This window comes from Misgurnus anguillicaudatus, chromosome 15, assembly GCF_027580225.2.
Source record: "Misgurnus anguillicaudatus chromosome 15, ASM2758022v2, whole genome shotgun sequence".
Taxonomy (NCBI): Eukaryota; Metazoa; Chordata; class Actinopteri; order Cypriniformes; family Cobitidae; genus Misgurnus; species Misgurnus anguillicaudatus.
Genome location: NC_073351.2, coordinates 13,266,375 through 13,554,732, shown reverse-complemented (window position 1 = coordinate 13,554,732; position 288,358 = coordinate 13,266,375). Strand labels below are relative to the sequence as shown.

At 37.5% G+C, this 288,358-nt stretch overlaps 8 protein-coding genes and 1 long non-coding RNA gene across 29 annotated transcripts in view; 5 read left to right on the top strand and 4 right to left on the bottom strand.

Moving 5' to 3' along the window:
* Positions 1-9,927, top strand: part of LOC129419188 (uncharacterized) — a 19,759-nt gene extending 9,832 nt beyond the window's left edge. The window contains exons 2-3 of the long non-coding RNA XR_008636395.2: positions 8,152-8,186; positions 9,424-9,927. This is a non-coding gene — a long non-coding RNA (uncharacterized lncRNA). The remainder of the gene's footprint in view (positions 1-8,151; positions 8,187-9,423) is intronic.
* bmp16 (bone morphogenetic protein 16) lies at positions 968-11,248 on the bottom strand. Its single transcript, XM_055174237.2, has 3 exons — positions 10,739-11,248; positions 2,766-3,097; positions 968-2,445 (listed from the first exon to the last, which is right to left on the bottom strand). Coding segments are annotated over exons 1-3 (1,278 nt in total). The 5' UTR covers positions 10,741-11,248; the 3' UTR covers positions 968-1,501.
* Positions 11,249-34,492: 23,244 nt separating this feature from the next.
* On the bottom strand, positions 34,493-35,334 carry gemin7 (gem (nuclear organelle) associated protein 7). The gene is made up of 2 exons (XM_055174246.2): positions 35,206-35,334; positions 34,493-35,122 (listed from the first exon to the last, which is right to left on the bottom strand). Exon 2 carries the CDS (start codon positions 35,108-35,110, stop codon positions 34,736-34,738), a length of 375 nt encoding a protein of 124 aa, XP_055030221.1. The 5' UTR covers positions 35,111-35,122; positions 35,206-35,334; the 3' UTR covers positions 34,493-34,735.
* A 341-nt stretch (positions 35,335-35,675) lies between these two features.
* tirap (toll-interleukin 1 receptor (TIR) domain containing adaptor protein) lies at positions 35,676-43,278 on the top strand. Its single transcript, XM_055174245.2, has 4 exons — positions 35,676-36,343; positions 36,858-36,913; positions 37,112-37,708; positions 41,934-43,278. The coding sequence occupies exons 2-4, from the start codon at positions 36,883-36,885 to the stop codon at positions 41,990-41,992; spliced, it is 687 nt and encodes a 228-aa protein (XP_055030220.2). The 5' UTR covers positions 35,676-36,343; positions 36,858-36,882; the 3' UTR covers positions 41,993-43,278.
* A 4,628-nt stretch (positions 43,279-47,906) lies between these two features.
* On the top strand, positions 47,907-93,071 carry st3gal4 (ST3 beta-galactoside alpha-2,3-sialyltransferase 4). 7 transcript variants are annotated; one of them, XM_055174242.2, is made up of 11 exons: positions 47,907-48,055; positions 64,814-64,885; positions 66,219-66,291; positions 66,457-66,543; positions 73,576-73,673; positions 74,234-74,297; positions 77,578-77,676; positions 82,406-82,595; positions 82,724-82,861; positions 92,415-92,564; positions 92,640-93,071. In XM_055174242.2, exons 2-11 carry the CDS (start codon positions 64,864-64,866, stop codon positions 92,724-92,726), a joined length of 1,008 nt encoding a protein of 335 aa, XP_055030217.2. In that variant the 5' UTR covers positions 47,907-48,055; positions 64,814-64,863; the 3' UTR covers positions 92,727-93,071. The 7 variants fall into 7 exon arrangements, with proteins under 7 accessions (XP_055030217.2, XP_055030218.2, XP_055030213.2 ...); XM_055174243.2 differs by having other exon boundaries at positions 47,908-48,055; positions 77,581-77,676; XM_055174238.2 differs by having other exon boundaries at positions 47,909-48,055; positions 92,412-92,564.
* A 29,842-nt stretch (positions 93,072-122,913) lies between these two features.
* kcnj5 (potassium inwardly rectifying channel subfamily J member 5) lies at positions 122,914-211,831 on the bottom strand. Of its 7 annotated transcripts, XM_055174398.2 has the most exons (5): positions 168,350-168,481; positions 168,027-168,177; positions 143,822-143,904; positions 137,873-138,749; positions 122,914-123,941 (listed from the first exon to the last, which is right to left on the bottom strand). In XM_055174398.2, exons 3-5 carry the CDS (start codon positions 143,882-143,884, stop codon positions 123,589-123,591), a joined length of 1,293 nt encoding a protein of 430 aa, XP_055030373.1. In that variant the 5' UTR covers positions 143,885-143,904; positions 168,027-168,177; positions 168,350-168,481; the 3' UTR covers positions 122,914-123,588. The 7 variants fall into 7 exon arrangements, with proteins under 7 accessions (XP_055030373.1, XP_055030378.1, XP_055030375.1 ...); XM_055174403.2 differs by lacking the exons at positions 168,027-168,177; positions 168,350-168,481 and adding an exon at positions 211,577-211,831 and having other exon boundaries at positions 137,873-138,746; XM_055174400.2 differs by lacking the exons at positions 168,027-168,177; positions 168,350-168,481 and adding an exon at positions 211,577-211,829.
* Positions 198,386-201,698, top strand: kcnj1a.1 (potassium inwardly rectifying channel subfamily J member 1a, tandem duplicate 1). The gene is made up of 2 exons (XM_055174409.2): positions 198,386-198,650; positions 200,012-201,698. The coding sequence occupies exon 2, from the start codon at positions 200,031-200,033 to the stop codon at positions 201,147-201,149; it is 1,119 nt and encodes a 372-aa protein (XP_055030384.1). The 5' UTR covers positions 198,386-198,650; positions 200,012-200,030; the 3' UTR covers positions 201,150-201,698.
* Positions 211,832-212,470: 639 nt separating the features above from the next.
* Positions 212,471-240,839, top strand: LOC129419301 (ATP-sensitive inward rectifier potassium channel 1). Of its 3 annotated transcripts, none has more exons than XM_055174407.2 (4): positions 212,471-212,687; positions 213,981-214,076; positions 214,344-214,414; positions 237,055-240,839. In XM_055174407.2, the coding sequence occupies exon 4, from the start codon at positions 237,072-237,074 to the stop codon at positions 238,191-238,193; it is 1,122 nt and encodes a 373-aa protein (XP_055030382.2). In that variant the 5' UTR covers positions 212,471-212,687; positions 213,981-214,076; positions 214,344-214,414; positions 237,055-237,071; the 3' UTR covers positions 238,194-240,839. The 3 variants fall into 3 exon arrangements, with proteins under 3 accessions (XP_055030382.2, XP_055030379.2, XP_073709533.1); XM_055174404.2 differs by having other exon boundaries at positions 212,471-212,760; XM_073853432.1 differs by lacking the exons at positions 212,471-212,687; positions 213,981-214,076; positions 214,344-214,414 and adding an exon at positions 236,521-236,614.
* Positions 240,840-242,189: 1,350 nt separating this feature from the next.
* On the bottom strand, positions 242,190-275,881 carry fli1 (Fli-1 proto-oncogene, ETS transcription factor). 7 transcript variants are annotated; one of them, XM_055174390.2, is made up of 10 exons: positions 275,737-275,881; positions 273,199-273,313; positions 265,158-265,369; positions 264,749-264,903; positions 262,529-262,732; positions 255,164-255,232; positions 245,869-245,928; positions 245,445-245,507; positions 245,260-245,307; positions 242,190-244,495 (listed from the first exon to the last, which is right to left on the bottom strand). In XM_055174390.2, the coding sequence occupies exons 2-10, from the start codon at positions 273,268-273,270 to the stop codon at positions 243,969-243,971; spliced, it is 1,410 nt and encodes a 469-aa protein (XP_055030365.1). In that variant the 5' UTR covers positions 273,271-273,313; positions 275,737-275,881; the 3' UTR covers positions 242,190-243,968. The 7 variants fall into 7 exon arrangements, with proteins under 7 accessions (XP_055030365.1, XP_055030367.1, XP_055030368.1 ...); XM_055174392.2 differs by having other exon boundaries at positions 273,226-273,313; XM_055174393.2 differs by having other exon boundaries at positions 273,226-273,313; positions 275,729-275,747.
* Positions 275,882-288,358: the final 12,477 nt, after the last annotated feature.

The following is a 288,358-nucleotide window of genomic DNA, read 5'->3' as shown; positions in this document are numbered from 1 at the left end:
TTACAAGACAGAAAGCTTGAGTATATTACACCGAAGGACACGGCACGTTTGGACTGAGTGCTTTTCAGGTCATAGGTCACACAGATACAGAGCGTCACTGGACACAAGAAGCCAAAGCTGGGCTCCAGAGGATTATGAGAAGGTGCTCATGTTAAAGGAAGACTCAATATGTTCAATACAAGTTAAGCTTAATCAACAGCATTTGTGGCATAATGCTGACATCATGTTTTTTTATTTACAGGTGTGTTTCTATTGGAAGAGATATTGAGTTCAATACACTGCAAAAATGACTTTCTTACTTAGTATATTTGTCTTGTTTTCAGTACAATTATACGAAAATTTTTAAATATTAAAATGCATTATCTTGATGATCAAAATAAGTCTAGTTTTTTAAAAATTATATAAATATAAAAAATATAAAATTTAAGTGAATTTGTATGGAGCCCCCTAAGGGGACATGGAGCAAAAATTAAATAAAGTTTAGTTTCGCATGCGCATGTGAAACTATCGCGTGCTCGCGTAAAACTTTTGCGTGCGCGTGTGAAACTATCGCGTGCTCGCGTGAAACTATCGCGTGCTCGCGTGAAACTTTTGCGTGCTCGCGTGAAACTATCGCGTGTGCATGTGAAACTACCGCGTGAAACTTTCGCTTTCATGTGCGCACGCAATAGTTTTATGTGCGCCTGCGAAAGTTTCATGTAAGCACGCAAAACTACACAAAAAATTCTGCACATGGTTTTGCGTGAGCACATGAAACTAAACTTTAGATTTTTTTACTTCAATGTCATCTTAGGGGCTCGGTAGAATGTGTGCTTAAAACAAGCAGAAAAATCTGCCAATGGGGTAAGAACATTTTTCTTATTTTTTCCTTTAATTAAGAATAAAGGTCCAAAAAAAAATTCTTACCCCACTAGATTTTTATTTTATTTTTTGCTTGTTTAAGCAGAAATTCACTTAAAAAAATGTATTTTCTAAAAACTAGCTTTATTTTCTTAGGTCATTTTGCACATCAAGAAAATATATCTTAATTTAAGGATTTATAGATATTTGTACTTAAAAAAATACATGAATACCAAGAAAGTAATTTTTTGCAGTGTACGTATAAACCTTTGTTAAAGATATAATCATATTTATTTTAGGAGATACAGTTGTCTCAGTATTTAAAAATAATTATAGGTTATATTTAAATCTCTTACTTTCGATTGCAGATCTTGGCAACAAATCTGCAGTTTTTACTTTTTTATGTTGTTTTTCAATTTAATGCAACAAATGCGATTGTTTGAGCTCAACACATTTTAACGTTTTTAACATGTTGAACCTTCCTTTAAAGATTTTTTTAATGATGATATATCAACAGTTTACCTCGCTTTCTTTCAGTTCTCTTTCTGACTCACTTTACTTCCTTATCTTTCTGAACTTCCTCTTTTAAGTCCCTTTAATTAAGTCTGCTTTAAAATACCATTCATTTTCCATCTTGCGCATTTATTCCACGAGTGTTTTGCTATCGACAACCGCACCCCTCCACCACCATGTCTTGGTAGTTTTTTAACACCACACGTTCCTCCTGGTCTAGATAGAGGAGAGCGATAGGGCTGAGGGCAGTGGGCACGCAGCAGGCCCGCGGCACGGCCCCGTTCACAGAGTTCACCAGCGTCTGCACCATAGCATGGCTGGAAGAATTCATATGGTCAGCCAGTGGGAAGCGGCACTCTCCCAGACAAAAGAAAGCATCGTAACCGGACGGGGCCACGATCCATTTATTCCAGCCCACGTCTTTGAAGTCCACATACAGCGGGTGTCGACGGCAGCGTGCACGAGAGAGGCGTTTGAGCTTTGCCGCCCTCCCTCCGTTGCGTTTCACCCGCTTTTCATTCCAGCCCCCCTGCCAGCCCACATCCAAGCCCTGACCCCTGTTACCCCTAAACTTGCCCCCAGTCCATCTGCCCCTGCCTCGTCTACCAGCAGGGGTCCGCTTTTTGAGGGGTACGAACGGTTCGCTGCGCCCATCGTGGTTATAAGTTACCAGTAGGGGTCTCTGCCTCGCCCAGCTGGGCTCATCCTGCCCCGCTGACCTGCGCACACGCAGATGTCTCTCTGTCGGAAGACTGCTGTTATCTGCAACAACATGCAGGATGAAAGATAGGCTCCCAGACTTCTCAGATATACCCTTGAACACATCTCCATGCAGGGGAAAGGTTTCCCAGAGTTCTGCAGACGTCTTTTTGTCTCTGGTCAGTCGACGTGAATGGAGAAGTTCGGGTTTTGATGCAGGGTCAGCGTCGGAGAGGTAAAGGCTGACCGTGTGAGAATTCACGTCTGGTCCTTCCTGCAGGAAGCGTAGTTCTGCCGACACCACGGCCTCGTCTGATGGAATGGAAGATAGATTGAAGGCAATACGTAAGCGGTCGACTGCCTCTTCGTTCTCTTCTGAAGAACTCTGTAGCTCTGTAGATGACGACATAAAGGAGAAAGAGACTTAAGTTTGTGAGTTGTAAAATACTTCTTTTCATCATGTTCCAACACCTCCCTTATCTGGTAATGACATAATCGTCCAACCAAATAATTATACATCATTTTCTGGGGACTTGAGCTACCTTCTTCTCAACGTGTTCCAAGGTGTCTACATCAATGCCAAGAATAAAATGAAAAGCATCAGACCATTTAAGTCCACAGGTAATGTTTTCAACGCAAGTCCATTGACTTCAACACATTTCTATGGTGTATTTGTGGTAAATTGAACCTTTATAAATGTCAAAAGCTCATACCTGTGTGGTGAAAGCATCGGACCGTGTTGGCTCCTTGCACATGCTGGGAGGGGTAGCTAAACTCTGGGTCTTCAATGAGATGGTACTGCTGAGTGTGAAATCTGTATAGGTTCAGAAGATACTGGGGCACACGTGCCTCCGGACTGGGGTTAGGGTGTGACTGTAGACCCAGGCGAGTTAGCAGAAGTTTCTGAATGGTGTGGGCCAAACTAGGCTCCAGAGGGAGGACCAGGTTTCCATTAGTCTGACTGGGATCTCCCTGGTGACCTGATGAGGATTGAGGTAGCAGCAGGATCATCAGAACCAGTAGGCTAGCAGGGAACATGTTGGACCTGGAGAGAGGGACATAAAGAGATGCTTTCAGACCATTGGAGAGCATAAGGAGTTTTCTTTTGTTGTATTTTAATATTTTAGAGTATGTTGGATCTTTGTTAAAGGAAAACATCACCGTTTTTCAATATTTTACTATGTTCTTACCTCAACTTCAACTAATTTATACATACCTATGTTTTTTCAATGCATGCACTTAATCTTTGTACAGCGTGTCGTGAATGTGTTAGCATTTAGCCTAGCCCCATTCATTCCTTAGGATCCAAACAGGGATGAATTTAGAAGCCACCAAACACTTCCATGTTTTCCCTATTTAAAGACTGTTACATGAGTAGTTACACGTCAATATAGTGGCACAAAATAAAACGTGGTGATTTTTTTAAGCGGATAAAAAAATTAGAACTATATTGTATGGTGGAAGAGCGCTTAGTTTGCAGCACTTCGACCTCGGGTGCAGTAATATTGACCGAAGTTTGAGTGAGGAAGGGTAGTCAGGAATGGTGATGTTACTGCGCGCAGAGGTCAAAGCACTGCAAACTAAGTTCTAATTTTTATCTGCTTAAAAATCGCCACGTTTTATTTTGTGCCACCATACATTACTCGTGTAACTACTCATGTAACAGTCTTTAAATAGCGGAAACATGGAAGGGTTTGGTGGCATAAAATTCATCCCTGTTTGGATCCTAAGGAATGAATGGGGCTAGGCTAAATGCTAACACATTCACAACGCTCTGTACAAAGATTAAGTGCATGCATTCATTAAAGATATGTATGTATTAATTCGTCTAAGTTGAGGTAAGAACATAGTAAAATATTGAAAAACAGTGGTGTTTTCCTTTAAGTATTGAGAATTTCACTGTAAAGTCAGTTTTGTCGCAGAATGACAGCCTATAGTTACACATCAACCCAAATATTTTACAGGGCATGTACACTGTAAATAGTGAAAAGTTGGATCAACCTAAAAAATTACGTCCGTTGGTAACACCTAGGTCAAGGTATTTGTATAGCACCTTTCCAATAGCCCTAAGGCTAGCCAAAATTGTTATTATTTTTTTTTTTAATAAACCTTATAGGTGTAACTAATTTAAGTAACTTTTTAAGTTGAACCAACTTTTCACTTTTTACAAAGAAGGTAGTGACCACATACAGTACGATTTGTATTGTTGTCCCGACTACAAAAGTAGTCCTCTTACTCACCTGTCAATCAACCTATGTGGTTAAATAAGGGTATTAAACTTTTGTAAAACAAAGATTTAGAAAACAATCAGATCAAATCTATAATCTTACAAGAAATGCATTTACAGTAAGATGCTTGTACGATAATTGGTAACAAACTGATACAATAACAGCAGATGTAAACCGATCTCATAAGCCAAAAACACTTGATGAAGCAGCCAGAACTTGAATTTATGTCCCGTTTACTAGAAATGTAATTGACCAAAGACTGTGCTTTGTGTGCACTATAGTGATTTAAAGGGGTCATATGTTGCGATTTCATGTTTTTTGTGTTTGAGTTTTATTAAAGCAGTGATTTGAAGGAACGCTGTGCCACCGTGTCTTATTTCTTAAATGTTACAGTTGGGCAAAACTGCAATAATCGAGCATGCAAGCTGGTTTGGACCACAACCCCCAGTGCTGATAAAAACTAACTGAAACATTAACCAGATTATGCTGGTCTTTGCTGCTTTAGTTTAAGTTGGTGTAGTTGGTATATCTGCCTTATCAAACGGGGCTTCACCTGGTTTAGCCACTCTGAAATCCATCAAAAACAGTGCTGGTAAGGTTTTAAAAGCTTAAGTCTTCTGCCTTTCACTATGAGCGAATTATTACATATTATGATCCAGACTTGTCAACCCATCAGCCCTCTGTCTCTGAATCCCCTTAATCCTTTAAAGTGCCTCTTACAAATAAGTACTTTGGTGGGGTCTAAGCGGTATAAGGTCTAATTTGAGAGCCTTCAGAAAACAAGGTACTGAGGCCCCACTCCAGACCCTTTTTGGTTCCCTTAAGAATCATACATCATATGCCTTACAATAAATCAAACACTTTCACAGTGACCAAACACACCTTGCATCTGATTCAAAATAAATGTTCCTTTGATGTACAGTCGGCTCAAGTCAAGACTTGCAAAGCTGTAACTCCTTCGGGAATCTTACATCATTCAAAACTACAGGTGTTAAACGTGCAGACAAGGACCTCCCACCGTCCTCTAAGCCCCTCCCTCACACTCATTCCCCAAACCCACAGAGGACACACAGGGGATAAGATGCTTCCCACACGCCCACAGCATCCGACAGTTAAGTAGATTAAGTGGCTTTTATCCATCTACTAGATTGTTCCGCTCAGTGGGACCTCACGGAGGTGTAACTTAGAGACAGAGCGGATCTACTGATCGCCTTCTCTCCCATTGTGTGCATTTACGCAACATGTGCGTTACGCTGCCCCTGATTGGATTCTCCACACGTAATCCCTTCCTCAAAGAGAAGAGGAGCAATCATGCGTCGGGGAGGAGAAAAGGGTTTTATTAGATTTCAGCGTGACCCCAGAACAGACGTGGGGGTTACCCCGGCAGCCAGACTCGTGCCGTTTCCAGCGCAATGTGACCTCTGACCTGAGAGTGTTTCTTTTTAATTTTTTTTTATATCCACTTATCTTACTCAGCCTGCTTGCCCTCTCTTTCTTTATTGTGGTCTCTCTCTCCCTCCATCTTTTTCCTATTTTTATTTCTTCTTATCAGTTCCCTTCCTGTTAGGCATGACTGAAATTGATATATTGTTACAGACCTACAGAGTTCTAGGAAAGGCCAGTTTTCGCTCCCTCATGTTTTCCCCGTGCATTTTACCCAGCAGTCAATGGTGCAGAGCTGTTGGGGTCACGGTGCCTCTGCTTGTTGCTGATTTATCCTCCGCCGCTGTCTTCATGTTTCACGATTCGCTCCGTACCTCCATCCATCTGCTCTCCTTTCCTGTTGTTCTTCCTTTCTTTCATTCCCTAGACTGCTTTTCCTTACCTCACTTTCTTCCCACTTTTATTTGTTATCTTTTTCTTAAAGAAATAGCAACCAAAAATGAATACAGTGCTTTATAAATCTCCATGACATTGTCTTGCGCATCATGCGGTCATCCGCATTCTTTTCTGTGTAATACAATTACTTAATTTTAGCGACAAATTTGTGTAGCAAAATCTCAGTCATGCATTTGAAATCTTAATTTCTGCCTATAGGAAATTAAGTCAATGATTGATCTTTATATTGAGTCGGATATTTTCAATCAGTTGGTTGATCTGGTTCACAACAATGGCCTGAATGATTTGGTCAGACTTTCAGTGAAAACCAATTTATATTTCTGTCCATGTTTCACACAAATTTTTTAGATGGTGTCAATAGTGCTTATTTTTTGTCTTTTAAAGGTGCAGTGTGTAATTTTTTAAAGGACCTCTTGACAGAAATGCAAAATAATATACAAAACAATATTACCAGGGGTGTATAAAGGCCTTTTTATTATGAACCGTTATGCTTTTATTACATTAGAATGAGACGTTTTTATCTACATACACCGAGGGTCCCCTTACATGGAAGTCACCATTTTGTGCCGCCATGTTTCTATAGAACCCCTTAACTCTTTCGCCGCCATTGACGAGATATCTCGTCAATTAAGAGAAAACGCTTCCCCGCCAATGACAAGATTTTCTGTCTTTCCGCAATAACGCTATTATCCACCAGGTGGCGCACTTCTGCAACTTATACAACCCGGAAGTAGCGCCTCACGTGAAAGAGAAAGAACTCCGTGTATGTTTTAAAGATCGCTCTGCATCTGATCTCTATCAAAGTCCTTCGCAAAAATGGAATTATCTCAGCTTTTTGCTCAAAATTGGGTGTTTTTGAAGAAACCTACCCATGTTTGAGAGGGGATTACAAGAGAACTAATGAAGGTAGGATGAAACGTTTTTTTTGTTTGAAAGCAGAGGGTATATTGTTTGTTTATATATTTAAAGAAGAACATTTTCTGGAAGGCATTAAACTTTTATGAAAATCATGAAAAATGCTGGCGCTGGCTGGCAACTTTTTTTTTAAACGCTGGCGGGGAAAGGGTTAATGGAAAAACTTTTTTTACTAAGTTGTCTCCGTTGATGACATGTTTTTCCAGTGGCGGCTACTGTAGCTTCTCTGTGCGTTTCAAAAGCGAAGGGTGAGCAGTGGTCTGAACCGTTGGTTGCAATTCGCAACCTCACCACTAGATGCTGCTAAAATGTACACACTGCACCTTTAAAGGGATAGTTCACCCAAAAATGGAAATTCTGTCATTATTAAGTCATTCTCATGTTGTTACAAACCTGTATAAAATTCTTTGTTCTGATGAATACAAACAACGTTTTTTTTTAAAGAATGATTGTAACCAAACCAATCAAAAGCCCCATTGACTTCCATAGTAGGAAAAAAGGATGCTATGGAAGTCAATGGGGCTTCTGGTTGGTTTGGTTACAAATATTCTTATTAAAATATCTTCTTCTGTGTTCATCAGAACAAATACATTTATACAGGTTTGTAACAACATGAGAATGACTAAATAATCACAGAATTTCCATTTTTGGGTGAACTATCCCTTTAAGGGCAATTTCTATGTAAGATGGAAAGGCATGTTTAATATGGCACCTGTCATTTATTATATTAATCATAGTCAACTGATATATACTGTTTTATTATTTATGTAAATTTATTAAATATGTATATTTATATTATTATTTTGTAATATTTATGTATATTTATTAAATATGTATATGTATATTATTATTTTTATTATTAAGCAGACAATTTAATTTCCAATAGTACAATTTATTCTGTTTAATTCCATTCTATGTACTATATATTAATAATGATCCCATTATCTGTGGTTTCTTTTTCTTTTATGTAAAGCTGCTTTGCAACGTTATAAAAAAGTGCTTTATAAAATAGACTTGAATCACTTTCATATAATTTGTGGTCCCTTTGTCGGCTTCTGTGAAGCTTGGAAAAGAGAAATCAGCCAGTGATACGCACTTCCCCTTTTGTTTTCCACAGAATAAAGCATTCATACAGGCTTGGATTGACGTGAGGTGAGTAAATAATGACACATTCATATTCGGGAATACTGTTTCTTTTAAAGGAACTTTCTAAAAGTAGAGCGGGTCCACTCATTTCCCCCTCAAGTCATAACTGCTATAGGCACATCATGAGAAGTCCCAGATGGTGAGAGCCGTGCCTCTGTTCTGCTGCGTTTAGAAGATGAAATCATTAGAATAATACTGCAGGTATAGCTTGCAGGGCGGTTTTATTGGACCATATTAGCACAGACCTTTAATTTATCCCAGCTGGGTTGATTAAAAGATAATGACAGAGGCTCGGACCTCGATTTGTGCCCTGTAGCATTTAGTACAACAATCCTTTGTGACCGCATTCGTGCTGTAAAGTAAAGGTACATGCTTATACACATGCCAACATGCACCCACACCAGGACTCACTAATACAGACAGCTATAGGAACACACACACGCAAACACTTTATATATTGCTTGTCAGTTTCAGAGCTGTCTAAAGTGGTTTCCAAGGATGAGTAGAGTAGACCAGACAAGACTAGACCATTTCCTCCTAGAATCCCACATAACCGTTATACCACATTAAACCAAAATATCAACATTTATCAATTACAGATACTGAAGACAATAATATCACATCTTTCCGGTGAAGAAGAAAATGCGTACCAACCTATGCTGGTCTTATGTGGTCTGTTAGGCTGGGCTGTTTGCTGGTTTCAAAGGGGGTTGGGGCACTTTTTTACTGTATAAAGTTGTTTCAACTTAAAGTAATTAGTGCTAAATAGCACAAAAAGCTCGTAATCATATAGGGGAACCATTTTTAGTGCTATATAGCACCTATGAAGAACCATTCGGGGGTGACATATCACCACTATAGCACCACATATGGTTTTATATAGCACAATATGGTGCTACATAGGTGCTAAATGGCACTAAAAGGGTTCCCCTATGATTACGAGCCAGTGAAACACTTTTAGTGCTATTTAGTGATTTTAGGGTGTACATGGTTACCTTAAATTTTGAGTTAGTTCAACTTAGTAATATGTTTACTTTTTTTTTGAGTTAACATTTTAAGTTGAATTGACTCAAAATTTAAAGGCAACCAGGTACAGTGTATTTTAAGTCATACAAAAACGATAACGTCCCAAAATGTGAGCGAAACCTCAGCTGTGCTATAAATTACTTACTGTAGCATGTATTTTTATCATATTTACTTAGTTCGCTGTGTATTTTACCTATACATTTCATCCTCTATCCAGACCGCACTCATTCAGCCCAGTCCCTCATATTCACACTCGCCTCTCTTTTCCTGTAAGCTCCAGCTGATATCCAGCCACACAACATGGACATCATGGCAGTTCAAATGGGAACATTTGACTTCAACTGACTTTTATGACTTCTGTGGAAAAACCTGAATCGGATGCTCTGATGAAGCATCCTCTGACATTGGGTTTGGTGAGCAATATGTGACCCTGGGACACAAACAACTTTATAATTGAGATTTATACATCATCTAAAAGATGCATAATAAACTTACATTTTTTTACAAATAAACTGCTGCCTTAAAATTTTTTGTTGAATCAACTTAGATTTACGAGTCATGTCAACAGAGATGAGTTGTCACAACTTATAAAATATAGTTGAGAAAAGTCAACTTAATTTTATAAGTTATAACAACTCACCTGTAGTTACAACAACTCATCTCTAGTCAAGATATAAATAATAGTACGTTGAAATGACTTGTAAATCCGAGTTGATTCAACAAAAAAGTTAAGGCAGCAAAGTATTTTTTTGTATGAGATGCAACTATTTGAAAATCTGGAATCCGAGGGTGAAAAATATCAAAATATTGAGAAAATTGTCTTTAAAGTTGTCCAAAAGAAGTCCTTAGCAACGCATATTACTAATGATAAGCAATTTTTTGTGCATTTACTTAGTAAATTTACTAAATATATTCATGAAACATAATCTTTACTTACAGGAATATCCTAATGATTTTTGGCAACTGCTACAAATATACCACTGTGACGGGTTTTGTGGTCCAGGGTTACATATATGTGTGAATTTTTAACACAAATCAGATAGATCCAGCTCATGGAAAGGGAACGTGACTCAGTAGTGGTTGTTTAGTTGACGTTATTTGAGTTAATTGAGTTTAATCTTAGTCATGGAATCTGAACGCTGTTTTAGCTGATAAAAAAATGTAAAGCTGGAGTATCTATATATACCTAAGATTTTTTAAATATTTCAGTTTGTTCCTTGAAAAACAGATCATAAACTACTGATTTAAACCTCATTCGTGTCTTTTCTAGATTTGTAGATCTCAGATCTCAAAACCTGCTTAAATGTGCTTACACGCTATCAAAAATCTAAGATTTTGTTAACTCAAGAATTTCTCATTACATCTAATTTTGTTATCTGACCTATGCTCCCCACGTTAAATTCATACCTCTGTACTCTTACTTTGCCAAAAATGATCTAATTTTTGTTTACCCTGAAAAAACAATCAATTTTCCTCTAGGTTATCATGTGACCGCTGATGCGTTCGGTTTTGTGTGCATGTGTCGTACTCACATCCAGGTGAAGTGGGAGGTGTGCAGAGTCCATGGCTTGTCCTTGAGCTCCAGCGTTACAGACCCTCTCTTCCCATTCGCTCTTGAGGACGGTGTGGACGCTGTCTCACTCTTCCTTCTTCTCCTGGTTAGCGAGCGTGGCTTAAGCGGGCAAGAGGCAGGGCAGCACTCATCGTGTTGCGAGTGTCAGAGAAGTGCGCTCTTAAAAAATATCCACCGGCTCTTGCTGACCGACCTCTGCTCCCCCTCACCTCCCTCCAAGAAACCGAACCGACAATGCTGTGGTCTATCAGCACTCAAAACGTGGATATTTACTGGAATAGAAAGTTGTTTGCCGGCAAAAATTCCCTCTTGTTGCTGACTGTCTACCTTCCCTTCTGAATCTGTCTGTCCTGCTCTTTTGAGCTCTCCTCCTCTTTTTCCTCTCCCTCTCTCTCTTTCTCTCCCATACCAGCTGTTAAACTCAGTTAAACTCTAATTGACTTTCCTGTCCATTCGGATCCTCCCCGATAGTGATGTCACCAAAGCCCCCCTCCCACTCTCCACCCCTTCCCCAAATCTACAACACACGCACACACATACACGCCGAAAGATAAGGTCAGGGCTGCTTTGGATACACAGTGCAGGTCAGATTGCCATTTACAACTTTACATCTTAGTCTAAATGTTTCTTTTGTAGGAAACAGGAAAAAAAACATCAAAGATAAAGTCGAGCACACAATGGGCGGCACGACCGGTTGATCTGACGTTATCTAACCGAGTGTTTATTCTGGAGGGTGTCATGAAGGTGAAAGAAAAGTAATGATGATACAAGATTAATTTACTGTCACTGGTGCGAATGAATAGCCGGAGGGTGCCAGGAGAGCACATCTATCACCAGAAAGAGAGAGAACGGGGCGCCGGGATAATGAGAGCGCAACAAGGTGCGCTCGTCCTTCTGGTGGTGCACCGCATTGGTATGCATCTGGCAGGGCAATGAGAAAATGTCTATAACCTCACAAATGTTGTCTGACAGATTGGATTGCATCTGTTGAATCAGTTGAAACACACATACTGTACACAAACGCACACACACACACCCTCCACCCTCTCAGACACAAAAACGCAGAGAAACTTTCAATGCTAAGATGCCTTCAACTGATGTGCATACTAAGCCTATCCAAATAAATATGCATGTGTTTAAAAAGAGGTGGACCGGTGTGTTCTGGTTGATCATGTGATGTTTGCAGTAGATAAGAAGCTTGCAGTGATCAGCATTCAGAATTGAGTATGCTGGTGACCTGCTGAGAGCCAAACCAGCTAGCCAGGCTAGATTTTCCAACTTGTTAAATGAATGACATTGCAATGCAGAAATAAAAAGGAAGGAAAGAGAGCAAGACTACTGTCGGATGATAAAAAGGATGGTCTTCCTGTGGACGTCAGCTTCTGGTTGATGTTCGCTTTCAGCATTAGAAACAGTTCCGAACGAGAAAGAGAGATAAGTCATCGCCCTCACATTTCCTTCAGCAAGTCGGGAGAGTCCTCTACATTCCGACAAGGGTGGAGCATCCTAAATTAATCAATTTATTTAGTGGACATGATGTCCTAATGCAGATCAGTGCAAATTCATTCATAATCTCTCTCTCTCTCTCTCTCTCTCTCGCTCGTGGTATGCCGTTTGTGGCTTGTGGCCTGCAAAGAAACGACATGCAACCAAATGCAATCCTCCTATATTACTGCAAATATTTCTGTTGAATCTCTTGGGAACTCTGTTGTCTTCTTGTCACAGTCTGCTCATACTATATGCCTTTATATTCAGTTCTACTATAACACTGACAACCGCCTCAATAAAAAACATGATCTTATTTCATCTTTCCTTCTCTTATCCAGTTACCTTCCTCTTTTCTTCTTTCTATCCATCTTGTTTTGAACTGCAATATGTTGGTAATCACCCATCAGATGTTTAACAACAGAAGTCCTCGTCCACTTTATCTGAGGAATGGAGATGTGGCCCTGTTGGTTATGATACACTATGAGACCTACAGTACAGTGTATACATGAATACAAACTAGATTGAAGCAAACGTGAATCAATCTAATCATGACAAATGAATCTGTTTGCAGGTGCCTGAACTTGGAGTTCATGTGAAACAAAAACAGTTTACAAAATCTCTATTTGTCAGTTTAATGTGAGTGGTGTTCCTGTTTATTAAATTCACTGCGAAGATGTTAGGATGATGTTGTCGTTGCTGTATAGTAGCTAAGGATGGTGCCAGTACTGTAAAAAGCTGCATTTTTGTCAATTCAATTCAATATTTATTTTTATGTTATTTAAACTTAAAGGACAAGTTCGGTATTTAACACTTAAAGCCCTGTTTTCAGATTGTTTATGATGAAATAGAACGGTTTTGACTGAAATTTGGACATATGATGCTGGCCCGAGAATTTTCGGGTGTTTGTTGTATGACCTCCCACCTCTATAGTGGCTGTATAGGTGCACTGGAACAATCCTTCTTAAAATGCATTAAACTTTTGTTTACTAAGACGTGAAACTCACCGAGTGGTCAGGGGTGTTCACTGCTATGCTCACACAAAAATCGCTGCAAAAGATGCTTTCCAACAGGTGTTTTAGCATTCGTTGTAAACTTGTGGACCTATTTTTCGAAACGCCTCACACCCGTACATTCTTCGGTTGAGAGCTTGAATAATAGACACTCCAGTCCAGTTGGTGGCGATAATCCGCTTTTGCCAATTGCAAGAATACAAACACAGTTCCTGGCACGGAGTAATACCGTACCTCACAGCATATTTAATACAAGTCAATGGAGTTGGACAAAAACTACGATAATACCTGTTGGAAAGCATAATCTGCAGCGATTTCCGTGTGAGCACACCAGTGAACACCCCCGACCACTCGGCGAGCCCCACGTCCCTGCAAACGAAAGCCCAATGCATTCCAGGAAGGATTGCTCCAGTGCACCCACAAATCCATTGCAGAGGTGGGAGGCGATTCAAGAAACACCCGAAAATTCTCGGGACAGCATCATATGTTTGTTAAAATGTTTCGAACGTTTTTGGCACATACTATGCGGTTCCTGGGTTGGTATTAAAGTCGCCATGAAAAGGAAGTCATGGTTGTCTTATTTTCCTTGTTGTGATGTCACGTGAAACGGCTTCTAAAAATGAAAAAAAAAGTAGGGTTGGACTTGAATTCGTCCATCGAGAATTTATTGGATCGTTGAAAGTTGGGTCATGCCATACCATATGACCGGAAGTAAAGAAAGATTGTTTCGAGGAGGGAATAAGATTTGCGTTTTTAACTACCATATTTTTCGGTCTATAAGCCGCGTTTTTTCATACTGTAACTTGGCTGGTGTTGCGTCTTACAGTCAGGTGCGCCTTGTAAGTTAGTGCGGTTTATAGTACGTAAAGTACGATAAAGGGGACATTTCAAAAAAACTTTTATAAGGTGTAAAAAAACTTTGGTGTCCCCAGAGAACATATGTAAAGTTTTAGCTCAAAATACCATATAGATAATTTATTATAACATTATTATAAAAATTTGGTGTGTACCAGTCCTTCCAGAAAAACGCTTTGGTTTTTTTTGTGATTGTTGCGGGCAAAAATCCTCGATTTTGCGGCATGTTTTCTTAAAAAATGCGATGGAATATGCGGGATATTTATGCAATTTATGCGATGGAATTGCGGGAATTTGCGAAAATTGCGGAACTTCAAAAGCTGCAATGATGTTCACGTCACATAATCACGTCACTTCATAACGTTCCCATGGCAATAGAGGACACGGCTGCGCTTTTGGGAAGTAAATGCAACATTTTTCAACTTTCTGCTAATATATATGTGACTTTTTGCGACGAAAATGCGGAGATTATGAAATCATGCAAGCCCCGCATATTTTGTGCGCGGAAATATGTAATTAATGCTGTGAAAGTGCGTCGTATTTGGAAAAAATGCAGCCCCGCATAAATATGCGGACTTTGGCTGATTATGCAATATATCGCCCGATCGCACAATCACGTTTTTCTGGAGGGACTGGTGTACTTTCCCCTTCTGACATCACAAGGAGAGCCAAATTTTAATGACCTATTTTTTAAATGCTTGCAAAGAATGGTTTACCAAGACCAAGTTACTGGGTTGATCTTTTCACATTTTGTTAATTAAAGCACTGGGGACCCAATTATAGCACCTAAACATGGAAAAAGTCAGATTTTCATGATATGTCCCCTTTAAAGAATATGAGGGCACATGAATTAAAAATAAAATAAAATAACGAAGCTCACAGATAAGTCATTCAAATAACAGCAACAATTTCCAAAGAAAATTTTTGTTTTTCATTTTATTGCGACTTTAATGCTTGCTTACTGGCACAATTACATTTATGCATTTGCCAGATGCTTTTATCCAAAGCAACTTACAGTGCATTACAAGGCATAGATTTTTTTTTATCAGTATTCATGTTTCTTGAGTTTAAACCTATGACCTTTTTGCGTTGCTAGCCACATGAATATCACATTTTTCACGTCAACATGAACTGCACATGTGCAAAACATCTGATCACATATAACACGTGGTTCTGGAAAGTTTTCATGTGAATCCTCTGTAAATTCCTATGTTAAGACCCATGGAATCACAACATGTTAAATTCAGGTGTCTTTTTGTAAGGCGATCTAAGGTTATTCCATTACAGAAAAGCCACATGAATTTGACAGGATACAACCAGGATGCCACACAACGATTTCAAAATGTACTTTTGATTTATGACTATGCATAAATTAGTAGAAGAAAAGAGGAAAGTCATTTATAAATCATAATAAGTACCTATTATAAATTACAAGAAGAAACTCGTGGCTCCAAAATGTTATTCACAGTTTCAGAACTACAAACTGAAGAAAATTGTTAAATTGCATATTCACTTTCTCAACATAAACGGATACAAATTCATTCAAACTATACTCGGCAGTAATTCTTTCACTTTCCTCTCACCCCTCGGCGCAAATGAACAAACATGGGTTGGCTTTGCATTTGATAGAAATTCCAAAGGGCATTTTGAGATAAGATTCCTTTCTCTTTAGCTCATTGTTTGCTGAAAAAAACACAGAAAGAGAGAGAGAGAGGGAGAGCAAAAAAGAAGGACAGAAAACTGATGAGATTAGGATGGGGGTGTCCATCGCCTCGTTCTCATTCGACCTGCTCTTTCACTGAGAGCCGAGCGGCTTCCTCTGAGTGTTAATCGCTGTTCTGCCAGCGTATGCTTGGCAAGCATACAGTACACTCTCTGGATTACATGATAAAACACCGCTGGCCATAACAGATATATCAAGACACACACACACACACACTACATTGTCCTGATGGGCCTCTCCCTCCTTCAGAACGCATTCCAATGATATCATCGGTGTAAATGTTTAAGACAAGATTGTCACATGTGCAAACGTGGACTAGGGTGTGTGTGTGTGTGTCTGTGTGTAAATGTGTGATGCTTTTGTTATCATTGCAGTGATTTTGTCAATTCTCAAATGTACAGAAGCTTGAGACACAGAGAACCTAGATAGTGCAGGTGAAGAACGGTCTTTCTTTCATCGTGACGCCTAAGGGCACCCCAATTTTTTGTCTTTCTGTGATTCCAGTTTATTGGTTAAAGGAATAGTCAATTTTCTTAAAAGAAAAATCCAGATAATTTACTCACCACCATGTCATCCAAAATGTTGATGTCTTTCTTTGTTCAGTCCAAAAGAAATTATGTTTTTTGAGGAAAACATTGCAGGATTTTTCTCATTTTAATGGACTTTAATAGAGCCCAACACTAAATACTTAACTCAACACTTAACAGTTTTTTTCAACGGAGTATCAAAGGACTTTAAATGATCCCAAACGAGGCATAAGGGTCTTCTCTAGCGAAACGACCGTCATTCTTGACAAGAAAAACAAAAAATATGCACTTTTAAACCACAACTTTTCGTCTAGATCCAGTCCAGCGCGACCTAACGTAAATGCGTAGTGACGTAGGTAGGTCACGTGTTACATATATAAAACGCACATTTGCGAACCATTGTAAACAATAAACTGACACAAAGACATTAATTAGTATCATTCCACATACAACAATGTCGGAACGGTTGTAAACACTGGGGCGGAGTTTCGCGTTCGTCCTCTGTGACCTCTTGACGTCATGATGTATTGCGTGGGGTCACGCTTGCGCATCACGACCGGATCTAGACGAGAAGTTGTGGTTTAAAAGTGTATATTTGTTATTTTTCTTGTCAAAAATGACAATCGTTTCGCTAGATAAGACCCTTATGCCTCATTTGGGATCGTTTAAAGTCCTTTGATACTCTGTTAGGTGTTGAGTTAAGTGTTAAGTGTTGGTGTCCACCAAAGTCCATCAAAACTAGAAAAATCCTGCAATGTTTTCCTCAAAAAACACAATTTCTTCTGGACTGAACAAAGAAAGACATCAACATTCCGGATGACATGGTGGTGAGTAAATTATCTGGATTTTTCTTTTAAGAAAATGGACTATTCCTTTAACAGCATAGATATTATACAAAATATCATTAGGTTAGGGTGAGTATGCATTTCATTTTTTTTTTTTTTTTTTTTGGGGTGAACTATTCCTTTAAGATAATGAGAAACACATTCACTTAAGTGTGTCAACACACGCACACGCTCTAATCTATTATTCTTATCTCAACAGCCCCTACCACCTTAAAGTGATCACCATTCTCACCACTCAGATAATGTTTACTGCAAATAAATCATGCTTGCATTGTATATCATCGCTAAGAAAATGGTTTAATTACAGTTAAAGTGTTTAACTGCTTGTCATTCTGATAAGAAGCGCAATCAGCTGTCTTATGTTGTAAGTACCTGTCATTAAAGCGATAAGAGCTGTCAGTCTAACACTCAGCATGAGCGAATAGTCTAAGGCTGTTTGCTCGAGCTGATACGTAACGGTTTAGTCTAATCTCATTGCTTGTACAATCTTGTTACTTGAGCTCCTCTTCACATTCCTCTGTATTTGCATGTGTGGCGTAAGGCAGAAGTCTTAGCAGTTCAGTCGCTCTCATAAACGAAAGCGAGCGCCGGTTTTGACCTCTGTTTATTACCAACGCAGGCCTGCAGGCACACCGTAAAGCGTTAGCCAGCCCCGAGGGCCGACGCAGATGGGGCCCGGGGGTCGGAAAACGAGATGGTGGGGTTTTCAGAAAGAGAGGAAGATTGGGACTAACAGGAAGTGTGCTCTCGTCCCCTCATGTAAACGTGTCTGGACGTCTGAAATAAATAAATCGGCCTTGTGGGAGATGTCCGTACCGCTGGTGAAATTCTTTCTCCACCAGAGAACGAAACATGCACGCACGCACACACACAAATGCAAACAGGAACACCTGTGATCCCCTCCGCCTCATCCACGCTTCGTCTCCATGCCAACCGATCGTATTGTGTGTAAACTGTTTATAGTAGACAACGGGATGGAGAGACTGGAAGGTTAGGGGAAGCATTCGCTTTGGGATGTACAACAGTGCAGTGTGCACTTCTGCTGACGTTTCCGAGAGGGAGAAAGTGTGCAAGTACTAGTGTTGAGTGTAAGAGATGAGAAAAAGTGACAGAGAAGTGTACAGCTGCAATCTGTAACTATTGTTTCTCTATCACCATCTCAGTTTGAATGATAAAGTTACAGTCTACTTAGTTTTACGTCAAATGAAATACTGCATTTAACCCCTCAGTAAGTGGTAGTGGGCAGCTATCACTGCAGCGCCCGGTTAGCAATTGGGGGAAATGTGCCTTGTTCAAATTCACCACATTCACAACCTGCTAGCCATGAGACTCGAACTGGCGACCCTGGGGTTCCAAGCTTGACTCTTTAATCATTTGGCCACAATCGCCCCGTCAATGCACACACCAGGCAAGAAGCGCCACGTTGCGCCACATATTTTACACATTCAAACACATTATTTTCTATAAGTGTAGGTCTGGATGTTGGCATTGGACGTTGGCGGAAGCTAGTTATTATAGTTTATAAACTTTAAATATGGATATTTTTCCTATGAAGGCCTTTATTAACCCACTGGAGCCACGTGGACTACTTTTGTGAGTGTTGGATACACGTATTGGGCTTCAAAATGTCTGGCCCTGTTGTCATTACCATGACATGACACGTGCTATGCACATGAAGATGAGATTTTATGCACGTTCATGACAACTGTCATTAAGTGTCTTTCGTTTAATTATGTCATTTTTAATGCAAAGATGACATTGTTTAAGATGTCTTTGTTATGACAACTTGACATTACCAAGACAACATAACTGACCACTTTATACCAGTGATACAAATTCAATTTGTCATTAAAATGTCATTAAGTGTTAATACTCTGTCATATAGTTTTATAACAGCGTCATAAATATTTTTCTTGACCTCAACTACAGTGGTACAAATATAATTAGTCATTAAAATGTCATTAAGTGTTAATACTCAAATAGTTTTATAACAACATCATGAATATTCTTCAGTTCAAAATGTTTTCAAAAAGTTTCCTCCATGTGTTTAACAAATAAAATCAATCATTCAATAATAATAATAATAATAATTAAAATTGATAAAATAATATTGTATTGCATTTGTAGACAGATTCACATAAATTAAATGAAAACAGTACAATAATGGGTTAAGCCATGCAGCGCTGGGTCCATATCACTGCAAAGTTAATTAGATTAAATTAAATTGATTCAATGTTTTGTTAGTTTTTTCTTCTATGTCTGAAAATGTCAGAATCCTCTGTGTGAGGAAGTACAAGTTCTGTTAGTTGTCAGTTTTTTATGTATTGAACACATACATTAAGTTAAATATAATATTTTGACGTGTCTGTCCCATTTTGCTAAGGCATTTAAAATTATTTGACAGAGTATTAACACTTAATGATATTTCAATGATAGTTTAATGTAATGTTAACGCATAAAGCTAGGTAGTTTCTTAAGTTTGATAATTATTCTGCTACGTTTATGACAGATTTATGACAAGTTATGATGTATTGGTTTATATCAAGTTGTCATAACAAAAAGAATTCAAACAATGTCATCTTTGAATTAAAAATGACATAATTGAACAAATGAAACTTAATGTCAGTTGTCATAAAATCTCCTTCATGTTCATGACACGTGTCATGTCATGATTATGAAGGTGTCATGTCAGTCTTATGAACACCCCTTCAAGTGTTACCAGATGGGCATATGTATCTCGGATGGCTTGAGGGTGAGTAAACCATGGGGTAATTTTCATTTTCGATGAACTATCCCTTTAAGACATGGTTTTTTAGGTGTTAGATAATGGTGCAAATCTTATTAAATCGTGTTGCATGATTCATTCCAATAATCTCCTTTGGTAATTTTTGCGTCTGCAAGGGAAACTCCTACAAATTCGTGTGCAATAAGGTCAGTCGCTAAAACAACTTTAGTGGTATTTAGTAAATCCTGACAGTAGTTTATCAACTGCAAAATAGGCGTTTCCGCTGGCAAAATCTGTTATTAAATCATCGAAGTATGGTCCACCTTTTACGCCTACACGAGGGTATTCGTACAGTGCGTGTGACGCAATTTTCATCATCAGAAGAGTGCGTGCATACTGTACACGCACTGCCAAATGTTTGAAACCTACGTTTGTTTAGGTCACACATGCGCGTACAGGAAAATGTAGTATGTAGCCCAGGAGATGCATTGCATTTTGTTGCAATGTGCATGGGTCGGATGTCTGTGTACTATTAAACTATTCTTTGCAAGGCTGTGCATTCGAATGTGCGCATATGTTTGCTTACACATAAAAAACAGACTAGGGCTTTATTTCCTTGATCCCTTGGAAAGGATGTCTGATCTGAAGTCACGGGTCTGCTTGCTAAAAGCTGCTAGTAAAAGTGTCCTCCTAAAATAAAAATGACAAAAGGCAGATAGGGATAGAGTGATCACAACAGTGGGTCATAATTCATGTTAATTCTGGATCACGTCATGGGTATGGACGTGTGAAATAGACTCTTCCAAAGACTGGATGTTATTTATGTCCGACAAAGCCATGATCCAGGCCAGATGTGAATGGGTCACAGAGGAAAGAGGCTTGCAGGTGCTCAGATGCTCACTCGCACCACCTGCACACAGTTCCTCTCTCTGCTGCGCTCAAAAGTCAGCATGGAGCCTCCGAAGGGTCAAGTTCACAACCCCGTACTCACATACAAAGACCATGATCCAAATACAGGTGCCTCAGTGTGTGCAAAGCTGAAGGATGGTAGCGGAGTACAGTTTTGAATATTTTTTTGACAATTTGGAACATGTTGTCACAAAGTAGTCTTTCATTTCATTGGCTATCAAAAATAGATAAATGATGCTGGGTAACTTTTGTCATTTGTGAAGTTAGAACTTGCAACAGAAAACCACTTCAATTTTGACTTTCGCAATCAAAAAAATATTTTCAGATTTTAAAATCTTTGCAAAGATACAGATGTATAGGGAGATTAAAATGCATGTGTGTTTACTTTATGTTTTTAAACGTTCACTTCAGCGTGATGCATTGTAGTTCAGCATAACTTATTTGAGTTTTGCTTTGTGTAGTTTGTCCCATGCAGTCTTATAGCTGTAGGACTCTAAATTTACATGAAATTACACACTGAAAGGAATTTAGAGTTTAATGTTTGCCATCCAGGGTCTCGTTCATCTGTAAGAAGTGTGTGCGTGTAAATCTGTGTACGTCTTCTGTTCTTTATCTAGGCCCTGTGTTTATTCAGATTCAGACTTGCCGATAGCATCAGTAAATATACGCTGGCCAAGAGAGACGTGCCCTGGGACACTGCCAGCCCACCCCTTCATCTCCTTTCCTCTCTACCCCTTTATCCTTCGTCCACTTTGCCTCCTTCCCATCTCCCCCTTAATCATCCGACTCCGCCACCCCCGTTCCAACGAAACGTCTGGCCGGATTCCCTACGGAGCGCGTGCGGATCCAGGGCCTAATCTTCTGCTAGCTTTTTGAGATGAATCTCGCCGTTCTTCCTCTTCTCCCCACCCTAGAGTGGTTTGACGACACAGAGCAGACAATGTCAGGTCGGCCCTGCTTAATTTGGACGAGGAACGGAAGCGGCGACGTCTCGCGGTGACTCCGCTCCGAGCCGGGCTGATGATGACTCACCCGCTTTGGCTGATGAAGGTTGGTGACCCCAATTTGCGAGAGGGATGGCAGTCACATCTACGTCATCTGCTCTTCTGATGGGCGTGTGTCCTTGTCGTGACTGACATAAATCAAGAGTGGAGGAAAAGTAAAAAACAGCAAAAAGAGTGAGAAGCAAAAGTGGTCTCGGTCAAGAAGTTGTTTTTATGGCTTCAAGCTCCTAGTCAAACATCAAAGCTGTCCTAAATGACATTATATATTAAATCCTAAATCACCACAATTTTGTAATAGCTGTTGGGTAAACAAGCAAACTCAATAAAACTGCCCTGAAATGCATTAAAGGAATAGTAGCCTTTACGGTAGGTGCTTGGATTGAATTTCAAATACAATCTTAGAGTAATATGGACGTGTGACAACTTGCCTCGGGCTACCTTAATTACATTTTGACTCCCAGGCCATCCAATAAAGACTTGATAAAGAGACACGATACAGAGAGATAAAGATGAATGAAGGAGAGAGGGGTGCATTACTGCAATGTAACAGATTGGAGAACATGGGGATGGGTTTATGGGAATCAGTTAATTGTATTTTATATGTTACTTTTGAAGTCTCGTGATTGCCAAAGCTTTGCAGGTTAGCCGTCACGTAATGTGGAAATCTTTAAGGAGTCTATGATTTTGCATTGTTGCCTTAATAATTGGCACAACACGCACATTGCGCAACAATACATTTCCCCTTTGTGACTCTAGAAACAACAAGACCGATTTTTATAAAGCAAACACACACACACACAAAGTCTTCCTTTGTGTAGGCTGTCCACAACATTCCTAAAGTGATTCAATGTAACTGCTTGAATAAATTGAGAGAGGGATTATTAATGTGTTTTGACAGAGAGCCTTTTAACTGTCTCTCACTACAGAAGAATGCCGTTCAGAATCGAAATGAAAATATCTCTCTGTATGGCAGTCCCAGTTTTAAGACTTGGACCCACAACAAATGCACTGGGTTCCACAGGAAACCACTCGATAGATATTGCTTGTCTACTTCCTGTTTTTGTCTAATTAGAGAATTATTATAGCATGTTCTTACCAGCTTTCATTGTCTACCTGTCAGACCTAAAACAACTAAAAATTAAACTCTCTGAAAACCCCCATCAGTGAGGTCAACAAAGACAAATACCAACGCTTCAGGTCATAAACAACAGATAATCTGTAACGAATGTTTAGCTGTCATGTTCAGTTTACAGCATAACAATCTTCACCAGCAATAAGTGGTAGTCAGCCAGCATGATAGGAAAGCCTTATATTTATGCATTTTGGCAAATGCTTTTATTGAAAGAAAACCGTACATTCAAGGTTTTTATCAATATGTGTGTTCCCTGGACATCGAACCAATTGGCTCTGTGCTGCTTCCCAGATAGCAAAAAATATCCGAATGGCTTCTTTATGCCGCCAGCCCCAAGCTGTCGGCTATAGGTGCGTCCCGCTGGCGGGGATGAAACGTTTGCCGCCGAATACGTCACTCCCATTTGTTGCAAGATACCGACTGCTTAATTTATGCCTAACTTTTAAAAAGCGGCTGCCGCCGGCGGTCCGCCGTCAGACCTGTTTGCGATTACGCCCTTATGACGCTTACTGCCTCCAGACCACCGCCGGTGGTCCGCCGACTCATTGCTATCTGGGTTGTGCTGCTAATACAATGCTCTACCAGTTGAGCTACAGGAACACTTATGGCTTAAAGGCACCACCATCTATGGAGCCATTACACGACAATGATTTCAACAGTAAATTAAAAAGTTTTTATGCGATTTTGGGTCCTAAAAACGCAAACTTTTGATGACACTTTTGAAGGCCTTGACACAATCTGTGTCCTGTCTTTGGAGAGTGGAGACAACAGTTCCCTACATTTTGTTGCATTCACAGGTAGATTCATTACATTACCTCAGGATCTGACGTTGATCCGATGTCAAAATCCGACCTTGATCCGACGTCAAGATCCAACGTTGATCCGACATCAGAATCCAACGTTAATCCGACGTCAAGATCCAACATTGATTCGACGTCAAAATCCAGTGTTGATCTGACGTCAAAATCCAACATTGATCTGAATTCCAAATCCAGCACAAGTGGATACAGCAATCTGACAACATAAATGTTTTTTTCCAGTATAAATCTGTGGACATTTATCATGAAATATTACCTTACAACCTAAAGGGTTTCTGCTGATATTAAATGGCCTTAAGTCACCTTAACATCTGCTCAAAATTGGGACGTCAAAATCCAACGTTGGGTAAAATACTATGGGGTGGTTTACCGGACAGGGATTAGACTAGTCCTACACTAAAATAAATATAAGAGCTGTCCAAACTGAAAACAAGTTGCACTGACATGTCTTAAAATACTTCAGTGCCCTTTGTTTTGCTTCAAAATGTGATGTTTGTAGTAAGGCATGTTTGTTAAAACTAGTTATATTTCCTTATTAAAGTAAGGCCTAGTCCTGGTTTAACATAATCCCTGTCCGGGAAACCACCCATATGTGTTTGTGTGGTTTATGGTTAAAAAACACATTATTTTCCACATACCGTACATCTTTGAGGCTCCAGATATACTGCTTTCCTCAAACACTCTGATTTTGTACAAAACTCATGGATTTGAAAAGCTCTGTGTCTCTGTTGGCCAGCTAACCAGTTTGTTGTAATTGGCCTGAATACCTCTGACATCAGCCGGTAATGTGACACTCCTTACCATGTTTTAAAGATTCGCTCACAATGTAGGGTGGCCATTCGTGCCAGTTCCGCCGGACACTCCCGAACATGTTTTCGGATTCGCTCTCCGGAAGTCGCTTTGGTCGACTGCATACGTCATCAAGGTTTAATATTTCGGGTTTAATTTCAGAAAAGCAACCGTTACATTTCAAGGTAAGAATGAAACTACAATGATTGTATGTCTTAAAAGAAATTAATCTTAATTTTCTAATGCATTTTAACTGAAATGTGAGAACCTCAATGACGTATGCGTGTGACTTCCGGAGAACGAACCCGATAACATGTTCAGGACGTGTACGGCGGAACTGGCACGAATGGCCACCCTATCACAATGCAATGCTAACAGGAGTTAACTTACAGACTGAGTCCAAAGCAGGAGAAAGTATGATAATGTCGCTCTTTACCACGTCAACAGGCCCAGGAAGTAAACCGTGTGTTGTAGTCCAAGAATAGAGATTTACATTGCAAACGATAATTTGCGTCATTGTTTACTTTGGGATTTGTACCCTTTGCATATCGTTAACATTGTTAACTAATACATACTTACTCACCAAAGGAAATGTAAAAAAGTTTATTAACGTGTCTCCAACAAAGTTTACAAAATTTTGGTCCAGTGTCAATTGTAGTAGTAAACCCACCTGATCGTCCGTTTAAACAAAATTGCTTGATGCTTCCGCCGTCTTGATTTAATGCTTGTATTTAATGCTCTGTAGACGAATACATATGAGCGCAGCCGTGTAGTGTTCCTTTAAAAAGTCAAATCTCCATCTACTGGGCATGCTTAATACAACGTATTTAGTCATCTTCACGGATCTGTAACCACAGATTTTTTGTGACCGCGGTGTGTGTCAGTAAACTTTTTGATGAACTCAAAGGAAGAGCTTCTTTTTTTCACTACATCATTGTCTTGTAAACATGTAAACAATGCTGGTGACTCACAATGCCGCTCTTTTCAAATGGACAGAAAACAAGACACAATACAGTTAATAACTATAAGTACTTTATTCTAAGAACTTAACTTTATTTGCTTCCTAAGAACTGGACGTTTCTGAGATTTTTTTTTGTTGGTTCTGATTTCGTAAACCATTCTATCTCATGGCAATTCGTAAGTATTTTATCAGGTGGCTAATTCGTACAACCACATTATTACATTTTTGTACAATTTTCCTTAACGTTGGGCTTAGGGGTGGGCTTTCGTTTTTTTTTAATGATAATATGTTTTTGCTAGATTCACTTCGTATAAATTCATACGAATTAGCCAACTTGTAAAATATGTACGAATTCTCGTGAGATCAGGCTGACCATTCAGTTTAGGGTTACAAAAGTAGCAGACAGATCCTCCTTAGCAAAATTTTGGAGCTTTCAGACACTTATCATGTTCCAATCGGGGATAATGCGTGGGAGAACAGTTAAGTGACCTTCCCCATCAGAAAGAGTTTAATGCCATCTAAACCAACACAGTCTGTCATTAGCGTAATCTTCCTGTGTTTAATCCCTGAGGGGTGTGGGGAGAGACCCTCCGCTTTGATTCAGATAAAAGCAGTTATCTCTCATCTCATTATAATTAGAATCTCCCCTCGTGTCCAGTCCTTCCTGGCTAGACGGAGGCCGTGAGATCCACCCAATCTTCACCTGTCTGCAGTCAACAACAAGCACCATTGGAAACAACATACTTGGGCTTGCTAAGCCAAGTATCATTATTAGTCCCCTGCGCCCTTATTGACGAAAAAACCTAATAGGGTTTAAAGTGCAGACATTTTATCTTCGAACTTGAATTGTCTACAGTGCTACATAGACATGAACGTTAACTTATATGCATTAACAATCATTGGAGAGGCTCCAAAATTCCTTGAAAGCAAGTTAAACAAACCTCAGAGCGGCTGGGTCGAGGGTGACTCAGGCGGCCCCTAGCCTTCACAATGGGCAGATAGCTGTAAACATCCCAAATTGATGAGGTCGACCTCTCCGGCCTAAACTAAACATTACGTTTAGAAGTGCATTGCCTTCAATCCAAAGCACAATGCATTTAAATGCTTTTGTACTTTGATGTTACCATAGACAATGATCTCTTTTAAAGCCCAAAATTCGAGATTTTATGGCAGGATTGCGATCAATGCATCCACATTTCACAGCTTTCATAAAAACTCAGGACTGTTTTTAGTCACCTGTTGTGATGTAGCAACACAGGCATCAGGTGCGATATTCGCAGGCAGGAAAACGTCCAATGCTATTTTAATACATTCACATGCTGCGTACAAACTGAGATGAATTCCAAATACACAAATAAATGGATTTTTAACAATGCCAGCTGATAACTAAAGGTCAGACGCAGGGCGACAGAAATATGCAACTGATAACAGATGACGGTGAATGTGATAAAGGTTTAAAAACAGATTTCACATTGATCACCTGATGCCACTGTATCCTGTAGATATAGACCATCATTGCTGCTAAAGGCCTGGGACGACATTACCGGTCGTCTCTTTCGACAATCTTTTACCTGCTGGTACTTTAATAAAAGATGTTTCAGAGAGGGACTGCAGGGGCACCAGCGGGCCATGATTAAGAGCCTGTGTGATGTATTTTTGTAAGTTATCACAGACATGTTTCTGCGCCTGGCAGGAAGAGAGAGAGGGCCGCAAACAGGACGGACTGGAATGTGCTTCCTGCTGGCCAATGGCGCTGGACAGGGCAGATTTTCGTACCATCGCTGATACAAACAGACTCTCGTAGGAATGTTTTTTGTTTTTTTTTGCTGGAAACCAGGCGGCTGAAGTCTATACGACTTACTATTTTTTGTACTTGGTACAAATTTACAAGTGATACATTTTTATAATGTGCAAGCTGTAATCTAGGCAACAAAATAAAAATATTTTGATGAATCTAAAAAAGAGAAGTGCAAATGTTACAACTTAACACATGGTATGACGAAACATAATTGTACTTGTCAATTATTCGGATATTAAAATTAAAGTTTTCATTTCTATTAGAAATTTACATAGCTTTTTTTCATTATTGTTGTACACCTGATAGCTAAAGCCCGGTACTCACACCACAAGATAATCAGGCAGAATTTGGTCCGTTTTCCCCCTTATGCCGGGTACACGGCAGAGGATTTTTTGCATCTTATAAGATTTTCAAAATGTGACCAGAGTCTCGACTGTGAACGGAGGAAATCTCGCAAAATATCACGAGACTTCAGAATAAGCATGGCGGACGATGAAATGTCAGTGATAGTGTTTGGAATGATTTTCACAGAAAATTCAAGGGTGAAAAAGAAAAGGGTTTGGGTGAAGTCATGGAGACGGCGGGAACATGGTCTGTACAAGTTCACTTTGCATCAACTTCACTTTGTGCTGCGCCATGATGACTGCTTCCGTCTTCCATCATCTCACTTTCTGATTGGATATTGTTTTGTTTATTTATTGTTATTTATTGTTTATTATTTATGATTCGCAATCGGGGTGGCTCTGAGGTTCTTCCGATCAGGTTCAGACACTCTTAACACACCTCAAACCAAGGGAAAATCTGATGAGATAATCTGTAGAACCATCAAGATAATCGGGACGTAGCTAGGATTGTCGGAAGTGTAGAAATGTTTGTTTACTGTGAAGTCACGTTTGGCCGCGAGAGACATCGTGAGATCTCTGCGAGATTTTCTGTGTTCTCAGTGGAGACTGGCGTTGTTTGTGAAGGTAATCTGATAGTGTGTGGTGTGCTGTCATGACCACATAGTGGCACTCCACACACCATTCATGAATATCAGTCATGTGACCTTTTGCGTCAATCCAGTTGCCTGCCGCCATCTTGAGTACCTACCGAGTACCTGTAGGCTGCTGACAAGCATTGGCTAGCTTGCAATGATTTACGGATTTTTTTATCTTTTACTGTCTATGATTTTTACGGATATGGGAAATGGCTACGAAAGACAACATTTCGCACCTCCACTGTCATGAAAAGGAACGCAACTTTAAAAAAATATCTTGGTTAGGGTGTGATGCCTACTCGATCCCTGATGTGTTCTTCCAGCCGCTGTCCGCTGTCTCGACATGTTGTGTCGAGCCTTCTTAGTGTTGTAAACAAATTTTGATGCTTACAACATATTGAAGGCATAGCTTCTACTTCTTTTGCAACAACTAAAGGTACTCAAAATGGCAAAAGACAAGTTTTAGATGTGAGTGACGTCAGCTTATATTCATGAATAGGAACAAACGTGTTAAATCATAGGTTTTTTTCATCATGTTTGTGGTATCTCACATTTTGAAAATCTGATAAGATTTAAAAAAATCTTTTGGTGTGGCTCTATCTTTAGTTTTAATTAGGGGCAACCTATCGATCTCTCTGATGAAGCCAATACGGAAGTGACTTAAACTGCAATTCATCGACTGGCTGCTAGAGGCTGACTCCAAAAGGAAGTCAATTCCGATAGACCCCATGTTAATATGCCCAACTTTACAGTAGAAAATATGTTTACAGCCTGGTACAAAAACTGTTTTTGGTCTGTATAGCCAAATTTTGCCCTTCATGACAACTGTGAGGGGGGTACATTTTTTGTAACTCATATGTTTAAATTATATTAAGCCTTAAAGTTCTGCATAATTAAGGGTGTGGCCGCTTGAGTGACGGGTGAACTACCACTGCTATCAGCAGAGTCGAGCTAGGCAGGCGTGGTTTCAGTAACCAGCCACCTCAGCTTCATCCACATCCCGGCCTTTTTACCCATTTTCATTTATCCGCGAGTGATGCATGGTGATGCACGGCCAAGAAGCGACGGTGGGCAACACCTACTATTGGCTTCAAAAAAGCTCTTTACAAACCTATGGGTGATGTCACAGATACTACGCCCATACTTTTTAAAGTCTATGGTTGTAACACTATGTTAAAGTCACCATAAAACGGAAGTAGCAATTGTCTTCCATATTGTGACCTATAACCGAGTAAAACGGCTTTCGAAATAAGAAAAAATGTAGGGCGGGACTTGATTTTGTTTATCAAGAAATGATTGGAACATTGGACGCTGAGCCATGCTGCTAACTGATAGCCCCGCCCTCGGGCCATTTTCGAGAAGAGAACAATTTTTGAGAACAAACGGTTCCGAGGAGGTTAACGTTTTTTTTTTTTTACTAACGATTATAAGGGCACATGAATTTATATTAAAAAATGCACAGATATGTGTTAAAAAAACTACAATATTCCATTTAAAATGTTTCAATTTCATGGTTACTTTAAATCCATGGATCTCAAACCCTTTTCCTGGAAGGAACCTGTCCTGAATTGTTTAGTTTCAAACCTGCTCCAACACACCTGTCTCTAATTTTTAGGTAGCCCTGAACAACTTGATTATCAGGTTCAGGTGTGTTTGATTGGGGTTGAAGCTGAAATCTGCAGAGGTGGTCTCGGGTACGGATTGCTTTGATTCAGGGGCAGGGCACATTCGCCGAAATGTGAAACTTTAGCCATCACTGTAAAAGACTTAATACTTAAAACACAAAATACATACAGCCGCATGCACCGCATCCCAAATGACCCCAGATAACAGAGGTGTTTGAAATCATGCGTGCGGATTATATCATTAAAGCATCTCAAGAGTGATTGGAGAGCAGACTGCTCCTAATATGCTTTTAAATCTTATTTAATATAGCGCGCATGATTTTAAACACAACTAATAATCCATGAACTCATAATTATGATGAACTCCATGTCACATATCTTCCAGTTTCCTTCAAAACAATGGCATCTTTTGATGGCGTAAGTGTACTCGGGTACAGATCATAAAGTGGGGATCAGGAGTGGGGACAATCATATTTGGGTACGGTTCGGCACCCTACGACTGGATTTGGTGACTCACATACACAACTAAAAAAAAAATGACAAAGTAATATGTTTTCATGCATCGTCTTTGTTCAGTAACAATAACACAGCAAATCTTTCCACGAATTAGCAGGAGATGTCTGTGTAACTATGTAAAAGGTGTTAACCCCATTTTAGGTTGTGCCCCGCTCACCCCTACACTTGCAGTTAAAAATCTGAATTGTTTTATTGCCTCACATGCATAGTTGAATCTAATAGCATTACATTAAGTACTATAAGAAATGACCAACAGGCCACAGCAAGCAGATTGACTCGTAGCATGATGCAGTCCTTCATTTGTACTTTGTTGGAATCACTGAAACGTTCAAACTGAATGAAAGCGATTGAATGCAATCCTACGTAAGCGGGCAAAGAACCCGAAACATGATTACTCTGGGCTACCAGGTGAGTCGAATGATTGGAGCAGGTACGGTTCATGATTTAAAATATGAAATTAACATTGCATGTCCTTGTAAGCTTCCTGATTGAATCACTGCGAGCTCTGACGACAGAACAGGATCTTTCTCTCTTTAGTATTTCAGGAGCAGCAGGCATGAGTCATCGCCCACAAATGCTCTGCCAGGGCAACTTGTATAACAAAGGGACAGCGAATGAACAATGTCTAATGATATTCTAATAAAACTCTGGCTTTGGTAAACAACCTCATAGCTTTTAAGAAGATTGAATGTCAGTGATGTTCTCTCTTCCATTAGAGGAATAACAACGACAAACGTAAAGTCCTGTGCCCCGGGAAAACGTTTTCTGGACACAAATGGATGACTAATATGAGTTTTGGGGGAAACACTGAAATCACGATGGGCCATTCATGCAACAGTGGGTTGCTGACTTACAAAGAGTGTTTTCAATTAACTTTGAACAATACGCAAGTCATTTAGATGTGTTTGTATACTTGATAAACTTTTCTTCCTGAAAGATAAGAGATTACAAACAAAATTAGAAGTTCATAATTGTTGGCAAAAAAAGTACATCTGCATTCCAATGTCAAAAGTACTTTTAAAAAGAAATGTTTTGATAAAGGGTTCTTTTAAAGCGATGCCATATGAAAATGATTTTTGTTTCCCAAAGAACCTTTAGTCAAATCTTTAGCTTTTAATAAAAAAAAGTTTTTAAAAGTACACTTTTGTACCTAAAATATACACATTGGTACCTCAAAGGTATACAAATCTGTACCAAAATGGTACATAATAGCTTTAAAAAGGTACTGTCCCAATGACAATTTTTGTACATTTATTTCTGAGAGCGTAGTTTATGAATGTTTAAGGAACCTTAATTTTTAAGTGTGTAGGTATAATTAAAAGTTCCCATCAAGACACCGAATGGTGGCACTCCAACTGTATTTTTCTGCAGAAGCAAGAGATCTGAGCGAATTGAACTAGTTTTAGGTTTTTTTTTTATTAAGTTGAAGGCCTAGTTTAGAACAAATACTTTAACCTGTTCTGTATCGGTATTCTCTGCTTTTAAATACACTTTAAAAATAATACGCTGGATTTACTTAAAAATATAGTGCATCATTTTTGCATCCACTTTTTTAAGTAAGTTTTACTTGAAATTTTAAGCAATTTTTATGCAATTGCTTTGCATAAAAAATTATGCACTATATTTTTAAGTAAATCTAGCCTTTTTTTAGTGTACAGTACGCGGATGACCTACTTCTTTCGGCTGGATTCTGAAGTTTACATTTAATGGACACTTTACTATCCCATTAGCCATAGGATTTGTAAATGGAGATGAGGATGATAGGTGATTATCGCGAAATTAGACTTATGAGGTGTCATGAAACATTTTGATAATAAAAGTAAATGCTATAAAAATTAGAATCATACAGTTACAAACATCTCTTCATGTACTATTTTGCACATGATTTCAAATGACATCATACAAACCAATTTTGTTGTTTTTCCACATTTAAGGGGGCAATTTTCATTACCGCAATGTGTCCATGACTGGATTTGGGTTCTTTGACATGGAAATATTTCTAATTTAAAAATCAAAAAAATTAAAAGCTTCAGTGCACGTTAAACTATAAACATTTATAGTAAAGAAACATGTGATATTTGGTGATCAATGATAAATGTAGAGACAATAATAAGGAATATAAATGTGTCCAAGAAAAATTTTCAATCATTGTTTAAGCCCTCAAGGAACTTCAAAAAATTGTTGGAAGGGACATAATTGACTGTGACACTCAGACTGTGATGCTACCAGGTAAGCAGTTTTTTTATTTTTCCCCTACAGATAAAAGTTGAAGTTTTGTTTGTCGTAGTACCTAGACAACTTTTTAGTTCTCATTACCGAAACATGAGTTTGTAAATGCATATATTTAATGTAATATCATGTTGCGGTAATGATCATTTTTGATAATGATAATCTAAATTTTTTTAAATAATTCTATAGGAAATTTTTTTTTAAATCCTCTAAAAATAATGGTTATAGTAAGTTAAGACCATATTTAATGTAATATCACGTTGCGGTAATGATAATTTTTGATAATGATAATCTAAAAAAATTTTAATATTTCTATAGGAAATATTTTTTTTAAATCCTCTAAAAATAATGGTTATAGTAAGTTAAGACCTTAATCTTACATGTGCAAAAAAATTGGCTTTAAGGGCTTTTTAAAAAAAAATCTGATGCTGGACACCTTCTAAAGCCCGGGATACACTGCACGATTATTGGCTGTCCCAGACGAAAGATTGCCATCGTGAAACAATCGTCGCAATTTTTGTGATCATGGCTCTTTATCGGTGGTCCTATGTCGTACAGTGAGAGAGGTTCAAAGACCGTTCTCCCGTTCTTGCGTCCAAAGATTGCGTACGATAGTTTTCTGTGTCAGAAATTGAGCATGATCACCGCACAGTGTGTTTGCTGCTACGATCTGCGTACTGGTATTTATTTACCACGAGCGCATGATGTTACGCTAACGCAGGACGCAGAAGCTTCCGTGTCATCATCGTACAGTCTACGTGCCTTTCATACCGAGTTTAAACGATCCATGTCGCACAGTGTGATAAGGTAATGATCTTATAGGAGTGCAAAAATCCAGCAGTGTATTCCGGGCTTAAGTCTGGATTTCGTGAGAATCACCCAACTGACACTGGTAAACCCAAACAAAAACAGGCTAGGTAATTTTCAACCCAGCACAGGGTCAAAAAGGGACGAATTCAACCCATTTGGTCGTAATTTAACATTTGCTTGGTTGTTTTAACCCATTGATGGGTCAAATGTAAAAAAATGGGTTACTTTAAAGGCAGGGCGCATGATCTCTGAAAGCCAATGTTAATATATAAAAATCACCAAAACAAACACGCCCCTACCCCAATAGAATCTGGACCTTCTGTTAATAGACCCGTCCCACACATACGCAACCCAGGCAATGATGTCGTTAAGTAGTGGACACTTACAGATTTTACTTACTGCTGATTGGCTACAAGTGTGTTTTGGTAGTCGGCCCCACTCTCTTTTCCAAAGCGGTATTCAGATATCACGCACTCCGCCTTTAACCCAACGGCTGGGTTTGTGCCTTTTTGACCCAACATCCACATGAAATAAATAACCCAGTCCCAGCAGGTAGGTCACGTGACAACGACAACATGGTGCATGTATGTCAGGAATTCATCCATATTACACAAATTTACCAGACTATAAGAACATAATTTTAGGAGCTTAAGTACTCACTTATTCAAAATAAGAACCTACTCAGGAGTGAGATTTTGTCTGCATCCCATAAAAAACTGTGGCTAGATAGGACACAGCTATGGCCAAAATCTCGCCGGATGAGCGCGTACCCCAAACCTAACATTTTGCAAGATTTGGCCATAGCTGTATCCGATCTAGCCACAAACCCCCCAAAAAGCTCAGAAGCCAATGCCATGTGGCCTTGCAAATGCTGTAGGCTACTTAAGCTGATGTACAGGCACTTTCACTCCATTCAGGCACTCTCACTCCATTTCAGTTGCAGTGAAAAACAAGGCAGATGATGTTCAGCTCCAGATTGATAAGAGGGCACTTTAATATAATAACACATCATAATGAAACTTCCTAACATTGCAAATGTATAATACAACTTGCAACACGAAAACCAATACACTCAGACCAAAACATGCGTACACACTTGATCTTAAAGAAACTAATTTGCTCGTGAAGTCCAAGTATACAATGCATTGATGTCCAATCCTGATTTTCACTGTGCTCTTCTACCGCCCTCTAGCGTCAATACAACAACTTTTTTTTACAGTTCAAATGAACATGAAATCACATCCTGGCACCTCAGCAACGCTTCTTTCTGAACACCTAGAGGAGTCTCCAAATTAGACACTTGAAAATTTAGGACGTCTATATCCGAGGCTCCGAACCTCGCCTGGACCTGCACCTTTTCGTGCATGTTGAACTGAACGGGCTTGTCAGTCATCACTAACAGTGTCCGTAAAAATCTCTCCCGCAGCTCTGATCGCACTCGTTGCTCCTCTTTAGACTCGGAGGATGAAGATGAGATTGATGTCGGGCACAGAGCGATGAACCGGGCCGAGTTTCGGTCGAACCCGCGGCTGTTCGGGTCAGGGCCCTTGGGCAACCGCAGCACACCAACCGGAGCTTTCAGACTCATGAGTTCAACTACCTGTTTTAAAAATATACTTATTATAAACATGTCTGAGAAAAATACATAAATGAAATAAAAATGTTGCAGCTATGACTACACACCTCACGACTCGTTTTAGTTATCACATTAGCACATATCCATCATTTTTATAGCATTATGTGCGTGCATGATGCCAAGGCGGAAACGCCTTTTTAGACTTTTCAAAATAAAAGTCATCGATCGCAAATTCAAGTTAGATTTATTTTATGTGTTTGTTGTATCCTACATTATGTGCAGATTCATCAACTTTAACTATTTAAAAGAGCACATTTACTGTTTTTTTTTTTTAAGTTTAGTGCTATTTAAATGTAAGTACGACTAAATGTAGACCCATTGGTTTATGAGACGGTAAAAAAAAGAGTTTATGAGACAGTGGGAGTTTTATTTATTCACAGGCTTACAGTTATTTTAATGTCAATTTGGCTATTACTCCTTGAAACCAAAGTAAACACTTAATTTATGTATATATAGTAAAAGTCTGTCAAAAACATGACACAGTCTAATATAGTATAAAATTGTATCATTAAAAAAATTATAATAATAATGTTGCAGTACCACAGAAAAGTCTAACATTGAATGATTGCTATATGGTTATATCATGGTATTTATAATACCGTAGCTGTCAGTTAATCCATGTTAAAGATTGTTTATTATGAAGTTAATAAAAATAAAATAATACTATTGCTAAAAATGTATATACACTAGCATTGTACTTGTCAAAACACATATTATTGTAGTATATCTCTATAAAATACATAGGGTGCTCTGAATTCTCAATATATGTGCTTATGTTGTTCTTTAAAATATTTAATTTTACCCCAACCTTTCTTCTTAAAGCAAATGACAGGCTTTACAGGCATGTAAATTTGATACTATAAACTTTTTTTTACTAAAATGTTTCAATAGATATCATTGATACTTTAACATGGCACATCAAGTGAAATAGAAGAACAGTAATAAATATGTAGGCTAATATATATATACAGTAAGTATATTATTATTCACTTCTGCTTTTTTATAATTTATTTCTATTTTTAATTCTTATTACAGTCTTTCAGGCGGATACAAGGTTCATTTATCATTTCTGTTTGCATAATGACACATCACTTCTCCTTGTTTGAACTTCCTCAATTATTTAATGTTAGTTTCTGCACCAGCACTTTCAGATGACCGGTTTTCTCTTCTCATCTTAAAACAACTGTAAGTACAAATATTCTTACACCATTACATCATGTGATTATAATTAAGTAGTTGTTAAAATAAGGGATTAACTTGCAATCTACTTTGTAATAAACAAAAATGCATTACTATTAAGACTTATAAAAATGAAAGTGGTTCAAATAAAAGTGGAACAGACAACAGTCTGACTCCAATGGAAACCGTATGACGCAATTAGTGTCATTATTTTTTTATTAAGTTGTATTTGTGTATTCAGTATGAGAATCTGGTTGCCTTAAATTTTTAAGTCATTTAAACTTTTTTACATTGACGAGTAATGATTTGCGGTAAAAACGTTAAAATAAGTGAAGCTAATTCAACTTTACTTTTTAAGTTCTCATCAATAGTCAATTTAAAAATAAAAAGTTGAAATTACTTTGAAAGTAAAAAGTTTAAGGCAACAACTACTTTTTTAAAAATAAAGATAAAAATGTGATAAAGATGTTTGTTAATTCACATTGTGAATTAATACATTTTGTGCCTGTGTCTGTTGTAGTTTATCCTTGAGATAATGGAGCAGTATGGAGGAAAACCGTGCCAGCGGCATTATGGGTAAGTTATTGCAGCACTTTATGTCTGACTGTCATAGTAGATTAACATGTATAGTACCACAACTAAATACAGAAAATATTAAAATTGTTTTAAACCTTAAAAGAAGTCCTTGACGTACAATAACATACTTTTCATAAAATCTGTAAATATGTTTTTATTGTGTATTACATAAGGGTATGCATGTCTTTGCTCAAACAGGCTGGTTTCGTCAACATTTTGGGAAACAAAGAAATAATTTGGACCAATGTAAACGCTCTCAGAAAGACATCCCAACAATAAGCAATTCCAGCTGCTCTTCTGCAAACTCTGAATACACATCCAGTGCATCCTCAAAGTCCTCTTCATTTCCCTCCCAAAAACCTCTGCCCACTGTTCTTTTCTCAACCTTCCGTTCAACTCTCAGATACGACGTTTGTTTGTGTCACAGTGATAAAGACATCGAGCAAGCACAAGGTTTGGCATCCTTTCTAGAAGACCCTTCAAAAGGTCTGCGCTGTTACCTGCAGGAAAGAGATTGTCCACTAGGTGGAGCTGTGTTTTCAGAGCTACTGCAGGCGTTGCATGACAGCCACTGTTGGGTGTTACTCATCACCCCAAACTTCCTGAAGGATGACTGTTGCTCTTACCAAATGCACCAGGCCCTGTCTGAAGGGCCCATGTCACAGAGGATCATCCCAACTGTACTAAATTTACCAAGATCTGAGCTCCCACAGGAACTGCGCTTTGTTTTTAGTGTGGATTTAAATAGGAACAAAGAGTTTGGCTACATCCAGATCTACAACACTGTACTTAATTGTAAGTAGATCATTTTGTATATTTATTTATTTACAAACAGAACGAATGGTCAAGTGTTGGATTTACACGCAGAGAGTTTATGTAATATCTAGGCGTCACTCTTAAAACTAATGTGTTAAAATAACACAACTTGTGTCTAGTTAAGTACAACACATCTGATGTGTTGTCCTTAACTTAACACATCTCTCTTTTAGTTTTTGAACAACCGACTTTGTGTTGTTTTAACACATCTTGTGTTGTCTCTTTTATTTATTTGAACTCAAAATAACACGAAATGACACATAATGTGTTAAAATAACACATATCGGTGGTGGGTTCCCGGACAGGGCTTATGAACAGGGCTTTAAAAACATCTTGTACTGACATATCTTAAAGGCGGGGTGTGTGATTATTTAGCCAATCAGCAGTAAGGGGCGTGTCTACTAACAAACATCGTTGCCTGGGTTGTGTATGTGTGGGGCGGGCTATCAAAAGAAGGTCCAGATTCTATTGGGGTACGGGCGTGTTTGTTTAGGTGATTTCAAATGTCAACGTTGGCTTTAAGAGATCATGCACCCCGCCTTTAACATACATCAGTGTCATTGTTTCGTCTCAAGATGCACACCAGGCTTGTTTTTTTTTGTAAGGTTTGTTTGTAAAACAACTTAAACGTCCTAATATATATAACCAAGGCCTTGTCCTGGATTAATCTAAACCCTGTCTGGGAAACTGCCCTAATAGGATAACACAAAACAATGCTTTCACATTAACACATCCTTTCTTAGTGTAGTTAAAGCACTTCATCCAGAAATAACAATTCAGTTAGTATTTACCTACCCTGAGTTACCCAAAGTTTAAACCTGCACTATTATCTTTTTCCATAGAACAACACAGGATTTACTTAACACAATATGCTGGTCACTTTATTAATTCAATGAAAGTGAGATGTCATGGGTCACATAATAGCAAAATGGCACCATACAATTATAAAAAATCATGCCCCCCCAAGACCCAGAAATCTTATACCAATTTATCACATTAAGGAGCAGTTTCCCGGACAGGGGTTAGCTTAAATCAGGACTAGGCCTAATTAGGAAATATAACTAGTTTTAACAAACATGCCTTACTTAATGAAAACATTCTTGGCAAATGCTTTCGCTCTCATCCGTCTTGCGCCGGTCCAAGAATTTCACCTCTAGCGGTGCAATACGAATGCCCCCGGCCGTCCCTCTCAATCATGGCCCCGGGTTCGGGAAACCCACAAAATAGAACCGGAGTCCTGTTCCATTATTCCTAGCTGAGATATTCAGGCGGCCTGCAATATTGTTGATGTAAATTTGAATCTATCACCATATATAGTCGGAAAGGTCTAAGCCTCTAGAATAGACATTTTAACAGTGTTATATAAAATAAATTATGTATGGAGAGTAATTGATTCATTTATATAGAATGTGTGCCTCAAAACATTTATATCCTGCTAAATGTCACTGTCCTACCAGCAGGACGCCTATGTTAACTTCAGTGCTTTGCATGTAAAGTCTTATCTAATCTTGACAGACTGTATATATCGTTTGAAAGCTCCAAGAGTGTAGATCTAACTCGGTGGGGTGACGCCTAAGGGGTTAAGTTGTTTTAAGTTTGGACAGCTCTTATGTTTAATTTAGTCTACGACTAGTCTAATCCTTGTCCGGGAAACCGCCCCTAAAACCAGAGTTTAGATTAGGCCAGGATTAGGCTTTTGTTAAATAAGGATAATTAGGTAACTTTTATATTTATCTAAGAAAAAACAAGACTGATGTACAATGCAATACAAAACAATAGTATTGATACATTTCAAAATATATCAGGGCAAATTGTTTTTATAGCTCAAGCATGCACTTTATGGGACTACAGTAGTGTGAAACCGGGTCTTAAGATTTGTATTTTGAATGTGTTTTGCTTATCTGGCTTTATACAGAAACCCTACAATGGTTAACATATGTACGTAGGGCTGCACGATTATGACAAAAATCATAATTGTTTGATTATTCACACTGTAAAAAATGTCTGTAGAAATTACAGTATTAATGGGTATTAGTGGCAACTAGCTGCCAGTTACTTACTGTAGATTTTACATTTATGTTATTTACTGGCAACATTTTGTTCAAAGTTAAATGAACATGAAACATTTTCAGACTTTATCTTCTACAGTAAGTTACTGGCAACCAGCTGCAAAATTACAGCAAATTTTTTACAGTGCCTTGTAATTGTGATTATTATTATTATTAATGATAAACATACTTTACACCAAAGTTTTTAAATGTTTTATAACTTTCTGTAAAGCAGCTGTATGGTAAATTCTATACTTCCAAAACTAAATTATGATGTTAATAACAAATAATTATGGGAGTTATATACACCGTTTTTTTGTTGCCCAAACATACGGCTGAAACACACAGAAATGAGCCGCTGCACTGTAAAACAATTCTGTAGAAATTACAGTATTACTGGGTATTACTGGCAACTACCTGCCAGTAACTTACTGTAAATTTTACATTTCTGTTATTTACAACAGTTTTGAACAAGCAACAGTTTGTTCAAAGTTAAAAGAACATTAAACATTTTCAGTCTTTATATTCTACAGTAAGTTACTGGTAACCAGCTGCATAATTACAGCAAATTTTTTACAGTGAGGCTATGGCGATTATGTAATTGTTTCACCTGTAATTGTAATTCCGATAAGTTTTTCAAATAATTGTTCAATTGATTTAATTGATTAAACTGTTAAAAAATTCTATAGAAATGAAAGTATTACTGTCAGCTGTTTGCTAGTAACTGTAGATTTAAATTATTTGCTGGCAACAGTTTGTTTAAAGTCAAAAGAACATTAAACATTAACAAGTCCTTTATCTTTACAGAATAAAACCTAAAATAACACCCTCATGCAAAGCATTCTGGGACCCAAAATCCGAAGGAAAAAGGTGGATGAGGAATTCTGGTTCCCAGAATGCTTTGCATGAAGCTGTTATTTTGTAGTTTTATTCTGTAAAGACATTGACTTGTTAAGGTTCACCATAAAATGGAAATTCTGTCATCATTTACTAAAGAAGATATTTTGAGGAATGATGGTGGACACACGGCAGATGGTGACCATTGACTTCCATAGTAGGGAAAAATATTTTAGAAGTATTGTGATAAATGATGAAGAAAATATTTTGATAAATGATGGAAAGCACACAGTTGACGGTACCCATTCAATTCCATCATATTTTTTATTCCTACACTGTAAAAAAAATCTGTAGAAATTGCAGCTGGGTTGCCGGTAATTTACCGTAAATTTACATTTATGTTTTTTACTGGCAACATTTTGTTCAAAGTTAAATGAACATTAAACATTTACAGGTCTTTGTCTTTGCAGAGTAAAACTAAAAAAACGGCATCAGGCGAAACATTCTGGGAAACAAAATCTGAAGCAAAAAACAGAAAAAGGTTGATGATGATTTCTGGTTCCCAGAATGCTTTGCATGAGGCTGTTGTTGTATGGTTTTATTCTGTAAAGATAAATAAATTTGAAAGTTAATATTTCAAATTTATTTAACTTTGAGCAAACTCTTGCCAGTGGATAACATACATTTGGATCTGCGGTGAAATACCGGCAACCCAGCTGCAATAACATTGTAATTTCTACGGAATTTTTTAACAGTGTACTATGGAAGTCAATGGTCACACTGCTGTGCGCTTACAATCATTTATCAAAATATCTTCTTTTGTGTTCATCAGAAAAATGAAATTCATACAGGTTTAGAACAACATGGGGATGAGAAAATTATGACAGAATTTTTATTTTAAGGGGTGAACTATCCCTTAATGTTTAATGTTCATTTAACTTTGAACAAACCAGTAAATGACATAAATTTAAATCTACAGTAAGTTACTGAAAGTTACAGTAAGTGCATAACTACAGCAAATTTTTACAGTGTACCCCAGCTGTCACTTTAAAAAGGTCCTAATGTACCATTAACCATACAGATATGTATACATTTGGTACCAATATGTATATCTGTGGTACTATGAACTGTACTTTTTAAAAGGGGACTGCCTCAGTGAGAGCCGAGGTACATTTAGTTTTTTTTCTGTCAGTGTATGTAGTTAAAAAAGTCCAAACCAATCAATGTTATAATATATACATTCTATCACTTAAATTAGAAATGACAAAATTTTTCATTTTAATGTCGCTTAGTAATAGACCCTTTTCCTTTTTTGACAGACTTAACGGAAAGGCTTGAGAAGGAAGAGTCCTGCAATGTGTCTCAGTCAGATAACTGAGAAGAGCGTCAATATAAAGATGTCAGTTACTTTTAAGTGTCAAGATTAAGTTAAGTTCATTGTATCTTAGACCACAATGACAATAATATTCACTTCCAGGAAGTGACATCCACACCAGCCAAGTTGTATTGTTAAATTCCCACACACTATTTAAAGGTATGACTTAATAATTTTCCCTCATTAATAAAGTTTACACATAAACAAATACAATCACACGAGTCATGAAATCCAAATTTCTATGTAAATGGTACAAACTATGTCACATTCAATTTAATGCAGTCATTTTGTTTTTTATGTAAAACTTACGTTTGTTTTGCTTATGTGGTGAACAGTAAATAACAAGTGCACTTTTAAACTGGCACATATTTTGAAAATATTTATGATGTAATGTGTATGTGCATGGTATATTAATATTGTCAGTACTGTTTGAGATGTAAACAATATTATTTTATTTTGTTTATCCTACTTGAGAGGTTAAGAAGGTTGTGTTTCTTGTTAAATATATAGGCATGGATAGAAAAGATCAAGCATGATGGAGCGTATGCAATCCGTTCTGATTTTAGGTCATAGTCAGATTAAGTGAAAGACTTATATAACACCACCTACAAGCAACAAATGATTTTAACAACATGGTTTTAATAACGTGTCAATCTTCTCTCATTTTTTCAAGCAGCGTAAAGGCACTGCAGGTATCAAATACATAGTAATAATTATCTTTACTGTAATGCAATCACATCAGTATTATACACTATGCAGACTATTGATTGCTTTAAACCCATAGAGGTCATGATGATAGCTTTCTGTCTGGTGTCATCTATGCTTGATTCTGTGCCAGATGATTTGGAGTCAGATGACTCATAGCATTGCAGTGGTTTTAGAAGGGCCTTAAGCCACAGTTAGATGTGCCATGTGAACCACTGGGACGCTTCAAAAAACTGTTGGTCTGGTTGCTAAGGCCAGATTAAATGTTCTGGGCAAACAACATGGTATATGTAATAATTCCCGCTGGCAAATATTCCTCAATACTGTGTCATAAAAGCCAACATTGAATTGCTTTCCATCCATCGCTTTTCTCAATTTTGGATCATCATAGAAGACTATTGTATTTTGGTATTCTGTAACGAACTGCCCTGCAGTTACACAGCCAAAATTAGAGTTAAGCATGTGCATTATTGCAAAGCCTTGCATCAGTGGATTTGAGAGAAATAGAAAGAGCTAAATTGTTGGGGGATTAAACAAGATTATTCCGGATTTAATAATAAACTCTGAAAGACTGTTATAATGTTCGTTTTGTGTCTTGTGTATTTGCATAGAGTGGTATCAAAAGTCAGAGACGAAAATGTAGTTCAAACCTTTAAAGGGGACATTTCACAAGAGTTTTTTTATGATGTAAAATAAATCCTTAGTGTCCCCGGAGTACATATGTGTAGTTTCAGCTAAAAATTTATTATAACATGTTAAAATTGCCACTTTGAGGTGTGAGCAAAAATGTGTCCTTTTAAATGCAAATGAGCTGATCTCTGCACTAAATGGCAGTGCCGTGGTTGGATACTGCAGATTAAAGGTTTAGTCAATTTTCTTAAAAAAAAATCGAGATAATTTACTCACCACCATGTCAAAATGTCTTTCTTTGTTTAGTCGAGAAGAAATTATGTTTTTGGAGGAAAACATTCCAGGATTTTTCTCATTTTAATGGACACCAACACATAACAGTTTTAATGCAGTTTAAAATTGCAGTTTCAAAAGACTTTAAATGATCTCAAACGAGGCATAAGGGTCTTATCTAGTGAAACGATTGTCATTTTTGACAAGAAAAATAAAAAATATGCACTTTTAAACCACAACTATACTACAGCTAAATATATTTTTGAGAAAACAAAAATAAATTGAAGAACATCATTTAGGCTTGTTAAGCGCAAATTAACAGAGCATCGGTCAAAACAGAACACAGCAGTGTCTTAAAGAAATTAAAATTAGCCAGTATTTTTGCACCTGTAAATATACAAAACGAATGCAATACAGAAGGCAATGCATAATAATTTAGGGCATTTTAATAATATATTGGTAGATAAATTAACGTTTATATATAAAGTATGAAAACGAATGTATCATTATTATGGCTACATTAAGCTGGAGAGGTAATTTTTAGTCACACAGATTTGTCATCATTTCAGAACAAACTTAAATGCTATCTATAATAACTTACATTATATCCTGTGTCTTCCTTTGTCGAAAATATGTAGAAATATATGAGAGTAAAAAAATAAAAAGCGGAAACGTTTAGCTCACGCGGAGCAAAGGAAAAGCCGTTAATAAAGCAGACTCTCCGTGTATAGAGGATGTGATTAAACAGTCGAGTCGGCAGATGATCATCAGTGTTTATAATGTTTCACGCAGATACTGTTGATGAAAAACTTGCATATCTAAATGTCTAGGTGAAAGTCAAGTGTGCAGTCAATTCAAAAAAGCAACCGTGGCGTTATATTGGCTGCATCCACAGAGCGGACGGTGCAGATGCACAAAGAAAAAACCTATAAAAGTATTTTTTATGAGGTTTTAATGCTGGTAAGCAACCAGTTATATTTTGCCGTTATTTGGGTTGATCAGTTATTTTAAAGTTATTTTAATCTTTAAAACTGCATCTAGAGGCAGACGACGCCAGAGTTATTTTGTCATCTCAGTTTTACTTTTTCCACACATTCACTGTATGATTTAACGAAATATGAAGCATTACATTTTTAATTGATATTTACGAAAAAAAAACTGGCCTACTCTCTTAACTCTTGAAAATCTATTTGGCCTTTATTATACATGTACTGTATGAGGTGAAAAACAAGGCGGCATATAGTTTCATGAATTTAACGTGAAAGGCGCGGTTGTTGCGGTTGCTTTTTTTCCATGCGGTTGGGCTTGTCAGTAGCGCGGTCATGCGATAATGCGGTTACCGCGACAGCCCTACATCCTCCGTGACCTCTTAACGTGATGACGTATTGCGTGAGGTCGTGCTGGCACATCACATGACCGGAAATAGACGAAAAGTTGTGGTTTAAAAGTGCATATTTTTTATTTTTCTTGTCAAAAATGACAATTGCTTCACTAGATAAGACCGTTATGCCTCGTTCAAGATCGTAACTGCAATTTTTAACTGAATTAAAACTGTTACGTGTTGGGGTCCATTAAAGTCCATTAAAATGAAAAAAATCCTGGAATGTTTTCCTTAAAAAACATCATTTCTTCTCGACTGAACAAAGAAAGACATCAACATTTTGGATTTTTTTTTTTTAAAGAAAATTGACTTATCCTTTAAGGGGTGGTATTATCCCCTTCTGACATCACAAGAAGAGCCAATTTTCACTTACCTATTATTTCACATGTTTGGGGTGAATGGTTTACCAAAACTAAGTTACTGGGTTGATCTTTTTACATTTTCTAGGTTGATAGAAGCACTGGGGACCCAATTACTTAAAGCTCCACTGTGTACTTTTTGAGTTAATTCTTAGCAAAAACCCATGTTTTCTTTCAAAAGTATGTGCTCATTCATGTGTAATTACTTCCACCCCACTAATCAAAGTATTCTCGCAAGTGTAGAATCTGCTATTTAAAATACATACGGTCGAGTCGCTCGACTGGCGCATCCATGTTGTGCCTCCATCTTTGAAATACATTCGCAGACGAGGGACATTCCTGAAATTCAAGCTCCGCCTTTCGCGCTTTCAGACTACACTCACGCTGGCCGCTAGCTGAAGCCTCCGGAGATTGCATGTGTAGGCGGTAAACGTCATCGAGACAGTCTTATTTCAGAATATTAACAATTATAAAGCTGACAATTATTCTAAGTTAATTATAAATTGATGTAATATGCGTATGACTTGCGAATGTAATGCTCAGTTAATTTAAATAAACCAGGCTTGATGACGTATGCAGCCTGGATATGCGACCTGCGTAGACTGAATCCTTCGGATTTTACAACAGCCGCACGCCATGATGATCCTGCGATCTAATGCTTTGATTTGAGGCAGATTTAAAAGCCTGTTGAAGACATATTCTCGAGGACATTAAAACACGTCGCCAAGGAAGCTAAACGGGGATTTAAAACGACAACGCGACAGGAAAAACATCAAGACCAAAGTCAATATTGGAGTAAATTAATGTTAGTTTACCAAGATCATGAGGCTCAAGGGACACAGAAGTTACCTACTTTCTATCTTCACCACAGGTAATTCAGCATATTCGTTTACATCTATATACAGTCTATGTTGTAAACTTGAAGTTTTATAGTTCCTTGGCTAACTATAGCATGGTTGTGCATAACACTTGTTAGTGTAACCACGCATGTGGTTTAATGTGTTCGAACAGCCACACGCCGTCTCTCCGCCCATTTATGTAATCTGAGGTACTGAGATAAATGTTTTTCATCTTTTCTGACCTTTAACACAAACACACGGTGTACAGCGCTAGTTTTAGCCTTTCACTGATAAAAGCGTCTGATCTGCGCGTCTTTCGTTTCATTTTACAAGCGTGTGAAAGTTGAGCAATCTTATTTCACCAATATCAGAGAAAGCTCTTACATATACATGGACATGTAAAGTTTACTTAAACATAAGCATTGGACTCTGACATAATATTAGTTCGCGTCCATTTAAACCCGTCATTACTTCCGCTCATGATTAAATGACAGGAGAGGGACTCGTTCACAGACCATCTCCTCAGTAATCTGGAGAGAAGCGGTCGAAAATGGAAAAAAAAAAACGGCACCAAGTGTAAACGTACTGTGTCTCTCTCGTCCACTTGTGATCTGATCGACGAAAACACATCTTAATACCAAGTTTAACAGCCCCTGTGATATTTTTCTTCGCGTCGATGAAAAAGGAGTGTCTAAGCTACATTTATGGTTGCTTTTTGTATGTGATTTTAAGCGGACATATCATGACAATCAGACTTTTTCCATGTTAAACATAAATCTGTGTGCTTTGAATGATGGATCACAGGCAAAGGACATTGCAAATTGTTCATTTTTTTCATTGCTTTTGCTTTGTAGCTACTGGAAGCCATGTTAACCTTGGCATGACACGGCTAGGCCACCGTACGAGTTAAAACGCGTTCCGAATGGGGGGGGGGCTAGAAAGTAATATTCAGTTGGTTGTCATATAGACTTTCACCGCTAGATAGGAGTAGATCCTACACAGTGGAGCTTTAAACATGGAAAAAGTCAGATTTTCATGATATGTCCCCTTTAAAGCCCCATTAGAATTAAAATTCACCTTTTTTCCCTTTAAGTATAAATATGTTAGGCTTAAGAATAAATATAGAGTAAACTATAATATGGTCCAAAACACAGTGGCCCTTTAAATGTATCAATAATAACAAACAAATGGTAGGCTATCAGGATTCTTAAAAAGTGTACAGTGTTATATATTTAGACGAGATTGGATATATTTCCGTTCTACATGAATGGGTTTATTTTTGAAAGTTGTATGCACAAGACTTGGCTATAAAAGCCATTGGACAATTCTATCGTCTGCTTAATGAAAAGAACACATGCTGGCCTTTTGTGATAACATGAGTCAATTTAGGACAAGAGATAAGAGTGTGAGAGAGAGAGAGAGAGAGAGAGAGAGAGAGATCCACCCTACTTAAATAATATATTTAAGAAAGAAAACTAAAAAATCCACAGCTTCTGTGTAGATGACTGATTGTTTGATTTGTTACCAACAGTATGGAAGAGAAACCCAGAATAATATCGAGTGAAATAGTTTTTCCTAGCCGCAAATACTTGATGTAATCACCCAGTCTTACCAAGCAACCTTGCCAAACCACACAGCATTCCCCCTTTTTTTAAGTGGCAGTAACAAATCAAAAAATTATTAACTTAGGAAATCAATATTATCCAAGCCCAAACTTCAGTTTAATCTCTAAGGTTTGAAGATTAACTATAGTTTCAACATTGTGAAAGAATTCAAACACCACTAAAGAGTATATAAATGCTCATATAGGGTGGGTATCCTCTATTATTAATGCAATTGGACTTGCCTGGATAATGGAAATTTGACAATTCACGTTTTGGTAAAGTATTTGTCTTTGTTCTTCTGTGATGTATTATCGCTTTGAATTTACTTCATGTGAAGCACATGTATCTAGACTAGGAAGGTTGAGGAATCTCCTACTGTGATCATATTCACTGAATTATTTCAGTATAGCATACAACATAATACAGGACCTGTGCATGTGAAAAGTTTGTATGTGGCTGCAGAGTATATTTATTTCCAGTGCATTTACTGCAAAAATGCAACAAAGGTAGAACCATTGGGTAAAACATAGGTATGGGACCCCTTAGGGGTCTGTGGTGGTATTACAGGGTGTCATCCAAATATTGTTTGAATTCAAAATGTTACTTTTTTAAATTAGGCATTAAACAAAAATCCATTAATAATGCAGCAGGTGTGTGTACATTTTAAAAATGGTTATATTAATATCTTTGATTATAACCATCATAACAAAGTATGCAAATTCAGTCTTAAAGGAAAACATCACCGTTTTTCAATATTTTACTATGTTCTTACCTCAACTTATCCAAATTAATACATATCTATCTTTTTTAATGCGTGCACTTAATTTTTGTACAGCGCATCGTGAATGTGTTAGCATTTAGCCTAGCCCCATACATTCCTTAGGATCCAAACAGGGATGAATTTAGAAGCCACCAAACACTTCCATGTTTTCCCTATTTAAAGACTGTTACATGAGTAGTTACACCAATATGGTGGCACAAAATAAAACGTGGCGATTTTTTAAGGGAATAAAAATGAGAACTATATTGTATGGCGGAAGAGCACTTAGTTTGCACTTCGACCTCGGGTGCAGTAATATTGATGAAAGTTTGAGCGAGAGGGGGAGTAGTCAGGAGTGATGATGTTACTGCGCGCCGAGGTCGAAGTGCTGCAAACTAAGTGCTAAACTTGTTGAGGGAAGAACAAAGTAAAATATTGAAATACCATGTTTTCCTTTAATTTGATGCATTCTGGGGGAGGCACAGTGGCTCATTGGGTAGCACTTAGTCCTCCCAGTTTGAGCCCTGGCTAGAGGTCAGGTGGTGTTTCGTGTGGAATTTGTATGTACTCCCTGTGTCCGTGTGGGTTTACTCTGGGTACTCCAGTTTCCTCCCACAGGCCAAAAACATGTTCATTATAGTCTTACAGCAGGATGTGGCTTTTTGATTTAGTAGTAATTTTATAGGTTACAGACCATGTTTTGTTCTTCTGATGTGACTTTATTGTTGATCTGACTATGGTACATCAAAATTAGCAAACCGCATGATTCTAAAACGTTAATTTCTATCTTTTTTTCAAAGCTATCATCTGCTTTAAATCTATCATTTTATCCTTTTCAGTACAATGCAATGCATTTATTGTTGTGCCTGTTTATTTTAATTATAGGCACTATTAACAATTAAATGTTAACTGCTTTGAAATGTGTTCCCTTTGTGCAGAAGGAACTGCGTCCAAAGAGGTGTAAACAGCCCCGATGATTGATTCTCTCATTTATTTGTGCCTCCAGTCATGCTTAACATTACATAAATAAACTTAATTGAAAACATTACAAGAACAATCAGGTCAGGATGCAGCAGTGCAGAAAAACAGGCAATATCAAAATAGATACAATACAAACAGTACATGAATGCTTGAGGCTTAGATTTTTAACTAATAGTGCTGGACAGCTATAACCAACACAGAGACACGATTCTGAGATCATTTGCAAATTTGGCAACATCGAAAAAAAAAAAATAGCTCTGGGCTAAGTTAACACTAAGTAATGTCAGTTTGGATTGATATGATAAAAATTTGATGGCCTGATAGGCTTAATTTACATATTTCTGAAAAGCATTTCCCTAAAGTTCTTCCTAGAGTTCTAAAAAGCATTTCCCTAACGTACTTCCTAGAGTTGCCTATGTCTAACCCTGTGCAAATGACAACATGTTTTGTTTTTTCCCCAAGCAAACCAAATACACGTAATCCTAACCTGCGGGTGACACAGAAAAGGTGATGCGTTGTTACAGTACAGCCCACATGAAATAATACTGATGTATACTTTAGTGTTTACAGTGGTAAACTTAGCAAAACGTAGTGTACTGTGGTATAGTAGGCTACAGCCTAGTAATTGCTACACTGTTGATGTATACTAAAGCATGTAAGTTAGTAGTGAATTGTTAAACTTGAGTAGGCTGCACCGTAATATTTACAATGTCAATGTTCCAAACACCACAGTATTATACTATACAGTACAGTTTACTGTAAATACTAAAGTAGCCTATAGCCTACAGTATTTTCATGTGAATTTTTGTGAAGTTAAAAACTATTCTAAAGTAAAGTTTTAGTATATTGAAATCACCATTTACCCAAAATCTTATTTACCCTAACCCTAAATGTATTTAACAAAACATTACCTCCGTAATAATAATCATAATCCACGACCCTCACTGACCGGCCTCCCGTCTTGTTCTTTTGAAGCCGCCTTCGCGCATGCGCAGCCCTACGACAACGTTAGCGGGTAGGGTACACCCTGTGCGATACAGCAGGGATGTGACCCTTCTGGCTGGCTCTTCAAAAACCGTCGTGCGCAAGAAATGGATGTTTTTCGTAACAAAAAGAGCCGTTTGTCTTCACTGCAGACATTTGAGGAGTCGTTATAGAGACTGAAATCAGGGAAGTCGACTAACGGCGCCTCCCATTTGGAGAGTAAAGACGCCGTGGTCGTAACGCACTTTTATCAGCGTAACTTTGCTCGTGCAGCTGCTCATATGATGTGACTGTAACCCCTGCTGGACCTGGGGGGACAGGGGGGGACTATCCACATTCATTTTACGGATTATCATTTTGTTTTTATCTACTACATTTTGATCAGTGCACTCTGGTAAGTTGATTTATGTCTCATCTTTCCGAGAAAAGTTTAGCCCGTTTGGTAGACCACATGGACGGTGTCTCAAAACCTAGCTGTACCCACACACCTACCGCAGATATATGACAAAATACTGTAGTATACTTGTGTTTACTGTAGTGTAGTATGTTGTAGTTTAATTCCCAGATAGTGTTTTGAGCCTTACATAGTAACAACAAGTATATAATAGTTTAAAGTATACGTCAGTAACATTATTTACTGCAGTTTATCAGTTCACTACAGTGTGACACTTGGTTTCAAATATTTAGAGTACTGTTTAACACTGTTTACTGTTAATATTTCACTTTAGAGGTTATTTATACTTTTAGTAGTGAGCATTTTGTGTGTCGAAAGTTAAAATGTCAAACTCATGCCAAAAGTGTACATAAAGTTAGATCGCAGTCTGATCCTCGTGATAATCAACATACAGTTTACAGCACGCTCTGTATAACGGTACATGTTCCACTTTTAAGGTAACGTAATGGTCTTGATATTGCAAAACACTGCATCTGATGTGCTACTTGTGTAACTTACAGGAAAATAAAGTCAGCGCGGTAATCTGTGACATCATGCTTGATTCACTTTACAGAGTAGTTGAGGTCTGACATAAGTTAACAACTCTCTCAAATAACTGAAAATAAAATGTTTGTACAGTATTATGTTTGTTGTTGGTAATCGGGCACTAAGTTGGACAGTGTTGTTTTGGGGATGTACAGTAATTAGGGATCCCAGTTGGAGTTCTCACTTTCACAAGGTTTGGTGACATGTGCTACACCAAAATATGTCACATATTGACATCTGTCTGTGGGTTTTGTAAACATTTAACTAATGTTAATGTTATAATTATATGGCTAAACCTCGTAACTCCTTCCATCTTCAATGTTTGAATGTGGGTGTTGTCTTGCTGTCAATCTGGGGGTCGGAAAAATATCTTTACTTGTATGTTCCAAAGATGAACAAAGGTCTTAAAGGGATAGTTCACCCAAAAATGAAAATTATGTCATTTACTCACTTTCGTGTTGTTACGAACCTGTATCGGTTTCTTTGTTCTGATAAACACGAATGAAGATATATTGAGAAATGTTTGTAACCAAACCGATCATGAGCCCCATTCACTTACATAATATAATTTTTTCCTACTGTGGAAGTAAATGGGGCTCATTCCTTTAAAGGAATATTCCGTTTTCTTGAAAGAAAAATCCAGATGGTTTGCTCACCACCATGTCATCCAAAATGTTGATGTCTTTCTTTGTTCAGTCCAGAAGAAATTATGTTTTTTGAGGAAAACATTGCTGGATTTTTCTCATTTTAATGGACTTTAATGGACACCAACACTTAACACTTAACTAAACACATAACAGTTTTTTTCAACGGAGTTCCAAAGGACTATAAACGATCCCAAACGAGGCATAAGGGTCTTATCTAGCGAAACAATTGTCATTTTTGACAATAGAAGTGACAAATGTACACTTTTTGACCACAATTTCTCGTCTAGATCCGGTCCTGAAGGCGTCAGCGTGACCTCAGGCAATACGTCATGACGTCAAGAGGTCACAGAGGACGAACGCGAAACTACGCCCCAGTGTTTACAGGTGTTGAGAAAGAGGACCACTCCGACGTTGTTGTATGTGAAACGATACTAATTAATGTCTTTGTGTCAGTTTGTTGTTTAAAATGGTCCACAAATGTGCGTTTTATATATGTAACACGTGACCTCCCTACGTCTCTACGCATTTACGTTAGGTCACGCTGGACCGGACCTAGACGACAAGTTGTGGTTTGAAGGTGCGTATTTTTTGTTTTTCTTGTCAAAAATGACAATCGTTTCGCTAGATAAGACCCTTGTGCCTCGTTTGGAATCGTTTGTGGTCCTTTGAGACTCCGTTGAAAAAAAACTGTTAAGTGTTGAGTTAAGTGTTAAGTGTTGGTGTCCATTAAAGTCCATTAAAATAAGAAAAATCCATCAATGTTTCCTCAAAAAACATAATTTCTTCTTTACTGAACAAAGAAAGACATCAACATTTTGGATGACATAGTGGTGAGTAAATTATCTGGATTTTTCTTTTAAGAAAATTAACTATTCCTTTAAGTGTGTGTGGAACGACATGATGATGAGAAATTATTGACAACATTGTCTTTGCGAAATTAACTATTTTTTATAATCTAGGTCAAAATTTTGTAATTCAATTTGAGCTTGGTTTTGGTAAAAGTTAATAGTAGTAACCTTAAAGTATATGATGCTACCATATTAACTTTTATGACACAATAGGACGACACAATGTTTCTTTATTTAAAAAAATACAAATTCAGTGTTTTTTCTGTTTTCTGAAAATTGTCGGTTAGTGCAAATTTCCTCCGGACTGCATCTTTATCTTCATGTGGTAGTTTAACCTCTATACTTCTGCAGATCTTATTTCCACATCCTGGGTAACGGTCTGTCTGCTTGGACACTTGAGATGAAAGATAAAAAACATGCAGATGGTTCTTCTATTTAGGGCAACAACGATGTTAAACTTTAATCTCTTGCAAATTGCCAATCATTCTCTTCAAACTAGTCAAACTTTATAATAGAAGCCCACAACCCCAGACACAATTAAAAACAAGGTCCCCTTTCACAGAGTGCCCCTACCTGGGGTCAAATCTGAAATTGTTACAGCCCAGAGCATTCAATGACTAAACTACAAGCACCCTGTTTTCGGTCAGCTTTCAGTGTGCCACACAGGCAGTCATTGTTTCAGGGTTTGGGCCAGGCCTGTGGCCTCACAGCTGTGGAACATGTGGAGCTTGTTACAAGCACCTTGAATGCATTACAGATATTTTACATGGAAGGAGAGCAGAAAAGACTGAAAGCTAACAAAGATCCAGAAAGGTGATATGAGACATAATCACACCATTTGATGATTGGGTTATTCGTGGGATTATTCACGTGTCAGGTTTAAAGGCTCACTATGCAGAATTTTCACTTACTGTTTGGAAACGCAACATTCAAACTTGGCTAGAAGTAGGAATGGACACAGTTGACTGGCCATAAATCGAAACTGTCTGGTTGCAGATCGCGCATTATAAGCAAAAACCGTCCAGTTCTGACTTATGACCGGTCAACCGGTGCATCCCTACTACTGACCAAGTTTGAATGTTGCGTTTACAAACAGTACGTGAAAATCCTACACAGTTAGCCTTTAAATATTTTTTCATCTGATTTTTCTGGAAGTGTGCCCAGACTACATTTTTAATCATTTGTAAACATGTATTTTATGTGGAAGTATTTCAAAATCTGTGCACATGACGTGAAGATTGCAATGTCTGCAAATAACAATTTACTTAACTTGTGACAAAGCTGAAATGCTTCTTTTTGTAAAAGGTGAACTTGCATGCACCTTTAAAATGCCAGAAGTAAAGGTCAGTTTTGTAGGCTATAGGATAAAAATGTTTTTATTTTACCTTAAAATTACATTGAAATAATTTGATTTAAAAAGCACCTGCTGTAGCATCTTTGTTTTACTTATTGCACTAAACATTATTTGATTTAACATTTTGGAAAAATTTATTTATATTGCCTACTTTGGTTTAATTTAGTTTGTCTGGTAAGATTTTTTTCTTTACACCAAATTTAAAAACAAAAACAAATGCTGAATGCTGATTAAGTAACATCTTTGTTTGGAGTGTTGACTTTTGTTTTGTTTGGATTGTGGTACTATGCAGTTGTGCCTTTAACTCATTCCCCCCAGCAGTTTTTTTTACAAAAGTTTCACAAAATGCCTTCCAGGAAATTTTTCTTCTAAAATAAACATGTAAAATTAACAAATCATTTTTTGCTTAGTATAACAACACATCAGGAACACGTTTTCAGGTTTTAAAAATGTCAAGCATGAAAATGTAAAAATTGCTTAAATTAACTTTTTTCCCACCAGACATTGAAAAACAAAGTCTGGAGTAAATGGGAACATTAATTTAAAAACTTTTATTTATCATTTAACACTTTTTGTAACATAATTTAAAAAATTAGTCCTAAAAAATCTCATTAGCGCAACAGTCAGAAAGCATCAACACCGACATATTTTCAAAATGACATGACAAACCTGAAGGAACATAATTTGGAGATTCTGCACATGCATTTAAAATCAAAGTATTATGCTTCTATTAATTAAATTAACATTTAATAAGCATCTGTTGCGGTAATGATAATCAAAATGTCGTGTAAGCATTCTGACAAGACAATATTTCAAATTAACTGTAAAAAAATGATCTTACCTGGTAGCCATCTTGAAGTAACTGGTCCATGTTCTTGGTCACTCAAAATCAAACTTTATTAAAATTCTGTATTTGTGCTTAAACTGTTCTCAAAAAGTGTTGCGGAGGATGAGAACATCAGGCATGGAGACATCATTTTCCTAATTTTTCTTCATTATTATTATTATACATGAATATTCAGTAAATATTTTTTCTGTCATCTAAAGTAGTGTAGCAAAACATCAATTTATTTTTTTTCCTAATATTTTTGTGTTAATTTGATTAAATTACAACATAAGGCATGTTCAAACACAGCCGGACACATTGCGGTAATGAGAATTTCAGCAGAAAATGAGATAAAATTTACAATTATAAGTTCTTATGTTGAAATCACACATTGTGCAAGGTAGAACACAGTATTGTGTTAATTCTGATGCTTTTTAATGTTACTATATTACACATTTTAAAGCTAAAATCATTAGTGCCGTGGTGTTTCAATGGTTTGCTTGAAAATAAAATAAAAAATCTGAATCAGCCGTGAAAAATCATGATCGTGAATCTCTAGCTAGAAGCACACAAAGTAAGAAATATTTAGCTATGCAATTTAGTTGCAAATATCAATGATAGTCTTTGACACTAAACTTACTACTTTGTTTTGTAATTTGCGATGCTTGTGTGTTGACTGCACCATGCTAAAGTCAATGATGATCTATCACCAGATGGTAAACTAGCAGAAGCACCACCATAGCAAAAGCATGACTTTAAAATAGATGATTTACATGCTATTGCATTTACAGCAGTAAAAACAACTAACCATATGCAAACAAAGGTAAACTCCTGGTAAGAAAATATTAGGCTGAATCTGCTGTAATGTAGTTTTAGTACTATTTTGAATAAAACATTTTAACATTATTTCACTCTAAAAATAGATGGGTTATTTTAAATCCATATATTTGCCTATAATAACCCAGCAGTTGGGTTAAAACAACCCAGCATTGGGTCAATGTCCAGCAGTGTGTTCTGTCCAATATTTACCCAGCATGGCTTAAACATAACCCACCCAATTTTAGAATATTGTTACAATTGTAACATGGGCTGCCAACTAACTTAAAAGTAATAATGCAAACCTGTAAAGGTGATGCACGATGTGGTCCGGTTAAAAAAACAGGAAGTACTGCCATTATTTGGGTTCAGTTTAACGGTTTAATTGTTATAAATGTAATTTTAAATCAGATGCCATTTTATATAAACCCAGTGGGTATTTTCAGCTGTTCCCTGGTTCAATTCAATCTCATTTATGTATATATAACAGTATCTGGCATTTCTCAACATTCTCTGATGGATTACTGCAGCCATAATGAGTCATACAATGTATACAATCTGTTGTAAGCCCACTTTCTCAGCATGCTAATAACGCAATGCTACCGGTGGCAGGCAGAAAAATGGTACTAACTTTGGACTGTGTTTGTTGTCCTACTACTTTTCTTTACTGCTAAATGACATACATGAAAAAAACTGAACTGCTTTGAAATCTTTCGGACTATAGATTTGTTTTGATGTACTATATCTGAGGGGCAGATAATAAAAAATGGTTTCACGTGTTTGAAAAACGTGTTATTAAACTCAAATAGCTTATGCTGGGCAATCTAACGGAATTGAGTGAATAAACGTGTCAAAACAACTTGATTAAATCAGTTGTGGTTAACTATTAGCTATCAATAGCACACATTAGTATGCTAAACACTTTTTCCAAAGTAATGTTTAACAGTGGCAGTTGAAAAAGAAATGACAACAGCACTAGCTTCTCCAAATAGGGATGGGACGATTACCGGTTTCACGATTAACCATGATAAAATGTCCTGACGGTTAGTATTATCGTTTAAAATGTATTTATCATTACAACCGTGTTTGATTACCGTGATTTTGAAAACTCGTGGTAAATCCTGTCCAGCCAGAATCAGTTTGAAGCAGGTGTGCACATGCAACAGTTTTTTGCACAAGAAGGCATTTAAGGGATAATGTATTGTATTTATTCACTGTTAACATATTGGACAAATTTATTTATTTTTTACCACAGAAATAGTTTCAGGGACATGAAATATTAAATTTGTTTAATATTTCATGTCCCTGAAATTATTTCTGTTTTGTTCAAATGTTTTCAGTGTGTGTATCGGTTCTTTTTGAACATTTCCATCTCATTTTAACAAAACCATGATAATATTGATAACCGTGATAACTTTGGTCACTATAATCATGATATGAAATTTTCATACTGTCCCATCACTATCTCCAAAGTATTTTTTATTAAAAAAACATTAAGGATGTAGTAATGATCCAAGAACATAAACGTTTTAAGGCGACAAATAAGTTAATGTTACATTTATGCATTTGGCAGACACTTTAATCCATGGAAAAATACAGTGCATTGAAACTATACACTTTGTATTTATGCATGTTCACAGGGAAATCAAACCCATGTTTTTTGCATGGCTAGCCCAATGATTTACAAATTGAGCTACAGGAAAACCTGTTTTAAAATTTCTTTAATCCCCAGGGAATCACACATACTAATAAATATATATAGAATGCTATAAGTCATTTTGGATACAACCGTTTGCCAAATACATAAATGTAAGAAATGGTGAATTCTGTTCTAACTGCATTTTATTGCACTTTCATTATTGATTTGTGGTTTTATTGAACCATTGTGTGTTGATTTACATACAGTCCATCAAAATATGATCAGACTAATTGTGGTTTGTGATTTATCTGGCCTATCATTGTAAGAGAGTTTATTTGAATATGTGTTTGTTGCTAATGGCTTTACAGACAATTGTACAGCTATTGAGGTCAGAGTAAAGTATGCTATTAGTGACCACATCCTAGCCAGTTTACATTTCATTTATGCATTTGGCGGACGCTTTTATCCAAAGCGACTTGCAGTGCATTCAAGATATACATTTTTTATCAGTCTGTCAGTATGTGTGTGTTCTTGGGAATCGAACACATAACCTTTGTACTGCTAACGCAATGGTTTACCAACTGAGCTGCAGAAACACTATAGAAAATGAGTTGTTAAAGGTTCATTTCAGCAGTAAAACATTCAGTGATTATTTATGCTTGATTCATTTCAAAACTTTATGCAGCCGCTTATATATAGTTTATGAAGCTGTTAAATGTTCTGTTCTTTTTTTTTCTTTACAATGTTTTGCTATATAAGGCTAAACATAAAAGAATAACAGGAGGCAATTACATGGAAATCACTTTAAAGACTGACGGCATATTAGTTTCCAAAAAACGAATTAAACTGTTAAAATGACCAGTGGCGGTTCTACACGGAGGCCAAGGGTGGCCCGTGCCTCTGTAGACATGTCACTGGCCACCCCTGTGGCCACCCCGTGCTGACCAAATAAAAAAGTATGCATTTATTTTGATTTTACACGCGATTGCCAAAAGCGGAACTAATGCGACGCAACGTTCTAGACTGCGCAAATTAGAGCGACGCACCCAACCACTGCACTGTTGCTGGCTGCGGGTGCTGCTCGGCGAGTGTCTCAATTTATTCTCAATCTCCCGATGTTGTGAATGTGTATGCAGGTTCGGGCACTGGTAAGGACTCTAGCTCACTTGACATTGGGACACTACTTATTCTCCTGTGACGTGGCTGCGCGTTGTGATCATTTACAGCTGTTACTCATCAACAACCGGAAAAAACAAAATCTCGCTAACTTTTTAAAGTTTACACATTGTAAAAAGCGCTGTAATTATGTTCTTACATATACGTGCATAAAATTGGAGGAATATTATTAAATGTTACATATAAAAATCTTTACAATTTAAAATAAATATTATTTTAAATATTGAGTAGATTGTGGTCCCTAACTGTCTAGCAATGTGTGTTTATATTTAAACTAAAACAAACGTTTGTCTTTATAAAAGTTTGCATTTCATAAAGTTTATTGAGTAGGCTCACGTGATTTTCGATTGGAGGGCTTTAGAAAAGGTCACATGATTTCCAGGGACCATCGATGCTCACTGGTTTTTGCGTTGCATGGAATTTTTAGGTAACTAACGTTTGGCATAATGGCAGACTACCAAACCACAGTGCCCTGACTACTGAACAAGGGAGCTGATGAGAGCTCAGCTCCTCTTTTGCACCTGCACTCACTCTTGTATTAAATAAATATGTGTATGATTGTAAAGTAAAAAATAAAGTTTAAGGGGTGGTTTCCCGTACAGGGATTAGACTAGTCCTAGACTAAAATAAATGTAAGAGCTGTCCAACCTCAAAAAAACTAGCAATGCCATATCTTAAAATACATCAGTGTCCTTTGTTTTGCTTCAAAATGCACACAAGTAATGTTTTTAGTAAGGCATGTTTGTTAACTAGTTATATTTCCTAATTAAACTTAGGCATAGGCCTGGCTTAAACTAATTCCTGTAACCACCACTATAATCTTTAAATATCATTTCTTGCCATTTTTAATGTGCCCCTCTGGTAAAACACTGGCCCCTCCTTGGCCCCCCTAGTGAAGTTTGTCTAGAACCGCCACTGAAAATGACTCAGTAAATATGTGATTTTAAAGGACACAGATTACAAAAAATCTATATTTGTTTCGTAAATCTTGAAATTAAGAAATGATTTTGAGGTTTAATACAGGAGCTGAAATCTTGCGCAAGTTTGTCTTGTAAAACAACCCTATGAGAGTATTTAAACGTTACTGAGTCACTTATTTTTTACTTAAAGGGGGAGTCAATGATTTTTGAAAGCCTATGTTTATATTTGAAATCACATAAACAAACACGCCCCTACCCCAATAGAATCTGGACCTTCTGCTGATAGACCCGCCCCACACATACGCAACCCGGCATTTGATTTGATTTGATTGGCTATAAGTGTGTTTTGGTAGTCGGCCCGTCTTCTTTTCCAAAGCGTTTTTCAAACATCGTGGACTCCGCCTTTAAATGCCTGAAAAGAGTTTGTGAGTATCAATTCTTATTTGACACCTTTCATAAGTATTGGGCTCTATCTTACACCCGGCGCAATGCAGCGCAATGCGCGACGCAAGTGTCTTTCGCTAGTTTCCACCCTAATTTTCACGTTTAGCGCTGCGTTGTTTAAATAGCAAATGCATTTGCGCCCCCTTTTGCGCCCATGGGCGTTCTGGTCTGAAAACGAGGCGTGTTCAGGCGCATTGTTGGCGCGTTGCTATTTTGAGGCAACTAAAATAGACTACGCCATTGACCAACAAAAACCTGGTCTAAAGTCTAAAGTCAATGGCGCAATATGTTTTATGTTATTTAAAGAGCGCATTAGTATGCGCCTATAAACGGGAGGACAACGCGGGTTTGCTTATGACAAAGTACATGAATGCCCAGCAGCACAAAAATGCTTTTAAATATGAAAGATTAAAGGATTGAATGTAAAAGATTATTATTGAGTCTCTTGGACATAATTGAGGACTTATTATGAGACGTTAGAAGGCGCAAAGAGCAGCTTCACCTGCAGCCTGGTAAGTAAATAAAAGCTTTGCTTTAAACAAATGCATCTGTTTTTAAATGTTTTTTTTTAATGCTACCTCACGGATTTATTGTATATGATGACTCTGTACCTGTGGATATGGTGAGATGAAAAACATTTTAAGTAATGCTTAAAAAAAACTCTTTGCTAAAAAAAACGCTGTCCAAAGTGCTGAAACGTGCGGAGAGCCGTTTGTAAATTCTTTATCTCCTGTTTGTTACAAATAAAGTATTTTTAGAGTACAAACCTTATCTTACATACTTGTAAATTATGTTTTGATGATATTGGATAGACATACATTTAAAGCAATTAAAAGCCTGCTTTTTACTTCCATGATTAAAAGAAAACGGGTTTTAAAGGTTTTAATAAAAAAATAACAATTTCAATACAAGTGGAAAAACAACACAATTATTTAACATTAATCTTCAACTGGGGATCTTCTACCTCCGCTTAGTTTTTCAGTTTACAAAGTCCGTCGTCTAAATAGGGATTAGACATAGCGCCAGCGCAACTTGCTTTTAAAGGGGATGAGAGCTGAGACTCTCATTGGTTTACTGCACGTTACGCCCAAAATACTCCCATTACAATAGGACCTACCCTTTTCGACCATGCGTTCAGCGCAAAAACCATTTTTCCCGTCGTTAAATTAGCAAAAGTGGATTCGGACACGCCCATTTAGACGTTGCGTTGTGCGCTTTAGACAATGCGCTTAGATCATTAAAATAGGGCCCATTATATGGATATGCTACTCTGGTACATATGTTATTTTGGTAGCTTATTTTATATGTATGTTCATTATTTTTTTACATTTTTGATTAATGTGTTTTGCTTTTTTGTTTGGAAATACAAACCAGCTCAGTGTGTGTAAGCAACATATACTGTATGTAGGTGTGCATGTGTTGTTCATCACTTATCTGTAGTCTGTTGAATGACATCAGTTGCTTTATAAATCAAATTTAAAATCCCTTGCCTTAAAAAAAGTGAAAAGTTGGATCAACTTAAAAATTACGTCAATTGGTATCTTTATACTTTTTACAGTGTGCGTAAAGGGACAGTTCAACCCCTAAATGAAATGTCTATTATCAGGTACTTGTCTTCATGTTGTTTTCTGAATTGTTGATTATAAAACGGCTCGTTCTGGTTCTTCATTCTGATTGGTTGAAACGCGTTCTAAGCCGTGATAAAATACCCTGGTAAACCCACGGTTCAGACCGCATCACAAGTATCACTGCGCCACTGTTGCTGCGTACTGATTTATGAAAATAAACACCACAGTCTAATCATTTTTTAATTTTTCTACCTTTGCACAATTATGCCGATATCCAGATAAATGTCAATAAACAAAACATTTCGTCAATAAAGCGAAAACGTTTTCGTTCTCTGATGTATTTTTGTCTTATTGATATTTCCGCTTATTGATATTTCGACACAACAGCATTGTGGTGGATTTAGCATGACGTATAAGTTTTGATCAGGCTCTGAATTTGATCTCTTACAAAGTTCTTCACAAAAATGGAATTATCTCCGCTTTTAGCTGAAAATTTGAGAGGTGATAACAGATAAGAGAACAAATGAAGGTAGGATGAAACGTTTTTTGATGTTGTTGGAAAGCGGATGGACTGTTCTTTTATTTGATATTTTATGTTTATTTAAAGAAGATAATTTTTCTGTAAGGCATTAAACTAAAACTGGGTGGCAACTTAAAAAAAAAATGCTGACGGGGAAAGAGTAAAGCATGCTTCCAAGCATATTTGATCATCACTTCAACAGTTGCAGAATATAAATGTTAATGTATATTTTAGATGAATGTTGATTTATGAAAATAAACACCACAGTCTTTAATCATATTTTCATTGTGCCTTTGCTGCGTCTGGGTTGGTTGTGAACTGCGCTTTGTTGCAGCCACACTTGATTCTGAGGAACTACTTTGTTTGGCGGAAGAGTAATATTTGTACTAATATAATTACAACTTATTTGTGTTTTATTTTGTGAAACCCTGCTATGCATATGATGTAACCGTTTTATAAACGCCATAAACCCCGCAAAGCAGTGGGTTACCAGTGCATTTTATAACAGCTAAGGGGGTTTAGGCACTCCGCTTCGCATCGTGCCTAACAACGCCCCTTAGCTGTTATAAAATGCACTGGTAACCCACTGCTTCTTGGGGTTTATTGCTTTATTATTCACCTTGATAATTAATTTTGCGATTAGTATTGCTGATTAATATATTTTACACTGAAGTTTTAAATGTTTTATATGTTTCTGTGAAGCAGCTGCCTATTAAATTCATTCAAAACTAAATAATATAATGTAAATCACAAATAATTATGGAAGTTATGTTGTTAGTAAAAAATCCAAAATGAATGGACACGCCAACTAATCAAAATTAAAATCTCTGATTCACCATTGTATTTGGTGGCCAAACATACTGCCGAAACGCACAGAAATGAGCACAAATGATCAGCTGTAAGTGATTTTTTTGGCGATCATGTAATTGTTACCTGTTTTACCTAATTGTAATCCTGATTTGTTTTTTGATTAATGAGTTTCTTCTGTTGAACAAAAAAGATTTTGATAAATAAATGATGGTAACCACACAGTTTACAGTACAGTACCCATTTATTTCCGTAGTAGGAAAAAGAAATACTATGAAAGTCAGTGCGTACCATTAACTGTGTCCTCACCATAATTTATTAAATTATCGATAACACTTTACAATAAGAATGTATTAGTAAACTTTAGTAAATGCATTACCTAACAATTAATTAATATTAATTCTTGTTAATGTTAGTTAATGTCAATACAGTTAGTTCATGGTGCATTAATTAATGTTGACAATTACAATGCATGATTTTATAAATGTATTAGTAAATGCCAAAATGAACATGAACTAAGATTATTCAAATTCTGTAGAAGTATTGTTCACTGTTATTTCATCTTAGCTAATGCATTAACTAATTGTTAACAAATACAACCTTATTCACTCTTAAAATGGCTGGGTTATTTTTTTACCCATAATGGGTAAATATTGGACAGAACACACGCTGGGTTAAAAATTACTCAATGCTGGGTTGAAAATGACCCAATGTTGGGTTGTTGTTATGCAACCATGGGGTATAATAACCCAGCAGTTGGGTTAAAACAACCCAGCATTGGGTCATTTTTGGCCCAGCATGTGTTCTGTCCAATATTTACCCATTATGGGTCAAAAATAACGCAGCCATTTTTAGAGTTACCAAAATATAATTGTGTTCATCCGAAGAAAGAAACTCATTAAGTTTAGGACAACATGAGGGTGAGTGACAGAATTCTCATGAGGGTGAGCTATCCATTTAATCTACATAACCAGAATAACACTGCTGCTGGCCGTAAACAAAATGCTTTGACTGACAAAGTTATTCTGTAAAAGGTTCATCACAGTAATGCCAAAAAAGAAACTTTCGGTTTCAAAATGAATCATTCAGTCAAATGTTCTTAAAAGAACAGTTTCTTTCTTTTCTTTATCCACCTTATTGTCAAATGGAAGTAAGTGATATGATTCCATTCCTTTCCCGTCCCTTCTTTGTGCGAGACGTCCTTTTTAATAGCCAGCCGATAGAAAACAGTGTAGTGGGAGCACGCATAAAACAATTAATTTCAGTCAAAATGGCACACTCATGTCCCTCGCAATACGACTAATATTAGCTTTAGTGGTGAACCGGAAGTCACAAAGAAGCTGAATGATGGCACCCACATTTGTCTGTCTGAAGAACCTTTTTTCGATACAAAGAAAACATAAAGGCTCCATGATTTGCAAATTATCTTTATTATTTTGGCAAAAATAAATAAATAAATAATAATAATAATTTAAGTCAACAACAAAGTTGTGAAATTGTTACTCAATAACTTGTTGTATCACATTTTATTTCATTGTTTATCTTTTTTTATTTTATTTTTATTCACAACAAATTAATTAAATATTTTTACTCATATGTAATGCAAGCACCCTAAATGTGATCTGCAACAAGATTTATTCATAAACTTTTTTTTAGAAAACTCTTCTCATCCTAATATTGCGAGTGAAAGTGAGTAAATGGGACATAAACATATCTTCTTTATTCTTATTTTTCTGATTCTTATTTTTATTTGCATTCATGCAGGACAACAATATGGGCAGTTTGAAAATCAGAGAGCAAAGGCATAAGTAAAGATGACCTTAAAAGTAACCAAAAGTAAGTATACTCACACACATATGGTATGGAGAATATACATTTTGCATTGTTCATTTTGACGCCTAAATTATTCAAATGTAGGCAATAGTGACAATTTGAATAGAAATGAGACATGTTTAAGGGAACGTCTGTGACAAATTTGGTTGACTTCAAAAGAAACAGAATCTTCCTCTAACACATGCCATGTTTTTATTGTATTTCATATAAATGTGAAATGGTGAAATTTATAATTATGATACAAATATTATTGTGTTATAATTTAATATTTAATTCAAGATAAATGACCTAGCTCTGTCATGCAGCTCTAGAGGCGCAGGCTGATAGTTCTTAGTTTTGCAATTTACCAGCAAATCAGCTTGCACCCCAGCATAATTAAACTGCTAGACTTCAAGTAACTTATAGCAATGACAATGCATTTAAAGCTTTAAAGTCCCCTTTTAGTAGATAGTTGTAACATCATAATAGAATATGTATTAGTTTTCATGCTTTAAAAAAGCTTGAATATAACTGTAGACCCTTTCTTCATTTAGTATACACGGATTAATGATTATGCAAATTAGTCCCACTTTAACTCAATCACACCAGCTCAGACCACAGATATGTAGACACGTGCTATTTTGATTCATTCAGACACTGTAGTTGCTAAGTGCGGTTTCACAATGCATAAGCTGCACGTTTTTTAAGCAAAAATTATTCTTAAAAGGTGTTAACTGGTTAGATCATTCACACGGCACATGTGAACCAGCTTTGCTGCAATCCTTTCAGAGCCAAGTCTATGCAGTGTCCAAACATAATCATAACTATGGCTCGAACTAGCTAATCCACTCATTCAACTCTGTTAATGTCGTAATGACGTAGGAAACCAAGGCGATTTTAAGGTTTTGAGAAAACTGTGATTTTGCAGGAAACTTTAATTTTATAGGCAATACTCAGAAGTGGTGTTGAATGATGAATTTGCAAGTGGTTTGTCTTAAAGCATATTTAAAACACTGCATAGACATATAAACAACTTTAAAAAAGTAGTTACGTAATAAGGATTTACCAGTTACCCGCCTCCATCCCCAGCTCCACCTGTCTAGATCTGTTTACGGTGCCATATTGGACCTAATGTTTAAGTAAGCATTATTTGCATGCTGACTGCAGCAGGTGCATTTGCAGCAAGGTTATATGCTTTCTCTTGAAAAACAGCAGTAGTGTATACAGATCTAGTTTCTCTAAATACATTGACATTTCATTAGCACAGCACAATGTTAAAATGTATGGCGAGAGTTGTTATGAAATGTAAAGTTGTGCACAGAAACACTGCTCACCTGCCTCTTTCTATTTTTCGCAGTATGGTTTTTCAGTCTCCTTCCTGTTGTGCTATTCTTCATCTGTTACTACTGCACCCAGATTTACTTTGACAGGTTAGTACCGACTCCAGTGCCACACTATCAAGCACATCATTTTGCTTATCGTGACCGCACAAGCTTCATTTTTATTTGGTTCTTTGCTTTAGTGATTAAAGATTAAAAGGATTTGAAAATGTATTGATGCTAATTTTAACTAAAGGAACATCTCTTTCCTTTAAGCTGTTGCAGCAATGGAAAGTCCCCTCAACCGACTGTTTCTCTATGTGACAACAGTACAGCGAAAAAGTGGAACACTCTTAATTTGAGGTTTGTCAAATGTGAGCGTGTGTGTGTGTGTTTGTGAGAAAGCACATTAAAGTTGATATGTGTGGTAGAAGGGTAATTTACGCAAATTAGGTTAGAAAAGATCTGAACGACATCCCAATTGAAATACAGTAGCATCTATTCCATTCTAAAGAGTATGCAAGATTAGAAAGTCCCAAATATTATTATGTTGAAAACATTGGCAAATACATAAATGTGTGCGGTTTTTTTAAAGGTGCTATGTGTAGATTTTAGCGACATTTAGTGGTGAGATTGCGAATTGCCACCAACGGCTCTTCCCTACTCATTCCCCCCTTTCGAAACATAGAGAAGCTACTTTGTAGTGACGAAACATGCTCTGTAGTAGTTTGTACGTTTAGGGCAACTGTAGAAATGTTTCGGTGCAAAATGGACCCACAGTGTACAGTGGGGCAAAAAAGTATTTAGTCAGCTACCAATTGTTCAAGTTCTCACACTTAAAAAGATGAGAGAGGCCTGTAATTTTTGTTAAAGGTACACTTCAACTATGAGAGACAAAATGAGAAAAAAAATCCAGAAAATCACATTGTCTGATTTTTTTAAGAATTTATTTGTAAATTATGGTGAAAAATAAGTATTTGGTCAATAACAAAAGTTTATGTCAATACTTTGTTATATACCCTTTGTTGGCAATGACAGAGATCAAACGTTTTCTGTAAGTCTCCACAAGGTTTTTACATATTGTTGCTGGTAGTTTGGCCCATTCCTCCATGCAGATCTCCTCTAGAGGAGTGATGTTTTAGGGCTGTCGCTGGGCAACTCAGATTTTCAACTCCCTCCAAGGATTTTCTATGGGGTTGAGATCTGGAGACTGGCTAGGCCACTCCAGGACCTTGAAATTATTCCTACGAAACCACTCCTTCTTTGCCCGGGCGGTATGTTTGGGATCACTGCCATACTGAAAGATCCAGCCACGTTTTATCTTCAATGCCCTTGCTGACGAAAGGAGGTTTTGAGTCAAAATCTCACGATACATGGCCCCATTCATTCTTTCCTTAACTCGGATCAGTTGTCCTGGTCCCTTTACAGAAAAACAGACCCAAAGCATGAGGTTTCCACCCCCATGCTTCACAGTAGGTATGGTGTTCTTTGGATGCAACTCAGCATCTTTCTCCTCCAAACACAAGAAGTTGAGTTTCTACCTAAAAGTTATGTTTTGGTTTCATCTGACCATATGACATTCTCCAACTCTTCTTCTGGATCATCCAAATGCTCTCTAGCACACTTCAGACGGGTCCGGACATGTACTGGCTTAAGCAGGTGGACACATCTGGCACTGCAGGAATTGAGTCCCTGGCTGCATAGTGTGTTACTGATGGTAGCCTTTGTTACTTTGGTCCCAGCTCTCTGCAGGTCATTCACTAGGTTCCCCCATGTGGTTCTGGGATTTTTGCTCACCATTCTGGTGATAATTTTTACCCTACGGGATGAGATCTTGCGTGGAGCCCCAGATCGAGGGACATTATCAGTGTTCTTGTATGTCTTTCATTTTCTAATAATTGCTCTCACAGTTGATTTCTTCACATCAAGCTGCTTACCTATTGCAGATTCAGTCTTCCCAGCCTGGTGCAGGTCTACAATTTTGTTTCTGGTGTCCTTTGACAGCTCTTTGGTCTTGGCCATAGTTAAGTTTGCATTCTGACTGTTTTAGGTTGTGGACAGGTGTCTTTTATACTGCTAACAAGTTCAAACAGGTGCCATTAATACAGGTAACAAGTGGAGGACAGAGGATCCTCTTAAAGAAGAAGTTACAGGTCTGTGAGAGAAAGAAATCTTGCTTTTTTGTTATTGACCAAATACTTATTTTCCACCATGGATTGCAAATGGATTCTTGAAGGGTCGGACAATGTGATTTTCTGGATTTTTTTCCTCATTTTGTCTCTCGTGGTTGAGGTGTGCCTGTGATGAAGGTTGCAGGCCTCTCTCATCTTTTTGGGTGGGAGGGCTTGCACAGTTGGTGGTTGACTAAATACTTTTTTGCCCCACTGTATGTAGATAAAAACAATACAGTTCATTTTGTAAGGTCTTTATACACCCCTGATAATATAGGTATGTATAGTATATTGCATTTCTGTAAAAAGATCCTCCATTACACATTGCATGCTTTTTGGTATAATATAATCTAATAGGGACTACAGACATATTGGCATACTGTCTTACTACATACTCAAAAGTATGGAGTTTTATATTACTAGTAAAGTGCATACTTGCATTTTTTTGTATCTTTGAGTCCTCTCTTTCCTAAGCTTATAATTCAATTCTTGCTTTTTCACTGAAACAAGCACAGCTTTCCTTATTGATGCCTTTAGTTATTTCTGAGAGGAAGAATTGATTCATCGTGTTGTTATCAGTTGACACCACGAACTGTGTGTTTGCACAGATCTGATGCAAGTTATTTATGCTGATCCAAGCACACACTGTCTGTTGTTCATCTGCTTTGAGTCCAATATATAGGAGATCTTTAACAGTGTGCTGTTAAACATTTTCATGGTCTACTGCTTATTTACCTTTCAGAAAGACTTCTCGGGGGCTAATTTGCCTAATCAAAGCAAATATCCTGCTGTTTAGTTCAGGTCCCATTGTTTTTCATATGATCTGAAGGAGAAATAAAAGAAAAAGGTCATAATTAAACATTGTTAGTATGCAAGAAGACCCGTCGTGTGACTTTGGTTTATAGCGCATGACCACATTTATGGTGCTTTTTACTTTTAAATACTTTGCACAAGTGGATTTTGACCCCACTTTACCACTTAGTTACTAATCTAGATCTTAAACCACTAATATTTGAATTTTTTTGAACAAAATGAACTAAATCTTAATTGCTATCCAGTAGAAACAATAGCTTGGATGCTGAAGACCTTTTTTTGTATGGGCAGGGTCGCTTTTTCAACAAAACGTAGTTCCTAGAAAAGAAAAAGACTAGAGGTTGAATTTTTTTGAGCACCTGCAGCTGCACATGTTGCCTCACAGTAAGAAGGTCCCTGGTTTCGAGTCTACATCAGGTGGCCTTTCTATGTGGAGTTTGCATGTGGAGTCAGCTTCAATTTACTCTGAGTACTCTAGTTTCCTCCACACAGGTGAAAATTTGCAAGTTAGGTGAATTGGAGATGCCCAATTGCCCCTCCCCAACCTCTGTATGGATTAATTTGTGTGGATCAACTTGTGTATGGATTAACCAGTTCTAACCATGAATATAGCCATAGATGTTGGAATGGTGTGAAGAATAAAATAAATAAATAAAGTTATAAACCTTAGTTATACCCCATATTGAATTTAGAATCTATGACACGGTATAGAGTAGTCTAGGACTAAACCTTAATTATATTAGGACATTTTAGTCATTTTTTACAAACATACGTTACAAAAATATTACTGGTCTGCATCTTGAGACAAAACAATAGCACTGATTATGTTAAGATATGTTTTTAAATTCAGGCATCTCAAACATGCATTTCAGTCTTGGACTACACTGTAAAAAATGTCTGTAGAAATTACAGTATTAATGGGTATTACTGGCAACTAGCTGCCAGTAACTTACTGTAGATTTTAAATTTATGTTATTTAGTGGCAACATTTTGTTCAAAGTTAAATGAACATGAAACATTTTCAGCCTTTATCTTCTACAGTAAACTACTGGCAACCAGCTGCAAAATTACAGCAAATTTTTTACAGTGTAGGATAAGTGCTGTCCGGGAAACCACCCCATAAGTTTAGATTCTTAAAACTGTTAAAGACCCCATGAAATCAAAATTGTAGTTTTAGCTATTTACCCCTAAAGGTCTCTTATACTAGCCTGGCTAACACCAGACCAGTCTCATAGAGAATGAGATGTGGTCTGGGAACCACATGCTCATTTTTTCATATTTGAGTTGTGGTTTACGAATGCCCACAGCGTTTTTTTGGGCGGTACAAATGTCTATCAAATGCATCTGTACGTAGCTCATAGCCAATCGTTTCAATTATACCAGATGATGAATGGATAGCGACATAAATTCAAACATCAACAACTTTTATCAGGTACGTGTGCGCACAGCTGAAAGCTATGCAACTAAACCAGTAACTGTAACTAATATTGATATTGAAAAGCACAATTTAGTGGCACTGTGACAACCACAGTAGGTAGGTTACAGGCATAATGACAATATGATATTAATAAATACCACATACCATTTATATGCCTAGCAGGTTGGTCCTATAAAACTCTGTGGCTATCATGTCTTGCCATATCCAAACATACTTCTTGAATATGAAATTGTTTAACACCAAAAGTTGCTCTTTTTTTATAAACTTGCGTTCAAAACTACTTCAAACACTATCTAAGGCTGCATAGAAAAGTAACTTCGCATCTGCTGCCGTGTTGGATAAACAAAACTGCTTTGGTGTGTCGCATAGACGTCGTCTTCGTCTTGCTGTCTCCTCCCCGTTCTGTGATTAGTTCCTATTTCGAGGGAAAAATTGGTCCATGGTTTCCATGCTAGACTTGCATCGTTAATAAATTTGCGGAAAAGCAGGCTAAATTTGGGAAACCCAGGCTACTCTTACACTCTTTTCTGGCGATATATTTAAGAGTCATCATGCTCTTACCCATGCCATCGTTTACCTATGTACGAAATCTGTTCGTTTTAATCACCCCTTGGGACATACAAGTGCTCGGAAATGACGAAACGTTCTGCTATATGGGTAAGAGATAATGTACTCATTAATGTAATAATGAGAGCTCAAAAATTGATCTCCAACTGAAAATAGCATCTCTTAAAATCATTAAGATTTCTCCTGCAGCTGTACTCGGTGGTGTAACCTGAGAATAACAGGGCACTTAATGAAAATGGACACTTTAACTTGGAGCCAGTGAGAATGTGTTGAAACCTGGCAACGCTGTTAAATGAACACGTCTGCATGGTTTAATGATTTTGGTTGCTTTACTGCACTTCGGCTGATATTAACTCCGACATGCCGACTTTCAGCTTCTAAGCTTTATGCAAAGACATTTCTGCAGTTTAACCAAATCAGCACCCTATATACCCTATTGAAACGACCAGAATAGACATGTAGTTCAGAGGATAAGCATAGTCTGAAAAATGTGTTTGTTTGACTAAGAAAGTGTTGCTGGTTAATCTGTTAACTTTTTTTTAAATATCATCACATGCTGAAGATCTGCTTACGCTAGTATGCAGATATGCAGTTGTTTTTCAGTACTTTGTTACTTTTAGTCATTAGATATACACTGTATTTTGAAAAAATTCCATATAATTTACTTACCACCATGTCATCCAAAATGTTGATGTCTTTCTTTGTTCGGTCAGGAAGAGATTGTGTTTCTTGGGGAGAACATTCCGGGATTTTTCTCATTTTGGTGGACTTTAATGGACCCCAATACTTGGCGGTTTTAATGCGGTTTGGAATTGCAGTTTCAAAGGACTCTGAATGATCCCAAACAAGGCATAAGGGTCTTATCTGGCGAAACGGTTGTCATGTTTGGCAATAGAGATATGCATTTTTGAACCGCAACTTCTTGTCTATCTCCGGTCCTGTGACGCGCCAGCGCGAACTCATGTAATACGTCATCACGTCAAGAGGATGACGTATCGAAACTCCGCCCCAGTGTTTACAAGTGTGGAGAAAGAGGACCGTTCCGACGTTGTTGCATGTGGAATGATACTAATTAATGTCTTTGTGACAGTTTATTGTTTACAATGGTCTGCAAATGTGCGTTTCATATATGTAACACATGACCTTTCCACGGCATTACACAATTACGTGAGGTCACACTGGTTTGTCACACAGCGGGAGGAAGACGAGAAGTTATTAAAAGTGCATTTTTTTTCTTGCCAAAAATGACAATCGTTTTGCTAAATTGGACCCTAATGCCTCTTTTAGAGTCCTTTGAAACTGCAATTTTAAACTGCATTAAATCTGTTAAGTGGGTTCATTTAAGTCCATTAAAATGAGAAAAATACTGGAATGTTTTCCTCAAAAAACATAATTTCTTCTTGACTGAACAAAGAAAGACATCAACATTTTGGATGACATGGTGGTGAGTATTATCTGGATTTTTTTTAAAGAAAATTGACTAATCCTTTAAGGTACACAATAGGTCTTTAGGTTATAATATTGTACCCCAAAAGGTATAACATTTCAATGTGTTGAATAATGATAAAGGTACAAAAATGAAAAGGTACAGTTTTGTACCTGTTATTCTGACAGTGTACCTTACATGCAATAATTTTTACATACTTTTTGACAAAGACAGAATAAAGGAATGTGTTAAAACCAGAAAATATACAGTTAACATTGAAATTCGGTTATGCTTTCAATTATGAGGGTTCCCATGGGTTACTGGAATATCATGTACTTTTAAAAGGTCTTTTCCAGATATTTTAAGTCAGGGAAAGTTATTTTTGTCAAAGTCATGGAATATCAGGGATTTTTGTTAGTTGCTTTAAATTTTAGTTTCCATTTATCAAAATGTAATTCGCTTGTTAACTTGTTACGTAAGGAATACCATTTCAGGGTCCAAGCCTCCGCTGACTACAATTTAAACTGTTTATTCGCACTTTTTATTCATTTTACGCATTAAACTCACGGTGTCCACAACCTTATCCAGGCTCACCGCTTCCCGTACATAGGTCATGGAAATTCAGCTTTTTAGTCAGCGAAAGTCAAGGAGAGAGAGAAATTTGCATTTTAAATCTATAGACCAGTTCAAATGATGTAAACAACATTGGTCCAGAAACACTTCCTGTTACAGTTTGTGACAGTTATTTTTTTATTTCACATATATTATTATCTTTAAGATGTTTGTTTAACTTCAGTTAATTCAGGTTTATATGTTCTGTTGGTTTATTTTATCCCAACGTTTATCTAGTGTTAAAAAACGGAAACAGGAAGTGCTTCTGGACCAGTGTTGTTTACATCTTTTGAACTGGTCTATATATTGGTTATTTGCATTTGGCTGTTTGTTTGTATTTTAGCCATTATTTCTTTTGACTTCAACAGCATGAGCAGAAACACAGAGCTCTTTTTGAAGCTGAAGGATTTCATCTGGAAAAAATACATATCTACTCATGCTCTGCCCTATGGCATTAAGGGCAGTGGTAAGTGCAGATTTCATTATAGTCTTTTCTTTTGATACAACGGTTAAGCAAATTCAAACTAATGCTTACATTAAAGGGATAATTCACCGAAAAATAAAAATATTGCCATCATTTACCCACTCTCATGTTGTTACAAATCTATATAAATTTCTTTGTTCTGATAAACACAAAGGAAGATATATTAAGGAATGTTTGTAACTAAACCGATCATGAGTCCCATTCACTTTCATAGTATTCATTTTTCTTATATGAAAGTAAATGGGGCTCAAGATCGATTGAGAGTGAGAAAATGATGTCAGAATTAAAAAAAAAATTTTTTTTTGGTGAACTATTCCTTTAAATCCAGCTTCTGTAAATGTTTATGAAACCTCAAAAATCCTCGAAACAGTTAACCTAATAAAGAAACGTTTGTTTCACTTTTCTGTGGTTTCTCTGTAACTGCACAAACTTGAAGGGTTTACAGTAAATGTTGCTCAGCAGTTTTTAAGGGAATCATTCCATTGGTTGATACATTTATAATTGTACACTTTGTTCAAAATCTGTCTTTTCTCTTGCTGCAGAGTTCATGCTTCTTAAGATCTTGGCAATGGCTTCCAGCTACGCAATGCCAGCAAACATTGAGAGGTAAAGTGGAACTGGGCAGTTTTTGGTTACTATGCTAAACCGCACCCAGAGGGCCCTGTTTATGCTGATGTAGGACTTTGCCGTGCATATTTAATTTATAACTGGCATTGATTCTATGCAAATTTGGCATAGTATAGCGTAGATTGAGGTGTTAGTTAGCATGATTTTCCAAAGTTGCTTTACAGTGCTAAGAATTTAGTTTAAAGGGATGGAAACCGTATGTTTATAAAAGTTTGATTGTGTTTAAGGGGTGCACTGTAACATGTATTCATGCTTCGTTTTTGAAGAAGTGCATTACTTTTTTTTCACATATTTTACCTTTATTCTACACCGGTGTTTCCCTTTCCCTAAAAAAGTGCAGATGATGTTCCTGGTTCTATGAAGCCTCTCCCTCAGAAATATGCAATATGATCATGCCCCAGCGTGTTGTGATTCACTAACCACCTACCGCACAAACAATGGCATAAATATTGCCTTATCAATTTGAGCCCAAATCAAACCCAAAAAATATTAGTGAAGAGGATCGAACTGAACTTACAGGGCGTTTCAGAATGGTATGTTTTTGTTTGTAGTTGTTTCATACTTTTTAGATATGCTGTTATTTACAGTGCAGATCTACAGTGATCGCAACTGACTGTATAGCACCGCAAGTTTTGTCTTTATAGAACGAGTGTAGCCAAACATCTGTCACCAGAACTATGAGCCCATTTCGAAAACAAACCATGGCTTTACCACAGTGGCCCAACAAAACACAGAACAACGTTTCGCATGCCTGTAGCTATAGGAACATGTGAGTAAACACTACATTAAAGCTCACAAACGCCAACAAACACCAAACGCATGTTCTTCATTTAAATATGAATTAGCATTTAACTAAATAAGAAAAAAAGAAGAAAAATGTTTAACTTTTAAAGGGATTAAAACATTACACACTAACTGTAGCATAGCTGCCAACTCTCACGCATTCACCGTGAGACTCACGCAATTGACCCCATTCTCACGCTCTCACGCCACACATCCATTTTCTCACGCAGGCTCGTGCCCACCATTGAGATTCCCATTGAGTTTAATAAAAGACATTAAATAATTGCCTAATATACCTACCTGTAAATACTGTAAAACGCCTATCTCTATCTGGCGTGCCTCAAACAGCATAAAGCGCTCGTCAAAGTCAAAATGATGCGAAGGCCAATCAAATCAAAGAAGGTGGAGTTATTGTTTACAGATGCCGAAGCGCCAGCTAGTACAAACCACAGAGAGCGAGTGCGCGGCTGCGCGATGGTGAAAGAGCAAAGCACAATGTAAGTAGCTAAACCAGTGCTCGCTGTACTGACACTTTTATATTTTAGCGTACCTTCACTGTCTTAGGTGCCACCACTTCTCATGTTGCTGGTACTTTGCTGCAAAGAGTCAAAGAGCATTTCACTTTATGTGGCGCTGCGCAGGAAGTTCGGCAGCGAGGACATCAGAGTACCGCGAGAGCAATGCGAAATGTAACAAAAGGGTCCGCCTTTACCTTTGCTCTCGCGTTACTCTGATGTCATACGCCGAACAGTCAGCTCCGCAACAGTCGAACACACAAAGCGTCAAGGTCTGGATGAAAAGAAGAGAATTGCCCGGATTCCACGCACGCAGATACTCTCAGAAAACAGCAATTTTAATCAACCATCACTCTCGTGTGCATGTTTGCAAGCAGTACAAGCCTGCGTGATGTTTGCGGTGACAGGTTTTAATAAAAGAGAAAAAAGTCAATTGATATTTGACATCTATAAACAATAATATATACGAAATATAATTATATGGTCTTGACATACACATTATCTGTTGCTTAAGTTTAATATAAACTACTCATTTGGTTTTTTTGATTGTGACAGTCTCTCTATCACCAATCACAAATCATCACTTTACGCTTCTCTTTCTCAATGGATAAACTGAATCAAAGCTGCTGTTATCTGCAGTTATACATTTTACAGAGACCAGTATTCATTAGATTTTAAGAACTTTTTTGGAAGGAACTTTTATTAGAAGGAAAGCATAATAGAATTGTCTAAAATAATGGTAAATACTCTAATCTCAGGCATTTAAACTCAGTAAATGCTTTTATTTCAATTTAATTTCTAAAATATGATTCGATTTGTATTGTGAACCATTTTAACGCAGTATTTTCCAACTATTTAACACAGAAATAGCTAAAATCCACACTATTATCTATTGGCAAATGGTTAGGACTTAAAAAAATTACCCCCCCCCCCACAAAAAATCTCACTCCAAGCTGAACTCAGAAGTTGGCAGCTCTGCTGTAGTTTAAAAAAGTGAAATCATAATAATAATGTTATGAAACTTGGTTTTGAAGTCAATTCAAGCTATTACTTTAAAGGGCAAGTTTGGTATTTTACACTTAAAGCCCTGTTTTCAGATTGTTTATGATGAAATAGAACGGTTTTGACTGAAATTTGGACATATGATGATGGCCCGAGAATTTTCGGGTGTTTGTTCTATCACCTCCCACTTCTACAATGGCTGCATTGGTGCACTATAACAATCCTTCCTAAAATGCATTAAACTTTCGTTTACAAAGACGTGAAACTCACCGAGTGGTCAGGGGTGTTCACTGATATGCTCACACAAAAATCGCTGCAAAAGATGCTTTCCAACAGGTTTTATCGTAGTTTTTGTCCAACTCCATTGACTTTTATTAGATGTGCTGTGTGGTACGGTATACTCCGCGCATGGAACATTGTTTGTATTCTTGCAATTGGCAAATTACCGAATTATTAAATTACCGAATTTGTCCTTTAAGTTGACATAACTTAACAAATTAAATTAAAACTATTTTAATTTGTTTTATAAGTTAAAGTACCATACAGTATGTTAATCTGCAAATTTTTAACAGCGTTACAGTAATTCATTATGTATGTTCAGATGCTTAAGGTGCTTGAATTCACCTTCATTTTAAAGCGCTAACGTGTCTAAATCAAACAAAACATGAGAATTAAATAAATACTTGTATCTGAATGCTTGAATTTACATTCACAGACCAAATAGAAAAATGCATATAGTAGGGGACACACAATGTGCTGTTACTGTTTCATCTTAATCTTTAGTTTCACATCACAACCACAAGTCGACACCCACAACCTCATAATTTTACATGTTGATATCTAGATATTTAGACCAACTGTGTTATCTGATCTCAGAACTCTGTGTTTGTGTGTTTGAATGTGTTTGTTTGTTTGTATGTGTGTGTGTGTGTGTGTGTGTGTGTGTGTGTGTGTGTCAGCAGTTTAGATTGCAGGACATGTGTGGTCATTGGAAACAGCTTTTCCATTAAAAACAGTTCACTGGGGGAGATCATTAACAAATACGACGTGGTGATCAGGTAAAGACCTACAATTCACGTTTCCAAACATTCATTTTTATGTTCATCTACAATTTGTAACCGTGTCTGTGAAATCCAGACTAAAGTCTCATAATCGAATTCTGAGATTTGCAGCATCAATATTTGATTCCAGTTATTGATTTCACAATGATTTCAATATTTGACATTACCTTCTTAGGCTAATTTTATATAAGTAGTAATATTTTCACTTAATGTTTTTGCATTATGTAGGTCAATAACAAAAAACAATAACATTAGCTGGGTTTTCACAGACTGGGTAAGGATGCACTTACATTTGGCATGGTTGCCTTGAACAATGCCCGAGCGCAATTGTCCCCAATCCACCACACGCTTGCCCTCACACTTTATATCGACTTTATCGATCCGAGCATGCTTTCATCATTAGGATGCCATTGTTGTGACAAAAACTGGGAGTAAAGCTTTCTCAGAACAATGGAGTCCATCGTAATGTTTGTGGCTTTTGATTTCGAGTCATTTGGGACGCGGTGATACACACGCCCAACATAGTGATTAGTCAATCTAACACTCATTTAAACATAACTCTGCTGCTCACATCAGACGTTTTTTTACATAGGCAGATGAAGTTGAATAACTGCAACTGATTTCTCACCTTCGGAACCACACTTTTTGGTGATTTGAGCCCAAGTGAACCACGCTTGCAACCAGGTGCGGTACGGAGCGATCACACTAGTCAAACAAACCTGGATTTAGGGGTCAAATTCGCTTGGGCACGGTTTGGTTTGGATAGTATGAGTGCGCCCTAAAAGTTCACAGTGTCTGAACAAAGTCAGTATTACCGTTTCTTGAGAAAGTTCCTGTGGTTTAGTTTGAGCTTTACCTCATTTTTGTGGTTTTTCGTTCATTTCATTTATTAGCCTGGCTTGTACTTCAATTTTTTAGTTATAATTATAGATCTGTTGATTGGCACATAACATGTTTACTACACACTAACTTCTGCATTTAGAGCTCTGCTTGGCTAGTCTTAACCTTTGTTTCTCTAGGTGATTTAAAGCGTTGGAACGAACAAATGGCATTTTATTTGTTGTAAGCCTCGACAAACAGGCCGATTTTGGCCAAGTGCATTTTTCCATCATCCTCAGCTTGTTTTCAGAAGCTAATCACTGCGAGGGAGGAGAGGAGAGCTGGTTGACATTTAGTGTTCAGTTACAAATGCTAAAGGTTTGAGTCCCTATTAACAGAGAACTTAGCAGAATAGCAGCTCCTCTTTAATGTCATTTTTATGTAAAGATATACATAGTATGATAAACTGAATGTTGTGTGTGGCTTCTTATCTTGTGTGTTGATTAGTATGTGTTCATCTAGTGCCAAGCTGAAGAAGTTCTCTTCCCCTTTGTGGTTTTGACACTTTAGACACATTTTTTTGTTGCCATACATGCACTTTTTAAACGTTCTGTTTCCCAATGTCAGATTTTTGCTTATTTATTACCTCTTGCGAAGCCATTATTTGTTTCAAGCAGTTTCTCCAAGGATTCATTTAAAATACCCAAAGAGGCCTATTATGGAAAATTCATGAATTGCTTAAATCAGTGGTTCTCAAACTGGGGGCCGCGAGATGGTGCCAGGGGGGCCCCAGCTTTATGACATTTTATAAAATATACATTAATTTATAATGAGTTCTATGTAATTAAACCTAAAAAAATAAGGCTACTAACCAACAGCACTACTTTGTATAATATAATTTTTTTTTTTTTATTAAAACGTTACGTTTTAGAACAAATTGTCATACATTTTCTTTGGGGGGGCCACGAAGGAATGCGCCGTATATAAGGGGGGCCGCACTCTGAAAAAGTTTGAGAACCACTGGCTTAAATGAATGAATCTCTTGCTTAAAATGATGACAAGTGATACAAACTAATAACATAACATTATTGTTTAAAATTCTACATTTTTATGTCAGGCAAGTTTTGCTTGGGCTCTTTACTGGTTCATCTGCAGCAGTATGTCGAATGTAGTGCCAGTCAGAGCCAAGTTTAACATCATATATTTGTCAATCCAGGCCATTAAAATGCTCATAATTCATATTATTATTATTATTATTATTATTACAGTAGTTTTATATTTACATTTTTATTAGGGACAATATAAATAAGTACGTCATAATCTGGCACAGTAATGAAGTTAAAAAATGACTTTTAAGGAGCGTTGAATCAAGGAATCAATTTTAACATGAGCTTTTGTTATATATGAGGTCTTCGTACTTGAACAAACATCCTGTAAGTTTCAGAACTGAAAATGCCCTTGTTACTGAAATATCAACATGGTTATTGACACCAAGCCCAGAAAACACCAGATTCTGGATTGTGCCTGTCTGTGACATAGTTGATCATTTAAACACTGCCTCTATTTAGCGTCTACTTTGAAAGCCGCTGCCACTAGTTTGCGCAAATCGGATAGTCCATACAACAAACAAACATGTCGTTGAAGAGGGCAAAATATTGTTGTAGAATAACACAGTTGCTAGGGTTGGGTATCGAAACCCGGTGCCAGCCTATATGGCCGGAATCTACCAGACTGAATTAGAACACAGATTTCGGTGCCTCGTTTCAGTGCCTCTTAAATGCCTGAACGGAAATGTTTTGCTCTCTGAAGCGCAAAAAGCATAATCACACCAGCACGGCACATGATCGCTAGTTAAATTATACTGCACTCATATGGTGTTAATAATTTCCTGTCTTAGAAAAGTCATGTGAATGTAAAAGTTGAAAAGCTTTGGTAATACATAAGATGGAGTTAATAATAAAAGTTAAATTTTTTCGATTAACTTTGTCCATGTTTTACATTTGTTGTAGTTTTATATTGATAAAAAAACGTAGACCAATCAATTGTTTAAAAAAATCTAATGATCTTTAGATATATTTATGTTATAAGTATATAAATATTTTCAATCTATTTGTTTTTATTAAAAGTTATTTTTAATTTAAGCACGTCATTTTACTCATTTATTAAAATTTTTTTATTTATTAAACAAGCTGTTTAATATAAGCAAGTTTGTCATTGCAGTATTATATTGGTGTTGAGTTTTACATTAAGAATAATAATGTACTAACATTTTATAACTTTTTTAATTCAAGAAATGGAAATATTTAATAATCTAATGTAAAGATCAAAAGTGTATTTGCCAAATATATTTTCATTTCAAATATGCAGTGTGTTTAACAAGTTCAGAAGGTGAAAAAAATCCTCACCTGCACATTCCTAAAAATGCAAATCCAACACATGTTTGTAAGAACTAGGGCTGTCAAAAGATTAATCGCGATTAATCACATCCAAAATAAAAGTTTGTGTTTATATAACATATGTGTGGGTACTGTGTATAATTATTATTTATATATAAAAACGCTCCCAATCATGTAGATATTTAAGAAAAATTGGTTATATTTATATATAAAATATTTATATTTATATATAATATAAATTATATAAATGTATATACAGTATTTAAATGCAAATATTTCTTAAATATATACAAGAATGTGTGTGTTTTTATATATACATAATATTTACACACAGCACAGACACACATATGTTATGTAAACACAAACTTTTATTTTGGATGCAATTAATTGCGATTAATCTTTTGACAGCCTTAGTAAGTACATAAGTGTCTGTGTTATTTTTACATTCTGACTTAAAAGAACAATTTGAGAAAATAAGATCATCATGACTGTGAATTTGCTTTGAAGGCAGCTTATTTTGCCAGAGAAAGCTAATATGGAAACATTTCTTCAGAAGAATTGCTGAAACGTATTACTTTACTGATGTTTTTATTAGTAGGCCTACTACAGCTGTTATTGGGGACGCGACAGTCACCAGTGTCAAGTTCATGCAGAAATCGACAAAACGTGGGTGGAGGTAGATAAAAAATGTTTGCGCGCAATTCTCAAATCGCCCACAGGATGATGGCATTTATCAGTTTAATTCGATTTTACAAAACCGATACCCGATAATGCTTACATATCGGGAAACAGATATATTGGTCGATATACTTTGACATCGGCGAGCAGTAACATCATCATCATGGGGCTAGGCTAAATGCTAACACATTCAAGACACACTGTACAAAGACTAAGTGCACGCATTGAAAAACGATAGGTATGTATTAATTTGTCTAACTTGGTGGTAAGAACATAATAAAATATTGAAAAACAGTGGTGTTTTCCTTTTAAAAAGTGTCTCGTCACACCCCTACTTATTAACACAGGCATGTGCATTTTCAAAGCATGGGCATTTCTGTGCCGAATGCACTTCGTCTGGGTTTGTACAAGTTTCAGAAAGAAATTTTTTCGACTACTGAATCTGGGTTGTGGCTAGAAGGGATACAGCTACGGACAAAATATTGTGAAATCTCGCTGGATGTGTGCTGTTTTCATCTTAATCCTTAAACCCAACATCTTGCGAAATTCGGCCATAGCTGTAACCTTTCTAGCCAGAACCCTGAATCTGTTGCATAAGCATTGCAGGAAGTACAGCCTCCAGGAGCTTTGCTTTTTCGAAAGTAGCAGTACAGCTGATGTATCTTTTATAAATCTGATAAAACTAAAGACTCTTTGGAGATATAATGGATGCAGTACTACCCCATAGGTACTCAAGATTAACATACATTAAGAAACTCATGCAATAAACAAATAAGATTTCAGATTGAACTTTTAACCGTGCTGTATTTCTTCTTCTCATCCATATTTCTCAGGCTAAACAATGCCCCGGTCAGAGGCTTCGAGGAGGATGTGGGTAACAAAACCACCCTGCGTCTATTCTATCCTGAATCGGCGTCTCCTATCCCGGAAATCCACAATAACCCAGACACCCTCCTGGTCCTGGTACCTTTCAAAGATCACGACCTGCGCTGGCTCAAAATGATCTTATACAATGAGAAAAGGGTACGTGATGTCACAGTGTATGTTGTCTGTGGCTTTTTACACGTGCCTCACCCAGTTTCGGTCCACTGAACCACAGTTCTGTTTTTTTAGTAAACATGAGACACCGTTCACTCTTGTGCTTGATTTAGGTTCTAAAGGGCTTTTGGAAACTTCCTCCACAAATCTGGCTTGGCGGGACCAGTCAGATCCGTGTGCTGGATCCATATTTTCTTCGTCTGACAGCCAGCAATCTTCTTAAAATTCCCCTGAGACCGAACCGACAACAGGTGAGATTGTTACACGTGGCCAGGCAAATAGGGAATTTGTGTTAAAGACTCTTTCTTACCTTGGCAGGGCTCTTTCCTTGGCAGAGCGGGTGTTCCAAAGCATTTCGACATAATACATGTTCTGCTTCTCATTTTAGATGTGGTGTCGCTTACATACACATGATTGCAATAAAACATTAAGGCTTAGTTCCAAAACATTTCAAACATAGGCAGAATCTTAGCCTTTTAAGGTAATATAGCCACATTAGACACAAAGGCTGTTCCTAAAGGTAGGAGGCCAAATTATAATGCTTTTAAATATACCTCATTTTGGCCAAATCTAAGGAAACATCACACATATCCTTTACAGAGAAAACAATTACTGTGATTGGTTATGATAAAAGTGTGTTTTATAAAACGGGCAGTTTTGGTTCTTCCTTCTGATTGGTTGAAACGCGTCCTAAGCTGTGATCAAATACACCGTTAACCCCACGGTTCAGACCGCATTACATAAGTATCACTGCGCCACTGTTGCTACGTACTGATTTACGAAAATAAACACCACAGTCTTTAATCATATTTTTCATTTTTTTTTTTAAATTGAAGAGTTTCGTTGCAAAACGAGATAAATCCATTTTTTTTTAATTTTTGTCAAAACATGTTTATTATTATGTTATCATGTTATTATTTTGTTTTATGGTGCTACTTAGCTGTATTTTTTAAGTTATGAAGGTTTAAATCAAAACAAACCAACTGCAGTTGCATTAAAAATTAATTGGAATGCACAACCGAAAAACGAGATTTGTGAACAATTAAAACAACGGTGGTTATCTCGTTTTGCAACTAAACTCTTCAATTGCACAATTAATGGCGATATCCAGATAAATGTCAATAAATATTGTTGAGTCATCTCGTCAATAATGAGAAAACGTTCTCTGAGGAGTTTCTACCTCAAATTTATATTTCCCCTATTATCCACTGGGTGGCGATCTTACACAACTTAAACACTGACGCATTCACTCAACACTAAAAACACTGTGTAAGTTTTGATCAGGCTCTGAATCTGATCTCTTACAAAAGTTATTCACAAAATTCAATTATCTCCGCTTTTAGCTAAAAATTTAGGAGGTGATAAGAAAAAAATGAACGTAGGATAAAACTTTTTTATTTTTTAGATAGCAGAGGGTGAGTTTTTTTATTTTATATATTTTATGTTTATTTAAAGAAGAAAATTTGGAAGCCTTTAAACTAAAAAAACTAAAAAAAATGCTGACGGGGAAATTTAAGCATGCTTCCAAGCATATTTGATCATCACTTTTTAACAGTTTCACGATATAAATGTTAATGTATAAATTAGATGAATGTTGATTTATGAAATTAAACATCACAGTCTTTAATCATATTTTCATTTGCTGCGTCTGTGTTGGTTGGGAACTACGCTCCATTTCAGCCACACTTGATTCTGAGAACTAATTTGTTTGGTGGAAGAGTAATATTTGTACTAATATAATTAAAATGTATTTTCTGTGTTTTATTTTTTGAAATCCTGCTATGCATATGAAGTAACCATTTTATAAAAGCACCACAAAGCAGTGGTGTTACAGTGCATTTTATAACAGTTAAGGTGGTTTAATGCCCCTTAGCTGTTATAAAATGCACAGGTAACCCACTTCTTCTTGTGGCTTATTGCTTTATTTGAGCCTGTTATATAGATTAAATGCAACTTTTTTTCATTACACAAGTACAAGTACAAGGCAGTGCAAATGTAGTAAGACTAGAGTTCAAAAGAATTTAGATAAAATGTCTTTCAGTTTATTTTTGGTACGCATTCTCAAAGGCGTGAAACATCCAGGAAACGGCTTACATCATTCTGTACTTCCTTTCTACACACCCAAGATTCTCTCTCTCTCTCTCTCTCTCTCTCTCTCTCACATTCACTCTCTTTTTCTGTCATTTACTTACTGTTTTCTTTTTTGTGTTCTCTTGCACAGCCATAGTTGTGTATGAGCAGTGATATTTATTTGGATTTATAAAGTTTACGGTTACAGTTGTTGTGGTGTTGATTCACATTATTTCTATATTATTGACTATTATCAAATCCAATATAATTTCTTATTTTAGTCAGTCGTTGATGTGTTTTTTTGGTGAAAAGTGACTTCTTTGATGTACTTCTTGACACAGCTATTGTGTAGTTTTAATAAACATTACTCTGCCACCTAATGGTCATGTATGATTCAGCAACAACAACTGTTTTTCTAATTTTGTTTTTGTGGTTTTATTTCTCATCCAACAGTATGTACTAGACAAATATAAGCCAATACTTTATGAATCCTTTGTGAATAGATTTTAATTTTACCTAGTAGGTGGTTTCTACAAAACTCCTTGATCTGAAAAGCGATGTGTCCCTGATTGGCCAGCTAATCTGTACGTTGTGATTGGTCTGAATACCTCTGATGTCAGCTGGAAATGTGACGCTCCTTACCATGTTTGAAAGATTTGCTCACAATGCAATGCTGACAGGAGTTAACTTACAGGCTGAGTCCGAAGCGGGAGGAATTATGGTAAACTGTTGCCTACAATCCGTGTGTTTGTTGTAGTTCAAGAAAAAATTTTTTACGTTTGAAACGATAACTCGCATCATCGTTTACTTTGGGGTTTGTAGCTTTTGCATATCGTTAACATGTACTAATAAACACTTACACACCAAAGGAAATGTAAAATCGTGAATCAGACAATAGTTGCTCTTTAAATGTCTTTGCATTATCCACATGGATGAATTATAGCAATGTATGTTTAGGCGATCCTGCTCAACCATACACTCAAAAAAATGCTGGGTTATCAGTGTTGTGCCTGAACGAGTTCATTGAACGAAAGTTCATGAACTCGTTCATATTTTGGGCGAACGTGAACTGAACGTACTGTATTACTGCCTGATGAATGTTACTGTGAACTCGTTCAATCTGGTATGTGAACGGCACGCTCTCTCAGTTTAAAGTCGTTCAAAAGAGTGGCTATAGATTTCTATAGAGTCTTCCAGGCGAAAACCCGGCTAAAACACACTGTAAACAGGCCTTAATGTGTAGCGGAAAAAACACCCAATCTGGCAACACTGCCACCAGTGTATCATTGCTGCATGCGTCATTAAAACAAAGAGCAGTGTGAGGACGCTTCTGAAATCCCTGCAGCGCCACTCACATAGTTTAACATTAAATAACATCATATTTGTCCCAAATTGTTAACGATTAACATAGGATGCTAATGCATATTCTGGATCTCTGACTAAGCTCACGCTATTTAACGTGCATGTGAGGTGTGCGATACCTGCGAGTTGTCCTACTGTACACGTGACGGCGTGCAGCGCTTCTTGCTCGGTATGCGACCCCCTTGAAGCACATCGTCTTGCTGCCCCCTCCCCATTCTGTTATTGGTTCCCTGTTTCAGGAGCAAAATTGGTCCATAGTTTCCATGCTAGATTTGCAGCATGAATAAATTTGTGCGCAAAGCAGCATGGGGAAATCCAGGCTACCTTTGGGATCACTCACTTAACCAATGCAGAAGTGAATGACCGCCAGCATGAGGTGTTTATGTAGTTTTTATATAGAAGTTTAATTTAATACTTGTGGCTGTTTTCAGATGATACCGGATGTTTTGTACTCATGCTACAGTTGTGTGGCCTGTACTGCAAACTTTAAACACAACCATATGCATGTCTTCTCATTGTCTTTTGTGCACTTTTGTTGTTGGTTGGTTTGTTTGTTTGAAGCACACACCACATATTTTTGTCAGGCTGCCATTTTCTTCAGCATGTTTTGAAGGCTCTGATTGGCCATTGCAAAACTTCCAAGACACTCATGCAGTATTATCTTGCTTTATATCCTGCTGGATGATTAATAGCAATCTCCTCCTGCATACCTCACTGACAGGACCCCTGCTTACCATACATCTGGGCTATCAGCCAGACTCTTAAGACACATGCTTTAGGAAGGCAGAAAATACAGCTATACTCTGTCAATAAACATAACACGCCATTAAGCGGATCCCACTTGCACACTTCCTCAATCTATTTCTATTAAAGTGGTTTATTACATAAAAAGACTAAAACATTTGTAAGATGTTTTCAGCAGTGTGAAGGCCAAAATATGCCTGCCACTAGTTTGTCGTGACAAACATGACCAAGACCCAAGACACAGTCTTTAGTTAAATGTCTGTTAACCTTTTGGGTAAATAGTGAGAGCATTGAAAAGAAAATGCTAGCATGCCCACAGTTTCTTATATTTGAATAAGAACCAAATGTAAGAGGAAATTATAAGGTTATTCAGTGACTTTGTGGCAGTCATTTTATTATACAGGGTTTCTATGGTCATTGAAATACGTGTAAATAGAGTGTTGCAGAGATGACCTATTTTTGTAGGCCAACCCCGGAAGTAAGCGGGACACTGGTTCCTTTCACTAAAAAGCACATTCATTTTTCCCATCGCCTTTTGAATTACCACAGAAAATAAGCTTTGTGTTTAACAAAAGTTTATAACACTTTTATGAATTATAAAGTCTTACTTTTTTTTATTTCTAGTAAACACATTCAGACTTCAACTTTGTTGGAAAAAACATGTAAGTTTCACAAAATGTTATTAAACACAGCATTTTTTTTTGCCATAATCCAAAGGTCTATAGGAAATATGAATAGGCTTTTAGCATGTGTCCTGCTATCGTCTGGGATTTTCCTAGAAAAATGTCATCCCTGTGGCACTCTATATCAGGGAATTTTAAAATTTCCCTTGCCTATAATAAATAAAAATTGCAACATCATAAAATCCTGTATGCATTTTTAGGATAATAATTGTTTTTAATAAAGGATTTTATGCTTAAATGTGCAATGTGGGACATTTACTGTACGTGAACACCGCCGCTGGTGAGAGCGTCCAAAAATGACCCTATAGAAAAAGAGTAGTGGACTGTCTGACCTAGGGTTGGGCGATAAAACGATATCGATATGTTTTGGCGATACACCTTTATCGATAACGGTAAAGAATATGTTTGATATAATGCCTGTTAATGCATTGCTAAAACTAAAATTAGCATCGGAACAATGTTGTGTGTAAGCTGTGCATACTTGTGGGCCGGGTATACTTCTTTTCCGCATCTGGCTTGTGTGCGGAGCTTTCAAAGTGACTATGCGCAGATGGTACTGTTTGACACATACGCAATACAAATGATTTCTTATTCAAATTATTACTCTACCAGGCCGTACTGATTTGGCGACATTTACAGTAGGCTACTTTAAAAATGTAAGTGAAGAAAAGTAGCCAATTCACCATTACAAACAAAGTTTAGAACAAACAACAAGAACCAAAGAACAGGAATCATTTATGCTGGCGAAAAGAGAGAGCATTTACAGAGTTTATTAACACCAATTTAATCTTTATGTAAGACATACACATTTTTTTGTACTGCTAAACTAAAATGGTTTATTGTTTGCCTTAATAAAGTGCGTAAATAAAACATACAGTGATTAAATTAAAACTTTTTCTACTTGTCATTTTTTTTTAAAAGATTACTAAAATTAAAGGAACAGTATGTAGGATTGTTGCCAAAACTGGTATTGCAATAACAAAACTTGTGGCTTAAACTGGTACTGCAATCACACAACTGGTTGCCAATACACAAAATGACAACATAAACATCAGTTGAGGGCTGCAACTCCACTTTTTAAATGACAATATCCTGTCCAGACCACTGTTGTCAGTGATATAAGTATTTGAAATGAAAATGATTTCTTGATGTCTAGTGACATTTAAGGGCCATTTTATGATTCATTGATATCAATTTCTGACATACTGTTCCTTTAATTATCAATGTCGATGATAAACATTTTAGCTTTATTGCCCAGTCCTAGTCTGACAATAAAGTTGAGCTGACGCCACTGCTCGCCGGGGCTCGCTGCCTGCTCTTATTAATGACTTAAAGCTACTTTGAAGTTCTCACTGGAGAAAGGATCTCTTGAGAGAAATGCAATATAATATAAATAACTATAATATCAGTGCTGTTTTTTATCTACATACATCACGGGTCCCCCTTACATTGAAGTCACCGTCATGTTTCTACAGTATAGCCCTAAACAGATAAACTGCTCTACAGAGCGCGTTTCGTTCCTACGTCGTTTTAGATGACGACATGTTTGTACCGTAGCTTCACTATGCATTTCAAAATTAAGGGGAGAGCTGTTGACTGTAATTCACAGTCTCAACACTAGATGCTGCTAAAAGTCCCACATTGCACCTTTAAATATATGTGATTGGTTAGATATTGTCAAAAATTCTCTCTCTCTCTCTCTCTCTCTCTCTCTCTCTCTCACTCTCTCTCTCTCTCTCTCTCTCTCTCTCATATTGTTATGGTTTGTAACATTCATGTTCCATGACAGTGAGTACCAAATTATTAAAATAATTGTAAGTGAACACTGAATGGACACCAGATATACATTACTGTACAACCGTTTTAGGCCACCATCACCATCTATGTTGTTTTAGCAAAGTTTTAATGTCTATCCATATTTATTCTTCACTTATTAAGATACAAACAAAAAATACAGGAAATGTGTACACAAAATTAAAAACAAACTCTTGGCACGAAACGCATCTTGGGATTTTTTAAGGAGACTGATCAGTCCTGAAGTCATTTAGATTAGAATTAGAAATTAGGATTTAATTTCATTTAGGTTTTGGAGATCCTGCAGTTGCCTGCTATTGCTCAAGTGGAAGAGGAGTTTACCGTAAATACTTGACACTACAGCTTATACTTTTATACTGTTTTACATACACATTTCCTGTAGTGTCTGGTTGTTTTTTAATAAAGAGACTGAGAAATAATTATATATGATCACTATACAATTGCAAAATCTAATGGTGGCCTAAGACTTTTGCTCAGAACTGTTCCTGCCGTTATATAATCCAGAGTTTCCACAGGTCCTTGAAATCCTTGAAAGTTTGTGAATCTGGGGGGGAAATTCCAAGGCCCTGGGAAGTTTTGGAAATATACATACATACATAGATACAGGTCATTGAAAGTGCTTGAATCAATTTTTTCTGGAAAAAAATCCACATTCCCTGTGTAGTGTAGGGTAATATCATAAAAAATTCTAGACTTTTTAAGCACACGTGCTAAACTGTTCGCTTTAATGCTTATATTGTTCGCTTTAATGCTTATATCTTCTGTATGCGAATGTTGATTCATACCAAAATGCTTTTTTGCATAGTTGTGTTTGACACATAAAAAACGTCTCTGGTTACGTATGTAACTGTTGTTCCCTGAAAAGGGAACAAGACGCTGTGTCTCCCTTGCCATACTTCCTGCGTCCTTGTAACGCTGCCTTTGGCATATTTCAGATAGCGATATACTTCCTGGCTCCTGCATCACCCTGTCTTTGTCATTAAGCCCCTCGAAAGGGAACTGTAACAGTGTATCTTAAAAGGTAACACGATGTAACCTTGCTCTCACTTGAAATGTGTCCCCACATTTAGTCCTTGAATTTGAGGGTATTGGACCTGGAAAGTCCTTGAAAGTTCCTTGAATTTGAAGTTAACCCTGATAAACAAGTGATGATGTGACGGGACACTGAGGTTCATGGTTAACACATTACTGTCAATATACAAAGTGCAGGGAGTATTGTTACATAATGTCTACATGTACATTAGAAAAGGAAAGTTCATTTGGAGGGTTGAAGAAGTCTCTTGTTAAAGGTGACATTGTTTTTCCTCTAATGAAATGAATTGTGTTAAGAGAGAGGAGGAGTTTGTGTAGGTTGCTCAGTAGCTGCTGAACTCATGGAGCAATTCAGAAATGTAATGACTTGGAACCGAGAGAGAGAGAGAGAGAGATAGAGATAGATAGAGAGAGAGAGAGAGAGAGAGAGAGAGAGAGAGAGAGAGAGAGAGAGAGAGAGAGATGAAGACACAGCTTAAACAACCAGCCTGGAAAATGCAGAGATTTATTACTTTTCCAGACTATTTGGGAAATTTCCACCAAACAAGTGACCGTAGCCAATAGTTTACTGCAAGCACGGTTTATTGCATTGTTAGAGCGCAGCCTATAGGTGTGTGTTTAGCATTTTTAGACAAGTTACTTGTCAAGTTTAGTCATGTGTGTAAAAGTTTGCTTAGTACAAACAATATGAAACTCAAGTGTGGGGCTTATTGGATTATGTATTAAGACATTTAAATGTAAATCACTTAAAGGAATATTCCATTTTCTTAAAAGTAAAATCCAGATAATTTACTCACCACCATGTCATCCAAAATGTTGATGTCTTTCTTTGTTTAGTCAAGAAGAAATTATGTTTTTTGAGGAAAACATTGCATTTTCATTTTTCTCATTTTAATGGACTTTAATAGACACCAACACTTAACACTTAACTCAACACGTAACAGTTTTTTTCAACCGAGTTTCAAAGGACTATAAACGATCCCAAACGAGGCATAAGGGTCTTATCTAGCGAAACGATTGTCATTTTTGACAAGAAAAATAAAAAATATGCTATTTTTAACCACAACTTTTTGTCTAGGTCCGGTCCAGCGCGACCTAACAAATGCGTGGTGACGTAGGGAGGTCACGTGTTACATATATAAAACGCACATTTGCGGACCATTGTAAACAACTGACACAAAGACATTAATTAGTATCAGGTCCTCTTTCAACACACTTGTAAACACTGGGGCGGAGTTTTGCGTTCGTCTTCTGTGACCTCTTGACGTCATGACGTATTGCGTGGGGTCACCTGCCGTATCACGACCAGATCTGGACGAGAAGTTGTGCTTTAAAAGTGTATGTTTGTTGTTTTTCTTGTCAAAAATGACGGTCGTTTCCCTGGATGGGACCCTTGTGCCTCGTTTGGGATTGTTTGTAGTCCTTTGAAACTCCTTTGAAAAAAGTGTTGAGTTGGGTGTTGATTGTTGGTGTCTATTGGGGTCCATTAAAATGAGAAAAATCCTGCAATGTTTTCCTCAAAAAACATAATTTCTTCTCGACTGAACAAAGAAAGACATCAACATTTTGGATGAGAGTAAATTATCTGGATTTTTCTTTTAAGAAAATGGAATATTCCTTTAAGGATAAATGTAGGTTCATGTTTTTTGCGTCCAATCTTCACTGAGTAAGAGAAGCAGGTGACATGAATATCATATTAAATAATATATTTTTACACACATATAAGAGTTTAATATAGCATGTCATATTAGTTTTATTGTACTTTTATGGGGAGTAACAGAATGTAAAATTTTGTGCCAATGTTAAAAAATTTAAAAAACAATTGGATATGCTTTAAAAAGGTGAGATTAAAGGTTCCTTGTCTGCAATGCCAGAAAAACAAATTGTGGTTCCCAAAAAGAATGTAACCATTTTTTTCATAGTCTGATGACCCTTTCTCCACTACAAAGAAGCTTTTGTGTTTTTTGTAAGGTTCTGCATGGAACCATACAGCATGAAAAATTAAAACACAATCTGAAAGAACACAACCGCCCCCTGCAGGAGAACAGATGCTATTGACTGTTTTCATAACAGCTCTGCTTTGTTTTTCTTTCAGAAGCCAGTGCATCCAACCACTGGTATTCTGGCAGTGTTTGTGGCACTAAACTACTGTGATGTCGTCCACCTGGCAGGATTCGGTTATCCCGAGGCCAGAAACCAGCAACATCCAATTCATTACTATGGACAGGACACACTGAAGTCCATGAAGGTTGGTTTAAAAGCGTAAAAAACTTGTGAAAAGGTGCACTTTTATGTCTTGTAACTCTCATGTTGGTCGTTTCAGAATTCCAACCATGATCTGGATCAAGAGGCACAAGTTCTGAAGAGACTGGAAGAACAGGGGCTCATTTTGTACCTTCGGCAATCTTAGCACGTGTACAAACGCCACTCTTCAGTATTTGTTTTATATGGTCACATGTGTATATACAGCATAGTACAAACAGTATTCACTAAACTACAAAAAGTGTTTTTGTTTTTGAAATCTACACAAGCTACAAAAAGACAAAGTTTTATGCTTGAAATGACAATGCCACAGAGCTGCCTGTTACAGTAGTTGTCTCTTTAAAATTTCAGCATTTGTGCGATTAACACAATTTGTCTCTGACATTGGGATATTTATAATTAATACTTCTTTTTTTTTCTTTATAATAGCACCACTGGATATTTTGTGAACATCTTAAGTATTTAATTAAAATAAAATGTTTTATGCTGAAAATTCTCTGATCAGCTTTCATCAAGTTTCATACTAGCCAGAAATTAAATTATTGGGAAAGTTTCCTGGACAGGTTTTAGATTAACCCAGTGTCATATTAGGATATTTAAGTATTTTTTTACAAGCAAACCTTACAAAAAACTTTACAGGTGTGCATCTTGAGACAAAACAATAGTACAGTTTTAGTCTAGGATAAGCCCTGTCTGGGAAACTGTCCCATTGTTAGTGCTCTCCTGATTTTGCCACGTGGTTGATGTCCTCAAGGCAACATTATGTTGACATTTCAATCAGCCAATCAGATTTTAAGAATAAGTTTACAGTTTAAGTTTAAAACAAGGATTATCTGCTTCTATTTTGATTTTAGGGTTCAGTTATGGTTAGGGTTGTGGTGGGTTTAGGTTTTATATACAAAAATATTGTCCTTGAGTCAACACAATATGTTGCCCTGAGGACATCTCTTACTTTGCAAAATCACGTTGAGCATTATGTTGGTGTAATACCTTACGCACCCTGAAGAGGGCGTTCAATCCACACCATAGTGGAAAAACGGTCTGTTTATGTGTCTACATATATGCACTGAAGCACGACGTATGTACATGATGGCCTTATGTTCACTTTTGGTTTTATGGTTATTGTTTCGATTTAAAGTGGAGAGAACTGGGACTTTGAGTCATATTCATTACTGTGTCACAGAGTAAGGGACATCTGGAGTTGTGTCAGACAGCAGGGAGTGTTTTAATGTGCCTGAATATGCAGCCAGTAATAACTGCAAACGCCTCATTTCTGTCAGCCTCAATATGAGTGAGGTCTTTGCCTTTCAACACAGGACAAAGTATTTTGTGAGAAATGTTACAAACTGAATTTGACATTAAGTGTGTTTAAAATGAATTTTTCAATGATGATCATCCTTTTTTATTATGGTGACAGGAGAGGTGAGAGTATGGCGCTTTTCCATTGCACAGTACCCCACGGTTTGGATTAGATAAGGTCAGCTCACCTTACTGGCTTGGTTAGTTTTTTCATCGAGTTTAGTAGGGTGATTCTTACGAAAACTTGGTTTTAAAAATGTCAAGCATGAAAATGTAAAAATTGCTTAAATTTTTTTCCCACCAGACATTGAAAAACAAATCTGGAGTAAATGGGAACATTAATTTAAAAACTTTTACTTATCATTTAACACTTTTTGTAACATAATTTAAAAAATTAGTCCTAAAAAATCTCATTACCGCAACAGTCAGAAAACATCAACACTGACATATTTTCAAAATGACATGACAAACCTGAAAGAACATAATTTGGAGATTCTGCACATGCATTTAAAATCAAAGTATTATGCTTCTATTAATTAAATTAACATTTAATAAGCATCTGTTGCGGTAATGATAATCAAAATGTCGTGTAAGCATTCTGACAAGACAATATTTCAAATTAACTGTAAAAAATGATCTTATCTGGTAGCCATCTTGAAGTAACTGGTCCATGTGCTTGGTCACTCAAAATCAAACTTTATTAAAATTCTGTATGTGTGCTTAAACTGTTCTCAAAAAGTGTTGCGGAGGATGAGTATGGAGAACATCAGGCATGGACACATCATTTTCCTAATTTTTCTTCATTATTATTATACATGAATATTCAGTAAATATTTTTTCTGTCATCTAAAGTAGTCTAGCAAAACATCCATTTATTTTTTTTCTTAATATGTTTGTGTTAACTTGATTAAATTACAACATAACGCATGTTCAAACACAGCCGGACACATTGCGGTAATGAGAATTTCAGCAGAAAATTAGATAAAATTTCCAATTATAAATTCTTATGTTGAAATCACACATTGTGCAAGGTAGAACACAGTATTGTGTTAATTCTGATGCTTTTTAATGTTACTGTATTACACATTTTAAAGCTAAAATCATTAGTGCCGTGGTGTTTCAATGGTTTCGTGAGAATCACCCAGTAACACTTCGGAGTGGGAGGGATTGTAGGCGTGTCGTTATATTTGCGCTGCCTACTGCTGTGACATCACAATAGTGAGAGCGTTGTTGTACATTTCCACACATTTATTTATTTTTCAGTCCGCCACAAAATTTAAATTGACCACCACACATAAATGTTTGCACATCACGTTTATCACTACCTCTGGTACACATTTATTTCTCTACAAACACCCGTGGCGTCACAGTCGACGCGCTCTGCTGAGCCTCATTAAAGTTTCATTTAAGGGTATGCACATGACATCACAGTCGGCGAGAGGGACTGCGGTTACGCCCACTGAGTGGCAAAAGACAGAGCGGCAGCATTTGATTAGGCCTACAGCGTGACATCTGCGAAAACACGTCTAAATGGGAAAAAGCTGTTTTGCGATAGACTGTATAAAACAGATTAACAAAATTTCGGAGCTATCATTTTACAGACTGCCAAAAAACACCAAAAGGAGAAATAAATTGATCGTTCATTCCAACGTCCACAGACCACAGGTGGGTTGATAAGTTGTTAGGGTCACTATCAAGCAGAGTTTTTACTTTCTACTTAAACTTGTTTTTTCAAGTATTTGTATTTTATCTGTGTTTTTCTTTGGAAAACAAACATTTCAAAACATTTCATAATTTTTACATTTCATAAATAAGTTTTTGTTTTCCATTTAATATTTAAGTACATTAACATACTTTTACTCAAGTAAAAGTACACAATTTTAATGTAATTAGGTATTAAATTAATTTTTATATGCAATATTAAAGAATACGCAGTATGATTCTATTCTTTAGAATGTAGTGAAGTAAAATTGTTCACAATACAAACAACTTTATAAAGCACAGATGCATGGAAAATGTAACAAATGTAACTAAGTATTGTCCACCTCTGCTATCAAGTCCAACTAAATTTAATTTAAGCTGAAAATAGTCCGTTTACTGGCATTTTCGCAGCAGCCCCTATGAAAACCAGCCATTTTGCACGTTTTGCCACTCAACCGGGCGAGCGCTCACGTGGTCACGTGGAAAAGTGACGTCAATGCATACCCTCTACATGCGGACGCGCGAGTCGCGAATGTGCCAAACTGCAAGTCTGAAAAAATTGGTTTGGTGTTCCTGATTTTCAACCTGTGGATGTTTTTCATCGCTAAAAGGGAGTTTGGGAACTTACAGCAAAGCACAGATGACAACAGGTTTACTCGACAGAGCGCAAACTAGCTCGAAGGTAAAGCAAATCTATTACATTACAGCGATGACGCTGGTAGTGACGATCCTCAGACCAATCAGTAATCTACAGTGTTTTCACGTCACATTTGATATCAGCTCGGGTGGCTTGGAACCCCAGCCCGAGGTGGTACTAAAAAAGTATTTGGTACTACGTACTCCACCCAGTGTAAAAGCCCCCAAAAGTAAGCTGTCCCAAACCGTGGGGTACAATGGAAAAGCGCCATTGATATGAAGTAAAAGATCAATACTGCTTTTAGTTCTTTGAGCAAGAAATAAATGTCAATTTGTTTAAATGATATGTAATAAATATTAAAGGCACAATATGTAGAATTTCACCACTAGAGGTCACAAATAAAAAACAAAGGGGAAGTTTGATTACATTATTAAGGAGAGTGGAATGATGGGAGATGTTGTTTTCACCATCCAGAGACATATTGAGTACGCTAATCATGATTATGGATAATGTCATAAATAATTTTTATTACCTGTACGATTGATCCCATTATTTTATGATCACATTATTTAAGGCACAACAGCTGTGTGCTAGATGCTGCATAACCACCACTTCCGCATTTATCCATTCATGTTGCCATAGTTTCAAAAAGCGGAAACCGAGGATTTTTCGGATATTACGTCAAAATAAGAAGAGACGAGCCATTACTTAGAAAGTCACTGCACCAAAATCTTGTGTAATTTAAATCCATATATATTCAAGATACATCTAATCATTATTTACAGCTGAGTCATGGCTCTATTCTCTCTGTTTTTTATTAATAAAAACTTCACTTTCATTTTCCTTTAGTGAATTCCTTGAGCTGGAATTTCTCTCTATTGAGAACATGACGTAGTTAATAGTGAAATAAAGTTGTCTATGTGCGTCACTCTGCTTCTTCTTCGCAGGCAGGACTGTTTGATGGTTTCATTACCCCAGCAGTAGCAGCGCAGAACCTGGATGCTTTGCTTTGTCATACCTGATTGGTCATCCCAGCTCCTGTTACGCAACCCGGTGTTACGCAATCAAAGAAGACGTGTTTACATGACAACCAAAAACAAGGTCGGTTCAAGTTGTCAGTGGGACACCGTGTTCAAACACGTCCGTAGGTTTGTGTACGCGTGTGCTTTTGTGCATGTGCCAAAGCCTCGATACACGGATTGCTTACTGTCAATAATGCAAGAATGTGAAATATCATTGCTAAATCAGTGTAAGTGTACATAGCAGTATATTTTCACATTTAAAGTGCGAGAGGTAATAGCCCATGAATCGGTAAATGTGAGATTGATGTGATATTCTAAGACGCAGGGCTGTTCTGGTAATTATTTTAATTTTAAACTCACTTGCATAAGAAATGTATGCAAATGCCAAATAGATATAAAACCGGTTGCTTTCAAATACTATTCTGGGGTTGGGTGTTTGTGTTGTTTTTTATCCATCCCATATTATATATATAAACTTTAAAACAGAAATTCTTCAACTGTAAAAAATACAACCTTCACTGTTAGACTTAACTGTAATTTCTACAGTTACTTACCACAAAATGGCCAGTAAAATACCATCATTTTCTTTTCCAGTTCATTACTGTAATATGCATTGCATTATGGGTATTAAAATTTAATTTACAGTGATTTACTGTATGGTTTGAATTTGCGGTAGACTGCTGTAAAACAACAGCAGTAGTGCTACTGTAGTTGAATAAAATAGTGTTATAAAAGCATTTAAAATGAAAAAATAAAATATATCTATGAAATGAAATATATTTTATTTGTTATGCTTTTAGCAGTGAAGCAAATTTCAAAATGTGAATTGTTTTTCAGCAGTGTAAATAATTTATTGAGAATTGTAGATAGAAACAAGAAAGGGATTATGGATACACGTTGCCAGTGAGTTACCGCATATATACAATAAGAAGTCTTACAGTGTTTCATAATTTCAGCTGTATTTTTTATGGCTGCAGCAGGCACAATAATATTACGCAGCAGCTGAAAATAGCCCCCTTAGGTAACTTTCAATAGCAGGGAACTATTTTCAGGCAATGTGTAAAATCATTGCGCCTCCTGCATTCATGTTACAGCAGCAAAGTCCTTGATTATTACGGCAGAATGAGAGTAGCCTATAGTTCCTCGCCATATCTGCCTAGAAAATCACAACTTTTAATTTTCCGTCAGTCAATACACGATAAAACTACAGAAGAGTCAAGTTTTAAATAGGAAAAATATCAAAACTCTTTGGTTATTTTTTAGCACGATGCTAATGGTCTAATCAGATTTAATGGATTGTGCTAAGCTATGCTAAAAGTGCTAGCACCAGACCCGGAGATCAGCTGAATGGATTCTAAAACGGTAAAAAATCAAATGTTTAAGTCTATGGGAGCTGGAAAATTTGCATATTTTTTTTTTTAAAGTGGAGTGTCCCTTGAATAGTAATCTGCTTTGTACATACAGCTTCCCACCATAACACAGGTGGTAAAATTAAAGCAGTGCCTGCAGGTTATAAATTTTGTCCTTCTTGATGCCTCCATTTTAACTTATACATTGAGGTGTGTGATTTAAAGGTTGTGTGCAGACTTTTATCTGCTTAACGCATCTTTAATTGCTTATAGTGTCCTAAATGCATTGCGTACTATTTACATGCTGGTAGGTTGGCACAGGGCTTTCCCTGCTCTGTAGACTACAGACACGCTGTGTCTGTGTCAACATTCATCATTAACCTTACATGAAGGTGTCCTGTTAGGTCCATCTATCTCAGATCTCAATCACATATCTCAGTCATGCAGGCTGTACGAATGTCCACACAGCAACATCACTGCTTTGATCACAGTCAGCAGGCCCCACCCACTTAATGACATTTTTCAGCCGCTCATTGCTTTGTTTGTCATTTTTTGTGTGATCAGTGAGGTGCAGCTGTTTAGACGGATGCCCTCATGTCTTTGTTTGGCGCACGTTTGTATATACCAACGTGATCTCATGAGACTACGTGTGTGTTTTGCGTAAAGTGTGGTTGTACCACATGTACATACTTATGTTTTCATACACACTGAAGCTTATAATATCGATGTGTTGACAGGACTACCTTAATTATTTACGTATTATACCACGGGTCTGTTGAATGCTTTATTCTGATTGGTTGAGAAATGTTTCATGTGTGTTGATTATTTTTCTGTAAACAGCACACCTAACCTGTCAAAAAAAAAAATAATGTTTTAAAAATGTCTTAAAAATCAGTCCTTCCAGAAAAACGCGGAGCTTTTTTGCGATTGTTGCGGGCAAAAATCCTTGATCTTGCGGCACGTTTTCTTAAAAAATGCGATGGAATATACGGGATATTTTTGCAATTTATGCGATGGAATTGCGGGAATTTGCGAAAATTGCGGAACTTGCAAAAACTGCGGAAACTTGCAATAGCTGCAATGATGTTCACGTCACATAATCACGTCACTTCATAACGTTCATGGAAATAGAGGACACGGCTGCGCTTTTGGGAAGTAAATGCAAATTTTTCAACTTTCTGCTAATATATATGTGACTTTTTGCTACGAAAATGCGGAGACTATGAAATCATGCAAGCCCCGCATATTTTGTGCGCGGAAATATGTAATTAATGAGGCGAAAGTGCGTCGTATTTGGAAAAAATGCAGCCGCGCATAAATATGCGGACTTTGGCTGATTATGCAATATATCACGCGATCGCACAATCGCGTTTTTCTTGATGGACTGAAAAATAGGCACAAGAGCAATGTTTGTGGCAACCATAAGAGAAATAATTGATTCTGTTCATTTAAATTTTTCAAAAATATTGCATTGCGTCGTGCCGCATTACCACCTTGGGTGTGCATTATTTTCTTATAATTCAACGGCCCTTCGTTAATTATTCCTTACTTAACAGTTTTATAGACATCAGGATTTGTATGTATTCATAATTATTAAAATTGCGGTCATTTGTATTTCTTAATCATGTTAATGTTTTCAGTCGTATTTTGTAACTTTTTTATGTAAAACAGTTTACTCACCCTGTAAAAAAATCCTGTAATTATGCAGCTGATTGCCAGTAACTTACTGTAGAAGATAAAGACTGAAAATGTTTCATGTTCATTTAACTTTGAACAAACTGTTGCCAGTAAATAACATAAATGTAAAATCTACAGTAAGTTACTTAGACTTTCTTTATCGTGTCATTTTATATTTTGTTTTCTCATCGTTCTTTCCTATTTTTAATTCATTGTCGCTTGGGGTTGGGGTTAGATTCCAGGTTTGCGTTAGGATGTAATTTTATGTATTGGTTTCTACATGTTTCTCGTCCGCTTTTAAAACTATTCTCGCCTGGAGTTGGGGTAAGAGATGGGGTTTGGGTTAGGAAGTCGCAGAAAGTGATTCTAACCCAAACCCCAAGCGACAATGGTCAAAAAATAGAAAACAACGATGAGAAAACAAAATATAAAATGACACGATAAAGAAAGTAGTGCCACAGACACGAACAGCCATTGATAGAAATTCGTGAATTTTATTAATTTGCTGTAATCCACATCTTAAAAATTCATACGACTGCGAGGAACATTTTTCAGCCCTTTATCCAGCGATCTTGATCTCAGTTCTCATCAGCGACCGTAAACGTCAAATCTCGAGATCACTAAATGCGTTGTCTCAGAATCCACCCATCTTTGTGTTATTATTGAAACAACACATTTTGTGTTACTTTTAACACAACTTGTGTTTTATTTGAACACAAAATCAACACCTAATGACACATAATGTGTTAAAAGCTTAACACAAAAAGATGTGTAAAAAATTAACACATCCTTTCTAAGAGTGTACGTAGCAGAAGTTTTTTATAAATATGACTTTATTATAAATCTGCGGTGTATTAACATATCAAGATAAAATATTTGCATGGCCCAGGTTTTTTTTTTTTTTGAAGTACAAATGTTTAGTGATTTTTTTACTTTGCAAACACGTAGCATTGGAAGTACACTCTTAAAACGAATGTGTTGAAATAACACATCTTGTGTCTAGTTAAGGACAACACATCTAATGTGTTATTGTTGGAACAACACACTTTGTGTTGTTTTAACACACCTTCTGTTGTCCCTTATATTTATTTGAACTCAAAATCAACACAAATGACACATAATGTTTTGTTGCTTTGTAAACTGATTCAACACTTAAACATAAACGCTTTAAACATGTAACATTAGTCAAAAACACAGGAATGAAACCTGAAAATGCAATAAATGTCTATTGTTTATTATATATTTCTTTATATATAAATATATAATATTATTATAAAATATCAATGTTAGTGTATTGAATAATCCTCATATTTATTAAAAGTGCATGTCTGCTTTGTATACAAAAAATTATTAAGGTTTTAATAATATGCGGTCCAGTTTGTGAAAGCCATTTTTTGTGATTTACTGTACATATCATCCTACATAAAGTAAAGAACATTCAGTAAAAATATAATTGTGATATCTTTAAAATTGACTGAATAAAATCATGCCAAAGATTAAAATTAATAAGTAAAATCAAACTTTGATGCTCCTTATCTCATATTTAGATAAGACTTTAGCCTGGATTTCACTAACAGGGTCACATATTTGCTTCACTTTTGACCAAGTATTATTAAAAAATTGAAATATAATGAACTATGTTTACAACTACAATCACTGGGGTCTCTGCGACCCAAAGCCGAATTAATCTCAAAAGGCCATGAGGATGTCCCAAGGACTGCAAGGATCTCCTGCAATCTCCTCACAATAAAAAAAGAGGCAGAGAAAGCATAAGGAAGTCTGAGATGTAAATACAGAAGCGTGTGATCCATAACTTGTTCCTTGAAGCTCCTTGTGTGTGGCCAAACACAATGCCCTCGATGCAAACTATTTACAGTAAATGGTGATGCCAGGCTCGCTGTAAGGTTTCTCTGTCATGGCACTGCCAATGTTCTCCTGCAACATTGCACTTGTGACTGCGTAAATCCTGAAGAAGGTGATGGGTTATCCCATATTATGGCAGATGTCCTATTTCAAAACACATGCTGCAAGTGCACAGGAGTTCAACGTGTCCTCAATAATATTTCAGAAATAAACTTTCATTTGCAAGATCACTGGGCTAACAAGAGTGCAAAAGCATCATGATATTACCATGACTTACTGGAAATCACCATTTCAATACCACAGTATTCTTCTAGGTAACTTTGAGTACCATGAAAACTATCAATACTACATATCTACAGTATTACCATGGCATTACCATCTGATATGTCAATGCATAATATACTGTATTATTGTTTGTGATGTTTCTGTAGATCAACTGGTATAATTTATTTCTTAAATCTGTTGTGAATCAAATACTGTACATAAGAGTTGTTAGTGGATATTGTATAACATTTTATACAATATCCACTTTTTATGTATAGACAGCTGTAGACAGGATTCATTTTACAGTGCAGGTCATATTGACATTGCAGCATTGTGATTCTGCCCAGATGGTCAATGTGATTTAGGTGATAAATGCTTATGCGTTTTCTGGAACACTTAATGTTTGCACAACGTTTTTGTGCCAATGTGCACGTAGAATGAATTATGATGTTTTTATATGCTTTCTTTTAACCAACCCTAAACATAATGGATAGTTCAAATTATTTTAGAGGGAGAATGCTTTCAAAACCTCAATTTAAGTACGGAGTGACAGGTACTGGCCACTGTTAGCTTTTAAGCCTGAACAAACTGCCAAATACAGTATTGATCTTGATATATTAAAATATGCCAGTGTTGTAGTCGAGTCCAAGATAAGACTAAGACCAGAGATCAAGTGTCGAGTCCAAGACAAAACCAGAGATCAAGTGTCGAGTCTGAGATAAGACTAAGATCAGAGTTCAAGTGTCAAGTCCAAGACAAGACCAAAGGTCAACTGTCAAGTTCAATTCAAGACCTTATGCGTGTACAGTCCAAGACAAAACCAGAAATGAAGTGTCGAGTCTGAGACAAGAACAGAGATCAAGTGTCCAGTCCAAGACAAGACCAAGACCAAAGATCAAGTGTCCAGTCCAAGACAAGACCAAAGATCAAGTGTCCAGTCCAAGACAAGACCAAAGATCAAGTGTCCAGTCCAAGACAAGACCAAAGATCAAGTGTCGAGTCCAAGACAAGACCAAAGATCAAGTGTCCAGTCCAAGACAAGACCAAAGATCAAGTGTCCAGTCCAAGACAAGAGATCAAGTGTCCAGTCCAAGACAAGAGATGAAAAGTGCATCCAAGACAAGACCAGAGATCAAGTGTCGAGTCCAAGACAAGACCAAAGATCAAGTGTCCAGTCCAAGACAAGACCAAAGATCAAGTGTCGAGTCCAAGACAAGACCAAAGATCAAGTGTCGAGTCCAACACAAGACCAAAGATCAACTGTCCAGTCCAAGACAAGAGATCAAGTGTCCAGTCCAAAACAAGAGATGAAAAGTTGCGTCCAAGACAAGACAAGACAAGAGATCAAGTGTCGAGTCCAAGACAAGACCAAAGATCAAGTGTCCAATTTAAGACAAGACCAGAGATCAACTGTCGAGTCTGAGACAAGACCAAGACCAGAGAACAAGTGTTATTTAAGACAAAATAACAATAGCCTGAATTCTTTAAGTCTACTTTGTGATAGAGGAATTACCTTCTTAAAATCTACTAAATTCTGTATCTGAGCTCATTGTAGAGATGACCAAAATGAAAAATAGCTGTTGTTTTAAATCTCAGTATTTCATAATGTGCTACAATGTAGCTTTATCTATCTATTTATGAACGCATACATCCATCTTTCCAACCATCCATGATTGTTTCAGGAAAGATCCTATAATTCGTTATTATTTTTCCTCTATTCTGTTCTCCTGCGATTGGACTTCCAGGAAAAAGAGCCCGAGAGGTTTGCTGGATACTAAAGAGGAGCTCTGAGGATATAAAGCTGACCCTGGGGAGAAGATACGCTGAGATACAGCTGCATTACAGTCCCTAAGCACCTGGTCTAATTTACACACAAATACACACACACACACACACACACACACACACACACGCTCTCACTGTGTAACTCATACATAGTTGCAAACCGACACTAAAGGTGTCGTTTAGCATGAAAATCCATCTCTTACTTATAGATTCCAGGATATTGATTCGGAAAGATCAACATCCTTTTAAATTCCACTCCATTGTATCCATAGGGAAGTTGCGGCAGGACTGCAGTCATGCTGCTGAATAATAATTGTGTTCAAAAGAATTATATAAGGAAAGGAACATTGATGTAAGTTCGTGGAGGTAGGAGAATAACACACGGCTGTAGACTTCTTGTTTAATGCGTCAGTACAAGTATCCGATTTTCTCAAAGCTGTTTCTTACAGAAAGTTTATCCACAGTTTGAAGTGTTTGGCTTCAAGCTACATGTATTCCACCCACTTATTTTACAATTCTCTGACTTTATTTCTTGAAATTATAATAATATGACAAATTTTAAAAACATAAATCTGATATTAAATAATTCATATAAAAATAATACTGGAGTAAGGTCTTATTCATTAGATTGATACAACGTTTGATTTTATGTTTTATTAAATGTTCAAACGAACATGATCTTAAACTGATTGAAAAGAATTGTATAATGTAGTTAACAAGTGTTAACTAATTTGATCCTGACTCTAACTCGCATTATGAAAGTGATGAAAAGTCATGCATTTCATTACTGATAAAGAACATATTGTGCTGACTTTTAGATTTCTCATGAAGAGTGAGATTATTTGACAGAGAAAGAGATGATAAAGATGAATGTGGGAAAGTAATACTGCACATTATTCCCACTATGCTGGATTGAGTATTCCTGAACAGAATAGGGCTGGCAGAGAGGGATCGTCCTGCCCATGACAGTTTCATTTCCCAGACACAGACACAGATCATTTCTCATCCATTTACTAGCAGTCGGTGAACGGTGACCAAATTCTGCCGTTTCTTTCTGGATCTAGACAGAGTAGATCATGCTGTTCTTGTCTTGGAGACTGTTCAGGAAAAAATGCTTGTGTCAAACTTTTCCATTTCATCTTTTTATTTTATTTTGAAAAGTCTTCTCACGTATAATTTCTCCCAAAGTTATTAGTAAAGCTTTTCATTCAGTCATTACTTTGTTTTTCACTGACCCATCTAACAAACCATTATTTTCTGCCACGTCTTCAAGATTCATATGCAAATGCTGTCTTTGCATGTGAAATGAGACGCAATGCTTGGGCTGCTATTACTCCTGCAGATTTGTACTTTAGTCGAGAACAACATTTCTGTAGAAATGAAAGTATTACTGGCAGCTTCCCAGTAACTTATGTTATTTACTGGCAACAGTTTGTTCAAAGTTAAATAAACATTAAAAATTAAATTATTTATCTTTACATAATAAAACTAAAATAACAGCGTCATGCAAAGCATTCTGGGAACCAAAATTTCGAGAAAAAAGAGAAAAAGAATGCCCAGAATGTTCCCAGCATGAGGTTGTTATTTTATAGTTTCATCAACCAATTCTCATGAAATGCGTATAAATATAGTATTCAGTTGAAAAATTGTGCAATACATATGCCAAAATCCAATTTTGTGTGCATATGATACGGCAGTTCTTCCCGTTCGTTTATACGGCACATCTTTTTGTGTTGTTTTATTTATTGGTTTCTCATTTGTATTCTGTTATTTAAACCATTCTTGTTTGGGTTAGGGATTAGATTTTGGATTTGCTTTAGGATGTCATTTAATACATAGGTTTCTCCATGTTTTGTCTATTTTTAAACTATGGTCACTTGGAGTTGGGGTTAGAATTGGGGTTTGGTGTAGGGATGTCATTTTATGTTACAAAAACTTTCTCTAACCCCAAACCCATGTGACAATGTTAAAAAAACAAACGAGAAACCAATAAATAAAAAGACACAAAAAATGCACAGTATAAGTGAAGGGGAAGAACTGGCGTATCAAATGCACGCAAAATTGAAAAACTTTAAACAAACTGTTGACAGTAAATAATATACATTTAAATCTACAGTAAGTTACTGGCAAACAGCTGCATAACTACAGAACAGCTATTTTTTTACAGTGATTGTTTAGTCTGCCCCAGCCTTCAATAATGCTTTAGATTCCTAAAACAACCTGAACTAAAATTTGCCTCTGATCAGGGACCCAAGACAATAAATTTACAGGATCCGTATAGAAAGCAATTTATCTTAAAATAGAAAAATTTGATTCCTTCATGATATGATCCATTTAATATCAGTTAGGCTACTGTTTGTGTTTTGCCACTTGCTGAAAATCCAATAAGTGATTCTCTTGTGAAATGGCTCACATCTATGCAGTATTTTGCAAAGGCAAATTAATGTGATATTGAGAACACTGGTTCTGTGCCGGCTGGTACTGAGCTCACATTCATCTATTGATGTAGTAATTAAACTTTAAGTAGCCTCAGTTTGACCGCTGAGTGAAAGATTTCCCGTGTAAGGAAGGGAAGGGAATAAGACAGGCAATAACTCTCTCTCTCTCTCTCTCTCTCTCTTATTATCTTTCACTTTCTCTCTGAGGCTGACAGCAACACACTCTTGAGTCATGTCAAATTGCAGGGTAAAAGTCATGATATGGATAACCTTCAAAAAACAACTACACAACACCTGCTCCCCATTTATCTGACATATTCCCAACAGTACACTGTCCACAGTCTACCTTTCACTAACTTTGTTTATTTAAAAACCCTACTGTATATTGTTCATGTTTGCATATCTACAGCTCTATTCCTAACATAGCTTTGTAGACCATGCTTCTTGTCTCAGACAAAACGTTAAATGCTCTCATTTTAAGTTGTTATGGATGAAAGTGTCTGCTAAATTAGTAAAGGCAGATGTAAATGTCATTTGAGACATTCTAGGGTTTTATTTTTAGGCACAAACCTCACAAAACTGTTAAGGGGGTTGCACACCGGACATGCAGCTCAACGTCCGTTCTAAAAAAATCGAACACATTTCGTTTTCTATGTGTATACGCACAACGCCCAGCTACGACTCAGGACGCGTTCAAATCCCTGTCGCGCCACAGAGCGCCACTCACATAGTTTAACATTAAATAACATCATATGTCCCAAATCATTAACATTGGCTGCTAACGTATATTTTGCATTTTGAAGTAGACGCTATCTGACTAAGCTCGCGCTATTTAATGTGCACTTCCGGTGTACAATAACTACAAGTTGCCCTAGATGCGATGCGGCGCGGCGCTTCTTGTCCGGTGTGCGACCCCCTTTAGTTAGAGGACTTGAGTCTTGACAGCTTATGCAAATTTCGCGTCTAAAACATGACCGCCCCACTTTCCTTCATTCTGACGTAGCATTTTGAAAGTTGAAATATTTTCAACTCGCTACGGCACCTACATGGGCACGTTAGATTATAGTCGTGACAACGTCACTCTCTATTTGAGCGCGCTTGCCACGCATCTACATTCAAAATAATGTATTTGTGCGTGCAAAAGATGCGAAATGTGAACTGCCCCTAAGATAGTTATAGACCGTTTCAGAAGTAACAACATAAACAAACGGCTTTTGTGGACTAAACGCAACTTCGGGTAAACTTTCACATAGAATCAATAACAAGAAGTCTTTTTACAGAAGTTAACAAGGAAAATAAATGACTAGTAAATTAGCTTTGTTTATATATCATATCTAAAGAGTGTCAGATTTTACATCAAACTAACATTACTGTGTAAAATGAAGGTATACAATGTTTGCTACACTGAAAAAAATTATTCTTTCAATTTACTCAAATTTTTTAAGGTAAGTGGTTGCAATCAATTTATTTAAGCTACACTTAAACTTTTTTATTTTATTTTACTAATTTTTTTGTTTAAATGTAGCATAAATAAATTAATTGCAACCACTTACCTTAAAAAAAAAATAAGTAAATTGAATAATTTTTTTCACTGTACAGGTGATTGAATTCTTGTCTGTCTGCCAAACCTCTCCACATAGTTGTGATCCATGCTCGTTGTCTCCTCTCATTTTTAACAAATTAAAACATTTTATTTTCGACAAGGTATTCGTTTTAGAAATCAGTTTAGCCCCTAGCCAATACGATAAATAAATACAGACTGGAAGTTCAGTTCAGATGCAGAACCACGACAACATGCGTGCATCTGATAAAACCGTCTATATGTGACCCTTAACAGACAAAACCGGTCATAAGGGTCAATCTTTTAAAATCACCTGAAAGCTGAATAAAAAAATAAAAAATCAATCAATAAAAATGTCAATAATTTCGACCCATACAATGTATTTTTAGCTGTTGCTACAGATATACTCGTGCTACTTAAGACTGGTGTTGTGGTCCAGGGTCACATATTGAAAACTCGATCTTTTTAAACAGGTATATGAAGGCAGGGAGGAAAGTCATTGAAGTTATTGAATAAATAAAATAATAATTATTTTTTACTTTTTTGTACTTGATCTGCATTCATATGTTGTGTCTTTCAGATTGTGTAACTGTGACTCTTGGGATTGGAGCAACAGATGCTGAAGCAAACAAATGTGTTCAGAATAAACAGGCCCAAGGCATTGTTCTTAAGCCACAACAGAGAAGACACTGTGTGCATCTGTGAAGGTGTGTGTGTGTGTGTGTATGTTTGTTTGTGTGCGTCTGTGTATGTGTGTGGGGAGGTATGGCTATACTTGTGAAGGCCAGTGAAACACTAGAAAATTAACTTTTCAGAACAAATTTCTTGAATTTAAAGGTCCCGTTCTTTCTGTGTTTTTAAAGCTTTGATTGTGTTTACAGTGCGCATTATAACGTGTTCATGTTTCACGTGTAAAAACACACAATTTTCACACAATTTACTTATCTGTATAGCGCTGTTTTCATTGTCCTCAAAACTTGTCTTCCTTGTTCTATGAAGTCCCTCCTTCAGAAATACATATTGAGTTCTGATTGTGTAGCTTGTTTAGTGTGTTGTGATTTCATCAGCTTAGCTTGTCGTTAGCTTAGCTGGTGACTGATGTATTCCTGTAGGCGGAGTTTAGCCAAAAACTGTTCTAGTGACATCATTAAAGCAGGAAGTAGAGGGCTGTAGTTCAAACCGGCCGTTCGCTGTAGGCTGTGAAAGGTGAATTCTGTTAAAGAAAATATATCACCTGGCAGTGAACTTTCAGCTTTATCATTTTACAGGTATTATTTATGCTATTATAGCAACATTACACACTAACTGGGTTTAATGAGATCAGAAAGAACATGACCTTTAAAAGAAAACAATGTCTTGTATTTCTAAAAAAAGGGAAAATCATGTTTTACTTGACAGATTTGTGGGAGGGTTACATATAGTTGGATACAAAATTAGACTGATAAAAAACAATATATGACTGTGAGCTGTACTGACTAATTCAGTAAAACAAGTTTGAGTAAGAAAAAGAGGGAATTGAAGAGTTTTATAAAACGTCATACTGTGAATGCTTACATATTTAAAGAACCAAAAGTTCATGAGAACAAATTTATAATGGATGACCAAAAAGTCTGTCATACGTCTCTCGTCGTCATCTTCATATATATTTTACCATTTGCTGTTGGCGAATTGGAGAAAATAGTTTTTCAGCACATCTCGATGATGTGAATAATTGTTCGTCCTGGGGTTACACACACCAGACAGAAATGAGACTTCAGCAACTCTGCGGTTTCTTAATCACTGTAACAGCAGGTGTTACACAAAACTAATAGATCTTCCTCTACCATTTTATTATCCTCATCATTTTATCTGTTGGAGTTACTATCCAACCCACAGGGATTTGTCCGGATTATTTTGCCTGGGCTGGTCTATGCATATGCATCTTTCAGCACAGTTAAATGTCTCACTCTTAATTCAGTAATGATCATCATTTCGACTAAATCACACACCTCCAGTTATTTTTGTGACCTGTGCTCAGTTGTACTCCCTTGTCAATATGGTCTGGCTCGATACCTTCAAGCAGCAAATTTAGGAAGTCATATGACTTGGCTTAAGAATTGCATTTACACACTGTTAGATACTCTCTTTTATCAACATGCACAGTACCTGTGTGAATTGGCCAGTAGACACATATCCATAATTCATGTTAAAGGAACATTTTATCCCAGAAGGACAATTCTGTCACCATTTACCCTCTCAGATGCTACTAAATATCCTATGTTACATTTTTCTTAACTTAAACATAAAATAAGTTCAGTTGTTGTAATAAAGAAAATTGGCATTGGTAAACTGTCACACGCTATTATGCTGCGTTTACACCATCCGCGTTTGAGGTGTCAAAATCGCGTCTAGTTTGCCGCTTGAACAGTTTGAATGCAATAGCGCATCTAGAGCGAAGTAGACGTGCCGAAAAAGCCAGCATTTGATGCGCGTCAGAGGCAAACTCCGCTTCTTGTGCGACGGGCAAGTGCTATGCGGTTGTCTGTTTGCAAGATGGCTGATGTTGATTGTGCATTTATCGAGAGAGTTAACGGTTTGTATTTGGTCACCTTACTATAGGGGGAAAATAAACGGCACGGGACTCAAAAGTGAAATGGGTATTTACAACTTACCAGGTTGCCCAATGTCCTCACTGACACTCTTCCAAGCGAGGTCCTTTTTATTCCTGTCTCTATGAAAATAAAAACTTGTGTCGTATAGCTCCGGGTGACTGCTTACAGAAAATATCAAGCGTTCCTTCATGTTGATTGAGTTACACTGTGCAGGGCAGCCCCCACAGCAGCAAGCAGGCTCCTGATTGGTTAATGCTGCGCGAAAATCCGGCAAAGTTAAAATTTTTCGACTCGGGCGACAGCCGCAAATTCCCTTAAATGTAAATTGCACAAAAAGCACCATTCACGCGTACCACGGCATACACTCAATTCGCGCCATTCAGGCAAACTAGACGGGCGAATGAGGTGGAATTGCGTCTACTGCGCTGCGCCAAACGCCTCCAGACACGCGTCAACGCATCTTCACATTGACTTAACATTGAAATCCCTCGCGCTTGATGCCTCTACCGCGGCTGGTGTACACGCAGCATTAGATACTTTTAAAGGTTTTATCTTGCACATGCACAGTGAGTACCTGTGTGAACTGGCCTTTTTGACCAACAAACGTACCCTTAATTCACGTTAAAGGGACATTTTGTCCCAAAATGACAATTCTGTTACCATTTAGCCATCATTTACCCTTAGATGCCACTAAATACCCTCATTAACCTTTTCTTCTCTGGAACACAAAATAAGTTTAGTTGTTGTATAAAAGGACGTTTTGGAAAAACAAAGAGGTGAGTCATGTTCTGTTGAACTTTTTCTGAAACAAATTATCCTAAAAACATCTTAGAAACATCTTGACATCTTACCGTAACAAGCCTACCATTAAAACTGATTATGGATAAAATTGTAAGACTCAAATATCATATTTACAACATACATTTACAAATGTTAAAAATACAACATAATTGTAAAGCTTTACCAAAATGTATATAATAGTTGAAGACTCATTATATGGCATTGATGGTTTCTAAATGTCGTTCTGCTCCAGCAAGATTTCAGGGATACTTATATTGATAGAGGGAATGAGGGAGCACTTCACAAGAAAAGCCTTTAAGAGGGATATTTTTATTCTTATAAAAGGCTCTTGGTCCTCATGGCCCTACCTAAGGTCTACCTAACCCGCTGCCACACAAATCTCCAAAGCTCCAATGCCCATAAGCAAAGATAGAAAAATTGTTGGTTTAGCTTTTTAAAGATGTTTCTTTTATAGGTTTTTGGATGCATTCAGGTTCATCTGGTAAAACCTTAATAACCCACAGTAAAGTCATTCAGTCATTTTATTTTTATGCGTTACATTACTTACACTTTACATTAGTTATACAACATAGAACTAACAATGAACAATTAAATTTTTCTGATTTTTTTACATTCGTTTTTGTTAAAGACACACTATGCAGTAACTTTACCTAAATATAACAGCTTCAAAGTTATTTCAGTGGTAAACAAAGTCATAGTAGGCGAATCATCCTCCTGTGTAAGCTCTGCGAGGACGCCGCTAGAAAACAGCAACGCAAGCTTGAGAGGAGCGCCCCTGACAAATCTCGCGAGAATCACGACTTGCTTTACGGCAACGATGACACACGTTTGGCTTGTTCGACTTCGTGTGGTGCTGCAAGAACCAACCGCCGGATGACGTTAAAGTACCGCGAGAATGATCCGAGATGACACTTTGACGTCATCCGGCTGTCGGTTCTTGCAGCGCTGCATGAAGGCGATCAAGCCTATAACAACAACTGCACACGCGAATTTGAGCCGTGAGGCTCAACGATTTAAAAGTTAAGAAAGCGCGTTCGGAAGAGAGTAGGAAAAGAGAATCTGACCGCGTTAGGAACCGGACAAGAGTCCCACTCGGTCAGGTTTTTACTCGTTGGCGTAAGCTAAAAGACAGCACTGGATGCAACAGGGATGCTGATCTGGCGATGTTGTTGATGGACTAGTAAGTAATTCTCTCATTTGTAAACTTGTTTGCGGTCTATGTTGTATGTTGTTGCGCTTGCTTGTAGTATGTCATGCGATTATCATGACAACAGTTGTCAATATCTCACATAATTATCAGGACATAAATAAGCCTAGAGGTTGTAAATAGTGTAAACATGCACAATTTGCAAACTATTATGATAAATAGCAATAATCATGTATAGTGACATTATAACGAACAATGTTATGAAATAATGCAACGTACACAATTAACTTTGTCATGGCATTTTGTAATGTTTACATTACAATAAAAGAACACAAATGAAATGATACAGTAGACATAGACTATAGACTGTTTACTTGTGATTTAGCTGCAATCATGTAAAAACGTTATAAGCCAGCAAACGCAGTAGGCTACTTTATTATTATATGTACTCTACACTTGGAATAAACTTCTTATTATCCTATTAACATCATCTGTAGTTTAGTAGACTATGCAGTAGCCTAATATTTGTATGAAATTGTGAAACATTACCTGGTCATTATCTACGGAGGTGTACTAGAGTGGGAAATTACAACAGTTTCAAGTGTTCTCCTGCGACTCTAGGGGTCGCTGTTTGACAAAAACGCCGAAAATGCATAGAGCGGCTTTAATGTTGGTTAAATGCATTTGTTTAATGTTCAAATAATGTTCAAATAATGTTTAATGTTGGCACTGTATGTTTTCCCTAAAGATATTGTCCTATGTTCACATTTCTACGTTTGTTTGTTTTTCTTTGTGCTATGCAGTGTTGTCTTTTCCTTTCTGTATGACAATGACATGGTCTGTCAACGAATCACAGTACAAACAGTAAAAGCGTAAATGTACATTTTGTCCAGTTTCTTGCAAACAAACTCCCACATAACTTACACTGAAGTGTAACCTACAATATACAATACAATAATTGTCACGAAAACTTTAGCCATAGTTTACATCAGAACATCCGTCCAGAGTAAACTGTTGTATTGACAACATGACTAAACAATTTGACTGTCTTATCCGTACACAATGACTTGTCATTTTGATGGCACTGACATGTTCATTGACACCGATTTTTACTTTTGAGAGATGATGTAGAAAACAGTCAATCTCAAAAAATGACTTTAGCTGGGTTTTCACAGGCAATGTGTATTATTTGTACATGTACATGTAAATATTAAATTAACATGCATTAAAATAAATGCTGTTCATTGTCAGAGAATTATAAAGTCCCACTGTGAAGAAAATCATTTTTTTGTTGTTGTTTATGACAAATTCATCATTTAACACCATTGCTGAGTATTAGAGACAGTCTATAGTCTAGACAGTTTCCATCGTCACAAACATGTAAGCAATCTTATCAACACAGTTGAACGTGTGGATCAGTAGTTCGAGTCATAGATGTTATGTTTGGATGCCTCATAGACCCAGCGCTGAAATGATCACAGCACTACTCCATCAGCTCTGTTTCTGTGTTGCTCACACACGCTGGGTAAGTGCTGTAACCTGTTAACATCAGCACTTAAAGATTAGTGCTGCAAACGCACAGGTCATGTATGCATTGTGTGAAACTGAACTTAGCAGTTATGTGTCTGAAACTGTAGCATCTATTTACATATATATCTATGGTCTGAGGTGGTGCGAAAGAGTGGAGGTGAGAACTAATTTGCATATTAATGATCTGCGTATCTTCAATGAGACAAGGGTGTAGAGATACTTTTAAACTGTTTCGAAGCATGAAGAAAGCCAGGGCATGCACAGAATGAATAGAGGGTATGCATTGACTTCACTTTTCCACGTGACCACGCCGTAGCTCGCCCTGCTAAGTGGCAAAACATTCAACAAAATGGCTGGTTTTCATAGCGGCTGCTGCAAAAACGCCTGTAAAACTGAATATTATTAGCTTAAATTAAATTTAGTTGCCCTTAACCGTGACCCTAACAACTTGCCAAACAACCAGTAGTCTGTGGACATTGGCATGTGGCCAGACATTGCTTTTCCTGACATATATGTTGTATTAAACCATCCCACCTTTGTAGAACACAAGGCTCATCATAGTGGATGTTTTTTAATGAATGCTCACTGACAAAACTTTGCAATTACACAGAATAAGAGTATTCAGTTTTTATAGGATTTTTTATTTTTCATACCTGACATATGGCTACTGCCACCGATTTACTTATCCTTTGAATGTTTTTTTGCAGTCCGGAAAAAAGGCCGCTCCAATCTGTTAGCACAGTTGATTACACAACTACTTTTCCCATTTTAGACATGTTTTTCACCCTATGCTAATGCTGTCACTCAGACTTTTTGCCACTCAGTGGGCATAACCGCAGTCACTTTCGCCAAAGGTGATGTCACGTGCATACCCTCTATTGTCCGTGGAGCCTCGGTATCAAACTTTCACCCAAACGCTTGTCTGCCCACTTCAACCACGCCCATTGAACGTCTCATTTAACTGGCTTGCTAAAATAAGGTAAGTTAAATACAACTAATTTTGTCAGTTGGGGAAAGTTTCTTTTAAAAGTAATGCATTACAATATTAAGTTACTCCCCAAAAAATTAACTAATTGCGTTACTTAGTTATTTTTCATGGAAAGTAATGCTTCCGTTACTTTTAAGTTACTTTTGCATTACTTTTTTTTAAGCCCGGGATACACTGCACGGTTATTGGCTGTCCCAGACAAAAGATTGCCATCGTGAAACAATCATCACGATTTCTGTGATCTTGGCTCTTCATCGGTGGTCTTATGTCGTACAGTGAGAGAAGTTCGAAGACGGCCATTTTCCCGGTCTTGCGTCCAAAGATAGCCTACGATAGTTTTCTGACAGTGTCAGAAATTCAGCATGATCACCGCACAGTTTGCTTGCTGCTACGATCTGCGTACTGGTATTTGTTTACCATGAGAGCATGCTTTTGACGTTTCCCTAACGTATGACGCAGCCGCCGAAGCTTCCGGTAATCATCGTAGAGTCTACATGCCTGTCGTACCAGAGTTTAAACGATCAATGTTGCACAGTGTGATAAGGTAATGATCTTATAGGTGGGCAAAAATCCTGCAGTGTATTCCGGGCTTTACTTGGCTGAGGCTTGATCTCTTTCAGGCCTTGCAGGTATTTTTTATGATCGCAAAAATGTCAAGCTCTGGCCTGCCATCTCCATTTCTGACTTAAACTGTTCCCGCTCAGGCGCATAGAGTCCTTAATTCTACGTTACTATGTTCAGTTTAATTCATTACATTATTTTACTTTTAAATTAAATTAATTAAACTGAAAAGTAACTCGCATTACTAGCTAAAATTAGTAGCTAGTTTGTAACTTTTGCTCTATACCGCCATCTCTGTTTGAAACATAAAATGACAGGATAATTTACATACTAAATTATTATGTTGAAGTCCAGTGATATCAAACAGACATTTCTTGCAAAATCCCATCTGACAGCTTTAAATCCTCATTATAATGGGAAATACTCAAACAGCACACTGTTTCCATGGTAACATACATACGCAATTGTTACTTCTGTTCAGCAGCTTCAGCTTGCATGGGGGGCAACTATGCTGCTGTGTTATAGCATCATATCATCAAAGCAAAGTTTTAGATCTTGCACTCTTTGTATATGCTACCCGAAGCTTAACATAGCGAAAAACTATACACTGTACTGTCAACAGAATGCTTAAAGTTATAATAAAGGCATTGTGTTTCTCTGCTGAGAACATCTTGTATCATCTCATTATGTCAGTTCAGTGCTTGTGCAGTAGCAGTCATGACAGATACCTTATGTTCCCCAATCACTGTCTTGGATAACATATAGTATTGCATAATTCAGAAGTCACGGAAGAGATTATATCATCATTATAAAGAAAATGTGGAAACGGAGACAAAATGTTTGGCAGAACAGTTTCTTAAAAACAAGGTCTCGTCCAGTTTCCTTCTTTCTCTTTACACAATATAAAAACATAAGGTGTTCATACTGTAAGTAGAGATGAAAACCCTCTGCTGTGCCTAAAAAACAGCTGTGATCTGTAGATCCATCAGAAGAACTGAAGAGAAGATAATGAGCGAATAAGCACAGATGTGCTTTTCACGCTCAGCACTGACAATAAAGATCTCTGTTCAATTTGATCACTTCCTGTTGATAAATATAAAAATATAGGAGCTGTCGGTGGGGTTGGAGATCTATTGTGGTCTTACACATAAATTCAGTTCTAAAGGAACTGCAGAGCTCACAGGAAACACATTTTGTGTTTTACAGTTATTTTTCGAGACTTGTACTAGTTTCAGTCCGCTTGAAGGCAGAACTGCTTGTAGTTCTACCTTCAGGCCGACAATTCGACAATATCTTCATCAGAATCCTTCTGTGCAAAACGTGTTTTTATTTTTGGTTGAAATGGTCATTTTACATGTCCAACAACTTCTTGACATTTAGCTTCTAAGCCCACTACAGTACCAACTGGACTCATGTTGCCATGCTAGCTTTTGTATAGTTGAAATGTTCATTGTATGGCAATGTTACTCTGCCCTCAGAGATTTTTTGGCTTTTCAGCAATACTTATATATAGATAGAGAGGAAATGAGAGACCACTCGATGAAAGAGGCTTTTTAGAGATATATTTTTGCTCATAAAAAAGGCTCTTAGTCCCCCTAGCCTAGCTGTACAGGTCTGCCTATCCCACTCCCACATATACTCCAAAACAACTTTCGCAATATACTCACAGTGCCTGAACCAGGCTTGATATATACACACACACACACACACACACACACACTTAAAAACACACTGACTCATACTCTCTGGGTACAAACTGCATCTGGTGGACCAACATTTGTGTTTATAATACAAAAACAATTGCAGGCACTTGTGAAAACACTCAAATTTTTATGTAAAATTGGAGTTGGGGTCTTCAAACCAACATGCATGTAAAAAAATGTAAAATCAATCTTGCTGTAAATGTACTTTTAATTTAGGTTAATGCTACCTTGGAATGCATCCTTCATTTTTTTCACGGTCAGACAGGGACTACTTTTCCTGGGGAAGGAAGGCTTTTGGTGATTTAACTTTATTAAAGTTTTGATTTAATATTTGTATTGTGTCAGTTTCTCTAGCCACATCCAGGCCTAATTACTGCCACACCAGTTCGCAATTAAGAAATCACTTAAATAAGCAACATGATCTCATGGAAATCTGTGTTATAGTCCCGGAAATTTTTATCACTTTGTCCGTGTCCATGTCACGGAGTTCAGCTTTTTTCCACGGATTTCTTGTGTCATTTTGTGTATTGTTTTCTCATTGTTTTTTTTTTTTACTATTTTCAAATCATTGTCGCTTGGGGGTAGATTTGAGGTTTGGGTTAGGATGTACTTTTATGTATGGGTTTATACATGTTTTTCTTCTGCTTTTAAAACTATTATTGCCTGGAGTTGGGGGTTAGAGTTGGGGTTTGAGTTAGGATGTCTAAAAATGTAACAGAAAGTGATTCTAACCCCAACCCCAAGTTACAATGGTAAGATAAAAGTAAAAACCAATGAGAAAACAACACATAAAATCACACGAGAAAACAATGCCGGCCCGAGGATCTTAGGGGCCCTAAGCAGAATTTGTTTGGGGGCCCCATCACCAATTAAAACAAAAAAAAGAAAGAAATTACAAATATTTATTAAAAGAACAAAGTTGCACATTAAGTAAGGTCTAAAATTAGCATTAGGTACAGAAATCAAATTAAATTAATCATAACATTCAAACGCATGTGCGTCTAGAAAGCTTCTTACTTTAGCGCCTTTTTGCTGTTAAATGGTTTAAAATCACTTGAAATGTTAACATTTGCAAGCCTTTTAAACACGTGAAATTATAAACTTTCCCTATTTAAATTTGCATATTAATCCGCAAATCGCATGCGACCTGAACTGTGGATCAACTGCGATCTGTCACACCACTAGCCCATGCTGAACAACTTAAACATACTGTAAATAATCATGCAAACATACCTTTATCTTGCTTTTTTTCTCCTCCTCTGTCTATTTCTTCTTTATCTTTTCGGCACTAGAGGGATAAATACTTTTTTGTGACATGGCTTATCATTTATTACAGTTATGCACACTTGCACACCAGTGCGAATTGCAATGCACGCGAGGTGTCTATATTGCGCATGAGTCTCAAACGCTAGCTAGTTGTCTGCAAATCAGATTTTTGTGTCTTGAATTATTCATTTATACATTCGTATTCATTCATTCATTCATTCATTTATATTACTTGTTTAAGTTATTTAATTGTAAAAAAAAATGATTGGGGGCCCCCTGGTGGCCACGGGGCCCCAAGCGGCCGCTTAGTTTGCTTATGCCTCGGGCCGGCCCTGCGAGAAATCTTTCGGAGTGACACGAAAAAGACATCCGTGCTTCCGTGACTATAACACGGATTTTCGTGAGATCAGGTTGTAAATAGAACCTGCCTGACAAAGTGAAGTAGATCAAAAGATCCTCAAAAGCTACACATCATGTTAAGACCCAAAGAAATTCAGAACAAATATGAAAGAAAGTAATTGAGATCTATCAGTCTGGAAAAGGTTTTAAAGCTATTTCTAAAGTTTCGGGACTCCAGTGACCCACAGTGAGAGCCATTATTCACAGATGGCGAAAACATGGAAGATTGGTGAACCTTCCCACCAAGACAAACAAGACAAAAACCGATGTGGAGTAAAAATAACATAAAGGCTCGTCTCAGTTTTTCCAGGAAACATCTTGATGATCTCCAAGACTTTTGGAAAAATATGGTGGTGGTAGTGTGATGGATGTGATAAATGGAACCATGAATTTGGTTGTCTACCAAAAATCAAAAGACAATGTCCGGCCATTTGTTCAAGACCTCAAGCTAAAGCGCACTAGGGTTCTGCAGCAGGACAGTGATCCAAAACACACCAGCAAGTTCACATCTGAATGGCTGAAGAAAAACAAAATGAAGACTTTGGATTGGCCTAGTCAAAGTCCTGACCTCAATCCTGTTAAAAAGGCGGTTCATGCTCAAAAACATACCATTGTGGCTGAATTACAACAGTTTAGGGGACAAGCACTTTTTCACACAGGGCCATGTGTGTTTGGATTTTGTTTTCCCTTCATAATAAAAACCTTCAATTAAAAACTGCATCTTGTGTTTACTTCTGTTATCTTGGATTAATATTTGTTTCATGATCTGAAACATTAAAGTGTGACAAACATCCCAAAAAATCAGAAAGGAGGCCAACACTTTTCACATGACTGTACTTGAAGTCCGTGCTGTATCATGAATATGCCACATCTGACAGCCTCACAAGAATTTGTACATATTTTACAGTTGGCTAATTTAGTTGGCTAAGTTAATTGTGCAAAAACTTGCAATTATCATAAAAAAACAATATCGAAACCCTAACCCCAACACCACAAGGGTCAAGACAAATCGTACAAAAGTGTATAAATGTGGTCGTACAAATTAAAACGAATTAGCCATCTCATAAAATACGTACAAATTGCCACGAGATAGCATTGCATCAGAAGGGCCCAACAACGCTCTTCAGCCGTGACTTATTGACGACACAGCACTTCGTGCCTCATTGTTTACATATTACATTAAGAGTTTTTATACGTATGATTGATTGAATGGGTTAAGAATAAGATACACCAGTGTCTGCAAAAATTCAATAATTCTTTTTACAATGTAAGTATCCCCCCTCGCCACAGAGTCCATATCTGCATGTCCCCTGGTCTGCACAGATTGTGGGCTTTGTTTGGGCTCTGGGCTCTAATCTTTCATCCACAGCAAGTTCTCTGTCTCATCCCTTCCAGCCATGTACCATCAGCTTCAGATCTTTTCACAGAGCTTCTGTATCTTTCTTCTCACTTTCATGTAATTTATGAGGACCACAGTCTTCAGACAAAGTGTATACTGTACAAGACCACTCGCCCTGCACATACATACTCATGGATTTTGTTTATAGATTATTGAATTTCTATTTGATGAATGTTTTCATTCGTGACTCAGCCCATATGTTCTTCTTCCAAGAATGATGGTTCTGCAAATTTTAACCAGAAAATCATTTGCAGTTTTTGTTTAGTGTATCACTTTGCTTGAGTCCTCTTTATTTATAGACTGAGCAGACTGTGAAAGACTGCATTTCCTTATTTATATTGTACATTTTATAGAATTTATGTACGATACACTGCAGTATATATTTTAAAATTTGTTTGTTGTGCTATGCAATAAATGTTAAAACTGGGGACACCGAGTAGGCCTATATAGTATTGAATGTTTTTTTTAAAAAGAGAAAGAAAGACCAGCATGTCTCATCGTCTGTGAAATATCCATGTATACAAATCCATATTGATTGTATAAATATGTACATTCTGACACGCTGTAGACAGTATGTTTTCATATAAATATATGCAGAACAGAGTACATGACACAAGTAGGCTACCAATTGATTTCCTGTTAGCTTGCATATTATTACCCATTTAAAAAAATGACTAGCTACAGTATGTCTTTCCTGACAAAATTATACATTTGCAATGTTTCTTGGTTGTGGTTAAGGTTAGTTGATATTCGGTTACGTGCAGAACAATCCTTTATTTAAGGTGCACTGGAGCTACAGTAGTACCTGCTCACAGAGCATAAATTAACAATTTCATATCTAACCTTTCAAAAAGTATGTGTGAGAAAAGAACAGCATACGGAAACAAAGAGAAAGAGTGAGAGAAAGCTCATGGGCTTTCAGCTGAATTTATATTCTTGCACATATTATTATGATATACCTCTGTACTGTATGTACTTTTCTATTAAAAGGAAAGGCTGAATATCATCACTAATCTTCTAGAAAAGCATTTGTAAGTTTCTATTATTGCAGCGGTTCCCAAACTGTGGGTGGGTGCCCCTTGAGGGGCACGAGATGGTGCCAGGGGGGCCCCAGTTTTATGACATTTTATAAAATACATTAATTTATCATTTTAAAAAAATCAGAAAAATCTAGCTTCAGACCAATATCACTACATTGTATAATTTAATATGTATTGCTCTAATTATTTATTTTTCTATTGTATATAATAGCCATAATTGATTTAGCTTTATGTGCAATTACAACCACCTTAAAAAATAAAAAACAGTATTCAGATATTTGAGTATTTATGTTTTATTTATTTAAATAGCCTGCATATAATATTATTCTGTGAAAATGATTTGTGAGCTCCATCTAAATTGCAAATAAACTCTCAGCATGAAGTAGTCTTTAAAATACTGCACCACTGTAAACGGAGCTGACCTCTCATTACAGCTGACCATTTACTCTTGCAGTTTTTGTAGAAAGCGTTGTTATTTTTGAAGTCTGCATGCCTTAGAAAATACCCTGTTGAGAAAGTGTATCCACCGTCCGGTTCATGCTCGCTTTGTAACACAGTTCTTCGGGCTGGCTTTAAAAGGGAGTCTTACAGTATGTATGTGGTTTAAACCTGCAGTCTTACAGTATGTGTGTCGTCTAAACCTGCACACAAAACTCAAACGTGACAAAGACAAGTCCAGAGCTTCACCACTGGAAAAAAAGTTGAACTCAGGTCAACAAAATTATTACATGCACTGCAAATAATCTTTTTCTTAATCTGGATTGTGTTTTTTTTTCAAGTCAAAAATATTAAAACCATGATACAAAAATGCTCAGTAGCCAAACACAATCTCAAGGCAATACGTAATTACTTTACGAAGTGAATAATTTGTATCAATTTGTACAATCTCTTTTGTTGTTTCACCCCGTTATGTTGGGGTTAGGGGTGGGGTCGTATGTTTCTGTAGGAATCCAATTGTACGAATCAATACAAAATTGCCGCCACGTAAAATTGCTATGCATGGTAACGCAGCAGCAACATAACTAATAAATGTTGTTGATTCAAGTAATCAGTAGGATAAACAAAAATAAATGTAAATTAAAATATATTCTTCTTCCAAGAATGATTTATCTTGTTTCAAAGACGTTTATATATTTTTATTGCAGAACAAAGACAATCATACTGACTGAGAAAATGACTATTTGCAGCGTAGGCATGTTTCATAGAGACAACATAGATGTGCAACATTTCTAAACCCAGATCATCTGCCTCTCACATGTCACCAGTATTTTACTACAGTACTTACTGCAGGCTAACATGCTGTAAGTCGGCCGCTGCAGTGGTTGTGCTTTTATCTGGTGCATTTTCTGTTTTTGGCTCAAATTCTGCAAGCCATATCACATGCAATAATGTACCTCATTATGAGTTATGGGAATTGATCTTTACAATACCAGTACAGCGAAAACATACAATAGAGAATAGATTAATGAAACAAACACTGTAGCCCAAAACTGTGGCCTTCATTGTGGTTAAACACACTAGCATTAGCTTAACTTTGATATTGTCTCCATACAGTATTCCTCCCAAGAGTCTTTGCATTGGATTACTATTAAAGCTGATTTGCTATGGTTAGATTAAGGGGTATAACCTTACAGTATGTATGCCGCGACAAAGCCCTTGCGGGATGATTGAAATGCATATGGCTACTCTTTTGTCATTGAGGTACAGGGTGTTTACTGATGAAAAATTGCACGGTTAACTTTAAAAAGCTAAAATAGATTATGCATGTACTTCAATGAGTGTGTGGGCATCAATAATACAGTATGTTCAGTATAAATATCCTCTCTTATCTGTTTGTGCGTCTAACCTTAATCTACACATCAGCTTGGCTCTCTAGAGAATTTTGGGATTGTATTGCATGGCTATTGCAAGTAAATCTCTCCATGCGAAGGAAAAATAAGCTGACAAATTACTACGCAGTCTCTGAGTCTGTTCAGGGAAGGTTTTCCCTCACGGATCCTCTTCCAGACGGTTGGCAGAGCCATTGTTCGTCTCTCTACCATTCTCTCCATCCTTCTCCCTCTCGTCTGCAATGGATGGGGGGTCTTGGACGGAGAAGGGGTCCGGCGTGTGATGCCTGAGGTCAGGGCTGAGAAGCGGGAGGTGGGGAAGGAGCGGGCTCTCTTTAAATTTAGCAGCCAGTTCCTTAGCGCTACAGGTTGGTGTGTTGGTCTCGTATATGTCATGAAAGTTGTTGTAGTCAACTTCGTAGAAGCCCTTTTCCAGAGAAAGCACCGGGGTGAAGCGGTAGCCCCACAGAACTTCAGAATCCAAGTATGAACTTCGTGCCTGACAGGTCATGCCTAGATGGTGCAGGAAAATATGGGCGCACGCACAAATGTACATGTACAAGTGTGCATCCACAGACAGGTATGTACACACACAGACACACAAAGGGGATGAAGGAGAGAAAAACAAACAAAGAAAAAAACATTATTTATGACACCCAGAGAAAGTTCAAGTGAGATGATAAATTGACTTTTTATATTTGACTTTTAGTAAGATTTGCGCAATATCTACTGTAGTATCAGAATTTCACAAACCTACTCTCTGAACCCTGCTTCTATTATAGACATACAGCAAGTCTAACCCAGTTACATAACGAGCTCAGAAGGTCAGTAACATGATGATGTGATACACATTTTTTTCTTTTTATTAAGATTTGCAGATAAAACCAGAAAAATATTATATAATAATAATAATTGCCATAGTATAATTAATACAGATTTATACATGTAAATTAAAATGAGAATTTAATTAATATAAAGATTTGGGCAAATTCTGACCACAGTACACATCCATAGACATTACTGTGGTATTAACACTTGTAAGAATGTAAGAAAAATTTGAGGTCAGTGAGAAGAAATTCAGTTGTCATTAAGAAAATTCAGTAGTCAGTGAGAAAATTCAGTAGTCAGTAAATCCAGTATTCAGTAAGAAAATTCAGTAGTCAGTGAGACAATTCAAAAGTCAGTAATAAAATTCAGTAGTCAGTGAGACAATTCAAAAGTCAGTAATACAATTCAGTAGTCAGTGAGAAAATTCAGTAGTCAGTAATAAAATTCAGTAGTCAGTGAGAAAATTTTAGTAGTCAGTGAGAAAATTCACTAGTCAGTAAGAAAAGTCACTATTTAGTGAGAAAATTTAGTAGTCATTGAGAAAATTTAGTAGTCAGTGAGAAAATTCAGAAGTCATTAAATTCAATAGTCAGTAAGAAAATTCAGAAAACAGTAAATTTGGTAGTCAGTAAGAAAATTCAGAAATCAGTGAGAAAATTCAGTACTCAGTAAATCCAGTAGTCAGTAAGAAAATTCAGTAGTCAGTGAGACAATTCAGAAGTTAGTAAAAAATTCAGTAGTCGGTGAGAAAATTCAGTAGTCAGTAAGAAAATTCAGTAGTCAGTGAGAAAATTCAGTAGTCAGTAATAAAATTCAGTAGTCAGTGAGCAAATTCACTAGTCAGTAAGAAAAGTCACTAGTTAGTGAGAAAATTTAGTAGTAATTGAGAAAATTTAGTAGTCAGTGAGAAAATTCAGAAGTCATTAAATTCAAAAGTCAGTAAGAAAATTCAGAAAACAGTAAATTCGGTAGTCAGTAAGAAAATTCAGAATTCAGTGAGAAAATTCAGTAGTCAGTAAATTCAGTAATCAGTAAGAAAATTCAGTAGTCAGTAAATCCAGTAGTCAGTAAGAAAATTCAGTAGTCAGTGAGACAATTCAGAAGTTAGTAAAGAAATTCAGTAGTCAGTGAGAAAATTCAGAAGTCATTAAATTCAAAAGTCAGTAAGAAAATTCAGAAAACAGTAAATTCGGTAGTCAGTAAGAAAATTCAGAATTTAGTGAGAGAATTCAGTAGTCAGTAAGACAATTCAGTAGTCAGTGAGACAATTCAGAAGTCAGTAATAAAATTCAGTAGTCAGTGAGAAAATTCAGTAGTCAGTAATAAAATTCAGCAGTCAGTGAGAAAATTTAGTAGTCATTGAGAAAATTTAGTAGTCAGTGAGAAAATTCATTAGTCAGTAAATTCAGTAATCAGTAAGAAAATTCAGAAGTCAGTAAACTCAGTAGTCAGTAAGAAAATTCAAAAGTCAGTGAGAAAATTCAGTAGTCAGTAAGAAAATTTAGAAGTTAGTATATTCAGTAGTCAGTAAGAAATTCAAAAGTCAGTGAGAAAATTCAGTAGTCAGTAAGAAAATTTAGAAGTTAGTATATTCAGTAGTCAGTAAGAAATTCAAAAGTCAGTGAGAAAATTCAGTAGTCAGTAAGAAAGTTTAGAAGTCAGTATATTTAGTAGTCAGTAAGAAAATTCAGAAGACAGTAAGTAAGAAAATTCACAAGTCAGTGAGAAAATTCCGTAGGCCTAGTCAGTGAGGAAATTCAGAAGTCAGTGAGGAAATTCAGTAGTCAGTTTACTGTTCTCAGACTCATATCCAATGATCTTGTACCAGACGTAAAGTTTGCTGGTAAGGCTGGATGTTTTAAATATCTGCATCTGAATGCGTCTACGTGATTTATTTGTTTGCTGCACTTTTTCATAGCTGTTTGAACACAGCTTGATACAGATTTGTTGCCCCATGACTCCAAGTTGTGGTGTAAACTGAGTTAATGTTCTGTGGACTGCCCACTTTCACATCCGCCAGCTTTGTTTTTCATACTTAGCAGACAGCAACATCAAGATCATTATCTTTTCACATGACCAAATTATCTACTGTACAACCTCTAAAACTGCAAGAGGATAACAAGAATCATCCCACATTTGTATGCATGTACACAACACAATCTTATGACTAAACTGGCACAATGATTTAAAATGTAGCATGAAGTCAATTCAACCTATTAAGGTTTGACTTTTGATAAGTTGACAATTTATAAAAACAAGTTGAAATTGTTTAACTTAATTTGTTAAGTAAAAGTAACAAAAGTATATATTGTTTTGACATCAATGCTACATTTTTTTACAGTACATGCACTGATGTTTCAACAAAACATAAGAATAATACTACAATGAAACCAAATAATATAATGATTATATGTGCAATAAGTAATATAATGTTTAATTTGGTTTGCTACTTGATGTTTGATGTCAAATCTGGGCCCGCAAAGCAGTGCCATGTGGGAACCTCAGTCATTATGGCTCAAACTATAATTACAGCTCTCGCATACAAGCCACTTGTGTAATCTACACTGCAACACTTATGGAAACTAAAATGAACCGAATGCTCTGACAGTCTTTTAACTCCCCTGGTTTGTTTCACAAGTTTAGGAGCAGCTCGAGTGTGTGCACTGTAAAAAAAACCCTGCACTTAAATTTTAAGTATATTCAACTTTTATTTTTATCTTGAGTAGTGATTAGTTGCTGTAACTTATGTAATAAAGTTGAATTATCTTATCTTCACTACACTGTAAAAAATATATATTGTTATGTTACTTTAAATTAACAAATTAAGTTCAACTTGTTTTATATGATATGTTAACTTCATGCTGCATTTTTTACTGTGCAATGTATGGGAGCCAGATGGAGCGCATTTAACGTTGTATTCATCTGTGTGTGTGTGTGTGTGTGAGATGAAGTATGTTGATCTCAATAACTTGCCAATGCTTTTTGAATCTATAAATAAGGGTATAGCACCTCAAGGCCAAAGGTTTCATGGTTTATTTGTGGACAACAAAAGTAACACACTTAGGCTGCTGACACATATGAGAACTGTTATTCTGGGCTGTTTGATAAGAAGTGCCATTAGGAGAACTGGTGCACATAATTGTCTGTTTATCTATCTATAGACATAAATATTTGTGGGGAAGTAAGCAAACATCAACATTAACGTGTTTAATATTTAGATTCATTGCACATGACATAAAGAGCAATATGGGGCAATTTCCTGGACAGGGTTTAGATTAATCCAGGACTAGCCCTTAGTTATATTAGGACATTTAGGTAGTTTTTACAAACATACCTTACAAAAACAATACTTGTGTGCATCTTGAGAAAAAACAGTGGCACTGGTATATGTTAAGATATTACCAAACAATCACTTATATAATGGTTCATAAAGACAATTGACAGTCGCAGCCTTTAGAGGACGCCAGAACTCTCCACAGGGTTGTGTAAGATTTAAAATGAAAACCTAGTGCTAATGTTAAAATTTAAACCGGCCCAGCACACATCAATAACCTTCAAACTGCCTCCTCAGTTCCTCCTTTAAACCTCACACCTACTCATAAAACCAGCCTTTAATAATCTATATTAGTGATAGAACATTAATTCAATGCAAGTTCTTATCTGTGGGTTTGCGACTCATTATAAGCAAAATGAATGGGAAGTTAATGGGCATTTCATATAAAAAACACTGATACTTATCTTACTGCCATCGGTAATACTTGGTAGACGCTGCTGGTTATGAGCACTCAATGGTCTGTTGGGTTTCTAGTATTCATCAAGTTGATGGGAAGAGAAGCATTCAAACTTTGACAGGCTATTATTCTCTATGGAACTAAAGATGGAGCATTATGATCACCAGCTCCAGTTGATTTATTTATGTGTGAATTTTTGTTAGACTTTTTATGTGACCTGCTTTAAACTTCTGTTTTAAAGTAAAACAATGTCAAAACTGAGTATGCATTAGTGGCAACAACATTTGACTTCCGCATAGAATCAATAACAACAGAATCCCTCTCTACTGATAACAAGTAAAATAAATAAAGTAAATTACCTTCAAATCATAGCTTAAGCGTATCAACTACTACACCGAGCTAACGTTACTGTGTAAAATTAATGTATACAAACGTTAGCTACAGATCATTCAATTATTGTCTGGCTGCAAAACCAGTGGTGATCCTTGCTTGCTGTCTACCCTTGTCTTTAGGAAACTGAAATATGTTTATTTTCGACAATGTATTTCTTCCACAGTTCAGTTTAGTCGCTAGCCAGACCGATAAACCAACAGGCTGTGTCCAAAATAGCCTCCTATACTCCTAAGTGCATTATTTGAGGGACAATCCATTTCTAGTGGTGTCCAAAATCATATTGGACATTATTAGGTGGTATTCAACACAATAATGAGTGTATAAACGATGTCACAGCTACAGTAGCTGCTACTCGTCCACTGAGGCTTGCACCGAATGAATTTGCATCTCGGCAGAAGATGGCCCCACACCAAGTATCCGAATTCAATCATTTGAGTGAACTATATTAGCGAACCAATGTAAGGAAAAGTTAATGAGGGTATAGAGTGCTATTTCGGACACAGCCACACATACCAGAAGTTAACTTCGGGCCAGGCGTGTAACTGTGGCAATGCATCCGATGAAACCGTCTAAATACTGTTACCTTTACAGAACATGCAGTATTTAGTTGCAATCTATCCCATACAGCAAAAAATATATTTCTCTGGCCAAAAATATATTTTAAATATATGCTAAAACATTTTGTAAAATGTTATGCTCAATTGAATATATTTTTGAATTTGGAAATATATTTATATATATATTATATCAACATATATTTTAAAATGTATTTCAAGGGCAAGCAAATATATTTCTAATTATACACCCCATATTGAAAAATTTATTTTTGCTCTAATATATTTAAAATATATGCAAAACACAAGTAGATTTTATTTAGTATATTTTTTTTAACTTTTTAAAATGGTTATGTTTACAGTTTCGTAAAATAATTTTTCTTCCAATGACACGTGAATATATTTCCTTGGATTTAAATATATGGAGAGCTAAATACACAGTGTTTCCCACAGGATTTTAGGAGACTTTTGGCGGTGATGATGTCACACGCTAATTAGCATATATGTGACGTTATCATGTGTTTGTGTTTGATGTTGGCACCTGAAATATGTTTTACTTCTACTCCTTGATCCGTCACATTATATTGCATTTTAACACAACTAAATGCTATTTTTACATATTATCAGTACTCATAAAATGAAATAGGTACTAAACATGACCCAGTAACATCTCGGGCCCTATTTTAACGATCTAAGCGCACAGTCTAAAGCACACAGCGCAACGTCTAAATGGGCGTGTCCGAATCCACTTTTGCTAATTTAACGACGGGAAAAATGGTTTGTGCGCCGAGCGCATGGTCGAAAAAGGTAGGTCCTATTGTAATGGGAGTATTTTGGGCGTAATGTGCAGTAAACCAATGAGAGTCACAGCTCTCATCCCCTTTAAAAGCAAGTTGCGCTGGCGCTATGTCTATCCCTATTTAGATGACGGACTTTGTAAACTCAAAAACTAATCCGTGAGATGCATTTGTTTAAAGCAAAGCATTTATTTACTTATCAGGCTGCAGGTGAAGCAGCTCTTTGCGCCTTCTAACGTCTCATAATTAGTTCTTATTTATGTCCAAGAAACTCAATAATAATCTTTTACATTCAATCCTTTAATCTTTCATATTTAAAAGCATTTTTGTGCTGCTGCGGATTTATGTACTTTGTGATTAGCAAACCCGCGTTGTCCTCCCGTTTATACTGTAGGCGCATATTATGCGCTCTTTAAATAACATATTGCGCCATTGACTTTAGACTTTAGACCAGGTTTTTGTTGGTCAATGGCGTTGTCTATTTTAGTTGCCTCAAAATAGCAACGCGCCAACAATGCGCCTGAACACACCTCGTTTTCAGACCAGAACGCCCATGGGCGCAAAAGGGGGCACAAATGCATTTGCTATTTAAACAATGCTGCGCTAAACGTGAAAATTAGGGTGGAAACTAGCGAAAGACACTTGCGTTGCGCATTGCGCTGCATTGCGCCGGGTGTAAGATAGAGCCCCTCATGTTTTATTCAACTGCTGCTAAAATTCTGATTTATAAACACGACATTGTTCGACAAAATCACCATACATTTACATTAAAGCCTTACTACTGTTGCTCTTCTCATCAATGTCTTGTTATAAGCCCTTTTTTATTTTAAATGTGAGTTTTATTGTCACGTATAGTGCAGACAATTCGGTGCAAATTTGGAAATATGAGAGAATACACAAAGTTACTACAAAACTCATGCACAGGCATACCGCATCATAGAGAGGGAGAGAACGAGTGTGTGTGTGAGAAACACTAATGCTGACCTTTCATCAAGTCATGATAAACTCGATCACCCGTCTTCTCTGTCAGTAAAATCTTTGACTGTTGACGTTTATGCGAAAAAGAAAGCATATGGAGGAACTGACATTGAAAACCCTGCCACCTTTTCACTGTTAATGAGAGAGAGGCGCGTGCGCTGCAAGCAACTAGAGAAAGGGAGGGGGCACGCTGGGCGCTTGCAACAATAAATTAACGTTTTTAAACGGTAAAATATAAATGTAAATGGGAATCATGATAAATCTATTCGTGGTGGCCAGTGTTGATTCCATGACGGTCGCCACGAGTAATCAATGTATGGGAAACACTGATATATTTTTAAGGCTTTAATATTTATTTTTAAAATATATTTAAGAAATTGCCACTATATATATTGTAAATATATATGAAATATATAATATAGGCTATGTACAGTAAATATATATGTAACATATTCCAAAATATATTTCAGCAAATATATTTTTTGGCCATTTTTTGTATATTTTGAAATATATTAAAAAATATATTGTAATATATATATATATATATATATATATATATATATATATATATATATATATATATATATATATATATATATATATATATATATATATATATATATATATATTTGCCATATGGGAAGACAGATTCTTAATAAAAATGCAATCTTGTACTTAGGCAAGGACACTTTCACATTTTATCTGCGTTGATTTAAGGGAAACATCTAAAACACTCTGTGGATTAGAGAAGTTTTGCTGCTACCAATACTTAGAAAAAAACAATGAAAAAATAGATAGCTGGATTAACTAGCTGGTAAACTAGCTGGATTACTGCTGCATCATCAAATCATTTGAACTGAAAACGGATTGGATTCATTTAATAGGCCAACATTAAATAAAAAACTATATCTTGTACAGATTTCCAATTAAATTCTTGGCAAGCATTTAAACATTTTCCCCAGAGGAAAATGTTAGATAATGCAGCGAACATTAAACATAAAAAATGCTGGGTTATTTTCAACCCAGCGTTGCACCAGAAGGGACGAATGGCAGCTCACCGGGTTGTGGAACAGAGCCAACGAGTTCAACGATTTCATTACATACTGTGTAGTGCCATTATACTGTTTTTAGGGAAAAGCTGTTGTTGGTAATCGCTGCATTCAAGTTCAAATTGCACAAATGGAAATTGCTCCTGTTACAACAAGCATATTATGCAAGACACATCTAAAAGGTCGTGTTTGTGCCCGAGGGGGCGGGGATGAGCTGGGACTGCATGGGGCTGTGATTTGTGATGCACCGTTATGCACGAGTTATATAACTCAGGGTATTGATGCCTGGCTCACGGGCTGTTAGTTAACGTACAGTACAGCTAGATCATCTCATAATCTGACCATCACTGAAGTCTCATCACGTTCACACAAGTTGCTTGCGGTTCCCCTTGAGACTCGCCATAAAACTCCTGACCCTCATTACTGGACAAATAATAGACTACACCAAATGGGCTATCCGTCATCTCTGGCACATGCCTGAGCTAAATTAAAGCATTGCTATATTTGACAAATCAGGTAGTTTGTGACCTTACTGCATTCACCGGGTCATTAAATCTCTATAGCACATCAAAAGGAAGCCATCATCCCTCATTAGCAAGTAGATTTCGATCTAAGGGAAGCTTGCATGCCAGTCGACCTATTTGTAGGTTTATCCTGACCTAAAGACAAGGGGAGAGTAAACATTGTATACGTTATAGTACACACGGTATCTTACACAGCGACGTTAGCTCAGTGTCATTTTGTACACGCTTTAGCTACGAAATATGAACTAAGGTAATCTACTTGTTGTTTATTTTGCTTGTTATCAGAAATAAACTACTCTAAAAGGATTCTTAGCAGAGTTTACCGGAAGTTACATGTCTTCCACGAAAGCCTTTGTTTATGTTGTTACTGCTGAAACCGCCTATAGCCATTGACATGCTCTTAGATAGGCACATCTCCACACCGGGATGTGGCGAACAGGAAGTGACATGAATGTTGCTTACACGTATCATGGAGAAGCATGCTGATGTGTCATGTGATAGCTTTAGGCCTGAATGTCTGAATTAAGCTTTTACTGTTACAGTATAGTATGTCCTAATTTCAGTCTTGCTTATCTTATGTATATTGCACAAACAAACTAGAAAGCACTTTCTCTGACCATATCCAATCTGATTGGCTGGCATTAAGCAAGGCATTTTGTCAAAGTTTGCAAAGCTACAGGCGTTACATCTTCAAAGGATATTGAGAGTTTTGCTTCAGGCACTTAGCATTTTGCTAACTAGACACTCACAAGCAGAACTGTGGAGAAGTGTGTGAATGTTTTGCTGAGTATCGACTGTGAAACAATCAGTACTTACAATATTACTATGCCTTATACTCAATTTAAACTAACATGTTTATGCTAATTTTCTGCACAACCATTTGTGGAGACAGCTTGATCAATATTTTAAAGGTGCAATGTGTACATTTTAGGAGGATCTCTTGACAGAAAAGCAATATAATATCCATAACTATATTATCAGTGGTGTATAAAGGCCTTACATAATGAACCGTTATGTTTTTATTACCTTGGAATGAGCCGTTTTTATCTACATACACCAGAGTCCCATTACATGAAAGTCACCATTTTGCACGGTTTCTACAGTAGCCCTAAACGGACAAACTTCTCTATAGAGCGTGTTTTGTCCAAGGGGCAACCTTCTGGTCTCTATCGTGAAGCCAAGTCGAAAGTGACTTAAGCTGCAATTCATTGACTAGCTGCTTGAGGCTGGCTCCAAAAGGAAGTCAATCCCATAGACCCCCATGTTAAAATGCACAACTTCACAGCAGAAATAAATATTTTTACAGCCTGGTACAAAAAGTGTTTTTGGTCTACATATGTAATTTTGCTCTTCATGACAACTATGATAAGGGTGAATTTTTTGTGACTCATCCGTTTAAATGATATTAAGCCTTAAAGTTCTGCATAATTAAGGATGTGACACTTGAGTGACGGGTGAACTGTTACTGCTGTCACTACTGTCGAGCTGGGTGGGTGTAATTTAAGCAACCAGGCACCTCAGTTTCACCTACGTCCCACCTCTTTAGCAATTTTCGTTTGTCCGCAAGTGACACAACTTTGTGCCTTAAAAATGCTCTTCACAAACCTACAGGTGAGTTCAAGTACAAAACGTCCATGTTTTTTACACTGTAAAAAGTGAAACATTGAATCAATTTAATATACCAAAAATGAAAATTCTGTCATCATTTTCTCATCCTCTTGTTCTAAACCTGTATGAGTTTTTTGATTTTTTTGATAAATGATGGTAAGCACACAACTGCTATAACTATTGACTTTCGTAGTAGGAAAACAAATATTATGAAAGTATTGTGATAAATGATAAAGAAGATGTTTTGATAAATGATGGTAAGCACACAGTTGACGGTGCCCATTGAATTCCCTCTTATTTGTTTTTCCTACTATTGAAGTCAGTCAGCTGTGTGCTTACTATCATTTATCAATATATCTTCTTTTGTTTTAATCAGAAAAAAAAGAAATTCATACAGGTTTAGAACAACATAAGGATGAGAAAACATTGACAGAATTTGTCAAAATTCTGTGTCAAATGTCCAGCTACACGGTTTAACCTTTCACATTCATTGTTAAGGGTTAGGTCATGTTGGACTAGATCTTAAAAGTATAACAACATTACAATTTTACTCATTTAAGTAAGATTATACCTATTGGAGTGGGACCAAAAAATCTACCAGGAAATTTCGTAGAAAACTGTCCCTCCCTGGTAAAAAATGACTAAGGTCTTGTATTTGTAGTAAAACTAGGGTAATACAAATCGTAATCAATCTGCCAAAAAAAAAATCATAATAATAATACAATCATTAAATCATGACTAATTTTCCTAAATGAGTAACTATACAAAATGATGCCTGTTTGAAAGACCGTGATGCGCACCTGTCAATCATCTACTACATAACAGGGCGAGGCCAGAGATGAATGTGCTCATAAACAGGAAATAGTATATTGAATAATGTGTGCATCTTTGAATAACTGTAAGAATACATTTCATTTAAATATCATTTTGTCATATAAAGTTTTAAGAGATATTGCTTTTTTTCACTGTTATTGCTTATTTAGACTTGTTAGTAGTCTACGGTTAACAGCGTGTTTGGCGCATTTACCTCAGAGTTTATTTCGGTAATATTGCTGTTTTTCCAGTAATAATAATACAATTTACATGTCTGTAAATTTACATGTCTGCTTCCTTGTCTGTTTATTCATTTCATTATGCTGTTATATTAAGTTATGTGTGGATATTTGTTGCTATATGAGACATTCATTGCCGATATGTATACTCTCGTCTAATATTCAAATCATATGCGGAATAATGTCTGCATCTTTGCATAACTGTAAGAATACAGTTCCTTTGAAAATAATTTTTATCAAAGTTTTGAGAATGTTGTGAGGATATTTATTGCCATATTGCAGTTGAATAGCCTACTCTCGTCTATAATATGGAAATCACAGGAAATATATAATGTGGTATACTGCAAAGTTACCCTGCTAATTATTATTTATGATATATGTGGAGATAAATAAACCTTTACAAATTAAACATCTTTAATCCACACTAACTACTAGTCTGTCAAATAATCTATCCGCTTGACGGATCCGACCGCATATTACTGCAATTAACAGGCGTTCGGCTTTCTACATCAAAGTCCGACAGGCTATGTCATTTGGGGAGGGGCCGCTCACTGATCCCCCTTTATTTTTGACATGGCTCGACCTGCCGAATGGGTTGAGCACTTTTATATAGGCTACTGTGTTGAGCAGAGAGCTGCACGGTTTGACTAGCGGGAACGCCCGCACATTAGGTCGCCAGATGATGTTGCTATAACTCGCAATGTATAAATATTACCAGACCGGCCCTCACGGTCTCAAAACACTACCGGCCCACCGGGAAAAGTCCCGACTCTCCCGATTGCCACTCCGCCCCTGACAGTACCCATTATATCCATAGAGTTTAAACAATAATTGTAACTCTTTCACCAAAAACCTATAAACAGATAATTTATTTATACACTACCGGTGAAAAACGTATTATTTTTTCAAATCATTATACTATATGGCATCACACAAATATTACAGTGGGAATTAATTTCTAACTAAAAGCATCCAAAACTGTTATATTTGATCATCTTTAGTGTAGTCACCCTTTGCCTGTAATTTGGAAAATCTTACCGAGGTCTCACCCTAAGATAAATTTGAAAGAACCTTAAAGGGCTATTCATTAAGTCATGAAGGGCTATTCTGGGCTATTTTTAAAGGTGTTTAAAATCACGGCAAACGTTTCAGTAAAGAGATTCCAAATTTTTGATCTGTAGTGTAAATATATGAAATATTATTCTATCTTTTATTGTGCGCTCATTGGTATTCACTGCAAAACAAGCACAAAAATGGGTGCCATCAGTCAGCAGCATGTATAATGAATTGGATTTAGATCAGCACAATGCAAGCTATCTTTGGACGAAAGCCTAATAAACACTTTGAATTGCAAACATTCGCCTGATATATCTGATAATCTACGGGAAATGTTTAGCATGGGATTGAATTGGCAATTAGACAATAGAGACCTCTTTATTTCCCAAACAGCCGAGAGAGCGCAGATCTATTCAATATTCCACACAGTGTTCTGCAAGGTCAATCAGATGGGAATGAGATTTCCGGTTAAATCCGTCCACTTGCATACATTCAGCTGTTTGAGTCAGTCACCATATAACGTCAGTTTGGGCGATGGAACCATTATACATTAGGACAAGACCCACCCACTTTTTAAGACCAATGATATTGGACCAACACACTCGCTTTTTCTCTAATTTAGTACGTATGTCCGTTCACTTCCATCCATTCCACTTGAGGAATGCCTTAATAAATTAATCCATTCCGTGTTTTAGCTACAGCCTTGACTTTCACACTGCTACTTCCTCAAATCCATTCTATATAAATTAAACCCTATTTCGTGTTTTCACTTCTTTCGCCTGCCTCACTCACGTAAGACACAACAAGGTAAACATAGCTTTTAGGCTATTAAAGTAATTGTTTAATTAAAAGGCACCAGAATACAAGAAAATGGCATCTACTGCAGTAAATGTTTTAGACCCACCCACATACTGTGCCAATTTTTACATTGATTATGCTGAGTTGATGGGCTAAAAATTAGATGTCAAAACGTACTGGTTTTGCCCCAAGCAATACTGCATTCACACATTGCTAACGATACTTTTCTGTAAGAGTTAAATGCAGAGAGCCAGCTGTTTAGTTTTCTTATTAAACATGCTGACCGTTTTTGAGTTTCACTGACCTGAGACCTGGAAAAACAATGTTAATTAAAATGAAGAGTGGAAAAAGAAACGTCTTTTTGCTCCAATAAGCTTTCCAAAGGATCACCTGCGGCAGGGTGAAACATACCCAGAGAACCTTAATCACCTTTTGCCTCTTTCCACAAACTCCAGTTTGGACAGGTTTGCAATGACGTGGCTGGCCAGAAAATGAGAGACACAGCCCCACTTGTGTTAAAGGGAAATATAGCATCAATTTTCTAACATTCGTCTTCTTGTCGGATTTAAATGTTTTTTTGTGTAGTCAGTATGCTTACGAATGGGATGACTCGGCACCATCAGCACAGATAAATGAATAATGCCAGTGCGGCTTTGTAAATTCAAAATACTGACCTCTAAAGTCTTCAACCTGCCACAAAATGTTGTGGAAAAATCATTGAGGTCAAATGATCTGCAAGGGCTGGCAGTTAATACACAACTTGCTCCTTGAAGCCATCCTGAATGCCTGAGATTTACTGAGATTTAATGCAAATCCTCATACTGTCACTTTTTTCTGTCACACCTGGGTTGAACCCGGTATTTTTTAAAGTGTAATGTTTACTGCATGACCGTACACCTTCGGATCAAGAGTTTAACTGTTTAATCACTGTTTCGCAGTCTTAGCTGGGCTCCAAACCAAAGATCTGGCCAGGGTGGGAAACCTTTGAGACCAGCATAAACCATCTTAGACTGTTTTTTAATGTTTATCTGAAAACATTGACAAGCACGTATGCGCAAACTGTATAGAGATCTTACCTGTAGCTTCAACCATGCCCTCCAAGATAACTACAATCTCAAACTCTTCCTTCTCCATCTGTGCACGGGACATTTCCCAGAACGGACTCTTCTCGTTGATCTCGTGCGATATAATGAGCGGCGATACCAGGAAGAGTCGATCATCTCCTGTGTCAAAGCCAATGTTTATGTCCGTCTGGTTGAGCGGGATGAACTCGCCCTCCTTCGTCTGCTGCGAACGAATGAGTTTGGCACGGATTGACGCTTCCACAATATGGGAATTCCGTAGGTCTCCCACTCTGAACATCAGGCACATCTTGTTGTCCCTCACGGAAATCACAGCCTTGTGGGAGAACATCAATGTCTCCGCCCGGTTCTTGGGCTGTGAGATCTTCACAAACATGCAGCCCACCATCATGGCATTAACAATGGATCCCAAAATGGCTTGTACCAACAGAAGAATGATCCCCTCTGGACATTTCTCTGTAATGACCCGGTAGCCGTAACCAATGGTGGTCTCCGTTTCGATGGAGAAGAGGAAAGCTGAGACAAAATTGTTGAGGTTCTCCACACATGGGGTCCAGCCCTCCTCATCGATGTGTTGAAGATCTCCTCGTATAAGCGCAATAAGCCACCACAAGAATCCAAAGAAGAGCCAGTTGACCACATAGACCAGGGTGAAAATGAAGAAACTGAGACGCCAGCGTAAGTCAACCAACGTTGTGAAAAGGTCGCTGAGATACCGGTATGTCTCTTGAACGTTGCCGTGGTGAACGTTACACTTGCCATCTTTCTGAACATAGCGCTGACGAGGTTTCTTAACAGGGTCGGAGATGAGGTGAGTGCGATCTGTAGGGATCTGGGGTTCCCTCATGTGCTTGGGGAGTTTCTTCACCTGCTGTTAGGAGGAAAAAGAAACATTTAAGAAAGAAACATTAACTCTATTGGTCATTTATGTGTCCCTCATATGTTTGTGTATACACTTTAAAAATGCCTGTTTTACTTTTAACCAATGCTGGGTAAATACTGGACAGAGCACACCGCTAGCTGGGTTGTTTTAACCCAACAGCTAGGTTTTTATAACTCATGGTTGCATAACATTGGGTCTTTTTTAACCCAGCAGTGTGTTCTTCCCAATATTTGCCCAACATAGGTTAAAAATTACCCAGCCATTTGAGAGTGTAAATAAGCGTAACAAAGAATAGCCAATCACAACTTTTTTAATACAGGATGTGTTAGTATAGACATTATTCAAAAATATAATTAAAAATCTTTTTTATTTTGAAAGCTGTTGTTGGCTGGTCACTTCGGTATAAATGTGTATATTTTGTTGAATTCAAAACAAATGGAAATAATAGATTATATTTACTTTTTTAAAACCAGTGAGAATAGATTTTTTATATAAATTCCTCTTTAATTTATATATATATATATATATATATATATATATATATATATATATATATATATATATATATATAATTTTCTCTCTTTTTCTGGGGTTTTCAGAAGGTGAAAATCTTAAAATATCAACTGTTACCATGTTTTAGTAAAGGAAAACATATCAATGTGCTGAATGAATATGCACACAATTCATTACAATTTAACTCATGATTTATCTGACAGGATATTCTGATTGTTTTTTTATCACATTGTCAAACTTTAAAAGGCATCTGTTTCAACAATGCTTGTTTTGGTAATCAATATATATTACAGTGTGGCGAGCAGGATGGGCGAGAGCCTAGGAGCCTCGCGAGATCGGTGATGCGATTGCTAATGAGCCTCCGTATCCCATGGAGGAGTTCGGAAGTATAAATGAAGGAAAGACTGCCGGCCACAAACAAAACATGAAACACATTAACAAAACACAGTAAAACAATGTCCAGGCCTGGTCCTCTCTCGTCCTCAACCGTCGTCGTTCCTTCATTTATACTTCCTGACTCCTCCATGCTGGTGACCACCAGCTAAACCAGCATCAAACCAGCATAATAGCCATGCTGGTTTGATGGTGTTTTGTCAGCAGGGATGGGATACAAGCTCTCATGGCTCTCCCCCATCCTGCTCGCCACATACAGTAATGTCATAGAAATCGTTTTCTAAGCATTGAGCATTTTTAATAAACGATGCAATTAAAGTAACCAATTAAACTGCTTAAATGAGCTACAATATTGACAAGCCTGAAGTCCTATATATTACGTATAAGTGTTTTTAAGGATAGCCAGCAAAATACATACAGTATGTAATTTTTCGTCCAATCACATCAAAATCACAGGGCATATTTTTAAAGGCAGGTCAACAACAGGTCCCATCCACCTCTATCTCCACTGAGCTGCTCTATGGCAGGCAATGACAGCTGGTACTTACTCTGATAGCTGCACTGTGATGACACTGACACAGTGTCTCTCTGCACATACAGCACACGCAGATGCAATGCCAGAATAACAAAGCACACTCACAGAAAACCATAAAGTCGTCACTGGGACAGTAAATCATATGTACAATTTTGGTACCTGTAGGTACCTCTAAAGTACCAACATGCACTACAATTTTAGGTACAAAAGTGTACCTTTTGAAAAGTGACAACTTTTGATTTTCTTGTACCTTTTACTCTGGGGACTTTCTATATTGTGGACTTTTTCTGTTTCCAGTGCTGTTACTTTTGTAGACCCCCCACTCCTTCTCTCCCATGCTGAACAAAATCCCAGTTAAACAAAGCTGGTGGGCTTGCTGATTTAAAAACCTGACCAGGTGACAAGGATCCAAAACCCTTTTAAGACCAGCAAACCAAACCAATTTGGGTGAGAAAATTATATATTTCAAGCGTATCTAGTGAAACTAAAACAAAAAGAAGCATATGGGTCTGGTGCAAAATAAATGCTGAAATATACTTTATTAAAATGCAAATGCAAAATTGAAATTAGAAGTGGAAAACCAAAAGATATTGCACCAATGAAGTAAAAACAAAGTATGCATGAAAAAAGCACCACATTTACGTGTCATTTGTCCATGTTATGAACCAACATGATCTCACGAAAAGTTGTGTTGTGATTAATGTGATTAATTTATTCGTGTCCGTGGCATGAAATTCAGCTTTTTTCGTGCCTTGAGCACGAATTTCTTTTTCATGTCACTCGAATAAACAGTTTTTCATGTTTGTGTCATTGTATGTATTGTTTTCTCTTCTTCCCACCCCCTACTTTTAAATAATTGTAAAAACCCCAAGCGACAATGGTAAGAAAATAAGAAAAAACAATGAGAAAACAATACATAAAATGAAATGAAAAAGAAAGTCGTGCAATGGACACGAATAACTCTTTATAGAAATTTGTGCGAGTGACATGAAAAAGACATTCGTGCTCAAGGCATGAAAAAAGCTTAATTTCGTACCATTCACATGAAATTGGATAAATTAATCAATTTTTTTGTGACTATAACACGACTTTCCATGAGATCAGTCTGTTATGAATACACCACAAATCAATTATTCATTCTTTTATTATTTGAAAGTGATGTTGTAAATCTGAAGATCTTTGCTTCAAAAATAAAAAAAAGGTTAAATTGGATATAGTACCGCTGTTCTGTCTGTGATACAGATTGCTATCTATGTTACCAACAGGCTTAAACCATTATTGTGTTTTAACACCTATAGCTCAAACATTATAAGTCTTGTTGACTTCCTGATAAGGACAGAGAGTGACAGTGTCTTTTTCTCAATAAATGGTTTGTTTGTGTACAAGAAAACAAGTCGTACACTGTAAAAAAAATCTGTAGAAATTACAATGGTATTGCAGCTGGGTTGCCGGTAAATTACCGTAGATTTAAATTTATGTTATTTACTGGCAATAGTTTGTTCAAAGTTAAATAAATTTTAAATATTAACAAGTCTTTATCTTTACAGAATAAAACGATACAATAACAGGCTCATGCAAAGCATTCTGGGAACCAGAAATCATCATCAACCTTTTTCTGTTTTTTTGCTTCAGATTTTGTTTCCCAGAATTTTTTGCTTGATGCTGTTTTTCTAGTTTTATTCTGTAAAGACAAAGACTTGTAAATGTTTAATGTTTATTTAACTTCGAACAAAATGTTGCCAGGAAATAACATACATTTAAATCTACGGTAAATTACCGGCAACCCAGATGCAAATTTCTACGGAATTTTTTTACAGTGTATTCATCTGGGATGGCATGAGGGTAAATAAATGATAAGAGAATTTACGTTTTTAAGTGAACGATTCCTTTGAGCAGTTTTTCATTTTATCAAGATCATCTCTTTCCTGTTACTACATTGATCATAAAACCGCTATCCTGGCTCAAATCCATTACTGAATTCTTATTCTGCAGCTCCGTGGGATCCTCCCCCATTACCTTCCTTTTCCCCATGGGACACCGGCAAGCCCAGATAAGAATCTTTGTCCCTTTCCCAAGTCTAGAACACAGTGAACCTCCACAGAGAGCCAGGGAGCGTTGGCAAATTGTCTCCCTATTTGTTAGAGATTGTGCTTGGTTGTTAATTGAAATGAAAGTGGTGACTGTAAATTTTAGAAACGTCAGGACACCTGCTGCACACCTGCGCCCCATCTTCTTTTAAAAAAGCAGATTATGTGTGACAACTGGGATCAATTATTTTGTGTCTCTACAACTACGTAAATTGAGTGAAATATAAATTGCATTCGATGTTCATTAAATATAACATTCAAATGTATTTTTACATTTTCACTGATTCAGCATTCTGCAGCCAAATGCTTTTGCAGAATAAATGGCAAACATTGTTCTAGTTTCCGGTCTTGTATTACTTCACTCTCTTTCTTCACACATATTAAAATGTGAAAACTTAAATCAAAATGTCATGTCTATTTATTTATTTGATAAGTGCAGTTGATCATTATCACAAAATCAACACATTTAGAGTAATTCAACCTGATCTCCTGATCAACTGTTTATAGTTAAAGGGAGACTCCACTTTTTTGAAAATATGCTCATTTTCCAGCTCCTTGTTAAAACTTTGATTTGTACCTTTTTGGAATCCATTCAGCTGATCTACGGGTCTGTCTGTACCACTTTTAGCATAGCTTAGCACAATCCATTGATTCTGATTAGACCATTAGCATCACGCTAAAAAATAACCAAAACGTTTCAATATTTTACCTATTTAAAACTTGACTCTTCTGTAGTTACATTGTGTACTAAGACTGACAGAAAAATTAAAGTTGCGATTTTCTAGGCAAATATGCTAGAAACTACACTCTCAAACTGGCGCAACAATCAAGGACTCCGCCGCTGTAACATGGCTGCAGCAGGCGTAGTGATATTACGCAGTGCCCGAAATAGTCCCTTGCTATTGAAAGTAACCAAGGGGACTAATTTTCTATCGGTCTTAGTACACAATGTAACTACAGAAGAGTCAAGTTTTAAATAGGAAAAATATATATAACTCTTTGGTTATTTTTTAGTGCGATGCTAATGGTCTAATCAGATTCAATGGATTGTGCTAAGCTATGCTAAAAGTGCCAACACCAGACCCGGAGATCAGCTGAATGGATTCCATTCAAATGTTTAACTCTAGGGGAGCTGGAAAACGAGCATTTTTTTTTTTAAAAGTGGAATGTCCCTTTAATTAAGCCCATATACCTATTTATTAACTTATTGATTGATTTTGTATAGATTACATGAACACTAATGAATGCGGAAACATACTGCTATCTGCTGTTTTTTCCTCTCACATAATAAGGTCAAAGATCATTTATCTGATGGCCACTGCAGTAAAATACAATGTCTGATGAATGTATGGTAAAATATATTGTCTTTAATTAAGAGAACAGTTTAAATTGAATTGTCTTACAATGGGGTAAAACAACAGTTTAAAAGTAAAACAAAAGTAAAAACAACATATAAATGTTTTAGGCTTGGGGATCCATTCACATTGAACAGAAAAGGTGTAAATTATACTGTGGGAGAATTGACAGCTGACCTCTCTTGGAGTCACTCCTATCTCCATGTCGTGGTCCATGTGGACGCGAGAATCTCCAGCCATCCTCAGCTTTGACTGCAAACCTAGAAGAGAAATAACCAAACACATATATCAAAAAATATATATAAATCAATTTGAATTTGTCCATTGGGATTGACTGGACTGAAATATGGGTGATGCACATTAGACTGAATATATTTCCTAAAGCAATACTGAATCTGTATTTGCTTATTAGTCAACCTTTTCTAATAGCCTGTGATGCCTAACATCAGGAAATAGACATTTCAGAGGAAGAGCATGGCATAACAATAGATTAAATTGATTTAAACAGAATGTAAACAAAAATCATACATTTGCTTAAAAATAACATCACTGATGATAAAACCAAGAGCATGCATTAAGAAAAGAAATCCTTGGACTCTGTTGCAGAGAGAGAGAGAGAGAGAGAGAGAGAGAGAGAGAGAGAGAGAGAGAGAGAGAGAGAGAGAGAGAGAGAGAGAGAGAGAGAGAGAGAGAGAGAGAGAGGTTGACTTCAAGATTACATAAAGAGCTCGGATGCAAAATCCACTAAGTGCGTCTGAATTTTTTCTTGTAAATTAACATTTTTAGCATATTCTTGGATTCTGCCAACAAACCTGTATTTTTTAATGGCTTGAGGCTGGGATTAAGCAGATTTTGATGAATGTATAAGACATGCCGAGAGCATTCGGTTAATATTATCTATTTTTTTGACAGAGGTGCCATTTAGCGGCTTTTGCATCTGAGGTCCTCATATTTTTTCATTTGAATGCCAGTGTTGGGGAAAGTTACTTTTAAAAGTAATGCATTACAATATTAAGTTACTCCTCAAAAAAGTAACTAATTGCATTACTTAGTTACTTTTCATGAAAAGTAATACTTACGTTACTTTTGTGTTACTTTTGCGTTACTTTTTCTTACTTGGCCAAGGCTTGATCTCTTTCAGGCCTTGCAGGTGTTTTTATGACTGAGAAGTTCTGCATTCAAAAATTATATATTTAAATCAAATCAATATATATATTTAAATTAAATTAATTCAACTGAAAAGAAACTCGCATTACTTTTTTTAAAAAGTAACTAAAATATTACACTGAAAACCCTAATAAGTTGATTGAACTCAAATTATTTGAGTAAACTCGTTCCATCAATTTAATTGAGTAATGAGGTCACCCAAAACGTGCATATTTAAGTTTACTTAACTTGGTGCTTATGTAGACTTGACTTAAATTGTTTAGTTTAACAAACTTTACGATTATTTAATGTACTTAAACAATAAAGTTCACTTAACTTAGTGTTAATTTCAAGTGTACTTGTATATTTAAGTCAACTCAACATGACAATTTAACTGAAATTAGAATTTAATTAAGATTCTTTATTAACCAAAATGTCAAATGGAAACGAGTCACACCCTGTACATACACTGTAAGCCCGTATAAGTTGATTTTACTTAAAAAAAAATTAAGGTAACTTGTTGCCTTTTGACATTGTCAGAACTGTGGAGAGAAATACAATAAAATGTTCTGAACAGCGTTCATGTACAGAAACACTGATCACCTGAAATGTGACTTCACAAAATTATAATTTACAACAAAACAACATCAATAATATAAGAGCTTGAAGCTATATTACATTTTATTAACAAATATTTGAGTAGAGAAAGTTCTTATCAGTTTTTATTCTGTGAAAAAGCAGTAAATAATCAAGATATTCAGGCGCAAAGTATTATAGGTATTCCTCATAACATGAACTAATAACTTTAAGTTCATTTTACTTGAATGTTTTAGTTTAATAGATTTTGTAAGCTTAAAAGTTAAATCAACTAAACTTTTTAAGCTTTGGCTTCAGAACAGAAAATATTAAGTGATGTTTACTTGATTGTTTAAGTAAAGACAACATTAGGGTTTACAGTGAATGTGTACATTTATAAATGAATGCGTTACTTTACTCGTTACTTCAGAAAAGTAATATTATGCACGTTACTTGTAATGCGTTACCCCCAACACTGATAAATGCAATACCTTAAAGGAATATTCCATTTTCTTAAAAGAAAAATCCAGATAATTTACTCACCACCATGTCATCCAAAATGTTGATGTCTTTCTTTGTTCAGTCGAGAAGAAATTATGTTTTTTGAGGAAAACATTGCAGGATTTTTCTCATTTTAATGGACTTTAATAGACACCAACAATTAACACTTAACTCAACACGTAACAGAATTTCAAAGAACTATTAACAATCCCAAACGAGGCATAAGGGTCTTATCTAGCAAAACGATTGTCATTTTTGACAAGAAAAATAACAAATATACACTTTTAAACCACAACTTCTCGTCTAGATCCGGTCCAGCGCGACCTAACGTAAATGCGTAGTGACGTAGGGAGGTCACGTGTTACATATATAAAACGCACATTTGCGGACCATTGTAAACAATAAACTGACACAAAGATATTAATTAGTATCAGTTGACGTACAACAACGTAGGAACGGTCCTCTTTCTCAACACTTGTAAACACTGGGGCGGAGTTTCGCGTTTGTCCTCTGTGACCTCTAGACGTCATGACGTATTGCGTGGGGTCACCTGGTGCATCACGACCGGATCTCGACGAGAAGTTGTGCTTTAAATATTTGTTATTTTTCTTGTCAAAAATGACAATCTTTAGATAAGACCCTTATGCCTCGTTTGGGATTGTTTATAGTCCTTTGAAACTCCGTTGAAAAAAACTGTTACATGTTTAGTTAAGTGTTAATTGTTGGTATCTATTAAAGTCCATTAAAATGAAAAAAATCCTGCAACGTTTTCCTCAAAAAACATAATTTCTTCTCGACTGAACAAAGAAAGAAACATTTTGGATGACATGGTGGTGAGTAAATTATCTGGATTTTTCTTTTAAGAAAATGGAATATTCCTTTAACAGTAGCATTTAAATATGGATTTATTGTATTATACAGGAAAATCGAATGTTTTTAAACCATAACAAGACGTATTCGAACTGCGGTTAAACTTCTAATGTCTCACTCAATGTCTCTCAATTAGGTGAGTAAACATATTAATCATGTCAAACACCACTGGGAAGCTCTTCAGCCATGGCTGTCTAACTCACTAATGGGTAAACAGATAAACTAAACCTGACTGCTCAGTCTTTGACTGCACATTAAATCTGGTGGCTATTAAACGGTGAGATGGAACAAGCCAAACATACCTTTTTAGGAACAACATCTCAGACGGTTACTTAAAGGATTAAATCATGACATGCGAGGCTTTCTGACTGACAGTGAGGTTTGAATTAGTTAATTTGTCCCTAAAACATGCAGGCGGTCCCAGCTGTTCCCCGATCCCCAAAGACTATCCGCGTCAGAAGCGTTACGCCATGAAATCTGCTGCTGTCTGTCTCATGCACCCGGAGAGTCATGCCAACCTGGATGAGCACCTCTGTGTTCTCCGAATATCTTGGCAGCTTGCTGTCTCCAATCTGACAGTTGTACTGTTCACCTGTCAAATCTCTTAAGCTGAATTCTGAGCAGAAAGGGCCTGAACAGAGAGTATAGGTGTATTGTTGGTGGAAAAGACTAAAGAGACGAACATATTCATGTAGGCTTTGTTCCAAAATGTAGTGAGTTGTCTTGCTGTGACACAGGATGCTATCTCAAAAGGCATCTGTCTATCTGAAATGGATGCTCTTATTAGGTTGCTTCATACAAAAATGATTTTCATCTATATGCAAGACTTGTGATTGAAAGAATTTGTTGTAATAGATATGTAATGTTTTCTCTGAGGTTGTTGCAATGCATTATGTTTTTGTCTTTTCTGCAGTAAATACAAGCAATCCTGCCTTACTGCAGTTTATTCAAAATATGGTTTATTGATTTGTTTCCCTATTTTTAAACTGGATGCGTGCCTACAATGCCCTAAAGGTGCCAAAGAATGCATTGATATTCATAGAAGGTATGAGGCTTTATTAAGTGCAAAAATAATCCAGACAGTTTAACATGCCCATTTTCAACCATAGGATTTGTTTCCAGAATTAAATTATTACATTATTTGAAAGGGTCATGATTAATAATTTAGAGCTTTGCTTTGATTGGCTGTTTCTCAGAGCAGCTTATTTCAGTAGCTCTGTGTGTGTGCAAACAGACATTATGTTTGAGGCTGTATCAGACGAAGATGCAGATTTTAAGGAATAATCAATTATTCAGAGATTGGAAATGGACTTTTCTGAGTGGTAGGTTTGTTTTTTCCAGGGCTGTCAATTGATTAAAATATTTAATCTAGATTAATCGCATGATTGTCACGAGTTAACTTGTGATTAATTGCAATTTATCACACATTTTTCACACATCTGTTCTATATTAACCTTAATTTAACGCTTTTCAAATATTTAATACTCTAATCAACATGGGCGTGGACAAATATGGATGCTTTATGCAAATCTTTGTTTATTATTGGTGAAAGAGTAAGCAAAAATAATTTAGAAAAAAATCCAGTTAAAGATTTTTTATGGACATAACAGATTTATTTTCATGAATTCTTGTCAAAACTGTTATTTTTCAAACTGTAATTCTGTATAGATGTGTATATCAACCCTGGATCACAAAATGATGTACCTATAGTCACGTAAATTTGTGAGTCTTTTCCGTGACACTGACACGTTTTTCCGCCTTTTTGGGTGAACGTCAGGCATTTCTGTTTACGTGTCACTGTCATGAATTTGTTAACTGTTTTGTTCTATTTTCAAACCATTGACGCTTCGGGTTAGGGTTAGATTTGGTGTTTGCGTTAGGAAGTCACTTTAAGTATTGGTTTATACCTTTCTTCATGAAACATTTTTTTAATATATATTTTATGATTTTTAAGCCATTGTCGCCTGGCATTAGGGTTAGAGTTGGGTTTGGGTAAGGATGCCATTTTATGTAAATCTAACCCTAAACCGAAGCGATTATGGTAAGAAAATAGGACAAAACAGTCAAGAAACAAATACGTGACAGCGACACGTTCAGAAATGTGTGACATGTTCACTCAAAAAGGCGGAAAAGTGTGTCAGTGTCATGGAGAATACTCACAAATGTACCTGACTATAGGTATGTAATTTTGTGATACTGGGTTGGTGTATATATTGGGGTCGCGTGCCTGTGTGCATGATTCAGATGTGTCATCAAAGCAAAGAAGATCGTTTTTGTCGCTCTTAACTCTTTTAACAACAATCAGGTCCTGAAGTTTATCTCTCAAGTCCTGCATGTTTTAAAACTGAAACCAAAATCTCAGACCCGCAAGTGGATGGACACGCATTCTTTGTATTAGTTAAGGCTTAAGCAACTCGTAAAACGTACAAATAAAGATGATTTTAGAAGTTTGATGACTATTTACTGTCTAAGGGGTTGTGCACACCAAAACTTTTAAACGCCTGGACAAAACGCCTGGACTTTCAGCTGAGTGCCAGCTTTCTTCTGCTGAGCGCTTTGATAGCTGTTATACTTCAGCTGCGAGCCAGTTGCTTGCTGTGGTAATGTCCCGCCCCTCCTCCACTGTGATTGGACGGCCGTGTGAGAACTGACATTGACGAGCGGAGCTTTTCACTCAAAGTTGAATATGTATCAACTCTCGCAGAAGAAAACCGCTAGCTGCTGGCTTATTTGAAAAATGCAGAGCTTCCACTGGAAACAATTGAAAACATGCGCCGGCTGCGGGTGTAAAAGCGTTGGTGTGCACACCCCCTAATGCTGCGTCTCAATTTATCCAACAATCGTCTAGGACAAGGGTCAAACAGAAACTGCGCATTGCATTAATCGCACATTAATAAAATGAGTGTTGTTAAAATGTATTTACATTAACGCGTTATTTTTTCAAAAAGTAAAATTTCAGCCTAAAGTTAGCATATAGCATTAACTAGCATATAGTGCTAACTCAGCAGTCAACACTTTGTTTTTAGCATTTTAACAACTTTGTAATTAATTTAATGTAATTAATTTAATTTAACCCTAATGTGTAATTTAATGTTGGGGCGAACATCACGACTGTAACATTACAGTCTGTGTTACTGTATGATGAGATTGGCCTCTTTTCCCCTTTTTTTTTCTTTTTCATGCACAAGGTTTACATAAGAAGGAGGAAACAATATAGTTTGAGGCTCATGCCATTACCATGTACAAAACTCGTATTATTCATCTATGCCTATACAGTTGCACATTCCACGGCACCTTTAAAATGTTGTCTCACAAGGTTTCTGAACTTAAGGCTTTACTTTTTTGTTTCCAATAATGGCTTTTTGTTGTGGATGTGGCTGAACTTTGATAAGTTTAACTTTCTGATGTTTTGACATGGTGCATTAAGCAATGATTCAGCTCCAGAAACCAGTCACTCCCACACTGCACCTGTGCTCCAGTCGGTAATGTCATTCAGCTTTGTCTGTGCTAATCAGTTACATAAGGTGCCTAATAACAGTGGAAAATTCCCATGTTCCCCCGCGGCCCGGCTGCAAGTCATCCTCGTCATTTAACCTAATTGAGTAAGTGTTCTGAACACTGTTTAGTTATTACTTCAATAATTTTCAAATGACTGATGCCGTACTTAGAGAATCAAAATAGAGAATCAAAAATGATTGGAGAGACAGAGTCATAGAGAGAAAGATACAGTCGATTTAGAAGGATACTTTACAACCCCCATTTGCTTCACTTTTTATGAAAAAAGACCTCAAATAAGCATTGATTTGCAAGGAAAGTAAATCAATGTGGAGTAATCAGGTGAACCGGTGAACCCGGTGAGCAAATGACCAAGGCTTTCTTGTGGATATTTCTCTTCCATGCCTAATAACGACCACAACAATGCAAGCTAAAACAGTTATCACTGTCAGCAGCACATAATGTCTAACACACACAACCCTCATGTTATGTTGGACAACAACAGATCATTATAAAGCTACATGAATTGCAGCTGAAGTCAAGAAAAGTACGAATTCCCAGAAAATAAAGACGGTATTGCATCGTATCGTTTTTGCTCCATCACATCTTATTTGTCTAATTCTACTATACCGCAGTGACATCATTCATCCCTATTTGCACGGCCCCTCTCGCTCACAGATGGCACGTCAGAGCCTCCATCCACTCAGGAATACAGTATTGACTGACAGGTCTGCAGCGAAAGGGCACACTGACGTGACCCGCATCCGAGATGCACATGATGAATACATCACAGACAGACGGCAGACCTCCGCATCGTCCCCTCCTCTGCTGTTTCCACATTTTGTAACACAGTGGTCTCATGGCCCATGTGCATCTCCATGTGACTTTGATGGCTTGACGCCGGCGAGGTGCGCCAGAGCAGAGTCTGTTCCCTCATGCTTATCGGCCTGTTCTGAGGAGGTAACAAGCACGGTATCAAGCTTTTAGTGTAACACGCTTTTTGTGGTTTTGGAGTCTGGTTTCGAGGCAGATGGGTAATAGAGCAGAGAAAGAGAGAAAGGCACAAGCTGATGTTCTTCAGCAAAAATATCCACACATCATTAAAGCAAGACAGATTTACTTGATAAGCAAAAGTGTGTTGAGTGTTCAACAGAATATCTTGAATTACAGTTTTTTATTACGCTAGTAAATCAGATGCTTTCTGGTTGTAAACATTAATCTAAGAGAATTTAGGGAGATTTACACTCTAAGTGCATCTGACATGTTTTTGTATAAATGAGGATTCTCTTATCAGGCTCTTATGTTTAGCTTCTGTTATTTACTTTAATGGCAGTGAAAAGGTCTTATAAACCTCCACTTAAAAAAAATCTTTCTTTCTTTGGACAAGACATAGTAAACAATGAAAATTGACGTGGCGTTTAATGGATTCTGGCGACAAAGCAGTATTTCTGAATGGCGTGAGGCAGAGATTAAGCGGATTTGAAGCAAAAGTATTTGATGAATGTATAATACGTGCAGAGAGCATTCAGTTAATATCATTATCTCATTTTTGACGCAGGTGCTCTTTAGTGGCTTTTGCATCTGAGCTCTTATATTCTTTCAAAGCAAGTCTAGGATGCAGTTAGCAATATAGTGCTTCTGAAACCGTGGTGGCCGGTCACTTCTCTTCCGAGAGGCGCAAATTCAAAATATGTGTTCGGACTGTCATTGCTTGTCATTTCAAAATATGTATTTGTTGCATCGTGTGAACCATGTGTATCCCCTACTGAAAAATCCAGCTAAGACCAGCATAAGCTGGTGAGCTGGTTTTAGCTGGTCTCCCAGCTTGGTTTTAGCTGGTTTTGCTGGTGTAGCAAGCTGGTCTAGCTGTGTTCTGGTCACTTTTTAAGCTTGTCTAGCTGGACTTAGCTGGTCAAGCTGGAAGACCAGCTGGTCCACCAGCATGACCAGCTTTGTCAGGCTGGGAGGACCAACATAAAGCAGCTAGTACCACCTTAAACCAGCTAAAACCAGCTACCAGCTTATGCTGGTCTTAGCTGGATTGTCAAAATCTTGTCAAAATAAGTGCCTGCTGCACACGCGTCGAAACGATTTATGATAAAAGAGACACTTGTGTTCACAAAATACTCGCCAGACCCTTACTTCATGGCGCAATTGCACAGTACCCCACGGGTTGGGTCAGATTACTTTTGGGGGCTTTTCCACTGGGTACAGTACGTAGTAACCAATACATTTTGGGGTTCCAAGCAAGCTGAGCTGATACTAAAACGTGACGTGAAAACACTGAAGATCACTGATTGGTCTGAGAGAATCGTGATGAGCGTTATGCTAAACGCAAGATTAGCTTTACCTTCCTGCTTGCTCTGTGTCAAGCAAACCTGTTGTCATCTGTGCTTTGTTGTTAGTTCCCAAACTCCCTTTTAGCGGTGAAAAACATCCACAGGTTGAGAATCAGGAACACCATACCACTGTTTTCCAGACTTGCGGTTTGTAGAGGCACATTCGCCATGCGAAAATGCACAACATTTTGCAACTTAAATGAGGCTCGGTGGAGCGCGTCGACTGACGCCGCGGGTATTTGTGCAAAAACTGCCATGTGAGACAAAGGTAGTGATAAACGTGATGTGCAAACATTTTTTGTGGTGGTCGATTTTGATTTTGTGGCAGACTGAGAAATAAATGAATGTATGGGGATGTATAGCATGCCAGCGATGCTTTCATATGATGTCACAGCAGTAGACAGCGCAAATATAACAACATGCCTACAATCCCTCCCACTTTGAAGTCTTACTAAACTCGATGGAAAAGCTAACCAAGCAAAAGTGAAGTGAGCTGACCCGACCTGACCCATGGGTAGCTACTATGCAATGGAAAAGCGCCATGACACTAAACTCTGATTACACACGAGATTATGCGAGTATCTGGCAAATGCATCATAAACCATTTAGACGCGTGTGCAGCAGGCTCGTATTTTGGAATCACACGTGATGCACATAAGTTTACATGACGCGCTGAACACATATTTTGAAATGATGAGCCACACATATGACGGGCTACATACATATTGTGACAAGCTTTGAATCGTGCCCCCCTTAAAAAAAAAAATCACCGGTCACCATTGCTCTGAAATGTATCTTATTTGAAGTATCTTTAGATGCTTTTCAATGGAATCTATAAACAAATAATAAAAAAACAATAATTTCAGAAACTACAGTGCACAAACTATTCCATACTTTTAAGCAAGAGCAGCGCCAGACTGAATGGGACCAGACTACTAAAATAATATAAAAAACTTCAATTCTCTATTTTTTATTTTCTATAACACAATTATTTTATTCATCACAATTTAATGTTGCATAGTTATTCATCCATCAAACTTTTTTAAATTTCACTCAAGGGCAATGACACTAACAGTGGCGGCCTGCGCTCGATGCGAAGTTCTTCACAACATATATGTAGCCCATCATGTGTGTGGTTCGTAATTTCAAAATATGTGTTCTGCGCGTCGAGTGATCCTATGTGCATCACGTGTCTTGTCAAAATAAGTGCCTGCTGCAGACGCGTCTAAAGGGTTTATGATAAAATAGACGTTTGCGTTTGTCAGATACTCAGATAATCTCATGCGTCATCAGAGTTTACTGTTAAGAGAGTGTCTTAGTTGTATTTTGTGAACGTGAGCGTCTCTTTTATCATAAACGGTTTTGACGCGTGTGCAGCAGGCACTTATTTTAACAAAACACGTGATGCACATGGTTCACATTACGCAACAAACACATATTTTGAAAACAAGAGCAACACAAATGACACTCCAAACACTTATTTTAAATTCGTGCCCCTTGGATGAGCAGTCACGAGCCGCCACTGGACACTAAAAAGTATCTACAGCAATAGGAATATATTCATTATTTACTTAATATTTGAATTCCTAAACCAGGGCAATTTTGTGGTTGTTGTGATTGAAGCTTTGTATCATGTATTGATGGCCAAAAGTGCACTGTAAAAAACATTTGTGTTGCACTTAAATTTGTACTTTTACCAGCTTGAATTTACAAATGACTTCAACTTTTTTTCATGAGTTGCTGTAACTTGAAAAATGTTGAATTAGCTTAATTTATTTCAATGTTATTTTAATAATTTAGAAACTCCTCACTAGTCAAGGAAGTTGAAATGAATTGTAGTTTTAAATTATTAAACTTAAAAAATGTAAGTGCAACAATCATGCATGTCACAGGAAGTGTCAGGTATATCAAGAGGAGTTTTTACTGTTTGAACTGTCTGTCCATTCAAAATAGTTTTTTAATGAACTGTCCTTGTTTTGTTTTTCTTTCAGGTAACTTACTAACGGGAACTGAATTACAATTATCTTGACACATGAACCCACTCAATGTTAATGCATCATTAAAGTGCATTATGCACTCATGCCGCGTTATGCACTCATAATAAGTCAAAAGTTTTTATATTTTATTTGTTGTTTTAAATTATTAACTCATTTATTTATTGTAATACAGCCTGTATATAATTTCTTCCACAAAAAAGTTTGTGGGCACTATGGCGGCGATCCTTCAGGATTATAAAGCACCTGCTAGCGCCCTAGTGCCGCCCATGCTTTCCAGCATTTATTTAGCATATGCCAAACGTCTCTTTGTGGCTGAAATTATAGCTGTGTGTTGACTGAATTAATTGCACGGGAATAAACAATGTGTAATTTGTCAACATCAGCTTCTTTTCACACTCTCTTGCTCATAAGACAGTTCAGGTGTATACTTGTATCAATACTGCTTAGTGTTTCAATGAGACAATCTGAATGATAAATTCATCGGTTGTCACAGTACTTCAGATGTTTCTTCTTCATCCTTCAACTCTAAAAGTGGTCATTTATAACTTCCAGTTAGACTTTAACTCTGTGAGGATGTATATAACTCTGATTTAGTCGAGATGTGGGTATATCACATTATGTAATACATCAAATAATAAACATTCATTTCAAGCAAATAAAATGCACCAACGAGTTCAAGTTCATAGATTACATAATAAAAAAAGCATCGCTAGCACGTCACAGCATCATTTTGCAATTTGGTTACTAGGAGACTTAGTTGTCTGCTTTGAACCGTAAAGGCAATGATAATGCTACTATTATGTTTTCTTTACGGGAAGTGCAATGTCAGAGTTTACAGATATCAAGTGGGAATATCTCAGATCTGACTTGAAATGAAACGCAGCATTACATCATTGCTTCTCAGCTTGGTGAGCATGGAAACACTTCATTTGCAACACCTGCAGTTTTCTCATCACACTGCAGGGCTGGTAAAATGGCTTCGAATAAACAGAAGCAGCTGGTAGCATCTCGCAAAGAAAAGACATTTCCTGCGATGTCTGGGCGCGTGTGTTTTGACAACACACTGCGGTACCTCACTAATGTCCAACAAGCAGATCGCATGGGAAACTGATGACTGGTAAGGGAATAACAGAGCTCACGCTGCAGCAATGCAGTTTACTACCAGATATATAGACAGAGTCCATCCATCCATGTCTTGCAGTAAGGAGTCGCAGCTTTATGAATCTCTTTCTCTTCCTTCCTTTCTTTTCTCTCCTTTTTTTTTGGGAGAAGAAAGCAATTTTGAAGAGTCATCAGAACAAATAGAACAAACCAGACTTTGGTAAATGGCAAAGACCTTGTCTTACTTTTTTATGTGGTATGAGTCTCTGCTATGACGGATGTTGTCCTTTCTGAGCTGCAATCTAATTCGTCGTGCAGTTTTCAATGCTCTCTATGTACTAAATAGGGGATATCTGAAGAAGTTCATTTCACTTTTAGTTGAAATGTTCTGTGTTATCATCAGACACATTTACTGTATATTACTATACTATTAAATTATAAGCTTAAGTGTCACATATTTAAAGGGGACATTTCACAAGACTTTTTAAGATGTCAAATAAATCTTTGGTGTCCCCAGAGTACGTATGTAAAGTTCTACCTCAAAATACCCCATAGATAATTTATTATAATATGTTAAAATTGCCACTTTGTAGGTGTGAGCAAAAATGTGCCATTTTTGGGTGTGTCCTTTATATACAAATGATCTGATCTCTGCACTAAAATGGCAGTGGCGTGGTTGACAGTGCAGATTAAGGGGCTGTATTATCCCTTTCTGACATCACAAGGGGTTCCAATTTTTAATGACCTATTTTTTCACATGCTTGCAGAGACTGGTTTACCAAAACTAAGTTACTGGTTTCTTCTTTTTCACATTTTTTAGGTTGATAGAAGCACTGGGGACCCAATTATAGCACTTAAACAAGGAAAAAGTCAGATTTTCTTGATATGTCCCCTTTAAGGTTAAGCTACCCTTACACTTGATGAATAACAAGAACCTGCAGGCTCACTTTAAAGGGATAGTTCACCCCAAAATTAAAATTCTGTCATTTACTCACCCTTATGTTCTTATAAACCTGTATTCATTTATTTGTTCTGCTAAAAACAAAGGAGACATTCATAATCAAGCAGAAAAGAGAAGCACCATTGACTTCCATAGTAGGAAAATCTACTTCGTTAAAGGGATGGTTCAATGGTATTTCATGCATTCTGACTTTTTAACACAGTTATAGAGTTGTTTCCTCATGCTAAACGTAGGCAAAGTGTCAAAAAAGCAGTTGGGCGTGTTCGCCAGGTATAAGGTTCAGAAAGTTTTTTCGATTACGGGTCCAGCTGACGTTTCAGGGGGTTTCTATACGTATTACTTCTTTTTATGGGCACTTCCCCCGGAAAGCCCTGCCCACACGTCAATCAGCGGGTGACGCTAGAACTTACAAACATCACATCACGCATCACGCGACAGCTTTGTTTAATTTCAAAACTTGGCATGAATGAAGAAGTGTGTTTTTGGATAAGGAGAAGAAAGCAAGCATTATGGAAACAATGGATATAGTTTATTATCCGGGGTAGCAGCGTAGTTTTGCGTGTGTTTTTGATGCACTGGATTTCATTGAAAAGTCCCAACTGGGTCATGAGTTGCATGCGGTAAGTAAGACTTCTGTTTTATGTTGGAAACAGGCGCGTGCATATCATATACATGACACGAACATGTAGTGAATCATAAGTTATAAGTGTGTTGTATAGTGTCACATGACTTGTACTCGCTCCTCCCGTGGTAGTAACTCCTCCTTCTTCATTTTTTCGGAAAGAATCACTAAAGCTAATCTTTCTTTTATAAATTTGATTAAACTAAAGACTCTTCGGAGTTATAAAGGATGTAATACTACTCTATAGGTACTCCAGATTAACATCAGAAATGCAAAAACAGTGTGTTATGTGAGCTTTAAATTTTTTTTTTAATTTTTTCTGCATCTTCTGCTTGTATATTAATGAAAATGAAATATGGATGGCCACTTTGCTAAAAATTTGCTAAACAATAAACTGGTGGTGACCTAAAACTTTGCACAATACTATCATGTGACCAATGGCATTGTGCTCTAATATTTGCATCTCATGCACTTTATATCTTCACAGAAAACTATAATGTGCTGGAGATGAATTAATCTGAAAACTAAACTTGGTGTAGTGGGTTATGGGTAACTGGGTATACTTATGGGTAAAATTAATTTTCTACTTTCAGTTAAGTAGACGTTACATAGAGACCCAAAAATCAAAATGGTCATTTACTAATGAATCAAGTACTCATCCTGTTGTTGTTTCATAAAGAAAGACATGTTAGGAAAACTGTGGAAGAAGTCTTGCTCCCCGTTCACTTTCACTATACTGTATATAAAAACGAGCATTGTCAGCATTCTTGGAAATTTATCCATGTACAGTATCAATATGCGGTTGAGTACATAATGACCGAATTTACATTTTCGGCTGGACAATGGCTGAATGTTTTGTGACATATCATCATCGAGGCGGGATTGTCACCGCTGTGACTTTAAAAGTGTATGCGCGCGTGTGTGTGTGTGTGTGTGTGTGCAATGCTAAGAGTAAGATGATGGCTTGGTTGTCTATATCTGAAACTGTTATGACACTTTGAGGTTAGCCAGGGCAAATGAGTTAAAATGCCCCTGGAACGAACGCCATCCAGAGCGGCTCATTGCCAGCGGTCCATTCACTCGTGCGTGTGAATGTCCCTATCTCTCTGAATGACACCGAGTCTTTGAGCAGACATCCTGTCCACACTAAGGACAATTAGTCTAATGAAAGGAGTGTGCATGAGAGATTGTCCTATCAGTGACAGGAATAGCAGTGGCTGAAACTAAGCCGTCCCATCTCCGTCCTGCTTTTGAGAGGCTGGCGCCATGACAGCAACTCAGTCCGAGTGATGCTACAGGAAGCTTACATGGGCGGCCCGATCGCACCCACTCCAAAACGCTCTTCAGGGTGTCCGTGAAGGCATGCAAGCCCGGTCGAGTGACACGTATTACATGGTGCTAACAGGACTGTAGGCAGTCCATGCAGAATGTGTGTGTTTGTTGGGGGTGGTTTGTGTTAAGTGGAGAATATGCTCCTCAACGCTCTCTCCTGTGTTTATCAGATGGCTTGTCAACTCCCCGAAGTGATTTACAGCGTACGGCTTCAGAAGGCTGCTGCGCCAACGCAGGTGCGGTGTTAAACTGCCCTAATTAGCTTTCCAAAGGTCTTGAGTCGCTGCCCTGACACGACTGCTTGAAACACCTTACGTCAAATTCTGTCGATAAGCATAAACAGACAGCGCTAAATCCTCTTGCTGTTGAGAACACTTATAATCCAGTGATAATGGACTCAGATGTCTTGGGACTTTGAGAAACGAGCAAAATGTAAGACGACGGGAAATGACTGGTGCAGGTAATCGCAAAAATGCTAGTGTGCTGTAAAAACAAATTCTTGTTTCATCATACTTAAAATTACATTAGTCTCTGTATTGAGGCATGCAATCTTATTAGAACTGAACATTGACATTTGCATGTCAAATTAGTGAGGTTATTAAGACAATGACACATGATCTCAGTTTTTACAGTGCACAAAGTATTTTTTAAAGTTGATACTTCTGAGTGATATAACAACAGCTTTATACTTTTACGTTGCAGTCACACTAGACTTTAAACATGGAACATTTCTATGCAGACCCCTGTGTATACTGTACGTGCAGCAACCGGATATAATAGCATGCAGTAACGTGTTGTTATTTTTTTACTTATTCACACATCACGGATTTCAGCGTGCTTGCACCATTTTGTACTGAATGGGATCTTATGTGCAATACTCTTATGGGTTGTGCACACCAAAACTTTTAAACGTGATTGAAAATGCCTGGAGGACACCGATTGCCAGCTTATTTTTAGCTAAGCACTAGCTTTCCTTAGCCGAGCTCTTTGGTAGCTACTTGAGCTGTGAGGTTGGTTGTTGACATCGATGAGCGGAGCTTTTCACCCAAAGTTGAATCTCTTTGAACTTTCAACGTTCAGCGCAGAGCGCGGAAAAAATGACGAACGCCGGTTTTCAGTGCGGAAAAATAGCGCTAGCTGCTAGCTTATTTGAAAAACGCAGAGTTTCCATTGCAATCAATCGAAAACATGCGCCGGCCGCGGGCGTAAAAGCTTTCGTGTGCACTCCCCCTTAGTTTCAGTTTGTGCTGACATATCGATTATCTATTTTTTGCACTGCTTCACGTTATACAAATACATAGGTCAGAGTTCACCAAACCTGAGCTTTGGACTGCCGTTTTTTAATAAAAGTCAATGGAAAGAAAGGTCTCATGCGACCGTGGCATTACCCGAGACCTTCTAACATGGATCAAACAGAAGTGCCATTACAGACAAATCCTATTCCCAGTTGTATTTTACCACTGAATAATTTATTTTGCCACTTAAAGTGTTCAGTTACAGGGGGGTTACCCAAAATAAAGGGGTTGCGTTTGGCTAGTAATCTCATTGTGCAATATAAAAGGCATTGTAGCCCTCATGTAATGTTTCTTAAAGGGGTCATGCCACAAGACTTTTTTAAGATTTTAAATAAATCTTCGGTGTCCCCAGAGTACATATGTAAAGTTTTAGCACAAAATACCATATAGATAATTTATTATAACATGTTAAAATCGACACTTTGTAGATGCGAGCAAAAATGTGGCGTTTTGGGTGTGTCCTTTAAAATGCAAATGAACTGATGAAATTCAAACACTGATCGCAATGATTGTGGTTTGTTGCAATTGAAACTCAATTGTGCTGTGAATTATTTTCTCTCTCTCTTTTTCTTTCTGCACTAAATGGCTGTGCTGTGGTTGGATAGTGCAGATTAAGGGATGGTATTATTATAATAAGATTTCTACCTGACATCACAAGGGGAGACAAATTTCAATGACTTATTTTTTCACATGCTTGGAGAGAATGGTTTACCAAAACTAAGTTACTGGGTTGATCTTTTTCACATTTTCTAGGTTGATAGAAGAACTGGGAACCCAATTATAGCACTTAAACATGGAAAAAGTCAGATTTTCATGTCACAGCCTCTTTAAGTCATGTAAGTGCTATTTCTCCAGGAGTTAAACCTTTGAAAGTGAAAAAACATCTTTAAGTAATCTAAAAGGACTGGTTGGAGTGATGCTACACTTGCCTTCAGATCATGACAGAAAGTAACTTTGACATTTCTACCGTTGCAGGAGCGCCCTGAGTATATAGTCCTCCATTGATCTGAAATTGATTCGTGGCTCCTGAATGACAAGCACATAGCCTACTTCAGCCTTTTATCATTCTCCTCATCTCTTTGCCTATCACGCAAAGGTGCCCATTGTATTCACAGTGGCATGAAAGCGTTTGATTGTGTTTTTAGTTATATTTCTCCTTGTATGCTTAAAAATCAATACATGCTATATTTAGAAAGGAGCTTATGGTTGATTTAAAAAAAAATACATTTGATTTGGAAATGTTGCAGTGTGGAGGCAGTGTGTGCATGTCAAGGTAAAAACAACCATCTACAACTACAAATCTGCCATTTAACCGCAGCCTTTCTTTCCTTTTCATTATCTGTTATGTTGGCTTTTACTGCGCACTGTCAGTTTAACAATCTCTCACGCACCCACGAGCGGAAAGGCCCGCTGTGTTTATGAGGTTAAAGGTGAAGGAACGAATCGGTTACTGTGCGGATCCCAGCGTTTGTTTTACGATTACTGGTTGTAAAGATGCGCCAGTATCGCTCCCCGTGTGTTGCTAGCGTCAGCTCTATACGTTACGGAGATGAATCCTGAAATGTGGCTATAGGCTTGGTGTCAGGCTGGGGTGTAACGAGGAGATCTACAGTATGTTCAGCTGCTGTGTTCACTTCATGGCGGAGTTATCGTATTTACAAGAGTCTCTCGACCCAGAAATTTGTTTCCATGGCAACTCTGAAAATGCTGTAATGGCTTTGTGTGAGGCTTTGTTGTTGAAGACAACAGATCATTTTTCACTAAATGAATTTGTTTCTATGTAAACAACTCTTTTCGTAATTGAACTCTATTATAGGTGACATTGGCCAGATTACTGTACATAATGGCTTAATGGAAGAAGTTGAGGCTTTTATAAAATTCCAGCTTGTAATTACGTTATAAAGGCTTGTCGCTGGTTGGAAACTCTATAGTTTGAACAAGATGTGAGTTCGAGGGAGTTAATTATAAAGATGGGGGAGGGGAATAAAAGATGGGGGAGGGGAGTGTGTGCGGAGGAGGCGGAGTCACTAGCATCAATCACCTAAATATTCATTTTTGGTGGGAGAAAGTGCAAGTTCATCTCACTCAAAAACATTCCATGCTGTTTAATAAAATTAAAGGAGGAGTGCACAATGTTTGAAATCAAATGTTGATATTTTAAATCACCTAAAAAAACAAGAACCTACACCAAAAGAATCTGGACCTTCTTTTAAAATACCCGCCCCACACATACGCAACCCGGCAAGGATGTCGGTTAGTAGACACGCTCCTTACTACTGATTGGCTATAAATGTGTTTTGGTAGTCGGCCCGTCTCCTTTTCCAAAGCGTTTTTCAAACATTGTGCACTCCGCCTTTAAAATAATGCTAAAATGTAAAAAAATGAAATTTGACAACATTACATACAATTTTCATTTCTCTGTAAGCAACGGCTTAACGTGTTAATTTGTTTGCATATAATTTATAATTCTCTAAGGGGTGGTTTCCCGGACAGGGATTAGACTAGTCCTAGACTTAACCACTTTTAAGAGCTCTCCAAACTGAAAACAACTTGCACTGACATATCTTAAAATACAACAGTGTCCTTTGTTTTACCTCAAAATACACACAGGTAATGTTTTTAGTAAGGCATGTTTGTTAAAACTAGTTATATTTCCTATTTAAACTAAGGCCTAGTCCTGGATTAAGCTAATCCTGGTCCGGGAAACCGCCCCTATATGTTAGAAAGCCGTCACTCAAATGGTGTGCTTTACAAAGGTCCTAACATGTACTATTTAGGTACAGATATGTACCTGTTGAGCTGATTTAAGTACACAAGTGTACTTTTTGAACAGGTACCGCCCCACTGACAGTTTTTTGTACCTTTTATGAGAGTGTAAGTTTGATCAAAACCTATTTTTAGTCTGTAATACCCTTTAAGAAATCATAAAATTACAACACCAGAAGTTGACTGAGTTTATAAGGTACTACATGAAAGACATAAAATTCAACAAAGGTACAAAAGGAACAAAACTGCGGTACCCTAAGATTTCGTTTTGTACCTTTACAGGTATACTAAACATAATACAATGTAGTACCTTTTTGGGTACATTACTGTACTTCTATCGTGTACCGATTGTTTAAAGGTACAGTTAACTGTTTTGTACCCCTACATTTTTATTAAGGTACACAATAGATCTTTAGGGCAGTGGTTCTCAAACCGGGGGCACTTAGATGGTGCCAGGGGGGCCCCAGTGTAATTACATTTTATAAAATGCATTAATTTATCATAAATTCTGTGTAATAAAACCTCAGAAAAATAAGGCTACTAACCAACAGCAATGCATTTTTTAATTTAATGTTTTGTTTAATTCAAATTTTAAGTGGAATGTTTTATGTTATAAATGTATTAAATGTTAATTGTCTTTAAATGTTTTTTAGGGGGGCTATAAAGAGATGCACCGTACACAAGGGGGGCCGGATGCCGAAAAAATGTGAGATCCACTGCTTTAGGGTATAATACTGCACCCCAAAAGGTACAACATTTCAATGTGTTTTATATATACACAAAAATGATGTTTGAGGGTACCATCCCAGCATCGTGTTTTTCTTTTTTCCCCTTTTGCATTTTGTGTTTGACGCAAATTTGCATCTGACGCCCAAGTTGAAAAATTTGAACTTTGGCGGAGTTTCACGCCACGTTAACCAATCAGGAGGCTGCTTGCTGCTGTGGCGGCAGTCCCGCCCGGAGTCACTCATTCAACATGAAGGAACGCTTGATATTGTTGGTGAGCAGTCACCCGGAGCTATACGAGACAAGTTCTTATTTCTATAGAGACAGGAATAAAAAGGACCTCACTTGGAAGAGTGTCAGTGAAGACAATTTGCAACCTGGTAAGTTGTAAATACACATTTCACTTTTGAGTCATGTGACGTTTATGGACCCGCGGCATTTCTGCCGTTTTTTAAACTATTTTCCCCCTATAGTAAGGTGACCAAATACAAACTGGTAACTCTCTCGATAAATGCACATCAGCCATCTTGCAAACAGACAACCGCATAGCACTTGCCCCTTCCAGAAGAAACGGATTTTGCCTCTGACGGGCGTCAAATGCTTGCTTTTTCTGCGCGTCTAGGGGCGCAAATGCATTCAAACTGTTCAAGCGACAAACTAGGGGCGGTAGACACGGTTTTGACGCATCAAACGCGGTTGGTGTAAACGCAGCATTAGAACAGATGTGTTAAAAACAACACATCAGTGTTGATTCTGGTGCAACACACTAAATGCGTTGTCCTAGAATCAACTCATCTCTGTGTTACTTTTAACACAACTTGTGTTTTATTTAAACACAAAATCAACACAAATTGACACATAATGTATTAAAATTATACATAATGTGTTAAAAGCTTAACACAAAAAGATGCGTAAAAAATTAACACATCCTTCTTAGAGTGCAGTGTAGTATACAGATCAATGCAAAGGCTAAAGGAATTTTTGAAACTACAGCTGACATGACAAAACACTGAACATAGTACACTTCATTAAATATCTCATATGGACTACTCTTCGAGACTTTGCTGCTTAAATCTGACCTAACACAATAGCAACACATGATAGTAAATGAGCTGTAACTTTGTTTTAGATAAAGCATGTCTGTGCTCACATCACATCACATCCACACAAGTTACATGAATACGTCTTACAAAATCAATTTCTTTAATTCAATCTCAAGAGATGTAAGGGCACTTACAACAAATGTGAAGTGTAAGATCATTCTATCTTTTTTCCAGAACAATTTCCCCACAATATGATTTAATCATGCGAAACCACGACTTCAAAGAACAGGCCAATCCATCTGTTTACTCTGTGAAGAGATGTTGTCTTTGCTTGATACACTCGACATAAATAATTCACACTGATATATAATTAAATTATTTCTATAGCTCAAGGTGATAGAAGTGGCAGCAGTCAATAGAACAAGGGGACTGCGTCAGATCTTTGAGCTGAGTTTGCTCATGAGGGAATTTCCATGAAGTTAATGAGGTCAAAGGTCACTCCATCAGAAGAATTTGTGCCATGGCAAACAAAGACTTTAATGACAGACTTATAAAAACACTTAATTCTGTAATCAAACCATAGAAGGCATTTATTTTCCACCCCCTTTTTTCTAAATCAGGTTTTTGTAATAAAATGTTGCCTATAAAGCTGTTTTACAACAGTATCAAATTCAACCAATGGTGAGGCTTAACGACAAAGACAGGGTGACGCGGGAGCCAGGAAGTATATCGCTATCTGAACTATGGCCAAAGACGGCGTTACAGGGATGCAGGAAGTATGGCAAGGGAGACGCAGCGCCTCATTCCCTTCTCAGGGAACAACAGTTATATACGCAACCCGAGACGTTTTCATGTGTCAAACACAACTATGCAAAAAAGCATTCTGGTGACATTCACACACAGAAGATATAAGCATTTAAAGCGAACAGTTTAGACGTGTGCTTAAAAAGTCTAGAATTTTTATGAAATTATCCTACACTACACAGGAATCATATGGATTTTTTTTCCAGAAAACTTCTTACATAAAATAGATTCAAGCACTTTCAATGACCTGTATCTATGTATGTATATTTTCAACAACTTCCCAGGGCCTTGACCCCCCCCCCCCAGAAATTCACAAACTTTTAAGGATTTCAAGGGCCTGTGGGAACACTGTAAGTTGCAATCTACCACTTGAGGTTATTATGTTTTGATAAGTGTTTGAAGACTTATTTGTATACTCAAAGTGAAATGTTTTTACTAGTACAATAAATCATGCAATGTAAAATATTGTCCATCATCACACCCTCATAAAAAATTACAAGACAGAACAAAAGCTGTCACCGGGACGTTACCTTTTCAAAAAGTGCACTTTTGTATCTAAATGGTACTTTTTAAAAGGTACCGTCCCAATGACAACTTATATTTTTCTCTTGAGATTCACGAGTTCGCATAAACATGAAATCAATAGGGAATGAGATGAAGCATATTTGGCGTGCTGTCCCAGGGGAGAGCTCCAAGCTCAAAATTTTAGCCCGAACCGAGAGCACCCTCCCCCCCTAAACTGGGATAGATAAAATAGAGTGAGGAGGGCAAAAATTGCAAAAAAATGGGACGAGGTGAATGACGCTGTTTAAAGGCACCTCTTTGCGCTGATTGGTTGGATCACATGACCATGCTCCTCCCGAACTTAGTTAAATAAACTACATGTGTCACCCAACTGACAATGTTTTCCTTTTTAACTCCTACTAAATTAATTTTCCTCTTTTATTTAGGCCGTAATCCAGGTGGGGGTTAAATCGAAGCCAAATTCATTACCTATTATTTTTTAAGATTGGACAAGTTAACATTAGAGTTGACATTTAGCTGATCTATGCATTTGTCCACTGACCTACAGTATCAAATCCTGGGACAGACACTGTAAAAATTATCACATTAAATATGTCAATAAGTCAATGTGAACCCTTTAATTACATTTCAGCTATCAAGAATTTCTTCTATTAATTCACTGTGTAAAGATATACTAAAAAAGAGTATATTTAATAGTAAAAATAACAAAAAAATAGTTTTGGCTTTAAAATGAGCATTTCCTCAAAACTAACCTGACCTCCAAATCAGTGGATCACATGCAACATACATCTATCAAAGCAGTAAAAAACCATGTTAAATTATTCGTGCACAACTTAATTTATATTCATGAGTAATTCCATTGCAATTTCATGATGTCACAACCGGTATGTGTGCACCGCCACCTTGGCTGTATCCATCACGTTTATCTTGTGTAAGCCTGTTTGTAATACATAAGGTAAAACACACTTATCTAAATGTAAAATGATTGTCGGTTAGGTAACGTAAAAACCTTTTGGCATTATTTCACATTTCCCTGTAGTTAGACTGTTAAACACCATTAAAAATTCATACATTCCCTATCTTTGCGGCTACGATTGGACTGCCATTTATTATCTTCGCCTTTATCGAGCACTCCCCACTTTTGTTCCCAGATTCCCAGCGCTGGTCTATGAGGGAGTCTGTTGAGTTATCTAGAGACTTTAAGTGACAAGACCAGAGCTGCTAGATGCAGGAAAATCTCTATGCGAGCAGTTTGTAACTGCAGCCCAAGGCGAAAAGACTAATATCCCTGTAAAGAAGAATCAAAGAGAATCAATACGACTCTCTCGGACGAATCTGCACCACTACTGGACCTTAAAAAACTACACTTTCTTCCTCACTTTGCTTTGTCAGAGGATTTACACATATTGTACGCTACTATGATCCAATCAGTCTTAGGGACACTGCAGTGTACCCAAATGTGATGGGGCAGTACCCCTTAAAAAGGTCCTAATACGATCATTAGGTACAGGTATGAATACATTTGGTACCAATATGTACCTCTGAGGTACTACCACCACCCTAGTGATAGCTGGGGTACATATTTTGACCATTTTTTTCTGACAGTGTACAAACGGTTTATCCAAGGCAACAATAAATGTATAGATGGTGAGATTAACAAACAGTGGTTATCTCATATGTGTCTCCAAAAAGTTTGTGATTCGGTCTATAACAAAAAAAAATTCAAAATTTTCTTGGACAAAGCTTTAATTTTATTTTATAGAGAAACTTCTCAAATGAACTCAATAAAGTCTCCTGAGCTATGAAAAAGCAATCTCACTTTGGCCAAACAAAAGCATTCGTACACATATACTGTAAAGGCAACCCCCATCACACACACACGCATCACCACTGACACGCTTGCAAAACTCCTGCAATGCACAAAAACAAATACATGTGCACCTCACATCGCTGTCCAACATGTTCAGCACTGCTGCGATAACATGAAACCTCACAATCGCTACACTGATTCAATCCTGAGCAACACTAGAACAAGTAAGCGGTCTCCGTGGGACAGGGGTCATTGATGGGGTAATCCTTCCATATCCCATCTTTCTCTGTCTCCTTCTCAGCATGCAGCATAGATCTCTCATCCAGCACTGGCCCTTCTCAAGGGGGGCAGATGACATTAAGACCATTCAATAGTGACTGCGTGCAGGACCACTTAGAAAAGCTCATTCAGCGACCGCAGCCAGGCTCAGTGATGGATATCGTACTCTCGGTTTGTAATCTGTTCAGACTTACCTTCATCTGAGTGCAGAGGTGGTCGTGTTATGTCAGGGGAGGCATGTTAGGACATCTGCGCTCTGTTCTGACTCCAGCTCCGATGCGCTCATCTCAGCTGCCTCGTGGATTCTGTTAACACAGCGCCCCAGCACCTCCTTACCTCGCTCTCCTGGAGGATGAGAGAGAGCGAGAGAGACACAGAGAGAGAGAGAGAGAGAGAGAGAGTGCAGAAGAGGATGTTTCCTCCCCCACCGCCCCTTGCTCCTGTGTCTACCCTCAAAGGATTTGTCCTTTTTGTACTTGTATGCGTATGTGTGTGTGTGTGTGTGAATGCATCTTACCACGACTACTTTTAATCTTCAGCCTGATGTTTACAGAACTGTATAAAGAGACACAGGAGGAGAAGAAGAGAATTGTGCGAGATATGCCGTATAATCAGTGTCAGTAATATTTCAGCTGAAGAACGGCCTGAGGGGAGAAAGATGCAATAAAAGAAACGGTGCAATATAAGAAAACTGCATAAAGAATATTGTGGGAGGAATACACTAAGAAAATTCGTGTATTCGCAGGTGCCGTCTGCATGTTTTAGGATTATGTAAATCGGGTACTGTTGCAAACGCCACCCACAAAATCTGTGCGGTATGAAATTTGCACATGGTGATTCCCGATCTTGTAGGTTGAGAGCGAGGTTATAGAGCATGAAGAAGAGTATCGTTTGACAATCTGGATTGTACAGTATCACTCCATCACTGTGATCCAAAAGTTGAAAGTACTGTATGCAGGTCTATATATACAGTAAGTCCTCTCCATCATTTGATCATCATGAATTCTTGTTGAAAAATCTCCTTTAAGGAAAAGTGCTTTTCGTAGGTGACCAGCCTGATCTCATGAGAATTCGTATGTATTTTACGAGTTGGCTAATTTGTATGAATTTGTACTGCGGTAATAGCCTGGCTAACACCAGACCAGTCTCATAGAGAATGAGACGTGATCTGTGAACCACATGCTAATTTTCTCGTATTTGAGGTGTGGTTTACGAATGCCCAGAGACATTTATTGGGCGCTACGAATGTCCATCAAATGCGATCTGTACGTAGCTCATAGCCAATTGTTTCAATTATACCAGATGACGTGTAGGGTGACATCAATTTAAACATAAACGACTTTTATCGGTTCGTGTGCACACAGCTAAAAGCTTTGCATTTAAACCGGTAGCTGTATATTGTATTGAAAAGCAACACATTTTAGTGGCACTATGACAACCACAGTACAGGCATAATGACAATACGATATTAATAAATACCACTTACCATTTATAAATTAATTGTACTTCGTCGACGACGATGCCTAGCAGGTTGGTCCTAAAAACTCGGTGGTTATCATGTCTTGCCATATCCAAACATTCTTCTTGGATATGAAATTGTTTAATGCCAAAAGTTGCTCTTTAAATCACCTTAAAGGCTGCATCGAAAAGTTACTTTGCGTCTGTTGCCGTGTTATAACAAATAACAAAACTGCTTCGGTGTGTCACATAGATGTCGTCATTGTCTTGCTGCCCCCTCCCCGTTCTGTGATTGGTTCACTATTTCAGGGGCAAAAAAGTGCCATAGTTTCCATGCTAGACTTGCCGCGTGAATACATTTTCACGCAAGGCAGCATGGGGAAACCCAGGCTACTACAGTAAGAGAACTGTACAAAAATGTACGATTATAAAAAACAATAATGAAACCCCACCCATAAAGCCCGATTTATAGTCACAGCTACGGCGTAGGGTATCCGTAGCTCTGCGTATCCTGACGTGCACCTCCCAAAATTTTTAACAGCGCGTCAGGTCTACTCATGTGCTGTGATTGGTCCACCAGAACCCCTCCCGTCAGGTAAAAAACCTGTGTATTTCCATTTGCGACGGTGAAAACAAAGAATGGTTCTTCTTCTTTGACGGTCGCGGTGCTACTGTGGTTACACACGTGGATACTGCCTACCAGCAGTCTGCGCGTGTGTTTGCACGTGGACGCGGACGACGACGCAAAAGTATAAATGAAAACCAACGCTGAACCTATGCTGTCGCGGACCTACGCACAACAATGGCCCTGTCTCAAATGGCACACTCCGGACTTGTGGTCTTCCTCAGAGTCCACACTTTGATGACATCACGTAGTCCAGACTTTAGGGACCCTTGATGCGAGTCCACGTGGGTGCACCGGAGTTGTATTTTGGGACAGACTCGAGCATCACAACGGAAATAGGTAGAGAAGTTGCCCGTCAGTGTGAACTCCTCCCTTCCGTCGCCTGATTGGTCTTATTGCCCTTTCGCAAGGACTTCTGGGTTGGCAAAGTGCACGAAGCCTGCTGCAGTGCGGGCTTCGCTGAAGACCGCATCAAGGGGGCAAAGGAGGCGCTGATGAGCACACTTCAAAGCGTAAAAATGACAGATGGGACACCCTACCGACTCGTAGACTAAGCGAGAACGCGCAATTTAAGGCCACAAGACCGAAAGTCCACATGAAGTGCGCCATTTGGAACAGGGGCTATAATGAGCCCTTAACCCCAACATCACAGGGGCGAAAGTAAATCATACAAAAACGTATAAATGTAGTCATACAACGCACATTTACCGCTTAAATTTGATTGTAAAATTACACAGGTTGAAATATTGAAAATATTGAGAGAGAGAGAGAGAGAGAGAGAGAGAGAGAGAGAGAGAGAGAGAGAGAGAGAGAGGAGGGTGGGAGAGAGAGTTGTCCCTTTGCTTCTCTTCTCTCGCCGCAAGGTCATTAGAATGGCAAGTAGCTTTTCCTGGATGGCAGACGGCATTATGGCAAGGTTAAACATGAGAACACTTCCCCACACACATCTTACATGGCAATGGACTCAGATTTATGACTCTGCAGTCTCCAAACACACACGTGGTCACACAGTGGTGGTGCATTTTATGGCTTTGAAACATATTGGCTTTTGAGGATAGGCCAGCAATGAATCACCGTGGTACGGTATTCCCAGTTAGGATCCTAATGTATACACAGAGGTTGTACTGGGCATTTAATCAAAGCTCAGAATTGAGCAAGATTTCAATTTCAAGATTACCATGCACTCCCCCAATACATCATTGGTAGGACAGGCAGTCCCGCCCCAAACCTGCTTTTTGCTCCAGTGTCAAGTTGGGGTCAGGTTAGCACCTACTAATAGATACTGTTATCAAAAATGATCATTCTCTATGAATAGTCTATTAAACCTGACATCTTTAAAGTAATTAGTGATATAACTAACATCCTATTCATTTAGGATTCATGTGCTATAAAGACCTGGCTGCAAAGGTAAGTGCTTATTCGCAAACGTGGCAGATTTCTTTTTGTATAACCTCCTTTGGCTGTTCGAGATAATCAAACAATTAAAGACAAAGTGTTTAGTGTTCACACTTTTCAGAGGGAATTAATATCTGAAAACTGAATAATTCTCTGTTTAAACCAGCAGACCGGCTTGGAAAAAAACTATACAGACGTGGGCAAGTGAACAGTTTTTAAAGGGTATATTAATTAAAAATGAAATAAATGTATGAATGAATGAATATTTACATGCATCTAGCACAGAATTTACTTATGCAAATCAGGTAATGGTACAAACACACCTAAAAAATTGATGCCCAAGGCTATTTGTACAGAGCAATTTGCCACCTTGCAGGCTGGCTCTGAGTGCTAAGTTAAGGTGGATGCAGCAGACTACCATGATCTAGCATACTTTACCGCAGTGTTTTACTGCAGGCATACTTTGCTGCAGACATATTTGCCTTATAGACCATTTTGCAAGATCTACACAACACTGGTCCAGAAGCACTTCCTGTTTCAGTTTTTTAACACTACATAAACGTTGGGATCAAATACAACCAACAGAACATAAAGAACTGAATCAAAAGTTAAACAAACATCTTTAAGATATATGTGAAATTAAGAAAACAGGGTAACACTTTACTTGAAGGGGTGTTCACAAGACTGACATGACATATCCATAACCATGACATGACACGTGCTATGAACATGAAGGAGATTTTTAATGCACATTTATGACAATTGTAGGGCTGAAACGATTCATCGAGTTACTCGATTAGCTCGATTAAAAAAATTTCTCGAGCCTCGTTAAATTCCTATGACGTGCACTACACGCGCCGAGATCTGATTCACAAGGACCGTTGTTCAATGTTCAGGAAGCACATCATAGCGCGTGATACATTTTGAATTTAGTTGGCGCAATGGCGGAGAGCGAATATGTCCATAAATGGCAGAGAGAGAATGATCATTACATTATCATTACATTTAGCATCTGAACCGAAAACATCCACTGCTGTTTCACCAAACATCGATGAAACAAGGTAACGTAGCTTCCGCTGATTTTAATCCCATACTGTATTTGTAGCGATGTCGTTATGCGGTTTGACTCGATATGATGTTTAGCTTTCGTATTCACATTCAATTGCAGGAGAGTATAGCTTAAAACAGAACCCCTTTACACACACGCATGCACTTTACAGGTGTGTGTACCAAAAAACGGCACCACAGTGCAATCATATATGGGCAACTTGTAATCTGACATATTTTGTGCAATAATAATAATAATCTCTGTCTTATTGGAGTTTAGCATAAGGAAGTTATTCTCTCTCACGCGAGTCAGACCGATCGCGCAATGCATCACATATGCTTAAACTTTTATGTAGCCACGCAACAATAATTTCAGCTGCATGCATTCACTGTATACAGTGGGACGTGATGTTGTGATTTTTCGAACAGATTCTGAACCTAAAATGCACCGAAATGCAAGTGATCCAAACCAAATGCAGCATTCTATTGAAAATGAATGTATGTATTTCTGCAGTACCAAAATGCAATGAAGCAACTGAACTTCTGACTGGGGTGTCACTCTTCCTCACGCACAGCACGCGTGCAAACACAAACACAGGTGCACGTGTGCGCACACACACAGGTTGTTACCATAGCAAATAGGCTCACTCCAGAAATGATATATTATTTGTTAGTAGCCTTATGGTAAATGCTGCAGGTGTAGAAATGTACATAAACCAGATATTTACTTTGATGGCAGGGCTAGATTACAGCATGAAACCTGTTGTGCATATTAATAAATTAAAGTGCTTAATTGTTGGCACTGGCACTTATAAACACTAAATGGGTAAAAATGGAAATAAATAGGCTTATTTTTTGGAGCCAAATACCTCTGTTTTTTTTAGAAATAAAATGCTTGAACATTTTAAAGCCACGTCATTTTCGTTATGCATTATTTGTTTTGGCTGTTTAAATACACACACAAAAAATTTTCAGATTACTCGATTAATCAATCGATTCAGTGCTAGATTAATCGATTACAAAAAGAATCGATAGCTGCAGCCCTAGACAATTGTCATTAGGCGTCATTCATTTTTTTTTTAATGGAAAGATAACATTGTTTGAGATGTATTTGTTATGACAACTTGACATTAACCAATACATCATAACTTGTCATGACATCTTGACATTACCAAGACAAAATAACTGACCACTTTTTACCAGTGGCACAAATATAATTAGTCATAAAATGTCATTAAGTGTTAAAACTGTGTCATATAACAGCGTCATAAATATTTTTCTTGACCTCAACTACAGTGGTACAAATATAATTTGTCATTAAAATGTCATTAGGTTTTTATGTATTGTGCACATACATAAAGTTAAGTATAATATTTTGACGTGTGTGTTGCATTTTAAGGTATTTAAAATGATTTGACAGAGTATTAACACTTAATGACATTAAATGACAGTTTAATGTAATGTTAACAAATAAAGCTATGTAGTTTCTTAAGTTTGATAATTATTCTGCTATGTCATGTTTATGACAGATTTATGACAAGTAATCTTGCATTAAAAATGACATAATTAAACAAATGACACTTAATGACTTAATCTCCTTCATGTTCATGACACGTGTCATATGTATGATTATGAAGGTGTCATGTCAGTCTAATGAACACCCCTTCAAGTAAAGTCTTACCGAAACTGACACACGAAGTGTTTCTGGACCAGTGTTGTTTACATCTTGCAAAATGGTCTATAAACTAATACAGCACAGTAAGTATCATAATCATTTATATTAAGTCATTAAAAAATAAACAAACAAATAAACAAAAAAACAACAAATGCTGTGGATAATGTAATTTTACAGACATTTTTATATTAGTAAAATTTTGTACTTTCTAATCAGGCACTGAATAGAGTACCTATTAAAAGTTCCTTCAGCCAATGAAATGTTGGGTCCTAGATGAACTCAATTCAATAACAAACTGATGCTGCGTCCAGTATTGCATACTGTGACGTACTGAATTAAGTACTGAATAAGATGAGTGCTTTATTATAAAATTATGTGTGGGTGGATATGATTAAAAATTAAAGTTTGGTCATTATAATACTAATACTTAGTCATTATAATTTGTTATACATTTTGTTATAATTTATTTTACTTAACTATTATAATGGATGTGTGTGCTCTTCCAAAAATTGTGCACTATCTATTAGCATTACAAAGACAAGCGGAGCTGGCATATTGGTGTACAGCTAAGGAAAGAAAATCATATACACCTGTGATGACATAAGGGTGAGTAAATAATTTTCATTTGTTTTTGAGTAAACTATTTCTTTAAGGCATGAAATATGAGTTGACCCCTTTTAAAACTCAAACCTTTTATGGCAACCAAAATAAAATATGCATGGCAGAACCTGATTAATCTGATTTGTTGGTAGTTAGTTTTGCACATTAATAAATTCTCCCCACAAGTGTTTGATTTTTTTCTCCATGTCTTTCTTTCCAGTGTGATAAAGCATTACTTGATGCCACATCTATCAGCAGGCCTCGTAATTGCAAAATCAATAAACATTTTCAATGGGTTATCAATCCTCTAAGTGTAATCAGGGGGTTGGCCCTTCATTTCTCTAAGCTTGTTGTTTCTTTCTTGGGTTGAGAAAAAGATTATAAAGTCTTGTGGAATGACCTGTAAAACAGAATAAAAGATCAACTATTAGATTCTGTCAATTTACTATTCAATATGGTCCTAATGGAAAGTACTGTTGACTTGTGTCAAAATAGTTTGAAGCCAGGTGAAAACTGGCATACTTCAAAATACTGTTGAATGTCAATTATATAATAAAGGAATAACATAAAGTCAGCCCTTGATGACCACAAAATATACACTGACAGGTCAGGTATAACCATGAAAAGGATAAACATTCTTGCTGAAATATAACTAAGGCTATGTCCACACGAAGCCGGTGCATTCCTAATCCGATCATTTTTTTCCTTGCTCTTAAAAAATAATCCGTAAAACCGAAACCACTGAAACCGACTGAAAGCGGTGTAGTATACATGCCGGACCGGTATGGGGCGCTGTAATTCTGCCACAGATATACACTATACACGGAGAAGAAGACTTTGAGCATGCGCATAACCAACGTATGGTGTTGTCCATTATCGCTTGTTGGTCACCACAATTGCATAGAAGCAGTAGATTTTGCTGTAATAAAGCTTGTAGGCTTTAGTAGCTTCTGTAGCACGAACACCATCACGTAGTCTGCCGTTATTGTTGCTGTTACGTGTGACGCTCCCGACACGTGATGTGATGACGTTTTCGCTTGACAAAATATACGGATTGGCTGTACAGACGAAACCGCAAGGGTGTCGGTTTCAGATTTATCCATTTTAGGACCCGGTTTCAAAAAATAGCGGATTCAGTCTCCCAAAATGCCGGATCCGTGTGGATGAAACGCCAATACGATAACAAATTTATACGTATACAGTGATACGCGTCTCCATGTGGACAGCCCATAAAACTAAAGCTAAAACAGTCTGGATGGCTGGTTTTATCTGGATTTATAGGGGTTTTAACCAATTAGGTAGTTTTTCAGTATGGATAACCCACGCAACAACACAAAAACGCCACACAATATTTATTTATTCATTTTGCTAATATCTTTAGCTACAATAATAACATCTTCCTCTGTTGTAAGCTTTCACTTTCTCTCAAAATATGGCTCCCCAAGGATTTAATTAACTGTGCACATAAGGTGAAAATTAAAGCAAGAGAATGTAAATGATGTTAAAGCTCCTGTTGGGTCACACATCAGGGTTATTCTTTTTCTTCTGTTTAAAGATATAGTTTATCAAGCGTTTGGACAAGGTTGATGGTTGTTGCCTGCGCACACATTTGCGCCTTCTGGGAATAAGAAGAGAGAAATGGAAAAGTCCAGAAAATGACTTGCTGTTGCTGATGCAGGGAGTGAGCTGCATGCATAGAAGACACTGTGCATGTGTACTGACATTGTAAAGCGGGCCATGTGGAGGACACATGGCCTTTGGTCAGTTAACTGAATTATGGCAGTTTAAGTGAATTATGACCTCAGTGATTCAGCTTCACATCCAATTTTATTTTAGCTTTGTTTGGTGGAAAACAGGGGTGGGACAGATAAATTATGTATATGTCAACAGTGCCAAGTCTGCTAGTGTTAATTTTGAAGTATGAAATCAAAATTGAAGTTTATTTGGCTTGTAGTATAAATAGGTTAGCCTTATGACATCATTCTGCAATTCAGCTTCTCATCTCAAGGCTCAAGCCTGTGATCTAAACTATGTTGCCTATTTCAAAAGGGGGAGCCACTCAATAAGTCCCCCAATTTCCTGTTTCAGTGGAAACTACGTCAACGCATTAAACAAAGCTGTGCATTTCAAGGTTCCTTTAGTGGGTCTTGCCTCTTAAAAAATAAATAGCTGATTTGAAAGAAATTAATGGCACTCAGATGAGATGAAAATTCCATGCATTTCATTGTCATCAGTGGTTACACTTAGTGCTTAGTATTGGAGATAGGTGTCTAAGGTGTGAGTTTGACCCTGCGTTGGAGTTAAGAGCAGAAGAACAGGACATTTCTAATAAAATATTCAACTTATTGACTAAACTGTATCGGGAGACTACCACATTTGCATTCGTGAGAGTACTTTTTATTCAGCTGTAGGCAGAATGCTATAGAATTCATTTTGCACAATTCAGACAATCTTAGAAAAGTTCAAAAGGTCCCGAGCTAAAGGACCTGCATACTGTACCTGCATGGATCATAACATTAAAAATTTAAAAAGCAGATTAATAACAGAAAAGCCACAGAGACATTAGGCCGGAGGTAACGTGTCCCTTTGTTATCCTGCCACACATGGATCAAGACCCTAATAAAGAGTCTAGGTGCGCCTAGAGGTTGCCACAAGGCGCATGATGTGTCGTCTACCTGAATTTGGATATAGAACCCATAGGGTCCTATTTTAATGATCAAAGCGCATGGTCTAGAGCGCACGTGCATAGTCTAGTGGTTTTCAAACTTTTTTAGGAGCGACCCTAATTAAAAAAAATAAAGATTATGCGACCCACACTCTACCCCTCCCCCCCACTCTCTTAGTAGCATGAAGCAGGGCGGGGCCGAAAGCCGTCAGCGTTGAGTGAGGCCGGTGAAACGAGCAAGCGCACGTCTGTATGTATGAGCAGACCCGGCGCCAGACACAAATTCACGGACGGGCATTTCATTTTTTCAGGGAGGCACAAATGAGATCACTGCAATGCATAATATCATTAATTATGATAATGGACAAAAAAGAACTGACATACGCAATACAACGGAGGAGCCCTACTGAAGCAGTCTAAAAACACGTCGCAGGGCTCGACATCAACGCTTGTCCGCTTATCAGGGACAAGTAACGTTAGATTAAAATGGCGATAACAATCATCAAAACATGATAATGAGTCTGCATCCTTTAGTCTCAATGGCGACCAAAAGTGCATAATGTAGTAATGTCAAAGTAAACAAATAATGGGTCATGATTTTTTATTTCGTGTATTTATAAGATATTTTTTACTGTGCTTTTATTCAAGAGTGTTGTTATTATGATTGTTTTTTATAATAAAATTTAATAAATTATTTTAGTAACATTTTTCTGAAATCTTTCTGGCGACCCAGTTTTTAATTTCCGCGAAATTAAGGGTTTGAAAACCACTGGTCTAAATGGCCATGTCCAAATCCACTTTTGCTAATTTAACGATGGGAAAAATGGTTTGTGCGCAGTCTTAAAGGGTTTTTTCCTATTCGTGTACAGTGTTGCCAACTATTTTCAATGGAAAGTAGCTAAAGCTTGCTTGGAAAGTTGCTAAATGTCGCTAGATTACGTCATTGCCTCATTAGAAGATTTGCATTCTTCCTATATTGGCTGTTTCATGTTTATCTCTCTCTCTCTGTACTGTCACAAATTAAATGTTTATACACATAAATGCCTAAAAATGTTTTCTCGTTCGTTTATCTGCTTTTATTCTCATAAAACGAAACGTGTTTATGTTCACAGTGTTTCCTCTAGGATTTTTTTCAGCTGTGGCGGCAGGGGGCGCCCATGATGATTATAAATGTACATTATTTTTTTTAAAGTAGAATACAGGCTACAGTAAACTAACATCTATTTTTTATCATTTTCATGCTGTCATTTACTTTTCCTTATATTTATAGCATATTGCTTTTCTATGTTTGATCTAAAATGTATTTTCTTAAAAAAACGTTACATAGCTACGTACGTAGTTCGGATATTTCATTGTAGTTTTAATGTAGTGTGCATTGCAAGTTGTGCTCGTGTTTAGCGTTACAGTGCTGTTGCAAACTCACGCACAGTCCTGTTTGATAATCCGCACCGCTGTGATTGACCGAACATCCATCAGCAGCAATTTTATTTCACACCCGGTCCGGACCATTTGACATAAAGACCCCTAGCCGGTCACACCGCAAATCGCGCAGTTGAATAGAAACCTTTAACGGTCTTCAGACAGACCTTAAACACAAAGCACGGGACCATTTAAAAACGAGTCAACTTTTGGTCTTGGATGTTAGACCCGCATTTTACTCTTGTCTATTGAGTCCCGACCTGCATCTACAACACAAATGACACGCGAATAGTCTATTATTACACACGTTAGATCAAATCCCGCGGGTACCCCGACCCTGCTGTTTCGTCTGAAAACAGATAAAACCGTCTGCCTCAAGTTTCTATTACCAACGTTCTTCTCTTCCACGGGAATAATGTAAGTTTCCTTACAAACAGATTCGACTATTAATGTCTTGCAGTCGCATAAGTAGTATTCAGTATTTAGCCTTTTGTTTTTGGACAAATATCATATCATTTAATGTGAAACTTTGTGAGTGTTGATCTAAAGCACAGAAGATTGATTGACAGCTGAGCGGTCAGCAGCGCGCTACTGCGCTTATAGCCTATATTCTGAATAACTAATGACCAGATAAGTTGATAATATGAGTACAGTGATTCCAAATGAATGTCCAAAAAACTCGTAATATGTTAAATCGAAAGTTTAATAATGTCTTTTCTCGCAGCCCTGCGCTGCGTCCGCGTTGAACATCAAATGCGTGATGACCTTGCACCTTAAATTACCCTAAATTTATAGTCATAAAGATAAAAGTAAAACAATATTCGAAACTTCAAATTATGTTTTTTTATTTGTGTAAACTCACAATAAGGAGAAAACTTTGTGCTTACTTAAAATCATTAAAAACATGACGTGCTTTCTGCTGCTTTGGTCAGCGCGTCACAAAAAAAAAAACAGAAACTCAAATACTTTTTTATTCGTTTTGTCAATTTAATTATTATTTAAGTGTAGCAAATTTCGTATAGGCTTATTTATTTTATTATTATTTCTCAAAACAGAGACGTAGCCTAATCATCCTCTGTTGATTTAAATCTATTTGTTCATTAAACTAAACCCATGGAAGAAATTGTGATACTTTAGGAGATTTATTTATAAATGAGTTAACAACGCGAATCCAGAAAGGAATTTATTTCTAAGACAGCCAGTCTGGCAGGGCGGACATTTATGTAGCTTTTTTGCGAGCTGCCGCCGTGGGTTTTGTCTAGAAGGGATACAGCAAATGCCGAAAAGTTAATGATTAGATTTGGAGGTAGGATTATTAGGATGAAAACAGCGGCTCTGGCTAAATGAGATACAAATACATTCTACAATCGTGTGAAATTTTGTGTTTAGAGTTGGGTTTGGTTGAAGGATTAGATTAAAACAGTGGTCATCCAGCGAGAATTCGTTTGCTGTATCCCTTCTATCCACAACCGCAGGCGTGGCGGGGATGTTTTAGGCATGGCGGGCCGCCACGGTTGAATGTATATAGCGGAAACACTGGTTCATGTAGCCTATATCCAAACAGTCCAATTTCAAAACATATGAGTATATGCTGATAAATGATAGGAAACGTAGGTACATAGCTCATTAATGGGTCAGCTTCGTACAGTTTGTCTGTTTTGAATGTGCTGTTGCTCAGCTCACTCAAATATTTATTTTTGTACAGTGATTTATTTTATTCAAAGACCATTTTACATTTACATCCCGCCATTGCGTGATAAGCCAGCTCCGGCTTCCCGCATGCACGATTATGCCGTCTAGACGCGGAGAGATTAACCACATCTCCTGCCCTGACTGCAGCTGGGAGAGACTCTGCTCTGCTGCATGAGGACTACTAGGCCACCTGTAAGTGCTTTGGGGCGGGGACGGAGGTGGAGCCCACGGAAGCAGCGGCAGCTGCTCGTTGAGAAGAGTGAATGATGCATGCTTTCACGTCAAAGTCTCCAAAAGTCTCCAACCACGGCAGAAAAAGTTGCTAGATTTGTCGCTAGTCGCTTTTTTGAAAATAAGTCACTAAAGGGGCCCGAAAAGGTGCTAAATCTAGCTACAAAGTCACCAAGTTGGCAACACTGTTCTGGTAATGAGTAATTTTTTAGATTTTTCTAAAAAGATTCCAAATAAGAATGTGTTAATTTTAACATTTTACATTTTAGACACAATGTTGACTGTTTTTGTTGTTTCAGCAGCGAAAATAGTTCAAAGATAACAGCAGAATCACAACGTGTCAGTCTCACTGCCACACTCAACCATGTCATGCTTAGCAAACAACCAAACAACGTAACGCATTACTTTATAAATGTACATATTAATATTTGAGTTACTTTTTAAAAAATTAATTTGATGTAAAAAACTGAACGTATTAACGTAGATTTACGCACTCTTTGCATGCACGCCTGAGCGGGAACAGTTTCAGTCCGAAACAGAGATGGCAGGCAAGAGCTTGACATTTTTGCGATGGAAATATGCAATTTCTGAATGTCAAACCTCTCAGTAATAAAAGCCACCTGCCAGGCCTGAAAGAGATCAAGCCTCAGCCAAGTAAGAAAAGTAATGCAAAAGTAACTTAAAAGTAATGTAAGCATTACTTTCCATGAAAAGTAACTAAGTAATGCAATTAGTTACTTTTTTGGGGAGTAACTTAATATTGTAATGCATTACTTTTAAAAATAACTTTCCCCAACACTGAAAAAAAGTTTGGGTGCAAATGCATTTGATATTTAAACAACGTGGTGCTAAATGTGAAAATGACAATTGCGCCGGGTTGAAACTAGCAAAAACACTTTGCGCTTGGTGTATGATAGAGCCTATTGTGTTATTGGTCACACAATAAAATAATACCTACAATTCTAACAACATATCCAAAACAACACAATGTCTTTCAAAATACAGTTTAAATGCATACTGTAATACTCAGATATATAAATGCAAATAGTACGTGGGAAAACTTGGTTTTAAGTGCTTAAAGCTACTCACCTATTTGTTTTTCTCTTCTATTTCTAAGTTATCCAAGAACTACTACCTTAACTAGTGATATTTCACAATGGTGCTTGCCGATGACGTTTTAGGATGAACTCAATGAACTGTTTAAACTATATATATTGTGTAGGATGTTTTTAACTACATTTATCTAGTTTGTAAAAACTAGTGTTTTGTAAAAAACCAAGTGTTGCTTGTGCTCATTAGAGGAAATTCACTTTATTTGTTTTACAAAGCTAAAAAGGCCAAACATTTCAGCATTAGTAGGACAGATGCTTGAAATAGTTACAAATTCAATGTATAAATGTACTTAAAACACTAGAATGAATGAGGAGAAAATAGGGCTTTGGAAAAGCCTTATGCAATAAGAAACCCATGTATTGCTTACATCTAGAAAATTATTAATAGAGAATATATAAACGCTGGAAAAGAAGAAAGTAAAAAGAAGAAGAAAACATACTCTTTTGTCTTTTACTTGGATAAATAAAAAGTCACTGTAATGTCAGCTGGTCAATCTATTTTTGCACTTAACCTCAATAGCATTACAACTGGCTTGTTCAATTGATGCCAAATGAACAAACACCTCACCCAGCAGGCTTTAATCAGTCTGTCAAAACAGATTTGTGACTTAAGTTGTGGCCCAGGTCTGGGCAATATTTTGCTCGATTTTCTTGCTATTCTGAAGAAAGAGCATATTGCGTTGATGGAATTAAAATAGTCTTTTCCAATATGATTCTGTTTTCACACCATATGACATCTGATTTTTCTCTCCATGTGACAACTCTGTAGGCCTACTGCAGTAGACAAATCAAATGACAGTGTTGCCATATGGCAGTTCTATACCACAGAAGAACTGCAGTAATGCATTTTTACATTGCTTGTAAATGTAAATCTAAATTACAAATAGAAATGTACTCATGCATATAACACTATTTTGATTTACGACCATGTATTTAAAAGAAATGAACACAGCTGTGATTTATGGCTATTAGGCAAGAATAAGACTGCAGCATTGGCTTTAGCAGTGAGGATAAGCTCAGATTTTTAAAAGATTTCGAGGATAAATGGACAATTCTCCTCGATAGGAAAACCTGTAGTTGATATTACAACATTAACTTGTGATTATTTTTCCTTATTCCTTTAATATCATGTTTACAAAAAACATACCCTTGACACACTACTGCTTACTATTTTGTTAGTTTTATTATTATTATTATTATTATATTATTATTTGCATTAAACTGGTTTTTTTGCCCATTTTACATAATTATTTGTCTTACCTTTTACTAAAAATATTTAGATCTAAGATCTTAACTGTCATCTGCACTGTCAGAAAATGGGAAAGCACCTTTTCAAAAAGTACACATTTAGTAAAGAGTTCCTACAGTATCATTACCTCAGACATACATATTGGTACCCAAAAGGTAAATATTGGTAGCACATGTATACATATGTGTACCTTATGGTGCATAGTAGGGCCTTTTTAAATGGTACTGCCCCAGTGACAGCTCAGCTGTTGACAATTGTTTTGACAATTTTTTCTAACAGCAACATGTTACAATTTTTGTCTGTTTCTCTCAAGAAGGATGGGATAAAGTTAAATATTATGAGTATTCAACTTAAACTTGATTTCAACACAATTTTTTAAGCAGATCTAACTCGTAAAGTGTGTTGGTTAAAATAGATTTCAGAAAAAGTTGTGTTAACTAATAAAAATATGGAAACTGTTTTATTTGTAGAGGGGCATATAAAACAATAAATTACAAAGACCATAACATGAATGTACAATATGTATAAATAGACGACCAATAAATAAATTATTTAAAAAAAATTAAGCTATAAAGCAATACAGAATAGCAAAAAGTCAGTATATAGTATGAAGATTTTTTTTACACAATTTAAACAAAAACAAAAAAAAAGAAAATTCAGTCTGATCTCACAAGAATTTGTACATATTTGATGAGTTAGCTAATTCGTTTGAGTTTGTACAAAAACATGATTATGATAAAAAAAAACAATAACGAAACTCCACCACTAACCCCAATGTCGCATGCAGGGGCAAAAGCAAATCATACAAATATGTACGAATGTGTTCGTACTAGGGCTGCCAAGGGGCAGAAAGTTTCCAGTACACAGCAAAATCACTGGTGTTAAAATAACACCCACGGTGTCAAATTTAACACCGGCAAAGTGTGTATATGTGTCCACACTACACTGTGTTAATTTAGTCAAAAGTGTAGTGTTAATTTAACAACACCCATTATATGTTAATTTAACACTCAATATTGTTAAATTTTACACTTTGTTCAACACTATTCATTGTTGTTTCCACACTACACTGGTGTTGGCACAGAAATAGTGTTAAAAATTAACACTCCTAATTTAAGGTCAACACCAGTGTAATGTGAATTCAACAATGTTAAGTGTTAAAATACTGAGTAATAGCCACTTTTTTTGCTAATGGGTTGTTTCTATAAAAGAAAAATGACAAGAAATATTGCAAAACCTCTTTTTATTAAAGTAAATTACATTTAATATTTACATTGATACACACAACACTTTGCATTTAACACTGCTTATTTAAATACCTCAGCTACAATTAGACACAGAATACAATATGGAATAATGAAAGTTATCTTATACCACAGCGCAGTGACATGAAAACCACTTATTATAAAGTCTTTAATAAATCAAATAAGAGTTAAAAAAATTAGCCACCCTACTCAAAACTTGAACATTAAAATACATGCAATTACCTTATCGGCAAGCAGAAATGCTTATCCTTCACAATACTAAAGATTTTTTCATAACAAAACAGACATTTCAATTCAAAAGACGTTTCATTTTTCTTAAACACGTTCCAACCTGGTATTTAGTTCTGTAGTTGTTTTACTGTACAGTAGTGGAAGGCTGCATCAGTGGTCTTCATCATGGAGGGAATGGCTTTTTGGTCCAGAATGATGTAAAAATTCTGGATGCAACTTTTGTTCCCAACGCAGAGCAGGCAGGGCTGTGCTGATCCATCCACCTCAAAGCATGGATTGATGCTCATCACCTAAGTGTTTTAAAAAAGTGTATTTGATGAATGTATTTGATGTGTATTTATGAACTTGTATGCATTTACATGGGGTGAACAATGCAAGCAAACTAACTGCTGAATAAATAACTAGAACAAAATACCAAAAAACTTACAGAGCACAATCAGTAGCTTCAGTTGCACATTGACCCTCTCCAGTCTTTTTTCCTTTCACAAATGAAGGCAAGAGGTGAATGAGCCAGGGAAGAGCTGCCACATCACTGTCCTATCCTAGCAAAACAGAATTTAAACACCATGAGTATACAGTTAAACTTTAAAACCGTAAAAGTAGCAAACCCATTTACACTTACCATATTTAAACTCCTGTTGACCAGACAGAGGGTCATCCATATCTTCATCAGGATATAGGCTGCAATTATCCTTTAATTGTTGTATGTTGGCTATTTTGCAATACATCGCCTCAGCATATTTCTGCAGATTTTCAAAGACAAAAAGGGTCAAGAAAATACCAAAAAGGATGCAGTTTAGGGTTAGGCCGTTTTAACCGTTATTTGAATCAAAATCATCTCAGTATAATGTTAGAGACAGTGTACAGTACTAAAGTACTGTGTGTACTCACATAGTTGGTAAGCTCTTATCCTCCAAACTGGGTTAAGGAATAACAGTTCAGAATTCATGGGTATGCCGTATTCAAATATAGTCTGGTAGTGTCCTATCACAAAAAAATGACAATAAAGACTCTGAAAACTCAACATTCTTTTTATATTAAAAACAGCACTCAAGACAATATGAATCTTCAATTATACATTTTCAAAATAGTAATCAATTTGATTGCTATTTAATATGATATCAATAGCAAAACGACGAATGAGAAGATAATATATTTTTATTAAAGTTGGCAGCAGGTCATGTCACTTTCTTGCCTGATTAATAACCATAATATGTACAAAACTACATATACTAAAAAGATTGGTTAACTGTTCAGTTATGTCAAATAAAATGATTTATATGTATGAATGAAACTTACCTTCTGTAATGAATTTATATAAGTATTAGCAGTCATTTCTCATTGGAAGTCATCCATGTCAGGTCTTCTTTAATAAACTGCCCTAAAAACAGCATCTCTTCTGAATGATTTTAAGCACTCAGTGTACTTTCACCAAACTAGCATCTATAATGACAGAAAAACAAATGTTCGCCATACACGTTTTACACTTTCGTATGTATTTGCTATTTGCATCTGTCTGACATCTAGCGCCACGAAAAGCTTACAACACACAATGCATCCAATCTGTGCATATTCTGAGGTAAAATGAATTGTTGGTTTGGCGATATTTTCCCTGTTTGCATACATCTAAAAAAAACACATGACGATGCGGTTGCGGTTTTCTCCGTGTTTTTCAGTAATTTGAATAATTAACCGATATCCGTGCACTCACGTGCATGTAAACGACCTCGTTAACTCACGGTATCTAGCCTATATGATTACCTCATAACGAGCATCATGTGGTGAATAAACGAGCTTTCATTTAACTTAATTTCATACCTTCAATTTGTAGTGCATGTCGCGTTTTATCAGGGTTCAATTCTTACATTCATTCATATCTCCTGTTAATATTATCTTTCTTGGTTAAAACTTTTAGCTAGCAGTTTAACTTTATACCAAACTAACAAGGGAACAACGTAACACAAGGTAGCTCTGATTAAACTGAACCAAATAACGAACAAAGGGGAAATAAAATGGGAAAAATATCTTATTTAGGTTTTTTGGCAAATGGCTGCGTAGAGTCAGACAGAGAAATAACAGTTTAATTTAGCTAAACTATGTGAATATTATGAGATTTACCTGCTCTCTTCAGTCCTCCTTTGAAAGAAAATGGCGGTAAAATCCCTGACAGGATATGTTTAGTGGAGGCGTGGCTTGATTTACACCGCTCAGTGTGAAATCTGATAACACCCTTGTTTTACACTGACACTGTCGTGGATATAACACTGGCCTAGCAATGGCAGTGTTATTTTATTACCAGATAGTGTTAAAACAGCATCAACACTGTGTATTTAACACCATCCCTGAAAATTTAACACTGGTGATTTTGCTGTGTAAGTTTCTGGAAACTTTCCATGGGGAATTTGGAAATAATCCAAAGTGAAAACTTAACAGGAATTTATGGGAATAATTTAGAGAAATTTATATAAACTATATAAATTATACAAAAACAAATAAACATTATGTTTGGTCATACTGTACAGTCATATAAAAAAGTTTGGGCACCCCTGACATGATTATAATTTAAAAGATTTTACATGATTTTCATTATAAATATTTGGGTGTTTTGATCAGCAATTTCATTTTGATCTATCAAATATATGAAAAACACAGTAATTTCAATAGTGAAATAAGGTTTATTGGATTAACAGAAAATGTGCAATATGCATCAAAACGAAATTAGACAGGTGTATACATTTGGGCAATTCATGTACAATTTTAAAGAATCCCAATACTTGCATTTATATTAGAATAATTTCTGAAGGATTTTTGATCAAATTAATGCAGGCTTGATGAGCATAAGAAAGTTCTTTCAAAAACATAAAAAATATTAATGTGTCCAAACTTTTGTGTGGTAGAGTAATTCTGTATGATAACAAAAAAACTGGCTAGCAGAATATAGAAGAAAAAGCATCACACAGCTTGACCCAGCTACATGATAGCTAGCCTCATAAATGTTCAATGAAGTAGTGCTAGCTTACATTTAGATATCTGATTTACTGCCTATTGGATACTGAATAAACACATTTTGGTATTTGCTAGTTTAACTATAATACTATAATAAAAGTTGTATCATCAAAACCTATTCGAGTTGATGTAGTCATTGGGCTGAAATGCAGCAAGTGTGAATAGTAAGGCCTGGAAAATGGAGGGACCCCCCAGGTGATATACTGTATGGAGGATTTTTCTTATTTCAGGGGGAGTGAGTGTGGGGGGATCATTTTTAGATACTACCTTTTTAATTACCTCACCTAAATGTTTTCTCAGTCAGTGTATTTGTCTTTACAATGCATGTACAATACTAGCTTACACACAGCACAAGGAAAAAATTTAAGCAATTTATGTGAATTAATTCTTGTTGTTTTAAACAAAATTATGCTGCAAGAGTTCCCTGTTATAGGCAACTCTAAAAAAATCTCCCAGTTCATTCCTATTAATTGCATATATTCCTGTTAATTCCAATGGAAAGTTTCCAGCCTTAAAAATTCCCAGAATTTTGCAACCCTAGGTCGTAGAAATTAATATGTATTAGCCATCTCATAAAATAAGTATGAATTGCCATGAGATAGCATAGAGAAATACACAGTATAATGATATAGTGGGTGCGGGAGATAAAGTGACATGAAATATGTCACATTATGGAAGTAAAGGGTTTGCTAACAGCATAATTTTAACAGCACTGTATTAATAGGGTATACAGTATACTAGACATAAAAATTATGTAAAGAAGACTTTGTCAAGTCATGTCATGTCAAGTTTATTTACTGTACATCTCATTTACTACAATGCATACAAAAAGAGTCGGAAATTAGATCTATAGAATGACTTGGATGGGGAAGTCTTTCCTCCCTTAACAAGACTTTAAAATTCATTCTGAAAAAAATGACTGAAGGGAGGCAGGCAGTGCGGTCTTTGAAGTGTTTGGCTGGTATGAGCTGAAGCTGGGCTGCAGACATCATTCAGCAGCAAATACTGTATACAGTATACTATATGGGGTGGGAGCAGGACACTGAACTAAAACCTTGGGTTGGAATGGGTTTTCCCAGGGTGGAAGCACCAAAAACAAATGAGATCATGATTTATTTGTATAATAGTGCAAAATATAAAATCCTGAAAACACGTTGGAGATTCCCGAAGAGAGAGAGATTCCCAAACATTGCCAGGTTCAACCTAGTCTGCTGGATTGACTAAACAATAAACAAAACTAAACAATACTCTTAAGGGCATGTTTTAACAATAAATAAAGGAAAATCAAAACAAAAATAACATGTCCTGCAAGAGTATGTTTTAACATCAAATATTATATGCATTTTCTTATTGATGAACTGAAAACTTTAAATGGATTAAAGACTGCTTATTTACCAAAAGACACATTACATTTTGTAGGACCATATTGCTGACAGCGCTCTTTTTGGGGACTCAAATTTTATCACATCTCAAGCAATAGTTAGTGTTTAACGGTTCATTTACATTAATGCATTTGGCTGATGCTTTTATCCAAAGCGACTTACAGTGCATTACAAAGTATACATTTTTTTATCAGGATGTGTTTTGTGCTGCTAATGCAATGATGTCCACTTAGATATACATGAGCAATTTTTTCAGCAATTTTGTTGAAATATCATGCAAGTACAATCATGAAATATAGGTGCAAGCAGCGATGGCGGGCCCTTGCACGTTTTTTTTTTATCGCTATACGGTGCTTTAGAGAAAACGATGCACGGTGGGCAAGTGCATCAAGTGGGTAAATATCAGTGGGCTATCTAAAGTTGTTACTGACCCATTTGGGTACTGTAGGTATAACAAACCGCACATTTTAAACAAACCGGGGTGCTAGTGAGCGACTTAAGAGGCACACCTATGTCTGACCTGTTTGTCCACACTTAACAGTCGACAACTGTGATGTGTGTGCCAAATTTGAATTTAATCTAAGCACGCCAAGAGCCTTAAAAATGCCTAAAATAGTAGTAAAATTTGATGCGTTGCCATGGCAACAGCGTTCGAGATGTCAAAAATCCCTTCGCAATTTATCATCACCAATGTCTCTGCATCATGTTGACCATTTCTGGAGTCATCACATTAATTCCCTAGAAGGAGTATTTAAAAGTTCACTGCATGCAACTGTAAGGCTTAAAGGTAGGGTTTCACATTTTGAAAAAATGCTAACAGTAGCCACCTAGCAATGAAATCACGACCCCACCCTCCAGTCAAATCGCTATCCAAAGTCACGCCTCTTTCAAAACACATGAACACGCACAGATCAGACGGTCACATCTCATGTCTCATTCACCAGTGAGAAAACTTTGCTTTTTGGTTGTGTAGACGTAGTAACTATATTGTTACGCTAATCCGTAAACTAACACAAATTTCATAAGCAACACAATGTTTCATCAGAGTAGAAATCTGAATCCATCTGAAAACAAACATATCGCGTACCTACCTTACCAAAATAGACCCTTTCAGACCCTCCTGCAGCTGTTTGCATCTCGTGGTAAAGCAGTAAAGTTGCCGATGTTAATTTGGGTTTTTGCTAATCCAGGCAGTTTTTGCTGTTGTTTTTATAAAAGATGTCTTTCATTTTGTTGCTCCTGTGTAGGTTGTCAATTCAGCAGAAAGTTTGCTATTCTCTCTGTTTACAGACAGGAGGTGAGCGCACATGAACGCGCCGATGACGTATGGTGTCTGCGTGGACTAGCTTGCGCGGTGGGCATTCAAATTACACTTACGTATGAGGGACAAAAAAGGAAACGTCCATTCGGACCGAAATCTATGATTGGTTGAATATTTTTAGGTCCTACGCCTTTCACAGATGACATAAATTTCTACAAATACATTTAAACAACTTAACCCAGTAATTGCTATCAGGATGTGAGGAGACTTTTAACCAGCATAACTAAAAATGTTCCAGGGTCAAATCTGTTACCCTACCTTTAAATTTGCTTTTAAAATGAAAGTTTCACGCGTTGCCATGGGAAGAACATTTGAGATATCAAAAATCCCTTCACAATTTATTATCTACAATGTCTCTGCATCATGTTGACCACTTTTGGTATCAATCGCATGAATATCCTTTGAGGAGTATTTAAAAGAACATCGCATGCAACTGTCAAAAAAATCCACCTTTGTGACTGACACAGTTCCTGGCGCCTGGTGGGTCGCTATACGTGGGAGTCACAATAGGTACATTGATGCGATCGGAATCTTCAGACAAACAAACACCCCGCTTGTCATCAAAATAAGATTTTTTTTTGCCTTAGATATTAGACACTTCCTGTTTCAATGATTTTCCCACAACTTTGTCGCCTCGCCATGACAGAGCCATTCCCGATAACAAAAATCCCTTCGCAATTTAGCAAGTCCAATGTCTCGACATTATGATCACCACATTTGGTGTCAATCCCATGAATCCCCTAGGAGGAGTATTTAAAAGTTCACCACATGCATTTTTTAAACAATCCAAAATGTCCGACTTCTTATTGGGCGAAGCTAAAATGTTTAAGGGGAAAAGTTGTTTGGGTCGATGAGATCTATATGCGTACCAACTCTCGTACATGTGTGTACATTTTTGCCTGATCTGTGCCCCAGGGTTGTTTTTGCATTACAGGGGGCACTACAGAGCTCCCTTGCCACGCCCGTAGTCCAGCCTTTGCCCGGATCCGATGGCCGGCAAATTTCAAGAGTTTTCGAGTACTTTAAGGCACCCAAAGTGCCCAAAAGTGTTATAACTACATCATGACACAACAGCTCCTCAGAGCTGTAAAGTATGAAAGTAGAGAGAAGAAACTAATTGTTTCTTGTTAATAAAAAACATTTTGAAGAAACAATTTTGCTTTATCAAGGCCACAACCAAATTTCTTGGTCTCAGCACAACTCTGTGTGGTAAAAATTCAGCTCATCGTTCTGAGACCTTCATCTCCGCTGTCATGAATGATGGTGGCATTGTGACGTAAGGATGCTTGTTTTATAAGCAGAAACTGGAAACTGGGTTGAGATGGATAATGGATGCAGCCAAATGCAGGCAAGTACTTAAAGAAATCAATTGCGGTCTGCAAAAATAGAGATTCGCCTTCCAGCAGGACTGCAACCTTAAAAACGTTGCCAAAGCTACACCGAGTCAAGAATTCACTGTCAATACCAAAACCTTAATCCATTTGAGAATTTGTAACTAGACTTGTTATTTTTATTTTGTTTTGTTTTCTTTTCAATAAGAAAATGTGCATTGAGGCAATGTTACAAAATAACCCTGCATATGTGTTTTTCTTTTTACTCCTCCACAATATGAAAATGTGCATCATGCTGTAGCTCATATTATGACCTATTGTTTTGTGTTTTTGCAAGTGTAGACTTTTCAAGCGTTGAACTGGTTTTTAATGTTTATCATAAATGACGGTTTAGGACTGTTTTACTTCTACTCTGCTTTGTTTGTTGTTAAACACAGTAGTCTCCCAAATCACAGAACTGTGTCTAGTTAATCATATAAAACTCTTATAAAGGAAGATTGTATTGCTCATTTAATTACCCCTTTAAAACACAATTACTTATTAACAGATTATATAAACAAACATATGAATTATTGGTGCCATTTATGAACCATGGCATGATTATGCATTACTGCTAAATGTATGGTAAACGGTATTTCCAGTCCATAGACTTTTCAATAGTTCAGAGAAGTTTACTCAGCCCTTGAGCCAAGTTTTATAAAGCACACAGTATTGTATTAGCTCCAAGTGCTGTTCAGCTCCCGCATATGAGAGTGTAAAATAAATGCAAAGAGTAAAAAAAACTCTTCCTATGAGTATCTGGCTAATTCTTTCCTGTTAGATACTGGTACGGTAACAGACGTTTCCTATGTTTGTAATCTTGATTAAAGTGAATAACCATGCAATATAACAGCGCATGTGGTTTGTGTGTTAGAAAATGAGTGTTTGCTCAGCAGCGACACCCTGGAAACTCACGGTATTACAACAGTTCCACTTGCAAGTGCAGTAAATATCCTAAATTGCTTTGTCCTCACAAGCAAAGTTTCTGTATGCAGGACACGAGTGCTTTACTTCACAACCTAAATGACGAGTTGTTGGCTAGTACACGGCAACTGTTTGCCAATGGTTGTTGGCATTGTCTGTAATACAACTCTTCTGGCTAGACATCAGCTTTGGCTGCCACCAATTGGCTGCTCTTATTAAGCCACCTAAAGATCTCTCTAGGTTCTGGCACTTCATTAACTGCTACAAATCTATTTAATAAACTTTTTGTACTTTTATAACCGAATGACTGAATGATAACAAGACTTAAATGGGGAATTATGTCAAATTAAAATAAAGAGAAAACATAACTGACCGAGGTTGCCTAATGCTTCCCATGCAGTAAGGACACTGAGTCACAGTGTTTACCCAAAGTCTTTACAGCCCACGGTTTTAGGTGAGATGTCAACATTAGAGTGACAAAGAGTACAATTGCATACGGAGTAATAGCTGCATTCTGAGACTGCACATAAGTTTGCGCCTTGTAATTGGTGTATTGGCTAGACTGCAAGCAGTCCTGATGAAGCCAACTGTTAAAGCAACACTTACCCAACTATAGACTTTTCAGAGATGAATGTGGGGGATAATAATCTTCACTGATCTAATATGTTAAACTCATTTGCTCTGTCATAAAGTTGCAACTTTGCATGTGATAAATAAATGAATCAAAGCAGAGGTTTTAAAACTGTAGATCGGGTCTCATTTGTGGTACCACAAATTTATGAAAAGAAATAAATGTGTGTTTAAATGTGTTAGTGGGATAGATTATATCTATTTGAGCACGTTGTGAAATGCAAAGTTTGGAAATCCCTGAATTAAAGCACCAGCGTTACTAACAAAATGAAACGAAATGAAATAAGACGGTACATGTATCATTAATTTAATAACAGTTAAAGTCATGACGTTCCCTTCGTTGCCCTGATGTCAAGTCAAGGTTGAATTGAAACCTTAGTTAGTGATGACTTATGCCATAAATGATAATGAATTCGAGGACGAAGATTCGAAAATACCTGCTTGATGAATAACACGACCGATAAATAAGCTTTGACTCATTTTCCAGCCCTACGACATAAAGAATGACCTCAATGAGCAGTGACAGGGTCCGTAAGCCACATGTCAAAAGGCAACTATTGAATTTTTGGAAGTCAAAAGACAGGAAAAGGAGAGCAAAAATATCTGCATTGACGCATGGACTGTGTGACTCATTTGAGTTATTCAGTGGAACTAAGTTGGTCATTAACGTTTACACTTCAGTAGTAAAATACCTCCTCAGACACCTGGCACAGGTGAATACATCATTACCATTACAAAAAAACACTACAACTTTATTATGCCACTTTAACTAATGGGGCATCACTACTTTGAATTCTTCAGTTGTGACAAACCTTTGAAAAGTCAAGCATTTTGCAAGTTTAATCTTTGTCCTTTTAATGCTTATTTGGTAAAACTCTACATTTTATATGGAGTCAGTGCATGGTGGGCAGTGAGGTATTCAGGGTTTATTATTAAAGCATGTCTGGTTTGTCGCGGTGGCTGATTTTCTTGCTGTAAAGAAACGTTTCATAAGGTCATGGATTCAGTATTTCTGACGAGAATGTGAAGTGTTTCGTTATGTGAAATGAATTTGGCATTTATACCACTTACACAAATATAAAAAGTTCACTGAAGAGAAGTCAGTGTGGAAAAACTTCTGTTTGGGATCAGTGGTCTTTAATGGGAGCCTCAGGCAACATTTTGTGGTTTGTTATTATTGAAACGCTTATTATGGATTTTCCATTGAAAGCTTCACTAAGGAAAATTTGCTAATCGGCATGTCAAAGCACATAAAGGTATTGAACTGAATCCTGATTATAACCAAATGACTGATGGGTATCACATAAGTGCGGTGAGTTTATACAGCACACTAGAAAGGTCAAGATTAGGGTCTTCTGATCATTTCGGATTCAGAATATAGTTATTTAATGATGGCTTAGTTATGGGCACTTCTGGTAAAGACATTTTTTGGATCTTTGACTAAAACATTTTGTCCTTTTGTCACAGTAGAAAAAAATCGACCTTATTCTTACCGAAATAAAGCTTGCAACTAGAATAGTGAAGCAAATAGTGTAAATACACACTCTGTGTTTAAGCCTTAGACTTTTTGGACCCTATCATACACCTGGTGCAATTCGTGATGTGTTTTTGGCTAGTTTCAGTCCAACACAGTTGTCACTTTCACGCCCTGCACCACGTTGTTTAAATAGCAAATCCATTTGGCACATTTGTGTGCCCATGGGTCAAGTGACGGTTCTAGATGAAGTTACACCCTGGGCGAGACCCCATTCAAGCGTCCCTATAAAAAATTTACATATACATACACTAACATAAACTCCTTTATCACACCAATGTGAAAACACACTAAATAGAATCTAATTATTACACTACTGCACTAAGAACAGAAAACACAAACTAAAACTCAAACCTGCCCTCCAACCTCAAAAGATCTCGTGCTTGTTGAGTTAAAATCGAATTATTGTTGTATTAGCATAGAAAGCATTAGTGTTGGACGATATATCTCATTTTGATTGCCGATACATGATAGTATCGGGGGGTGGGGAAGTAGTTTACTCATTTAATTATTTAATCCTTTTTTTTACTCATTTACTCATTAAGTCACTTGATTGATGGACAAAAAAGAAGCAAGGGCAACACTATCATGAACGCAACCTTCTTAAAACTGATGCCATTCATCCAAGCGTGGAAAAGCCCAGGCGCTCTAAAATTTCCTGCGAGGGAGCAGGAACAAAACACTCACTGGTTTAAACCCTCTGTGCGCTAACAACTTATTCACCTATTCACTTTGGTGACCACATAATCATTTTTATTACCTATTTTTTTTTAGCCATTTCACATAATTCAGAAAAACTAAAATGTGCAGAAACTATAGGCCTGACTTTATAATATTAATAAAATGTGCATTATTTGGAAGGGAGTCGACTTTTCCACTATACAGTGGAACCCCCCCCATTCCATTCCTACTCTCACACAGCTTTTGTGCACGGCACATTCTCAACAAGCAGGGGTGCCACCTTGCCAATTCCCCAAAGAGGATTTTTTTCTCTGCTCGTGCCCCCTCCCATGTTTCGTGAAAGAAATGCCACCCCAGGCGCTTGCACGGTTCGCCCATGTCATAAAATGCTACGGATTAATTTATTTGTGTCTATGGCACGAAATTCAGCTTTTTTTCATGGCTTGAGCACAAATGTAATTTTCGTGTTAGTTGCATGACTTTCTTTTTCGTTACATTTTATGTATTGTTTTCTCATTGTTTTTTCATATTTTCTTACCATTGTTGCTTGGGGATGGGTTTAGAATAATTTTCTGTTATTTTTTTTAGACATCCTAACCCAAACCCCAACTCTAACCCAGGTTTTAGTAACCCTAGAATTCCCAAACCCAACTTTTTCTATTTTTTTTGTTTTGTTTATTTTAAACATTTATTATTATAAATCCGAACCCCCTCCCATCTTTTTACCCTAAACCCAACCCCAAAACTTGTATCATTTCACCCCTTCCCCCCTTTTGTTCCCGTTAAACTTTTACATTTTAAACAATAATAAAGACTGTAGCTGGGTCTATGTAAGAGTTACCCTTTCAGGAAATTTCACCCCCCTTTTTCTTTTTTAACTTTATTTTAATTTAACAAGAACATCCCTTGGACTGGGTGGGGATTTTGTATTCAGCTTTTTTAAACACACATTTTGGTTAGCAATAGGCGTCTATAAACTGGATGACAATGTGCATACACCTTGCTTATTACACACAGCAGCAGCAGCACACATTTTTAAAAGTTCTTTCTCTCTTGTTTGTTACAAATACAGCAGTTTAGACTTTAAAGATACCCAAAGCTGTAATTACTGTACAAAAAATAGGCCTTACCTTTATTATAAATATAAAACAACAAAATTTTTAACACTAATCTTAAACTGGTGGTTTGTTTGCCACCTCTTACAAATTCTGACATGTAAATAGGGAACTGGCTTTTAATTCTTTCGTTGCCAGCGGTGCCAGCATTTTTTTTTAAGTTGCAAGCCAGCGCCAGCATTTTTCATGATTTTCACAAAAGTTTAATGCCTTCCATAAAATGTTCTTCTTTAAATTTATAAAAATATGTTTCATCCTACCTTCATCAGTTCTCTTGTAATCACCTCTCAAATATGGGTAGGTTTCTTCAAAAACAAAAAATTTTTGTGAAGGACTTTTGATAGAGATCCCATTCAGCACGATCATTGAGTTTACACGTGAGGCGTTACTTCCGGGTTGCATAAGTTGCGGAAAAGCGCCACCCGGTAATAGCGGTATTGCGGACAGCCGGAAATACTCGTCATTGGCAGGGAAGCGTTTTCTCATAATTGACGAGTTAATTGACCTGTTGCACCCATAGACTTTTTCAAAGTTAACAAAGTATGCCTAAAACACACCCGTTACTTATTAAGAGAGTAGGGACAACCATTTAAGACAATGGGCAAGACGTCGTTAAACTAGCAAAAGTGGATTTGTACACGCCTTACAGTAAGTGCACTTGTGCCGCATGCTTTTGACCATGCGCTCAGATCGTTAAAATAAGGCCCTTTTAATTCGAAAAAACTAATATTTTAATTAATTCAATCCAGTAATAAACACAATCAATATGAAATCCAAACAAGTAAGACTGTGCTGAATTGTCAAATAGTTCACATTATATAATAATAAGCGGCATAGTCTGTCATATAGTTATATATAAATGATATACTGGCTACTGATAAACCTTACATTTTTAACAGCGAATGAGCTGCATTCTTTTTCTGCACTCTTATTCTTCATTTTTAGATGCCAAATACAAATTAAGTCTTTAAATAGACGAACTGTTTAGTAACGTATTCAAATCAGTAGACTACAGAGTCAGTCTTCGTAGAAAAGGAAAAGCTTATCTCAAGATAAGACTGCATTTTCGTTTCTCACTGTCTTACAGAACAGAAGATGAGTGAGAGAAAGATCTGAGATTTCTTTCAAAAAACCCATCTGAAAATCCAGCCAGTCTGTGAGCTCACAAAAACCTGTGCCTTCTCATTTTTATCACTGAAAGCAATGTGCGTTCTTCGGGAAATCCTTTTTACTATGGCGTAAGTTATCTTTTACAATCCTTTAGTGAATATTACTTCTGACTCCACTCAAATTGCATGTATTCCCTTCCTACAAGATCTGTAATACTTCCTGTGTTAGACAATGATTCTGAATACATAAAAATCCTGATTCTTCACACGTCCCAAATCACATGTTTACAGTTTATATTAACTGTAGGCTTACAATCAGATGAGGCTTGTGTGTAATGCACACCAGAGATTCTTCTATATATTCCCATTTTTAGTTGCAACACTCATGAGGCTTGTGTGTAATGCACACCAGAGATTCTTCTATATATTCCCATTTTTAGTTGCAACACTCATGTGACCTTGGTTTGCAGGTATCCAGTGACCTAAAACTCCCACAACATACAACATAGAACAAAATCACATCACTGTCACTAGTGATGACTGTTTAGCATATATGATTTTGTGCTGGTACCCTTAACAGTTCATTTATTACAGCCCTTGTGGGGCTGTTTAAGCAAGCGAAGATGTTATGTGTTGATGTGTACTTCCGATTAAGTGCCTGCATCTGTAAATGCGTATGTGTGTCAAAATTTGTGTCATCAGGTAATGGCACACTGCATGCTCCACGTGTGTAAAGCATTTTTGTGTATACATCAACACAGGATGACAGTGCAAATGGGAACGGAGCATGTATAAAAGGGCAAAGTTGGGCATAAGGTGCTTCAGACACCTAGAGGGAGAGCAAGAAAGATTAACAGAGTGTGAAAGTGAAGCACTTCAGGAGGGACGCGGCTTATTAATGAATAACAAGCACATTTCCAATTTCCTGCTTTAGCTAAGATTTAAAAGAAGGATCGAGAGTTTTGAAACAAAGAGAGAGAGGGAGAGCGATCGATAAAGGAAGACTGCTGGTGATTGTTTGTGATTCGCACCTTCACCCGCGGCAAGATTGTTGGATATCAGCTGAAGATCTTCTGTTGCAGGTAAGCTGAGAACAAAAATGTTCAACTCTATGATAAGTTTAAAGCCTTCTTCAATATTTTGTCTGGTCTATGAGTGAGACTGATTCATTTCTAAATCCTCCTTGTGGACAGTCTGGTTCACTCATCAGCACCAATATTCCTCAAGGTATTTTGGGAACATTAAATTCATAAATCTGTGCGGCAGATGATTGGTGGTGGATGGGAACTGCGGGTTCCTCTGGCAGGGTTGAACAGTTGCTATTCTGCAGCGTAATTGAGCTTTGCAATGGAGTTGATGTGTATTCTAATAGAGTGCGCATTAAACATTAAGCACTCTCCAGAGATAGAGCCCATGAATCGAGAGCGATCTCAACAGCTCTCGGTCTCTCACAAACGACTGATAAGCAGAGATTACCCGCAGCTAACCGCCCTGAACGCAGTGCCATGCGATGCCTGCATTACCAAAGATTTTATTTACTGTTGTAATTAAGTACATAGAAACATCCAGAATGTGTCAAGTACACTTCTTCAGCCATAAATCAAAGCCTGCAGCGAGAATACTCGGGTGTAAAATCCTGGTTCAATTCCCTGGCGGTTTAGGACTTATTGGTTAAACTAATTTGAGCCGATTTTTTCACACTCACAGCTCATTCAATGAAAAGAAAGCGGCTAACTCAATTCTACTTGAAACAATCATAGCCACTTTTTAATATGTGGAGTCAAAATGTTCATTTATATCAAAATGTGTCTGTCTGTAAATATCTAGTCTCATAATCTAACTATGAGATTAGGATCATCAAAGTTTAATTCACTCATTGATTTCAGTCTTTGACATGACGATACTCATGTCAATATTAAAGATATCAAAGTTATTTGTTTTTTACATTATGTAGGATGATTTTATGTAGAAAACAAAGCCTGACTTTAGCTGGATTTTTACAGACTGGGTCACAAATGTTGTGCATGAATGCAGCACACATTCATTCAATACAAGGGTACAATTAATACAAAGCACTAGAAATTTCAAACATTAGCCACAGATGCTCTCAATCTTTGCGTGTAAACTATGTGGACAGATTTGGCAAAAGGCTTCCAATTTTATGCAAAACAACACTGTGTTTATGGTTAAATACTCTTATATTTTGGGCAATACATTCTCTGTCATGTTTTGATATGTGGTTACAGTCCCTCGCTCCCAATGATTTGTAGCTCTGTTATAGTTTACACTGAAACCACAATTACATTGTTTGTTATTTTGTTTTGTATTAGTTTTGGTCTTAGTTTGGCTCACACATTTACACAAAAAACAAAGTTTCAAATAAATACAGCTGTTCTTTCACAGTGCACATACTAAAAATCAATGCCCTTTCTTCTTTCCCCAGATTGCCCGTACCCTTAAAAATGACACATTCTCTGAGAGAAGTGTTTAAAGAGTACATGTCAGAACGGCGGATTCGAAAGAGCCGCCTTGTGAACAAAGATGGCCGCTGCAACATCGAGTACGGCAACGTGATGCACAAAAACCGCTTCGCCTACCTCCTAGACATATGGACCACCTTTGTGGAGACCCGATGGCGATATGTGATCTTGCACTTCGTGGCTTCTTTCACACTCAGCTGGTTCATCTTCGGCCTGGTTTGGTACTGGATTGCCCGAAACAACGGTGACCTCACATGGCAGAATCCACCCGAAGACCACGTATCATGTGTGGCGAACGTTGTGTGCATGACTACGGCATTTCTCTATTCGTTGGAGACCCAGACCACCATTGGCTACGGTAACAGATACATTACATATCTCTGTCCTGGAGCTGTTACGCTGATCATAATTCAGTCTCTTATGGGCTCCATTATCAACTGCTTCTGGTGTGGTGTGATCATGACAAAGATCGCCCTACCCAAAAAGAGAGCCAAGACTATACAGTTCAGCGAGTCCGCAGTGATCTGCCCCAAAAAGGGCACCCTCTGTCTTCAGATCCGCGTGGCCAACCTTCGCAAGACCCTAATGATCGGCAGTCAGATTTACGGCAAGCTGCTGAGGACGACGGTCACACCAGAGGGTGAAACCATCATTCTGGACCAGGTCAACATTGACTTCACCGTGGATGCTGGCATGGACAATCTTTTTTTCGTGTGTCCGCTGACCCTGTACCACGTTATCGATAAAGCAAGTCCATTCTATGAAATGGCGGTGGACACTTTACATCAGCAGGAGTTTGAGCTTGTGGTCTTCCTGGATGGCACGGCCGAGTCCACCAGCTCCTCCTGCCAGGTCAGGACTTCTTACATCCCCCAGGAAATCATGTGGGGTTACGACTTCCTCCCCATCATCTCCCGCACCAAGGAGGGAAAATACCGCGTGGACTTTTCCAACTTCTGCAAAGTGGTGGCCGTGCCAACCGCCCATTGCTCTCGTTGCTACCACAATGAGGCAGGGCATCATCACCACTCGATAACTGGCATTGAAAACCAGGGCTTTGAGGCGATTGACATTGATGTACCCAGCAATACCAAAATGTAAAGCTTGGTGGCTATTTGATTGACCATGTACCTGCTTGGAGACACCATGTAATGTCACTATCTTCATTGTCACTATCTTCACGCACTATATCAGAGGTACAGGACATTGATTCAGGTGCTAAGACAGAAATACGTCTGTATGAGTGTTTTACTGTAGTAGCACTGTAATTGACCTATTTTTTTCAGAAAATCAAAACCGTATGTTAAGGCAACAAGGGAAAAGTGGAATGTTTTTATTGCTGCAATGTGGGCAATTTATTTGATATAACATATTTATTTGTATTTATTTTGGAGCTGACATTTTTTTCAAATCTGACCTTCACTTAAACCTTGTTTAAAAACAATTTTACTGTAAAAAGGTGAATATAAGTGTGAAAGGTATGAAAGTAGAGCTCTCTTTTGTTACAGGTTCATTGCATTGGGAGTGGGAATATTAACTGAATGGGATATTAGCGGAGTGTGAATTTCTGCAGATGTTTAAAGATGTTAATAACTCGGAGATAATGAACAGATAATGCATGTAAATGTTGTAAATGAATATATATATATTCTTATATTAAGATATTATTTGTTTATGTAATTTTTACATTGTAAATATTATTTTTTTAAATAAATAAAAATAAATAAAATAGCTTGATCTTTCAATTTTTGTTTTTTTCACAATGATATTATAAAAAGCAATTTCCACCAGTATAAGATCAAAGATGGCCACTTGAGGGCGCACGAGACAAAGCTATAGCTCTCCATACTTGTGTGCTTATATTTTATGCTTTTTTAGATGATACCTTATAATTTAGCTATAATCTAATGCATGCTATAGATACAACAGTAACCTAAAGCAAATAAAAATATATATTTAATTGTTTTATATTATAAAATATATAAGAGGTAAAGATAATAATCTAAAAAGATATACTACCATATGGTGCATTCCTTCAGACTATCAATGTGTTTACAGCCCATATATAAATATTGATGTATAATATATATGGTATTTACTATAGTAAACAATTCCTAGTTTCCTATAGTATAGATTCCTATAAACATTAGAATTAGGGATGTCCCGATCAGGTTTTTTTGCCCTCGAGTCCGAGTCATTTGATTTTGAGTATCTGCCGATACCAAGTCCCGATCCGATACTTCCATAATACATAAAAAAAAAAGAATAAAGAAGAGCGAAAAAACAGATCCAGGATGTTCCTTATGTCATGCCGCACGCGTTGCTGTTTCTGTTTGGAGTCAAAAGAGTCTAACTCTGTGCCAGCGCATAACTATAGATGTGTTAAAAAATAAGGAGAATATATCTAGTATATGTACAGGGGTTAAATTGGGATTTGTTTTGTGGGGATGCTCTGTTAGGAGGGAGGGTTCGAGGGGTAACATGTTTAATCCTGATGACAGCAAAGCCACTGGTGTGTTTTAATGACATTTTGTACCTCTGATATGATTTTAAGTTTCAGTTTTAAAGCTGTGCCACATGTTGACCCAAACTTTAAAACCTGAACTTTGGGACAACGTCTGTTGTTTAAAAAGTGTGCTATATAAATAAAGTTGCTTGCTTGCTTGCTTGCTTGCTTAAATTATGCAAATCTATGAGTCTGACACCCTATATGCATTTGTTGCACATGTCATTATGCACTATTGATCAAACTTTGAAGGAAGTTATAAGACTCAACCTCCTTGACTAATTCTAGGCATAAGATAGGCTACCCAAAAAGACTCAATTAACAAGAAAAACAACATACTGATTCAGCAATATGTCTTATAAATTAGCCATAGAGATTCTTTAAGCTGGTCAGCAGTTAGTTAAAAAATACCTATAGTTAGGTCGTAATTAACTTGTATAATCAAAATACATTATTTTATTAAACTATAAAATAAGTTGTATCCAGTTATCTAGTTAACATATTGTAATGAGATGAGTGACATGGCTATACATACTTTAATACTTTGTTTCTAGACTTTTATTAAGTTTTTTCGACGTGGGCACCATTCTTACCTCTCTCTCTATCTCTCATCTCTACAGTAATCTAAAATGATCCTGCGCGAATTGAGGTTCTAAGTTAGACGCGGAGCTGCGTCTGAGCACATGATGACAAAAACGATCAACGCGTCGTTTAAATGAGCGGTAAAAACCAGGTTTTGTCGTGGCCGGGTTCCCTGCACGCACAAGTGTGAAGCCTATGAATGAAAACACGTCAACAGGCTTGTTCGACTTCATGCGGCGCTGCAACAATCGACAGCCGGGTGACGTCAAACTACCGCGAGAGTGATCAGCGAAATCATACGAAGTTTGCTTTTAAATCGCTCTCGCTAAACTTTGACGTCATCCGGTTGCCGGTTCTTGTGGCGCCGCATGAAGTCGAACAAGCCTATTCTCTTCTCTTCAGTTCACACGCACCAGCGCAGCGCGTACACTGGCGCGGAGCAGAGCGAGACATTGACGCCGGATTTTAAACCCTGCATATGTATCCGAGTCCTGATCGGGAGGTAACGTCCGATCGAGTCTGTAACCACGTGATCGGGGACATCCCTAATTAGAATACTATAGTAATTATTACTACATTATACTACAACTAACTTTGGTATACTATAGTGAATACTAAAGAACTAATAGGACTACAAGCATTATTTTTCTTGTATGAAACCTTGTTGAATTACAGAATAAACTTTAATTTATAATATAATTTATAATAATTTAATTTTTTATTATAATAACACGAAGAACAGGCAGACAAGCATAGAAATACACACTAAATAAAATTAAGAACTGACAAAGGCTGAAGGGAACAGGAGCATACAAGTCAAGTGGAGATAATGAGGATGATGGTTGGCAGGTGAGGATGTACAGTACAGTACAGGACAGTACATATTCCGACTTTCCGGAAGAAGCGTCCTTGTATACAGCTGCCTGCGAACAGTAGAACCTGGTGAGGGTGATTGTCCTGGAGGCTGACAGAAGATAAATGGATGGGACAGGACAGTACTTGAAGCCAGGAGTCTTGGAGGTGCACCAGGAGCCAGGGAGGTACGGGTAGTTTGGGGGGCCAAGGCAGTGCATTTTGCACTGGGAGCCACGGAGGTGCAGCCTGCACTGGAAGCCAGGAAAGACAGATGGCCACACTGTGGCTTTTACACTACTAGAGCATTTAAGACACTGAAAGCCGCCTAGCCATTACATTGGAGACTGTGTAACAGGAGGGGCAAATGGCCGCCGTAGCTGCGCTCTGGGATGTCAGTGAGTACTAGGCTGAGCTCTGAGATGACAGCCGGCACCGGGCAGGGTTCAGGAGAGTGAGTGTGCAACTCACGGAGTTCAGGACAGCGAGCCTGCCACTCTCTGATTTTAGAAAGGACAGTGAGTCTGAGGCTAAGTTCGGGAGAAAAAGCATTTTGACTCTGTGAGGAACCCTGGAGTGGACTGTGTGATGAATCCTGGAGCGGACTCTGTGATGAACCCTGGAGCGGACTCTGTGATGAACCCTGGAACGGACTATGTGATGAACCCTGGAGCGGACTCTGTGACAAACCCTGGAGCGGACCTTGTGATGAACCCTGGAGCGGCTCTGTGGGTATGTCTCAATCAGCTCTCTTGTTCAGTAGTCAGGGCACTGATCAGGGAGTCAGACATTTAAGGGCTGTCTCAATCGCAAAATCCTTCCAGTGCATTGGAACGTTAAAATTTCCCTAAAAATTCCCACAATGCAACACAAAACCCAGTGAGCATAGATAGTCCCTATGTTCCCTTACCGGAAATCAAGTGACCTTTTTGAAGCTCACCAACCAAAAATCACGTGATCCAATTCAATAAACTTTATGAAATGTGACAGAACTTTTATAAAGACACACGTTTGTTTTGTTTGAAATATAAACACACATCCACAATCTACTTAATATTTAAAATAATAATATTTATTTAAAATTGTAAATATATATATAAAATTAATTCAGAGAGATGTTGGTTTTGCCGGTTGTTGATGAGTAACAGCTGTGAGTGATCACAATGCGCTTAACCAGCCAGGTAAAAGAAAAATAAGTGAACATTGTCCCAATGTCAAGTGAGCTAGGGTCCTTACCAGTGCCCGAACATTTGTACAAGTACTGATTCACGACCTCGGGAGCTAGGGAACAAATTGAGACACAGGGTGTGATGAACCCTGTAGCAGACTCTGTGATGAACTCTGGAGCGGACTCTGTGATGAACCCTGGAGTGGACTCTGTGATGAACCCTGGAGCGGACTCTGTAATGAACTCTGGAGCAGACTCTGTGATGACCCTGGAGCGGACTCTGTGAGGACTCTGTGAGGATCCCTGGAGCAGACTCTGTGATGGAACCTGGATCGAACTCTGTGATGAACCCTGGAGCGGATTGTGTAATGATCCCTGGAGCAGACTGTGCGATGAACCCTGGAGCGGACCCTGTGATGAACCCTGGAGCGGACTCTGTGATGACATCTGAGCGGACCCTGTGATGAACTTTGGAGCAGACTCTGTGATGACCCCTGGAGTGGACTCTGTGATGAACCCTGGAGCGGACTTTGTGAGGACTCTGTGAGGATCCCTGGAGCGCACTCTGTGAGGATCCCTGGATCGAACTCTGTGATTAACCCTGGAGCGGATTGTGTAATGATCCCTGAAGCAGACTGTGTGATGAACCTTGGAGCGCACCCTGTGATGAACCCTGGAGCGGACTCTGTGATGACATCTGGAGCGGACCCTGTGATGAACCCTGGAGCAGACTCTGTGATGAACCCTGGAGCGGACTCTGTGATAAACCCTGGAGCAGACCCTGTGATGAACCCTGGAGCAGACTCTGTGATGAACTCTGGAGCAGACTCTGTGAGAACTCTGTGAGGACCCTGGAGCAGACTCTGTGATGAACCCTGGAGCGGACTCTGTGATTAACCCTGGAGCGGACCCTGTGATGAACCCTGGAGCGGACTCTGTGATGACATCTGAGCGGACCCTGTGATGAACTTTGGAGCAGACTCCGTGATGACCCCTGGAGTGGACTCTGTGATGAACTCAGGAGCAGACTCTGTGATGAACCCTGGAGCGGACTCTGTGAGGACTCTGTGAGGATCCCTGGAGCGGACTCTGTGATGAACCCTGGATCGAACTCTGTGATTAACCCTGGAGCGGATTGTGTAATGATCCCTGGAGCAGACTGTGTGATTAACCCTGGAGCGGACCCTGTGATGAACCCTGGAGCGGACTCTGTGATGACATCTGGAGTGGACCCTGTGATGAACCCTGGAGCAGACTCTGTGATGACCCCTGGAGCGGAATCTGTGATGAAACCTGGAGCGTACTCTATGATGAACCCTGGAGCAGACTGTATGATGAACCCTGGAGCGGACTCTGTGATGAACCCGGGAGCGGACTCTGTGATGAACCCTGGAGCGGACTCTGTGATGAACCCTGGAAAGGACTCTGTGATTAACCCTGGAGCGGACTCTGTGATTAACCCTGGAGCAGACCCTGTGATGAACCCTGGAGCGGACTCTGTGATGAACCCGGGAGCGGACTCTGTGATGAACCCTGGAGCGGACTCTGTGATTAACCCTGGAGCGGACTCTGTGATTAACCCTGGAGCGGACTCTGTGATTAACCCTGGAGCGGACCCTGTGATGAATCCTGGAGCGGACCCTGTGATGAACCCTGGAGTGGACTTTGTGATGAACTCTGGAGCAGACTCTGTGATGAACCCTGGAGCAGACTCTGTGAGGATCCCTGGAGCGGACTCTGTGAGGACTCTGTGAGGATCCCTGGAGCAGACTCTGTGATGAACCCTGGATCGAACTCTGTGATTAACCCTGGAGCGGATTGTGTAATGATCCCTGGAGCAGATTGTGTGATGAACCCTGGAGCGCACCCTGTGATGAACCCTGGAGCAGACTCTGTGATGACATCTGGAGCGGACCCTGTGATGAACCCTGGAGCAGACTCTGTGATGAACCCTGGAGCGGACTCTGTGATTAACCCTGGAGCAGACCCTGTGATGAACCCTGGAGCGGACTCTGTGATGAACTCTGGAGCAGACTCTGTGAGAACTCTGTGAGGATCCCTGGAGCGGACTCTGTCAGGACTCTGAGGATCCCTGGAGAAGACTCTGTGATGAACCCTGGATCGAACTCTGTGATTAACCCTGGAGCGGATTGTATAATGATCCCTGGAGCAGACTGTGTGATGAACTTTGGAGCGGACCCTGTGATGAACCCTGAAGCGGATTGTGTAATGATCCCTGGAGCAGACTGTGTGATGAACCCTGGAGTGGACCCTGTGATGAACCCTGGAGCAGACTCTGTGATGAACCCTGGATCGAACTCTGTGATTAACCCTGGAGCGGATTGTGTAATGATCCCTGGAGCAGACTGTGTGATGAACCCTGGAGTGGACCCTGTGATGAACCCTGGAGCAGACTCTGTGATGACATCTGGAGCGGACCCTGTGATGAACCCTGGAGCAGACTCTGTGATGAACCCTGGAGCAGACTGTATGATGAACCCTGGAGCGGACTATATGATGAACCCTGGAGCGGACTCTGTGATGAACCCTGTAGCAGACTCTGTGATGAACTCTGGAGCGGACTCTGTGATTAACCCTGGAGCGGACCCTGTGATGAACCCTAAAGCGGAATCTCTGATGAACCCTGGAGCGGACTCTGTGATGAACACAGAGTCTGCTGCAGGGTTCATCACAGAGTCCGCTGCAGGGATGAACCCTGGAGCAGACTTTTGTTATATACAATGTACAGGGCTGATTCCACACTAATTCAGTCACCATAAAAAAAGCACTGCAACATCTGTGTCAAATATTTTTAGTCCATCCATCCATTCACCCATTAAGGCACTTTCCAAACCCATTTATCCTATACAAGAACAAATAAATGTTGAAGCATCTTCCAGTACCTTGGGCAACAGGCAGGGTAAACTGTGATGGTCAGTCCATCACGGGGCACTTATGTCGCTTTTTCACTACATAGTTCCACCTGGCTTGTACAGACAGTCCCTGATTCTCATTTTAGTACCACCTCGGTTGAGGTTCCAAGTGAGCTCAGCTGATACTAAAACATGACGTAAGGACACTGTCTGCAAAGATGCAAGATAAGCTTTATCCTTGTGCGTCTTGAGCAAACCAGTGATGTTGTCATCTGTGCTGTTTTGTAAGTTGCCGTATTGCAGTGAAAAACATCCACAGGCTGAGAACCAGGAACACCATTCCAGTGTTTTCACAAAGTTGCAGTTTGTGGCGTAACGTCTGCATGTGCATGGCATTTTTGCAACTTAAATGAGGCTGTGTTGCTCCCACGTTTTATATAATGTCACAGCAGTAGGCAGCACAAATATAACAACACGCCTTTAATCCCACCCACTCTAAAGCAGTACTCAACTCAACGGAAAAGCAAACCGAGTCCAAGAAAGGTGAAATGAGTTGAGCTGCACCAGTACTGAACCAGTGGTTTTACAGGCGCATACATTCACAGACACACACATTCACACCCACACACCTAAGGGCAATTAGTGACTCTGATTTACATCTGCATATTTTCAGACTGTGGGGGAAACTGACTTACCAGAATGACACCCACAATAGAACAGGACCAACATGCAAACAACATAGAAAGGCTCCATGGCTTAGCCAGGTACAACCCAGGAATCCTCTTGCTTTGAGACAACAGTGCCAACCACTGAACCACTGTATTACCCAACATTTTATTAACCATAACAAAACATCATTTAATTTAATTAACATGACTTTATTATTTTTAACTTACACTATTACATATCTCAGGTCTTTAGTAACCCTGTACACATTTTACCCCCTTAATTTAATTATAAAACGGATATTATTTTACATGTTTGTATTTTTTTTTCTTGTTAAATTTTTGATAATACATAGATTGAGGAAGCTGAAGATTTAACTAAACAAATGAACAAGGGGGAGGGTAGTGAAAGATGCCCCAGGTCAGTTAAGACCTGAAGTATGCATTTAAGTTTAACCAGGGGTCTCAAACTGCCGGTGTTGTGCCACTCTATGACAACAGCTTGACTGATTTAGTTTTTGCCTGCTTACAAAGATTTATAAAATAATTGCATTGTTGAAAGTGTTGCGAATTGATCAAAGGCTTAGACAATGGAAGGAATGCCTGTTTTGATCATGCCTTTGATAAAATGCATTTGGTTAAACATTGTAAATGTTTTAAATACGGCATGTTTTTTTAAAGTAAAACATGTATCGGAATCATTGATACTGCCCATGTATGGTATCAGATTGATACCAAAGTATCGTCCACTTCCGGTGCAGCACCTGATATTCTTTAGCCCCCGGAATGAAAACACAAAAAAGGCCATGCATAAAGTCTATAGGATTGGCTTTGCCTTTCCTAAGTCCCACCTCTCTAATCCACGGCACATAATGATTGGCTTTGTCTTTTCTCACTATTGTATTGCAGCATTTGGATGTATGAAGGACCAAAGTTCTCTCAACCGGACACAATGTGCATGATTTTACAGGCTACCGGTAAGTGAAGAAGAAAGCTTTCTTATTCCAACAATTTAATGCACAAAATATGGTTCAAGTTATGTCACATATTGATTCAGGGACAGTGTCTATTCTTGTGATGAGTTGCAAACTTAAACATTAGTACTTGTTTTCTATGGAAGTCACATAGTGGAATATCATTTGACAATTGACTGCTGCAAATGCCTTTATTAGTTAAAAGTGCTTATAAATCATGGTCCAAATCAGTTTCTGTTTAAATCTAATGATTTGCACATGTTTCTGTGTGGGGGTTATGTTTTAGGCAATAGAAAAGGTGAATCAACTAGGGTGATGATATTTTAGCAGACAGACAGAAGGTGTAACAGCACCTTCTGTTTTACCAAAATAGTCAGTTAATTTACCAGGGACAAATCTAGGCTTTAAGTTTTAAGGGGCTCAGCCCCCAATAAGGGTGTTATTGAAGAAATTGTTTGAATACTATGATTGGATTTTAGACTAAACTTACTGCAGCATTCCACTCTATTAAAAAGATGGGTATAACATTTGTGTACATTTATTTTGTGTACTGACTGGCCCAAATACAAGACTACTTTTTATTATAAAATAAAAAGAAAAGAAAATATATTCTATGCATATTTGCATTTTCATCTAATGCCAAATCCACAATATGTTTTCAATTAAAAATATTTTTCAAATAAACATAATATGACCAAACAACTCATTTCGCTGGAGACAAATAAGCGGATGGGAAAGTGCTTGTATTGCTCCCACATCACATTATGTAAACAGTTTTATATTAAAGTACTACACAGATATATTTCAGTTAATGCACTACAACCTATGTACTTTAATGTTACCTCTGATCTGTGCTGCCCTGCAGAATCTGAATTAAGCATTGGTTACAGACAAGTGGTCACCAACCCTGTTCCTGGACATCTACCCTCCTGCATACTTTAGATCCAACCCTGCTTCAGCACACCTGCCTCCGTGAAAAGCTTGATTGGCAGGTTCAGGTGTGTTTGATTGGGGTGAACCAAGGTGAACTCTGCAGAAAAGTAGATCTTCAGGAACAGGGTTAGTGACCACTGCTCTAGACTTTTCATTCCATTGACTTTCAATCATACGCATGGGAACGCGTCAGACCGGAAACGCAAGCTTGTGCGATGATATTTCGCAGGTCGCTGTGTAGCAAAGTTCAAGTGGTGTGGTCCTCAACCTGTTAACACACTCACAAAGTTGGGATCAAAAACATAGTGGGGACCAAATACTCGGTCCCAAAAATGTTTAGCTTTAAATAAACTCAGGGGGTGCTACTGATATGCCTCTTGCTGTTTTTTTCGATACCCCACCATGAGCAAATACCTGACTTGAATGTGTTAGGGTTCTGGGTAGAGGGAATACAGCTATGGCCAAATCTTGCAAGATGTTGGGTTTATGGTTAGGTTTGGGGGTTGGATTATAATGAAAAAACAGCAAGGAAGATAGGATACAGCTAAAGCCTAAATCCTGTAAAATGTACGGTCGGTTAGGTTTCTAAAACCAGAATAGACTAACCCACCAGCTTGACCAGCAGGCTGTGAGGACCAGCTTAATCCAGCTACTGTCACCTTAAACCAGCAACCAGGTAATGCTGGTCTTAGCTGGATGTTTCAGTAGGGAGGGCATTTCATTTTCATGGGGGGCACCACACTTTTTTATAAAGTGAGAAACAGACTGAACAACTATCCCATTTGAAATTTACCAAGTTTTATATTACAAAAAACATCAAAACATAATGCTCCCCTTTCTAACCTACAGTACAACTAACAGTTACAACAAAACGCACACCAACATGATGTAAACAAGAGTCTTCAAATCGACCAACAACACAAAAATGATAGCATCAGATAGCAAAACCAGATAGCAATAAACGAAAGTACTTACCAGAAACTGGTTAATGGTAGCGGGTCACGATGTAAAATCTTCTAAGAACTTTGGATGTAGATTTTTGCGTGTGAGTTTTTCCTCATACATGTTTAAAAGCTGACGATGGCACAAATCAAAACCGCCAAAAAAATTGTTTTAAAAGACTACTTATGCGCAGCTGCGAAGAAGAAACCAGGAATGATATTTAAACCTAACAACTACTGTACTATAACCATATTATATCATTTAGTATGTACAGCCAAACACCATCGTTTTATAAAACAAATCTACGTCTAAGACAAAATATAAACATATTGAATGGTATGCTTCTGTAGACTTGCAATTGGCTGTTGTATTTGAATAAATAATGAGGTGAGTCTAAGAAATGATTACAGTGGTTATTTGAGGTTATGTTTTACTATAAATATAATTGTTTCAAATATGATCATGTTTTATATTATTACGTTTAATGTAATAATGGGTAAAATTTCTGCTGTATTTAAAGATGTTCTTTTTTTAGGTTACCGTTATGGAGACTAGTAGTTTATTTCATGTGATTTAAATACTGCTGAGAGCGCTTAACATTAGTCCTGTAGGATGGTGAATAACTGCAGATGACTTATTTTGTCTTTCCACCCTGATTATTTTATTAATTCTTAAAAAAAGCACACTCTTTAGGCACCTTTGTTATACTCTTCATTTTCACTGAAAATAAATCCCCTTTGATGTACAGGATTTCATGTTTAAAGCCAAACGTCTATCAGGCTTTTACACTTTATTTAAAAAAAAAAAAAATCACCCGTTTGACAACAAGGATGCTAGCCTGTGTGCCAGCCGATCTTAGCCCCGCCCACCACAATTTGAAAAACGGGGAAGATTCTGACTAGAATTGAGTATGACAACGTCAGGCTACAAGGATGCGATACTCAAGACACTTCAAATGAATAAATTAACTAAAATTGGCTGCCCCAGCTCTAAATGCCAGTGAGTGTTAAAGTCCTGTCTTGCATGAGAATGATGAGAATACATAAGCAGCCTTCCAGAATGCCCTCAACTATTTAGATGCATACTGTACCCATGAGTGTGGTGGTGCTTATGGGGTGTTGCTCTGGCACGAGTGAGTATAAAGGTGAGAGGAAAAAACACTCACTACAAAAATCTAGACTACAGGCGCACCTACACACTCGAACAGGTGTTTACAGGTAATCATTACTTTACAGAAAAATCTGAAGTCACGTGAGTTAATGAATATATAACACATGTCTGTGTGATGTCGATTTAATTGATGTTGTTTATAGGCTAAACGTGAGGGAAAATGCTATTTAATAAACTTAGATCGTGTATTTTATAGGCAAATTTAAAGTGTTTTAAATAGTGTTTTCATGTATGGCATGAGGAAAGTAGTGGCTAATTTATCACAGTATGGGCACCGCGGGTGGGTGGATTCAGAGAGCGGAACAGCTTTTGTGAGACCGGGGCGATGCCGCTTCAAGAGCCGGTGAGAAACACGGTGACACCCGAGCACGCGTGGGAGTTTTTAACCGGTGAAAGAGGCGGAGGATCGCGCGTGATCGATACCACTGACAAGACCCTCGTACTGAGGACTAATTCATTAATGATTAGGCTAAAGTTAAGTTTAAAGATCATTTAACATGCTGCTGTTTGTGTATTATAACGTTAATCATGGTTTTATTACAATAACCATGTGGTATTTGTAGTAAATCTACAGTTACAATGTATTGTTGTTTTTACCAAAAACAGCTCATTTAAACCGTGATAATTATAAATGCTAAACTTTCTGCCGATAAACCACTGGTTTATACTTTTAACTTTTACCTCACATCCCTTAGGAAAATTAACCATGTTTTATTGTGGCTAAAGTGTAGTAACCATGTTTCTGGTGTACTTTTGGTGTAGATTTTTTATTACTATTATTAGCTAAACCATATTTTCGTAAGGGATAAGCACTGTATGAATACAGTATTTTATAAAGGTTATAAACCTAGAAATATCAAATTTGTGTACCACTTGAATTATTAAGATTTACAATCATCATTCAAATATTTTCTTTTTAGTTATGCTTAACTCTCAAACATGAATGTAAATTACACATTTAAATGAATGAATGTAAAATATACATTACATTCACATAAATGTAAATATGTTAATTATATGGAGTGTTGAATTTTGATTTAAATGTGCGTAAGGACATCAATGGTAAAACTATAAAAGGTAAAACCACTGTAGGCTACCTCACACACTTTAGATCAGTGGTTTTCACCTCTGGATCAAAATCAACTGCCTGCAACTTAAAAAAAACCTGAAGACACTGATGAACTGAGATCCCCTGTTTTAAGGTTTAATGTAGTGTGGACTGATGAGAGGTATTTCCTAACTAATATTTTTAAAAACTTTGTTATAGCCATCCAGCATTGATGATGATGATGGCGTGACAGCCATAGAGAACTGCTCCAGGTGTCCTGAAACTACTGCAGATGTTTCACAACTTACAGCTGAGGTATAAAACTGGTTCTTTTCTTGCTGTATACAAACATACACAAAATATACTGTTAACAATGGCATAAATGAGTATTCATTGTATGAGTATTTGTTTCTGTCTCAACTCCAGTAAATCAAACAGCATTGTAGTTTATTAGGATAACCTAAAGTGTTTATACAACTTTTTGTACTACATACTACATACTTACTTTAATGTTTATCATACTTCTGTTAAGTATGTTTTCTAAATAATATTGTTCTTGCATGGATGATGATGACATGACAGCCATAGCGAACTGTCCTGTGTGTCCTGCAACTACCGCATAAGGACATCATACCGCACAAGGCACCGCTAAGGTATGTGTACATGCATACATGTATAGGCTACTGTACACACATACAGTACATATTGTACATGCCTACATATGAATCACACATAAATAATAGTAAATATTATGGGCTTTCACATTTACAGTTCTATTTATAGTTTTACGTCTAGTCTATGGCATAGCCCAGTGGTTCTCAAACTGGGGGCCGGGGCCCCCAGGGGGGCCGCGAGATGGTGCCAGGGGGGCCCCAGTTTTATGACATTTTATAAAATACATTAATTTATCATGAATTCTGTGTAATTAAACCTGAAAAAATAAGGCTACTAACCAACAGCACTACTTTGTATCATTTAATGTTTTGCTTAATTCAAATGTTAAATTTTAGAACAGTTTTTGTCATAAATTTTCTTTGGGGGGCCGCAAAAGAATGCTCCGTACACAAGGGGGGCCGCACGCGGAAAAAGTTTGAGAACCAGTGGCATAGCCTACGCAGAGAACCACACCCCACGCTGTACCCTGTGGTGTTGCGTAATGTGCACATAACCAATACGTGTCAATTTTATGCCAACCACAAGTGCTGTGATTGGTCTGCTAGATCCCTTCATAAAATCGGCTTTGCATTTGCTCATACACATTTCCGCTTGCAACGGTACAAAGAAAGATGGACCAAGTTGAGGAGAGATATTTACCAAATCGAGTTGCAACAAAACGCTGTCTATTTACCTCAATCACTGCTGATGTTTCTCCAGCAACATTCACAACAAGCTTTTGCTTAAAAAAATTAATTCGGCAAGGCCTCAAAACACATGCAAATGCCAAGCTTTCATGATGGTGCCGCACTGGCCCGATTGCGCAACTGACAGCAAGTTGGCATGAGCATTGTCCATGCTGGCTCCAGAGCCATCTGGCTCTTTTAATAGCCAAGGACTGGAGCATCAAAGTTTTTCACATGCAGGGTCACAAATGTTCAAGTTCATGTTATTTCCATAGCACATTTAAAAATGGTAGCAACCGACCAAAGTGCTGTACAAAGTCAGATTAGTACACAATAAAAAAACTGACACACACAACAAATAAGTAAAAAATAAAAAACTGACTCTTTAGTACACATGCTAAAACAGTCTCTGATATAGTCACTTTTTTTATTCTTTTTTTGTGCTATTATCATGAAATTTCGTGATCGTATAACAAATTCCTGTTTTCGTGTGATTATCACTTATTGGTTACTCAACTGCTTTTTCCTATTTTTAAACCATAAAACATTGTTGTTTAGGGTTAGATTTGGATAAAAAAAATAAAAAATAAAAAAAGGGTTAGATTTGGTGCTTGCATTAGAATGTCACTTTATATATTGGTTTATACTATTTTTTCTGATTTATTTTTTTATATGTCTCCTGGCGTTAGGGTTGGGTTTGGTTAGGGATGTCATTTTATGTAAATCTAACCCTAAACCGAAGCGACAATGGTAAGAAAATAGGAAAAAGCAGTTGAGTAACCAATACGTGTGTTAGGAATAGCACAGATGAACCCAATAGCGGATGATGAAGGGGTTAACAAAGGATTTTAATAATAAGACGACAAACAAAAGCCCACGTGGGGGCATACAGCATAGTCTGCTGACACAAAACACTAGACTAGACAATAAAACTCTTGACAAAACTGGATCACACACCGACAATACAAAATGAACCTGCACAGAACTAAGGACAAGAGAACATTATATAAGAGAAACTAAACAAGATAACGAGGAGGGAACAGGTGATGGGAATAAGTAATAATTAACAATAAGCAGGAGAACGAGGGGGCGGGGACAAATGACAAGACACCGGAGGCACATGCCAAACACAAAAACGAGGCATGAACCTCCACACAAGGCCAGGGACTGCCAGAACTCTGCCACAATGACAAAATACAAATATAACACAAGACTTCAAGGCAGAGTCCTGACAGTAGCCCTCCCTCAAAGGACGCCACCTGGCGTCCCAAAAGGGAACACACAAGACAAGACAAGAAAACACGACAGATAACAACATGACCAGACAATGAACACATCAGAATAAAACATAACAAAAGGTGCCAAAAACAAGATAATTACGAAACTAAATCAGACACACAAAAGTCCATGACATTAATCAAACAAAACAGTCCATGGGGGCTTGGGTGGTGAAGGCTGCAGCTCATGCCCGGGCTCGGTGGGCGGCGCGGACTGCGCGGGCTCGGTGGGCGGCGCGGACTGCGCGGGCTCGGTGGGCGGCGCGGACGAGGCCAGCCCCAGAGGAAACCACACAGCGGCCAAGCCGGAGATTGGGCCGAAAGAGGCCGCCAACTCCCCAAGGTCCGGATCCGAATTTACAGCGGCCCTCCACAGCTCGGAGAAGAACCGGTCACGGACCCCTCTGGTAAGCCACTCCGGGAGAGGACGCACCACGACCGGCAACAAGACAAAAACGGGGGCTGCAGCTGACCCCGACACCGTCGTTGGGTTCAATGTTGGCAGGTTCATTCTGTTAGGAATAGCACAGATGAACCCAATAGCGGACGATGAAGGGGTTAACAAAGGATTTTAATAATAAGACGACAAACAAAAGCCCACGTGGGGGCATACAGCATAGACTGCTGACACAAAACACTAGACTAGACAATAAAACTCTTGACTTGACTCGACAAAACTGGATCACACACCGACAAAACAAAATGAACCTGCACAGAACTAAGGACAAGAGAACATTATATAAGAGAAACTAAACAAGATAACGAGGAGGGAACAGGTGATGGGAATAAGTAATAATTAACAATAAGCAGGAGAACGAGGGGGCGGGGACAAATGACAAGACACAGGAGGCACATGCCAAACACAAAAACAAGGCATGAACCTCCACACAAGACCAGGGACTGCCAGAACTCTGCCACCATGACAAAATACAAATATAACACAAGACTTCAAGGCAGAGTCCTGACAACGTGATAATCACACGAAAACAGGAATTCGTTATACGATCACGAAAAAACACGAAATTTCGTGATAATAGCACGAAAAAAGAATTAAAAAAATACGTGACTATATAACGAAATTTCGTGAGACTGGGCTGGATAAAACAGTACAATTAAAATAACAACCATAAAAAGACTATCAACTAAAAGCCAAGGAAAAATATATGTTTAAGACATTAAAGACAAGAACATTTAAAGTCTTTAGTAACAGGACCAATTATTTTATGTCCCTAAAGGGATTTTGCTGATGCATTTTGAACAACTTGTGGACAAGAAATCTGAGTCTTAGATATACCATAATAGAGGGAGTTGCAGTAATGCAATCTCGATGTAATAAAGGGATATATACAGTAGCAGACTCTAAGAAAGACTATGAGAGAAATGGTTTATTTTTGGAAAGAGAATGTTAATAAAAGAAGCTGGAACCAACAACTGTACTAATTTGTTAATCAAATAATAGTCCATTGTAGAATCTGACCCCCAGATTTTTCACATTGGTAAAATTAAATGAATTTAAGGACTAGAGGTCAGGTTGATAAAATCACCGGTAAACAAATTTTATATTCTCTGCATAAATATCCGTGCAAATGACCATATCATTCATACAGTGATGCGCATTACAAAACTATCCGATTCACGATTATACATTTCCTTTGGTTAGTGCATGTTAACGATACAAACGATACAAAATCAACGCGTTTCAGGAAGGCAGGGCAACAATAATGTATGGTATGTGAAAAATAATGTGATTTTTGAACCACAACCCACGCAGACTCATTGTATAACACCAAATAATGTTGTTTTTAGCAATGTAATAGGGTCTCTTTACTTCTGCCCTAAACAACAAGCCTTATATCAGTGGTTCCCAAACTTTTTCAGCCTGCGGTGTACGGTGCATTCCTTCGCGGCCCCCCAAAGAAAAAAACTCAACATTTTAATAATAAAAAAAACCCATTAAATTATACAAAAAAATAGTGCTTTTGGTTAGTAGCCTTGTTTTTTTTTTAATTACACAGAATTCATGATAAATTAATGTATTTCATAAAACTGGGGCCCCCCTGGCACCATCTCGCGGCCCCCAGTTTGAAAACCACTGCCTTATATAATACACATTGGCAAATAACTGAAAATTGTAGCCACGTTGATAATGTTTTGATAACAGTGAGTATAAATAGTAACAATGAGTCATGTACTTTACAGATATGGGGAAAGTACACACATCCTTTACTCAAGTAGAAGTACAGATATTCATGTTTAAAAATACATGTTGTAAACCTTCAAGTACTGACTGTACTTTTTTACTTAAGTTAAAGTAAAGAAGTATGGGATATGTACTTAAGTAAAAGTATCCATTAATAATACCTGTTTTAGTTTCATGCTGGTGAACTCACATCATTTTAATACACTAGAAAAACCAAGGCCTGGTATCACAGAAAAGGCTTAGCTAAAGCCAGGACTATAGACCTTAGTTAAATTAAGATGTTTAAGCATCTTTAATAAACATGCAAATTTCCAGATAAAACGATAATATATAAACCTTTATTTAACTAGGAAAGTCACATTGAGGTTGAAACCTTTTACAAGAGGATAATGACAGATCGATAATGTTTACGCACTGTGCGTAATGTTGCGCAAACACGATGAGGCAAGTTATTCATTTATTAGTACAGCTCTATGATTTTCGCTATGCGGATAACGCAGACCGAATCCAAATGCGCGGAAACATTTTCGTTGTGTGTAATATTAAACGCGCAAACAGGGTTCGTCAAAGCCCGGAACACAACTGACAAAATAGGTACAGTATACAGTACTTTCTTTCAGCGTCCGCCTTGCTCGTGCACAAGTCCGCACAGCTTTAAAAGTATATTTACAGGACATTCACAAATTCAGGAAACTGAGGAAAAAAAGGCAGATCCACCACTGCAGTGAATATACTGTATGAGTGTGCGACCCCCACAGCAACGTGATGCTCTTGACATCCCTTTATCAGCGTGTATAGCTCGTAACCAGTGGCGGCTGGTGACTTCTTTTTTTTTTAAGCGCACCATGCGAAGTTCGTCACAACATGTACGTAGCTTGTCATGTGTGTGGTTCGATATTTCACAATATGCGTTCTGCCCTGTATCGCCCAGCACTACATGCATTAGAAAAATACATATATTGGTGTTAATCTTAAGACAAATAAATGGCGCTGGCTTATTTTGAGATCTGAGATCTGTCAGTGCAAGTATTTTTTATTTGAGACAGCTCAAACATGAGTCTTAGGGTGCGCTCACACTATACAAACCAAACCGCGCCCGGGCGCGTTTAACTTCCAAAGCAATATGCAATAGCAATAAGAAATATGATAGGCATGTGAGGGCTGTGTGTCATCGCACACCCATCGACATTACGATGGGCTCCAGTGTTAAGAGAGTGCTTTACTTCTTGTTACAATCGCATCCTAATGAATTTACTTTTTATAAAGTTTTGAAATTTTGGTTTATTTTGTTCATGTTCCATGTCTTATTTTAGTCTAAAAAAGCTTACAAAATACACAGTTAAAGAGGTAGTTTGTCCCAAAATCAAAATTACCACATGATTGTCTCACCCTTAAGCCATCCAAGATACATAATACCTGTATGTCCATCATCTTTCAGACGAACACATTTTCAGTTATTTTAGAAAATGTCCTAGGCTAGCTCTTCCAGTTATAACGGTTAAAAATGGTTTCTGCTTTCTTCAAGCCCAAAGTAATCCAAATGGCTCCAATTTTCTGACGCTAGTCTTATTTGACACTCAGCACTCGTTTGGCTTCTTGCGGCACCGCGTAGACCAACCAACATGTGACGTCTTAAGGGCCGTTCATGGTAATGATAACTATAACTATAAAAAAATATCGTTCCAAAAATCGTTTTATATTAAAGACAAAAGCGAAGCTCACACCATAACGATAAAGATACAATTAACGATATCATTGGGGTCACTTTCTGAGCGATTTTTCACCCACCTGATGAACGATAAACCATTGACAGCCAATCAAATCTATTTGAACTTCAAGTGCACACGCACTTGAAATGACAGTGGAAAAGCTCAATACAGAGGTCTATAACATAAAATTACCTCAGGTAGTCCTGTCCAGCCATGATGCAGTTGCTGTGAAAGTCACTACGTAATGCTTTTTTCCTACCACACTGACTACACCAAAATGTAAGATATTAACTTAGATTACACAAACTAGATTTACTGTTCACTAGTTTCAAATCCAACAAGAACAGCATATTTACATATTTAGTGTCATGTAAACAATTGCAACAGTTTTTATTACAAGAATTATCCACTAAAAGTTAATGTCATTAAAGCAAGTATTTGCGCGTGTGTGTGAATTAGCATAAAGTTATCATTATAATGTGAATGCTAATATAGTTATCGTTATAGTTAACTTTATATTTATTGTTATAATGTGAACGGTCCTTTAGCACCGCAAGATCAATTCAACAGTAAATTATGAAGTATGCTTTCAAATTGATCTCATGGTAATGTGATGTCACAAGCCAACTGGTCTGCACTGCGCCCCATTAAGTAAGATATAAAGTCAAATTTATATATAGATTCTGAAATGACCAATCAAACCAGGCAGACAGAAGACCAACTCAAAAGAGGACAGGAGCGCCATACCGCAGTTAGTAGAAGTGCAAGAAAGAAAGACGAAGCTGGGAGACCAGCTAAAACCAGCTCACCAGCTTATGCTGGTCTAAGCTGGATTTTTCAGTAGGGCTGTATGGACCTCTGTGTTTATAAAATCCTGTGTACAGCCCTGCTTCTGAGGGCTATCGATGTGATTTTGTAATAAAAATATCCATATTTAAAACGTTATAAACTATAATAACTAGGTTCCAGTGAAATCCAACACCCATTCTAAAGCAATAAGCCCCAAGAAGCAGTGGGTTACCAGTGCATTTTATAACAGTTAAGGGGCATTGTTAGGCATGACGCGAAGCTAAACCTCCCTTAGCTGTTATAAAATGCACTGTAACACCACTGCTTCGCAGGGCTTATTGCTTATCTTCTTTAAATAAACATAAAATATATCAAATGAAAAAACAGCCCCCGCTGTCAAAAATAAAAAACGTTTTGTCCTACCTTCATTTGTTCTCTTATCACCTCTCAAAATTTTCAGCTAAAAGCGATTCCATTTTTGTGAAGACAGGGCTCGCAAAATTTCTAAATCCCTGGTAGCCCTTCGGGCAGTTTTTGGTAGCCTGAAATGAATGCAAGTAGCCCGAATAAAAAATACTTTACTTTTAATGTAAAATATTGAGATAAAACATCTATCAAAACACGAGATAAAACATCTATCAAAACACAAATAACACATACAATTACAATCATCAGTACAAATAGTTTCTTCTAACCAAAGTGAAATATCTATAAACTTCAGATTCTGAATCTGAAATACTAACTGAAGTCACAGATAAGAAAATGCCACTTGACTTTGTGGGCATAGCACAGGGTTCCTCAATTAGTTTTACCGCGGGCCAAATTTTGCCAATACAAAGCCAATAGGACCTCTAACCACAATGTTTCATCTGCTTTTCTTGTTGTTGTTTTGATGCTGTTGACAAAAAAAAAATGGATTTCCATGTAAACCAACTGTTCCTGCTCATCCCCATACCAGATATACTCACCATTTAAAAGTGGTTCAGTGGGTCACAAAACTCACAGTTTGGATCATCCAGTTACAGATTGGATAATTTTTTCGATCAGAAAAACAGGGGCTACTGTCGCTTTAAGAGCGATTCTGCACAGAGTCACTCTCTTCACTGCCCGTACAATCTATATCACTTTAAATCTTGCTGCGAGAGATTTAATTTTCTTACGTGAGGATAGTAATGACTGACAGGACAAAGTTGGAGGATTTGCCCAACAAATCCATAACAAATCAGTACGGATTGCTTCCTGTACTGCGGCTTCGCGCAATCGCGAAAGTAAAGCTCGAGCGCGCGCTCAAACGCAATTTAAATACCCAATGCCTGAATTTCATACACCATTATTAGCCATCCAAATCTGTGAGAGAATGCATAAGCATTTAAATATATTTTTCCTCCCTATAAGTCAAGATAGCCCGACGGGCAGGGCGGGGATGCATTTTGATAGCCTGTCTGCAAAGCACAATAGCCCCGGGACGTTGGGCTAGCGATTTTGCGAGCCCTGGAAGAACTTTTGTAAGATATCAGATAGGGGTGTGCAAAAAATCGATTCACATTTGAATCGCGATTCAAGCATTGCCGATTCAGAATCGATTAATAGAATTCCAAAAATGGATTCATATTTTTTTGTAATGCCATGTTAATATTGTCCTGAAATGAGTTTATCTCCCATAGATGGCTCGCCAAATTCCCACTGACGCCTGCACACTCTTGCAACAGTGTTTTCCCACACATTGCTGCTGCAGCGCTGCCCAGGAATATTAACAAGTGCCAAAGTATATCTGGCATCAAATTTTGTCTTTTTTGTTTTTCTGTGATGATGACACTCTTTAATAATGACATTTTGTGCGCGACATGATGAGTTCGGTGTGCGTTCACGTGCTCTCTGTTTCTCATTGAATTGGGATGCGACGCGAAAAAGCTCGTGTCACATTATATCCTTCATGTTTCTGAACTTGAGCAGAGTTTTAACATTAGAGGACTTCACGGAGCACCCGCGGCCCGTATGGTTTCCGAGTTTGTATTTGAAATGGTCAGTAGGGTCAGTCATGGTTAAATTACTTCGGGTCCCAAGTCTGATTAATATTGTGTGTAAAACCCGAGTCGATCGGAGAATGACCGTGAGCGCTACTGCGCTAAAGTTCGCGTGCAGTTTTAGCGTGCCGCCAGTTTCTATGGCGATAACAACTGGCTCTTGTTTTTTTTTTGTTATTATTAATAAACCATATATTTTCTAAAATCTAAAAACTTTGCACAGAGATGGTAGCAAAAAGACATGTTAAGCCTATTGCACTGAACGAGCAAAGCTCAAGCTGACTCAAGATTTACAAAACGCAAAGCTGTAATGTAAAGTCCCCTGTCACTGGCACAGCAAGTAGACTTTTGAATCTGAAATAATGAGTGGATTTAGCTTTTTTAATCGGCAAGAGAGAAATAGAAAGAGAGGCACTTTTCCTGCTTCTGCTCTATCTAATAGAAATAATAACCATTATAACACCAGTCACATTTACTGTATAATCTATAGACCAGCACTGTCTATCATTAATATACTATATTATTGTATTTAATAGAGTTTGATAAAAGGGGTCATCTAATTGCTTCATATCAGTTTTTATTTTTGCATAAAGACAAAGTAATATCAAACTACATTTAATTTGTTGTGTTTCTTTTCTTTAAAATTGTATATATATACTACAATCAGTCACATAGGAAAAAGTAAACTGCATTTACATACTGTGAATTGTTTTTTAAAACCGAGAATCAAAACTTACACAGTGTTTTTAGTGTTAAGTGAACGCGCAGTGTTCACGTTGGGTAGGACCGCCACCCAGTGGAAAGTGGAAATATGGATTTGAGATAGAAACTCCTCAGGGAATGTTTTCTCTTTATCTCTTTTCTCTTTGTCTTCATCTGTGTTTAATGCAGTCTTTTGTGTTTGATCTCCCCCATGTTGCCATTCTGTGTACAATAGTGGCTCCGAAACCGTGATTTACAACTAAAATCTAATTGGATGGGGAGGGTGTTGTTGTTGCAAAGCGACAGGAAGAATATCGACCCACTCAAATGATCATGCGCAGTATGAAAGGCTTAATAAGGGGTCTACTGTTTAATTCCAGCACAAAATCACGCCCAATGTGAAACGGCCTTTAGCTGGTGTTTGTTTAAAGCCTACTACCCTTTACCTGTTTGAATATGTAGATAAACAAAACACGCTAATCTGTATATTTAAACATAACATTTCAGAGGAAAATTCATTCACTGGGAAAGTTCTGTGGTGATATGCCATTGTTATTTTGTATCTTATTCACCTGCAGTGCTTTGTCAATTTGTTAAAGCCTACATTGCATGTGGTGATTATGATGACATTATTAGACGCAAATATTACTGTATCCACAGTAGTGTCTCCATTATAAATGGAATAGTACATTACAGTAGCCTGTATGGCAATCATGTAGGCTTATTGCGTTAGCAAAATTTTACATAACTTATTACATGAGATCCTTATGAGTCATTCATGTTAGCAAGACACAAGTAAAAAAAAATTGTCTTGTAGCTAATTAGGTATAAACTTGAGTCTTTGTGCATCATCACACACCTAAACAACAAGCCAGGAAAAATACAACTGAAATAAGAGCTGGGAAGGGCTGCTGCCTACCTTTGTGATGGGCAAATGTGTTCTGAGGCGGACACTACTTGAGTACTTTGAGTACATTTTCCAAGCATCTGTGCTTTATCTGAGTGTTTGTCTTGGGAATAGAAAATGTACTTTACTTTACTAAAAAATGTTCACTACATTCTAAAGCATAGAATCATACTGTGTATTCCTTTTATATACTCCATATTAAATTTGATTTTATACCTAATAACATAAAAATTGTGTACTTTTACTTTCCTTAAGTAAAAGTACAAATACTTTTTACTTAAGGAAAAGTAAAAAATACTAGATCTTTAATTTACTTAAATATAAACCAAAAACTTGAAATTATTAAATGTAGTGGAGTAAAAATTATGTTAATATGCTTTGGAATGTATGTTTTCCAAAGAAAAACACTAATAAAATACGAATACTTGAACATTTACTTTTATGTTGAAAGTAAAAATACTTAAGTAGTGTCCGCCTCTGCATAACTGCACAGATTAGAAGGCGGCCAGAGGGATAAATCGCATTGGAAAACAATAAATCTTCTAACCCTTTTTTTGAAGTAAAATACTAATACCAGTAAATCTACTTACTGTAAGTATAGTAACAAAGTATTTGGTACTGTACAGGGTTACAGATGAAAGGTGTAAGGAGAATATGATGCAAAATTACAAAATAAATTTATAAAAGACCAAACTGATCAGCTGCTGGTGAAATATAAATTGTGCGTGTTGGCAGATCAAAAATTGCCCTGGCTTTTATCAAACTGTGTGCATACTTTGGAAAACAACAATAACAAAGGATTATTTTGTATGAAAACTCGTGTAAACAATAGAGCAGCGGTCTCCAACATGGTGCCCACGGTGGCGCACCGCCACGGAATCAGCACTGGCCACCACAAATAGATTTTTCATGATCCCCATTAACATTTATATTTTACTGTTTAAAAACGTCTTAAAGGTGCTCTAAGCAAATTCAGGTGTTTTAGACCATAAAACATTTTTTGTTACATGCAGCAAACATCATCTCACTATCTGCTTGCTGCCTGTCCGCTGATCAAACTGTAAAAAAACACGATCTCTGTAGACAGCCCAGGCTCCACAAACTGCAATAAAAACAAAGTGGCCAAACCTACCACCAGAAACCATAACAAAGTGTCCCAGCCAATAAACGTCAAGAAGGATTGGGGGATGGGGGTTAGGCGCGTTCATGAAAGCACGGAAGGGAGGGGGAGGAGTTAGCTACGCTCCGTTTCTTTGAAAACAGTTTAAACATCAACAAAAAGTAACGTCACACAGATTCGCTTAGAGCGCCTTTAATTGATTGTTGCAAGCACCCAGCGCGCCCCTCCCTTTCTACGTTGCATGCAGCGCACACCTCTCTCTCTCACATAACAGTAAAAAGGTGGCGGTGTTTTCCGTTCTTCTGTATACTTTCTTTTTCGCGTAAACGTCAACAGTCACAGATTTTACTGACAGAGAAGATGGTGATGACTTAACAAAAGGTTAGCATTAGTGTTTCCCACACACACACACACGTTCTCTCCCTCTATACTGTAAGTGTCACATTTCATGTGTCTGAACTTGAGCAGAGTTTTACCATTAGAGGTCTTCACGGAATACCCGAGACGCGTGCGGTTCCGGGTTTATATTTTAAATGGTCAGGCAGGTCCAGGTCGGTCCTAGTTTAATTACTTAGGGTTCAAAGTCTGATTAATAAATGTAGTTTTATTGTAGAGAATATCCACATTAGTCGTGCTACTGTTTTAAAAGGCTGCCTTGAAATAATACTGCAGTGATTGTGTTACTGTAGGTAGGGCAATAACTTGCTGCGTATGGGTTTCGTAAAAGACTCTTACATCAGCTTGCAATGCTACACGTTTCAAGGTTGAGAAAGGAATGTTTATTGGTTATGTATGGTTATGTCTGGTTACATGTTTATAGAGAAAGTTTCAATTCGGTTGACACATTTAATAGTGGCACAGTGTTTCGTATGCCATGCGTTTGCCTAATAAACTCACACTAGTGTCACAGGTTGTTCTTGTTGTACTGGTTAGATCCTTCTCTAAAGCATGAGCTTATGCAATACCTGGAAAAGGTGGTCCTGATTATGATAATTACGTTGGATTTACGCAGCAAATCTTGATTGCTAATTTGTTGCCTGTATCTGATGTTTTATGACTCACACTTAAAGCGACTCATATCCGATATCAACACTTACACAAAACACTTGGCAACAATTCAAGGTTCATACCGATCTGGAACAGTTTACACCACAAAGGAAGTAAAACATTCCGATGTGCAATGGGTGCCTTTGTTTTATAAATGGCTTACGACACGGCATGGGATGGGAATTTTTGATCTGTCCATTTACATTAGGACACGAATGCATGTATACTATTCATGTCCATGGCTTTGAACCGGTTCACGCAACGAAAACGAAAACCAGAAACTTTTGATGTTTTGCAAGGAACAGAAACGAAACCAGAAAAATATGTATTTAAAAAATATGTTCTGGAACAGAATCGTTTATTTAAAGTAATGGTAACCCGTTAATACCGTTATTTTTCCGTTCTTTGACAAGATTTCTGTGCAATATGACTCGGTGAAGTTTTCTTTTTGGTCGTCGTTGACTCATTGGAGAAATGAGATTCTTGCCACCAGCAAGTAGTCTACTCAAGCCCCAAGTCTCTAATGCTCAGTCATAACCAAGTATCTCAAGATGTTTGTTTTTTTAATACTAATTAGTGGTGTAATGGATCGCAGTTGTGCATCTGTGTGTACAGTTGGTTGTCGCTGGGCATCATGATGATGGGATGCAAGATCAGTGGTGGGATGAGCATAATGGCAACTGGAACTGGACCTGTCAGTCTCAATGTCCTCCGGGAACCATGGATGAGACAAGGAAACAAAATAAGATCCTATTAGCGTAGAGGCCGCTCACATGTAATGTTAAAGTCATACAGAAAAATGAATGTGTGTGTGCTCAGTTCCGGACAAGCTACCTATTATATTTAGGAAATTAATTTTAGTGAATGACTTAGATGAAGAGATGGGTCTTGATTATAACTGATTATATTTTAAATTGTATCTGATACTTACCTGGCAGCCAGCGTAGAGTTGCCCAAATTGGGCTCATGTGATTGTACTTCTTTGATTGAGTAAGCACTCTTTCAGCCTTGTTTGGAACAGCTGAAGCTTGTTTTGCTTGGTTCATGTGACACCCCTCCTAGTAATGAGTTACAATAGTTAATTCCAGAGGTCATAAATGCCTTGATAAGCTTCTGAACATCTGACGCAGATAGATGTCAGATGCTGTGTTTTTTAATATTTCATAAGATGTAAGAATGCTGTGCAGCAAGTGTTGGAAATATGACTATTAAACAATAGGTGGCTATTGTACATCACACCTAGGTTTTTGACAGCAGAAGATGGCGCAACAGTACAAACATCTATGGTCAAGATGTAATCTGACATATTTTCTTTGGCACTGTTTGGTTTAATAATAAGTACCTCTGTTTTATTGGAGTTGAGCAAAAGGAAATTATTTGTCATCCACTTACCATTGACACAGTCTGCTACCCTAGAAAACCGGTTGGTTTTGCCAGGTTAAGAGGAAATGTAAAACAGGCTGTCATCAGCATAACAGTAAAAACTGATGTTTTGTTTCCTGATAATGTTATCTAGAGGTAGCATGTATAAAGAGAAGAGGATAGGGCCTAGAACTGATCTTTGTGGTGCGCCATATTTAACGTGAGAGTAACATGATTTTTCCTGTTCGCGCAAGCAAAGTGATAGCGGTGTAAACCAGGCTAATGCATAACCACTAATGCAGACATAATTTTCTAGTCTACCAAATAGGGTTGTATGATCTATTGTGTTGAAAGCTGCGCTAAGGTCTAGTAATATAAGGAGCGAGACTGATGCTAATAAAAGTATTTTCAAACAGTTCAACTGTCGTCAATTATTCCTTACTTGTATGGTAAATATGTTTCAACAATAGACAAATGTGTGGTTACATAAGCTACTTACTTTTGAGTATGTAAAATGAACCCATACTAACCCAATGAATCTTTAGATGTTGCTATCCATGCATTTATTAAAACTAGATTGTCCTATTGTAACTCTCTACTCTCTATGCGTGTCGAAGTTACAAATATTTCGATTACAAATGATCCAAAAATGCTGCAACACGATTTCTTAAGGGACGTGAGAAATCCTCACATATTACACCCCTACTTAAAGACTTACATTGGTTGCCAGTTCATTTAAGGATTGGGTTTTAGATTCTTTTATTTGTATATAAAGCTTTTCATAACCAAACACCAAGCTATTTGTTGAATTCACTCCACCCCTATTGTCCCCCGCGCAATCTAAGATCCGTCGATTTAAATGTTCTCATGGTTCCAAGAACTCTGCTGAAACATCATGTTAAATAATAAACAATGTGCAATGTGAAACCCAATGTGACACCCCGAAACTACAGCTCCCATGAGCACTTCCTGCACCCAATGCAACTTAACGTATATCAGGGCCATTGCTTTGTTTCAAGATGAACACCAGTATTGTTTTTGCAAGGTTTGTTTTGAAAAACTACTTAAATGTCCTATTATAACAAAGGCCTAGTCCTGGATTAATCTACTGTAAACCCTGTCCAGGAAACCACCGATATAAGTACATGTCTGGTGTTACCCAGTACTTATCCAGAGTTAAGAAATAATATATACCACTGGTAAATACAGTAATGATACATTTTAATTACCATGTACATAGTCGAAAGTAAGTTCCTTATGTTATTACATATTTGTCCGAAAGTACAACATATTTACCATATATGTACACAAACTGTAAAATAAAGTGCTACCACATATGCTCTATTTCCGAGACTAAAGACTGAAAATAGGCACTTGGTATGTGGTTTATTTATTTTATTTTTTTAAATTGTCTTTTCGAATTTTAAAATGTTACTGTTTATTTCCCCATCATCCCATCATCATTCCAGATTAAAATGAACATTATGCAACTATTTAAAAAAATCCATTCACTAGAGTTTGTGTGCTTTGTGTGTCATTTTGGCTCCACTAAAAATAGCAATTGTATAAACAGATGATGACGATTTTGATGTCATCTTCTGCAGTGCTTCCCAATCCTTGTCCTCGAGTACCTCCTCCCCGAAAGTTTTTGATGTCTCCTTATTTAAAAGACCTGATCCAACTCATCAACGTCCTTCCAGAATGGTTAACATGTCTCCCTAACAAGCTAATAAGTAAAACAGGTGTGTTAATTAAGGAAACATCTAAAATATTCTGGGAGGACCAGGATTGGGAAACACTGATATACTGTATATGCAGTTAATAATCAGACTTTTACTTTTAAAGAGCATGGCAGCTACATGTGAAGATGATGGCACGTTTTCAGCAGCCTCTGTTTAGTGATAGGCATACCCAATGACTGATCTGAGAAGGCTCTTAGGGCTCTGATGGGGCAGAGCGGTTTTAAAACAAGAGGGCTCGCAGATCCGCCTGTTCGAGGGGCTCGAATGGGGGTCTGCGCAGTGCTTTCAGGACCGTGGATAGGTCCCGAGATGGGGCCATGCGCGGTCGCTGTGGATTCAGCCTACAGGCTCCTCTGAGACTCCTAACAATAAAGTCGTGTTTCCTGATAGAATGGCTGGCTATAGGAGGGCAATTCGCTGCTATATACACCACATAGACTTTAAGCGTAGAGGCCGCACGACTGCTGTTCATAAGCTCCTGTAGAAAACAGAGAATTTGTTCCAGTTTTTGTGATCTTGTGGAAGGAGCCCTAGTCTCCGTTAAACTATTTATGTGTAACACTCGTCCTGAAAGGCATGAAGGCTGCCATCCAGAGACCACACATGCAGGTTCCATATTTCCGGCTGAGGGTGCCAGATTGTCTCACTTAAAGGAATATTCTACTCATTTTCAATATTAAAATATGTTATTACCTTAACTAAGAACTGTTGAATCATCCCTCTATCATCTGTGTGTGTGCACGTAAGCGCTGGAGCGCGCTGCGACGCTTCGATAGCATTTAGCTTAGCCCCATTCATTCAATGCTACCATTTAGAGATAAAGTTAGAAGTGACCAAACACATCAACGTTTTTCCTATTTAAGACGAGTAGTTTTACGAGCAAGTTTGGTGGTACAAAATAAAACATAGCGCTTTTCTAAGCGGATTTAAAAGAGTAACTATATTTTATGGCGTAATAGCACTTTTGGGAGTACTTCCACTCGCCTGAAAAGTCCGCTCCCCTTCTCACTCTCATAATGGTAGAGGGAGGGTGTTACTGCGCCGAGTCGAAGTACTCCCAAAAGTGCTATTACGCCATAAAATATAGTTCCTCTTTTAAAACCGCTTAGAAAAGCGCTATGTTTTATTTTGTACCACCAAACTTGCTCGTATAACTACTCGTCTTAAATAGGAAAAACGTTGATGTGTTTGGTCACTTCTAACTTTATCTCTAAATGGTAGCATTGAATGAATGGGGCTAAGCTAAATGCTATCGTAGCGTCGCAGCGCGCTCCAGCGCTTACGTGCACACACACAGATGATAGAGGGATGATTCAACAGTTCTTAGTTAAGGTAATATCATATTTTAATATTGAAAATGAGTAGACTATTCCTTTAAGAAAGGAGATCTCTTATCAGCGGTATCCGCTGATGACGTCATCTGCCTTAGGTCGGGGAACCCTGGTTAATATTGCCAGAACGGAGCGATCAGCAACACTGTACATTTGTCCTCCCTGATCCTGCAGACAATCTGAGGTAGCAGAGCTGGGGGGGATGCATACAGGCCACTACAGGCATGCCAGTAACAGGGCGTCGCACTGCTTTGAGAAGTACACTGGACAGTGTGTGTTCTCCACTGAGGCAAATAGGTTGATTTCCACTCGACCATCTGCGGGTGTAATCTCCATTCTTCGGCGACAGGCCGTTGCGGGAGAGCATGTCTGCACCCGTGTTGGCTATGCCTGGGATGTGGGTTGATCTGAATGAGAGTACGTTTTGGTGAGCCAATAATAGTAGATGTTTCGCCAGTCTGTATTTATGAAAGAAACCACCGTCATGTTGGCTGACCGAACTAGAACCTGATGGTGCTGAATTTTCGATCACCACCTTCCTTCTGCACACTGAACTGAGCTCTGAGCACGAGAGGAAAAGGTAAAGTGATGCCCATATTGATAGCGCTTTTGTGCAGCTGTGTGTAACATTAAGCATCTCGACCGCCACGCTCGGGACGGGATTCTCGCTTTCAGCCAAACTTGAAGTGGTCTCATGAACAGTATGCCCAGCAGGCATGCATAAGCGGGGAAGATGCCGCCATGAGACACAGTATACTTTGAAGTCATTTGAAGGGGGATCATGAACCCACTTTGAACAAAGTCTGAATGTGAGCGTGACAGCCACGCTCCAGCCCTGCTGGAGTTGAGCGTCATGCCTAAAAACAAAATCGGTTGTATTAAGGTAAACAAGCTCTTTAAGAGGTTAATTTTGAACCCTAAATTCTCCAAATGTTGGAGCAGAACGGACCTGTGTGCATGAATTTCGCTCTCTGACTTGGCTAGAACAAGCCAGTCGTCGAGGTGATTCAATATGCAAATGCCGCTATGTCTCAGAGGGGCGAGCACAGCATCTGCAAATTTGGTGAATGTGCGTGGTGTAAGAGATAATCCGAACGGCAGGACCATGTATTGTATGCTGTCCCATCGAATGCGAATCTCAGAAGCGGTCTGTGGTGAGGAGCCATCGGGATGTGAAAGTAAGCATCTTTCAGATCCACTGATATAAACCGGTCACCTGGCCGAATTAACGCCATAATCTGCTTGGATCCACCGTTAAACAAAACACGCACAACTCTGCTGCTACCACGGATAAACAAGCTATATCCATTGTTTTCATAATGCTGGGTTCTTTGGGAAGCTAAATAAGCTTTAATTTTCTGTCACAAATAACTTCTTTGGTGAGACTGATTTTGTGTCAGCTCTTGGTTGGTGTGTGCGCTATTCCTGTTAAAGTGTCCATATAAGGATTTCCACTGTACTTCCTGCTATGAAATTGCCCTTAAAAAAATTAAGCAAATTTAACATATGAATTTTATGTTCAAAAAAGAAAAACCTTGGCAAATTTGTATAGCTTGCTTGCTTCAACACCTGTGTGTTTTTGCTGAATATGATTCAGTTCAACATGATAAAACCTGTGGTTTCTGTAATCTGGCTTTATTAAACTTGTTCTTAAATACTGTCAAAATCAAAAAGTAGCTATTTAAATAATAAAAAAGTATGTATTATTTATTTATGAGCTTAAATTTTTTTATAAATCATAATTTTGACTTGGGTTATCATGTCCTTGTTGCAAACGTGTTCAGTGCAAAAAAAAAAAAAAACTCTGATAGTGTGCTCACTGCACAATGCAAATGAACTTGCCGGTTCAGAAGAATGGAAAAACAAAATGTGTTATTTCTAAACAAATAAAATATTTTTTATTAGTTCCATGTATCAACTTGTTAGCAACCGCACTTTTAAAGACACGTGAGAGCTTTAAAATTTATGAGTGGGGTTGTTACTGGAGTCTTTTAATGTTGTAGAATAAAACGTGAAAAATATACTGGGCTTGTGTTTACCCAAGATCTTATTTAATGCGTTTAATCATAATCCCATTCAAAAAATCTGTTGACTTCAGGATGATGTAACTGGAAGTGCTAAAATGCACAATTCTGAGTTTTACCTACAAAAAACTATAAAATAATGAAAATCTAAATTTTTCCAAAACGTAAAAGCACGTTGCTTGTGAAAAGTTAAAGTTAAGTTTGATAAACGTTTAACTGCAACCAAGATAATAGAGATTTTACACAGTCCCGGCGCCATGGGCGGGCTTTAGGGGGCCGGGCCCGCCCTGTGAGTCACTAGTGCCCGCCCTGGACTAACCTGCGGTCTCCCTTCACCTGTTCACCAGCTCCATGTTTTTATCAATAGGCCACTGTTATTAATTAAAAGTTATTGTTTTGTACATATATAACTCATGAATAAAAATAAAAATGTGTTTGGTCTGATTTAAAATATATATATATTTTAAACGAATTTGATTGGTTTGTCAGTAGTGAGCGCGGAAATGTTTGGTTGTTTGCTAAGCGCGCCACCGCTTAATGTTAAGACACGATTGAGTGCTGCCTGCAGTGAGACTGACACGTTATGGTTCTGCTGTTATCTTTCACTATTTTCGCTGCTGAAACAACAAAAACAGTCAACATTGCGTCTAAAATGTAAGTGGCTTAATATTAATTACTTGTAGTGAACTGTCATTAAATCTGTCACATTTTCAACCGTGATATGATGCTGCTTAACTGTATCATGTTATTAAAAAATCCAAATTTTTACCGCAGTATGTTTAACCCACTTTGTTAACACACTTTGTGTTTGCTGTGCTTATTTGTTTAACTTTGCGTTTTTACATTATGCACTTTCGGTCGCCTTTGATTAAAGGATGCAGAATCATCATCCTGTTTTGGTGATTGTTATTGGCGTTTTTTTAATCAAACTAGGCAGCTTGTTCGGTCGAGCAAGTAAAATTCTCTTTCACTTGGCCTTTTAAAAAATCTACTTGTCTCTGATATTAACCGGACAAGCGTTGATGTCGAGCCCTGCGACGTGTTTTATTTGCGTTTAGATTGCTTCAGTAAGCTAGGTCCAATCTTTACGACTTCTCCGTATTGCGTTAATGGAGAGGTATGTTCGTTCTTCCTCGCTTTTTTGTCCACTTAATGCATAACTAATGATATTATGCATTGCAGTGACGTTGCTCTCATTTGTGCCCCCCCTAAAAAATGAAATGCCCGTCCGTGAATTTGTGTCTGGCGCCGGGTCTGATTTTACAGCTGTGTTTGGGCAAATAATGTAAAATAATGTTAATGTTAAAATACCAATATATATGGCAAATTGTTTATTTTATTATTCTTTTTTGCTTCCCAGGTCACATTAAGAGGATTCCCTGGAACAAACTGGAAATACATATCAGGGAATGGGTTTTATTAATAAAGGATTGAACATTTTCAGTTTGAAGATCCTTTTTTGTTCAAAGTAGATTCTCTATTTGCAAAATGCTTTACAAAAATGATATTGCTTTGATACTCAAACAGTAAACAATACATTCCAACCACTAAATAGAATTTTTCTTATTTCTTGAAACATAAATGGTGACAGGAAGTACCGTCATAGGAGTGTGCAGTGGCGGCCGGTGACTTCTTTTTTCGAGGGCGCACAATGCGAAGTATGTAGCTCGTCATGTGTGTGGTTAGTCTTTTCAATTTGCGCCCTTCGGAAGAGCGGCCACCACTTAGGCACCAGTCACCTCAGTCACCAGCCGCCACTGGGAGTGTGCCCAATTTTTTTATATATAATATAGCTACACAAGGTTAAGACCAACAAGGACACAGATGGACAAAAATATGAGATTGGGAAAGCAGTTTCAAACAAAGAAAAAATTATCATGATTTTGAGCTGAAGTTCTCCAAAGATTTAAGCAAAAATTTTACTTTTTCATATCTCAAGACCACTAGGTGGCGCTGTGATGAAAATGTCACAATTTTCATTTCAATACACAAACATTTGGCGAAGATGCAGCTTCATATCCAGTTTGTTGTGGGATACCTAAAATGGCCGACATTGGGTAGTGTTTGACTTGGCATGGCAAGGTAGCTTTTCATAACTTTTTTCCGTAGTGGCTCTAGATGATATCACAAAAATTCAAGCAAATCAAAGAAAAACTCAAGGAGGAGTTTAAAAAACTAAATGTTTGCAAGTGTTCTTAGTAATTTCTTCAAAGATATATACAAATATATAATTTTTTGCCTTAAGTGCCTCTAGATGTTACATAACAAAAAAATGTAGGAGGAGTTTGAAAAGAATATTTCAAAACGGCCGATGCCCAAAATGGCAGACAGAATGCGTCAAGGAATCTTAAAATACGTCTCTTATGATTTTAGACTTATATTTGCAGTACATATAAGTAAATATAGCCATTTTTCATATCTCGATACCACTAGGTGGCGCTTTGACAAAACTGAGGGTGCAGGTGATGACTACACATACCAAGTACGTGTAAGTTTGCCGATGATACAGCCTTGAATCTGTTTTTAAGCACTCTGTCAAATTTGTTGACGCGGTATAAGATAATGTATATTCCCATTAACACGAAATCCACAACTTTGTACCGTGTTTTTTTCCGCAAAGCGGACAAAAACTCTAGTAGTTCGAAAAAATTGGTTTTTCAAAAAATTCAAAATGCAACGAAATCATCACGAGCCAATGATTCAGAGGAAAAATAATTTCGTTTCACAACTTAAGGGGGTTGTACACTGGTCGAGAAGTGTCACGTGTAGGACAAATCTCAAGTATCGCACACCGGACATGCACATTAAATAGTGCAAGCTTAGTCAGAGTCTACTTCCAGATGCAAAATATGTGTTAGCAGCCTATGTTAATCATTAATGATTTGGGACAAAAAAGATGTTATTTAATGTTAAACCAAGGGTGGGCAATTCTGGTCCTGGAGGGCTACAGTCCTGCAGAGTTTTGCTCCAACCCTAATCAAGCACACCTGAAAATCTAATCAAAGTTTTCAGTATCACTTGCAAATGAAGTTCAGGTGTGCTTGATTAGGGTTGGAGCTAAACTCTGCAGGACTGTGGCCCTCCAGGACCAGAATTGCCCACCCCTGTGTTAAACTATGTGAGTGGCGCTCTGGCGTGGCAGGGATTTGACCAGCGCCCAGTGTCACAGCGGACAGCCGCTGTCAGAGTACATTCATAGAAAATAATGTGTTTTATTTTTAGATATGCAGTGCTTCTCATCTGGTTTGCTATCCCCTTTCAGAAGTTAGAAGCAAAAACGTAAGTGAAATTTGGACTGTTGGTAGTGCTAGAGGGTTTCATCAATAAGCATAAGATTGATACAGAGCACTAGAAATTTCAAACATTAGCCACAGATGCTATCTTTCACTTTCTTGCATGTGGGGACAGATTTGTCAAAGGGCTTCTAATTTAATGCAAAACAACACTGTGTTTATGGTTAAATACTCTTACATGTCGGGCAGCACGTTCTCTGTCATGTTTTGATATGCGGTTACAGTCCCTCCAAATGATTTGTGGCTTTGTAGAGGTTTACCCTGACACCACAATTACATGGTTTGTTATTTTGTTTTGTATAAGTTGTGGTATTAGTTTGGCTCACACATTTTCAATAAACAAAGTTTCAATTAATATAAATATATATACAGCTGTTCTTTCACAATGCACATACTTAATATCAATCCTCTTTATTCTTTTTCCAGATTGACTGACCCTCAAAATGACACATTATTTGAGAGAGGTGCTTAAAGAGTACGTGACAGAGCAGTGGGTTCGAAAGAGTCGCCTGGTGAACAAAGATGGCCACTGCAACATCGAGTACGGCAACGTGATGCACACAAACCGCTTCGCCTACCTCCTAGACATATGGACCACCTTTGTGGAGACCCGATGGCGATATGTGATCTTGCAATTTGTGGCTTCTTTCACACTCAGCTGGTTCCTTTTCGGCCTGGTTTGGTACTGGATTGCCCAAAACAATGGTGACCTTGCATGGCAAGAACCACCTAAGGAACACCTATCATGTGTGGCAAACGTCAGATCCATGACCACGGCCTTTCTCTTTTCGTTGGAGACCCAGACCACCATTGGCTACGGTAACAAATACGTTACATATCGCTGTCCCGCAGCCATCGCGCTGCTCATAATTCAGTCTCTTATGGGCTCCATTATCAACTGCTTCTGGTGTGGTGTGATCATGACAAAGATCGCCCTACCCAAAAAGAGAGCCAAGACTATAATGTTCAGCGAGTCCGCAGTGATCTGCCCCAAAAAGGGCACCCTCTGTCTTCAGATCCGCGTAGCCAACCTTCGCAAGACCCTGATGATCGGCAGTCAGATTTATGGCAAGCTGCTGAGGACGACGGTCACACCAGAGGGTGAAACCATCATTCTGGACCAGGTCAACATTGACTTCACGGTGCACGCTGGCAAGGACAATCTGTTTTTCGTGTGTCCGCTGACCCTGTACCACGTTATCAATAAAGCAAGTCCATTCTATGAAATGGCGGTGGACACTTTACGTCAGCAAGAGTTTGAGCTTGTGGTCTTCCTGGATGGCACGGCCGAGTCCACCAGCTCCTCCTGCCAGGTCAGGACTTCTTACATCCCCCAGGAAATCAGGTGGGGTTACGACTTCCTCCCCATCATCTCCCGCACCACGGAGGGAAAATACCACGTGGACTTTTCCAACTTCTGCAAAATGGTGGCCGTGCCAACCCCGCATTGCTCTCGATGCTACCACGATGAGGCAGGGCATCATCACCACTCCATAAAAAAGGGCATTGAGAACCAAGGCTTTGAGGTGATTGACATCGATGTACCCAACAATACCAAAATGTAAAGCTCGGTAGCTCATTGATCAACTGTACCTCCTTGGAGAAACCATGTAACATTGATTCAGGTGCTAAAGCAGAAATGCATCTATATATTTTTATGGTGTTTTACTGTCATAGCATTGTAATTGACCTATTATTTCAGAAAATCAAAACCTTAAAGTCCTCGTGAACCTGAAGTCGCGATCGCCTTTACTCCCATGTTGTGGCGTATTTCAGAGTAAAACAGAATAGGCTCATTTGATATAAGCAAATTCCGCACAGAATCAATCACCGGTGATTGCCACGAGATGCATGCCGGTTAGAAAAGTGTCCGAGTTACGTCCGATTTGCTCTGGTGTCACGCTGACATGTGCCACAAAACCTCTCGCAATGGGGAGCCGGGCACAGTTGTTCTCCACCGATTGCGTTGACAAAAAGACTTGCTGACAACACAGCTTAATGCTCATTGGCCCGGGGATGTCAGCTAGGGTTGCCAACTTTCTTACTCTGAAATACGGGACAAAAGATGGGTCTGCCGCAGCAGTCCGGATATGGTTTTGTGGATACAGGGTATTTAAGACATTTGTCAAAATGGTAGCTAATCTCCTAATTAAATATTCATTTATAACTCTTATGCTTTGGCAACATACGGCATATCCCAAATGGCGCACTTCATGTGGACTTTCGGTCTTGTGGCCTTAAATTGCGCATGCTCACTTAGTCTACAATTCCGTAGGGTGTCCCATCTGTCATTTTTACGCTTAGAAGTGTGCTCTTCAGCGCCCCCCTTGCCCTCTTGATGCGGTCTTCGGCGAAGCCCGCGCTGCAGCAAGGCTTCGCGCACTTTACTAACCCAGAAGTCCTTGCAAAAATTAATCAGACCAATCAGATGATGGAAGGGAGGAGCTCACACTGATGGGAAACTTCTCTTCCTATTTATGGCGTGACACCCAAGTCTGTCTCAAAATACGACTACGGTGCACCCACGTGGACTCGCATCAAGGGGTCCCTAAAGTCTGCACTACATGATATCATCAAAGTGTGGACCACAATTCCAGAGTGTGCCATTTGGGACAGGGCCTAAGACAAAACACTTGTAACGCACAACAAGGGTAAAAAATGTTATCCCCTTTATGTTAATCTTCTTACGTGTAACAAACAAAAACTAGATAACATAGATTCTGTGAGCTGTAGTTATTTAGAGTCATCAGTCACTGGTTAGATCAGTGTAGCAGTCAACGCGGGACAAATAAATTAGGCTCAAAATACGTGACATCCCGGCTAATATGGGACAGTTGGCAACCCTAAATTGTCAGCGGATGACTTCTTAATTCTAAAAACTCCACTTGCCGCAGTAGAGTTTATATTTTTTTCAACTTGTTATTGACTTATGACATTTATATTTTTATATATATTTCTTTAAACTTGTATTGGTGCTAAATAATTTGTACTGTAAGCTGTTTATATTTCACACCACAGAAAATAATTTGTATCATCACTAGAGTTAGATTTATATCACAATGTTTACTAAATAGCATTTTCCAGTAATGAACAGTTGTTGATACTTCTTATAAACATCTTCATGTTCATGCATTGGTATTTCATTTGCATTTGTTTCTTTCATCTGCGATAAAATACGCAAACGCGATCTTTATACTCTGCTGACGTTTGTGGTCGACTGCGAGATTGGTGAAGTGTGAACTTTAAAGCTCTTTATTCACTCCTTCCCTCACTGCAGTCGCCTGCTAATACGCTTGTTTGACTTCATACGGCGCCGCAAGAATCGACAGCCGGATGACGTCAAAGTACCGCGAGAGCGAGACGAAATATGATTTCTTGAATCATTCTCGCGGTACTTTGACGTCTAAATTTTAGGCGAGGAAAGCCGCATCTCAAACAAACCTAATATCGCATGAGGAAAATAGTGGGCTTGTCCTGTGTTTTCCACAGTGCTTTTATTGGGTGTAGAAAAGTAGGTGTTTCATTTAGAAATGGAACTGGCATCAGACTGACAGTTGGAGGGGGTGGAGTTAACAGATGTTACCACCCAAGTTGTCCAGCTGACATCATCAGAGAATGATCACCACAAGAATGCATTTTCAGATTTTAATTGAAGTTTATGAGGGAACATGAATATAAAAAACTTACACAGATTAATTGTTCATAATTAACACTCCAATATTACATCAAAATAATTGTCAGTTTAAGTTAAGACAATGAGAGAAAACTGGAATGGCTTTATTGCTGCATTGTGGGCAATTTATTTTAGCTGACATTTTGCCCTATTTGTTCAAATCTGACCTTTTCTTAAACCTTGCTCAAAAACAACATTACTGTCTTCACATGATAAAGATTAAAGTGGGAAAGGTATGAAATTAGAGCTCTCTTTTGTTACAGGTTCATTGCATTGGGAGTGGTAATATTAACCGAAGGTTCATTTTGAGATGTGTTTCTATTATTTTCTTTTTATCTAGTCATCTGAATGGTTAACATGCAGGAACTGATTTTAAACATAATGTATTTCTGAAGATGTTTAAAGCTTCGAATCACTCTTGGATGATGTAAATGTTGTAAATTAATAGATTTTGTTATATTAAGATATTATTTGTATAAAAGTCATTTTTAGTTTGTAAATGTTTTTTTAAGAAATAAAAATGAATGAAATAGCTTGATCTGATGAGTATATTTTTGCATTTCATTATAGCATTGTAAAAAGCAATAATTTCCACCAGTATAAGATCAAAGATGACCACTTGAGGGCGCACGACACAAAGCTATAAAATCTCCAAACTTGTGTGCTTATATTTCATGCTTTTTAGCTGTTACCCAATCTAACGTATAATATAGATACTTGAGCAGCCTACGATAAATACAAATATATATTTAATTATTTTATATTATAAAATATATTAGAGATAAAGATAATAATCCAGAGAGATATACATGTGACTAGATACATGTGGCATTTCTTCATAATATTAACAATCCACGTAATATATATATATATATATATATATATATATATATATATATATATATATATATATATATATATATGGTATTTACTATAATGATATATTTCCTAGTTTCCTATAATATAGAACGCTATATCCAGTATACTTAGAATACTATATTAATTATGCTAATACTATAGTGTAATTACTATAATGCACTACGGTAAATTACATTTAACTACTGTAGATCAGTGGTTCTCAAACTGGGGTCCAGGGCCCCCAGGGGGGCCGCGAGATGGTGCCAGGGGGGCCCCAGATTTATGACATTTTATAAAATACATTCATTTTTCATGAATTCTGTGTAATTAAACCTAAAAAAAAATAAGGCTACTAACCAACAGCACTACTTTGTATAACTAAATATGTTTTGTTTAGTTAAAATGTTACATTTTAGAACAGTTTTTGTCATAAACTTTCTTTGGGGGGGGGGGGCGCGAAGGAATGCACCGTACACAAGGGGGGCCGCACGCAGAAAAAGTTTGAGAACCACTGCCGTAGATTATAGTGAACTAATATTAAAAAAAAATTCTTGTTAAATTACAGAACTGATCTGATTTGGTAGTCTTTACAAACACAACTGTTTATTACTTTTAGAAATAAATATTTAATCCAAAATCCAACATGATAACTGACATTACAGCACTGAATTCTTTGTTTTTATTATTTCATCTCATTCACCTTAAAATTATCTGTGATGTGGTGGACAAATATCCTAATGAATAAATTGTATCTAGATGTAAGATGTCATTGTGGCCCTGGGACATCCCATTGTGGTTTAAAGTCAATCAGTACTTGATTAAGTAAAAAAATATGACTTTCAAAAAAAATTATATTGACACTTAAACATCATTTATGATGATGTCAGACACAGTGTTTCCATTCAGTGATTTAATATTTCATTGAATTGTAAGTGATGATAAAAATAATTGAAATGTATGCATTTGCTTTTATGGTTTAGAGTTCAATCATTTTCATATTACTGCAAGTAAATTTAAGTGAGGGCAGAAAGTCATAAGGAGAGCTTTTTAATGTCAAAACATTTATTTTGTCACATTTTATCTATACAAACCCTTTTACAAAGGTAATACTTCATAAATTGCAAACAACAAAATTAACAAAAAGATTAATTGCAATATTTCATATATATTTATATAGTCATAAATTTAATATCCAAAATACATTGCATATATAAACTAGCACAATTCCTTCATATCCGAAAGTGATCCCTTAAAAGAGATGAATTAATGTGACTTTTTAATTACAAGTTGTTTTACTGTTACTGTACACAGCCTGCAGAAAACCAACACTTGTATAACACTGTTTTTGGCACATATTAAGTTAACCAACATTGGCGATTGGCTTAAAGGCAATTGGCATTGGAAGTGTGGTAAACCTTGATTTATGTAAAAACAGATTGTCTCAAAGCCTGAGGTTTTGGTAAGACGTTTGCTTTTCAAGGAATAAAAAATACATATCAAAATAACTTTCCTATTGTCATGGCAATGCACAAGGCTTTTTAAAAAAAAGCATTTTCCGAAAATTACTACAAAACATTCATAAACTTATCGCCCATATGTACAGATACAAAACACCTACGTAGTACAAACTACTTTCAGTAACTGATAAAAAAGTTTTTTGCATTTTGACCGAGGTCAACTCGTATTAACGTATGATTTTAACACTGTCACATATGAAAATAGCTCTGCATAATTTATACAGTAAGATGCTTAATGCCTAGTTGACCTTTGATCAAAAAACAAAACAAAAAACAAGCAAATAGGTCTGACAAACGCACAGCGTTCGCGAATCTCTGGTTTCAACTTTATGTGTTGTTGTTTTAAAGGTTTAATTTTTAATTTTAACAGAGGTACATGATGCCCACATTCAGTTATCAAGAAAGTTTTAAGACATAGAGGAATGTAATAAATTTAATTTGAACTAAATTGACACTTGGCATATTGGCTATTTTGAGATGAAATTGAATTTCACTGGCCAGTGAGGGGGATGCAAACACGAATCCCGCCAGACAGTAAGAGCGCTGAGACAACTTATACATTTACACGGGACTTACATATAGATAAAAATATGCAAATTATCTATCATTTATGAAACTTTCACATCGACACCATCTTGGTCATCAGCACTGCTAAAGATGAAAAGTTAGTTTAGCTTTAGCCAGCTAGCCTGAGAAGCTCTTAATGGAAAAAAATCCACCTGACGGGTGAACCCTTCCATTTTTCCAGTTGCCAGATTTTGCCACATGCAGCGAAAATGTTTTGGTCACTAAAAAAGACGAATTCATGTAACCAAGAAGATAAAATCCAAAGAGAAACAGGGACTAGGTCCAACAAATACAAACACTCGGTTCACAATTGCATTAACACACAGGGTGAGTTTACAGTGATTCATATTTTCGGTCGTTCACCGATTTCTACGCTATAGCCGTGGTCTTTATTTGGTAGAAGGCTTATTGGTGCAGCTTTCGGCTGTAGAAAGGCACAAGAGCATTTAGCAACACGCGCGCAGGCACTCTCCAAAACAAACATTGAACAAAAAGCCACTTGTCCTTTGAATAAGTAGTATTCCATCTGAAGAGTATCTGCCATGTTTTGGTCCGCCTTCCTCCTCTCTACTTACGTTTTCCAGCTTTTTCCAACATTTCCTTCTTTGTACATTTTTTTGGCCTCTTCAAAAACAAACAAAAGTTATACTTCCACGTTTCTTCCATTTAATTATTCTCTCCGAGTGCAGTTCAAGTTTTGGCATATAGGGTGAGAAGTGAGGGCGTTAGTAGTAACTGCCTAGGTGGGAAGGCACGTGAGTGTTGGAGTGACGCGGCATGCTCGGATTAGGATAAATTCCCGTTGGTGAGCTCCAGTACGGGGTGGTGGGCCCGAAGAAATTAGAGGAAGTGACGGGCATCGAGGGTGGATGAGGCGAAACGAAGTTGACTTTCTGTTGGTGGGTGTGGTAGCTGGGTACGTAAGGCAGCTCGTTTTGGTACTTGTACATGGATGACTCGGTCGGGTGAGGCTGCAAGGCCTGAGCAATGCCGTGGAAGTCAAACTTATAGGCGTAGCGTTTTCCGTGCACTTTGGTCATGATGTTTTTGTCGTAGTAGTAGCGCAAGGCGCGGCTCAGTTTGTCGTAGTTCATGTTGGGTTTGCTCTTGCGTTCGCCCCAGCGACGCGCTACCTCGTCGGGATCTGTCATCTTGAACTCTCCGTTGGTCCCCTCCCAGGTTATGCAGCCGGCGTTGGCGCTGTCGGAAAGAAGTTCAAGCAAAAACTGCCACAGCTGAATTTGACCTGATCCTACGCAAAGACATACACAAAGTTTTGCAATAGTTATATAAGATATTTGCATTATTCAAATTCACAAAACCCAAATGACTTCTTCCTTTGGAAACAAAATAATACATTTGGGAGAATTGTACTGGTCTTTTTCCCAAAGCAAATACAGTCAATAGGAATATGTCCCTTTAAAGGGGAAATTTCACAAGACTATTATAAGATGTCAAATAAATCTTTGGTGTCCCCAGAGTACGTATGTGAAGCTCAAAATAAAATATAGAAAATTGACACTTTGTATGTGTACGCAAAAATGTGCCGCTTTTGTGGGTGTGTCCTTTAAAATGCAAATGAGCTGATCTCTGCACTAAATTGCAATGCTGTGGTTGGATAGTGCAGATTCAGGGGTGTTATTATCCCCTTCTGACATCACAAGGGGAGCCAAATTTCCATTACCTATTTTTTCACACGCTTGCAGAGAATAGTTTACCAAAACTAAGTTACTGGGTTGATCTTTTTCACATTTTATGGGCTGGTAGAAGCACTGGAGACCCAATCATAGCATTTAAACATGGAAAAAGTCAGATTTTCATGATATGTCCTCTTTAAGAGAGGTAAGAAAAATGTATTATTAGTGACCCATTCATAATGGTTTTTTATAAGGAAGTAGACTGAGTCATTGTAAAGACATATAAGGACATATCAGTCATTGTATGGTGCATTTTTGAAGCCTGTACTTGTATATATTAAAGATGTTAAAATATTCCTTTAAGAGTTCTTGTTGTTACCTGGGTTGGCGAGTCGACTGCTGGTGGGTCCTAATATCTGATAAGGGTCTAACAGAAGAGAAAATTGAGTATATGTTACTTAAAGCCTGAAAAAAAACAATTAATTTAAATTTGAAGTTGCTGATCTTCTCATTGGTGTTTGAATGCATAAGTGTGGCGTCTTGTGGTGGAGATTTTCTGCTCACCTGGCTGAGGCCGAGCTTGCTCAGTGTTCTTGGATACGTTTTGAGACACCACTGTTGGAGAGCCTGAGAAATGGAAAGGGTGAAAAACAGCGAGAGAGAGAGAGAGAGAGAGAGAGAGAGAGAGAGAGAGAGAGAGAAAGTTATACACATTTGTCTGGGCGAGCAGACCAATCAGTCGTGGTCCAAAGAAAACAGGAGCAGTAGCTGGCTAAACTGCTAAGCACTTAATGGGCTTTTTAGCTCTCTGTGTCTCTTGAAACTGAAAACTGACCATTTGCCTCATGGCTGACTTTCCGCATTACCGTCCAGGTTAAAGTACAGACATCCGAATCAAGAACATGTCTTACGTTATGTATGTCTGATCAATACATCATGCAAATCTCTATGAAGGTAGAATATAAACAGCTGTTGACATGGGACTAACCTTTGCCACTGTGAATACTGTTCGACCAGCCTGCTCTCCGTACAGCATCATAAGACGCATCTGATAAAAAAAACATTAGAAAGAGAAATAACTTATTAAAAAAAGTAGTTTTATAGTCTGCTATATATTGCTAAGAATTTGGAAAAACATTTTAAGAACATTCATTTGAAATGAATCAAATTCAAATGGTTTATATCCCAGTAAATCTCTTTGCCCAAGGAGTATTTTTGTCCATATTTTTACTCTAAAAAATGTGTGTGCGTGTCTGTGTATGAAAGATGTTTGGTTTTATCTGACAGACTTCTGAAACACAGTAAATACAATTGCATACTCATAAACCCCTAATATAATAATTGTCAGAATTATTAATCTCTTTGAATGCAAGAGGATCAGTTTGTTTTTAAAGATCTCACAGAGCCACAAACTGTCTGCAAGCAAATTTTCAGAGCATATAACAGATGGTGAATGTGATTTTTTTTGTTAAGCACGCGAACAAATCAATATCAAAACTCACTGTCTCACAGTTATGAGCTCTATATTGTACGTGATGCACATTTTTTTAAGCTTTAGTATTTTGGTAACACTATACAATACAATAAGGTTGTATTTGTTAACAATTAGGTAATCCATTAGCTAACAATGAACTAACAATCAACAATACTTCTACAGTAATAAAAGCATTGTTACTTTTAACATTAAATGAATGCACCATGAACTAACATGAATAATTGTATTGACATTAACTAACATGACATAACAAGAATTAATAAATGCTGAAAAACTGAATTGTTCATTGCTTGTTCATGTTTATTAATGCATTTACTAATGTTTACTAATACAACCTTATTGTAAAGTGTTACCAAGATTTTTTAAATGAGCATGAACACTTTTGAAAATGTTGCATGTTTTAACAAATTGATTGATCTTATTTTTGATCCAGAATTTTATTTTTTATAAATTCCTACAGTATATCTATATATTTCTACAAACATTATTTATATGTCATTTTATGTAGCTTTTAATAATGTAAAGTCAAACTTATGCAGCACATTTAAACAAAATGCTGCATGTCTTCATCTAAACACATGAAAATGTTCTCATACTTAATTGTGTTAATTATGCATTAATAAAAAATATTTTTATATACATAAAAAATAAAAATACACACCGATATGTGACCCTCCACCACAAAACCTTTTTAATGCCAAAAGTCATCAGGATATTAAGAAAAGATCATGTTTTATGAAGATACTTTATACACTGTTAAAAATAATACGCTGGATTTACTTAAAAATATAGTGCATCATTTTTGCATCTACTTTTTTAAGTAAGTTTTACTTGAAATTGTAAGCAGTTGCATAAATTGCTTAAAATTCCATGTAATGCAAAAATGATGCACTATATTTTTAAGTAAATCCAGTCTTTATTTTTTTCAGTGTACATTTCTTATAACCTATATATATATGAAGAGTTTCGTTGCAAAACGAGATAAATCCATTTTGTCAAAACATGTTTATTATTATGTTATCATGTTATTATTTTGTTTTACGGTGCTATTTAGCTGTATTTTTTAAGTTATGAAGGTTTAAATCAAAACAAACCAACTGCAGTTGCATTGATATTAACTGGAATGCATAACCAAAAAACGCGATTTCTGAACAATTAAAAAAACTGTGGTTATCTCGTTTTGCAACGAAACTCTTCATATATATTCATCATACGTAATACAGTATGTGTTGCTAAGGACTTAATTTAAACAACTTTAAAGGGTATTTTCTCAATATTTAGTTTTTTTTAGATAAATCTCAATTAAAAGAAAAAAAGATCCTCAAGACATTTTTTGTAGTTCACATCGTATATTTTCATATATTTCATATATTCAAAATGCAACTGAGACCACTTTGGTTCAATTTCTGGCAACACCGTTTTAATATTACGGCAACTGAACAAACGGAACAAACAACTTAACTTATAAAAGTTTCAAGATTTACTCTGCATAGCAAGAATGCAAAGGCAAATGCCTCAGAGGAAAATGGCAAGAATTTCTATAAAAGTCGTGGAGGACGCATGTGTGTTTCTTGTGGATGCCTCAGACACTACTTCACTCTTGAAACAGTCCCATCTTGTCTTAAAGCAGCACTGATCCCTCTTTCCCAAACAAAAAAAGGCTAATGATTGACACTAATCAAGTTTCTATATGCCCTCGACTGCATGCTCAGACTTTTGGCCTTGGTTACAGAATAAATGTTTTCTCTAGGGCTTACAGTGCTACTGTATAAAAGTAAACCTGCCAAAAAAAAACTCTTATTGAAAGTCTGCAATTATGCTTTTGAAAGTAATCTTTGTTTTATGTCCATCCTGAGAATTCAAACAACTAGATTTCTAATGGAAAATTAGTATCATCAATCCAAAGCATGGGCCAATACTTCTGCAACTATGGTATTACAGCGCCCTCTTCTGGTCGTTTCGCTTGAAATCAATTCAAAGTTTTCAGTGGAACATTAACATTAAAAGACAAAGAAAAATGTTTAGCTTGGAAAGTGCTGATAAACGACACGATCCACGTTTCAAAATCTCAGCCGTGTCTCCAGCCAGCATTTCACTGCTAAAACAGCGTCCAAGAGAAAAGATGATAGTAAAGTTTCAAAGTATCATAAACTTGCGATAATAAAAGAAAGAACGTCCAAGACCTTTATTACTCCTGGTTATCATTAAATCTAGCACAATATATAGTCTATTCGGTTAGTTGCCTTTTCATCTTTCATTAGCCAGCCAAACAGAACGTCCAGCCCTAAACTAAAACCATTGCTAAAGCCAAAACAAATGAAAACGTGACCAAGCAATAACAACATTAGCTGTTTCTGCATTTTAAACTGAAGTAATCTGACGTATTTAAATAACACACTGCAGCTTTAAGGCTCATCAAACGAAAGCACAATATTATTTTCTTTGGCTGTAAATATTGAGACGACAATAACTGTTGTTTGCTGCATAACTATAAAAGTAAATGAAATTGTAGCACTAGAGACTAAACACCAAAGCATTCTCTATTAAAGCAATTTATAAACGCAATGAATTCAGGCCATAATAACAACATTTTCATTTATTTTAGATCTTCTTTCATTCTCAGTCCTAAACCGCTCACGCTTTCTTTCTAATGATCTTCATTCTTCACTCTCTCACTGTCTGTCAGATCTGATCTGGAGAAGGGCCGAGACAGAAAGAGAGAGAGAGAGAAAGAGAGAGAGTCCACAGAGAGTTACGTTTCCTGCCTGCCGAGTCTGCTCACACAACCTCTCTTTGTTTTACTAGCCTTTTTTCCCCCGTTTTTAATGCCCCTCCACCATGAAAAAACACACAGCAGCCAGGAGGAGAAGAAGGGTCACAAACCAATGGAGAGAACAGAGAAAGAGAGAGCGAGAGAGATGAAGAGCAGACAGACGCATCGGAATTCAAAAAGAAAACAATAGTGGTGGCCATTGCTACTGTCTAAAAGAGCAGAGGAACTTGCGGAGGAGCGAAACCGTGTAGGAGACACAACAGTGGGAAAGACTGATGGATGTGACCGCCAGATCTCTCTCGGATCTGAAACGGTGAAAAGCAGAAAGAGCCAGAATTCCCAATTCAATCACATCCGAACTCAACTGCGAAATGAGAGACAGACACGCATCTGGGATATGGGCTTTTAAATCCGTCCCAATACGGTGGCTGTAAATTTAGATTGTCAGTAACGCATACACTGGGTTCACACACTCATCTCTTCCATAAACGAGAGGCCGGGATTGTACCAGGTATATGGTATAAAGACAAATGAGCGCTATCTTGCTTAAACAGTTGTGTTCCCAGTCTGTGCTGAGATCTGCTTTGCTTTCTTTGGGTGTGGCGTCTCCTCGAGAGACCAAGCCTAGTCAAAACAAGATCCTGGCCCGGCCAGCCGTCTAGACTAGCTCAGTTTTGAAACGGCACGCTCAAGTTCAGCATATATAGGCAACAGTCAATGTTTGTTTAAATGGTATACGGAAACAGTTTCCTAGAGGACCACGAGCTTTGGATATGTAAGTTTTGACATCGGCGAACACCAATGCGATGCAAGAGTGTGTCACATGTGGGTTAAGTATAGTAATTTGAACGGCTATTAATAAAACATATAAAAAAGGGGAATATTTGAGTTTGTATGATTAAATGGTGCCAAAACACTGAGAGAAATCAATATTGCTCCTATAGGCTCTGCACCTGCGATGCCTCAAAACGCTGCTTATATACAAAGCTTATTAGGTTTTGGGACAGAGCCATATTGCGCTAAATAGTTTTGTATTTAATGTTGTAATTGGACAATTATTCACCATTAACTGTTTACTACCTGGGATAAATTAGCAAAGAATTATGGCCTAAGATAAGGACATTAAAACATAAATCAATCTTATAAATCCTACCCAGTCTCCTGAAGATGCGTACAAACAGCACAAAGTGTAAAAACCGCGCAACACATACGCCAAACTCCACTTTGGCGTGCATATGATACACCAGTCCTTCCCATTCACTTAAACGGTGCATCTTTTTTTGTCGTTTTATTTATTGGTTTCTCTTTTTTTCTTAATTTTCGCTTGGGTTTAGGGTTAGATTTTAGATTTGCTTAATGAGGTTATTAAATATACAGGTTTCTCCATGTTTTTGTCCATATTTAAGCCATGGTCGCTTGGAGTTGGGGTTAGAGTTGGGGTTTGGGTTAGGATGTCATTTTTATATAACAAAAAGTTGCGAAAAAGCGAAAATGGTAAAAAAAATTGAGAAACTAATAAATAAAACAACAAAAAAAGCACCGCCTAAGTGAATGGGAAGGACCGGCGCATCATATGGACGCCAAAGTGGAATTTGGCGTATGTATTGCACGATTTTTACACTTCTTGCTATTTATACGCATCTTCAAAAGACTGGGCTGTATAAATCATACTCTCAAGATGTTAAAATTATCATTGCATTTTTATTTCATGGATTAAATTTTGAGACTCTATGGGAGGTGTATGAATCACTGTAAAAAAAGTAGCTGTAATTATGCAACTGGTTGCCAGTAACTTACTGTAGAAGATAAAGACTGAAAATGTTTCATGTTTATTTAACTTTGAACAAACTGTTGCCAGTAAATAACAAAGGTAAAATCTACAGTAAATTACTGGCAGCTAGTTTCCAGTAATACCCAGTAATACTGTAATTTCTAAATAATTTTTTTACAGTGTAACTATAGTCCACCTCTTAATTGTTTAGGTATTTACGTGACCCTGCACTGTTAGACTTAACTGTAATTTCTACAGTTACTTACCACAAAATGCCCAGTAAAATACCGTCATTTTATTTTCCAGTTGATTACTGTAATATGCATTGCATTATGGGTATTAACATTTCATTTACAGTTATTTACTGTATGTTTTGAATTTGCTGTAGACTGCAGTAAAACAACAGCAGTAGTGCTTTCTGTAGGTGAATAAAATAGTGTTATAAAAGCCTATAAAATGGAAAAATAAAATATATCTATGAAACGAAATACATTTTATTTGTTATGCTTTTAGCAGTGAAGCAAATTTCAAAATGTGAATTGTTTTTCAGCAGTGTAAATAATTTATTGAGAATTGTAGATAGAAACAAGAAAGGGATTATGGATAAATGCTTGACCGTCAGATTTGAATTTGACCACAAGACTTCAAAACAATAATGACTCCTCGAAATGTTGAAAGAGTGACAGAAGAGGCTACTTGGGGATTGTAGTGAATAACTTTCATCAAGTGACTGTAGCACTGTGGTAGTGTTACAGACCTACGACAAGGGCGTCCTGGGTTTGATTCCCCCTCAAGGCAGTATTTTTAAAAAAACTAGGTTACAGTAAGGCTATTATACTGTAGAATGGAACTGCGGTAAAGGCATCATACTGTAAAAAACATGTACAGTTATGGTACTGTAATGGGGAAGTAATTCAGTTACCGCATATATACAATAAAAAGTCAAACAGTGTGTCTGTGAAATCCAGACTAAAGTCTCACAATCACGAGATTTGGAGCATCACAGTTTGATTTCACTCATTGATTTCATTAAAAAAAAAAAAAATTCTCAGTCAATTTTAAAGATATCAAGGGTAATTTTTTACAAAATGTTGATTTTATGTAGATATTACTTTTGTGTGGAGTTTTACTCATCACCTCCGCAATTGTGAGAAAGAGGTCAAAGGTCTTAAAGCGTTCTCAGAGTTATCTTATCTTAAGGCTCACTGTACTAATGAGTACAGAACAGGTGGTCTGACTTCTGGCTTTTATCAGGATAGCCGGTCCTCTGGTCTTACCCAGATTATCCTGTGCTCCGGAGAGCAGCGCTATCACTGTTATTGCAGCGTTGTGCTTTCTGAAGTGGGAATGTCCTAAGTAGCCCGTTCTCCAGAGAGACTGTCAAATGTTTACTTAAATGGTTTATGCAAACTGATTTCCTTGATGTGTCTGAGAGCCTGATTTAATTTGGATGTGTATCTTGTAGCATCAGTGGAAAGTACACAAGTAAATTGAGTTATAGGCAAACGAGTCACGACAGTTGTCTACTATCTCTGGAGGAATGAATATTCAATGATAAAACAAACATCTTCAATAAAATCTTAGATCTGACAATTAACATAACTGACTGTCTCCGCCTTCTAACTTTATAGAATGAACACACTTTAAATTAATTTTAACATTTATTCTGCACTCTCTGAATTAAAAGTACAAAAGTCGTCACTCATACATATTTGAAATGCAATGTTAAATTCCAAACCACTTGTTTGTTTGTTTTCATTGACTCGTATTTGGCCACGTATTGCTCATGTACCTATCTAATGGGGCAACACTTCTGCAACAAAAATTACCCATAATATACTGCAAAATCATCAGCCAATGAGATGCAAGTCTGTATTGGTTTTATTAATCTGTTACTTTTATGCAACAAGTTATGTTGGCTGAACAAATAAGTTTTAAGTAAAGCTGACAAGACACATTTTTTTGTTGAATGAACTAGATTAAATTACATTTACATTGTTAGATTGATTTTTAAAGTTATCACAACATGAAAGAATTAAGTAAAAAAAAAATGGAATGTGAGGTGGTTATTTTATATATTAGTTCTTTAAAGACAAAGACTCAATGTTAATATTCATTTAACTTTGACCAAACTGTTGCTTGTAAATAACGTACATTTAAATCTACAGTAAGTTACTGGGAAACAGCTGCATAACTACAGCAATATTTTTACCGTGTACCTTTTAAAAAGGTATTAATATATATCATTTTGGTACAGATATGTACATTTGAGGTACCAATATGAACCTTTTAGATATAAAGTGTACTTTTTAAAAAGGTACCGCCCCGTTGGCAACTTTTGTACATTGTGAAACTTCTCTAACCCAACCGTTGGCTTAAATTAACCTAAAAAGATCCATATTGGATGGATAAAAATAACCATGGGTTAAAAATAACACAGTATTTTTTAAATGCAGCTGCAAAGTCACAAAGTTGAATAAATTTACGAGAAACTCATAATTTATTTTTATTTGCTATGTGGTATTTTCATGATATGAGAAGTATACACACCACATAGCAAGCTACGTCATATTATGCCAATATTATTTTAAGAATTATCCAAACAGAATCCTGTATGCAAGACAATGTGACTTTTTAAATAATTGTAAGTCACAAATTTGCCTTTTTCATTTGACTTAACTTTCGTTTTATAAAAAAAAAAATTATTTTATTTTTGCCTTAAAAGTTCTTAGTATGCACTTTTGTACCCCAGTGTGAAGACCTTACAATACAGTGCACTGCAGCTAGTCAACTATAAATGTAATATAAATACAAGTTACAGAATGTACAGCGATTTCCCAGACAGGGTTTAGAATAATACAGGACTTAGTTATATAGTAGTTTCCACAAACATAAACTGTAAAAAATTAGCTGTAATTATGCAGCTGGTTGCCAGTAACGTACTGTAAAGACTTATTAATGTTTAATGTTCATTTAACTTTAACACAAACTCTTGCCAGTAAATAACATAAATGTAAAGTCTACAGTAAGTTACTGGCAACCAGCTGTCAGTAATACTGTAATTTCTACATCATTTTTTTCAGTGTACCTTACAAAAAACAATACTGGTTTGTATCTTGACACTAAACACTTACACTTATATATGTTAAGATACAATTTTTTATTTTAAATCAAGGCAGCTCAAACATGCATTTTAGTCTTGGACCTGTCTGGGAAACTGCTTTTTTAAAAAACACAATAATTTGCATCTTGTGTTCCATCAACAATGTCCAGGTGTTGAAACATAGCCTGAACATTCAGTAAACGTTACTATGGTTTGCGCAAAACATGGCGAAATCTGTCACTTGCAATCTTACACAATTTGTGGTTTTACTGACCACTGTGCAAGGTTTAATCTGTCATCACACAGAAAAAGCCATTTGAGGTGAACATTTCATTACTGCAGATGAGACAAAAAATGTGCTGTGCTTATATTATGAAATGCCTATTCAGTGTTCCTAAAATCAATGCTCTTCTTAAATCATAAAATACATCTCTGAATCACTGAGTCACTAAGAAAATCACTAAAAACAAAAACTAGCATCCCTGGATCCCTGTTTCCTCCATTAAGACATAATTTGGACATGTTTTAGTCTCTCTATCTGCTATATTGTTGACAGAGACAGCTGTTTCTCTACCCTTTCTCTCTCTCTATGCTACAGGTTTAGTACAGCGTTGCATGTGGCTTTTGTCTTGCTAATTGTCTCCCTGCTCTGAGAGCTGCAGTGCTGTCTGCGTTCAGGTGGGTTCAACTGAATTGTTGACGTTCTTTATTTGCACCACACAAAGACAGCACCTGCTGGCCACCTCGCCTCAGCCCGGAGATCTACTCTGATGTACAGAAGAAGATGGAAATGGGGACAGGGGCCAACTAAACAGTCTGCAATGCTCTTATTTTAGTGAAATGATAGGACCTCTCAGGTCTCAAATGAATCCCCGTCAAGTCCATACTGTATGCATTGTTCATGTAGTGTGCATTTCGTGTCTACTAATGGATGGTACGATTGATTGAAGAATAAAAATTCAAGCGTATACATAAACTGCGGACACTTTTACCCAAAGTGACATTCATTGCATTCAAGATGTACCTTTAATCAGAATATGTGTTTCCTTGAGATTTAACCCATGAGCTAGACATTACAAGGTCTACCAGTTAAGCTACAGGTATTATGACGTTGGGTTTATGTACTGTACATGTGTTTTACCTTCTTTGGCAGCCAGACGAGGAGACTGGTCGGTATGAGATGGCGTGTTGTACGATATTGATGAGCTGCCTGCAACACAAAACAACCAAAATGGTCATTTGAAAATACACAATTTGCTAATTGAAAAAGACAAAATATACATATATGCATTCTCTGAAAAGTTCGATTGGCCTTTTATTTGACATGCAAATGTATTTTGTTCAGAGCATGCTCGTATATTTTTCTCTTTGTAAAGCAGCAGTTATTTATTGTTCATATATAAACAAATACGATCACTTTACAATAAGGTTGTAACTGTTATATACAGTAGTTAAAGGAATAGTCCATTTTCTTAAAAGAAAAATCCAGATAATTTACTCACCACCATGTCATCCAAAATGTTGATGTCTTTCTTTGTTCAGTCGAGAAGAAATTATGTTTTTTTTGAGGAAAAGATTGTAGGATTTTTCTCATTTTAATGGACTTTAATGGACACCAACACTTAACACTTAACTTAACACGTAACAGTTTTTTCCAACAGAGTTTCAAAGGACTATAAACGATCCCAAACGAGGCATAAGGGTCTTATCTAGTGAAACGATTGTAATTTTTGACAAAAAAATAAAAAAATATGCACTTTTAAACCACAACTTTTTGTCTAGTTCCCTTCCAGCATGACCTAACGTAAATGCGTAGTGACGTAGGGAGGTCACGTGTTACATATATAAAACGCACATTTACGGACCATTGTAAACAATAAACTGACACAAAGACATTCATTAGTATCATTCCACATACAACAACTTCGGAATGGTCCTCTTTCTCAACACTTGTTTAAAAGTGTATATTTGTTATTTTTATTGTCAAAAATGACAATCGTTTCTCTAGATAAGACCCTAGAGTCCTTTGAAACTCTGTTGAAAAAAACTGTTACGTGTTGAGTTAAGTGTTAAGTGTTGGTGTCCATTAAAGTCCATTAAAATGAGAAAAATGTTTTCCTCAAAAAACATAATTTCTTCTGGACTGAACAAAGAAAGACATCAACATTTTGGATGACATGGTGTTGAGTAAATTATCTGGATTTTTCTTTTAAGAAAATGGACTATTCCTTTAATGTGCATGAACTAACATAAACATTTGTATTGGCATTAACAAAGATGAATAAATCTTGTAAATGTATTGTTCATTGTAAGTAGGCTATGTGTTAACAAATAGCTCCTTATAGCAAAGTATTACCAAACAAGCGTCCATTCATGCCTTGATACAGGTTTATTTTACGTTTAACTGACATTATATTAACTTTTTTTGTACTAAAACTGGTAGCCTGGTTATTTAGGGTTTATAAACGTGTAATAACTATGTAACTACATTGTAACAACTCAAACAATTGCATATCCTGCAAAAAAAATCACTTCAAGCATCAGCAAATTACGACTAATTCTCAACAATCATCTGTTTCCCACAAGAGCTCCTCAGTTTTGAACATCCAGAGGCATTGCAGTCCAAACACAATCTGCCGCGCACATAAAGAAGCATTCATGTGCAGTCTGAAAGTGTTTCCACTGATCCACCTCAGATCTGTCCTGAAGCTCTCTCTCTCCCCATTTTAGCTGCTGCTACTCGTAAATCAATTCGAAGGAAAACAGAGGGAAAATTACGCTGGCAAAACAACATCTTCCTACTGTGGATGGAGGGCTGATGGTTTCAGTAGTGGGAAGCTGTTTCTTTGCGCTTTAATCAGTTTAGAGGTGATAGCAATGCGTTTCAATATACGTGTTTGCATGTGTGCGTTTGTGCATGTATGTTTTATGGGGGAGGAGGGAGAGCATTAAACACATATTTTAACCTTCAGGCCCCTAACCCCCCTAAGCGATGCTGTTGGGGCCACCGAACAGGGCAGCCTTTGTATGGGGTGCGATCCCCACACAGAAATCAAAGACTGCTGTTCCCATACAAAAATAAACCCCCACATATACATGCGTAAGAAAGAGAGTAAGAAAAGACGCAACAGAAACATGGGGTTACACCTGAAATGAATAGTAGTTCACCCAACTGTACCCTAAATTTTACTTTTTTACCCAATCAGTATTGTGAATACTGTAGAGCTCTTACATATTTGTATTTTTGGCGAACAATCCCTTTAAGCTTCTGTACTGCAATGTCCTTGTTAAGGAGCAGCTAAGTTTTGGGGTGCGCAGTTGTATGTGTGCTAATGTTTTTGTGCTTCTCACCCGTTACATTTGAAAGCCATCGAGTGGTTTAGATTAAAATTCTTTAAACTCCATCTGTTGCAGGTCTGGATCATTATATTCCTATATATATTACACAACACATATACTGTACCACACAACAGCACCTGCCTGAAAACTCTCAAAAAGACACAATAAACAGCTAACACAATCTCATGGCAATTCGTACTATTTTACAAAGCAGCTTGTATGCAATGCAGTTTGATCTGCTTTCGCCCAGTGATGTTGGGTTAAGGGGTGGGGCTTCATTGTTGTTTTTTCTGATAATTATGCTTTCGTATGTTTCACATCATACTAATTGATATTAATTTTCCACATTGTAAAATACAGTGTAGAGCAGCAGATGGGTAAAGCGTAGATGCGTAGAGCATACAGATGTGCTCAAATCATTAGCACAGATTCAGACCCATGCTATACTCTAAACAATGCCGGGCATTGGGTCACAAAGGGACCCAATTTTCTAGTATTTTTTTCACGCTGCCAAAAGATGGTCTCCCCCAAATTATTGGAAAGGTATAATGTTTTTCCAGAGTGTTTTGGTGTCATGTAATTAAATTTTTTCATCATATGTGTTTTCGGTTTCTGAGTTGGCTGTGTAAGATACCAAAACCAATGTTATGTCATCTTAATCAGTGTCTTGTTGACTAAAACATAGCATCATTTTGAAATATGTCTGCAGCTCTTAGCGACTTTTTTTGGTGGGCTTGAAAATATTTTGACCCAGCGGGTTAATTGTAACACTGTGTTACAACTAACCCCTTAGCACTTATGATATGAAAACCGCTAACTTTAGCGTGATTCTTGCCGTTGTCTTAAATAGGCTACACACTAAAGATTGCTGGCTGCCAACAAAATAAATGTGCCTGTCTTATCAAAAATTGTGTGTCAAATGTATTTTTGTTCATATCTTTGATTAAATAAGGTCATGTCAAAGATTAAAATCATAATGAAATTGATGGCTAAAATCAGACTTTCATTATTTCAGAATTGGATTTTGAGACTTTAGTATGATTTTTACAGACTGGGTCACATATAAAACAATTTTGTCATAATTGTGCTGCTTTTTCTCACATATTTAGGCATTTGTATACATTTATAATTGAACTATGGTTAAATGAGCAATGAAAAGTTTGGATACCTGTCTATTATAGACAGATATATAAACAATATCCACTTCAAGTATATAGACAAAATAGAACTAAAATATTTGCCTGCAAACTTAATTTTTAGCAAGTGTTACAACTAACCCCCTGCCTGTTACAGTTAACCCCACCTATGGGATACGTTTGGTGTAATTGTCCAAGAATGGTAAGTAATAGAAACAAACTTCAAATCTTCATTTGTAGCAGAGATGTGTGGGTTGCGTCTGTAAAAATATAATTAATCAAACTCAAATATTTTTTCAATGATTGAGCAAAAATCAAAAAGCGTTAGGTTGTGCCCGCTCTCCCCTATATGATTTTGTACCTGCAAGCTTGTTTTTAATACTCTTACTCAGATGTTAATGTGCTAAGTCAGCAAACATAAAAGGTTATATAGTAGTAGAGATATACAAAACCTCAAGTCCGCTATTGCAGGAGGTGCTGAAATATCCAGCTCATGCGATAATCCACCACAAATGGAATAGATCAATAAAATCTTGTGAGAAGGGGGAGAGAGAGAATAAGCTGTCCATATGTCTATGGTCTGTGTAAACCATTACCGTCTCTGAATATCACTGTGACCGTTCTGTCACATAACTACCAGCAAACCTGCAGCACTGAAGAGAATAACTGCTGTTACTTATATATGTGTGAGTCAGTAGCCTCTTGCACACAGTAATTACGGTAAATTACCATGAATTTACCTGAAAGAATTTACCAGAATGAATTTACTAGTAAATAAAAAATGTGCTGTTCACACACACACAAGTGACGTTCCATCTTTTTCCAAGTAAGAAATCATTCACACATCAGTACCAAAATACCGGTAAACTCCGTGAGAAACCGGAAGTTACCTCTAAACGAGCAGTGAGCTCAGTGTTGTTTTTGTAAACAGTGGCGGTTTATGACTTCATATCCACGGTCCGTATTTTGTTGTTTTCACTTCTGAGGCAAACGCTGACAGTCGCGCAGTTGCTCGTGACCAAACAACATTGCACTAGATGACTGAACTAGGGAAGAGGCGCAACCTGCGTCTTGAACAGCAGTAATGTTTACGCATTAGGCTTTATACAGTAGGGTGTGTGAAGGACGTGGGCAATCTGGCAAATAGATGGTAAGCTGTTATAAACAAATTTGGTAAAGAACTTCAGGTGTAAGCAGAGTGCATGTGGAAACGTCCGTAAACAGTGCGGTGGTAAAAGCGTCATCAGTATAAAAACATTATGATTGGCCCAAAGCTGTCAACGTGTTCTGACGTCATCCATTTTTTTTTTCCATTCACACATAGCACTTACCAGTAAATTAATGGTAATCTTACAACCTCTCTTACTGGTAAATTGGCAGCACTGATTTACCAGAAAGGTTCTGTTCACACATGATCTGTTAACTGCGATTTACCAGTAAATTACCAGTAAAGACTGTATGTGTAAAAGGTCACTAAAGAGGGGTATAGAGGGGTCTAGGGGGGTAGGTTTACTAATGTTTTTCTCCAACCTAAGACAGATACCACCACTTCAGCTTTAAGCCTAAAATCTAAAAAAAGTCTGCATTTATTGCCACATCATTGACCCATATCCAAAAATGTACAGTGTCTCTGTGCGTGTGTGTCTGTGTCTGCATATGTGCTTATGCAAGCATATCTCTTACTCTGTGACCTTTCCAGCACACGCACCTTTTCATTCAGAGTTGGTAAGTCAAAATAAAGGCAGCCGTTCAACGTATCCCCCCTCCCCGCACTGAAATTCCAACAAATTCTCAAATTGCGCCCAAATTGAAAGCACATTTCAGTGGGCGGCAATCTCTAATAAATCTGCGCAATTGACCAACAGCACAGCTTAAAAAAAATATACAGATATCAGCCCTGCAGACCTCACCGTTGCTCGTATAATGTACCGACCAATGCTGGGTTACAGAAACGAAACACGGTCTTCTATGATATGTATGTATTTTGCATACGAGTCAGTGTTTGCTTGCAGTGTAGCCTGAGGCGGGACCCGTCTCTGCTCTTTTCCTCTGTGTATAGGCTTAATGACAAACAAGAATGTTAATCGGACTCCATGTAAACAGCATAGCATCTACTGTCACATTCACAGACGGCAGGCACAGGAAACATGCAACAGGCGTGCGTTTATGGACCCAGGCCTGATGTGGAGAGGTGTGTTCGTTTGGATTGCGTTAAGAAATTGATGAGCTTTGCCTATAAACCTTGAGCCTCAGGGGTTGAGAGAAAACCTGGCATGTGTACAAGTATATGGTCATCCGAATGTCTTGGGTTTCACAGCAAATGACCTTCGGTAGAAAGGACAATCGCATCCCTCATATTATTTGATATTATTTTTTTTTTCTCGGGACGCCTTCCAAGCCAATACAAATGGAGGAGTGGAGGATTACGAATCATTTCTTCTGTTTCCAAAACACACAGTGGCTAAATCAAAGAAAGAGCGGAAGGCAGATCCACAGCGCCCTGCGTGTAAGCTCTGGCTCCGTCCCGCGGCAATATCCCTAATGAAAACCCAGCGACCGAGTCCTCTTAAAAAACCAAACTGACGGCTCACAGACAGACTGGGTTCTGCCCTAAGACGTACAATGGCTCTCTGTTAAACGTCGAGCCTGCATGCAGGCCCACAGCCTGGCCACCAGCACAAAACTGTTGACACCCACGGAATAAAGTTCCCATTACCTCACAGCAAAATCCATCACTATTTAAGGAGGACCATTTTAAACCACTCTGCCCTGTTGGGACTCCACCCACCTCAAAACTGAGCTGCTGTCATAATGTTTGGATGGGCCAGCTGGTCTCGCCATCCAAGCAAACTGCATCTAAAGCGACCTTTCGGGGAACGGGCAGCTAGCATCTGTTTACAGACGTGCGGCTGCGCCTATGGCTCTCGTGCAAACAACGCCTTATGAGTGATCAGAGAGCAATGCTTAGGGCAAACATGCACTTTAAAGTTTAGATGATGATGCCTGCGCAGATGTACCGATAGACTGATGTACTCAAGCGGATGAGTGGACTAAGTTTTTTTCCAAAGCCATGGGATCCCTGCCAAAACACGCAGGCTATAACATAAAAAAAACTCTTGGACGAGAAAGGGGGCAAGATGCCTCTGTTGTAAATTAGGGATAAACTTTCTCGTGCAATGTGTAGGCAGAGGCCTGAATGGCCAGTCTCCTGAGGCCATGCACCTGGGTTTCATCTCTCCAAGTCTGAGAGCACTCGGGGGGAGATGCTCTGGATGCAATACTTGCTAAATTCATAATCGTCACGACTGAAACGGCAAGCAGGTGGAGCACAGAGCCTTTCATTTACTTAAGTCGTTCAGGCTACAAGAGTCCTAAAACAAGCAAAGCATGCAAACTATTAAAAAACATTGTATAAAATGTTGTAAGTTTGACAGATGATCTCAGTGTGGCTGGAGTGACTGAGCCATGGCGTGTCAAAAACCATGTGGGATAAACCTCACAACCGTTTGACTGAATTTCTTGCATTGACAGTCACAGTTTAAACTAGTTTCAATTAGTTTTACTGTTGTGGCAAATTAATAAAAGCTTTTCTAAATAGTTTGGGAACAATTTATTGGTCTGTTGCTTGGCACCTCATAAATACTCATAAACAAATATTCAAACAGCTCTTTGGGGACATTTTTTGTGAATTTGCTATTGAGATGTTTTTTAAGACATCTGCCACCAGGCCATTGCAACTATTTTGACATTAGTGTGATCTAATTGCCATTTAGTCATGCTTTAGAGGTTTGCACAGAACAATTTATTCTGACATCTTTGGAGGTCACGTCACAAAACCCCTCTAAACTATGTCTAGACTATTTATAACCAACCAAGTATTTGTACATCATGAAGACAGACTGACATAAATCCAACTTAAATCTGACATTTCACATCTGTAATGACAAAAGCCAAGTTCCCAGCAGCTATAAAGACGACAGAAACAGTGAAAGTCCCTAATCATAAAAGATAACAAAATGCGGTGGACTTACTTTCCCTGAGGTAATTGAGATGTGAGAGAAGGACCTCTGCGTTATAAACGGTGGTAAGGCGCAGGAAGTCCTCTTTGCTCATCTTGCAAAGTTCTTTTCCATCTGTGTTATGGAACATGGCCGTGTCGATCTCCTGAAGACCATACTCTTTAATGGCCCAGTCTAACCACTGCCGTACATGGTCTGGAGACCAGAGAGAAGGGTCTGAAATGACAAATACAAAATAAAGGTAAAGTAGCTTGGTTTAAAGGCGGGTGCATGATCTCTGAAAGCCAATGTTGACATTTGAAATCACCTAAACAAACACGCCTCTACCCCAATAGAATCTAGACCTTCTTTTAATAGACGCATACGCAACCCAGGCAATGATGGCGGTTTGTAGACACGCACCTTACTGCTGATTGGCTACAAGTGTGTTTTGGTACTCGGCCCGACTCCCTTTTTACAAAGTGTTTTTCAAAAATCATGCACCCTGCCTTTAAGCAAAATTTGCAGAGTAATTAAACAATATGAATTAAAGGTATAAAGTGTCATTTCTGTAATATTGGTATGTGACCCAGTCACTTCATACTGAAGGTCTGGGAACAATAGCTGCTTTGAATGGTCATGGACTGCCCATGTTAAGCAACCAATCACATTTAATTTTGTGCCGCATCGTGTTTAGGGTCGAGGAAATGTCTCGACAATAACAGACCGGTGTGAAACCAATAATTCATTCATTCATAAACGTCTCATAAGTTCATTTGTAATTGAAGTGTTTGCCATTGAAGTTTATAACAACAATGGCAAACACATTAAAAGGGGACATATCATGAAAATCTGACTTTTTCCATGTTTAAGTGCTATAATTGGATCCCCAGTGCTTCTATCAACCTGGAAAATGTCAAAAAGATCAACTGTTTTAATAAACCATTCTCTGCAAGCATGTGAAAAAGTCAGTCATCGAAATTTGGCTCCCCTTGTGATGTCAGAAGAGGATGATACCGCCCCTTAATCTGCACTATCCAACCACAGCACTGCCATTTAGTGCAGAGATTAGCTCATTTGCATTTATAAGGACACACCCAAAAACTGCAGATTTTTGCTCACATCTACAAAGTGGCAATTTTATCATGTTATAATAAATGATCTATATGGTATTTTGAGCTAGAACTTCACATATGTGCTCTGGGGACACCAAAGATTTATTTGACATCTTAAAAAAGTGAAATGTCCCCTTTAAAATATCTCTTTTAGTTTCCACTAATTGCGTCAAGCAAAACTCTTGGACGTCTTTTAAAGACTTTATGTGAATTACGTGAATCTCGCATACTTTTCAGAACTGCGTTGTTTTTCGGGCAGGACCATTAGAAAACACGACACACGTGTCTTCAGAAAAATCCTCTATAATTCAACCAATCAGAGGATGACTTCGAAGCTGCAGAAGTGTATCCAGATAAAGGCCAAAGTATGGTACATTTTTTGCACATATGCAAGGGTTTGCGTACATTGTGCGCAATTTTCATCATCAGTACTCGCACCGCCGGATTTTTGAAACACTGGGCCCTATTTTAACGATCTGAAACACAAGTGCGAAGCGCAAAGCGCAAGTGACTTTGTGGGCGGATCTTGGGCGCTGTTGCTATTTTCCCGGCGGGAGAAATAACTCTTGCGCCAGTCGAAATCAATTAGGGGTTGGTCTGAAGTAGGTTCATTTTTCATAGGTGTGGTTTGGACGTAACGTCAAATAAACCAATCAGAACGCTATCCAACATTCCCTTTAAACGCAAGGGCGCAAGTTTCATGGCGGGTTACTATTATTATGACGGATTTACCAGGCGCACGCCAGGAGCGGTTCACAGCCGAGGAGACCGACGTTCTTGTAAGAGCAGTCAAAGACAGAGAAGTTGTTTTGTATGGGGATAGGATAAACCGCCCAAATCAGATAAAAATTAGTGAAAACCCAGATAAAGTTTTTATTTATTTACTGTTTCAACATAAAATTATGTAAAACAAAACTTTCTGGAAAAAATCTACCTTAATTTCTTTAATATTGACTGAGTAAGATCATGTCAAAGATGAAATCAATGTGAAATGAATGAGTATATAAACTTTGATGCTCCTAATGTATCAACATACGTTTACTTAGTTAATATAATTATACGAGTATACCTAAATTTATAAGAGTTTGGTGACATTTACTTTTTTATTCTACCACATGATTAAACGAACTGTGGATACCTGCTGGGACAATAACTCTCCTCTCATTGGTTGTCATGTTTGGGGGCGGAGCATTCTTATCGTCCATGTAGCCGGTATAGTTCATCTGAGATGCATCAGTCCCACCAACCATCTTATTGCATTTAGCCACACTACAGTCCACCGGGGACTCTCTGCTAGACAGAAAGACCAAAAACAAGAGAAAAACAGAGACAGAGCTTGCATCAATGCTTATTTTTAGAAAGAACAACAATCGCAGAGATAATGTCAACAAGTGATCACAGAATAGTACACAGCAATTTTTATCCAGAATACAGAAGTCACAGAATGTGAATTACATTGAATCTAAAAGAAAAACAACAAGAAATCTACACTTGCCTCAAAAAGCATTTGGTAAATGCAATTGGCAAACACATTCAATCCACTATACCTGGATCCATTCATGTGATCATATTCTCGTTTGACATTGACTCGGACAGGCTGGTTGATCCATTCCTGCTGGGGGGGAAGAGGGTTGATCTTGTGGGGCTGTCCGTAATCCTGTGCGCCGGACGCAGTCATGTCTGTCTTGGGTAATGGAGCGGCAGCAGCGTAAGGAGGCTCAAACAGAGACTGGTCTTCACTCACCACTGACAGTGCCTCCTGTAGGGTTGAAACAATATTAATGCTTCTCATTGAAACCCAACTAATTTCTGTACATCACGTTTAATCAATTTTAAGCAATGCACATTAGTTTCTTGCTAAAGGGCAGATCTTTCGTCGACGCAGGTTCAAATCGAGCTGCGCGACTGATTGCTTATACATGACCACACCACTGCCATGGAAACGTGAAAAACATCTAGAAGTCAACATGGAAAGCCATCCATGACCTGTTTTACTGAATCTGACATATTTTCATGGCATAAATTTAGTGAGAAAAATTTAAGATGGTACATAAGGTTACTGGGACTGTGAATGCAATAGTGTGATATGTGATTTTGAGAATTGGCCTTAAATTGAGTCAGGTAGTTAAAGTGGAAGGGTTTAAAAAGTAAGAGACGTGACGTCAGCCGAACAGGAACATTGTTTTAAAAAAAGCAAATAATTGCAGCTCAAGTAAATTGATTTTAAGGAAATAATATTAAGCAATATCCCAACATCGATAAAGACTACCATTTTCAATTATGACATTTTGATACTTGTTTAAGAAAATAATGTAAATATAAAAGTCTTTGTCCTGATCATGACTCGCATGTGAGATAGAACAGAGGCACAAACATCTGTCCAAGGTCACTTCTACATTTGCTCTCATTGCAAGCGCTCAGCTGGGGTGATGTAGTTTTATTAAAGAAAACAAACGCTGCAGACAGGCCCCTCTGGAGAGAGCAATGTCTACATGTGCATGCCATCATCTTCTTCATGAATGTTCTTCAGCCCATTCACTGCTAAAAGTCACATTTATTCAAGTCTTTTAGGTTTGTTTAGACCATTGCCTCGTTTCCCGCTGCTTCTCTGTTAGGTTTTAACCTCCTGTAAAACCCTGTAATGTATTTCTAATAGCTAAATGGATAGATTCACTTCAAAATCTGAAATACGGAGAAAAGATACCAAAGATGGTGATGGTGGAAGGCTGAATTAGGAGCTTTATGTTTAAGATTGTTTGATACAAGAAAAATGCTTAATTTATTAATTAAATTAGGTCATATCACACAGCATTCAAATGCATCTCTGACATGGAATTGAACTCTTCAAATTGTAATGCTGCTAATATATTTTAAATAAAAAATCCCATCCATGACGAAAGAAATCTTGAAAAATTCAACCATTACTCATCTAGTCTTTTCTCCTCTTTAGTATTTGAAATTTTGTGACAGTCGCCATCAATTTGATCAGCGGACTGTGGACAGTATCGGGGTGGCTCACAGCAAGGGCTTGTGGCATGATAAGTGTGGCAGAGTTGAGGAATGCCTCTATGGTGCCAGATAAGGCCAGAACTGCTATTATGACTGTGACACATTACTTACATGCAGACATATCAGCCTACACCATATAATTCATGATTGGCAGTCAGTCTTTCCCAAGATTACAGAGGGTTGTAAAAATAGGAAAATCTAATTCCACGCTAACACTCGTATACACACAGGGACGGCCCTGTCAAAATGCAAAACTGCTTGCACTCTACGAAACTTAGCGACGGTCACAAACTTTGAGCCAAGCATCTTATTACAATGAGGTTAAAATACTCACAAAGGTGCCATTTACCTCAGGCCATAAATTGGCCGTGCCTGCATGGCTCGCTTGAAGCATGCAGAACCTCAGGCACACAGTGGTTTGCTGGTGTAGATTTATGGTGAGGTACCAACATTGCACAGCTGATAATATTACATATAATACATTGAGGCTATTGTGCTACCGTGCATTATGGATTACTAGAAATTGTACAGCCATATTCCCCACAGCGTAACCTAAAAGACTGTGTAATACATTAAAGGTGAACAGCAGGAATCATCATTGTCTGCGCAGAAGATGCGTCATTAAATGGCGATGTTTGCATCCTATTTAAAACATGGGGCTATTTTATACAGAGGACATTCCTGTCTTTTGTTTTTAAGAGGAAAAGGAAACCTGACAGGAAACCAGATTGTGTGGAACAGGAAATACCCGTCGACTGAGATCCCCCATTGTAAAGTGGTGCACAGCTAAAATCAAGAGATGTTTTCTTTGTCTATTGACAAATTCTTCTAGTTTATTTATTAGTAATAGTTTGGATTAAATTGACTACTTAATTACATATTATTTTCCAAATTATTGTGTAATAATAGGCAATAATAATAATAATAATAATAAATAAAACATCAGATTATTTTAATGATGTAACAACACCATCGTTGTGCTTAATGCTTTAAAATATCAAACCGACATTGTTTGTGTAAGGAGTGTTGCTGGATAAAAGCATATCTCTTCTGATGTCCTTATTCACCCCTATGCAATCGAAACAGTCTATTTAACATGATAAAATCTAACATAAGCATGATGTGTACGGTCCCAAACATATACCACACCCAAAACCACTTATATGACCGCAAAAGAGAGAGAGAGAGAGAGAGAGAGAGAGAGAGAGAGAGAGAGAGAGAGAGAGAATTAAATTTGCTGCCCTCCCCTCCAGACAAAAGTCTACAATCACGGGGATACATTATTTGGGGGTTATTGTGAAACGATTGTTAAACTTCTTATTTCCCTCAACTCACTCAGACTTCAATATCGGTATGTGATGAATAATATTTGCATAAGAAAACTCAACTATGACTAACCATAAAAAAGCCCAGAGTAACGGTACACTCTGGGGGGAAAATACTTTTAGTTATAGCTGTCAAAAAGCAGCCTACTGTTTTAGGAGACTAAACCCCATTCAAGAGTAACGTAGGGATTGTTGTCAGATACCAAAAGAAGGGAAAGGTTGTGCAGTAATATTTTATTGTGGGTGGGCTCGGGTTTTGTACTATATGAATGGTTGGAAAACCTCGGCACGGTGCCACTCAAAGTGCGCAGCCACATCTCCAGCCTAAAGCTTTATGATTTATATAAACCGCTGCGCCAAACGCGTACGAACACAGCAATATATTGAAAAGCAAAGCAGCCGGACATTTACCATTCTCAACATAAATACGCATTGTTTTACTGACAAAACAGTTTTACTCCATCGCAAACAGCGCGTCTAGACCTGCGTTTGATCCAAGTTTTTCTTCCTAAGCGTCCAAGTGTGTGTGCGTGTAAAGTTCCGCATCCTCCGCTATAGATTTCAACAAAGTTTCGACGAAAAGGAAAAGGAAACTTGGGGAAAAGTAGGAAAGCCGTAGGAAATCTCTGACCGGAGCGCGGCTGAAAAGCTTCGGGCAGGCAGAAGTCAAACGTCTAACGCTCTCAAACTCTATCCATCAGAAAGACCGCTCTCCTCCGCTCTTACCTTAATAGTTCCGTCCATTTTGCGCAATTTTCAATGGATCCCGACGATATTCCGAACATGACACGCGTCTGAATTAATTCCAGCCTCCGATATGTGGCGGAGAGACAGAGACAGTTTCGCCGGATGGTTTTTTTCCTCTAAATTTGGGAAGTGAAGTCACTGCGCCTGAGAAGGAAGCCGTGTGTGCGTGTGTGTGTGTGTATGCGTGTGTGTGTGCGTGTTTGTCACTGGCCCTGCCTTCATGACGGCACCCAAAAGCAGGATACTTGTCCCGATGAGATAAGACACCAAAACAATAGCGTTTCTTTCCTTTGTACATGTTTTTGCCTGGAAATATTTACAGAATGCCTGCCAGCTCTTTACATATGTTGCACGATTTTCTTTGCCCACCAGCCCCCCCTCCCAAATATTATAGCCGATTTGGTGGAAATATTAGGTCTGCATAACGCATTACATGTATGGGTTGTATAGTAAAAATATGTTTTGTATAAAAGCTTACAATAACAGGAAACTAAGACAAATAAATAAAATCCAAATTTATCGAATGAAAACATATTAAGATATTTGAGGAATGCGGGTAAGAAAAGGTAAGAAATGCCTTAACCTCTTCAATAATGCCAAAAATCAGCAAATGCAGTCTATTAGCATTTACGAGATAATTTTTAAAAATCTAGTATCATACAAGACTCGGTTAACGCCAGTTAATACGTGAACTAAATCTATCTATATAGTGAAGCATGTGAAAAGTCTATCCGAACCTCTGTGGGGGTTTTCGGTCCTTAAACGGGCTTCCATTAATAAAACTGAAGCCCACAGCGCCGAGTCAGTCTGCTCCACATGTGTGCGCCTGCTCTCCTGCATATGCGCACCTCTGAATGCACAGCAATCTCTGGTGCTCTGAGGCTGCGTGCCACATACAGAGACTGATACCTCTCTCCCGTGCTTGTTGTTTAACACTTCTCAAAAATAAACGGCACATGGGCACCCATTTTTCTTGCCCAGATGATGAAGAAAAATTATAGGATGCATTTTAAAATAGTTCCTGTAACTTCACTGGTGACGCATTGCGCTGGCAAATCAAAAGTCAATAGTTCGATCGCCAGAGAACATGCATAGTGATAAAATGTATAACTTGAATCCAATGTAAGATGCATAAATGCAGTCAATTATAGACATGTTGTATATTTTTTCTGTAAATAACTGTAAACTATAAATGTCTTATTTGTAACGAATAAACATTTGCAATGTAGCGTCAAACTACACATCCTTTATTATTATGATATGGCAACTGTGTGGATGTTCATTGTTATCCCTCCTTTATAAATTTCCACCCCTTTTGGTTACGCACTGAAAGAGCCTCCGCTAATTCCGGCGAGTTATTACCTCGCACACTATATAAGCAACCAGCGAAAAACCTGACCATACCCCGGATTCTTAAAGACCCCCTGACCGATAGGGCCGTGCCTGGGGGTGCGAGACTGAGTCTGCGCCGGTTTGCTTGTGCTGTTTGCGACTTGGGGTCTAAAGGGGGAAAGCCCCCCTCGAGAGCACCACATCTGGATCCTGCTAGGGGTCAAGGCTTCTCCTGCCTGAGGCCTGCACAGTAATTAACGGAGACACCTTGTTTAACCATTTCGAGTCAGGGCCTCTCTCTCTCTCTCTCTCTCTCTCTCTCTAGTGCGCGAAATATAGTTTCCCTTGCATTCAAATAAGCGGCGCTGGCACTTATTAACCAATTTCTGTGATTTGTATTTGGGATGCAGTGACTGGAAAATTTTGATAGGAGCAGTAAGGCAGAAGAGGAGAAAATTGGATTTTATTCCAAGCTAACCATTTAGCATTCGTATTAGTAAAATGCAAAATTTGGATAATCATATCAGGTTTTGGGACATGTGCATTACAGAGGAGGGGTGGACATAATTTTCACTGAGCGTGGGACCTGATAGCTGAAACATATGTTTCCCTAGAGGGGCCGCTTAGACTCCACCATTTTTTTAATTAAAACACCATTATCTCTGAGCGCATGACGAGACGGAGATCTGGTGGAGAGGGGTCACTAATGACACTATAATTATGTTTTATGGGCTCCATCTCGATTATTATAAATGAGACGTCTCTTTACTTGATGTTAAACTATATATCAGATAAACACAGTTAAACTTAAACTTATTCTGATAATGTCTTGTAATCCTATAGAAATAAACAGGTTGCATGTCTATTTTGATGTCATTAACAGTCTAGGGTCCGCCTTTTGTAACGATAACACCTTAAAAATAAATTATCTGTTTTTATTTATGTAACAAATATTTTCATTAAGTGCATCATTAAACATAGAAAATCAGTCTCTTCTCCCGCGTGGCACTTGCCCAGGTCATTATGAGTCCAGCGGTAACAAACATTTTGAAAGGCCAATAAACAGATGCATGTTGGTTTATGTAGTGAGCCACAGAACATCTGGCTCTACGCTGGAGCTTGACAGCCAGCCATTTCTCCCAACCACGACCTGTGGGAAGCCAGTGGCCCAATGCTACTGGAAAAGTGCTGAAGCAAGATTAAACCAATAGTGAGACTAAGTTTCCTCATGTTTAAAGCAAGAGAGAAAACGGTGAGAAACTTTGTGGGAACAACGTGCTAAACTGACTTTTGGCCATACATTTATTACCTGATGGCAACCGATCTAAACGTCTAGGTTTTATACTCGTTTCAGTTATACATCTAAAGATAATACAATGCGTAATTTATATATAAAAAAAACATCAGTGTGTATACTAAAGCCTATTGTCCTTAGATATGTAAATTGCATGAAAACGGTGAGGATGAGACGGTGATCTGGTTTTGTGGCAAACATTTGAGATATAAAAACCGCTCATCGGCTGACCTGATAGGAATCATGCTTCTCAGGTTGCTCGAGACAGTCACGAGCCCCTCTTCTCTCACGAGCTGAGAAAGACAGGCACGTCGAAAAAAATTGAGACTGCCGCACACAACACTATACTGTCTGGCCTCCTGCTCCAGGCCATAATTAATTTGAGATTTATTTTTATTGGAGAGCCCTAGTCTCGCCCGGCCTTAACCAAACAAAAGCACTAGCTGGACCGTGGCTTCGCTTGAATTCTTGAAGCCGAATTATTTCTTTGAAACTGGCCTTTTTTTGCGAAAAAACACAAATTCTGCCAAATAGCAACAACATACATTTTGACTTTTACATGCAACAATCATAAAATAAATACATAAATAAAAATAATAGCAAAACCCTTACCCACAAGAGCTTATACAACAATAACTCACAAAGCACAAAAACCATGGCGGGGCAAGTTGAAAGAATGGACCTGTCTGTTTGCACCTCTTGAATATTAACAGTGTTTAAAATAATGCTAACAATCATCAAAATAAAAGTAAAATAAAAATGTTAAATTATTATTATTATTATTATTAATAATATTAATAATAAATTGTGTGTAATTATCATTTAATAAATAATAATAACAACAACAATAAATATTACTACTGCTACTACTACTAATAATAATACGTGCATTTTGCTGGCATTTTATCTTTGTTTGTAGGCTATAGCCAAGCCGACTGCTATTCACTGCACTATTTATTATTCCGTGAAGCTGATTTTCAAAGAGAAGGTTTTCCCTCAACATTCCTCCGCAGCTAATGTCTCGAAACAAATCGAGGGCTGTTCGTGGGACTGTGAAACTCAGCCCCTCTGTGGAGGAACACAAACTATAGCGTTTGCATGAAAAGCTCCCTTATGTAGGGGGGCAATAAGTCTCCATAACATAACAACTCTGCTCTGGAAAGTATGCTGATTGTAAAGATATAATGAATGACTTTAGCAGGCACAATACTTCATTTTCATAGCTCTGTCTGTGTGCAGTGCACTAAGCTTTTTGATACATTAAAGTTATTGCAGTGGCACTCTGCCATAAATAACCGAGTAACCGCTCAAACCTGTCAGTCAGTGACAATATAACATACCGTTAATAGAAAGGAATATAACCCCATGTAAGTACCAAATTGAGCAAATGAGTAAGTGGGTATAATTATTGTGGCATTGAAATCAGGCTGTGTAGGTCCAGTGTTGGTTTGGTGGACCAAAATCCCATTATGCAGATATTCCTTAAACTCAAAACCAGCTTGAATCGGTATGGCTGTAAACGGTCTATATGGAAAATGCACTAATGCATGGTAGTTTTTCAAAAAACAGATGTCTGCCATTTGCAATGTTTACATTCTTTAAGAGCATGAGAGAGACAGAAAAATGCACTACGTCAAATACAATAAACGTGCAAAAATCTCAGAAGGTCGCGGATGGCCAATCCCCTCTCCGGAGTTTATAAGGAAAAAAAATCTAATTTAAGACTAAGTTGAGACACTACACACTCCCAGTCAGAGATGTCAAATATGACAAGAGTGGATCAGGAAAACCGCGTTTTCACAACCCATTTACATCAGTCACCATAACTTGGAAGAGGAAAAGGGCAATTAAGAAGTTTAAGTCTGTTTCCTCCGACATTACCTGCTCGTATTGACGATGTTGTCTTACCTTGACGTAAGACGAAGTGTCGGGGACGGTCTGAAACATTTTCATTGGACAGGGAGCCCGGAAATGTGTGATGTTCACTTCACGGCCCCTTTAAAAAAGAAATACACAGGTCATCAAAGAGAAAAATCAGACTGCCTCAAAACAAATTAATACACATATAAATGTCAACAATAAATAAATAAATAAATAAATAAATAAATAAATAAATAAATAAATAAATAAATAAATAAATTAATTTAATATATAACATTTAAAGTATCCCAAAATTAATAGCAAAAAGCTCAAACGAAAAACAAAATACCTTCAAATGTACCCCCCCCCCACCTCTATACGCAACCTCAGGAGACTGGGTAGGAATAGCTTTGACTTTTTCCATCTGGCTAAATCCGAAACATTTCAAATTAGAAAATTATTTCTACAATTTGCTGTAGGCTATACCACTGGTACAGCAACGAATGCGATTATTATCTTATTCATTTCATCCATTCATTAATTTTGGGCCATCTCACAAGACTGCAAAAAGTTATTTTATTTACTTTTTCTGAATTACACGGATTCCACTGTGAAACTATTTCCCCTCGGCGTGCCATTTTTCTCTCAAAATTGATGTCTCAGTTTCTAAGTAATATTTTTTCATGCCCTATAGTAATATTTTCATTTTGCCAAAAAGTTATCTCCCCGTCATCGGGATTTATTTTTATTTGCATTCTTCCTGTATATCATAAACCTGCAGCGTGTTAAGCGTGTATGAACTTTAAAACCATTGGCAAAGCAACAGGTAATGCAAGTGGTTTAAGCACCTTGCTTTCCATCCCATTAATGTACATCCAGCCTTCGAAAGAAAAAGGTCATATTTGGTTCACGAGCTTATATGAGGGGCACAGTTAAACAGAGCTGCGTTTATTCGTTGAAGAATCGTAGCTTATACCTTTCAGCCCTCCAGAGGTTTAAAAATAATACTTGCTTCTGTTTTCTGATTGACTTGCATTGGCCTTTCTTTTATTGCCTATTTTGGATAAAGTTGGTGGTAGGCCATAACAGAGCAACAGCAGAAAAAAAAGAAAAAAAGATAATGGTATAATAATATTATGAATAATAATAAATAAATGTTTAATAAGAGAGACAAGTCTATTTGTAAAGTAGCCTAATATAAGCCCAACCCCCTCGTCACGTTCCTGCAAAGGCCAGCCACATATTGAAACACTTTTCGCTTTAATAAGTATAGCTTACAAAGTCTAGGGTGAAAGGGCAGCTCGGGGACGGTGTCTTTTGCCATTGCAATTACAGAGCAGCCTGGCACTAGCATTATTTAACATTCCTCATCTCAGAAACAGAGTGATTGTCATATTAAAAACAGCAATAGAAATATCGTAAACGAATTAGAACTTTACGTCTAGACGTTTTTTTCTGCTTTCATGTGTTCCCCTATAACACAGACTTTCTTAATTTATTGTGCACTACATGCTCCCATTATTTGAAAATTATCATTAAAGAGAAGAGTAAGAATATCAGGGCGATAAAAGAGTTAATAACCACTGCATCCTGGTCTATAGGTCTATAAAGGGCCTTGACATTTTATTTCCTTCGTATTAAGTTGAGATTTAGATATGACATCCAGATTATATAATACGTGTACGCAGAACATTATGTTGTACATAATAGACTATATAAATACGATATGGCCATATATACACACAATGTATAGAAAAAAAACGTAAATTGCAAGAAGAAAACGAAGAACGTATAGATAACAAAGGCGAAACACGGTTCATGATTGATATAAAAATGTACTCATGGGTTGTCTATTATCGCGATACGAAACGAGACGTCGTCATTCCTATACCTGAACAAAAGGTCCGTATTAAATAAATCAGGAGACGTATAATTCGCTTTATTTATATTCGAAGGCAATCTCTGCGTTAGACCTCGGGCTCCTGCGGGCGAAAGCTGGGCTCGCCTCATAAACTTTCCCAAATGCGCCCAATTTCTAAACGGTTAAATAGCATAGAAATCCGCATCTGTGGCCAATTAGGTGACTGGAGGCTCGAGAGCACTGTTAAATAACTGCGTCGTCTATCCTCCGAGGAGGACCGTGAGCCTCTAGTGTTTCATCTGAAGCACCCTAGTGTGTACGTGTTACATGCTGTCAACACATTCGCATTGAGCAAAGAACCGACACACTGGACAAAAATCTTAACGAAAACAATCCATGCACCAATGGAATGCATTTGCGTAGGCTAACATGCATGCATTTGGCAGACGCTTTAATCCAAAGCGATTTACAGTGAACTTTATCAGCTTATGTGTTCCCTGTGAATCTACCCGTGACTTTTACGTTTCAAACGCAATGCAAAAACACATAAAAAAAGAGACGATTGCAAAGCGACATCAACTGGGTATAAAATGACTGCAGCTTAACCTACATCAGCAAATGCACCGCGTAACTGACAGCTGCAAACTTTCTATGAGTTTTGCAGTATAGTTTTCTTTAAATATAATATACCTACTCACCTGTCTCGTTTATGTCACTTCAGCTAAACCGTTTTCCAGTCTTAAATAATTAGTCCGTTCTATAAGAAAAGTGGTTATCGCGGATAAGTGTGAGTTATCTCGAGGAGGCGTGTGTGGAGGAGAGGAGGGATGTATGAATGGAAAAGTGAGATGGGAGAGCGGCGGCTCGCTGACCAATGAGAAAACACGGACTCACCCTGCAAGCAACTAGCACATCCATTGAACCATGAAATAAGGGAAATCTAACTGAAATGAGAACAGCGCCATAAAAAAAGAAAGACAGGGAAAATAAGCATAAAGCCCTGTTGCGCACTGGATCACATCCGATTATACTATGCGCGCCTGAAAGACAGTTGTTTGACTTATTTATTACCATTAACTGAATATATACAGCACCAAATAATAAATAATAGCACACTTTTGTATGAAAAGTGATATGCTGATATATTTTGGCCTCGTGTGTTAACTTTTTTTAAAGTCAGGTCAGTACAAAAAAAAATCATTTATTTGGCGTTTTGGTAATTTACGTGATATAAATGCTTACTTTAGCCCTCCTAGGCAATTTTGACAAATGTCCTTTTTTTTCTTTCTTATGGTTCCCCGAGGAATCCCATTAGGATGAAGACACTCAGTGGGCTCATGTCAGATCCACGCGTCTCTTTCCTGTTAGGTTGACCCTGCGCACTTCACAAACTCCATTTCCTCACCCGAAAACTCCTTCAAAGTAACAGCGGCAGGTTTACAGTGGGGAAACTGCTAGTGCATGACGCTTGACACTCAGCAAGTAAACAAACTCTTGATAAAGACACATAAACTGATCTAATGTGTAGGCGGTTCGATGACTATTTTGTCGTAAAATATTGATGTCTTTATCTGTGTTTTATTAGCTCCTAATTTGTTTGTTGGTTTGGTTCGTGCTCATAAATTACTGCTTGTGATTATAATTGCATTTTTATTGCTATTGCAATTAACTATTTAAATGTGCAACGTGGATAATGTAATTAAAGTTTAAAAGTTGCACAAAACTTTATGCAGTTTTTCAATTCATGTCAATAAAGACCAATGTTTCAAAAGTTAAAACGCCAATGCGGCAATAAAAATGAAAGACTTGTTAATACACAAAAAAGCTGTAGAAATTTGTACTTGAATTGAGTAAACCTATAAACACTAAAAACGAACAGCAAGCCACTTTCCTGTAAGATCACATAAATTCTTTTAAACAATCGTAGGAAACAGCCACCTTAGCCAGACAGGAAACACATCTAGCATCAACCATCACAATGTGGTATGTCAAGCTGCCATGTCTAAGATGTAAAATGTAACATTAAAATAACGTAATCTTAATATTTGTATGGAGTGGTTTTTAAAATTGTACTTTATACTGAAAACTATATCTTGTCTGAGTATTTGCTCCCGGGATCTTACAGATGGGACTGAGGATCAATGGTAGGATGACGCACTTCCATCCAAATGCCTCCTGATGAGAGAGAAGGAAAATAAACAACAATGTGAGTGTTAGTTCTCAGAAACGGGATGTTTTCTTCCATTGTCTTGTTTCTTTACTGCAATCATATAAAGTAGTCTATTCTTTGTTGAGTAATAAGTTAATTAGTCTCATGAGAAAATTACGCTTTAAATTTTATGTGCCCTTTTTTTAACAACAAGGGCCACAAAATATAGACGCAATGTAGCTTTGGTAGATATTATTGTTTCATTTTGGTTCAAACTTTATTTTATAAGACATGTGCATAAAGTTTGTCATGGTACAGTAGCCTTCATTCTAAAAAATGGTGCTAAAAAGAACTAAAAGTGGTTTACTGGCTAGTAATCAGGGGATTATTTTTGTGTTACACCTTAGCACCTGTGTAAAACCATATTGTGCTATTTTGAACCATAAGTGGTGATTTAGTCATGCTTTAGCACCACTTATGGTTCTGCAGAGGTGCTTTATAGCGCTAAAAATGGTTCCCATATGATTACGAGCTTAGCACCATTTTTTTAAAGAGTCTAACAAACTGCATATTTTAAATTATGCTGTGCAATATATCATAAAATGTATAGAATAAACTGATCTGACATAATTTTCATCTGTTTTTGTCTTTCTCATAATGTGAAAGAGCCAATAGTGTGTATTTACTGTATACCACGGGGCTGTTGAATGCTTTATTCTGATTGGTTGAGAAATGTTACATGGGTTTTGATTATTTTTCGGGGGGAAAAATGTCAAATGTCTTAAAATAACCACCAGAGCAATGTTTGTGGTAACCGTGGTATATGCGGTAGTCCTTTGATTAATTTGAAAATAATGCACACATGCGTTGTAGTGCCGCATTACCCCCTTGGGTGTGCATTATTTTCGAATAATTCAACACCTGTTGTCAATTATTCCTTATATACGCAATATTGATTGCCAAATGTGTCTTCATTGGTTTTTGACTAATTACAAATATTAAAGATACATTAGAAATGCTTGATGTTGTTATCACAACATCATAAAAAGTCTTATTACAAGTAATGTGATAAAGAAATACAATCACAACTCAAATACACTATTAAAAAATATAGGTGCTTCACGATGTCATAAACCATTTGTGGCTAAATGGCTTAAATAACACTAAACAGACGAAGAAACCTTTTGTAAAGGTCATTTTTGGTGTAAAAAGGTTCTTCAGAATAAAAAAAGGTAAGAAATACTTATTTGAAATAACCTTTAAGTAACCAAACGTGGTTATTTTATGGCATCACTGAGAACCTTTAAAGCACCTTTATTTTTAAGAGTGTACTTTTCATCAAATCATTGACATCTGTTTTGCACTTAAGCAAGTTTAGTGAAAGTGAGGCAGACAAAACTCAAAATTTTAAGCATCATATAGAACACAGCTACTTTTGTTTTGTAATCAACATTAACCACCTTGAGTGCATTTTCAGCAATTTCTTTGACCAATTAAAGGTTATGGATGGTCAGAATTGCATTAAAAAAATAAGAGGGTAAAAATTAAGGTAAAATATATATGCCTCTAATGAAAACTGGCATCTCACAAACAGAATTCCTGTATGCCATCTATGATCAGCCCCTGTGGCTGGTGTTAGTACTAGAAACTTATCTCAAAGTTTTAACTCCACCTCCTGGGACCTCTCTAATATCTGGCTATTTAGGAATATGCAAAAACATACAGACGCCTCTGATTACATCAGGTATTTAGTAATGAATGCCTGGGTCCTCCAGCATAATGTCTTATTTATTTAACTGGAGGAGCAAGAGAGCAGCAGAGATGAAGAGGAGATGAAGATAGCTCATTTTCCACATTTCTTTGTTTTCTCAGGGGAGAAAGGGTAAATGAGATGCCGGCACTAGTAAAGGCAGGGCAGGAGCTCTTTTCACGCTAACCCTGTCAAGGCCCACACACGCAACAGGATAAACTCAGGGGCTTTGGAAAACTCAACCATACTCTATAAGGCATTCAAGCAATAACACATTTGTTGTCTTAGTACTGCAATTTGCTTAATGTCAGTATTTTCAGTAAATACTGTAAAGTATCCAAAATTCTCCAAAATATTGTGACTTGACCTCAGACTCTCTAAGCAAAAATATAACATATAGCCAAACATAAAATGCTGTTATGCCTAGATGTTGTTTATAAACTATAAGCTGTTTGGAGAGCTTTCTGCTTATTAGGAGGTAACTGAATTGCAAAGAAGACCTCTGTATTTTAACCATCACTTATTTCATGCGCTTAGCCTGACCTCTCTATAGATTCACAATCTGCAATAAAAATTCACAGGCAGGCGAAACAAGACCTGGGAAAGTATATCTGTGCAAACAGTTGACCACTTATGCGTGTCATTAGAATTTGCAAAGGGAAATTAAACCACTGTGGTCACTATATACATAAGAGAGCATTTATAAAATAAGGACACTAAAAGGTCCTGAACTTTCTAGGAAACCAGTTATCCATGGCTATGAATTCAATCCAAACAAAGGGACAACTGACCCCTTACAGATGACATAGGCATAGCCTTCATCTGAATAAATCGAATTCGAACATTTCACAGTTGTCAGATTTTTTTTAAAAGATAGCCTTTTCACACAACACAGGCTGTATCAGTTTTAACAGGTTTAATTCTGATAACTCACAACAACAAAACCTGAATACGAGCAGTGACATCTGAAGACCTCCATCATCAAAGCTGATCCCATCATTTTTGTAAGATGCTGTGCTCTGTACTAATTTCTAAATTAAAGGAAGGCATTAAATACAATTGTCAGATAATCACAAATAAACGTGCGCCTCCTTTAGGCTGGTGTAAATTGTTTAAATTGTTAGAAAAACATTTAGGCGGGCCTAATGTGCGTCGCCATCTTTGAAACTTCCTTTAGGTTACAGGTGTTAAGCGGCTATCGCGAGAATAGAAAATGGATGACGTCACAAACGTAGACGGCAAACTAAATTAATCTCTACCAACCTTTGTAGTAATTATTAACTACTAGCACATCAGAAACATCACTGGTAAGTAATTGATAGGTGATTTTATTTATTCACATGATTCATGATGTTTCAAAACCTTTCAAATTACCTTTTTAAATGTTCTCACATACCTATTTATAAATTTAGTTGACGATTTATCCAAAGGGAAACAAACAACAAAGCGCACTAACAATTTGACATCACATTTATTTACAGTATTTCAACTTGCATTTCATACTGCGGCCCTAACCACAGAGCATCATTGCTGACTAACCAGGTGAAATAAACTAGCACTGCGGAAAAATCCCAAGCAATTGACTGCACACCTCGTCAGAAAACATTTAAAATCATCTCTCCTCAATAAATCCTCTGACCACTCATCATTCAGCAGGCTTTTAGCGGTCCCTTATAGACAAGCGGCGGGTGAAATGAATCCGCTGTCACCTCTCATTTCTGTCCGCGTGCGCGGCCCTGTGAGAGAGCGCGTTGTTCCCGGGGACTCTCGGGTTTACCGTGCCGGGCTCTTTTTCTCAGGCATTTGCTTTAAGATCACCCCCCTCCGTGCACCCGTTCCCCCACCAGACGTGTCTGACAGCCTGAACTCGACGTGAGCCGCTCACCAGACTACAAAACTCATTCATCTGTGGCCTCCGACGGTCAAATCTGGATCCAATAAAGCAGGAGACTATTGATCCCTTGTCTCACCAAGGCTTGCTGTGTCGGTTCTTCACCACTAGGGGGTTCTCTGATCTAGGATTGGAGACGATGCCACAAATATGGCTATATTACATGTATGCATTTGGCAGATTCTTTTATCCATAGTGACTTACAAGCTATGTATCAGTTAGCTACTTTTGTGACGTATTCTGTCATTGTTTATAGGTAAGATGATTAAAACCAGTGGGAGCTGTCTGTGAAATTGGGAGCTAGGAGACAGATGCCTATAACATGAATAAACATATATTTAAAATTGATACAGTGACACATCCACATATGGAGTAAGGTTGACTTGAATCACTCCCCAGGACATCTGGTCACATCTCAGCGTGCAAGCAGGTTTATGTCATGTCCGTTCATACAAATACGAGAACAAAAGGGGAATAAAATAGAAAAGATGTTATACATATAATGTGGTGCTAAAATTTGAGACTACGTTGAAGTCTGGGATTGTTTTCACTTATATATAATATATAATAAACACTATTTACTACTAATTTATGACAGTGACCTGGGTACAAAAGGACAGATTTCCTTTACCTTGAACATTCCATTTAATATTCCCATTTAAAATCTTGTAGAATTTATTTCGGCTTTAGTCCATTAAAAAATGGAAATGTAGCTACCAAATACTAAGAAAAATTACATTTGTGTATATAATTAAAGTTATTATAAAATATTTTTTATTTAATTAGAAAATATGTCAAACTTTTGGACCCCACTGTATGTCAACTATAGTTACTGAAGGCAGTAGTTGATATGTTTGTGTACTAGCCTATATGCAGTTGTGATACAAAAACAAATCTAGCCACATATTTTCAGTTTGCCCAGTGTGTGGGGCTGTACTGCCAATTTATTGAGAAACATCTCAAATAAGTAGACACGCAAAATGACATGAGACATCTATCCAAAAGGATAAAGCCAACTTCAAAAGAAATGGGAGAGACAGGGAGCTGGCCTAAAATTGGGCATGTGTGAGTGACTGCGGGGGCACTGCTCTAAACGCCCTGGCAAAAACCACAACATTCTTCCCTGGCCTTAAAGAGACAGTGCATTTTCTAAGACACAAATACACCATGAACATGGTCTTCTGTATAGTGATGTACGTGAAACAAATAAACATAATTCCTCTGTCAACACATGTGCTTAGTGTATTGTTGTATTGTAATTAAGTATTAGCCATTGTTTTTGTGTGCCATGTATAAGTTTTATAGGCTTACTGTATAAAATCATCTGATGGAGTAATGCAATAATTTGTATTGACTGATAGAGGGCAGAGTTGAGCTATGGAAGAGACCAAACACGTCACTGTAAGGCATCAGTGTCTTTCAAATAGTACTTTGCAATTATTTTATTTTTTTCTGTATATTGTCTCTTGTGTTTATTGTATATGTGGATTATGTATGTCTACTTTGTGTATGTTTGTTTTGTACGTTCTTGCAATAGAAAGTACTTTGTAATATCTTACAATTATCGGACAAAAAAATTTGATTATAGCAAAAACAAAGGATTGTTTCATTAAGAAATAACTGCTTTATTTAATGTGTGACAAAGTTTAAAACTCTTAAAGTAAAAACAATAAAAAAATGTATTTATTTTATAAGGGTTTTTTTTGTAGTATGTAGCCACAATGTAAACCATGTTTTTTTTGTCTTTGTCCTATGTTGTGTCTTTTACCCAGACAACCCCATCAACCTATGTAAAACACATACACACAGAAATATAATGCCTAAGACAAAGGTGAAGACACCCACATACGGTCACATTTGCATAGGCCTACACGCAAACGTGTGCTAGCAGTCATTTAGCCGCACTGACACACTTTCTCTCACATATACACATGTAGCTTCACCTATCTTTTAACTACATCTTAAGCGTCTTGTGTTACAATATAGACGGAGGGATTTTTACGGCTTTGTGTTAACTTTGTCAGTTACGATTGACACATTGTCCTGAATGTCATGCAATTTCATTATAAGCCTATGTTTCAGACAAATGAGTGTGGTTAAGGATGAGAGGTTGGTCCTGCATATTTTTCGCTGTGTTGGGTGCGCTGATTTGAGCTCTGATTAAAAATGGAACAGGAACCAACCACATTCACAAGACTGCTGATAAGAGCAAAAAGGTTTAAAATCACTAGCAGAGAGAGAGAGAGAGAGAGAGAGAGAGAGAGAGAGAGAGAGAGAGAGAGAGAGAGAGAGAGACTGGATGAAAGAGGGACATGGAGAATGGAGGAGGGCGCTCAGTCCATTTCCTTACAGAATATCAGACTACAGGATAGACGCTACATCCTTAAATCAGTCTATAAATACTCATGTGTTAGGATTTTATTTCAGTGTGTGTGTGTGTGTGTGTGTGCGTGCTTACGTGCGTGTGTGTGTGTGTGTGTGTGTGTGTGAAAGAAAGAGAAGAGACTGAGGATCAGTCTATGCTTGCAGTATTGGAGTGCTATTGTCCGGTTGGCCATATAAGCACACAACAATAAACAAACAAGTGTTATTGTTTGTGTGTGGATAGAATCAGGGGGTTTCTTAGACTGAAGTTTGATGGGAAAGTTGGTTGATCATTTATGTGGCTGTACTCTAACCCTATTAAGATGCACCCAAATTTGACCACATCAAGTACGCTCAGGAAACAGCAAATACTGCTTTGAAATAGTTTGCAAGGTATGCAACACATGAAAGGCATTGTGGGAACAATTATAATGGATGATCTTAGTGGGCATTGTACCCTTAAAGTGGAATTTGGACCAGGTATACTGTACTGTACGTTTTGCTGATGTCTGCTGATTGCTTATGGTTAGAAAGTTTTAAATACCATTATTTCAACTTTACTTTTGTCACTTATATCAACTCGTCACTCGTGCTTATGTGAAGTTTTAGCTCAAAATACCCCACATATGATTTATTATAACACGTTAAAATTCCTATTTTGTATAGGTCACAGCAAAAATGTGCAGTTTTTGGGTGTGACCTTTAAAATGCAAATGAGCTGATGAAATGCAAACACTGATCACAATGATGGTGATTTGTTGCGATTGAAACTCCATGGTTGGATAGTGCAGATTAAGGGGCGGACTTATTGTAATTGGCCTTGCTACTTACCTCACAAAATGGGCGAAATCTAAACGATCAAATTTTTCACATGCTTGCACAGAATGGCTTACCCAAACAAAGTTACTGAGTTTTCTAGGTTAATAGAAGCACTGGGGACCCAATTATAGCACTTAAACATGAAAAAAGTCTGATTTTCATGATATGTCCCCTTTAAGCAATTAAGTGTAATTTCAAGATTAAACTTTAAAAAAATAAGTGCAACATTTTTTTTATGTATGTGAACACTTGCTTTATGAGATATACTGTATATGTATTAGTAGCTCTGGTTGTTGAAAATAACCCAGCGCTGGATGAAAAAGGGACGAACCCATAATTTAAAAAATGCAACAAAGTTTAAACAACTTAATTATGCAAAGCAAATTCAACCTACCTTTTTAAGTTTTGACTCAAAACTGATTGACAAGTTGACACTTAAAGCTGCAGTTGGCAACTCTGGATGATTGAGATGATTTTGAATGTTTATAATTTTCATGCCCCTCCCACACTACCACCGAGCAACCTCCAATCAAGCTCGTCCTCGTCAGTGCATGTGCAAGCCTACTTAGATTACTTACATAACACTCAGAAATACAATCAATGGTTGATAAAGCACAATTATGCCACCTGTCGAGAAGAGAATTTGGCAAGCTCTGCAACCAGCTTGAACCCTTTAAAATATCATAGATCTCTCCACCTTTCAAATGCCAGTCCATTATTGATCCTAGTTTTTATTATGGGCACGGTCCCTTTTTCTATCTTTGTTTCCTTGGTTGTTTACTTTTTATTTGTTGTTTTCCTAGCCCTGGTTGTTAACCGAGGAATCGGAAGTTTGTTAGTGAATGTTCTCTCCACCATCACGCTGCGTTCAATCCAACATACCTGTGAACTTCAGGCGGATGCATGTGATATTGTAACGCGTGTGAGGGTGAATCTGTGGCATGTACAGGAACTGTGATTGACAGGCAGATTTTACACAGCCATGCGATGATTGGACCAGATGAACTGGCCTGCGCTGATTGGACCAGATGAACCAGGAGCAGTGGATTTTTGCCAAACAAATAACAGGCTCTCGGCGGAGGTAGAAGCGCGGGTTTTTTCTTAAACAGTCTAATTTATGTTGTTCTATCGGAGCATAGTGTCGGTTTTCAGTGAATATGATCAAAAAATATTGCCGAATGCAGCTTTAACTTAAAAAAAAGAAAACAAGAAAAACAGGTTAAAATTGTTTAACTTAGTTTAAATTAAAGTAAAATAAATATATATGTTGATATATAATATTTTTAAGAGTAACCATTTGGGTTGTAATTTAAACTATTTATGGGTTGTTTCAACCCAAAATCCAACCCATTGGGTCAAATATCAAAATGTTCTGAGTTAATTTAACCCAACACCTGGGTTCAACCCAATGCTTGTTTGAAAATATTTAGAGTGTATCTTATGGGTTGTTTATACCTGGTATTAAGATGGATTTTGGTAGTGCAGATCAAGTGGACGATGTTAAAGAGGTGTGGGGGTGTAAAACATTTTGAGCCCGTCCACTTTTGACCACATCCAGAGGTAGTCAAAAACACATCCACAAAACAGCCACAAAAGACCGCCTACTTTCCACCTATTGATCTAATGTAATGTAAAAAGGTACAATGTTTTTACATTGAACATGACTTCTAGTGCGATCTTCAGGCTTTCTCAGTTGAAACTGAAGAGGCTGCTCTCCACCTTTATCAGTGTTTCCACCTTTATCAAACTTTTTCAGCCCAAGGACCACTTTATCTCCAATTTTTTTCTGAGGATCACCTAACAGAATCCGACTCTAAAACGCCCCCCAAAAAACAACAAAATAGGAAGGATAAGCTAAATTTAAGTTTAATATGCAACTGTTTTAAGTCAAAAACTAATTTTTTAAACACTAATGCAATGCTATGTTCAGAAATTATTATATGAATTTAATTTCATTTGAAAAAAATAAATAATATTAATATGAACAACAAACTGCATGTGAAAAAAACTGCAAATAAACATACTGTAACAGCCTAGGTCCTACTTAATGTCATTCCAAAGAGCCATTAATTTAAAACTGAGGTGGTGGGTATATGAAGTCTATGGTTGTAACAATGGTAACAATAAAATGCTAAAAAAATGTTCCCCTTAATGTCCAAAATCACATGAAATAGTCCAAAAACTATACATTACAAAACTAATAGATCTGTGGATTTTAGCTGCTTTCAGTTGATGCTTGATCTTTTCTTTTAACTCCTCTTTGGTTTAGCCACCGATCCATTTTTATGTTATTAAAACAAAATGGCAAGAACTGGATATCACAGTTTCACAAGTGTATGTTTCATTTTACAGCGTTTGATAGTTGCACAAACCTATTTCATCAATTGCTCTGAAATATCAGAGAAAGCCTATACATATACCAGCGGTGGCCGGTGACTTCTTTTTTCGAGAGCGCTCGATGCGAAGTTCGCCACAACATGTATGTAGCTCGTCATGAGTGTGGTTTGTAATTTCAAAATATGTTTTCTGCGTCGAGTGATCCTATGTTCATAACGTGTCTTGTCAAAATAAGTGCCTGCTGCAGACACGACTAAAGGGTTTATGATAAAAGATGACATACAGTATACATACCAAACATTGTGCAGCCTGTTTACTAACAGCATAAGCAGTGGACTTTGACCTAATATTAGTTTGCATCATTTTTAACTGGTCATTTCTCCCGCTCGTGTTTAAACGACAGCAGAGGGATTCGCCCACAGACCACCCCCTCAATAATCAGGACAAAAGTGGACCAAAGAGACGGATTTAAATACCAGGTGTCAAAGTGAATGCGTCTCTCTTGTCCACTTGCGATTTGATTGACCAAAACGCATCTTAATACCAGGTATAAACAGCCCCCTAGACTACTAAGCAACTATAAATGCTTGGGTGTCATGGCAGTGAGTTTAGCATGAAAAACCAACTCTCACATTTTTTTTATATAAAATGCAATAATTTGGTTATATAGTATCATGACAATGTGTACTGTATTTTGATGTGCATGCTAAAAAATGACATTGGCTACAAACCACAGAGCTAAATTTAAAAACAAAAGTTTTGTCTTATATACTTTTTGGTGATTTTCTAATTTACCATGAAAGCTGTGCTATAAAAACAGAAACCATGACAGCTGGACTCACTCAAGTCTTGCCATACCCCATCAGTACGCACGAAACAGGCCATATTGAGGACATCCCTCTCACAAACCACACAGACAGACAGACAGACAGACAGACAGACACACACACACACACACACACACACACACACACACACACACACACACACACACACACACAGATGCACAAATATTAATCTGTGTTAGGCACCATATCATTATAAAAGGGGAGTTGGAGAGGGAAACTGTCATCCACACAACTCTCTTCCCTCCTAATTATGTCTATGGATGTGTGTCTAAATGTCAGATATCAGGCCACTAATGAAGAGAAGTTCTGGGTGCTGTTGGATGTTGATGCTTGTTAGTATTGGACCAATCCCAGTATATAATCAAGACAAACTATTCTTTTTTTCTTTTGTTGGATATCTCGAATTTTTAATCCTCTTTTCTTACTTTCCAACAGCCTCCGCTGAATATGTTAAACCCTGTCATAAGGGAAAATGCTTTAATGTAAAAAAATGTGCTTGAAGCTGATAGCCTTAGCAATTTGATTTAGCACAACTGCATCTCTGCACTGTAAAAATGATGTCAAATCAACATTTTTATTCATATTATATAATTTAATATATATTTTTATGTTACTTAAAAGGCGCAATAAGTAGGATTTACCCCCATGTAGTGGTGAAATTGTATTTTGCATTCAAACGAACAGTGCTCTCTAGCGCCTCGCCTTTCCAAATGCGTGTTGCAACTACTGTAGCCGTTATGTAATCACTGATCTCCTTGTCTGTTGCAGCTGGTTCACGTGTTCTAAATGAAAACGTGTTGTGGAAACGCGTTGGTAGGCTAGTGCTTTTTGTCCCTCTCTGCTACTATATTTTATGGTGGAACGACATGAAAGCCTCCTTACCCGTTCAATGTAAGTAAAGAGAAGAAATTCTAAGCTTACAAAGAAAAGTCAGATTTTGGCAGAGGTTATTTGACACCAACGAGGACATATTCATCAATAAAGACATTGATTTTGATTAATAAAACACTTAAAATCCTACTTACTGTCCCTTTAACTTAACAAATTAAGAAATACAGTTTGGCAACCCGAGTTGGTCCATTATCAATCCTGCTATTTATTTCTCTCTGCCCTTTCACATCTACATACTATCTTATCAAATAAATACATAAAAAGCCCAAGA

Coding starts and splice junctions, on each gene's coding strand:
- bmp16 (XM_055174237.2), bottom strand. Junction 2,446..2,765: donor CCGATGCTTTCACCACACAG/GTATGAGCTTTT, acceptor CGTCATCTACAG/AGCTACAGAGTTCTTCAGAA.
- gemin7 (XM_055174246.2), bottom strand. CDS start 35,110: ATGAGTCTGAAAGCTCCGGTTGGTGTGCTGCGGTTGCCCAAGGGCCCT.
- tirap (XM_055174245.2), top strand. CDS start 36,883: ATGGAGGAAAACCGTGCCAGCGGCATTATGG. Junction 36,914..37,111: donor CCGTGCCAGCGGCATTATGG/GTAAGTTATTGC, acceptor TTGCTCAAACAG/GCTGGTTTCGTCAACATTTT. Junction 37,709..41,933: donor CTACAACACTGTACTTAATT/GTAAGTAGATCA, acceptor CTTTTTTGACAG/ACTTAACGGAAAGGCTTGAG.
- st3gal4 (XM_055174238.2), top strand. CDS start 64,864: ATGACCTTAAAAGTAACCAAAA. Junction 74,298..77,577: donor ATGCCAGCAAACATTGAGAG/GTAAAGTGGAAC, acceptor TGTGTGTGTCAG/CAGTTTAGATTGCAGGACAT. Junction 77,677..82,405: donor AAATACGACGTGGTGATCAG/GTAAAGACCTAC, acceptor CATATTTCTCAG/GCTAAACAATGCCCCGGTCA.
- kcnj5 (XM_055174400.2), bottom strand. CDS start 143,884: ATGGCTGGAGATTCTCGCGTCCACATGGACCACGACATGGAGATAGGA. Junction 138,750..143,821: donor TAGGAGTGACTCCAAGAGAG/GTCAGCTGTCAA, acceptor TCCTCCTAACAG/CAGGTGAAGAAACTCCCCAA. Junction 123,942..137,872: donor GGGCATGGTTGAAGCTACAG/GTAAGATCTCTA, acceptor TGCACCATCTAG/GCATGACCTGTCAGGCACGA.
- kcnj1a.1 (XM_055174409.2), top strand. CDS start 200,031: ATGACACATTCTCTGAGAGAAGTGTTTAAAGAGTACATGTCAGAACGG.
- LOC129419301 (XM_055174407.2), top strand. CDS start 237,072: ATGACACATTATTTGAGAGAGGTGCTTAAAGAGTACGTGACAGAGCAG.
- fli1 (XM_055174390.2), bottom strand. CDS start 273,270: ATGAAAATGTTTCAGACCGTCCCCGACACTTCGTCTTACGTCAAGGTA. Junction 262,733..264,748: donor GAGAGTTATTGTCCCAGCAG/GTATCCACAGTT, acceptor TTGTCATTTCAG/ACCCTTCTCTCTGGTCTCCA. Junction 244,496..245,259: donor CAGTCGACTCGCCAACCCAG/GTAACAACAAGA, acceptor GTCTTTGCGTAG/GATCAGGTCAAATTCAGCTG.